Source organism: Lonchura striata, chromosome 7 (assembly GCF_046129695.1).
Source record: "Lonchura striata isolate bLonStr1 chromosome 7, bLonStr1.mat, whole genome shotgun sequence".
Classification (NCBI taxonomy): domain Eukaryota; kingdom Metazoa; phylum Chordata; class Aves; order Passeriformes; family Estrildidae; genus Lonchura; species Lonchura striata.
The window spans coordinates 15,657,763-15,944,541 of record NC_134609.1 but is presented as its reverse complement, the minus strand read 5'-3'; the positions used below and the strand labels follow the sequence as shown (position 1 = coordinate 15,944,541).

At 42.1% G+C, this 286,779-nt stretch overlaps 8 protein-coding genes across 13 annotated transcripts; 2 read left to right on the top strand and 6 right to left on the bottom strand.

The window, feature by feature from the left end:
- Positions 1–43,022: 43,022 nt before the first annotated feature.
- Positions 43,023–56,402, bottom strand: FAS (Fas cell surface death receptor). Of its 2 annotated transcripts, none has more exons than XM_021539881.2 (9): positions 56,287–56,402; positions 49,477–49,624; positions 48,780–48,914; positions 46,757–46,865; positions 46,177–46,241; positions 45,742–45,825; positions 45,555–45,610; positions 45,044–45,068; positions 43,023–44,219 (listed from the first exon to the last, which is right to left on the bottom strand). In XM_021539881.2, the coding sequence occupies exons 1-9, from the start codon at positions 56,341–56,343 to the stop codon at positions 43,804–43,806; spliced, it is 1,095 nt and encodes a 364-aa protein (XP_021395556.2). In that variant the 5' UTR covers positions 56,344–56,402; the 3' UTR covers positions 43,023–43,803. The 2 variants fall into 2 exon arrangements, with proteins under 2 accessions (XP_021395556.2, XP_077640757.1); XM_077784631.1 differs by having other exon boundaries at positions 46,177–46,213; positions 46,846–46,865.
- Positions 56,403–71,306: 14,904 nt separating this feature from the next.
- Positions 71,307–81,064, top strand: ACTA2 (actin alpha 2, smooth muscle). Its single transcript, XM_021539349.3, has 9 exons — positions 71,307–71,359; positions 73,894–74,065; positions 75,772–75,900; positions 77,170–77,280; positions 77,789–77,873; positions 77,958–78,119; positions 78,368–78,559; positions 79,833–80,014; positions 80,773–81,064. Exons 2-9 carry the CDS (start codon positions 73,937–73,939, stop codon positions 80,914–80,916), a joined length of 1,134 nt encoding a protein of 377 aa, XP_021395024.1. The 5' UTR covers positions 71,307–71,359; positions 73,894–73,936; the 3' UTR covers positions 80,917–81,064.
- A 1,608-nt stretch (positions 81,065–82,672) lies between these two features.
- STAMBPL1 (STAM binding protein like 1) lies at positions 82,673–103,602 on the bottom strand. 4 transcript variants are annotated; one of them, XM_021539326.2, is made up of 11 exons: positions 103,420–103,602; positions 92,675–92,835; positions 91,593–91,810; positions 90,165–90,240; positions 88,890–88,985; positions 87,907–88,261; positions 87,196–87,320; positions 86,192–86,329; positions 85,458–85,570; positions 83,905–84,004; positions 82,673–82,980 (listed from the first exon to the last, which is right to left on the bottom strand). In XM_021539326.2, exons 2-11 carry the CDS (start codon positions 92,756–92,758, stop codon positions 82,924–82,926), a joined length of 1,362 nt encoding a protein of 453 aa, XP_021395001.1. In that variant the 5' UTR covers positions 92,759–92,835; positions 103,420–103,602; the 3' UTR covers positions 82,673–82,923. The 4 variants fall into 4 exon arrangements, with proteins under 4 accessions (XP_021395001.1, XP_021394996.1, XP_021395009.1 ...); XM_021539321.2 differs by having other exon boundaries at positions 92,675–92,758; XM_021539334.2 differs by having other exon boundaries at positions 92,675–92,716.
- A 123-nt stretch (positions 103,603–103,725) lies between these two features.
- ANKRD22 (ankyrin repeat domain 22) lies at positions 103,726–130,268 on the top strand. 2 transcript variants are annotated; one of them, XM_077784629.1, is made up of 11 exons: positions 103,726–103,944; positions 105,069–105,220; positions 106,855–106,946; positions 117,903–118,146; positions 119,164–119,259; positions 120,145–120,457; positions 126,401–126,592; positions 127,357–127,464; positions 127,780–127,857; positions 128,693–128,791; positions 129,528–130,268. In XM_077784629.1, the coding sequence occupies exons 6-11, from the start codon at positions 120,437–120,439 to the stop codon at positions 129,603–129,605; spliced, it is 576 nt and encodes a 191-aa protein (XP_077640755.1). In that variant the 5' UTR covers positions 103,726–103,944; positions 105,069–105,220; positions 106,855–106,946; positions 117,903–118,146; positions 119,164–119,259; positions 120,145–120,436; the 3' UTR covers positions 129,606–130,268. The 2 variants fall into 2 exon arrangements, with proteins under 2 accessions (XP_077640755.1, XP_077640756.1); XM_077784630.1 differs by lacking the exon at positions 103,726–103,944 and having other exon boundaries at positions 104,754–105,220.
- On the bottom strand, positions 105,938–114,980 carry LOC144246591 (lysosomal acid lipase/cholesteryl ester hydrolase-like). The gene is made up of 9 exons (XM_077784504.1): positions 114,852–114,980; positions 112,863–112,977; positions 112,424–112,622; positions 111,506–111,615; positions 110,523–110,659; positions 109,468–109,608; positions 108,678–108,749; positions 107,320–107,388; positions 105,938–106,171 (listed from the first exon to the last, which is right to left on the bottom strand). The coding sequence occupies exons 1-9, from the start codon at positions 114,978–114,980 to the stop codon at positions 105,938–105,940; spliced, it is 1,206 nt and encodes a 401-aa protein (XP_077640630.1).
- Positions 130,269–131,937: 1,669 nt separating the features above from the next.
- LOC144246568 (lysosomal acid lipase/cholesteryl ester hydrolase-like) lies at positions 131,938–141,122 on the bottom strand. The gene is made up of 9 exons (XM_077784478.1): positions 140,991–141,122; positions 139,599–139,713; positions 138,378–138,576; positions 137,659–137,768; positions 136,028–136,164; positions 135,300–135,440; positions 134,096–134,167; positions 133,120–133,188; positions 131,938–132,171 (listed from the first exon to the last, which is right to left on the bottom strand). Exons 1-9 carry the CDS (start codon positions 141,120–141,122, stop codon positions 131,938–131,940), a joined length of 1,209 nt encoding a protein of 402 aa, XP_077640604.1.
- Positions 141,123–146,964: 5,842 nt separating this feature from the next.
- On the bottom strand, positions 146,965–157,248 carry LOC110475590 (lipase member M). Its single transcript, XM_021539860.2, has 10 exons — positions 157,187–157,248; positions 155,652–155,763; positions 154,438–154,555; positions 153,536–153,734; positions 152,971–153,080; positions 152,112–152,248; positions 151,459–151,605; positions 150,370–150,441; positions 148,807–148,878; positions 146,965–147,686 (listed from the first exon to the last, which is right to left on the bottom strand). Exons 1-10 carry the CDS (start codon positions 157,201–157,203, stop codon positions 147,453–147,455), a joined length of 1,218 nt encoding a protein of 405 aa, XP_021395535.2. The 5' UTR covers positions 157,204–157,248; the 3' UTR covers positions 146,965–147,452.
- Positions 157,249–173,697: 16,449 nt separating this feature from the next.
- On the bottom strand, positions 173,698–179,612 carry TMEM72 (transmembrane protein 72). The gene is made up of 5 exons (XM_021540084.3): positions 179,543–179,612; positions 175,629–175,695; positions 175,149–175,220; positions 174,341–174,480; positions 173,698–174,158 (listed from the first exon to the last, which is right to left on the bottom strand). The coding sequence occupies exons 1-5, from the start codon at positions 179,610–179,612 to the stop codon at positions 173,698–173,700; spliced, it is 810 nt and encodes a 269-aa protein (XP_021395759.2).
- Positions 179,613–286,779: the final 107,167 nt, after the last annotated feature.

The following is a 286,779-nucleotide window of genomic DNA, read 5'->3' as shown; positions in this document are numbered from 1 at the left end:
TGTAGCCCTGGAAGTTTTTTTCACTTTCATCTTGGATTTGTAAGTCTGATTGTTTGTTTGCCAGATGCATTAGAGACTTCCAGAGTTTTGACAGATGGAAATGTAACCAGAGGCTTTTACAGCTGGGATGTTTACACTACAGTTTGTAAATTTTCCCACATGAGAAAATCCCTTGTAAGCCCACGAGAAAGTCTGGCAATTGAAGTATGTGGTGCTGTCATAGACATATCCACTGGTGAGGTATCAGCACGTGTGAGTTGAAGTGGTATGAAGCCAAAAACATCTGCTCAGCCACAGGTGAGCTGAAATTTTATTTCCCCTCATCTGGTACACAGATACCAGGCAGGCAGCAAATCCCTCCTGTTCCTGCCAGAGGAGATGGCTCCTGTCTGGATGACGTGTGGGGGAGCCCAGCAACAATTCAAGGAAGGACAATGACACGAGGCAGTCAGATAAGGCAGCACATTTGCTCCTTTCCTGTGCTGGAGACCAGAGCTCATCACAGCAATGACGTGAACAGACTCAGCAGCCCCATGGCTGAGTCTCTTCCCTTCCATTTCCAAGTGGCTGGTAAGGAGGGAGGGATGGACAGGTCCCCTCCCAGTGACTGGGGGATCTGGTTTCACTTTTAACCTTCTCAGTCTAAACCTAATTTCACAGCTGAAAATTTTGTACTGATCAGCATTAGAGTCAGAGTGTATATTTTTTGTTTAATGATGATGAAGTCCCATTAAGTGCAAAGCATGTAACAGCGGTTGAATTTTGATCCAATTAGATATTTGAGTTCATTTCTCATGCAGAATAATGCACAGAAACACAAGAAGCACCTCGCAGTGCTAAAGGTTAACATTAGAGTATAAAAAAACCCAAAGTATATCTTTAGACATATTTAACACTGATACCTGAACTTTCATGAAAACCAGGTTGTAAGTAAAGCCATTTGTTACAGAGATTGGTAAATATCTCTAATCTTTATCAGCTCAGCAACCACAAGGAACAATGGAACTTTGCATTACCTCTTCTTACTATAATCTAAATGGGAGAAATTACTGAGCCAAACTATCAGAGTAATGTTTTCAGTTTGACTTCAGAATTAGCTTGACTATAGAGAGTACTCTGTCTGGTTGGTTTCCTCTGATAACAGTGCAGCCTCTTTACTGTGAAAAGAGAAAATCTATTCTGTAGGAAAATATGAGCATAAACCCATGAAACCTTATGTGGGAACTTTAGCAGGTATAGCTCATAAAACTACATCTAAATAGTTTCTTCTATCTTGGTTTTACCCTGATGAGAGTGTTTACTGACTGTGCTGCTTTTATGTTATATTTCCTGCTAGGGTTTTCAGTGCACAAGTTGTAGGAGCTTTTTTTTGAGAAAAAAAATCCCAGTAGTTCATTTGCATCAAAAAATACATCTGGCCTATGTGAAGATACAGTATGCAGTACAAAACAGTGAGAAATTACTATTTCAGGAGCAGAATATCACAGCCTGGCGCTCCTCTCTATTAAGCACAATTCTACATGGTTTGCCCTTTGCCATCAGAGTGCCTTGGGAAGCACAGTGTGGGAAATGAGCTGCCTTGAACAGTCTCGTAATAAAGCTTAATTTTCTCTTTACTTTAGTGTTATCTTTTAATGTTAATAGGTTCTAGGTTTATGGTTTAATAGGTGACTCTAGTGTTAATAGGCAATTCCTGGGAGGAATTGCTTTAGCTATGAGGACAGTGTTGGGTGTGAGATCTGTGACCACTTTCAGTGTGTGGGGATTTCATGTTCCAGTCTCAGGCAAGGAACCAAAAAAGGCCTTAGCTCCTGTGTAGACAATTAATGTAGACAGCTCTTGGAGAGCTTCTGGTACTTCAGAGAACCTGAGATCTCAGGACTGCAGTTCTTCAGAACATGGGCTTGAACATACCTGCAAAGGGCCTGAGGTTTAATCCTGATTTACATATACTTTAATCCTGATTTACATATCATTTAATTCTGATACATAGGCTGTTAAATTTTCTTTTTTTGCCCAGCATTGTCTAAGATTGCTAAGTACTTGTCTAAAAATAAAGTCTCCGCCTAGGAGAGACAGGGTACAGTATCATGAGAGAGAGAGTATCTTGAAATAGTGACAGTAATTGGTATATCTCAGTGCTCCAAGTGGGGCTGGTGAGAGCAGAGCAGAGCAGAGAGGCAGGGGAGAACCCTCAGCCTGCTGCTCCTGCTGCTTTTGGTGCAGCCCAGGCCATGGCTGGACCTCTGGGCTGTGGCTGCACCTTGCCAGCCCATGTCCAGCCTCTCATCCACCAATTAATTACCACTGTGTAATTGAGAAGAGCACCTTGGGAAATGGAAGTGAAGCTTGAGGGATGGAATTCTTGGAGAATTCCTGCTGGAATTGTTGCTTATGGATCTCATTGCTGCAATACTGGAGTTTAAAATCTTTTATCTTGTAAGAGGACATCATAGGCCAAGTGTTGTGCCAAAGCAAATAAGGCTGATGTAATTGTACAATTTCCCAGTCTCCAAGGGTCTCACCAGTTCCTGAGACTTCCCTTGTTTTTCAGTCTTTGCTATGTATAGCAAGAAAAAATATAACCAAAGCTACTTTTCCCCCTTTCTATTGTTTTTCCTATTTTGACCTGATATATATCAGATGATCCTGGCTTTTGAAACACATGTATTAAAAAAAAGAAATGCACATTTTTCATTCAAGAATACAAATAGTTCAGTTTATTAATACTTTTTTTCCAAATTCAACATTAATTTCCAAAATTCACATGGAATAAAAAACAACATTAATTTGCTAGTTGTTGCAGTGTTTAGCTGCTACAGAACTGTAATTCATGATAGTCAACATTTCTAGTTTTATTTCAGCTATGCCTTTTCCACTTGATGATGTTGTTTTCCTTAAGTACCATGTTAGTATTGAAGGCATAACATAACGCTCCTTAGTGCTAAAATTTTTACAAATGTGTCTGTCATACATGCTCATTTCCTATCTTGAAATTATTGTTCCATACAATGCTCCTCTGTTTTGTTATGTTAGATCTTAATTATCACCCTTATCTTAGAGCTTCTTAGAGTTTTGAAAAAAATAAAAATAATGCAGAAGTAAACCTTTCAGGATAAAAATATAAAAATTTCCAGAACAGATCAGTAATAATGCAGTTGTCAAAACCACAGTGTCTCACAAGTAAAGTCACAGCTAAAAAATGTAAACCAAACAAGGCCTGTTTCCTAAAGGCTATTTTCATTTAAGAGGAAATGCTCCTTGCTCTTATATCAGATTTCAGATGTGTATGAAAGAGAGGATAGTGCACTTGGCAACTGAATTAATTCTCCTGAACGGTCCTTGTTTTTGTGACTATCACCAGTTGCAGTACCAAAATTACTTCTCTTGCCTACAGATTTATTTTTCCTTCAGGTTTGTTATCAATAATCACTTATTTGAACTGTGAAACAGCTTTTACCATACTGTCCCAGAATAGCTCCTAGAGAAATGTGCTCGCATCCTGAGTCCTCCTTTTGCATCATATCCAACTTCCTGACAATGAAATTCTGAGAAATCTAAACAGAAAAAGACACCCAGTTTGTCTCAATGCAGAGATTAACTATTACTTAGCTCAAGCTCAATGAATACAGCAATATCTTGTGGATGATTTCTTCAGCTGACTTTGTTCTTTTCCAGCTCACAAATCTTCCAGTTTACATTTTATTTGTTATTATTAATAATACTGCCAGTATTATTGCAATGCCAGAAAAATGTGTTACAGAAGAGGGTTCTGTTCTGTCCGTAGCACAGAGGAAAAGGTTTCTGCTTCACAAAGGATGCAATTTAAGAGTGAAACAACACCAGTGTCTGGAGAACCCATGTGCAGAGACAAAAAAACAACAGTGATCACAAAGAGGGATAGGGGTCATCCAAATTGTTTGCAGTATTCAATAAGTGTCACAATGGGGGAAAGTTTTTAAGCAGGACTTGAAGTAGAGTAGTTATTTTCATGTTGCAGGCATTAGTGGAAAGATCCTCCACATTTCAAGTGCAGAATGGATATAAACACAAGGGCAGAAGTTTAAAATGTGAAATATAATGACTAGGCAACAAGCATGGCTGGCAGTGGAAGCTGTAATCTCACTTTGGTTTTGTATGAGAAATGGTGAGCATAAATGGATTTTGTTATGAAACACCTTGAAGGGGAAGATCAACAGTCTCTACTTGATGTGCTACAGCAAAGGAAAGATGCAAAGAGGACTAAGATTTTCTAATATAGCAAAGAAACTAATTTTGAAATAGCATGTAGATCTTGTATGGAAAAGTCCAAGGCTTTTTTAGGAGAAAGACATTAGAGTGATGAGGTGACTACCTGAAGAACAAGCCTTAGTTAATAAGAGAATAACACCTCTTGGTGATGGTGTGCAAAAAGTATTGATTTAGGCATAACCTCAGTCTGAGGATTCAAGGACAAGCCAGTGTCAGAAATAGTGAAATGAATGTTTTAGTGATGTCACTGTGCCTTATTCATTGTGCCTGCAAAATGATGAAAGGCATTCCGAAAGAAATTGTGAGGTTTTTTTAGATTTTGCTGGGTTTGGGGAGTAATCAAAACATTTCCAAGAAGATCCCTGACACATGAAAGAAAATTTTGTTAGGAAGAAAGTACCTGGTGTTCAGGGGTGGATCTGTAAACTATCAGTTGAAACATGGGATCTGAGTTTACAAATCTTTTTATTTACTGTATCTGAGTTATAAAAGAGAAGTATAAAGGATTGTATATTTATGATCTTGGAAAACAGCTGACACTCAAAAAGGATAAGCATCAAATATTGGTTTAGAGGAGAATTAAAATCCAAACCTGCTTTCACTAAAGGGTTCAGGAAGGATGAAGCTGATGGATTGTTGCATGAACAACTAATTTTAGCAAGGAAGAAAGGAAGGAAGCCAAGCAGACTAGGCAGCAATTTAACCATTATAAAAATAAATAACTGCATTTGTAGGAAGTGTATAATGTTTTGCTAAACCAGCCAAAGTTGCTGGAGAACAACACACCTTTAGCCTGATCTATTCAGCAATATGAATTGCCTAAGAGAATATAATACTTGAAATAATATTTATGTCTTTTTTAATTCTTATAGCACATTCAAAACCAAAATATGTAATGTAAGGCTGATAATAAAGGGCTTGTCCCTGAAGCATAAAAATAAACATTGCTTCAAAGTAACAGTTTAATATCAAAATAATATAAAAACCTAGAACCCACAATTTCACTAAGTTTTTAATGGCTTTGGGACTCTTAACAGCTCTTTTTGACCTCCAAAAAGGATCCTTGCTGATGGTCTTCTTCGCTTGACACTACTCTTGCTTGAAATTGGTTATTGATTTCAGTTGTTGCAAAAACATTATTTGAGGACTTTATTTTTAGGTCTGGAACTATGGATAACTCAAAGCATTAATATTACAAAACTTAAGAAGGAAGGGCACCTTTGCAACATTTCTAGATGATGCATAGCATGGATTTCGTAGTTAATTGCATTTTTAAAATTAACTTTATTTAGACTATTACTATATAATTTATAATATTTAATGAATTTACATAGTAAAAAAATTAATTGTGATCATTATATGAATATAAAATTACTGTGTTTTTAAAATGATATATTTTAATATTGTACTTTATAATTGTAATATTTAAATTTATTTTAATTAATAGTTCACTTACTGAGGATTTACTTACTAGATGCTAGACTTGGTGAGAGCAGAAAATAGGATGAACTTGTTTTACATGTTCAACTCCAGAAAACCATAAGGAGTGATTTAAATACTTGTTGACCCTTTTATGACAGGTAAAGGAACAAAAAAATAGCAAAAAATTATGTTGAAAAAATATGCTCAGAAATTGAGTGGTTTGGGTTTTGTCCATTAATGACTTGACAGGAAGTCTCCTAACATGTATGTTCCTTCGTTCAATCATTTTCTTTCAAGTGCAGCACAAAAGCTTAGCTCAGGAAACATAATGGGGAAGATGTAATCAGCAAAGTGAAATGAGGAAGTGAAATTATTCTCATACAACTTCTGAATAGCATTTCTTTCTCCTTTTTTCTGTGAGCAAGACATCATTCTTACATCATCAGACTAAAGTTATCATTGACGCCATGATATAAAGGTATGAGGTAACCCTTTTCCTGTCCTGTTTCTCATCTCTCGAAAGCTGGAGCTGCTGCTGCTGCTCCTTCCGTGGCCCTCAATGGCTCTGCCCAGCTCCTGCAGGTCCAGCCTGGTCCCTCAAGCCTGTCTGGCTCACGTGGCAGAAGGCTTGGAGCTTGCACCACAATGGGAAAAACGTCTTGCCCTAAATCCAGCTGGCACACCTGTGCTAGAGCCAGGGGGGTCTGTTGTTTGGGGTTGGAGGCTGGAGATGGAGAGGAGGGTTTACTCACGGGAACTATAGAAACAGAGCTGGCTGACTGCTTCAGAAAGTATTTTCTCTAGGTCTGGTAGTGACTTAAGTGCTTAATCTCTGGTTATGGAGATGGGTAAAATAGCATTTTGGTTAGAGGTGGTTGAAGAAATGATCCAGAGAGGATGTTTTTCTGCTGGATTTTGCCAGGTCGAGTGGGATCCTAAGCACCTGGGAACAAATACCTTTTGCTGTTTCTTGGAGAACTTGAAATATCTGCTATGTTTATATAAAATTGTGCCATGCTCAGGGACAGCACTTGAGAAAGTAGGGCTGGGACAGCAGAGTTTGTTACTGATTGTTATTGTAATGCCTATGAAGAGAAAAAGGAATACAGTGATCTCTGAGTGCAAGTGTCTTTCATTGCTTTCTGAAATGTTAATTCCAGTCCAAAAACTCAAGGTAACTTTAGCCTCATGTAGTACATCAGTCAACTGCAGAATGAAGTCTAGGAAGGGCCTTGCTCTTCCATCATGGAATGTTTATTGTTAGAGAGCTTCTGTGGCCAGTAAAGATGGTGCTGAGTTCATGTCTGCTGAGGAAGGCTTAGGGTGGGCTTTGGACTAGAAATAGCCTTCCAGCAAGGAAGCCCCACAAAACAATATTAGCTGTTTGGAACTGTAGTGACTGCTGGGGTAGAAATGAGAGCCCATGTTGCCTGCTGTATTTCAGAGACGTGGAGATGGCTGCACCAAGCATAAGTGTAGGGTTTGGGATGATCCTGGTGGATTTGTTTGGGATGATAGCTGATCATTCCTTTTTAGCTAAGTGCACCTAATGTGACTCTGTTTCCATTTGAGCTTTCAAAGTCCTTAGCACTCTGAGAGTTTCTGGAGGATGCAGATAACCTGTAAGGGAACTATAAGTGATGTCTAAATTCAGATCAAACCAATCTGCTTCACAAGCATCAACCCTACAGCCTTAGTTAACTCTGGAGTGTTGAGCTGACTCAGCTTGTACAGCTGCATAGAATTTTTTTGATGTCCATAACTCACTTATTCTGTGGATTTCAAAGTGCATGGTTTTTTTTTTTTTTTTGTTTTTTTGTTTTTTTTTTAAACAAAGGAACATTTTAAGCTTTAGCTTCTTCTTACTATGATGTTTGTTTCCTGTCAGTTCTGACATTTCTTGGGCATCACAGTTTCACCAACACAAAAAGCTTCTGCATATTTGTGGGATATGGAAGTAGGAATATTTCCATGATCTATGAAAGTGTCAGGCTAATCCAGTCAGTGCCTGTGTGGGAGGGAAGGAAGAGGCTGGCAGTGTGTGGGAGCTGATGTAACTCTTACTGAATGAGGAAGTTTCCCAAGTTGTGCAACTCATCGGATATGATGAGATTTATTATTTTGATCTCTATAGCCAAGGCTCTTGGAGGAACATCTAGTAGACAGTTTTCCTTCCACATTGGAAGAATAACATTTTTGGTGCTGGAGTGTGGCTCCAAGGGATTTTTCTCTCATATTGAGGATTTTCAGGAATAATTTGAAGTAATTAAAATTAAGATGAGAACCAGCCTGGCTAGATATAATGCAGTAGAATCTATGTCTAATTTCTAATCTATTCTAGCCATTTGTAATTTGTTCCTTTGAAAAATAAATCCAAGGGATTCATTATAGATGAGAGGGCATGAGTAGGATTACAAACATATATGCAAAATATGCTTTTTTCCATTTAATAAAATAAAGCACAAATTAATTTCTGCACAAGTGAGAGAGGAGCCTCCTTCTATTGATGGATTTCTTGCAGTTGGAGAGCTTGCATCAGCCTTTGCTGACATTAACAGGGAATAGGCTAAGCAGCAATTCATTCTAGAAAATACTATTTTCCAATATAAAACTGGCTTAATATTACTATGTTAAATTTATTTTATTCCATATTGTTGTTAAAATATTTGATGCTTTCTGTTTTCAGAAAGAACAAGTATTTTTCTTGAAACTGCAATTTTAGTCCTACCAAGAGAATGCTTCAACAAACAGTTTTATTATTCTGATTATACCCTCTCTTTGTGAGGCTTAGCTATAATTATGGGAAACGAGGGAATTTTTTCGTTGTGGAAACATAATAATAACTTTTGTTAGTATTTTTAGGTCAGTTTTGAAAATGTAGTTTTGAATGTTACTTTCAAATCTCACATTAATCAGATCTTTATATGCTGGGAAACTCCTGTCTGGCAGAGACAGCCAAAATCTTCTTAGTGGGGTAGATCAATTTGCATATTCCTATGCTGAGAAAATTGGAGGTTTTCATATTTATTTTTTTCAGTGGTAACAAAAAGACGTTCAGCAGAATAGGAAAAAAGGAAGGCTGGGAGCAGCAAAGTAAAGCTTGGGATGGAATAAAAGGAAATAAGGGGGTTCTGGCAATGAGATAAATATAGAGTCATTTTGGATGGAGACAGTGTCGTCTTTTCTTTTTTTTTCTGCTTTCCTTTTGTCTCCTTTCCTGCTCTCTCTGCTGTTCCTGGGGAGCCCCTTGCTGTTCGCTCACTCTCAGGCCTGTCCCCCCCTGCAGCTGCCTCAGAGCTCAGGTGTCCTCCCTGCAGCTCACCTGAGCTCTCCTGCTCTCTGCACCCATTGAAATGGTTGTGTTAGATGACTGGCATTCTTGGTCAGACTGAATGAAATATATGGATTGTGACACATAAGAGGTCAGGTTGGCTCAGTGATCTCAATGGACCTAATGAGTACAAGCATCTCAGCTGGTCAGGGATCAATGTTGGATTGAAGTCCTGGATCCATTACCGTATAGAGAACAGCACATGATGACATGAATATGAATCATCTTATTTCTGTGAGATTCAGAAATACAAACGTTATGATCTTTCATTTGTCTGGGGACAAAAAGAAACAAGCAGAGGTTTTTATCTATGGAAGAAATAGGATAGTTAACTCCAACTTTGTTTCAGACTTGAGATATGGACTGCTGACAAGTTTCTGATAAAGCTGACCTTGCACATTATTGGTCATATTGAAACTAATGCTAATTCAAAGAAACCCAGACTATAAATCTCTTTCTGTACCGATAGTTTTAATCCCTTGTTTAACATAGTGTCATTGAATAGCACTGGCCTCTCTCCTGAGCAGAGACAGAGTTTGTTCAATCAAGACAAAAGTTTGACTTTGAGCAGAGACAAAAGTTTGTTCAGTCAAGTGCAGGTAGTAGAGCTGGAAAAAAACACACCAAAAGTTAAAGTTGGTGTATTTTGAGAATATATTGTCAGAGTCATCTTCACCTAAATGATGAGCACACTCAGCTAGGCTTCTTGATATTTTTTCCTTTTATTCCTGTTAAATATCTGAATCTCTACATACATCTAAGTGTTTGACTGTTTAGAAGGGTAATAACAAACTGAGAAAAAACAAGTTTCTTTTAATCTGTAAGAGACTGAAAACATGCCTTTTGGAAGAAAAGGATGAGAACTTTGCAGTGTGCTGTCTGACCTGTTCCTTCAGCAGAGGTCTGTACAACTTATACCTGAGCATGTCCTTGATAGAAAGGTATCCCTCTAATTATGGATCTCTCTGACTTTTTTTCCACAAAGAGCTGAAAAATATTTAAAAATGTGCAACAAGAAATAGGCGAACACTTCCTCCACAAAAGTGAGCAATCTAGACCTAAACAGACTTTTGTGGACAGCTCTACTTCCAAAGAATCCATGAACAGTGAGGAATGTGTATATCTTGTTTCAGTTGGCTGCAAGCAGAACTTAGGGCTTTCTTCAGAATATACACAGGGACTCAGCCTCCAAGGTCCTGCTGACGGTGAAGGTCATGAGTTAGGCTGCCTGCTCTTGTAGAAGAGCCATGGCTAACCTGAGCAAACAATTTCATTAATTTCTTGAGACTTTTAAAATTTAGTTCATCAGGAGATAGGCCACACAAACAACTCTTAGTGTCAAAATTTTCATTGATTTTAATGGGAGCTTGTTTTTCAGCTTCACCTCAACACAGCAACTACTTCAGAGAAAATAATTTTGCATGTCAAGTGTTGGGTCTTGGTTTTGGTTGGGTTTAGGTTTTCTTAAACATTAGGGAGAACTGTTAGGCCAGAACTTCTTGGCTGCTTTGTGGATTATTCAAGCAGTTAATCTTTCTGGTCCATCTCTTGACCCCTCCTTTGGCCTTTCCATGCTGGGAGCCAGCTGGGAGCAATGTGAGAGAGGACAGACACTGGTTTGGTCTGTTTTAAACTCATTCCAACATTGGCAATGGAAACTACAACAATTAGCCTTAATTAGTCAGCAGTCAATTAGCAACTAGACAGCAGAGTGTTTATGTGCTCTTGTCGGTTTGCACACAGGAGAAAGCACTTTAGTTCAAGCCAGGCATAGATTAAGTTCCCCAGAGTCACTTATCCCTAAAAATATGGAGAAGCACTTCTGCAGCTGGGTGCCAGTTTTGCTTTGTCTTCTTGGTGAGCATGGTGCCTGTTGCCTTTCAGCTGACTCTCTCCTTATTTGGACATAGCAGTAATGGAAAAAGAGGCTTTGGGACCTCATGCTGACCTTTGACTTCTGAGAAATCTGCAGTGGAAGCTGGGTGAGCTGGGAGATGAGAGTTACTTCTCCTAACAGAGGGGGAAAAAGCATGAGTTAAATGTCATGGTAAACCTCTCTGATGAACATGCTAAAGTAACCCTGATGAGCTTGATTTTGAGAATGTTAGGCAGGGGATAAAAGGCAGGACACTACTAATGATTTACTATGACTACATTGGCACCTTGTCATACATACACCTTATTATATTTTTATGTTTTTATTCTTTGCTCTGAGAAGTATAGCAGATATTCCCAACACCCTTCTGCCACAGAAGTTTACTATTTTGGGAGCAATTCAGAAGGTTATTCAAATTGCATCTTTAAGAAATACAGGGTAAACAACGTTTTGTTAATGTATTCTTTACAAGAAAAGGCAAGCTGTAGAGAGAGCAGCAAGCTTTTCCCCCCCTCTTATTTCTGAAGTAGCAATTAAAAATAATCAACTCTGCAGAGAACAGTATATTAGCAGATCCCCTTGGACAGTAAATTTTTACTTAGTTTTACAATTTTTCTAGTGATGAATGTGTCACTGCTATTGCTATCTCTATTTTATAAGCAATTTCTTCCTGAAGACATTGTATTCATATGCTTAATATCAGTTACAATATTATTAATGTTTATTGCTTTTTATAGAATATCCCCTACCGTTAAACGAAGTTACCTCCTGGACACAAGGACTCTGGAGACTGTATCAGTGGCTATCAGAATAGGCAAAAGAAAGTCTTGAGGAAAGCTAAAAGTCTAAGTACTGGCAGCAAATGTTGATTCTTAAATTTTTATCATGTTCCCTTTTTTCCTACTTAGCAAAATCAAAAGTATCCCATTTAAGGGCCTCTCAGTAGCAGATGACACAGCTGATGTCTTAATTTGACCTCCTGGTGATATTCTAGATATAATCACAAAGGCATGCTTTGTCAGAGGAGTACTGCCTACACTTGCCTAAATGCAAGACCTATAGCTTTGGATTTAGGCTTGTGGTCTTGGGTAACATTAGTATTGATATAAATAGAAATTGAGTAACATTCCTCTTTTTGTTTTCCTTTTGGCAAGATATGGATGGAGAGTGCCATTTTTCCTCAGAAATGTGTTGTGTCAGGCTATCCTGTTGTCCGATTAAGAAACTTGTGCAGAATCTTGTATTCATTTTCCTGTGGTCCCTGCAGGGCTCATTTTCTTTATGTTGGTTCCCTGGTGCTAGTGTCATTGCAGGAGCAATGTGTGTATTCAAGACTAATATGTGAATTTTAAGTTAGACAAGATATATTATTTTAATGGTTTTAGGCAAGCCAGTAACAGCAATTCATCTCAGTGAACAGCTATGTAAACACAGGAAAAGCTAAACTTTGCTGCATTTTGCTATAAAGACAATATTTGCTGATAAATTGGACATCTTTATTTAAATTATAAATGGTAAATGAGCATAGTATTTTTGATCAAGTACTGCATGAAACAGTTACCTATGCAGTGACTAAACATTTAAACTTTTTAAACACTGTAGGAGTTTCTATTTCCATGATGCTTTCCCCAAAGCACAGCAAGTACTTGAGGAAGTTGTAGCCAAGTCCATGTATGAGTTCCAACCGTGTATTTCAAAGGAGCTTTTTCAGAAATTTTGTTCTTTTATTATGCCATTGGATAGCACATATTTTCCAACTTGTTAGAACAGTTGCTTCATTTCCAAACTTCCTCCTACTCATTTGAAGGTGCCCCTCTCTGCTGCACACTGCAGAGATGACCACTTTCAAGCTTGGAATGGTCTTTCAAGTGGTTATGCTCCTGCTCAAGCCAGCTACAGGGTAAAGTCAAAAGTAAGAAAGGAGACCCAGGGAAGTATTTTAAGAAAACACTTGCTCTCTACAATGATATCATCTTGCAGGGGCATCTGAAAATTATCAGTTGTTCATTACAGTGTGCTGAAAATCCATGGTGCCTTTCAATGAGCAAGCTGAGCGTAAGAATAAGGGGGTTTGCCCTATAGTGACACTCACTGATATGAGCAGAAAAGCGGAGCTGTGTGCTGTCCTGGTGTGCCAGTCAATTCCACCAACAGCATCAGCCATCTCATGGTGCTCTCTGTCAGCAAGGAGAAGGAAAATGTTAGGGCTCCTTCTGTGAAACAGCAAAACAAGTGGGATCTAATCCCAGAAAGTACTTGAACAATGATCAGCCTTGCATAAACATTTGGGGCAGCTGTAAGTCAAGGCCAATTTCAATTTAATTTAGGAAGCAAATTCTATGATGTCAGAGAAATTTGTATGTATTTGCTTCATTTGTTGACTTGAAAGATTCAGCCTGCTCCCAGCTGCTTCTTGCATCACTTATGAAATATTACCAAGCCTGAGCTGACAAAATGCTATTTGGGAAGTACTGAGATTTAGAAAATGAGATTAATTTGGTTTCAATTTTCACTGCACAAAACCCAACACCCTTTGATTTTAAGACTAACTAATTCTGATAATGAAAAATTCCTCTACGGTAAGTTTATGCCTCTGATAAGATTCTTCACACCACTCATTTAATGTAATATATATATATTATTCTCTTCACCAAATATAACTAATCTAGTACTTCTTGTGAAAATTAGCCTTCCACTAAGGGTTTTGTGTACTTATGGGAAGAAGGTAGGATTAAAAGATTATGTTTCCCAGAAACAAACAAGGTAAAAAGCCCTTGATCTATCCAGATGTTTCCTCTAGGGACATGTCCTTCTCTTAGGGATTTCAACATTTGCAGTGAGTCATTGAGTTGTCCCTTTACATTTTCATGCCTTTGTTAAAACACTGGAGGTTTCCTTTCTTAGTGAGAGCTAAGTGGAGTACACAGATGAGAGTTATCTTTTGTAATCCAGACAAATGTTTATTCTCATGAGATTATTAATGAGAGGTTTCCTCATGTTAGGTATTAACAGTCTAGAATTTCTTTAGTTGTTTTCATTATCGGTGCATTTGACACCTGCTTTCAGGAGCTCACACCACTTCTCAGGTATCAGATTTTGCCTAACATTAAACTTCTAGGTCTTCTTCTATTCCTCTTCTCTCAACTTTTGCCACTAAAAATTCACACAATCCTTACAGGTTTTATCCAAGAAAATAATCCATATTGGGGTTTTTTTCACCCTTAGTCTGCTTTAATTCCTCTTCTACCCTTTCCTTCAGAGCAGTTTCCCAGAGAAACAGTATTTCTCTGTTCCTTAGGTGGTCCCTATGGGTGTCTTACTTCAAATGCGAAGGTTCAACAAGTCGAAGACTTTCTGCCCATGTCTGTATTCTACCTGAGCTGGCCAGGTCCAGAGCAGGCAAACACTTTGGGTGATCTTGAGACTGAGTCTTGGTTTCCATAGTACCTCTCTAGGTACAGGTAGTTCACACTAAGCACTTTCTTCATGTTGTAGAACATGTATTTTTTGGCAAGGAAAGCTGATGCATTTCTAGGAAATTTGTAGGAATGATCCGGAACTCTCTTCTATGGCATCAGTCATATAACATCATTTTAATAGTAGATAATAAATGGGGGTCAAACTAGACCACCTGAATAATAATAGGATATCTTTTGGGGAAAATTGAGTTGCCCTTCAGCTTGCCTCAAGCCATATAATAAGAGCATAGCTCTCCCTTGATCTTGGGCTTGATAGTTCTTGTGTATGTCTGTCTGCAGCTCTGAACCAGTGGCTGGCAAAAAAAAAAAAAAGAGTTAATGATGGGATAATTTTGGGGGTGGAGCATCCATCTACCATCTTGAAATAACACTTTGCTATGATAGAAAAAGCCAGTGTTGCTTTTTCAGGAGAGAAATCTTTGGTACTTGATGGCAGTCAAAACACCAGGAGAGTACCAGTTTCCCACAGAGCTTTAATAAATGGCAATCACTTCTAAATTGAAAGGAATCCTCCCAAATTCTTCCTCATACTCCATAGTCTGAGTGAACCATTAGGCTGGAAGCCTCTGTAGAGACTGTCTCTGCGAATTCAAGCAGAGGGGTAAAATAACTGAAAGACTGTTAAGGGTAGTGCTGTGGATGGGGAAAGAACTGGTGTTCTGTCAGCCAGGAAGCTCTGGCTAGGAGGTAGGAGAACTCCCTTCAAGGGTCCCAGTGTGCATCCAGCTCACCGGGCTCCTGGGAGCAGCGAGAGCAAGAAGCAGACATGGATGGATGGAAGCAAGATCAGCCAGTTCATTCTACTCATTTGAGGAAGTTGGGCCATGGTAAGCTTAGCTGGATGCATCATTGCATCTCACAGATTTTGGTTTCAGTAATGGCAGGAAGGTTCAGTGGTGAGAATAAACTGGTTTTTTTTTGATATAAGAAGTAAAATTAACATGACTGCAAGTGGGAATTAGACAAGCTGAAGCAGGCTGTAAGTCTTCTTTTTCTCCCAGAAAATAATTCCACCATGGATCATGTTTTATTTTCAGGGTCTTTGTTTTTCAGCATGGAAAGTGGTAACAGAATCAAGCAGGTAAGAAATATATTAAGAATAGGATTGTTCCTCAGAAGAGTCAACATTAAAACTGTAATTTTGACAAGTTTATACTTTTGAAATGTTCTTCCTTTTTTAGTTTAATTTTATTTGAAGGGTTTCTTTTTTGCTATGAGTCTGTAGTGCACAAAAGAAGTTGGCTAAAAATAGTGTTGAGATTAGATAAGTATCTGTCAATTCATGATTTTTTTCCCATTAAGAATTTACATAAAAGCTATGAGTTTTCCAGAGAAGAAATAGTTTAAATAAATTCCATCCAGGAGCTCTAAGCCTTATGCCAACCTGCGTGCCCTAACACAGAGGAAAGAATGTGAGAACATTCCTCTCTATTTATAAGGGATTCCCATTCTTGGAGCTGGGTAGATTTTGGTAATGACAATCATCATCTACTCACACTTCCCTCCAGCAGTGCCATGACCCAAGACCTACCTACTACTGACTTGTTACTACTAGATAATGTCAGGTGGTTGAAACTGGAGTAGGCCTGCGGACTCTCATTCAGTGAAAGAGAACAGCTTTGCACTCCTACGTGCTCTGTGTCAGCATTCAGAGCCATTCATACTTTCCATTCCACCACTGAGGTGTTCCACATCTTACCCCGCCCCAAGGGCAATTTGCATAACTCCATGCAGAGTGGTATTTCACAGACAAATTCTCCCTTTGCATTATGAAAACATGTGAATCCTCTCAAACAGCTTGCTGGTGCCAAATCCCACTTCCTTGTTCTCTATTGGTCCCTGAATGATTTCTTTCTACGTTAAGCAATACCGTAAATATGGGTGGAAGGTGGAGTTTTGATACATTTTGGAAGGTTTCAATAGGTGATTCTGTAAGCACAAAGATATTATAGGAGAAAAAATAAGTTCCTCATGTTAACCATTGCAGTTCATGTAATACATGCTGGCAGCATTTCTTTAGGAATGCCTATTTAAAAAGAATAAAAAAGAGTGGTGGCTTACATCATTGGCTTTGGCCACATCTAATGTGAGAGAACCAAAGATAGAGCACAGGCAGTAAGTGTGCTAAAGCCAGCCAATGTAGGAAATTGCAGCAGCACCCCCCAAGAAAGGCTTTCAGAGTGAATAACTTCTGGAAAATTAATATGAACCACAGATATTCAGAACTTGACTGGACAAAGCCTTGAGCAACTCAATCTGAATTCAAAGCTGGCTGTTCCCTGAGCAGGGGGTTGGAGTAGGTATTTTCCAACTTTACTGATTCTATCCATATCTTAACTGATATTTTAGTGATTTAATAAGATCTAACATATGAAAATATTCGTTTGTCATCACAGTAGGAAGCTACAGAAGTGTCTGACCTTCTGGAAGAACCAGTGTTGCTGCAGTGAAATAATCATACCTTCTAATTTAAATGTATAAAAAAATGTAGTATTTTTAGTTCTATAATATTTTTTTCCTGTTATCTCCTTGCATACTGCTGAATTCAGCAACTTCATTTGCAAAATTCTGCTGAGCTGAGCTGAACATACAGTTGTGTCTATTGCTCAGATGCTCTTTTCATACTTTCTTTGTATCAGTGAGAAGTATGAAAGAAGAACTGAAGGCTAAGACTCATCAGCTTAGTTTAAATTCACATCATCATGACTAGGAAAGGATTTCTAAACAGATCAGTCTATTTCCTTTCTTAGGCTCCCTTTAACTGACCTCAAGAGAATGGAGGAAGGAGTAGGTTTCAATTGTTTGTGATTTTACTAAGGTTTTTGATGCTCTTCAGATAAGCAAATCAGGGACATGTGATGTAGATAAATCTAGTACAGGATGAATAAAGTGGAAGAATCAGGTGCTTTGTGATCATGTCTTGTGTCTGATAATATTTTCAGTAATTTGAAGGACCATAGAATTCAAAATGATCTTGACTAATTGAAGAAATGGTCTGATAAAAATAGGATGTGTTTTTAAAACAAATCAAGCAGTCTGTCACAGATTTTTATGGGGAACTAGAGTTTAAGTGGCAGAAAAAAGACTGAGTGGGTGAAAACATGAAAAGGCATCAACAGTGCTGCTATTCTGCAAATGACAAATCCTGGGCCATACAAACAAAGCTTAGGTTGCAGGGAACATCAAGATTTTCCACTTGACATTAGCAAAATGTTAGTTGCAGCTCCATGAGTAGTGGTGATAAGGATGCAGACAGACTGGAGACACTTCAGAGAAGAACAGTAGCAATAAGGAGCCTTTTAGAATACATTATCTATGAGGAAAGATGGAAAAAGTTGGCACTTGAGTTCCTTAGTCAAAAAGGAAGTCTAAAGAGAAACATACTGGTCTTCAGATGCACAAAGAGCTGCTTCAGACGTAGAAGCAGTAGCTCTTTTTTTCTCTATACTATAGGTAGGCTAGAAATAGTGAGTTTCAGCTGCAGTAAAGGAAGATTTGTTGTTAAAGAAATGTAATGTGTTAGGGAGACATATAAGTGTTAAGGATCATGAAAGCCCAGAAGATGATTCTGTGGTGAGTTTTCAGTCATCATCATCAGGAAGAGCAGTTTAGTGACATCCATTAAGATCCATGTGGATTGGTGATTCTGCCCTAAAACAGGGCGTGCTGGTTAGCAGGTAGATGTTAACAGAGTTCTCCTGCTGCTCAATTCTGTACAGTCCTTGGGAAAACCAGGAGCACGTGGTTGGTGGAGGCCAGTGGCACCGACCTGTCAAATGCTGTGTTGGGCTTCTTTTGCCCTGCCAGCTGCTCACTGCCAACTTACAGTGTGAACCCGGGCTGGCACCCCAGCTCCCCTCTGTGTTCCTGTGCTTGCCTCTCCTCCTCCGGGCGCTTTCAGTCCAGTTTCCCGGGAACTGCTCATTCTGTGCCTCTCTGCAAAAAGAAAGCATGCATAAACTATAAATAGAACTGTTAGTAAACCAGTTACTTTAAGTAACTTCAAGTTATTTTCTCTGCTGGCTGAATTTTGCAGGTTTCTTGTGCTGTGTCTCTGCATTTATCATCTCATGTTCAGCTAGAAATTAACTGCTAGCATATGATATATATTATAGTTGTCTCCCTTCTGTTACAAAATGTATTGGCTTTTAAATATGAACAATAGGCAACAAATCCTGAAACCTCGGGAAATTCCCTGTGCTCTTTTGTGACTGTTTCTGAAACCTCAGTTATTATGTAGTAAAAATAATGGGAATTTTTCAGCTGCTTTATTTTAAGTGACCTTTCTTGATTTTCCTCAAAAATTTTTCAGTTCTCAGTAGTGTCAAGTGTACTGTGTTTGACCTTCCTTTTATTCAAATACTGTAAACAGTATCTGCTGAAGGCTGGAAATGCTTTCAGATTTCTTTTAAGAAAATTATTAGGATTTTTACACTTTGATGTCAAAAAGGACTGTGTGGTTGACCATCTACTATCATAGTTGCTATCTGACATGAAGCTTTTATGTTTTCATTGAGGCCAAATTTCAACAGTTTGTCTCTGCAGGCCACACACCAAAACCAATTCTACTTTAGCAAGAATATATCCATGGAATGTCACAAATCTCTGCAAACATGTGTGACATACTATTAACTAAGGAAAGCAAGAATCTGGTCAGAAAGGACATCCAAAATCCTGTATCTTTGCATGCAGGTTTACACGGGATACATGATCTCTTGCCTACTGTACAGCACTGCAAAGGGCAGCTTTGGTTTTGGTAGAAACCATAAAAAGCAACAATTCTGAGCCAGTTCCCCACAAAAGTCACTGTACAAAATCTGCTTTAAGTACTTCAATGTAAATCATTCTGTAAGATTAGGAGGATAAAACTGAAGATAATTAAAGACAGCAGATTAAGTCCTATAATAGACAAATAAAAAGGGCTAAGTTTACATTAGGGATTGAGATTTATTTTGTTTGCAATGCTAAAACTATTCTGATGATACTATCTTTCAGGTGCTCTCTTTCCCTTGTATGTCTGACTCAGATATCAACAGAGGGTGCTGACCTTTGAATCTGTTTGTACATGTTGCTTTTCTAAGGAAAAATGTCCCAAATATGGCTTATGGACACGTAGATCAGCTCTAGCTTCTTAAAATAGAAGGTTAAATTTTTCTGAAGGTCTCTCATAGCAGAACATGTTCAGTCCTTTCAGACTCATGAGGACAAGGGACTTTGAGATGATTCCCCACACTTGGCTTGGTTGTGAGGAGTCAAGAGCCAGACCCAGGAAAGGATGGAAAAGGTGCAGGAGTGGCATGAGGAGTGTAGGGCTGCTGTTGGTGGGAAGAAAACTTTTTTTTTCCCCACTTCTTTAACCTTCTCTGTCTCAAAAGGTACCTCAGTGAATCCTGAGAGAGCCTGTGTGTTTTCCACCAATCTGTCCAGGTATGGTGTGGAGCTTATATCAAGAAACACAGTTGTGTGACGTTTCTCCCTCTCTCAGCCCCTAAATTATCAGGCTAGCCCAGAGATCCAAGGCCTTGAGGGGAGGAACATCAGGAGATGGGCAAAGATTTCCAAAAGAGGGTCTCACCCCGATGTTGCTGTCCAGCTCTTTTTATTGCATGGTCCAAGGGAAGAGCAGGGAAAAAAGAGAGTGAACAGGAAGGGACATCACCTTATCTAGGCTCTGGACAGGGGGGCTCTTTTGGCTCTCCACCAGCCCTGTTGGGGCTGGAAGGAGGAGACCAGGCTTATCTGATCAGAGTCACAGGGGTCCCGGGGAAAGGGGGAAAAATATGGCCTGAGTGCACTGTAACAGTTGTGGAAGTGTGGTATAGTTTGCTTTAAAGATTGTAGGGGGGCAGTCATCCCAAACTAAGCATCATCCTGAACTGGTTGCTTTTATCTGGTCTCAGTCAAGGCCATATGTTAAAGCCATTTGACAAAACAAATAATCTGGATATCAGGACAAGAATTTCCTGCATCCCTCAGTAATTTCTGTAAAAGATAAAAAGTTCTGTCTATCTTGGCTATAATGAACAAATGGTATTTTATCTGCATTTTATCTTTAGCCTTCATTATTAGTTTAAAGTGACTCAGAATTTAAGGTTTAATGCAATAGGGAGGCCTTCCTCATCCCTCTGTTTAGTGCACTGATGAGCTGGGACTTAGCCTTGTCTCCACTACCCCCTTTCTCCAGTGCAGTCACCAGCCTTTAAGTGGTGAACTCTTGTAAGCCTTGTGGATAAGGGCTGGGATGCCCTGGGAGCTCCTCAGCGTACAGCTCAGTGCTGGTGTTCACACTTGAACAGCAAGAGTTGGAAAGCCCTCCCTGCTGCCCACATGCAGATGGGCCAGACTGAGAAAATCTAAGCTTTTAAATTCTTGACTTAACAATGACATATTTCTTTTAGATCCATATGTCACACTAAGTTATCTTTCTTGGCTTTGGTAAGACTAGACAGTTATAAATTTTTCACTCTCTTCTCTCATTGCCTTCCTTTCTTGTTTTCCCCTGTCACGTGATTTTGTCCCCTTATTCTCCTACTTTTGGTAGAATAACTTTTGTCTGTCTTAAAAAGCCTAGCTGAGTCACACGGAGGAGTTTAAGCACTTATACTCTCACTGAAATCACTTAAATATTTAGCTGCTAAAGAGCAATTTGTTGTTCACCTCTATGAAATTGGCACTTGAATTCCAAAGTGGAATATATTTTCATTAACTCTTCCCCCTACCTAGATCCTCTCATTGCCCCAAAAGGATGTAAAAATATAAAAGATTAATTTTGGGGCAACTACCACAAGTCACCAAACTCTGCATAGCAAAATGGGCCTCTGGCAGAGGGTGGGTAAAAATGCTGTGTCAATTCCCTGGTGACAGCCTAAGGAGATGTGCTGACCCATTCATTGCTTAATACCCTGGGCAGGGTCATCTGCTTTGTTGTGCTGTATCTGAGAATTGAGACAATACAAATACATTTCCAAAATTGGATGAGCTAGAAGAACAAGCCCTTCTACTTGCCTGAGAGGGTACCAAGCAGGAACATTCTGTGTTTGAGGCTCCATGGCTTTGAAGAGCAGAAGAATCACTGTAGGTCAGTGACTGTTCTGATGCCTGTTCTGATTCCTGGCAAATCCAGGCATTCTCTTTTGGAACTGCCTGTTAATGCAGGTTCAACCAGCATAAAATACCCTGATCTGATCTACAACTCAGTTCCTGGAGGGCAAAAGGGAACACTCACTTGAATGGTTGATTGTCCTGCCAAATTGAGAAAGGGTAGCTGGAAGAAGATATGATAAGATCTGCATACCATACCAGAAATCAATGAGATGTGCTCTTGGGAGCACTTAAAATGTGGGCATGACAGATCTTTCTGGTTAAAAGTTTTGAGACAGTTTAAGCTATGGTTCTAGTTAGATCTGACTCTGATAAGTAAAATCATAAGAAAATTATGATTTTTGTGCTGGCAAAAGCTAGCAGTGTCTCACAGATTTTCTGATGTATAATCTGTTCCCTTGTGGGGATTTTGGAGCACTTTAGTGGTTCAGCCTTCTGTTTCTTGGATCATTTACTGTCTGGGGAAGTAGCTTCTCTAAGCAAAGTCAGAGCTAGTCATTTCTTGGATCTTGTCATTGTGAAAGTAGTGTTCTTTAGCCTCCTACCAAGAATTAGCAAGGAATGTGGCAGCAGCCCTTGCACCATGGACTTTGGCTTGGCTAAGCTTCTGCAGCCTCTGGGCAGAGAAAAATACATTGCTGTCTTTGATCTTCCTTCAGTGTTAGACAGTATGCAAGATAGAGATTGCAGAGTGGCAGTACTGGATAAAATCACTGACAGAGTCTTGCTGATGGTCAGACACAAGGTGTATTTTTCAGCCTGCTCTCAACCCCCCAGATCATGGGTCCTGTAGTGCTGCAGTGTGTGCTGGAGGGGTTGGGTTCATGGAGCAGAGATATGTACAAGTCTTGGAGAGGTGAAGAGGTGACTGCTCCAGGGGTGGGCTTATCACTGCACTGCATCATCCTTCAGCATGGTCTGTCTGTACTGCTTCCATGTGATGCTTTTGTGCAAGACCCCAGGGCACTTGTGTGGTTCTGATTCATGGCTGTCACATCACGACCCAAAAAAGTACCTTCCAGTCAATTCTCTGTGTCTGGGATCTGTGGCTATCAATAAGCTAATAGTGCTCATCTAGCTTTATCTCAGGTTGTCAATAATCCTGAAATGAGAAAACAAAACTTGTCATTTTCTCCTCATTTGCTCTTTGTTCTACTAATTTGTTCAAAATGATGCAGTTCTCTGCTTGGCCCATCTGTGAGGTGGTTGGCACTTCCTGAATAGTCCAGAGCAGTGCTGACCCTGTATGGACTATGTCTGGGAGAAAAGCTGCTTTTCATGGTTTCATTGTGGCCAGAGAGGCACTGTGATCCTTGGACCAGAGCCTTTGTGTGAGCAGGCTGGACTGATACAGTGGGATCCAAGGAGCAGGAGAGTCAGATGTAGTGGAGAAAGGAGGCTCCACAAGTATCATTAGCAGACTTTGTACAGCACCCATTCATCACAGGACTTGGCAAGAAAAGAGCAGATGGGTCCAGGGGATGTGAACAGGACAAGTGTCCCCAGAGGGCCAGTGAGGAACACAGCTGTCCTGGTGTACTCTGCACCCCTGCTACAAGCTGCTCTCAGCAGCCATTGTTGGGGCTGTGCCTGTCTTGTGTCTGCTCCTCCTAGCAAAATCTCCAGTCGTGATCCTGCTGGCAGTACAAGCTCCAGAATATGTGCAGCAGGGAGGAGGGCTGCTGAGAAGGCACAGTGAGAGGTGTGCCTCTGGGACCTGTTGCAGAGCTAGGGCAGAAATGACATCTGTGACCAGAGAGTGTCGTGAAGTCAGGCTAGGAATTGTCACAGAGGATGTGGCACTGCTCCAGAGGTGCAGAAGGCACAAAAGGCAGTTTCAGCAGGGTAGGAGGTGGGAGCAGCAGCAATTTGTGTGAGTTGTTTCCAGCTATGAAGATAAAAAGTAATGAGAAGCTTAAATAGGTGGGAAGGACAAGCTCTTTTCTAGCCAGGTAGAAGCTTAGAATGCCCTTCAGTTATCTCCTAGAATTACTGGGGAGCTGAGGTTAATCTGACTCCAAGAGTTCTGGTTTTATGAGGGGTTTCTTCCTCCTCTGGTCTCCCCCACAAATCCTTTCTGCTTCTCTTAGGTAGACAAACTATTCCTGAGTGCAGGAAAGCACCACCTGCAAAGTTCTTGGGTCCTGCTCAGGTCATGGATAAACTCCCAGGATTATGGGCAAGAGACCTTTCCCCCTGTGCTGCTGCCTCTGGCTGTGCTGCAAGGCAGCCCCACCCTGGGCTCTGTTCCCTGCCAGCCCCTTGGGAGCACACACAAAGCCACCTGTGTGACATTGCACCTCCCTGAGGCACTTGGCCACCACGAGGTGTCCTGAGAGTGTCCCCAGGCCTGTCAGCTCCACTGGGTTCCCAAGCAGAGACCGTGGTGTGGGATGAGATCCAGCAGAAGGATAGGATATGAAGCTGTCACACACTGTGCCAGACACAAAACAAGGGGGTAGAGAGGGGCTGAGGCAAGTTACTCATGAAGTCATAGGTGAAGCTGAAATCTGCGCGCAAGATCAGGTTGTAATCTGTAGAAACTGGTTGAAAATTTGAAATGAAAGCCATTGGGCATAAAGCCCTGTTTAAAGAAGAGCAGAAGGCAGCAGGGAGAGAGAATGGGCTGATGGAAATGCACGCAGGGCAGCGCTGTGTCCCACGTGTTACCATAAATCCTGCGGGCACCGCTGCCAGCAGGCAGAACCTTTTGGATATGCTGGGATACTTCTAGAAGGATCAACAGCTTGTTTGATCTGCCTGTGGCATGCCCAGTCTGGCAACAGAAGACCACAGCTGGGTTTTGCATGTGGCCCAGGCAGAGCCTGAGGCTGAAGATTTACAGCAGGAAGTCCTAAATGTCACATCAGCAAAGATGTTCTTGCTCCAGCTCCAGACCCCAGGCACCTGTGGAATGTTGCTGGTCTTTCAGGAGCACTGTTGCAAGCGTTTGCCCAATTTTCCTGTGAGCTGCCTCAGGAAGTGGTCTGCCCTGAGAAAATAATGCTGGGGGGAAAAAGAGAAATGGTCATCTTTGTTTTATTTCATAAGGTCAGATCTCTTCCTTGATTCCATGGTCTGGCATGGTGGGGAAGGTCAGTGTGCCAGAATTAAATAGCTAGCAGGCGCTAAGGCAATATTGCTACATAATTTTTGTGTAACAAAACCATAATCAAAATATGAATTTTCCTACAGCTGCCAGAATGGCTGTCATATAACCATACTGCTGGATAACCACACTGCTTTTCTGTTTCTACTACATCATGATATTAATATTTCTCCTTCACATAGAATACCTTACAGGCACAAAAGAACTGAGTTTATGTTTGATAGGTTATTGAATCTTAGAGCAGAAAAGGCAGAGGAAGACAGAGTCTCACAAACAGAAATTTTCTATACAGTGAAATCCAAGACTTCTCTAATTTTGTATTCATTTTTCCCTAGGTGTTTCTCTAATGCTGTCATGTTTAAAATAGAGAACACTTGAAAAATCTTTGCTTGCATAACACACTTGTACTTCCTTGAGAATTAAATAATCTCTATTATGTTCAGGTTTAAGAAAGTTCTGTGTTTATGAAAGCTGCTTCATAAGTAAACACTTATAGAGAAGCAGCTTTCATTTTTGCCAATTACTTTGCTATCTTTTGGTAATCTTTGTCTAAACAGATTTATGTTAATGACTAATGCAGTTGTCAGCTATCCACTTGTTTCCTTTCCCATGAACGTCCTACCCAACTTCTGGCTGCCTTTAAACCAACCTAATGGTTGGCAGTCTCAGAACAGCGTGGTTCTCCAGGTGTGAAAAAACAGCAGCTAAGAACTAATTTTGATTTCCTGTACTGATGACAGACCCACTTTCCCCAGATTAGTCCCTGAAGGACTGAATGTTCCTGCGGGCATGACTGACAGAGTGTTGCACAAGCACAGAGTTAATGCTGCGCTGGTCTTGTGCAGTCGTGGCTTGTGCCTGGATTCCTCAGTGTTTAATCTAGGTGACATCCCCACTCTACCCCTTTCTTCACTGTAAAATCTGTATCCTCCTTATCTGTTTATCTGCAAGCTGGAGAACACCTTTCCTGTGGCTGGTATCCGGTTGTCAGATTTGCTTGAGATTGGGCAGAGCTTGTAAAGCCAGTGGGAAAAGGAGGCGGGAGCATGAAAGGCTGACTTCCACACATGGTCGGAGTGATCACAGGGAAGTTTGGGTTGAACGTGGCTGTCCTACTGCCCTGGGAGGGCAGGAAAGGGAGGCAGAGTCGAGCAGGGGGAATGGTGCTGGGGGACTCTCTAGTCCATGCCCAGCCTGCTAAGCACTGCTAAGGCACTGCCTTGCCCAAGGCAGACAGGGGCCTTTGTGAGCTGCCTGCCTGTGGCCATGGCTCAGCTGTCCGTGCCATAAACCTCCTGAGCAGGTCCCTGCTGTGGGCTGCAGGAGCCCCAGCCGTACAAACAGCACTGAGCATTCTGTCAGTCTGCTTCTGGGGAGGCACCAAGTACTGCACGGCCCTTAAACCTTTGTTGCTATAAAGAAGAGGAAAGCTGGTGTTTAAAGATTCTGCTGACTTTTCCCTCTATATCTCTCCAGAAATAAAGAATCTAACCATCACTTCATGGAATTTCTTCATCCCCAGAAGTCCTTGCCTTGAGAATGCAGCCACAAGATCAATTCCTTCAAGAGCAGTGTAAGCACAGTCATTCTGAATGTCTGTTCTTTAATTCTTGATGTTTTCCTTTGAGATTAAAGAGTATGTTGCTAGTATCTGGCTGGATTTAATTTGGGTAAAGTGGAAAAAGCCAAAATACATCCTTTTATATAACTCTAGCCTAACCCTTGGGACAGCTCTGAATCCATATAGGACCCTATTGGCTTGTCCTAATAACTGGTTCCTAGCCTTTTTGTTGCTTAACTTACATGAGATTAATAAAAATTAAACACTTATTAGTAGTTTTCTGATGGCAGTAATTGAAAAGGCAATGTAGTATACAGAAATAGTTTCTTATTCCACAAATCTATTGAGGGACATAGTAGTATCTGTTTGCTTCTCTGCCATACAGTCTATAGTTACTTGTCTAGTAAATGTTCATTTATATGCACAACAGACCTATGGAGATCTCCATGGACCAGGAACCTGCCAAGACTACAGGCAGTGTCTCTTTGGAGCGGCTGAGTGGAAATTGAGAAGTTTCCCCTTTTGGTGTCAGAACAATAACTAATGTCTAATTAGTTTTCTGTTGGCAAATAGGCAGTTTTATCATTCTTTTATAACACTATTGATGCTGTTGCCAGCTAAGTTAGATGGCATTAAGGGGATCTCTGAAGAGAAATACTTTAGGCTCTTTTTAAAGTTTGAATGTTATGTCCTGAGCAACTTGCTGAGGCAGAATTTTGAAAAGAAAAGTATGCAAGTTTAAGGACCTTGCCAAGTATGGGCACCCTGCTACCTGCAGGAGCATTTCCAGCCTCTTAACTGGTGTTGGCTGCATGACAGCTTCAGGAAGGTCTAAAGGGCAAGTTCTGGGCTGTGCCTCTCAGGGGTGCAGTGCAAAATTAAGGCTCAGTGAGCTGTGAGCTGTGTAAGTTCCAGTCATTTCTTCTGGGAGCTGGAGGAGACCTGTCTGTAACTCAGTAAAATTGGGTGTTTATTTAAGTGGTGACTGATTTAGGGCTCAGAAGGAAACCTGGGCATTTCATGGTATTGTCTCCAGTGCAAATGGACTTCTCTACCCTACAGCAATGCTCCAAGCAGTCATAACCAAGGGAATCCTCACTGATGCCAAACAGGAAACTTTTTTGCATTTTGATGAGGGGAGATAAAAATTTATTTTCTACAGGCTTTTAAATGTTTTTTTAAAATTAGTATAATTTAATGCATCTTAATCATGGATTCATCATTAAAAAGGTTTTATTTTTAATTGTAATTAGTCAAGGTAGACTTGATCTACTGCCAGGGAAACTACTGGAACTGTTCCCATTGAGTTCAGTGTATGCAAGATCAGACTCACCTGGCTGGCTGTTGCAGAGTGCCAAATGTTTTTGTTTCTGATGAGACTTCTGGGTCAGGTGATTTTATTTGAGATAAAAATTGTAATTTCCCATCATGTTTCCATTTGAATCTATTAATTTGCTGTGGCAAAGTTCCTGAGTAACCTCTGCTGACTGACTGACCCCCCGACTTTTGACCAAATGTTCAAATAGTTTTCCTATTAGCAATAGCCAGACAGAGTTTTGGATGGAACTTTGTAACAATGATTATGTGTTGGCTTTTTGTTTGCATGGTCTAATTTCCCCACCCTCAGAGACTGTTTCTAATTCTCTTGAGAGTTCTCTCTTATGAGAAAAAAATGTAGCACAGAAGATGAATTGCCACATTAATCAACAAAGCATTTTGGCTGTAATATGCTACCAGAAGTTCTTCTTGAGTCTCTGAGGTAGGAAAACATCTCTACATTGTGGATGTCCAAGCTCCAGTGACTGCTTGTTGCAACTTTTATAGTGATCACTGAGTTTGATCTGTTGAGAGTTGTCGTTGAGAACTAGAATGTTCTCAGCACTGGCTGGAGGAAAAATTTATATTTAGATTCTGATGATTTAGATAAGTGCCACCACACAGGTTTAAGCAATGTGAGCAGCAAGTTTTCTTATACATCAGTGTGGGTGTGTTGAATTCAGCCCTTCTTCCATTTATCCAGCAGAAAAACTTAGATTCTTCTGAATCTTGAAAGCTTTGAATTGGTTTTGGGTTTACTACTGGCCTTGATTGCTGGAAAAATCTTAGTGATTTCACTGAAAGCTCAAACCACACATGAGATTAAAGTTTGCATATAAGTAATTGCTTCTGTAGTTTCCAAGTTTGATGGGAATTTTTTTCTACATAGTTTTTTTCTCCTGTATGTGCAGGTGTAGATCCCCTACCCCATTGGTATTCACAGTCCCTCTGGGTCTGTGAGGTGAGAAACTGCTTTGAGAGCTTCTATCATAGCTTCTGTCAATGATCTTGGGGACATGTTGGTACCCCAGTCTCTGCTGGGAGGACAGTGCCAGCCCAGAAGACAAGGAAAGCCAGAGGGACTCAGAAATGGCATCAGTTCTGTTGGCAGAACTGCTTCCTGAGTCACTGAGCCAGAGCTTCTGGGTGTGGCAGTGCCAGGCTGGTGCCAGTGCTTTCATGCCCTGCCAGGGGCTTTGATGTCATGTCCAGGTGCACAGCATCCTGGGGCAGGGAGCTAGCACGCCCCACAGGAAAATTAAATGAGAAATCTTGCTTGGCATGTGGTAGGAGGATTTAAAGCAAATGTTCCCTGATCTTGAAGGTCCTCAGGCAAGGTCAGTTAAAAAACCCCAAACAAAGAAGCAAACAACAACAAAAAAAAACCAAACCCCAAACCAACCAAATTAAAACAAACCAAAAAATAACTTCCTGTAGCATTGAGGTAGCACTCAATGCTAATGTACTCAATGCACTTACACCCAGTGCTAATGTACGTATTTGCACCTGACTTCAAGAGTGCCAGACTAGGCAGGAAGGGGCTGCAGCATGTGCATGGTTTTTATAGTGTCCAAAAAGGATTTTCCCATCACTACAATAAGATTTTGCTTAGGATGAGAATATAGAGTGGAGAAAAAAGACAAGCAGAGATAGAAAATGCCAAGTAAGCAGCTAGACAAAACCAAACCACTTCCATGTAAACACTCTGGAAACTGCAGGAACTGTGCTGTGCCAAGTTCGGAGGAAGAGGCAGATCACAAGATTTTCATACACTGGTTCCATGTGAGAATGTTCTTCTCCCTCCTTTTTGGTCATCTCAAGCGGAACATCTAGGGGCAGATGAACCTTTACCATCAGCACCATAGAACAGAGACAATTATAAAACCCTGTTCCAGGAGGGGAAGTGAGAAATGATGGACTAGGAAGATGGAGGGACTTAGCTCTGATTAGACTGATCAGATGTTGGGTTTTTTAAGGGGCAGAAGCAGAAGATTGTTCTTGCATCTTTTAAGGAAGAGGAAGATGATCTGGGTCATAAGAGCAGTGAAGGAGATCCATGTCTTCCCCTGTCATGAAATAATGATGAAAACAGAATAAACATGTCTGGTGGTGCTGCTTAATGGGTGAACACCCTGCATCTTGTGGGCAAAATGAGAACACAGATCATCCTGTGTTCACAATTCATCAGAATGGCAGAGAGGTTCAGATAGTCTGGAATTGTTTCTCTCAAGGGATATTGATAATTCTCTTTCCTGCAGTGGTACATGCCTTTCTACAGCATCTCTGTTAACTACTGACACAGAAACACGACACAATCAGGCAGCTTTTGCTGTTCATTCAACTAATTTTCTCCCCATCTCTGATCCCAATATGCTTTCTCTGTCCATGTTTCAGTTGATGCCATAAATTTCAGCTGCTTCAGATATATCCTGGATATGTCTTTATTTCTTCTCACTGGTGTTAGCCTTGTTGTTACTACTTAGTGAAGCAGTCTTAACAGGTCTGCATTAAGAAGGCAGGAAACAAAACCATTCTTCCCCAGCAAACTCAGTCTGGACAACAGGATATTGGCAATAGGCTCTTTTTGTGAAGTGTTTTTTGGGAGATGCATTGTGGTGTATGTCATGGCAAATTTACCAGGCACAGAGGGTCACTGCCTTTCCCTGAGGGAAGAGAGCAAAGACTCACCCTAGGTTTGCCACAGTGGAAAAGCAAATATTTAGAAATTCTTCAGAAAGGTGCTTGAAATGTGGACTATTTCCCTTGGTAAATGTGGATGTTATGATAGGAGTCAAGTGCTGGAAGCATTGTGTCCTGAAAGGCAGGATTTCTGGTCCCTTCTGCTATTTAGGACAGAAGAGCTGTGGGTTTGGAAGAAAATACACCTCTACAAAGCCCACAGGTTTTCTGTCCCTGTCACTCTCCTAGAACATACTCTGTGACAGAGGTGAGGAAAGGAAGAACCTCAAAGATTGATAAAATTCCTTTTCTTCCAGGGCAGTCTTGCATGTGGAAAGTTTCTGTGCAGAACAGGATCCTTGGCAAGAATGCACCTCTGCCAGGTGAGAAGCAGGTGCCCTCAAGACCATGCAAAGTACCCAATGTTTTTCTTTCTGCTTGCTCCAGGAATGTATTAGTGGGTCATGGGAACAAAGCTGGGAACTGTTTCTTTGCCTGTCATCCTGGAGTGCACATGGTGGTTTCCAAGCTAGAAGAGGATGGGCAAACATCAGACAGGAGAGGCCAAGGAGCTCCAGGTGCCCAGTACAAGCTATTTCTCCTGCCAGAACGATTCTTTGGCTCAGCCCCTGTGTGCTCTCAGGTTACCCCTGAGGATGAAGGTGGCTGGCAGCAGCTTGCACACAGTGTTCTGGCAGCAGCAACCTGTTCCTGGCTGCTGTCCTCCCCAAGCATGCACACACTTCTCTGAGGGGGTGTGCCATGCCTGAACAGTTTCTCCACTGCTCTCAAGGAGCACCACACTGACACTCTGTGCATTGCACACCCAGTTTGTGTGTGTGCAACAAAACCATTTTCTTTCAATAGCAGCAGATCCACTCTTCTTGTGGAAATAGGCTGACCAAAAAAAATGACATCTTCCGGTTTATTTCTTGTCCTCAACACTGGAGATGCTAGAGGCCATGACAGAAATCCAAGTGCAACCCAAGAAAAGAGATTAAAGAGTAAATTTAAGAGGTTTAAGAATAGGTAGGTGATAGATGGGAAGAAATGTAGATGGCCATTTTATGCAGTTTGGCTATTATTTTTTGACACCTTTATTTAATGGTGAAGGAAGAAAACCAAAACCAAATCTTTGCAGATAGAGCCTATGTGGAGCCATTGTCATATTATTTGTCATGCAAAAGTTTTACCTTGCACTTGCTGTGGTATGGCTGCAGCTGTTGAAACAATCTAGCTTTCTGAAATTAATTAAAATATTTATGTTGTTTCACTTTTTAAAACCTGAAAGTGGCAAAACTGAATGTTGACATTTATCCAGTTAATAAAAGCAGAAGCCAAGTACACCCTCCTATTTAAATTTAGGTCCCGGAATTATTTTGGAGTAAGATCTCATTAGATATCGGACTTGTACATGTTATAGTTCCTTTTCCTTTCTTCCTGTGTATTAGGTAATAGGAATTCCTTTTCCTGTGATGTATCACATAATGCAACACATCATATCCCTTGGTTTGGGCATTTTCCTACACATCTCAAACCCACACTCTTCTTCAGTTCTTCTGTTCTCTATTTTGATTCTTTCCACACATGGATGGAACTGAAAGTTTCTGCAACCATTGCACAATGTGACAGCCAGCCTTCCAGACCAGCTGTCTGGAAGGTCTGGTCTGAGTCCTGTGTTAAGGAAACATCATCCTGTTGCAATTCCACTATTACTTACACTGGTAGAAGTTAAAAAATAATTGTATAGAAATTAATGAATTGCGTCAGCCATCTAAATTTAAGGAAAATTCAATCTATTAATTTACAAGGGATTCTTCTAATAGGCCTAGGCTTGATTAGTGGCGACAGTCAACAAGGAAAGTCTTTCTTTGACTGTAGCTACATAACCAAAATTAGCTGTGTTTAGGTGTGTTACCTACAGCAGTGGCATGGGAAACACATTATATAGACATTGGTCAGGCCAAGGCAGAAAAGTGCCAAACAAATACACAGGCAGCCATAAGACACATTGTTTCGTGCTTTGGTAGCATCCCTGATCTTCTTCCTTTTACTTACAGTTACTTTAAAATAGAAATAATTTACATATTTACTTATGGTTTTCTTCCCATACTGTCTCCATATCACCATGTCTCTCTTCTTCTCAGCTTGGTTTCTTGCAAAGTCCTTTCCTGCTTCATCTGAGGTTCCTGTGTACATCCCATATACAATTAGCTGTGATTGCTCGTTGGGTTCCTACCATATATTTACAGTTCTTCCTATTGATTTGGACTGTGTCCCTACAGATTGTCCTATATCTGCCCTGTGATAATGAATTCAGTACACCCACAGAGAAACCTGCTGTCTGTCAGCAGTGCTGCTAATCCCTGGGGGAGGCAGGAAGTCTTTAAGTTGCTGTTGTGGTACCAGGGGAGGTGCTGGCCTCTGTGATGAACCATTGTCTTTGCTGCTTTCATTCTGGAGGTGCCGGTAGCTTTTTGTTATCTGACATATCTAAATGTAACAGATGTGCAGATGGAAGAAGAAAATCAGATATTTAGAAGAAGAAAGTGAATTTTGACATCTGTTCCTTATATTCTGAACATCTGTACAACTGCAGCACTAAAAAGATTGTATGTAAAGGACAAAATATGACATATCTATATGTCTGCAATTACAGTGCATTTGCAAGTAGTGCTCCATGTATTTTAATATGGATATTCAAATGCTGCTACAAATAAAGAACTTTGGGAGGTTAGTGAACATGCAGAAATGCTGCTGAGATCAACTTCTGTCAGATGCCACCATATCTCAAACTGCAACAAACCTGAGAGGCCTCAGAATGACTTTTTAGATACTGGCTGTGTTCAGTGCTTGGCTGGTTTGCTGAGCTGGGCTATGTTTTGGCTTATGATAAGCATTGTGACTGACGTCCCAGATTTGGGAGCTATTTCATCTGAGTGACCGCTGGCAGCCCTCTAGCACTTTGTTCTTCCAAACATTTATTTATCTGTTGCTGTGGCACATGCTGTTTACTTTATTTGAATTCAAATGGGCTTTCTGTTAAAAATTTTCTGTATTTCTTTTTCTTTTCCTTCTCACTTCATCAGAATGCAGCAAGCCTGACTGCTCATGTAGGGAAAGGTGCCAAAGGAGCTAGTGCACAGTTTGGGTCACAGAGCTTCCCTCAAAGCTGGTAAATCATGGAGAGCACCTCTAGGGATGCAGATCCAAAGGGAGGATTATATGTCTGCCTGGGCTTGAGCTCCAAAAATTATCTGGAATCCAAAGTTATACTGGTAATAAACTGGTTAAGCATTGTCACCTGACAAGGGGTCTTCTTCAGGTTAGTGATGGATACAGTGAACAAAATAATTACATCTATAGGATCTTAGTTGTGTGATATATACACTAAAGATGCTGGCAACCCTTGGCCTGAAAGAAAGCCCACCAGTAATGAGTAGCATGCAGGACAGTGGATATGTGAGATTTAGGGCACATGAAGCCTGTTTCTCAGTATTCTTCAGTATTTTGTTCATCTAAATTATTGTATGTGTTCTCATAACCCATTATATATTTATGTATAAAGTTATGCCTTTGTATTAGGGACAGAAGTACCTATTTGCTTTGCTTGGTTTAACACATTTAGTATTAATGATATCCAATTGTCTAATTTAATTTCAGATCTTATTTTAGTGATAAGGTATTTTAAAAAGATTTTCCTCTGTGCTCAGCAGTGTTCTCAATGAAGTTCTTATCTACACACATCCTAAAACCTTCTCTGAACGAGCACCTGAATTTGTGTATTTAGGAAAAATATTGTTTCCTAGAAGGTTAACCATTGGCTACTGATATTCAAGAGAAAACTTTAATTTTGAATCCAAATATATTGTATTTATTTCATTTGTCATTCACTGTTGTTTTCCGAGCTGCCGGTGCTGTGCTGCTGCTGCAGTGATGTGTGGTGGAGCACGGTGTGCTGGCTGCCCGTGGGGACAGCAGCCCAGGCAGGGCACACCAAGAGTCATGTCTTGAAAGTCAGCACCTTTTTGGCTGCCTGCAATGTCCCAACAGCAGGGAAGGAGTTGATTCATTATAATGATTCAGAAAGCCATTGCAATGATTCAGAAAGAGCTGCAGTCATAAAGAGCATAAAAAGTATGTTAACATTAAATTTTAAAGACTAATTCCAGGAAAGAGCTAATTTTTGACTGGTCACAATTCCTGGTACTGGTCTGGCTATATCTTGTAACTAAATAGTGAAAAGCTGGGTAAAACAGCAAAGCTATGACAGCAAAGGGCAGGAGTTAAAGGTCTCTGGTTAGCATAAAATATTAAAGTATTTTTCTTGTAATTTTGATCTGATAAATCCTAAAATTTCCAGTGATTTAATGATTCCATAGAAAGTTAAGAAATGTATTTACAACCTCACACAGTAGCAGACAATCATCCAGTTAAAGAAACAAACTGCACATTTGTGGCAGTTACAATAAGGATGAGGGAGAAAAGAAAGAATTCCTCAGCAGACCCTTAGCACGACAGCAGAATAAAGGAAACAGATACACAGAGCTCTTTTAGATTATTTTTCTAAACTAGGTGAATACAGACTTCAGCCTGATGAAAGCAATGTTCCCTCTGGAAATGAAATCCAAAGCATAGCAATACCCAATCTTTTCACACAGAGCCCAACTCCATGGGACTTCTCCCAGAGGATATGTGAAAAAAGAGCCAGACTAATCCAAGGTCTGGTTGTGACAGCAAACTTGGCCCTGTGTAAAATACATTCACACTTGCAAAGCATGCCTGGTTTTGAGCCAAGGAAATTAATTTCAGATGTTATATTTTTGCCAAGTATTTGTGGCACTAGAACACTAACTGCATAATTTCTGCTTCTTTTGCTGGGGTGGCAATGAATACAGGAGATCTAGAAGACTTAGATAGAAATAATTGAGCATAAGATTTTCAAAAAGAATCCTGAATTAGACTTTGTATATCCTTAAGCATACCTACTGCCATGTGAGGGAAAGTCGGGAGTCCCTACTTGTTGAATTGCAGATTGCAATGCACACAGAAATGTATACATCTCAAAGTGTACTCTTGCTTTGGAGAGTAACCAGCAAGTTTCAGAGATAGGCAAATTCAAGGGTAATTAATTCCCTTAACCATAGGGAAATTCAAGGGTAACTGAATTAACCTGCTTAATCCTGCTAATGTCATCATGCAAAAAAGGAGAGAAACAATGTTCCTTTCATTTTTGTGTGCTTGTCATTGTGATACAAGACATGCCCCTCAAATAAATGCTGGAAAAACTAGTGCTGTGTAAACTAAAGGTGCAAGAATAAAAAATAGGAGAGCCATAAAACATGGCAATAACGTTTAAATATGCAAAAGTCTGCTGTTAAAAGGGAGGGTATCATCTCCATGTTGTAGTGAATATGGCAAAGCGGGAAATACACTAGGAGTTCGTTTTGATATTAGGACATCGTTTTGAAGAGTAGAGGTTTAAAATATCAATATGGGGAGTTTTGGAATCTCCATCTCTGAGATAGGACAAAAACATTTAGTTAATCATTCCTCAAAGGACTGGCAGGGCAAAGGACTGGCATAAATGACCGTAAGTCTCAGAAAGTAACAGTAGCTTTTGGAGCAGAAGGACTTTTGTTCATCTATTTTAAGGTGGCTGGAATTTCCAGCCCTTTCTTATCTAAATAGGAACTCTCTTTGGAGTCCATTGTTCAACAGGAAAAATTCCTGAGTTTTACCTTAGCTGGAAAACCTAATTTCCTGTTTGATATTTTAAACAGAATTGTGTTCTCAAAGAAAGTCCCAGACACCTTATTAGGAAAAAAGAACAATACAAAAGAAAAATCCCAAAGGTCAGTATAGTGTGACCATGTAAGAAACTTCACAGTAGAGTAACCAACAACATGTTTTTTTATTCTTGCTAACTCCTGCAATCTAACCCAAAACACTTCCACAGAAAAACTTGGGTACCTAATGTCTCAGTAGATGCCAAATCCCTGAGCATTTGGTGGGTTTACAAATGACAATTCCTTGGCTGCCTTTCCTGTGACAAGTGGCCCACCTGATAGCCAATGTGGCTAACCTAATCTGTTAGGATACCCTGGAACAGAGAGAATCCATCTCAAACTTGTATAACAATTAATATTTCAGTACACACAGTAGAACAGCCTCAATGAGAGTGATGAGGAAAGAGATGTCCTCAAATAGCCCAGACTTATCTCTGGAAGGTGGGGGACTTGCCTCGAATTTTCTGCTCCAGGGCACAGAAGGTTTTCCAGCCAAGTGCTCCTATGGTTCATGTCAGTGTTTATATCTCCAGCACCAATCAATGTGAGGCTAGAGCAGAAGAAGGAGAAAGAACATGCATTTCTGTGTTTGATAATGCGCCAAGACACCAAAAAGGTAGGTATCATTGCATTTTAAGTAATGCCTTTAGTTCCAAGAGTGCTGTTCTAGTAGTTTTAGATTTTAAAAGTTTGGTTTGCTTTTTGTCTCTGTCATGGATGGCCCTGTGGACTTACCTGTACTAAGGTTTTCTGTAAGTCTGCCTAGATTTGCTAAGTAGTGAGTGTAAGCTGATGACTGATTGGATCCTCAGGTGGAATGCTGCCTAGAAAATAAAAATTCTGCTTGCTTTATAGTGATAATAATTTCTTCAATCCTAAGAACTAACTTGAAACCAAATATAGCAGGACTGTACTTGAAGTCCTATTTTGAACTCCTTACAGCCTCTAACACTTGCTTTGCTAAAATTTTCTGCAGCTGGTTGCTGTCCAAACATAATGTATTGATTTAATTTGAATTAGTTACATTTGGAAGAACCATTTCCTGCATTTAAGGGAAACAATCTATACATTACTATCTTTCTTTGAAATACATCCACAGCTGAGATAAAAAAGTAGGAAAACAGTATTTTTTTTTGAGAAATGTTTTTGAATGTTCTGTTGGTGGTTGGTTTTTAGCTGGGATGAGTTAGGGGATGTTGAAAATAGCAGTTCCTGGAAGATCTGTGCATTTTTATTGTGATTGTGTAGGAATGTCTTTGGACGAGGGAGAATATGAAGCTGGTCTCTGAAAGACTGTTGACTTATGCAGAACAGATCTTTTAGCTTGATCTTTATCAGCCCCCATATTCCAGCTTATTAGTTTACTCATCTGTTCTCACTTACAAATGAGAAGAGACCTTAAAAAGCTGCACTGACTGCAGGTTAATAGCCTACAGTTGTAAAGGCAAGCAATGATATGAGGACATATAACCCCAAGAATTTTCCAGGCATGGTGCTGTTCCCTGCAGTGTGAATTCCCTGGGTCACCTGATAAATGTAACTGAACTGCAGTCATTGGTCCCAGGGACCTTGCAGTGGGGCCACAGCTCAGGAATCCTTGGAAGCACTTGCCAATGTAACTGCTCACCAGACTGCTTGTCCTGGCTCCCTAAAGGCTGCCTGTGAGTACCTGTCCATATAATCTATTATGATTTGGGTGGCATTGAGGAACATTGCTCATTGCTTTCCTTATAGCATCTTTATGGGCTGCTCTCTACTCTATGGGTTGCTTATACTAGTCTGATGTCAGAGAGAAGCTTTTGAGTGCTTCAGGGTGATCTGAATAAAGCTCCTGCAAGAAGGTGCTTTCTCAGGAAAGATATCTCAGTAAAGGAGCTGTGTACCTTGCACAGCTCCTTGCTGACTTGTTGCTTCCCAAAGATACATAAATAGACCTAACAAAAAAAGCACAGCACGTGGAATACTTCGCAACCTCTGTCTGATGTCTCCTGGTACAGGATGATATATTTTCAAGAACTCATAGTTGTTCCAGTTTTTCTGATAGAAGCAAAAGCCATAGATATTGTAAGATTAAAAAAATCTTGGCAACAAACTTCATGAGGTGGTTATTCTCAACATTTCTGTAGCTAGAACAGAAGTCAAGACTGCATTTAATGTAGAGTTGTTTAAAATGATAGGCTAACTTATGAGCCTGGAAAAGAAAGAAGACAAGACCATTTACAATAGCATGTTGCAGTAATTAAGGGTATTATTCATAAGCCAGTTCCTCCAAAAAGCCTCTAAACTATTACCACCCACTCCTCCTCCCACAGCTTTACCAGTTGCTTTTTCACTTGACTATGGTGATAGAAAAACTACCCTTCAGAAGTCCAAACTTTAGGACACACATCCTGTTTTCCCTAGGCTTTCACAAGCATTACTAACACCTACATTTGATTGTATTTTGGCAGTTGTGTAAGTTAGAATCCAAGGGAATGTCTAAGTCTCAACTGATTTAATTTATTAGTGAATATTTTTTAAGACAACGCACATTCCTGTTGGCACAGGTACTGCAGCACGTACTTCAGTCGCAGTGCCAATTGCAGATTTCAGAGAGCTCAGTTTGCAGCCGGGATGTGTTGCTGTGACAGCGTTTTTCCATGTGGTATGAAGTTTAAAACTAGCGGTGCCAAGCGATCTGCCGTGCTCAGCGCAGCGTGAGAGCTCCTGGAGCCGCCTGATCCCAGGGCTGCTCCAAGGGAGCCCGGCTCTGCTCATCCTCGCACCTGGGCAGTGTCACAGGGTTTTCCTGACATTGTAGGTGTCATTTTAGGTCTTGTGGAACACGATTCGGGGGATCTCATGCAAAACCAGGGCTCAGCGCAGTGTCAGGCTCAGCTCTGCCGGAGAGGCTCCGTGCCCTCGCCAAGCCCGCCCGCGGCTCGCTTCGTGCGCGGGCTCGCCAAGCCGCGGGAGCCGAACGGCCGGGGCTGTCACCGTGTGTCACCGCGTGTCACCGCGTGTCACCGCGTGTCACCGCGTGTCACCGTGTGTCACCGTGTGTCACCGCGCACCGCGTGTCACCGCGTGTCACCGCGTGTCACCGTGTGTCACCGCGTGTCACCGCGTGTCACCGCGTGTCACCGCGCACCGCGTGTCACCGCGTGTCACCGCGTGTCACCGCGTGTCACCGCGTGCTCCCCGCAGCGGGGGCGGCAGCGCCCCAGGCAGCCCCGGCCCCCCGGGCCAGCCCGGGGACACGCGTGGGACAGCGCGGACACAGGCTGCCACCTGCCCGCGGGGACAGGCAAGGACGGCCCCAAACAACCCCCGCTGCCCGGCGTGGCTGCTTAAACAGTTCAAAGGAGCTTCAGTCTGAAGAGATGTGACTGGGAAGTTTAAAAATATTGAGTTATTTAGTGATCACTATTCATTCTTGGATAAACTCTTGCTGCTCCACTCCCTCAAAGTACAGGAATAGGTGTTCTCGTATCTTAGACACAGACCTGGAACCTCAGGTCCCTTTGAGACAGCCCAGATCATGGCCATCCTTCCCATGGGCTGCAGTCACAGCCATGGTCCCCACCCAGCAGAGCCAGGTGCCAGGGCACAGCCAGCCCGAACAGGGACAGAGAGTGGCGTGCCAGGGGCCTCGCTGTGCTGCACAGCAATTTGAGGAGTATCATAAAATGTTCCCTGCAGTTCAGCTATCCCAGAGATGTCTGGAGAGGGATCTTCATGTCGTTTTAAGGAAGGACTAGGAAAGGACCAAGAAACATAACCCTTCCAATACTGATAATCTGGAGAATGTATCAATCCCATCACTGACTGTAGGATAAATATGCAGAAAATGAAACTGGGTACTTCTGTTTGACCAGTTTCTTGTTCACATCCCAAAGACACACATACAGGTAGATCTGTCCTGTCCTACAGCCAGACAGCCATATGGACATCACTGTGGGAAGGTGTATGGGAGGCAGGGTCAGTGGTCTCCGTGTTCTGCACGCCCCGGAGGTGTGGGATGCTTAGTGCTGTCTCTCCAAGGTCTGTGCCTTTGGTTTCCTCCTGCCAATGCTTTTTGTCACTTACTCCTCTCCTGTATTTGTTCAGGACCTATTTTTCCAACATCCCTTTGGTCACAGACATTTTTTGCTGATTCCCCTCTAGGTTGAGTATACATTGCAGTTTATCACAGCTGCTGGTTTATTGAGGGAGCAAGAGACCATTGTGTAAAGTGAGGGAAAGGGCTCTCTAGCACTCTGAAAGCTTTAAAAATCTTGCTTTCAGTTTGGTAGGGAATTTCAACTAAAACCACTGAAAAGCGCTTGAGAAAACACTTACTGTATGTTGTTTTGTGGTTGCTCCCACATCCCTCATAATTCTCAACCACAGCTCTCTGCTAGAGGCTAGATCCACATGGTGAGTATTTCTGCTCTTGCTAGCAGTGGGATAGCAGAAATGCAAGCTTCCCTTTGATGTCCAGAATCAAAGTATTGACAAACAGTAAGAGAGGGATGTGAGTTTTGAGGTTGTATCTTCCCTCAAAACAGGAAAACTGCCTATCTCCAAGGATTTTCCCAATACTCTTTTATTCTTCTCAGGAATTTGTTGGTATTGTTTTCCTTTTATCTCCTTCATACAGGAAATAAGCCTGAGATCTCACACTTCAATATGCTTGTCATGCTATCTGTGCAGAAACATTTCAGACTCCTTATACTGAGCACTTAATTTCTTAGCTACGTCTTTTCAAGAACTGGCAGCCTGCAGAATAACTTAGAAAATAATTTATTTCATATTGCAGCAGTCCTGTATACTGGAACTGTTGTCAACCATTCCTGTGTTCTTCTGATACCACAATGCATTATTGATTTTGTTTCTGTCATCTTCAGTGTTTGGTTTGTTTGCAGAGCAGCTGTAACTGCACTGCATTTTGCAGCATGGATGAGCAGCTGGTGAGGGTGTGCACAGCAAAACAGCCCTTGGAATTTCTGAACAAACATCTCACACATGGTCACTTTCAATTTGCAGGGAACTTGAGTAAGATCATTCCTCTGGCCTTTTTTCTATGTTCCTGTTCTTCTATTGTAGTTATTTAAAAATAACAATTGTTTTGGGTGTACTATTTGCATGACACGTGGTATTATTTTGCAAAGTTTTGGCTTCCTGAAGAGAGAACTTTTCTTTTTTAATCTGCTTTTCAAAACGTGACAAGTCATTCCCTGGCAAGTTTCTGTTTCAGCTTTCACTTGCTTTTCTGATGCTGTGTTTCCATAAAACAGGGGAGTTAGGGCTTCAGTTTTTTTCTTATGCAGCCCTAGTTTGAAAATTGTCAGAAGCAGGAGGCAATGGAAATCTGGATATGTTACTGCAGGTCAGCAGAACTAAATCACTTTCAGTGCCTGGTGCAATTACTTGCAAAAAGCTTGATCCAGCTCTAGTCTGCACTGCTGACTGTAATGCAGACACATACAGACTCCTTTGGAAAAGTAACTGCACAATATAATAAATCCTCCTATTTGATGCACAGTGTTACAGTTAAGAACAAAAAATTATGATGTATGCTAACCACCAGAGTTAATGGCAGTCTGAGCTGAGCCCTGCAGGCCTCTCCTATAGAAATGTGACTCATTGCTCAGGGACTTTTTTTAAACCATCCTTTTTATACTGAGGTTGGGGAATTCCAGTGTGATAAAAGAAAAATTATAATTTTATTTCACTGTCAGAAATTTATGAGATTTGGTGGCTCCATTTCAAGATTGGTCAGTTCCAAGCTCCACTGGGAGAAAGCCCTGAAAGGTGTACCACCTTCATTTCTCCAGGTCAGATGCTTCACTTGGAGAGACAAAGCCAGAAGCCAAGGGAAGGAAAAGTTGAAGTCAAGCATCTGCCAACACAGCTTTAAGCTACATTCATGCCTTCCTGGAGGGGACATGGTATAGGCAGCAGCCTATCTACCAGGGCTTGTGAGAGCATGGAGCTCTCCTTCCTTCCTGTCTTGGCTGTGCTTCTACACAACTGCATCAGATAAAAGACACCCCTGCTGTGCTGCTTTTCTGAAAGGCAGATATATTCTCTTCGGAATGTGGACCCTGGCCAAAACAGGACAAGGAGCAACACATCGTCACAGTGTGTCAGAGCTGTGCAGATAGCAAAGACACAGGCCATTCACAGGTGTTAATGAGTCCCCAGGTGCACAATTTGGCCCATGGCTGTCAAATAATCTGACTGCAGCAGCCTGAAGGTTTCCCTTCAAAAAGCAGCACAGTGTGGGGATTTTGGCAATATAGCAGTGGATTAGACACTTAGAAAATGCAGCTAGATTAGAGGCTTCAAAGTGGGGTGGAAGGTTTTTCTGAGTGCTTAGCATGGATGGTACTTAAGAGCTGTACAACATACACTGAGCTTGGGCAAAACGTGCTCTGTGTCACTGAGACCTTTAACAGGTCAAGCCTGTGCAAGGAGCTCAAAGCTACATCCTGCCTTTCCTTTCAGGCTCCTGCTTGATGCCATGCACAGATTTTAGCTGTTTCCAAAGGCCATGTACTGCCTTCCCAGGCACCTCACTTCCAGCTATGTGGCATTTTGGAGGAACTCCACATGGCTGTGGGCACCCAGCATTGGTAGGGGTTGATGGCCAGCCTCTGGCACCCTGTGGCCAGCCTTACCTTGCCCTTTCCAGGTCTTGTGGTCAGGGGCAGCCACGGGACCCTACCCCACATGCCCAACACACTGGTGGGCAGGCGAGAGCCAGAACAGGTATCTCTTCCTGTTTTGGCTGAGTCCTGACACTGGCTGGAGATTTCCTCTAGGGAACTGATCACAGAGCCAAAGAAAGCAATTTTTCTTACTCTTTAGTCTAGAAAATCAAACCATTCCAGCAAAGTTCTCCCTTCTGTTGAAAGACTTTGTGAGATTTGCACAAATAGATGTGTGAGAGGGAAAGGCCTCACAGCAAAGCTGCCAGCATTATACTGGTCCTTTGAATTTAGGAGCTGAGTTCTCCGCACTTGGTGATGAAAGGTAAGGTGTTTTTTCATGAGAATGATCTCTTTTATTCTGATTTGTTAATCTAAGTAAAAACATGGCATCTATATACTGCACGCTAAGAAAGACAGAAGTCATGTATAATGCAGGTTATGCAGGTTTGGTTTTTTTTAATGAAAAAGATGGCTTCATTGTATCAGTTTATGCATTAGAAAAGCATCATACACTCTGAAAGCTGCCTTCCAGAAATAATGGTTCTGTTGTGCTGCTAACCCTTCAGCTCCTATTTCTTTGAAGGTTTTGAACATTAGAAGAGGCTTACAAACATCGCTGAGAACAACAGAGATCATTATTTTCACCTAGAACTGGGAGCTTTTTGTATAGAAAACTTGCCTACATATACAAAACTCCATATACACACAAAAGTGCTTTTATGAAAAATAGAAGCTATGTATTTGCAGCAGACTAGAATCTACACAGCAACACCTATACTTCAAATTAATCAGGTGTATGGTAGGTAATGTCTTTTGTCAAGTACTCTTCCTGGTACACTTTGTAGACTCATAAAACCAGAGCTTTCCCTTCATAAAAAGGAGGAACATCCTTCTAATGCAGGACTGTGCATTTAAACCATTAATTTTATTCAAATAATAACTTATTTCCTCTTGTGATGAATCCTATAGATGGAGTCTTATATTGCACCTTTTAGTAAACAAGGCATAAAACTTCTTTGGGTTCTTAACAACCAAAAAAGGCTGAAACCTTTTTTTAGAGGAATGACATTGCTACAAAATTTGTAATTATTCCCCTTCCATATAATAACTTACTTGAGTAGTTCAATTGAACTGCCAATGAAAATGCCATTTTAAAACTCTGTTATTTATATTAGAAAAATACTCATTCAGAATTTTCAAATTCCTCTGTGCTAGGTCTCTTCCAAATTAGCAGTATAGATTTTACTTTGCTCAGCACTCTCACTGTAAGAGTTTCTACCCTCTTGAGTGCAAATTTTGCTTTGCTCAGTGTCAGGATTATAAGACTGTCCCCCTTCCTGAGAGCTGGAAATAGCTGCCCTCAGTTTTCCCTCAATTTTATCAGCTACAGTACACATTTTTAACTCTCTCAGGCTGCTTATTAGGGTTCCATAGGCTCCCTTCATCCCATGACTTTGATACCAGGCTTGAAACAGCCTAATCTTCTGTTCAGATGTATCGCCAGGACAATCCTGAATGCTTTGGTCTATGGCAGGTTCTGATATATGGTGGTGACGAACAAATTTCTTGACATCTTGGAGTCTCATCTCTGCCACAATACCAGGAATGTGTCTGCTCAGGTCAGCATCTAGGATCATGAAAATATAAATTAATATAGCTGGCACTTTTATCTTACTGGGTTTTATCACCTGCACTCACATTTGATATTGCTATCCAAACCAGATTAAGTTTCAAGTATTTGTGACTCTGTATGGTTTACATGTGATTTTTTACAATACCTGGCAGGTCTGTTTTTACATCTTCCTGCCAGATGCTAGGTATTTCAAAGATTTAGGCTTGCAGCTATCTTGCTTTCTGCCACCTAAACCAGAGTATCAGTTCCCTCTGTAGCCTAGTCTGTCATTCTCTATCATGGAAGTATGGTCACCTCTCACGTACCTGTTTTTCTCAAAATAGTGTTGGGAGAGGTCATGAAACAGGACAGGTCTTCTGTTGTGATACAGTCTGGGAGCTTATATTTTTTCCTGTTGTGTATCACTCCTGTGGATTTTCCCCTAAACACAATGTAGATTTGTCAATCTTCAATCCCACAGTGGGACTGCTCCCTTATAAATATCCATGGCTATAGAAACACAGTTTGCTGTTTCTTAGCATTTGTACCACATGCAGAACTGAAAATCACTTGTAGACAATGAGTAATTGCTCCCTATGCAACAGAAATTCCTCCTGAGGCAAGACTTCCAGATGCCACTAAGTGCCTTGATGAGCATTATATGAACTGGCACTTTAGCAAGTGCTCATTTTTCATTTTTGTGCTGGAATGACAGGGGCAACGTCTACACAAAAACACTTTTTTTTTTTTTTTTTTTTTTTAGTTTTGGACTTTTGTATCTGTATCTGTTTTTTCAGTCTACTGAATTTTGAGAAATTACTTGTCTACTTGTCTCTTACCTGCATATATGAGATGTTCATTCTCCTGAAAAAAAAAAAGCAAGAAAGAAATAAGTAGAAACAATCTTTGTAAAACATCATGTTTATATAAGAGGATAAATAAATTTAATGATACTTCTTTGATTTCCTTTTAGTTTTCTCCATGATTCCTGTTTTATGAGTGAGAGAGTCAGACCAGACAGACAGACCTCTTTTGACTTGGGTAAGTTTGAGGAATCACCTCCTAATGCCTAGAATTATGCATGGGGACAGGAATATTCTGGGCTGGGGAGGCCTGATGATTTATGAAGTTTTGATTGTGATCATGTGACTTAGGAAGCATTCCAACAATCCTGATGAAATAACAAAGGGTTTCTCTTGCTTCTCCCAAAAGAATCTTTGTGGTGAAATTTACTTCATTCATGTCATAGAAAAGAAGCACACAAATATTTGGGGAGACCTAGTGCAATTTAAATGAAAAAAGTTCTTTGCATAAAGCTGAGTTTTTTATGATCAAAGCAACAGTACTTACGTGAGGTTCTGGTTTGTAAATTCCACTGATTGTAAGACCCTTCTGTTTTTTCTTGTCTGAAACAAAATAAGCATTTTTAAAATCTAGGGCAGAATATCTCTCTTGAGACTCCAAGAATATAAAATTATATTTGAATTAGCATATGAATACCTCATTCAGAGTATAATAGAAGTAGGGAATCACTTACTATAGATTATTGCTGCAGCTATTATTCCTGCTATAGCTGCAGTTACCAAAACTACCAAAGGAACGATCCACCATGCTTCTGATTCTGTTGGAACATTGGAAAATTTGCATGAAAGTTAAGTCAAGAAATGCAATATAGCAGCACACCAAATTTTAAACAAGACTGTGTCCGATTTTAAAAGCCTTCCTGTTGTTTCCTAATGACAAAAGCCAAATATGTTAAAGACGATGAGCTGTCCCTAAAAAGGGGTAACAGCTCCTACACCTGCACAGGAGAAAATCAAGGGAAAATCATACTCTGAAGTCAGCAGAGGGCAGAGAAGCACTAAACCCCTGAACTGGCAGGAATTACTATGGCCAGTGTGTAGAACAGGAAAATTGCATTTGCCTCTCAAAATACAGCACGTGCTGGACCTTGCTACGTTTTAAATGGTACCTTTTGTTCCGCATACAGTGTCTGAAGCTGGAGTACATTGTTTTTCAATTACACCACTTTCACATCTGCAGAAAGTATGAACACAAATTATTAGGGGATTTTTTTTCTCTCTTAAGCTGTTGAGAGAGCAAATAAAAATCTTCTAAGATGTTTTAACAGCAAAATATTTCACATTTTGCTGACAAATATGCTGGTTTCATATTCCAAATTCCTGATCTTGGAGTTTGGAATTTAATAGATATGAAAATAGCATGGAAATTTGTGGCAGTGGGAAAACGTATGAAATTATTTTTCAATGTAGAAGTAAATCACACAAAGACAACAGGAAAGCTCAGATACCTTATTCAACTTTTTTAAAAGCATATACAGACTCAGTGGATATATAATTTTTTCTGCACACCTTTGGAAAGCCTTCATGACTGCAAATTGAGCTGACTGAACTCAGTCAGCTCAGGTGCAAAGGAAAATTAGTATGCTTTCCCTGAGGTTACAGATTACCTTAGCCCGTCTTGAAACCAGCTGGAAAAAATGTGATTGCATATAAGCAATTTCATATGTAGTGATGAAGGCATGAACTTACGTGCTACATTGAATGCAATTGTCACATCCTGCAGGACTGCAAAAATAGTTCTTTGCACAGCCACACTGCGTGTCCTCTTCTGGAGTACAGTTCTTCACAACCTCCAAACCTAAAAATAGATTTCTTAAAGTATATTAGTTTGAAAAAGCAGGCTTCTGCTCACAAAGTCTTGTCCTCAGAATCGCTGCTAGCTCCACCTCTGCTGGAACTAGTGAGGCTTAACTTTATAACACACACAGAGCTTTTCTAAGGAGCTGGGCTGACGGAGCTGTCAGAGAGACCTCTGCTGGACGAGAGCTCAGAAAACTCAACACACAATACAGCTCTCGCCAGAAGAGGACTCATTCAGAACAGCCAAATCCCAACTTTTTTTCCCCATTCAGAAGTGTAAAGCCAGAAGGAAACTCAGAAGATCACACAGCCAATCTCCCTACTTTATAATGGAGATGGGTTCTTTGCACTCCCTGACAGACAAGAAGTTTTACCTTTTCTTGAAGACCTCCAATGATGAGGAATTCCACTCTCTCTTTTTTGGCTAACATATCCAGGTTAATTATTCTTAAGAATCAAAACAAATTATTAATTTTCTCCTATCCTCATTTTGTACGATGATGCTATCTCTATCTATTAAAAAATACTTCTGCATTAAAAGTTACTGTATCTACCTACTATGAAAGCTACTTTATATGCATAGAAATAGAACAAACTTTTGAGTTACTGTGTTCAGTGCCCTGCTGTAATTTGAAACTACTTTATGTTTCAAAATTTGATGAAGCTCTAATGTGAAACCAGTGCTGAAGTAACTCATGGAAATAGCAGATATGAATGATCATAAGAATGGTTCACATGGAACTTCAGTGGTAATTTTCCTCTTGCCTACTGTCAGTCTACTGACTTCTTGTGAACTACATTATTGCGCATGGAATATTGTGACTAGCCATCCTATTACCTCTTTCCTCCCTTCAGTTTTAATAATTGTGACACATATAAAATACTGAATTGTTTTCTCTTACCAATTTCATCACCCACACAAAAATTATTTTTATAGTAGCAAATGAGAGGAATGTTTTCTATCCATATTGAGATCCTAAAGGAAGGGGAGATCACTGAAGATTGATATTCCAACAGGTGATCTGAGTACAACCATATTGGAGTTGAGAACTCTCTCTCCATTCACTAAACTTGATTTTGGGTATAAGGAATGAAGAATTATCATTCCCTAAATCCGAGTAGAGCAGATTTACAGGACATCTGGTGGAACTGGTAGGAGATAAATTTAATGGATTAAAAAAAAAAAATCTGTGGTGGGTATTTATGCAGCAGATAGTGAATTTCTGCTGTCACCCAGCAGGTTCATGAACAAAGGGCTCATAAATAGAGTCACTAATGACTAGGTAAGGATAGATCTTCTAATGTCTTTTCCCTCAGCTGTGGATGCTGATAGACTGCAGGGAACAGACCACAGAAAGCAGACAGGTTTGCTTGTGTTATCTCTAAATAGCACCTCTTGCCTCCACGGCTGAATGCAGAATACTGGGGTAGGTGGGCCACTGCCCTGTCCCAGGAAGGCTTGCCCTGTAGTCTGACATGTGCATCCCACACAGCACCATGAGTGTCTTTCAAAAGACAACAATTAACTTTAAATAACATTGTCAATTACATGAAAGACTACCAAAAAAATATCATTACTTCCAACACCCCTCTTTTAAACAGAGGGTGAAGAGGGAGAGCTTGCCTTCCTTGACTCTAACCAGTTTGTACAGTATCTGCTTTGCAAGAACTTTGGCTAAGCAAAGGCAGATATATGGAGAAATAATGGACAAACTTATTTTTCTTCCTACGTTGTGCTTGATGGAAAGGAACTGGATGATAAACTTACGACTTTCTCACAAATTCATTCATGTCCTACCACTAAAAGTTTTGACTCTACATGCTAAGCATGATTAAGTATTGTGGAGACTTTTCAGTGAAATCCTGTATAAAAGAAGAGTCATTGCTGCAGTTGCTATTTCTATAGACATACCAAAGTTGCTGTCACACAATTTGCATCTAAAACACTTGTCCAAGTCATTGGGATGATTCATGAATTCCTTTCCTTTCTCACATGGAGCACAATGTTTGACAATATCTGTTGGGCAGGTGACATTTTTAACAAAACCTGTAGAGACAAAAACCCCAGTAATTTAGAGAGAAGCCACCAGCTCTAAGACTTACATCAGAATTTCATTTTTAATCCCTAATACTTTTTGATTCCAAATATGGAATGTATATTCATTGTGCATGTGTGGATGCACTTCAGGAATGTAGTATAGAAAACATTTGATTATCCCCACTCTTCCTCCAATTTAATACTGAAGGAGAACACACCAAACAAAACTGTACATGAGAAATTGGAAAACCCACAAATGTATGGAATCCTGTAGGCAAAAGCATGTGTTTTCAGTTTTTCAACCTCTTACAAATAAGTGTATGTTAATTCTTGGCTCTTTTGTAACGAGTAGGTTATAAGAAAACTAATCTCTGTAGTGAGAAGTGCATTGAGCTCAAGAAATATATTTGAAGTGGCTTATGTCCTGTAACAAGAAAATATACAGCTGGGGTGAAGCACTGCATCCAGGAAACCACCTCATGCCACTTTAGTATCCCAGCACAAAGAAATTGGGTATGCTGTGAAGTCCCCTGTTAATGGGTTCTCAACACAGTCTTACAATCATACTCACCACTTTTACATTTCTTGCAACACTGATTATCTAAATTGTATTCATCATCCTTGCAGTTAACATCCCTCCTGGAAATGATCCTCCTATTGGATGTTATTAGAGCTTCAGTATCATTTTTACACTGTGTTTCAATACTTAAGAGACCCACCTATGAGAGAACAGAAAATTAAACAAAAAAACTGTTTAGGACTGTAGATGTGCTTTAGAACTAGCAGAGTCATATTAATAGTGTTAATCTATAATTGAACACATTGATATTCACTTCCTTATTAAAACTCTTCATTACTTTAGATTTAATGGACAGTGAGGGCCCACATTAAAGCCATGAACCCTACCACTACAGACATTCTCTTTTTAAATTAGCTTACAACAGATCAATTTATTTGATTTTTTTGCAAGTCTATCAAGTTTAACTGTCAAGTTAAATTGCATAGTGCTGGGAGTTTTTTGTTTGTTTGTTTTTATTTCTGTCATTAGGCAGTGGAGCTTTACTAGTGGCCCCTGCCCTGCCTCTTTTCATGATAGTAATAAAGCACCGTGGCTCAGAGGCCAAACCATGAGTTTTTAATATTTTGGAAGAAGAAGAATGATAAAGATAAAACTTGTATAGTTTGTCTTCTCTGCAACATTTTCTGGGGAATTCTATATTTACTCTGCATGCACTAAAATGAGATATCTGTATAATGGAGCTATGGATGCTGACCATAATTTCAGTTAGATGCAGAATACCCTTTATATTAAAATACTGGGAAAACATTTTGCATATCAAACTGGGCTCTCAAGCGAAGGAAGTGTTATTTGTTGCTAACTAACTGATGCAACCATTAAGACCACTGCCTTCTACAGGTAGCCACTTCTTTTGATAATCTAGTCAAATGAGAAGGTGGAAAGAACTTTATTCCCTTAGCACCTATCTGTTTAAAATGTATATAATATTAGTTACTGGACTGAAATTAAGAAGGCCTTTCTTTGCAACTGGAGGTGAAGCTCCAGCAGCTGAAAGAACATAATTGGCACTGGAGGAACTCTGATTATAAATGCTCAGCCCATCACTTCCCTGTTTGGTGCTCTCTCTTCCTTTGCTGCCAAAGCTTTCAGGGTGCTCTCTCCTCTGAATCTCCGTGTGATGATGTTAAAAAATTTAAGTCTCCACAGAAGCTTTCAAGTGGATGTGTCAAATTTGTGTGATTTATTTTCCTTTTTTCTAGGAGAACTATCTCACTAAACACTGGATTAGAAAGTGCAATTAAAAAATAATCATTAAAATACAGTCAGGGATGTATGACCAGTCTGGTTTGGTTTTTCCTAAAGTAGTATGAAGAAAATGCCCAGAGAGTCATGCAGAAAATAGAATATAATCAAAGAAGGAATGACATTTCTAAATTACGAATACTAGTAAAACCTTGCTGTCCGAGATCTAGAGGCAAGATGTTTTCTAGTACCACCTGTATAGCAGTTGCCCTCTGGGCAGTTTTCCTTATCTCCTGTTAATGTCTTACCACATGACTCAAAGATAACACTCTCCAAAAACCAGTTCTGTTTAACAGGTGATCAAGGACACCTCCTGACTCAGAATTACATAATCCATTGTGAGATGCTCCGCCCAGGTGGGAGGAGCTAGGCATTCTAGACAGATCCTGAAATTTCTAGACAGAAAAGCAGCCTTCCCACAGGTTTCCAAGAGGACACGGCTGGGGTTTTCCACTAGATCAACTACACCTTTTCTACAAGAGCACTGCACAAACAGAAACCACTTCTGCCACTCCAATTTGGACTGCTACCAACACGGTGGCCAAAGGGATGTCAGGTTGTATTCTGACTTTGTCAGTGGTCTTCCTTTTATATCATTGCATATATTTTGTCTCTTTTCCCATTTTTCAGTAAATTGTATTTCTGACTTAGAGTCTCTCACTGGTTTTACTTTCAAACCAGAATACTTGCTTATTTTACCAAATGCCTGCAAACACAGTGTGTGCAGAGATATGTGCTCCCTCACACCAACAAAGCTCTCTGCCTCTTGTTTATCCTTTTATACAAATGGGCTATACTGGCACGAGAGGCTACAGAAACAGAACATTTTTAGATGGATGACCTCTGCTCCTGGAGATGAACTTCCTGGTACACTTACAAGAAGTGGGGGTTACTTCTCAGAATTTGACATTTAAGCAGCACCAAACACCTACATTGGCTCTGCTTGTAGGGATGTCTTACAACATCTTCATGTGGAAGGAATAATGATAAAACTGTGAAGACTTTTTTTCAAAGCATCATCCTAACTCTTTCAAACATTTTTCCTCCTGGATTTGCACCCTCTTAAAATCAATCAATTTGCTATTTACAAATTTTGGTGTGTCTCATAGGAAAAAAATACCAGAAAAGAGTCAATAGTCATTTAGCTTCCTGTGCACACCTTAGTTGTTTTTTCTGTTGTCACTGAGCAGTAAACACTAATACCAGAAAGGAAGCAGCTTAGGGACTTTTATACAGGCAGGGATGATAGGTGCTTTTTTATGACACGTACACTCCAGCAGTGGTTGTGCTTTCAGCCTAGAATGACTCACAGAGACTCTCTTAACTTTCTCAACCTAAAAAAATAGTTTTCGTATCTAAACTGAAGACTTAGGTTGCACTAAGCAGTCAATGGGAATAAGATCAATCAGCTGGGGTCATCTACCCTTAGCAGAACCCATGAAAATTATCATATGAGCCCAAATTTTCTGGTTTTGCTGCATTTGCATTGCCCGGAAAATGAAAATAGTTTTCTACCTGCTTCCTCTCCTTCATTCCAACAGAGTCCTCCAAAATGCTTTCACCAACAGGGCACTTTTATGAAACCTGTTTTCATCTGCATTTCCAGGGCAAAATGACTAGAACTTTAATTTCTTTGAATACTCATGTCATTGTGGGATTTTCAGGCCTCCAGTTCTTCCTCTGTCAAAGTATTCATGACATCTCAATTGATTTCAACAGAAAAACTTCTGCAAGACACAGCTTCTAGGTATCTAATCTCAGCTTTGGAAGTGTGTGAACATGTAATCTGCATACAGGACTTTTTAAAACTTTACAATGTGAACCCTGAGAAAAAAAAAATCTCTGTTTTCGCCTGTTGTCTTTGTAACACATTTTATTTTTAGCAAGCCACTTCTCCCATTTCTAATCTATAAATGCTGGTGGATGAGAATATTGACGGTCACAGTATGTGGCCTTTTTTTTTTCCACTCCACATTTATTACATGGACCAAAGTGCATGAGCTCATCAGGGGCTTTCTAAGTGTTAAAAAAGGAGGAGGAGGGATTTTTCTTGCTTTTTTTTTTTGCCTCGTGGAAGTTAAGGTGCTAGAACTACCTTCATTTTAATATGCTTTTCTCTGTAATTAACCTCCCTTGTATTTACGCTGTCAGGCTGGCCTTTTCAAAGAAAAATTTTACACCAAGAGTAATCTTAAGAGGATTCTCTACTCCAATTCTTTCCCTATGACAAGAAATTTCTTCTTCCAAAACCTCCAGTATAATTTTTCCTCCAAGACTTTTTTTTTCTCCCACCAAGGCTGAATCTTAGTTAGCACCAAAATAACCTCTAAAAATAACATTTCACATTCTAAAATCTTTTATAAAAAGAACAAAAAGAATCCAGTTCCATTTTTAAAACCCCAGCAATGGGAGTTGGTATTTCCCCACAGCTAGAAGCACCCTGAGCTTCTTAAATTCCAAGAGAAGTGCATGTGTTTAGTGCCTGTGAGGGCAAATAGCCCCAGACTGTTCAGTACCTTAAAACACACTGTCCAAATTCAACCCACTACTCTTTCATATCTCAGCTGACTCATGCAAATTGAAACAACATACTGGGGCTGGGAGTTGTATGACTGGCTATTTTGTTGGGTTTTGCTTTTTAGAAGTACTGTACTACTGAGCATGGAGTAAATACTACACTATTTGGAGAGTTGGGAGAGATATTAACAGCTCTCACCTCACTTTTTTGAGGCTAAGCATGAATTAGAACTTAACAGAAATCTAGCAGCTCTTATCCTTTTCCTCATGTGATGCAAAATGGCGTTCTTACGATTTTCTCTTTGTTCTGTGAGTTACTGCAAAGATAAAGGTGGTTACTGTGGAAACATGAACAGACATGTTTCCAGAACTGGGACCCTTATAATTTTCACTTGAGTCTTGGGTCATCCCATTTTTTTATGATTATTTATGCATGTAAATATAAATGTGTGTATTACTTTTCCATGATATGAGGAAGAAAGGTCAATGCAATAATGCAGGAGCCTTGTTTTCAAAGGTTTATCTTCTGAACTTCCAGAAAACTGCCTGCTCTGGGGTCATATCATAATTATAAAATATTTACATAACAGTTCATTCTCCAGCCTATTCCTTTGGAGAGCTGTCTTGAGGTGACTTTATGGTGGTACTTTATTCCCTGATGGCCTGCTGTGTGGCCAGGAATGGTTGAGGATGAACCAGGAGGCTGGGCTGGAGCCTGGGAGTGCTGGGTGTGGGCTCGGTTCATCTCTCTCTCTCTGGCATGCTTTGGGCTGCAACTCAAGACTGTTAGTTCACTGCCTTTGCTCCATTTGTATCCTTGCTTGCCTAGGCAAGACACTCTTTTTTGTCTTTCCCCACCTTTTCCCCCAGAATTCAGTAGAGATCTTTCACTGGGTTTTTTTTTGGTTTGTTTTTTCTACTTGGTCTGTTTCATCTTGCAGTCCAGGGAGCCTACAGGGGCAGTGGGAAAGACCCAGGCCAGCAAATAAAGGACACTAAACCACCCACTAAAACAGTTTCGGCTGCTGTAAAGAGCAGACCAACGCCACAAGCTCAACAGGTTCCTGTCTACTTTTTGCCCGAGCTGCTGCCTGGATTTTTTTTCTTCCCTTCCCTGAGACAAAGGGAGCAGCCACCATCCTTCCTCCTGGCCACGTGGCCGGGTTGGGGGCATGGGGTATAGTGTTCAATTTATCTTTTCTTTCCCATGCCTTGTGGGTATCTTGCTTTGTTAATAAACAGGGGTTTTTTTTCCACTTTCACCACTGGCAAAAAGAGATTATTGGAGCCCTTGTCATTAGAGGAAACATTAATTCCAGAGCATTTTCTCCTAAAATCTGTCCCTAAACTGAGACAAGTGTGTCTCTCAGTGGTATGTAGTTTTGTAGCTTTTTCTTCCTGGAGAACTCAGATGTTCATAGACAATTGCTATTTTTGCATGACTATCCCTAAATCTTTTACTTGAGCGCAGCATGGAGTTCCTTGCAAAATTGAGGTCTCATTAAACCAGCTGTTTTCATGTTCTGGTTTAACCAAATAATATGCCAAACTCTGACAAGGTTTACTATTTTATAAGTAAGGTTTACTATTTTATAAGCAACATGCTAATTAAAACAAAAAACTTTTTAGAACTAGAAATTATGTAGGAATGCTGCAGTCTTTCTAAGGTATACTGAAATTTGGGAACAATTGGAAAATAAGAACAGAAATTACGTGTTCTCTGGAGCAGTGTTACAAACAAAAGTATTTTTAATCTTAAGATATATATTCTGAATAGTTCCAACATACTGAGCTACACTGATATTTCTGTCACTAGTTGGCTGCTCCCATACAGGAACAGGTAATACACACTTCTGTCAGCAGATGAGAATCCTTCTTTGTATTTAATTATGTGCTGATGATTTGTGCAGGGGCATGGATAGAGCTCTCTGAAATACTTCCACTATTTGACTACCTGCGATGCAGTTGATCGGATCACAATTTGAGTGGTTTGTACATTAAGACTTGATTTTAACCTGACAAACTGCAAAACAAACTGCTTTTGTTAGCAATAAGACCACACTGTGAAGACACTTGGAAGGCCAGCGTGGTGTCTGTGGAGCGGGTCACTGGGGCTGGGGGAGCGCTGCGCTCCGCGTCCCCGCCCGAGGCCGGCGCCGGGCTCTGCCGCCCGCCTCATCCCCCTCCACCTGGGCGCGGGGCATCCGCACGTCCCTGCACCTGCCCAGGCATCTGCCCTGGAGCTTCCTGCCGCTACAGCAACGCACCTGTACCAGCGGAGATCCCCGTGCTGGCCGCTGACACACTGCCTCACTTGTCCTCTTCAAAATGGATCTTTGGCAAGGTAACTTTACTGATGAGAGGGAGGCACGAGACGGAAGCTCTCAAAAGCCGCAGGGACCCACTCTGTGCACAGGCATGGCTCAGGCAAGAAGGGAAGGCCCTGCCCTACTGCTTCCAGTAAATGCTGCACGCTGACGCCAGGCTTGGACTATTCCTCTAGCTTCTCCTGGGTCACCGTCATAGCGGTTCAAACTCCTTCCCCACAGGTGTTTGCTTTTATGTGGCTCGCTGGTGGGGATCCGCTGTGGTACAGCGCAGGTCGGCTCCTAGCGAGCCCGGGTTTAGCGCGGGCAGGTCCCGCACCTCCCCTGCCGGCAGAGCGGGCTCTCTCCGCCTGCCTCGCCCGCTATGGGTGCTGCGGACCAGTGCCAGCTGTCCCCGGGTCCCCCACCTACGGCTCACGGTCCGACCGCCACCTGCATCGATCGCCCTTTTCTTCCGTCCGCTTTACACGGCACGCACTTCACTGAGCACCCTTCAGAAGTGCCTGAACTGGAAGGGTGAGGATTTTTCCACTTAAAAGTGGCCTAACGAATTGGCAGAAATGCCGGTAACAAGTTTGTCACGGCCGGCGGCGAGCAGCAAACCCGGCGGCGCTCCTGGCCCGGCGGCGCCGCGCTCCCCGTCCCCGCCCGCCCCGCTGCCCGGCCGGGGCTGGCCCCGCCGCCCGCCCGCGGCCCCGCTCGGGCGGACACTTACGAGGAGCAGGGCAAGCAGCCCTCGGGCCACGCCGCCGCCGTTCCGCACGTTCCCCATGCCGCCGCCGTCCGGCACCTTCCGTGTGGAGCACCGGAGCTGCCCGCGCCCTGCGCCGCCGGCTCCTCCCAAGTTGGCACGGCACGGCTCGGATGGGGGCTGGGCCGGCCGTGGGGGCGGGCAGCGCTCCCGGGACAGCCCGGGCGCGGTGATCGGCCCCGGGCAGCGGCTGCGGCGCCGGGAGAGCCGCAGACACGGGCGGGACAGCCCCGCGCTCAGCCCCGCGCTGACAGGCAGCGAGGGCTCGGAGCTCCCGCTCCGCCGACCCGGGGACTGCCTGCTCGGGAACCCGCTCGGCAGCTCGGGAGTGCCGGGCACGGCCCCGAGCTCGCCAAGCCAACAGCCTTAGTGCCGGAATGAGACATTCGACTCCTGTTGCCTCCCCAGCGAGGGCAGAAGTGCTGCTTTTGTAGTACTGCCAAGGGCGGGCTTGTGGCAGGCAGTCTCGTAGGGGTAGAATGGAGCAGGCACTCAGAACAGGCTAAACTCACTGCAGCCCTTTGCTGTCTTATTGAAAGGTTGTTCAAGCCCGTGACTTCTGTTTTCTACCTATTTCCAGTCACTTCTTGTGTTTTTCCTGCAAGCTTTCAGAGTCTGCGAGTCTGGCCTCCTTTGTAGTGTTAGAAATGACATGATGGAGTTAGTTACTGATAAGTGTTTTCATCTTTCAGGTTTTGACATGATTCGATTGCCTTGGGGTGACCATGGTTGCAATCGAGCTGTCATTTTCATTTTAAACACTATTTTTCAGTGGTTTATGACTCAGATTTTCAAAAACCCTTCAGCTTTTCTGCTGGTATGGCTCTTAGCTGCAGTACATACCATCAACAAAAAAATAGCTACTGTTTTAAATACCTCAGGCTTTTAAAGCACTTCCGGATAAACCGAAAGGTACTGCTGACACACTTTGAGAGATGCTGCCTTTGAAGTACCCTTTAACAATCCACTTTTTGCCTTCCCAGTGGCAGTATGGAATGTAACGAAGGAGAGGCATCTCTCTTGGGTGCAGTGCCTGGGTTACACGTCTCTCGTTCCTACTGGGCAAACCCAAATCAGCGTGTCTGCGAGGCTGCTAATTTTAGCGGAAATTTGCGTGCGGGTAGGGGTGGAGTAGGGACTGCAAGCAATGTTGTCCAGATCTGGATCATTGCTGCAGCAGAAAACTTGGTAGAATTGTTTCCAGATCCATCACTCGAGGGGATTGTGTTTTGTCCTATGATCAAAACTTTATGTGGGTGGGCCCTCAGCAGGCATTGCTCAGGGTTCAGTGACACCTCGGGGTGCCTCTTGCACTATTTGTCCCATATCTTCTGCTGATGTCACTGGAGTCTTTGCACTCCTCCCTGCCCCCAGGGTGTGATGACTGTGCATGTAGCTGCTCTGCCGTGGAGTAGTTTTGCCGTAGGTAGGGAGCTTTGAGAGATGTTTGAGAAGCCACCATCTTTATGTCAAAACAACAGTGTCGGCATGTGTCTTGAAGTCCTACCTTATGTAGTTAATAACTGTAGCTGTGTGAGGTTTATATATATATAACGAAGAAAGAGAAATACGTTTGGAGAACATTTTGTTGTTTCATGAGGAAAGAAGACAAAGGACTCTGCACAATTTAATGTGTATCAAGCAAAAGCCATTTATTGTGCTTCTAAACATTGTTTATATTTAATTCTTATCTTGGTCTACACAGTCACGCATTGTTTAATTGGTAGCTCTGTTTTGTCCATGCATCTCTTGATTGGTAGCTTTACTTTGTCCATGAGGCAAGCATGCGTCTTTTTTCTGCTTATTTTTTCTTCCAACATCAGCTTTTTTATCCACAAAGATGTCATTGTTCTTTACTTCCAAAAGGCTAGGCTGGTTCATTTAGTATATGTCCATTGTCCTGTAAATACACAGTTTGACTATCCTGAGTGAGGACTATAAGGCCAACATTTTCATCTTTGCTCTGTTCCTTGTGTTGCAGCAACTTCTTTTCAGCGGGTAAAAGTGGCATTGTTGACTCACCCTGCATCTGAAGATCTGAAGCTTAATTTGTGTGTCAGCAGGGCCTGCTCAGCAGTGCAGGCTCTGCAGTATGTCTCTGCCAGCAGATGGCCTTGTGCCTCGCCTAATGTGGGAACAGGGATCAGACTGGGGCAGGGTGCAACTCGAGGAACAGCTAGCACACATTTTTTGCTCCTTTACAGTTCCAGCTTTAAAAATGTAAGGTTCTGATATTAAAGTAATTTTTTTTTTTTTTGCTGTGATGATTTGATTTGTGTGTGTGTGTGTTGTTCCTTTTTCCTCCTTGTAATTGTTGTCCTATATCTACACAAATACACTTGGACACACATGGTCACAGTATTCTTATTCTTGCATTTGGTGTTTCTGAGTAGCTGGAATCATTATTCACACCTTATCTGGCATCAAACCTTTTCTTCCCTCTCCAGAAAGCTGCTTGCACCTAAAGAAGCTGATTCTGTTGATGTATTAAGATATTGTGGATTGCTAAATTTTTGAGAAGGTTAACTTAGCTAGTCTCTCCAGATGAAGAAAAATTTGTCAAGGTGCAATAAAACATGCTTGAGGGCTCAGAGCCCTGTGCATTGTATTGGTCTCACCTCAGAATATTGAATCCATATTTATATTCCAGAGGGAGGGTAATGGGGGAGGAAGCCTAAGATCTGACTTGCTTTTTACTGCATTTTTATCTGTTAAATTATTATAGATTTTTAATTTTAAAAATTGTTTTTAAATACTTGCTTTAGATTTCTTTTGGCACATTGGTAATCTTTAGCAGTTCTTTTGTGCTAAGATTAGGCCATTAGATTAATCATATATTATAACTTACCCAAAGTAGTTCCATCAAACTTAAATTCACCTTTGACCTAAAACACACATTAGAAGACCATTGTTGGTTTGTTTTTTGCTTTGTTTCAGTTTCTGTATTTTGTTTTCTTATGCGTTCCTGTTTTGTTTCTCCCCTCTCTCATGTATGTTCAAGAACAATCAACATACTTTTGACTTTTTGTTCAAGTACTAGAGTGAATGATCCATTACTCATGCAGCTCGATGGTATCTCCTCCATCTTTGATTCAAACCTCTTTAGTGATGTGACTCTTGTCACAAGCATCAGCTAACACTATTGGGAAATTATCAGAGTGGCCTCAGTCTTTAAAGAATCAGCTCTTGCCCAGTACAGCTTTATGGTGGTTGTATTATTTTCCAGATCTTCTGTGAAACATTGGAACAGCGACCTTGCTGCACCCTTTGCGTTATGGTCGTGTAGATCAGAGAAGATCTGTACCCACTGTAACTTGGCTATTTGTTGCAGTGTGGTGTGGCCAGATTCTGACAAATGAAGGTGGCCCTTCTCCCTTTGTCTATAAACCACTTGCAATCACCAAGTGATTTTGGGGGTCTGTGGTGTAGTGAAGGGTTCTTTGTCAGCTGATGTGGTAGTGAAGCACTTTGTTGGCCCTAACCCTGTGTTCTGTGTGTGGAGCAGCTGGTATGACAGCACAGGAGAGTGAAAGAAGGGTGCCACCAGAGATGTTTATGAAGGCCCTGTGGGTTTTTTTCGTAAGGGTGTTGCCTGATGTTGCATCACATCACAGATCAGGGTGTTCTGGCATGCAGTGCATTTCTTTTAGAAGTAATAGTGATCTGATAGACTTGCCTGTGGGCCATAGATGATACTGTTTATCTGAAAAAAAACCCACACTAGCAAGAAAAAACAAAATGGAAACAAAATCCAGCCTAGAACAAAACAGGGTGGAAACCAAAAGTGTAGCAAGTCACGGCCTCTAGCAGTTCTCCTCTGGAGAAGGTGATAAAGGAGAACTGTTCATAAACTCTGTCATTCTAAAAGAAAATTGAAACAGACATGTGTCCTTTTTATCATAATTTAACTTCCTGATACAACCCTGGATCCATGCTTTTGTTCAACAGACCCAGTTTGATGACGTCAATGCATTCTTCACAGCAGGGGAAAAAAAAAAAACCAAAAACAAAAAGGCATTTTTGAAACAAACTGAGCATTTCCTTAGACTGGAAAAGCAAATTGGCTGGATGCCTGGTGGCTCCTACAGCCAATCACCATAACCTTACCATAAATGTAGATGTGTTTCTGTCTTAGGGTTGATTATTGACTTTATTTTAGACATGGGACCATCCTGTCCCAGTCCTCTGTGTGTGCACTGTACAAGGGAGTGCTGAGATTCTATATGCTGCATTATTTACCGAATATTTTGCATATTACATGGGCTGACATAAAATTTGACTTTGTGACTTGATAGATTGTAAATGCATCTGTTGTAATTGTTTTGCAGAACTCTGTATCCATCCAGATCTTGCAGCAGGCAGCTTTGCTTCAGACACTGGCTGGTGATATTTGTTTTCTTTTTTTTCAAGCAAATTGGTCTCAGTTGTTTTTTGAAGATGCTATTACTAAGATTATGCTTTATACTTTCAAAGCTTGGTGTACTGCAAATGCTAACTGTCAAATGTGTAACAGATCAACTATAAAAGCTTTGGAGATAATGTGCTAGGGATTCTAAATGTTCTTCAGAGGTGAGTGAGGAAGTGTTCAAACCTTTTCCCTCCAGGTACTGCTTGGATAGATCACTGCTGATTTAATTTGTTTGTTTCTTCCATTTGTGAGATAAATCCAAGGCTGAGTCCTTGTGCTAAGGATGAGAGAGGAAAGATCTACAGAGAACGATCTGGAGTTAAAAGGTAAAGGTGAATAAAAGTAGATGCACTGAAGATGGCCTTATTAGGTGCACTAGATGGCTTCATTTCCCATGTTGAGTAAGGGATGCTCAAAGAGCCACCCTTCAAGGAAGTTTTCTTTATACTTTTAAAGGAAACAAATTTTAATAAATGTGGTAGTGAGGAGGAGAAGCTAAGGAAATATTTTAAAGGGTCTTAGCATGCTATAATTTCTGATATCGCAAGAAATATTACATCTTTGGAATTCAGCTCCACTCTTTTGCTTTGCTCTGTCATGCTTCTCTTTCTGGGTTATCATCTGACAAGTGAGACTAGCACACTTAGATAAAAGCAGTGTCTTGTGGCTGAGACTCCAAACGCTCTTGTTTTCGTTTCTTTTGATATCACTTAACCTTTGAAATTCTTTGGGGGTGGGGAAGACACAACAGTGATGTGAAAAGCCTTATCCCTCCCACTAACATCTCAGATGCAGCCTGGCATCCGCCGTGACATCAGAGCCAGAACAGGATGCAGTGATCTTACTCTCGATGTTTGTCTCCTGGGCACAGTTCTGTGCTTGTCAGCAGGACTTGTGTTTCAGGTAGATGCTCAACAGCTAAATCCTGGTAGAGAGGGGCTGTTGTGGTAGGAAAAGAGTTTGGAGGCCAGGGAGTTATTACTGTTCCATGCCTTCACCGACTCCCCCACTTCTACCACACATTTGCACAAACAGAAGAGAGGCCTGGGTAGCTGCTGAAGCTACAGGAGTGAGTCATATCTTCTTTATTCAGCTATACAGCCCACTGCATAGTAAGGTTTTGTGAGCTGTAGCAAATGGATTGAGTATGTAGTACAGACTGATTTATATTTCTGTCAAAATGCAGTGGATTGTTTTCTGTTGGTGGTTCACATCAGCAATTAGATGATGTTCTTAGATAGCTGTGCATCTCTAAAGGTGGTCATAACAAGAAGGAATGCAGTGATGTTAGCTGTCTGAAGCAGTCTGTTCAATTCCCAGATAAGCCATCAGTGTTATTTTTCAGCTGAATAATTTCCCAGATACTTCTTGGAGGCCAGTATTTTGAAAGAGACATCCTTTCCACACTGCACAGTAGCTGTCTCTCCTGCTGTCAGCCAGCTCAGATGCAGGAATGGGATGAGGGACTGCAGAGGGATGGACAGCAGAACATGCATTTTTTGTTCCCTGGAATGGGCAGCAGAGTCAAGTGGTAGTGCAGGCCATGGCTCTTAAAGCCACAGGTTTCCCGTGTGTTTCTCCCAGCTTGGGGATGCTCAGAAACCTCCCTGCCTGGAGGCAGCCAGCTGAGAGGAGAGCAGTTCCTCAGTTTCATATGAGAAATGAAGAGGAATTCACATGCCTTTGCTATTAGTGTAGGGAAATGGTCTTACCTTCTGGAAGCAGAGGTTTTGGACTGAATTCTCATCTTTCAGTTATTCACTTCAGAGACCTGTGTTTTTTTTTTTTTTTTTTTTTTTTTTTTTTTTGAGATCAATGGTAGTTTTGATATTACCTTGATTGAATCTAAGGTTTCACTACCTATGCATAAAGCATAGGTAAAGATATTTTATAGCAATGCCTGGGGATTTGCCTCTCTCAGGCTGGCCACCAACCCCTTCTCCATCAGCTCCCTGAAGGGGCAGCATGGTCTGTCCTGCACTGGGCCATGGCAGAGCCATGCCACAGCTTGCTTCAGTGAAAGGCTGCTGGTACATAGGGGGCTCACCTGAAAAACAGGATCTGACAAAAACAAGTAATGGAAGGATAATAATTTATTAAAAGCAAGGTGATAGGGAAGGTTTAGCCCTCATGAAAACAGTAGCTTGTATTGTATGCAGAGTAAAAGAACACAGATGTTAACTCCTTTTCCCAAGTGTGGTTATCCCCTGCTCCTTCCAGCCCCTTTTCCTGAGGCCTCACACATTTGCAGTGTGAGTGGTGTTCAGTCTCTAATGCAATAAAATGCTATAGCAACACTGTTTTATTTAAATGCGATTCAGAAAGGGGGATGTGATTGTGCTGAAGATCTGCTAATTGCATCATTTTCTCCTTGTATTAAACAATGTGTTCATTGCATCATTTTCTCCTTGTATTAAACAATGTGTAGGGAAATGATTTATATTATATTGAAGAGGTCTGAGCTTTTGACCTTGTAAATGAATTCCCAGAGACAGCTAAATACAATGCAGTAAGTAATGGGCTTTAATTAGGAAGCTGGAAGAGTTGTACATAGTTCTGGTATCCTGATGTGGAAACTATCCAGACATTTTCAGGATCCTTGTACAGCAGTGTTGTGCAGCTGTGAAAGGAGTCACTATGCCTTCAACAAGGTTCTAGCAAGGAACTAAAAGAAAGGGAAACTCAGGAAGTACTTACAGGACTGACAACATGGTAGAAACTATAATTCTGAGACTTATCTTTTTTTCAGTGATGTTACTGGCTTGCAAGAAGAACAAAAATGGATCAAAAAGCAGTTAAGTTTGCAGAAATCTCCCACTGGCAGGTTAGACCTGAGTCCTGACAATTTTCATCTCCCTTGAGACCAGTAGTACAGTAATTGGTCCTGAAATGGGCTGGAATGATAAAAAGTTTTAGAGAACTCTGAGTTTTTCCATGTTCAGGAGGCTGATTATATTTGTTTCAGAATTATATATCTTAGTCTTCCTTACAGTCATAAAAGAAAAGGAACAACATTTTATTTTTTGGCCTGTAAGGGAATTTGACCAAGCAGTTAAAACACATTTAGTGGAAGAGGAAAAGAAAAACCTAAGTTTGATTGGAAAATGCTTTTAAACTTTCAGAAAACCAATGAAATTATTGAACAAAAATAGCATGGTATCTGTACTTTTCCACAGTTCTTATGGCTGCCTATAAGAAAGAGGAAGAGGAAACAACCTTATGTAACTAAGATGCATCTGCAAAGCAAGGACCTGCTTCAGTTTTCTTGTGAGGCTTTAGCATCGTTTGGGAAGCAGTTTATAAACTGAATATTCTAGTGCATGAGACACAGCTGTGTGCTAAGTGACCAACCATCAGCAGCTCTCTCCTGGGGCACCACACTTTGTAACAGGAGGATCTCCCAGGGCTGAGCAGCAGCCAGGATGAGTGCAGGGAGGTGTGACAGGCAGGCTGGCACTGCACATGGGGCACGGGAGAGCTCCAGTGATGTCCTGTCCTTCCTGCAAGCTGCACTGAGTTAGGCACCATGTTCCTGGGTGTGTTTTCATCAGCCAAAATTGCATTCAGCCAAAGTGCCATGGGGGCATGGGGTAAGAATCCTTCTGCACAGGTCACAATGCAGAGAGCCTTCTCAAGGCTTCCTCATATAAACAGAATTCTGTTGGAGTGAACTCTGTTTCATCTTAGATCTGTAATGTAGGTTGTAGCAAGTTATAAAAATACATACATGCTAACACAGATTTTATCTCTGACCTTTTTCTGTAACATATGTTATTGTTCAGATCACTGATAAAGGCATTAAGATGTACAGGCAGTGCTGGGTCCCACAGAATTCCACCCACCCAGCAGTGATTTCCCTGCACTGTTATGCTGTAAGGCTTCAGCTTCAGAGGCAGCTCTCATGCTACTCTGTATATGTTGGATCTGCAGTTGTTTGGTTTTTAAAATATTTTAGAATGCAAAGGGGTTCTGAGGGCTTTTACAACTATGTTTATAATATTCCTCAAAAAATTACAAGAAGTCATTTTTATACAGCCTTATTCTCAATTTTTATTATATTTTTGCTCTTTATTTTTGTTGTTTGAATTCTGTATTTGCAGCTGTGATAGGTTGACTTAGAGTGGTGTGTTCATCTGGCATGATTGTAATTAGCTACTTCTTGTCATTACATGCTTGAATTTTTTGTTAAACTGCCTTTCTTCCTGGGGAAAACCCCACAAGCATTTTAAAGGGCTGATGAAAGTAAGTGTTGATTTTTCTGGAGGCACTTTGGCCTATTTGTAACACCTGTGTGGATGCAGGCTATTCATGCCTGCTGCAATGTCCATGCCCAACTTTATTGATGGTTCTTTTAACATCCTCTTGCAGTGGAATTGAAATCAAAAAAGCCCCCAAAAGTTTTTGCAAACTTTCGAATTGACTTCTGACTTCTTTTTTTTTCTGATACAGACAATGCACATGTATTAAATATGACTGCATTGGCCACAGTATTTTTTTACTTTTGCATATAACAGCATACACTTTCATATAATGGCATGCCAATTCCAAAAGTGGGTTTCCTTTTTATCCAAAGGTATTTCTAAAAGTATGTGTTCACTTTAGTCACAAAGGTGGTAGATTTCTCCTTGTATATTTTGTACATTCTTTGGTTTATTGCCACTTAACGCTCATTCCTTCACTGTTATTTAGTGGTTCTTGTGAAGTTAAAAAAAAAAAAAAGTTCAGCTGCGCTCTCTTTTGTTTGTAGGTTGTGCTGAGTGACTCATACAGAAGACAAGGAAGTTGCAGTGTGGTCACATCTCCTTGTCCTGCCCAGCAGTGACACTTAAACTCTGAATGCTCTAAACCCAGTGCCAGGAGCAAGAAATGGAGACCAGGACTCAGCCTTTGGGAGAGGCAGGTACCAGCTTGGTGACGTTTGTGGTGAGAGTGACTCCACAATTTGCCATCATCTAGAGCCAAAAAGTGAAACTGTAGCAGTACAGCAAATTATTAAATTTGCTAGTGAAAGAAATTACCTTGTTGAGGTCCTTTTCCTCATGATTTGCTGGAGAGCCAGGCATATTGGCTCATACAGGAGTTGAGCTGTGATAGAAACAAGCATTCAGAGCCCACAGGTTTAATCTGTAAGTAATTGGTCCATGAAACTCACTTCCAGCAAATTTCTCTCGTGGGAACCATCTGATTCCTTACAATGTGCAAGCTCCTCTTGAAACCTTGCTCTTGGTGAGATAGTAACAGGACAACCACTTGCAAAAATGTGGGGGGAACTGATGTCCTTGTTGCTGTCAGTCTGGGAATGTGTTGGCTGTGGAGCTGGGAAGTTTTGTGGAGAAGGACCCCTTCGCCCTCCCTGTCCCACACACAGGCTGTGTAGGTCTGACTTCCCTAGAAGACTTTTTTTTATTATTTTTTTTTTTTCCACAGTGGTGTGGTGGGAAGATGTCATTTACATTTTGACAAGTTTGGATAACTTGTTGCTGCAGAGGTTCTAATCATGGGGAATCTGGCCCTTGAGAAATATTCCAATATAACATTATTGCGAGGCCTTATCTAGAGTGTAATTTTGGACAGTTATGTCAGTATGAGCTGTGACCAAGCTACTGAGGTGCTGCTGATAGTTTGCACACAGTGGGTGAGAGCTCTGCCCTGGCCAGTGGCCTGAGGGCTTACCCAGAATCTCTGCTGGATTTGCAGCTCCTGGTATAGACAGTGTTCCTTTGACTGTCTTTCTGACATATTTGTTGTTTTCATTGTAAGATTAGGGATGTCTACACCAGTTAGATTGTGAGCTATGGGAGATGCCTTGCAGATAAAATGCAGAGTTTATTTCTACAAAAACACACACACACACACACAAAAAAAACCAACAAAAAAACACAAAAACCCCAAACAAACAAACAAAAAACCCCAACCAAAAATCTTGAAAGGCATTCAAAACTATGTATTTAAACTTATGTCAAATTTATGGAGAGAAAATATCTAATATATCTGCATCTATTATGTATGAGGATATGGATACATACTCCTGTCTTAAGAAATCCTTTTGCTTTACATAAGGAAGGAGAGAGGATATAGGAAGAAAATCACTGTAGGTGTCCCATTTCTTTCCAAGCATCTGCTATTAGGAAATCTCAGACACAGGATACTGAGCTGTATGGATATCAGCCTGACCCAGCAGAACTTGTGTTTATGTGCTGTTTATTTACCTAAGAAGGGTGATGGGGGAGACATTATCTCATTTTTGCTTTGAACATGTTCCTTTGATTTTGAATGAAGGATAATTTTACCACATTACCATAGAGGAAGATACCTTGTTAAGAAGATGAAGGAAGGTTGTGAATTAATATTCTTCATCAGTCTACTTGAGGCCCAGATGGCAAACACTGTCTTCTCCAGCTCTTGAGGAACACAGGCAAAACTACTTTCCAAATTTTGAAGGTTGAAAACTGCCGTATTTGAAAATTATTAGAGCGATTTTTTCTTAGTTGTTAGAGTGGGACCAGTGCAGGAGCCTGACAATCACAGAGAAAGCTAATCTATGGGTCTGACAGTTTATGGTTAATCTGACACTTTACAGATGCTTACTGTGTGACAGCTGCAATGAATCAGGTTATTAGAGCAACTTTCTGCTCCCTGAAGCTTATTTATTCCTATCTTTCTCTAAATAGGGGGTGGGGATGTGTAAAGCCTATCAATGAGGTAGAGGAGAGGGCCTGAAGCCAGACAAACCAAAACATTTAGAGATTTTGCTAATGTTACGAAGATGAAAGGAATCCCCAAATAAAAAGGAGCCAGAGACTTATTTAGCAGAGCCTCATTCCTAAACAGCCAATTGCATGAAGGCAGGAAGGTTTCCATGCACATCTCAGAAGTTGTTTTCCCTTATAAAGTAAAGCAAAAAGATTACTTTATTCACAGTCTTCTATAGCCTGGGATAAGCCTGCAGCTTCTGTCCCTCCTTTACCAAAAAGGTATGGCATCTACCCACTGGTGCTGGGCCTCTGAGCTGGCATTCTCTGGGCCAGCTGGAGCCATTTCCTAGGCATGGCTGGATCTACAGCCCCTGCTGCTGTGGAGGCCCAGGCACACTTTGTGTTCGTATGGCAATCCACAGTTACTGAAAAGAAAGAACTAAGGAAGGTGCAGTTAAATTTCCACTGACATATTGAAAGATGTTGGAAGTCAAGTCAAGAGAGTTCCCAATGTGCATTGGAACTTTGCTAGTATCTCTATTAAGAGATCAGGGGAAAAGATATTGAAGAGAGAGGCAAAGTTAATTTATTATCTTTTTCTTTTGCTGATTGTACTCCAGACATACTCCTGTGATGCAGACTGCAAAAGGGTTTAGCGTGGAAAACCTAAGAAGTTCTCAGGGGGAGGTAAATAAACACCATAGGTTTTGGCTATGGATACAAAGAAAGAACAAGAACCTTGGGGTAGACACACCAGGAAAATTGTGCTCTGCAGTTTCTGTACAAATGAGGGGGATAGGGACTGAAAGGCAGCAGAAGCTGGTGTTGGAAGTGGCCTCCAGAGGGAAAGCTAAACTACTTTCAGGAATGGTGTTTTGTTCTTTTCCTTAAAAAGCAAGCACAAAAAAACACAAACAAAAAACCCAAAGCCCCACTCTATATATATAGATATGTTTCAGATGAGCTCTTGTTTGTCCATAGCTGCAGAGGAGGGTTCAGAGGTTTGATCCCCAGAACCTAGGCTTGATTCTCAGACTTTTTCTATGCAGTTCTTTTTAGGTTCTCATTCATGTCTCATTCTTCTGAGTTCATTCTTCCCTCTGCCCTTGCCCCTCTGGCAATGACCTAAGTTACTGAGAAGAAAAGGTATAAGCTACTAATGTAATTTTTTTCACATGAGCTTTTATGTACAGAAATATTTGTGTGATCATAACTTCAGCATGGAGCCATTAAAAAGAAAAGGAATTCTTTTATTCTATAATGTCCCTGAAGCTGGACTGACTTAATTTCCTTGTATAGTTCACCTATTTGCCTGCCTTCCTTCCTTCCTGCCCTGGCATTTTCCATAATGTCCCACTGCAGGGACGAGCTGCCTGCACTGCTCTTCATTGTGCTCTGGAGCTGTGGCTGGGCAGCACTTCTGCATTTTCCCTCTGCTGTTGCTGTTTATCCATTCACTACTGCTCAGTCAGCCTCTGGGCTTACTTCTTCCTTCTAGTCTGCCTGTGCCTGTCCCTAACAAATACCCTTCATATGGCAGCTCCTTCCAAAGAGCTGGTGTTTACTCTGTATCACCACACCAACAACTGCCTGCTCTGAGCGAGACCCTGTGTCAGCTGTGTCTTTTTCATGAGCACCCTGAAATCTTCGGTGCCCATGACAGGGAAGGCGGTGTGTGGTCCCCACCCAAATAACCACTCCTCAAAGCAGCCAAGGGGGTGCTGCTGCCACCACTGCCACCAGCAGTAATTGTGGTGTGCACCAGGGTAAGGTTACAGCAATCATGACAAAGCTTAACAGAGGTCCAGTCTCTGGTATCTGTGTGGCCACTGTCTCCTTCACTGTCAAAGGTAGAAAACTGTTGCCTGTATTTCTAGCTATGCCAAGGAGCAGTGTGGGTGAGGTACCAGCTCTGCTGAAGGATGTTTACTTGGCTCTGCAACCTCACTTGTGCTGGACCCACCATAGTACCATCACCACCAAGTGTTTTTGGGATTGTGAACTTCTGCTCAGTAAGGCAGAAAGTTTGTGTTCTATTGAATCTTTGTCCCAGTCTAGATATTCAAGGATGATGTTTCTGAAAACCTTGGAGTGTGTTTCTTCTGATCTAAAAGGTAATTGATGCTTGTATCGAAATCAGACATGATACTGCATTGATGGGTTCTGCTGTGTGAAATTCCCCTTCCCCTTGACCAAGCTTCCCTGATCTAATACCATATGTTCTATATGAGGTATGCAAGTTTTCTCAGCTATGTTGTTGAGTGTTGTTTAAAAAACAAAGAATTTGGTTTTGGCTGTCCTTGGAAAGTCAGTTGGAGATATGCAAAAAAGGGCCTCTTTAGATCTTCAGGTTTGGGTTGGTTACCTCAATGGGTTTTTTTCTTTTTCTTGCCCTTTTTCTTTCCTTTTCTTCTTTTTTTTTTTTTTTTTTTTTTTTTTTTTTTAGTATATCTGTCTTTTGCCCTGATGATGGAAGTGAAATAGTAAATAGCTTTTGCATGGCTCATGTTCCAACACTTGCTAGCTTCTGTTTCTGACTCTCCAGAGCAGTTACATTCCTTAAAAGTTCCTTTCCTTAAAAGTTAAATTCCTTTTGGTGTTCAATCCATAATCCTGCCTATTTACTATCTCTGCTAGCAGTTTATTCCTTAAATTTTTCACATCAGAAAAACTTTCACTGTGGTTTTCTGGGAGGTTTTTTTTCATGAAAGCTTCTCAGTTAGGCAGCCAGCACTCCATAAACAAATGCACGGTGCCTCTCCCTGTTGTAACAAGACTTGCAAAGCAAGGCTCTTACTTGGATTATGACATCTCTCTTGGCTTGTGTGTTTGGAGAACTTTTGAATTTTTAAGGTTTTGTATTGGAGTTAAGAGATGCTGTTTCTCATCTGTTGTACAAACTTAATGAGAAAACATTGTTGGCTGTGAAAGGGCTGCTTCACTAGAATTAATCTGTCCACAGAACAGTTGGCTGCAGCTGTAGAAATCCAGGCTTGTGCTGAAAATAACTTGTACAATGAGAACTGTTCCTTTGTTTGCTAAAAATGTGTTCAGTGAAAAAGATAGCTGGGGTTATAAAATTAAATAACTTTATTATGAACAATTTGAGATGTAAATTTCTGACAGTGCAGATTTGTGGGCATCAGTGGAGTAGCTCTAGGGCAAATTTGGTCTGCAGAACCTGGAGCTGGAAAATAAGCTTTCAGAGAAACAGAATGGATTCTAACCCATCACAGACCAGAGAGGATAATAACAATCTTTTAATTGAACATTTTCAAAACCTTCAAAGATTTCTCTGTGAATCTTGTACAACAGCTGGTACTTTTTTATTACCCTTAAGCCTGTGGGCAATATTTATTATACAAGCAAAATTATAAGCTTTTAAAGAGACTTTGTAGAAAAATTAAGCAGCTGTTTAGCTGGCCAAAAATATTTATTCATTGTTTTTATCAAAATCTTTAATGACAGCAAGGTGTTTGTTTAAAAGACCTTCCCTGTTATAAATTACTGCTCTTCCAATTTTTCATTATGCTTCTTGGATGTTACTGTGGAGTCCTGGACCTCTCTTGTTTGAGCACATGATCATCCTGTGAGAGGATGTCTACTGTGGGCACACTTTCTATGTATTTTAGCAACTCTCCTGAAGTTTTTAAATGTTTATCTTACACAGCTGAAAGTCTCCTCCTGTTTCATGAGCTCTACACTGGAATGCAGTGGAAGAGACCCAGGGCCTGTGGCCACCCAGATTAGAGTTTTTTGTATTAAGGTCCCTATATGGTTTTGTTAGAGACTTCAGCTCTGTCTCTGTCTGTCTCTGCTCCTTGTTTGGGAGGCTAGTGGGAGGAGAAGAGCTGAAGGGGCTATAAAACCTCTGAGGTTTCAGATACGGAGTGTACCACCCTAGAGCAGCCATCCTCAGCCAAGCGCTGTCAGGGTAAGTGGCACGGAACCAATGGCATGATTTACAGGTTGCTGGAGGATTTCAATTAAATAATGTCAAGTGGAAGTTGTTCAGAAGGATGCACTGCTGTGCTGTAATTTGCTTAAAAGGTTTATTAGAATTGAGTAGATAAAATACTTTTAGTATCTGTACTGAGTTGTCTTTATTTTATATTCTGTAAGGAAGAGAAAAGTTACCCTCATAATTTACCCTAAAAATTACCCTAATAATTTTACTGCTTCTACCAGCACTTCAGCAACTATATTAAAAAATGGCTTGTGTAATGCCACCGCTGGAATTGCAGATATACTCTGGTTTAAATGAACTTGTCTGACATTGGGGTATTAGTTTGGGACAGAGTTCCTGATGGGGTATAGTAATACCCCTGATGGGGTAATAGTGTTTCTTAGCAGATTTGCTTCAGTGCTTTCAATCGAGTGTGAGATAAAAGAGTGTTTCATGGAATGTGACTGCAGGAAGAGCTGGTAGTATGCTAATCAGCAGTGTCTAATAGGATGAAATGAGGATGCATGTGTATTCATCCTTGTCTCTATGTGTATGAAACTACTGTTATGTAAAATGCCAAATATTCATTAACAGGCTACACACAGCACTTGTGGAGCTGGAGTTCCCTTTATAATTTATTGGGTAGATTGGTGAGGTGATTGATTATATTTGCTTGCAAAACAGGGAGAAGAAAGAGGCTAAAGACTGTTCTGTTTACTTGGGAGAAAAATTTCCTTTCTTCCACAATCTCTGCGACATTTGCCTGCCATGGCAGTCCTGAGCTGTAACTCATTGGTTGGTTGGTAGCAGAGCCCTCTGTCTGATTTTTTAACTTTTTGTGCTTTATTACTAAATATGGTTTTCATTTACAGTCCACTAAGCTCAGAAATGTAGCCTTTCCTGCCCCCTTCTTCCCCTCCCCCAAGTGATTTTTGGCATTGCATTAGCTGCATTGGTTTGAGCAACCCCCCTGACCTCAAACACGGTTCCAAAAACAGACGGCTGAAAAGCATATTTCCTAATTAGGAAATGGTTTGTCCAAACCAGTCTGTTCATTCATGTTAGATAACAGTTGTACTCCATTCAGTAAATATTTTAATATAAAGAGCCTAAGTAGTTTAATAAATGAAAAAAATTGCAACTTACTTTCCTTCCACAGTTACAATGATAAAATATCTGGAACACAAAGTTAGGATTTCCCTATCCTTGCCTTCTCCTGGGAGCTCTGCCCACGCAGCCTGCAGGAGCAGGGCTGCAGCCACGTCTCGTGGCTGCCTGGCTGGGAGAGACAGAGGATCTCAAATGAAGCATTTGGGAGAACTGTCTGGGCTTGTTCCATCCATTGTAGAGGCTAAACAGATTGTGGCCTCCCTTGCTCACTGGCCGTGGCTCTTGCTGGCCCCATTCTCATTTCTGCCTGCACTTCCAGTATTCCTGCAGCAGAAGGTTTTGGAGACTGCATGTGGAGCCAGCTGGTCCGTGGATGACAGCTGTCTCCCTTAGCTGTTAACACACTGCAATTTGTTGGACTCTGCATGGAAGCCCAGGCTTGGAGTGGGCCAAGTGATTCCCTACCACACTATAAATTGTGAGCAAATAATTCTTCTTGAGTCCTGGTATTCAGTGCTTGTTTCTGTAATTGACTTCAATACAAAGCCTTCAAAGCATTTTTATTACCCATATTATCTTCTGTTGCCAGAGCAAGAAAACAGTTTTTTTACTGAGCCAAGGAGCTAACATAAATTTACTGTCACAATACAAATGTAGTTTATTAGCTGCTTTGAAATGATGATAGAGCAGACGTTATGGCCTGTTTTTAAAACACATACTGTCTCTGGCTTAATTTTAAAGGTGGGTTTATTTTTCTGACTGATTAGGGGAGACCTGGAAAAGACTTGCTTCTTTTTTTCCCCCTTTTTTATTTGGAAAATTTCTACCTTTTCAAAAGGTTAAATATAAACTTAATTGGCCATCTTAACCAGTGGATTAATATCTGCATCAGGAAAACACCCCTGGTACATGCATAGCATTTAATGTAATTAGTTTTTGGGAAGCTCACGACTAGAAGGGGAAGCTGAAGTGCTCTTACCTTTTAACATCTATCCACATGTGTCAGGATTTTGTCAGGGCGATAGAAAAGCAGGAGAAGTTGTGCTGAATTAAATGCAAATGAACCTTTGTTTTTGCAGCTGTCAGTCCAGTGTTCTCTTTTATCAACCTCCCCCAGCCGTGGATTTCTGAGACCAAATTTAGATAAACATTTGCTGCTCCCTGATCTCTCTGCCCGTGCTGCGGGGCTGGAAGTCTCCTCTGGAATTCCCTGGATAATCTCTGGTGCACACAGACATGGCTGATACTGCTCATGCTTTCGGAAGGAAGCCCATTCCCTCCCACAGCCCCACATCCTTGTGATTCCCAGCCCAGGACCATACCCCTCCTTGCAGGTTCTGGTAGCCAGGGTGGCTCTGCTACCCGAGTGTGATTTTTGGTTCTGGTTTAATTCTTCCCTGCTGTTTTCATAGGGCTGTTTTCTGTCGGGAAGGCCAGCAGGCACTGCTGTAGAAGATGTGTGAGGAAGAGGACAGCACTGCCCTTGTTTGTGACAACGGGTCGGGGCTCTGTAAAGCCGGCTTCGCTGGAGACGATGCTCCCAGAGCAGTTTTCCCGTCCATTGTGGGTCGTCCCAGGCACCAGGTGATGAATTACTTTGTAGAAGGCTTTGCTGCCCTGTCCCCAGCTCTTCAGCCAGGGCCATCTGTGCCTGGGGCTAGTCCAGCATGGGCTGATCTGTGTAACACAGTATTTCCAGGCAAAATGAGTCCGGCAGCACACTCACCTGAATCAAAGGAGGTCTCTTGCCCTGTAAAAAAATCCTTTTAAAATTTTTCACTCTCTTCTATGCCATCTTTTCTCTACCCCTTAATTTTGAATCACCTAGAGAACTGGGTGAGTAAAACTAGTTTAAAGAAACCCAGTCCAAAATCCAAATAAGCCTAACACAGGAACATCTAGAAATTCTGGCTGCCCTTAAAGCTGAGAATAGGTAATGTGTGGAAGACTAAAGCAGGAAGCAGAAGTTTTCACTTAGCTTCCTCATGACCTTTCTGACTTTATTCATTAATGAATAAGTACCAATAGGTACTTATTCATTAAATGGGTACCTGTCTAGGGTTGAGTTTCTTTAGCTTCAAGGTTTATATTTGAGTATATGATGCACTCTACTATATTTTAATAGTTTGCAAAAGACATTTATTATCTGAGCTGTTAATTATAGTTTATGAGACAGATCACCATAAGCATGAATTAGAGCAGCTTTTCTAGGTCATGACAAACTAATCCAAGTAATTAACAGATCCACCTAATTGCTTCTAAGTCACCCAAGGCCCTGGGGGAAAAGAGGCAAGCTCTTTGCAAGATGAAGACTTTATATGTCCGGCAAATGCATTTTAAATTCTCCAGGATTGGAGAAATACCTGCATTTCAATATAGAAAAAAGGACTTGAGGGCTAATTAATGCCTCTGGGAATTACCATAATTTGGAAAGTGCATTCAAATGCCACCATCTGTAGCTAGTGGAAATGATAATAATTGCTCAAAACAAAGCCATATAGTTACAGTAGAAATAAATACAGATTTCTAGAACCTTTCTTTCCTGATCATTTAGGAGAGATCATCCCATTAAAAATTGTAAATATGGGATACCTGTTTTTAAGACATGGATTTAGAAATGCTAAGATTTGGAATCTGTAATGACTAAGTTCTGATAGAAGTATTACGCACTTAAAAAATCCTACTATATTTTATTTTTCTTTCATTATTTCTGATTTTAACATAGAGACTAATGTATATCCAGAGTAGTTTCCAGATTCTGGTCCTTTAATAATTTCTACAGGATCCATGAAAATATCTGTAAAGAAGCCCACAGAGTAGATTTAAATTGTCCATCCCTAATTACAGTATTATGGCATTCAAATAGAGGATTAAAAAATGTTGAAACTGAAGCTTTGAGAAATGTAAAGTTTATATCACTCCATCTTGACCCTTAGATGGCACAATATCACTTTCTGCTTTTACCTCACTTTATTGTCATTTAGCAGACTGTTCATCCCTAAATAATAACAAACATAAACCAACTCAGTTTTCCCACTTTATCTTGATGCATTTAATGTTGTACTTACTCTGTTTACTTAACTGTAGTGGAAATATGAACTCCAGAGACTTAATAATCAAACATTTAATACTGGCAATTTAAGAGCAACACACAATACCCCATTTGTCAGTAATAGTAAATTGTATTGTAACTAGTATAACTGGCAACTGGATTTATTTCCCAGCTAATGTTCTGTCTACTTTATGACACTTTTCCCTGAGAGACTAACACAATTTGTATTATTTTATAGGGTGTGATGGTTGGTATGGGTCAAAAAGACAGCTATGTGGGTGACGAGGCTCAAAGCAAGAGAGGAATCCTGACCCTGAAATACCCCATAGAGCACGGCATCATTACAAACTGGGACGACATGGAGAAGGTATTTCAGCTTTGAAAAGCCAATGTGTACTACTGATAAACAGAACTATTTGATCCAAATATTTACAGAATATCCTCTAAATTTTAGATGAAAGTGTCTAAAGCTTGAGTATCAGTAGGAGTACACCAAAATTGTAATTAGGAGTTCTTTTACTCCAGCCTGATCTTTGCTAGTTATTGAGAAGGGGGCAGGGGGAGAAAGAAGGGAAGGAAGAAAGGAAAAGGAATAAATCAAATTGCCAGTAAAAAATGGAATTTAAGAAGTTATCTGTTTCTGCAAAAATGCAAAGCATGAATGTGATTCTGATGAGAAGGGAAGTGTTTATACACATACTTTTTATGCTTGGAAGATTAGCAATATTGCAGTGCAATGCATCCATTTCAGAGCCAGTATTTGACTGAAAGGCTTCCAGAACCATGTTTATAGTCATAGTTTGTACAGATAATATAATTTCTAAGATTCTAAAATGGTATCTCCATTTAATGTTGTTCTGTGAAAATAGGGGTATTTGGAACAGTCTGGACATCCCAACACACTGTAAGTGTGTGGAGTCACCAGCACTTAATGAGTCTCAGTATTGTAGAATTTGCTTGAAAGCAAAATCTTTTAGATGCCAAACATATCAACCAGTCCCTAATGACCACCGGCTTGAAAACAAGCTTAGCAAAAACTTCTTGGCCTTCAGACTGAAATCCCAGGTTGTTTTACTTCTTATCAGTGTATTAGCCTCCTCACTGCCCAATTTGGCCTCAGATTTTTACAGTAGGAACAAATTATGTGGAGGTGATAAACAGAAGTGGCTTTCAACCTCACAAACCATTTATCTTCATTTCTTTTCATGAATTCTTGGTCCGGCCTGTACAAACCAAAAGAAGAAACTGTCAAAAGACTCATTATCTATTGAAATCTGTGTATGTTCTCTGAGTTGTTCTGGAACTGTTTCCCTTTCAGTCATTATTGAAATAGCATTGCTGGAACCAAGTGTGTCCTCTTCTGTCTTTTCTATTGTAAGAGTACCATGTTAATTTTCCTTATGTGTCCTTAAAGTAAGCCATATATTACTGGTAGTAAATCCTGAGGATGGTGATTTTCTTTCTACAGTTACTCTGGTAGTCTCTGTGGAGGCAGTAAGAACAACTGCATGAGAAACATCACCAGCATATATCTAGAGCTGTAAGCAGAGTTCTGGAGCTCAGTACCTGTCTGGAAGTGATGCTGAGCTGCTGACTGATGGTGTTTCTTTCCCTTGGCTTCTCTCACTGTCCTCAGATCTGGCATCATTCTTTCTACAATGAGCTCCGGGTTGCACCTGAAGAGCACCCGACTCTGCTGACCGAAGCACCGCTGAATCCCAAAGCCAACCGTGAGAAAATGACACAGGTGGGCTCGCACTAAAGCTATGGAATAGTCCAACCTTTTCTTTCAACAGGATGTGAATGTCACATTCACAGTCACACATTCCGGTTAGTCACGCTGTCCAGCAGTCTGTCTCTCTCAGTTATGGAAGATGGAAAGTACAAAGTGACCACCTGTCATATTTATATATTATTACATATAGTTTAGAAAATCACTGTATCCACTTTGAATGTGTGCACTCCAGTCAGTCCAAACTTTATGTCATCTTAATCTGTTTTTATGCCCAGGCCTATTACAAAATTATCTTTAATATGGGCATGTGGCTATATTAATGTGATAAAGATATAGGCCAAATACAGGGAGATACTTTACAGGACAAATATTTTTGGATTTAGATTTTGTATTTTCCTTTTTTGCTTTTACCAAGCATAGAGAAATATGAAAATCTTGTATTCTACTTCTTTTTCAGTATATTGTATCAACTAAACTAAACCTTCTAGTGCTAAAGAGAATTATTTAAATTGCATTTCAGATTATGTTTGAGACGTTCAATGTGCCAGCCATGTATGTAGCTATTCAAGCTGTTCTGTCCCTCTATGCCTCTGGACGTACCACAGGTAAGCCTGAGGGGAACACGGCATAGGTGTTTGAAGTAGTTCTGTGGGGATGATGGGAATGAACCGTGTGTTACTGCCTCAAAGGGATCGTGCTTGACTCTGGGGACGGTGTCACCCACAACGTGCCGATCTATGAAGGCTACGCCCTGCCACACGCCATCATGCGCCTGGACCTGGCTGGCCGGGACCTGACCGACTACCTCATGAAAATCCTGACGGAGCGGGGATACTCCTTCGTGACCACTGGTAAGGACACGCTGCCAGCCGAGAAGGAGCGTTGTTCATGGGCACTGGTTCTCCTGGCCGCAGAAGAACTGTCAGCGGTTCTGCAGCTGAATAGGCATGAGAAGGTCTCCAACATGAAGGTCCCTTGAAAGACTAGCAGAGGATTTGTTTAAAATATGGGGAGGGTGTTGGAAGATGAAAGGGAACAACCAGTCAACAGGTCTGGGTCCTTCCTGAATACCATTTTAAAGATTGAATCCTTTTTACAGCGGAGCGTGAAATTGTCCGTGACATTAAGGAAAAGCTCTGTTACGTGGCCCTGGACTTTGAAAATGAGATGGCCACTGCTGCATCTTCCTCCTCTCTGGAAAAAAGCTATGAGCTTCCTGATGGTCAGGTGATCACCATTGGAAATGAACGCTTTCGCTGCCCAGAGACCCTCTTCCAGCCATCTTTCATTGGTAGGTTCAGTGACTGTTGTGCCTTGGTAAACCACACAGAAATACCAAGTCCCAATTTCCTTCTGCTTGTGCTCCATTACTAACTCACCCAGACATACACAAGAGTGTGTCCTAGCACCCATTATAAAGCAATCTTTTAGAACAGGTCTGTTACGGTGAGCTCATGGGCACTCAATTTCCCCTGTCCCCGGGACCCTGTGACTCTGATCAAGATAACCCTGGACCCCTCCTTCCTGCCCCAATGGGGTTGGTGGAGAGCCAGGGAAGCCCACCCTGTCCAAAGTCTGTATAGACCCCTGACATTTCCTGTTCGTCCTCTTTTGCCCCGCTCTCCACATGGACATCACAGAATAAAGAGAGCTGAACCAACATATATTGGGGTAACAGCCTCTTTTGGAAATCTTTGCCATCTCCTGATATTCTTCCCCTCCCAGCCTCGGACCTCTGGGCTAGCCTGATATTTAGGGGGCTGTGCGAGGGGGGGAAGATCACAGGTCTATTAATGTGGTGGGAAGAACTTCACATTAAACAATTAGCCAAAATGCTTTCCCAAAATAAAGCCACTATGTTTATTCCTGTCTTCTGGAATTGTGCCTGTGCCATTCTGTATGTTTGAATGTGCTTGCCAGGAGTGGGAAGAGGTGGGAGGGGCATTTAGGCAGCAAGACCTACTTTTATTTTTCCAGAAGACTGCTACAAATCCTGAATCCACAGTTCATTGCCTACCCGGAGCAAAGCCAAGACAATGCCATGCTAATGAACATCCACGAAGGCAGATTTGCAACAAGGTCACACAGAAAGGTCACATAGAAATCCAGTGTCAGTTCTGCCAATAGGCAGAATTTCAACTCGGAGATAAAGCGTTGCATACGTAGAGGTTTTAGGACATATTGTGACTGTTCTGTCTCTGAGTTGACTTAATTTGAAAAGAAAAAAAAAGGAAAAAAAAATCCCAAATTATTCCAAGACCATATAAGGAATTCTTGGGACAATTGAGATTGCCTGCAGAAGTGTAATGGAAACTTTACCATTCCACATCCCAACTTTCTTTTTCAGGAGGAGTTGTTGTGTATAAGAGGGAGAGGAGGGCTGTACACCAAGGAACTTCTTAAGCAAATAATTTAGGCAATGGCAAAATGACTTTCCAGTTTTCCAAAGCTCTGAGACTGATGTCATCCAAAGAGTCATTAAAAACAGCATGTCAGTTCTGCATTAACAATTTTAAGTGTCTGTATGGAGTTGCTTCCTCAGTGTTCTTCTGTACCTTCCCCAGGCATGGAGTCTGCTGGCATTCATGAAACCACTTACAACAGCATCATGAAATGTGACATAGACATCAGAAAGGATCTTTATGCCAACAACGTGCTGTCTGGAGGCACCACCATGTACCCGGGTATTGCAGACAGGATGCAGAAGGAAATCACTGCTCTGGCTCCTAGCACCATGAAGATCAAGGTATGTATGGTGCAATCACTTGTAGACTGTATGAGCGGCATTTAGATCTAGTGAAACATGCAACACTTTACAAAGTAAGTGATTTTAACATATTTTGACTTACATCTGGATTACTTAGCAAATAATCACCAACTGGTAACTTTGGAGCTGGAAGAAGAGAGCCTTCTCTCATTTCCTTGTTCATGTTGATTTTGAGCAAATGTCCTAAGTGGCCAAAGAACAGCATGAACCCAGAAGCATAAATTTTCCTCTGGGGTATATGTGAGCTTCTTCAGCCTTTCTAGCCTGATAGACATGGAAGAGAGGAAATGTTGTTTTTGTCTTTGGCTTACATGTTTGAAAGACACCGTGACAAGCTAATCTTTGTTCTGCTGCTTCAAATCTTCTGTTCTTTGCTTTACAAACATTTTATCAGCTATACCAAAGGGAGTGCTCCATAGGCCATTGATTTTTTCAAGCCCACCTGAACTGTCATTATGTGTTTCCAGAACAATTATCTCCCCTTTTCTCATATATGCTCAGGAGTACAAGAGTGCACCAGGGATAGGGGTCACTGAGGAGGCTGAGTTAGGCAGAGGATTTGAGGGTACAGATTTATAAAACAAATTCTAAACTTTCCTGCTTGCAGCAATGGATAGCACTAGCACATAGATGCAGTGTTTTTCTTAATATCACAGATCACTGCTTTAGTATTTTTGTATAAAAATGTATTGTATTCATAGTAGACAGTTGTACTTAATGTTTTATTTCTTAAACAGATCATTGCTCCTCCTGAACGCAAGTACTCGGTCTGGATTGGAGGCTCTATTCTTGCTTCCCTCTCTACTTTCCAGCAGATGTGGATCAGCAAACAGGAATATGATGAAGCTGGCCCATCCATTGTTCACCGCAAATGCTTTTAAATTGCTTTTTCTTTATATGTCTCCTTAGTGTGAATGTATTCAGGAAAGTACATTCTTATAATTTCATTCCATAAATCCTTCATCATAATTAATCTAATTAATTGGATACTGTGTAGTTCTTAAAATAAATTTTAAATATGCTATGAAATTGCTGCTCCTATTTAAAACAAAAGCAAAAGCCACGCCGTGAGTGTGCGGAGATGCCATTACTGCTGGCTTGAAGCTCCATCTTGTGACATGAATTTATTATTACACTCTACTGGGCTTAACAGAAATGGTGGTACCTTTAGCTCGATGATACCAATGCCAGAAGATGCTCACCTGTCAGGCTGCATGTTCTCAAAGTTTAGCCTCAGAAAACTTTTTAATGTGCAGACAGAACCAGTCGTGGTTCTTACAAAGTTCTAGGCAGTACCAAAGGAGCACAGCATCTGTTCAATATCAGGATGAGCATGGGCATGCTGCTTTGTATCTGCTCTATCCAGAAATATTATCTATCCACATCACTTCTTACTTCACAGCTGTCATGATGGAAAAGCTAATTTCTCACAGTGTATGGCCCAGGGGTGTATGATATGTACCCCAACAATCCTGTGTTTTCTTTAAAGAAAAAAAACCTTTTCCTTTGGGAGCATATCTAAACACTAGGTCAAACATATGACTTTCCTATTGTATGCCCTCAGGATGAGTGCAGCCTATTATTTTTATTTTGTGTTTTCTAGCAAGATATAAAGGATAATTAAGCTGGCTTAATATACTTTTTCTTCAGAACTTTTTTTTTAAATGGGGGGGGGGAATAATGTGTTCAAAGCAGCTAAAGTAATTTAGACAATTTTATTTTCCTGTGATTTTTATGATTCCATTTATAATCTTCAACACATCAGCTAGAAGTATATGCTTAGAAGCTGAAGCCAGTAATACTGTCTTAGAAGAATATATATATGAATAAAGAATTAACTGAGACAGGCCTGGAAAAGGTCACTTCTAAGGAACTTGCTGCAATCTATTTTCATTAGAGTCCAGGATAAAGGATGCTATTTATTTTCATTAACCTATTTTCCTCTCTCAACTCAATAGTTTACCTCACTTGCCTGTTACTTGTTACCTTTCAAACTGTAAGCTCTTTGCAACAGCACCTGTTATTTGCCATGTCTTCATAACCCTGGGGTTCCAAATCTTGTCCAGCTCCTGACTGTTAGCACATGTTGCAAACCTCTTTGTACTAACCTTATTATTTAAAGCATAAGTCATCTAGGTTCTTGGAACAGTGACTAAATAAACTCTTGTAAAAGCAAACAACTTGGTATGGTTCTTCCTTCTAACTCTGTCTAGATCTTTTTATCTAACTCTAGATAGATTGAGAAAATCCTTTTCAGGATAAGAAGTGTCTTTCAGTTTAAAGTCTCTACTGGCAGGTTGGTGGAGAAGACACATTCTCCAAGGGACTCTGTGCATCCCTGCTATCCCAAAATGGTGAGGATCAGCTCTCAGGTAAAGGATTTGGATATTTCTAAGTATCTTCTGCTTAACAGATGAAACTTCAGCTATAGAAGTTGTACAGGAGAAAAAGACGGGAAAAAAAATCACCTAAACTGATTGATTTGTGTCTACTACATATAACTTGAATTTACTGAAGCTCTAAGAGATGTACATAGCTGAAAGTCACAAAAAAACACTGCTAAAAATACCTAATTCTCAGAAGGCAGTCAATGGAAAAAAGTGACAGAAGAAACACTACTTATTTCAACACAGTTACTGCAGTTTGAAGTTCATTTTATTGTTGTGTTCTATGGGTGAGATTTGTTTACAGATTTAGGGTTAATGCCACTGAACTCCATCTTGACAGAGCAACAAAATAACTCCAAAACAGGCTAAAGCAATAAATATCAAACAATTCAATCTAAAATGTATAAATATAAAAGTAATTTCTGAAAATGTAGGAAAAAACAGGAATCCATTTTTTTTCTTTTGGCCTTTTGTAGAGTACATTGATGTGGTTCATCCGTATCACCTCAGATCCAGCACGATTATCTTTATGTCTTTCCCAACCACATGGGTACATGGCTGCAGAAGAAGTCAACCCATTACTCTCAGAAATCTCAGTAAAATACCCAGTAACTTCATCCATGAACTACACCTGTAAAAGACCACTGAAAAGAGCCTACTTGGAACAAAAAAATCTTGATTTTTTTCAGAGTTGGACTACCTTCTCATTATCCCTGCACTCAATGATGAAAGAACAGAACAAAACAAAAAACTCTGACCTCTCCTTTTGAGGATTAATGCTGACATTCAGAGAGCCTGACAACACAGTTGCTTCCAATGTCTCTCAGCATGACTTCTCTGTATTGGATCATTTTATTTTAACTATAGGAGATGCTTCTGTATTTGAAGAGAACCCCATTGAAAAAACCCAAACCTTTCAATATTCAAAGGTAAAGGCTCTTATCAGAAATGCCAGTGTTAGCTGGAAGACCATTCTGACTGACTGTACTGCTCAGCCATACATACATCATTGTGCTATTGAAACATCAAAAGATACAGCAGTTACAGAGGAATGCTTAGAGAAGCCAAGGCAAACTTTTGCCAATGAAGGAAATAGGACTTAACCTACTTATAGCTGCAATTTAAAGCAGCTGGAATGTTTTGTTGGGGCACTAAAATTGGAGAGATTAATTGATTAATTGCTTAAACACTGAAGAACTCAAGACTAACTCCCATTTGAAAATGTATTTCTTTCTCCTTTTGAAAGTGGTGAATGATAGTAACCACCTCTGGTTAACCACCATTGAATGGCAGCTTCTAACACTCACCTCATGGCTGCTAATGACTGCTGAAGTAGTCTCCTGCTGTCTACCTTGGTCAGTGAACTGAGGGTAATGAATTAGTAAAATGGGGAAAATTATTAAGAAATCTCAAGTTTCTGTTTGCAGCAGAACTGTGGTCAGGAGTTTGAATAGTAAAAACTGTATTGAATTATATACTTACATTAAATAACCTAGGGTCCTTTGTATGTGGATGAAATCCCTTCTTTTTACAAGCAGAAACTTCTAGCATGCCAGCATTAGTCAGTCTGAAGATGCCAGTGCTGAAAAGCAGAACAGGAAACTCCTGTTACACACTGTTCCCATAGAACACATCCATACAAATTGCTTAGCTTAAAAGGAGGACAACAGAAAAGTGTTTGGTGACCAACACACAGGAGCCCCAGCAGAGCTGGGCTTTTAAAGGTATTTTAAATCAAGGGGAGTTGTATTGTGTAAAGCAAGAGATGATGAGGGGAAGGGGAGAAAAAGGATCACAGTACTGGTGCTGTTCCTGTTAGGCAGGTTAGGCCACTGAGGGATAAGGCTGGTTCACACAGGAACAGATGCAAACCAGAAACTTATGTGTTCTGGATTGCATTTCACTCAGGGCAACTTAAAAGATAACAGCATTTAAACCAGCTGTGTAAATGACTAGTAGGAGTACATCCTCCCCAATCTTTTAGTTCATCGGGTAACACAAAGCATTAGAAAATGCACTGCTGCAATTCTTTAGGTATTGAATAAAACATTACAAAGCCATCCTTGTGTAAAGAGGACCTATTAACTACAGGTTAGAGTTGGTTACAGAGTATCAGCATCAACTGGCAGAGAGGCTTGTAAGAGCAGAAATTTGGAAAGGTATGCAGGCATGCTCAGGGTTAGAGATGCTAGTGCTTGTGCCCTTGCCTCTCAATCTGTGTGAAGGGCCCATTTAGGAAATTAGGCAACAGGGCAGGATTCACTCTAGTGAGGCAGAAGGCCAGAAGGAAAGGCTGAAGAAATGCACACTCTAAACAATGGAGTTAGCCCTGGCAACCTGAAATGCCAGGCACACCAAAGGAGAATCACAAATTTGTTGAGCTTGGAAGGAACTTCTAAAGCCTGTCTGATCCAGTCCCCCTGCTCTGGCAGAATCACCTTGAGCGGTTGCCAGGACCATGTTCAGTCAGGTTTTGCTTATCTCCATGGATGTGGACTTCATGACAACTCTGGGAAAGCTGTTCCATTACAAACCTTCACATTAATATTTGCACTATTCTAGATTTTTCCAGATACATAGTTTGTAACTTACAAAATACAGAAATAGATCTTTAGTATAAAAAAGTGACTTTTACCCTTCTGCTTTGCAAACTGCAATTTTCGTATCATTCTAGAGAAAAAAATCCTAACTTCCCTCCACATTCTTAAGCAGACAGAATGAAGACAGATGTGTGGTAGGGCACTGGCAATGAGTACTCCAGAAGAAGAGCTCCTTTAATTATTACTTTGTTGAGCAGAATATATAAAAAAATAAAATTTAAAACCTGGGTCTGTGAAGGGAGGAGAGAGAAGCCAGAAACAATGCTGTGCACAGAGACTGACTGAAATGGAAGTCTAGGCAACTTATAGAAGACAAAGTCACAACACAATGTTCATGCCCTTCATCTGAGTTGACATGTAGCCTTTGCATTTGATCAGATTCTAGGACAAGCAGGGAAAAATACAAAAAAAATTACTTTAAAAATCTGAACTTACTCATTATGCTTTGGTGAACAAACAATTGCAATGGCCTCTGGCAACATTAGCTGATAAGAGCAATGAGTATGAAGATCAACACTGGATAAGAATGCAGTTTGTGTTGGATGTGTCTACAAAAAAGAAAGGCAAAACTCAACATCATGAATATTTCTTACAGGTCAAGGTCAACATAAGAAGGAAAAATAATTTGTTACAAGTGAAAGCATCAGTACTTCCCCAGGCTGGTTTCTAAAGTTCTTCTTAGCCCAGGGTCTATATTGTTCTACATTGTTCAAGCTGGAGAAAAGAAGGCTTTTCAGGATGAGATTCATGGAGGCATGTTCACAATCAGATATACAAGCAATTTTCTGATCATGCGGGAGAAAAGGTGGAATGAAGAAGCACAAGACAAATGGAAATTACTTAATTGTCCAAAATCCCTAAGAGAAAAATTAATATAAAGTTTAAACAACACAGTATACCCCTCCCTGACTTTTGAATATGGCACTAGAAAGTAATAAAATAACCCTAAATCAACATAAATAAAGTTTCACCAGCAAAAGTAGGCCCATTTTGTCAACAGGATGGCTCAATTGCATTAAGGAGTTCTCTGTAGAGAACATGAGTGCTTATTTATGTCACTACAATTTGAATTCAGTAAGCAAATTTGTTTCTTTGGTTTATTTGTGGTTTTTTCCCATATAGTACGTAGAGCCAATATAGGAAAAGCAGAATCTATGAGTCATACGTACATGGATCCAACCCAAAGTGAGGAGATCATACTGATCCTGAATACCAAATAATTCTTCCACGTTCTCCATGTCACAGTAGTCTGGTCCTGCAGTTTGCTTTGGCACTATTACATGTGTAATAGTAAATTCATTATGAGTCTGCAAAACAAACATTGACTTAGGGTGGAACAGAATGCCTAAGGAATAAATGCTGCATCAAAATCTGAAAGACGTCAGCCTATCAGCTAAAACAAAGCAGTACAGCTCCACTGATTGCAGTGCAGCTCACCAACATACTGTACCTAAAAATATGCCTTAGCATTTTATCATGAAAGCATACAGGGTAGCATTAGTCACAACACAAGACTGCTGTATTGATCTATTCTCAGAGATCAGTGTGAAAAGTCTGTCCTTTAAAATAATTAAAACACATAAAAGAGCTTTGAGAAAACTATCATGATTTTTTGTGAAACTCGGACCAAGACTAATACTGCTGTTCTTTCCCTTCACGCAGTTCAAATACACTTGGGATCATCTTTAAAATTCTTTGTGTCAGCATCAGCCATGACATCTTTCCCTGCTCTCAAAGGACATTAGATGTTATCTAGGTCAAAGAGAAAAAAAAATCAGATGTTCTACAGCCTGATGGGGAGATTTCTGCTCTGTTCTGCCATTATTAATTTGATGACTCCAGTGGATTCCATCAGTCTTTATATTTCATTGTCCTGTAACTAAACCTCACTTACCTTAGATGAATGCCAGAGAAAGTACTCGAAAAAGCCTGCATTGTACAGCATACTGAAAGACTTGCTAGGCTTTACAACAATAGCAGGGTACTTTGAGCAGATGTTTCCCCAATAAAATAAGCCCACAGTGCTGAAATGACCACTCAGGTTATAATATGAATTCATTACATGGAAGGCTAACCATTTATGTCTGCTTTTGCTCTGAAATCAATACATCACAGGAGATTACAGCACCATCAAGTATGTCTCCCCCATACAAATGTGAGGGTTAAACTGTACCAGTTTTCCACAGAGAATTCCACATGTCTCTATTCCTCTTACTGTATTTGCCTCTGCCAGCAGCAGAAATTTGTGACAGAGATCCCTGGGCAAAATGACACCTCTGAGTGCTTCGGCCAATTGAGCTAACAAAAGAAAAAAAAAAAAAAAGAGAGAGAAAGATAAAAAGGTATTTACAGCTAACAGCTAACACAATGAAGATCCCTAAAATAAGGAAAGATACACAGTATGTTATACTATATTACTACAAGTGGATTATACTATATTATTATACTTACCACATCATAGACTTTGGTAATGAGAATTAATCTACAGGACAAGCACTTCATCTAAACTGAAGTCACCAAGCCACAAGATATGCTCACTAGCCTGTCCCTGAGATGACAGTGAGCTGCCGCCATCTCCCAGGCCAGGGCTTTCCAGGGGGAACCACTGCAGGTTTCTGTTTCTGTTCCCTTGAAGCCCATGGCAAGATTCAGACTTCATTTCACAGGAACACTAAATCTCAATCTCTATATCCATCCATTGGTACTCAACTGGAAAATGTGAAACTGTGCACCTCCCTCTTGAAGAAATGAAGAAACTATAAGGAATTGCTGTGTTTGCACAAACCTGTTCATGGTTATTTCAGTATGGGCAGCCTCACAGTGAATAAAGACGTATGCAGGTAGATAAAATAAAACAGGGGATAAAAGAAATGTCTGCACTTACTTTGAACAGCACTTAGAGTAGCTGCTGGCTTCAAGACCCGTTCCACTGGTGGCGAGTGCCCAGCACAGCCAGAGGTGCCGCGCCTCTCTTTTTTCTCCAGCAGTGCCGCAGATAAGGAGCTGTTCTCTGGTACAGAAACACAAGACAGCATACTTCCATCTATCTGTTCAGACATAACCACACTCTCTTTGATCTTCTGATCTCGAGCTAGTTCTTGCTTCTTAAGCTGATCCTCAAAGAACTGAAACTGCTCCGATTCGAGCTGCTGCTGCCGCATATGTGCAATTCGTTTCTTCTCTGCCTCTATGAGCTTTTGGTGCTCCAGTTTCTTCAGAAATTCAGTTTTACATTTGTTCTGAAACATACACAACATAGGGACATTCTCAGAATACCAAAAATGCTATGACAAATGGTAGGAAAGGAGCAATCTAACAGTTCAATAAAACCATAAAATCCTGTCATTAAAAATGAACTCTTTTGGAACCTGGTTACTGAACTGGAAAATACAACTGTATCCCCAAAGGTAGGATGGAAAACATAGCACTGATGCATGGAACAAAAATGATGTTTCTCAGATGCTTTTTCCAAGACAAGTTTTTAAGCTAGAGATCCTGTTTTCAGTGGCTTCAATCGCAATTCAAATTAAAGCACATTTGGAGCCAAGGAATCTTTTCCACTTACTGACATGAGTATCAATTTTATTTTCTTTAAAAGGCAGATTCAGAGCATACAAAAAACCTATTTGGATTTTTGTAGACAGTAATTAAGTAAATACAGCAGCAGATGTATTTCCTAGCACATTTGCATTACTTATTTTTAAATTCAAATGACCAGCTGATTCTGAAGAAGAAATGAAAAGTCATTTCTAAGTAGCTCAGGAAACTATTAGGTTCTCATAAAACTGGCATTTTACTGCTTAATTTTTAATTTTTATATGACAGAAAAATATTCATGTCAACATTTAATAATCACATAAAACTTACTTTGTGTTGCATGTATTCTTGATATTCTAAGTTATATTTTTTTAAAAGATCTCTTTTCAGTTCGTCTGTCCGTGGAAATGCAACCTCCTTCAATTTCTTTGACATAGGATGGGGAAAAAGATAAATAAGTTTACTTTTCACTTTTTAAAAGAGCCACCTAGAAAACAAACTCAACTGTAACACAGATTTAAAAAAAATACAAAACAGAAAAAAAACTGCTCTTCTCACAGGAAAAAAAAAAAGCAAAAGAGGAAATACACACTATATAATCAGTTTGAGAATTTCTATAGCACATTGGTTTCAATAAATATATTGATTTACATTAGTGAAATATGTGACATGGCTGCTTCTTATCTCAAGTAAAGATTAGCCCTTTTACTAGGAGTCTGTTATCTCTGTCTTGCTTAGTAGGTGTGTGATGACTAATGTTTTTGTTGTAGGTGTAAATTGTAAAAAAATGCTAAGGCAAACTTAGAGAGTTTCAGGTAGAATCATTGCATTTTTCTCTGAAACTTCCCGGTCAGAAATATGCTTGAATATGCCCATTTCCAACAGATGTTCTCCTAGTGGACCACAGTCAGAACTTTGGCATGAATTGTTTTTGTTCTGAGTAAAACATTAAGTTTAACAGTAGAGAAAGCAAGCAAACACGGGGCATGGACCAAGAGACACTCATGGTCCTACAAGCAATTCTCACTGTTCCAGCTGTTTTAACTTCAGTATAAGGCTATACTTAAAATTTATTTAGGATTTATTTTCTAGAGAGGAAAAAAAAAAAAGTAAAACTATTTTGTATGGAAGTGAGGGGAAAAAATCTGGTAAAAACTAAGTAAATATATATTTGGTAATAAAGAAAGAAAAAATATACTTATTTAGCAGAGTAAGCGAATACTGCACAGGCATCAGTATTGCCACACATTTCTCCTGTTTGCAATAGTCAGTTTGGACAATTATCCATTCACATAACTGGGACCAGAATCAAACTAAGTAATGTTAACATGTGCATTTTTAATATGCAAACTTTCAGAAATAGATGTACCTGGGCTCCCAACAACCTGCCAACTTACTGAGACCATTGTCATTCACATTTTAGATCAATAATTTAATTTCCAAAATAAAACATGTATGAATAGTGGAGAAAAGTATCAGAAATTGAAGCTGTGATGGCTGCTATGGGTGCTCTGGGGAAAAAGAAGCTATGGCTTATATGTGCTGGGAAAAATTAAGAGCTTCTCAGCAAAACATTTCATAAAGACCAGGAAACCATAACCCTACCTTAATGATATCTTGTTTCTCTGGTACTGCACATTGGTGATAGTCTCGGTGACTGGGCAGCTTTTCTACAAACAACCTAGAAAATTAAACATGCATGTGTTTAGTCAGAAGAATACCCATAATAGCTTTCATATTGGCAGAAAAATCAGTTTCATATAACTGTTAAACACTGAATTCCAGATGACTTGGACCAGGGTTCTACACACATGTTTAAACTAACACATTATGGTATGGACCTGTATGGGACACACAGAATAAGGACAGGAGATTATTTTCCACATCTGATATATTCTGGTTTCCATTAGTACTGGGTTAGGTTAAAAAAAAAGGGCTAGCTAGCAGCCAGCATCTAAAAATACCCCTCAAAAACACCCTCCACTCTAGTCAGTGCTAGTAAATCCTATTTCTACTCTCTTTTTTCTTAGCCAAAATGATGATTCTCCAATGGAGGAGAAGAGTGATACACTGACTATCACTAAAGCAGGTATTTTGACCAGACCAAGCTACACAGATAAGTTATGGCAAGACTCAGCTGCAAAGAGTTTGTAATGTACAGCTGCTATCATTCTTTCAGTAATTTGCACAATATTCACCTCCAGACCTTCTTTTTATAGAGATAGATACATTTGAAAACAGGTGGGCTAAGAAAGGATTGGTCTAGTTTTCAGAGTATGAGGAAAATAAGGGGAGAGGAGGGATGTTTCCTTTGCAAAAATTTTAAAATATGCACATTAAAAAACCCCCAAATCTTTCCAAAGTAATAAAACAAACCAATCAATCCTACAGTGAAACTAGCTAGGTTAAAAGTTTAAATCTGCCAGTGATATATTTTTCAGCTGTCTATTTTGAGAGTTGTAATGAATGCTGGCCAGATTTGTTCTTTTGTGGTAATAAGGATAATCATTAACATACATTGTAGATTTTGCATTTATTCCTGTAAGAAACAAAAAAATTAAACTTAATCCTTTTGGGGGAATAAAAGCAAAATGGAAACAAGAAAACCCTTTTCTCATGCTTTTTAAGTATTGTGCAATACTACCATCCTTAAGATCAGCAGATGCTCATAGGACATAACTACTAAAGGCTTAGAAATCTTATTTAAACATTGCTTTTAATGTCAAAAATTATGTTTGACCAACATGCTGACATAGAAAGAATAATCTGGGGGCAACAGTGCTCATGGTATGACCTGGCAGAGTAAACTCAAACCTCTGTATGTTAGGTTAATTGATGCTTGGCAGCTCACACATAGATAGGACAAGCCCATGAAAAGGTGGCAGGAAGTTTCAACGAAGCCCATGCTCAGTGTAAAATGTCTCCAAGAACACATTAAACACATTTCTCCTTATCTAAAGGGGTTCTCAGTGCAGCTCTCTGTTTCACTTTACTCAGAACCATAAGCTGTAATGGCTACAGCTGCTTGCTTACGTTATGAACTTGTTATAAAACACAAAGGCGTTCTCCAGGTTCCCCTCCTGCATGTACACCGACGCCATGCGCTCCATCTCCACGCCGGATCGGAAGTAGCGCCGCGGAGTGATGTCCTCATTGATGGTGATATTGCTGCCAAGCTTGCTTAAGGCACGAACTCTCTCCTCTGGGGTCACAGAGATGTCTGTGTGGTCAGGAATCGCTACCAGCTTTTTCTGAAAAAGATCAGTCTCATTAGCGAAGAGAATATTCCATTTCACTTTCAGGAAGTGGTCTCAGTAAAGAAGCTCAAGGGAAATATTCAGCTAGCCTTTTCTGAAAATAGACCTTGGTTTCCCACCTCTAGCCACAGTTGAAACATTCCAACATATTTCTCAATTGCAAGTAAATTGTGATCAAAAAGAAAAGTGATCTTATTCCCTCTGAAAACAACAAAAAAGGATAAAATTAGGAAAACACCTGTAGGGGAAAAAAATTAAGTAAATTGTTGTAGAAATTATCAAAGGCAGTATAAAGTGTGTCCTCTTAAAAAACACCCACACATGAATTCTACAAGGTTCTGTCTTAAATTACTGAAATAATTTGATGGATGTCCTGAATACTCAGACTCCTATTACACGATAGCATTTGACTTCTAGAAATAGTTCAGGAAACAAAGACCAATAAGCTGCTCTAGTCAGTCAACAGTTAATTTCAAATCTTCATTTCCAGTTTTAAATGAGGCAGTTAAAAAATAAGTTTGAACTAATTACTAAAGAAGAACCATAGCCACTTATTATGGTCATTACCTTCCTGGTAATAAATAAATAAATAAATGGCTTGTGGAGGTTGTTTCCTCTTACTTTGGTGAAATTTTTTACTCTTTCTAATCAAAATGCTCATTTCAACTTCTTAAAAATCTGGTTGCTGACACCCCATAAATCACACATACAGAAATACAATAAATTCCAAAATTCAGGCAGCATGAAGGAAGAGACCCATGGAGCTGACAGCCACCCCTGCTAAACAGCTCTCTTGAAATTTCTCCTAATTGGAAGGGAATTTGCTCAGTCACTGAAACATTTTTCTGTATTACATACCAATGAGCTGATAGTGAATGGTTGCTCCATGTTGTTGTCTGCCTGTAAACCAAGGAGATTGCTCTTTTCCTCCACAGTCTCCATCTGACAAAAAGGGCAGTATCAGTCCTGAGCTCAATATTTGCCACCAGATGTCTCAGGGTTTAATAGCCCAAGGGAAACTGAAATATAGATATGTTGATTGTGGTCGTGTGCTGGAAAAAATCAGTCATTCAGATTAGAAAAATATTCAAATGTCACGTAAGTTTGCATGCCAGAACTCACTCTTACTTTGGTGGCACAGTACTTACATATTTAATAATAATTTAAGACTTACCAGATGTCTAGAATTTAAATTGGGAATGCATAACGGCTTACAGTGCAGTTGTGGACTAGTTGACCTGTACTAAGGATATTTCAGCATATTTGAACACAATAAATTATTTTTACAACTTTTATATCAACTTAAAACCCCCCTAACTTTCAAGTATAAAGTGAAAAACACAGAAGTTTGAGGACTTCTAGGACTTATTACAGAATCTGTGCTTCCTCGAGCATATGCTTACACATTTATAAAAATATGAATCTGGTATCTTTATTTTCTGCTAAGAGTAAGAGAAATAAAACTTTATAAACAAATTTGTATCAGTAATATAAAGCAGAAAAAATACTTCAAACAGCATGTGTTCCACCTGCACAGCTTGCTGATTTCAACACTCAAAATACAATCAATTCTGATGGGTCAACTAATAAAAATTCCTCTTTGCACAGCTTTGAACAAGTTAAGAGAAAAAATGTAGATGTTGTGGTCATGAAAAAAAAAAAATCAAAAGGAAACTAAACCAAACAAGAAAACCCAACTCTGAGAGGGGAATTAAATACTCAAATTACACAGGAAATGTGAAAATTAAGTTTTTAATGTGTTTTTTTCACTTTGGTGTGCTCATTGTAAACAGATTTGATCTTGCATGTCAAAAGCTCTTTATATGTTGCAATAAACATGTAAAAAATGTTGCAAAAAATGCAAACATGCATGCTTTTGTAAAAGCATAGAGTGGGTTCAGCAAAGATGTTTTCTCGGCACACCTCTCTCTAGAGGCCAGAGGACTCTGGGTTGAAGAAAACAACTCTAATGTGTTTTCAGATGGCTGTATTTCTCAAGTATTGATCTTTTCCTCATTTTTCTTCCAAAAAGCAATACTATCTATTAGATCAGTCTTTAATTTTAACCATTATTGCAATTCATTTTCAAGAGGGTTTGCTAAGGTATTTTAAGGTATTCAAACTGCTAGCACAATTTGTAACCAAAAAATAAAAGCCAGGCTTATACATCTGAGAAAACAACCTTAGTTGTGGTTGCAGTGCTAATAAAAATAGTTCTCTAAACCATTTAATTTTATGGACATGGAGCTCTGGTGTAAATTATCACCTTGGCAGGAGAGCCTATTCATTGCCTATTCACAAACTGTAGAAAGGCCCCATGGGACAATGATAAGGAAATATTTTTGCTTTAGCCTACTCCAAGAAACGTTCTGCTTTAGGGCTTGTTCCACCCAAAACCCTTCTTCACTGAAGCACTGTAGATGTGGAAGGCTGTGAAAGGAGTGAGCTAAAATCTTGCCCAGTGCAATTCGTGTCAGCCTTCTGGCCCTGCAGCCCAGATTCTACACAAAAATAAAATCTTCAATGAGAGACTCTGTATTCATATGCTTTGTGGAACTCAGGAACAAAAACCAAACCAACCTACCAAACAAAAAAATACCTAAAAAGCACATATTGTATAAATATTTATCCATTCACTTACCCACCACTTGTAAATTTTTAGTTTATTTCCCCTAGAAGCATCTGGGACAGCTAAAATACTTGAATGGAAGAATGGATTTGGTCCAAAGTGTGTATCCAAGTATAGCAAACTGCAAAATGTTCTAGTCACTCATGTATATATAAAAAATTGTTCAAAAGTAAAGGTGCAAAAATATATTTCTCTCCAATTTCTTATTTCATTTAGCAGCTTCTGGCAAGAAAGCTTTTCTGTAGCAGTTTCTCATTCTGCTTTCAAGGCTTTCTCCCTTAACAGTCCTTCTGCAAAGCTTAGAGCGGAAATGCACATTTAGGACCAGGCTCATGAGATGCTTCCCACTTAAGACATGGAACACGGATCAAATGCTTCTTTAGCTGTTACCACTCCTTGGAGACCTTTCAATCTAGCTGCTGGGTAAGTGCAGAAAAGTTACTGCGGAAAGTGGCAAACACAAGAGTCACGAATTAGGGGTTTGGGTTGTTTTTTTGGGGCCAGTACTCCCAAAGAGGTCTTTGTTAAAGAGGCCTATGGTGTTCCCCCGTCAAAATCTCTTTGGAAATGCCACAGGAAGACATCATGGAACCCTTTACTTGCAAATATTTCTCAATTTGACTTGCTCTAAGAATATTAAAGTTATAAACATAATTCAGTGAACTTTTAAACTAAATAAGCATTAGTTAATATATTTTTTTTAAGTGTAATACCAGGTATTTTAAAGAGTAGACATCTGGTAATAGCAGAAACTCACACTTCCTCAAAATTGTGTCAGAGCCTAGAAAAGATGAAGAAACTCTGCAAAAAACATAAAAGACATGTCACAGTGCAAGAGTTTAGCAGAAGAATATCTGCAAATAAAAGAAGAAACGCGTTTTAAATTTAGTTTCAGGAACAGACTAAACGAGACACTGTAAATAAGGAAGAAATATTAACATGCATTTGTATCCATTTTACAAAAATAAGATTTCAAATATATTCACTATTACAGCTGGCAGTGTAACTTAAGGAAAAAGAACTCCTATAAAGAATGTGGACTGACTTATGACTGCACTCCAATATATTATCCTTAACATGTGGACACACTGGCAGGGTTATGAATGATTAAAATGCTGAGAGTTAAGCTTTACTAAAAGCACCACCAGAGGCATTTCTGCCAGCTGCCTGGAATGCTCTGTGCATAATGCTCCTCATGGCTCAGCTTCACAGGCACCTTCAGCTCCAAGGGCACGGCACTGCCAAGGGGCTCCCCGCACCCTCCCCACTCTTCTTCGTACTCTCACTGCCTCCTTGACTTCAAGGCAACTTGTAGCTGATCCAAATTAAAATTAAATGGACTTTTACTTCCTTCTCAAAATCAAAATGCAAAGGAGCAGGCGGAACCACGAAGCCAGCAAAGCAGAGATGTTTGTCACTTTTTGAAGCAGTACTGTGCTAAATCAATATGAGCTGGCTTTGAAAGGGCACCCTAAGAGTTTGTATAGTTCCTACAAAAATTGCCCAGTTCTGGCAAGTGACTGTGTTTTCCATAAATATACTTGTATTTCACTTTACAAGAGTAAAGATAAATTCAAATACCAAATCTCTCTGTATAGCTGAAACTAATTATACTCAAATATACTTTGCTAATACAGTGAACTACACTCCAACCTCAACCACAGGGGATAAATACCAATGCTAGCTTGGAGCTATCTTAATCTATTATACTCTGAAGTGCTTAAAATTCTAAGAGTAAAGATGCATTTTTCTACTTCACTATTTCAGGCATTCCAGTTAACTTGCATGGACTTAGGTAATGTTTGTTTGAGGAGAAATGCCAGGATTTTAACATTCAAATTAAGTTTTTTTCTAATTATGAGTTTTCTGATAGTCATTACCAGATAATAATAATAACAATCTAACATCAATTCAATGGTTAAGAAACTTGATTTCATTTGGTATAGCACTTCTCACCAAATCCCATTTCCTCCTCAAAAAGCATTTGTTTTCCCATATGTCCCATCTTATTATCCTATGTATTAATCCTTGAAAAATCCAGGTTTATTAGATCAAAGCCATTCAGCCACAAGAAAACCGAGCAAACTGAGAAAAACAGCATTTTAAATGGCATTGAAAGTGATTCCTTCTGTTCAGGCTAACAAGCACGGTACCAAGCACCAGGGAAATGAAAAGCAGGGAGAGCAATTTTAAGTGAAAGTATATGCCAAGAGTGGTACATGAAGCCAGAAGAAGCGTATCAAGTACCTCAGGAGCAGGCTCATGGGCCGGGAGCGTGTGAGGAGATCTGGGGAGTGCAGGCACACACAAACCCTCGGCGAGCTGCAGCATCACCACTCGCCGCGCCTCTGCCGCGCCCTCACCGATGCTGCACGCCGGCGTTTCAGCAGTGCCAGGCTGGGGCCTGTGGCCAAAGGAGGCACCCTGGGGTGCTCAGAGCCCCTCAGGCATGGCCCTGCTGGCTCTCCCCGCTGCAGAAGGTGTGTGACAGCGAGAGGTGACACACGTGGCTGCACAGCGCGGCTGCGCTGCTGCCGGAGCTGCAGTGGTGCTTGCAGGGCCTGCAGCGCAGCCAGGGCACGGCCTGGCACGGGGAGCGTGTCTCTGTGCCCTGCTGGCACCAATGTCCTCCCCTGGTCGAAGCTGGCCCTGGGGATGCCTGTCCCAGCCAGGCCAGGGACACCAAGCGGGAGCAAGGATGCCACAGGCACTGCGGCGCCCCAATGGAGCTGCGCTGCTCCAGCCCTCCAGAGAGGACACCGAGAAGCTCCCAGAGACTGACTGCACAGTGCCAGCATCGAATTTCTGCTCCTTGGCATCGTCTGCAGGCTTCAGCTCTTCAGAAGAGGTTGAACAAGCAATGTTGCTCCTTCTCTAGAGGTTACAAGAAATGTTGAATGAGCTTTTCGGATTTTTAAATAAGTAGCTGAGTAACTTGCATGAAATTAGTTAGTGTATAGTTTTCCCTTAACATCAGTAACTTTGTAACATTAGTTTCCTCATTGTAACACTTTCAAATTTCAAGGGAATTAATCATAACATGAACTCCACTGCATTATCATTTATCAATATTTTGACTATTTGTCTTACAGAAAAAAATCTTTGTTAAACAGATCACTGACAAAATTTTCCAAAGCACTTTCTTCATTCAAAGATTAGGTTAAAAGTAATCTATGCAATTATTTACTCTCTGAATATTTTTAATGGTGGATTATTCCAGAAATACTCATCCTTTTGTCTGATATTTTTGTGGAATGTAAAGCCTAGATGAGGTTTCCACCAAAACTATTCACTTCACTCCACTGCGATCAGGATTCTTAAAGTACACGTAGAAATATTTGCTAATACAGAAGCTAATATGTAGTATCGTTCTACTATTTGAATCTGTTCTTGAGAGAACTGTTCTGCAGCCATCCCATAGCAAGAAAAAATTCCTTTAATATTGCCATGAGAAGTTAACACAATCATACTTCATGTTACTATACTAGGAAGTGTGATGATTACAGAATCCTAGAATAAAGATGCATCTCAAACCATAAGGAGGTCAGTTCTCATTAAAACAGCCAAATTAGCAAGTGCAAATAACACCTTTCAATTACCCATAGTGGAACTAAGTTGTCTCAGCAAACTTTAAATAGGTCACACCAGTGATTGCCAGGGACCATTCCACTAAGTCTCACCCATGAAGCAGATACTTAAAATTCTGTACTTGGACATGGATACTCAAGTGAATTTGTTGAAAAACAGCCTAGAAATACAGGCACCTATCTCATTCAGCTATTTTTGAAATACCAGGCCATGTATTGGCACAGCACATGATTATTTATACACGTACACTTAGGTTTGATATATAAATATGCTAAATACCAGCCTAAATAGCAAACTGCCTTCTGTTGGTTCTCTCCAAAAAGAAACAGCATGTTCATTTGTCAACATGCTTTTTGTAACAAGCATTCATCATCACAGCAAGTGATTCAGCTGGTATAGTAAGTAGTCTCTTCTGGAAAAAAGCCCAACAAAGCACTGAATGTCATGGCAAGACGATTCTCTTGTGAAGAGGAAATACCCAATCAACAAAACTCAACAGAATGGCCTTTCAATGAAAGGAATCACTGCAGGGAGCCATGTCCTGAAAACCCTGTGCCTTTCAATGGAGAAGTTGCTCTTTACAGCTGCTACTAAGCTCAGCTCCAGAAAAGCCCATCTCAGCAACAGCTCATAGTTTGACAGTGCTCCTCAGCTCCACAGCTCCATTGAAACAGCAGTTCCAAGACCACCTCTCAGGCACCACTAACTCCCAGAAGCTGCTGCTGAGCTATGCAACCATCTCTCCTAGAATAGGGTCATGAACATTTCCTCTTTCTCACTGGTGAAGAACCAGTGCCTCCCATGCCCCAGCACACTGCCCAGAGGCCTCTGCAAACCGTGTCAGTGGAGGATCGACAGTAGCACCTTCACCTGCTTGGGTGCTGAGAGGGAGAAATCACAGGCACGGAAGATCCTCCAGATGCACAGGTCTGCCAAACCCAAACCTTGCTTATGCCTAGGCCATTCAGTTCTGCACCTTGCATCACAAAACTGAGCTCTATTTTCATCTAAAGAAAGAATGGGTGACACAAGGGTCTGTTTTCCCACTTCAAAATGAAGTTTGAATTAATTGTCTGAAGACTGTCATCATTGTTCTGCAAATATTTGGACTACTGTAATTAGTCAGCGTAGTTACTTGAATATCATTGAGCACCTGTTTTCTAAGGACAGCATTCCTCTTGGCACAGATACAAACATTAGTGCATCAAGAAGCTATGTTAATAGATTAGATTGCTACTAGTTCTGCTAAGACTCAGATAAACCACTACATTATGCAGATAATATCCAGCATGGCACGTGCAAGAACCTGACTGCACAGAGTCTGTGGACGCAGAGCCTACAGGCTTCTCTCTCCTATTGCTTCAAAGCACAAAGACCTCTGTCAGCTATTTTCACATTCATTTTTATGCAGGCTGTTTTGAAATCAACATCTAGTATGGTTGTGCTACTACAACGTAACCCTATCTGTTTGAGCTGTACACACAGATGATGCGTCGATACCAGATTTATTAACAAGCTCTGTCTACAATGATATCAGTGACTTTTAAGAGAATGTTTTCAAAATGCATTTGCAAATTGACAGTTCTTTCTCTCGTGGACTCCTGTGTTGCAACAAAACATAATCCCTCCTCCCCATTCCTTTCTTTAGTGACACCCTTCAGTTTTAGCAAAAAAGAATGTTCAACATAATGGATAAATATCAACCATGGTAGAATGTCTGGGATTAAAAGCAAAATCTTTCTTAGGCAGTCAGTGAAATATACTTATGCAACACAGAACAGCTTCTTTCCAGTGACCCACTAAAAGGATGTTGTAGACATGATGTAGAAAAACAGTGCCATTTCCTTCCTTTGGGAAATCCACAACAATCCCCCAAGAAAATTGCACCAGGGCACAGTAACCCAGAAGAGGACAGAAGTACAAGAAAGAGCTGGTTTTATACAATTTGTTCTTTGATGATTCAACTGAAATTCTGAAAAAAAAGGAGATACTTGCAATCCATTACACCAGTGATAAAACTAACTTCCACCATGAAGACAAGAAGCTGTGTTGCTAAGGGAAACAAATGAGAGGTTAAAATCAGCACAGAGGCCTTCAACTTCATAGACTTCCAAGAATCAAAGAAGGCATGATTCCTTGCAAAGCCTTAGCTTTCACAGATTTTGTCTGTCTGTATCCCTATTTCTCTCAGGGACAAGGTTCCCTAGGCTAGAGGGGTTAAGAAGCTTCTGGATCTTCCTATAAAATGCAATGATTTTTTTCTGGCAAAATATATCTTGCCTAATTTTAGAACACTTTCAGACTCCATAGCGTCTAATAAGGACACTTGTTGACTGAGTGAGTAACTGGTTGCAACAATCAATTTTTGTTTCTATCAGATGACAAATTTTTATGCTGTCTTACTTTCTATAGCTCAAAATATAGGGGACAAAATAAAGGCAAGCCAAATTTATTTGACAATTATGACAAATAAATTCAGAGTTTATTTGAAGCCTATTAAAGAGCCTATAAAGAATGAAGTTTGTTTTTGTGGCCTCAAATTTATAGAAAATAATTTGAGGCATTAGTTCAAAGGATTCTGACTATTTTGTACACAAATGATTAAGTAAGGAAAGGTCAGGTAAGAAATGGATAGTGAGATTACCTAGAGGATGAAGTGTGATCAATCAGTATGAACAACTACCATTCAATCTGGAATGAGTCTGTTGTACAATGTTTATATTAAAATAACACAGCTGATTTCGTAAGGAAATCTTTGACCTTCTCCCCTGTTCTAGATGATTCAGGGTGTAGCATGCTATGAGCAAAGAACAACCCAGGAAAAACAAGATGAATGTCTGGCTCTATAAGAAGAATTCTGTGAGCTTAAGACTGCTTGTCCTACTTGGATAGCTACAATATTTAATTTCTCTTACTTAAGTTTCTAAGATTGACAGTGGTAAGCACACATTTTATAGCAGCAGTGGCTGTAACACAGTCAGCTCACAGGGCTGCTTGACAGTCAGCTGAATTATCCAGAATATCAAAGCCGAGCACAATGATTCTGGTTAACATTTTGTACCCTTGCAGGCCAACAGCTTCATCCCAGTGAAGCTATGCACAGTCTACCTTCGAGCCTTTCCTATTATTTGCTTTACCCCTCAGGATGAGCCCATTGATCTTGGCAGCCTATACAAGCTCCTTTTTATAACAACATAGAGCAGTAGATGTCTCTGAAGGCTTTTTGACAGCAGTTCAGAGATGCTAAAGGTTCAGAGATGCTAAAAGAGGAAGATACTTCCTACGTTGATTATGTGGAGAGCCCACAGCTTCCATAACGCGATTCCGTATGTTGTGTGCTGAGCTGTGACTCATCCGGAGCTGCCAGTAGGAAGTGGTGGGTAGCAGGTTGTGTCTGAGGAGCTGCCTGACTCACAGCACTTCTGAGAGGCATCAGCAGCTGGGCAAGATTGAAAAGGCTGGATTTTTGTAATAGGAATTTCTTTGCAACAACAGTACTAAGCCACTGCACATGGATTGTTCAGGAACTGCATAAACAAGATCATTTTCTCTCATGGACTAATAGTTCTATTAATAATGGAAAGCATGACCAGAAAATATATATCCTGGAATGACAATCTAAATGTTCTAATTTTATTAAAATTGTATAGACAAAGACTTCCTTTACACGACAGAAAACTAATTTTCAGAACACAAATTGGAAGTGTAACCTTTTGTGCAGAAATAAAATTTCAGGATTCTGATAAAACCAGGAAAAAACATTATTCATACATGTCCAGCAAACAGAGACCAAATACTTAGCTTTCTACAATATTTTTTCAGTACCTTCATGCACAAGTCACCTTTCTATTCCCTCAGCTTTTGAAGATTTTACAACATCCCTCACCTTGAGCTATACTCTTCCTGATCTTGGTGATTAACTTCCAGGAAAAGCCTGAAGGCCTAACCTTCAGCATGTTTAATGCATATAAAGAAAACCACACAAGAAATGCCTTCACAGCATCTGCAGAGCAGTATCAAGTAATAGAAATGACTGCAGGACTGATCAAAACAATTTTTAAACATAATGCTACAAAATACCCCCCTGCACTTACAGCCATTTAAAATACTGTACACACACACACCCACGAGGACCCCAACTGTGAAACTGGTACCTACAGAATTATGCAGAATTTGGGATGAATGCTTCCTGCATTCCTACAATATCCTGTGATCTATGAAACTCCAGACTTGTAAACACTGGCCTATGGTTTAGCTATCCAAATATGCAGTATACCAGCTGCTATGCATTTAGTACATGAGAAAACTCATCTGTTTCAGAGTACATTGCCTGAACAGCACCCACAACAAACCTGGGCTCCATTCTCCTGGAAATATTCAATGAAGTACTGGGTCTATATTTTCTAGGACTTGGTTGTCTAAGGCAAGTCATCAATATATGCTAACCACAGTTTTGGATAGTAATCCACTTAAGCCTGCAATGAAGAGAAACCTCACTTCTGTGAAGAGAGAACTTTCTCAAAGCTGGTCTTCACCTGGGGAATGAATGTCCTGGGAAGTACCGTGTCTCCAAGATCTCATAATCTCACTACTTCCCATTCTCAGTAAAAGGTGGGGGTTTTCCTGCCCATGACTTCTCAAACATTCAGAACCATGTGCATATTAAACACAAAGAATTCCAGATCAAGAGGAATTCCCCCAGAAGAGATTTTTTTGCATCCTTCCGAAAGCAGCAGCATGTGCAAGAGCGAGGTACATTCCTCAGGGCAGTTCAGAAGGACACCTGAGATCCTACAGAGGTCAAAAGGAGGCAGGTACAAAACCAAGCACATGAAGACAAAAAGCTCATCTGAGAGTTACAGATGCTCAGCAACAACAACTTCTACTGGTTTAGATTCTTTCACTTTCTGTTCCGATGATCACCTTCCACATATGTATGGAAACCATTTAAAACCCGACTACTGTTACCAGTTTGATTTGTCTCTGGCACACTGTGACATCCCGGACTCCCCAGCACACTGCCACCAGCTCCTCGCGTGGTCGCAGTGGAGTCAGCAGGCTCAGCCGGCCGGGCGCGCTGCCCGCCGCCCCCCGCCCGGCCCGCGGTGCCCCCGCCCGGCCCGAGCCCCGCCGCGCCCGCGGGAGCGCTGCAGCCGAGCGGCCGAGCGGGACGCGCACCTGACCGGGGCGGGGACGGGACGCCGGCCGGGCCGAAGAGCGGATGGAGCTGGTGCCGGCCCCCGGCGCCACGGCCCCGGAAGGGGTAGCGGCCCCTTCTCGCCCTGCCCGCAGGGGCCGCTGGCGCAGAGCAGCGATCGGAGGCGGAGGCAGCGCCCCGCCGGCTCCGCGCTGCTCCCGCTGCGGCGGGAAGGGCGATGCTGCTTACCGGGGCGCGCATCCGTGCGAGCGGCGGCGCGGCCGCTGCCGTGGACAAAGCGCGGGCGGGGGGCGGCAGGAGCGCCGGCCCGGCCTGGGCCTCCTCCAGCTTCTCTTTCTCTTCTTCCTCCTGCCGCCTCGCCGCGCCGCGCCGCGGAGCCCCGGGCAGGTGGCGGCGGGACCGAGCGCCGTGCGCCGCCGCAGCCGGGCCGTGTCACGGTGCGGGGCGAAGGGAGGAGCCTGCGCCGGGCGGGTGGGCGGCGGGGCCGCATCCCGCTCCGCGCGGCTGCCGGGCGGGGGCAGCGGGGGTGCCGGGCGGGGGCAGCGGGTGCTGGGGTGCAGCATGGTCCGTGCGCGCCTGGGATGCGTCCCCTCCGCATTTCCCACGGTCCCGCTGTCAGCCCGGCCATCACTCAGTCAGTCTTTATCTGCTCGGGTACCCGAGAGTATGCACACCTCACCTGGACTCTCCTGAACTTCGGGAAGGGCTAACTGAGGGGAAGCAATGTTAGCACCGTTGTGGAGGAAGCTGTGGGTAAGGAGCAAAAGGACGTGAATGAAACTGAAGACGTGTTTGCCAGTGTGGGGCTGTTGTACCTGGGAAGGGACATGCTGGACAGGAGGGCCTTCCTCCTCTGCAGCAGAGGAGGTAGGCTGGGTTTCTGAGGAGGCAGGGCAGTGCTCTGAGCTGGCCTAGATCTCTGCTGGGAATTTTCAGCCAATGCAGCAGTTACTCACTCCGTGGTAAGTTTGGATGACCTTCTTCTTGTCATTCTGCTCAACTTGCTTGGCAGGTATTGATCATATTGATGACCTGTTTCCCTGTAACTTTTTGCAGGGTGTGCCTGTGGCTGGTTGTTGTACAGCAGGGGAAGATGCTCTAGAAAAGTTTGAACTTGATGTCCTGGGGAAGCCCTTGGTGACTGCTTCCAGGATGAGTAATTAATTTCAGACCAGTGTCCTCACAAACAGATTTTGAGGAACTGCTAGATCCATCTTCCTTCACCTCGCTGAAAGGGCACTGTGTCCCCACTGCTTTATTTGGTTGGGCAGAGCTGTGTGCTCTGATTCATGTTTGTAGAATCAGTCCTAGTTCATGGTTAGCCCTGACTCTGCAGAGAGGGTGAAAGGAGTTTAGTGCTGTGATTCTGTTTTCTTCCCTCCCTTCCACTGTACATTTTGTGCAGTCACACTGTCAGGTTCATCCTGTGCACCTTGTCTGAATGCTGGGTGGTGCTGCAGAAGTGGGAATGAGAGCAGAGTGAAGGGCTTTGCTGCCACATTCTTCAGAGAGGCCCTCCCTTCCTCTTTGCCTAAGCTGAATTGTGGATCCTGCTCCCCCTCCCTTCACACCTGAGCCCGTGTCTGTATGGGTGCAGTGTTTGTTGTGCTGGCTCTGTCCTGCTGCTTTATGGAGCTGGGCCAGGTCTGTTGTGAGCTTCCTGGGATTTATAAATGATGTGGTGTGGGCAAGAGAAGCCACTCTGTGTCTTGGACTGCAAATGTGCCCAGAAGTTGAGAACTCAGTTCCCAGTGGTACCACAGGTTGCTAGAGGAGGTGTGTCATTTGCATATGTTTGCATGAAAGTGGCCTTTGCATGTGTTTTCTATATTACGAGAGACAAACATGTTTTGTTTATGTTGCTCTCTATCTCCCAGATTATTATCAAATGGATTTCGCTTTCCACAAGTTTGAGGAATCTGGGCTTATGCCCCCACCCAGAAACATCCACAGTGCCTGAGCTCTCCTGACTTGCCCTGTAATGATGAACCCTTTGGTGTGATCTGTACCCCCTGGAATAGCCTCATAGGTGAGCACTGGCATGATGAGCTGAGGACCTAGAAGAACTTCAACTTTTTTTCTTATAGTGCCAGGAATATTAATTGAGATGGATGCAGTTGTCTTTTATGTACAGTTTGCTGCTATGCCTGCATCTTCTCAATCCCCAGTTGCCAGGTTATGAACATGAAGAGAGTTGTGCTCTTTGGAGTAAGACACTCCTGTCTGCTTAGATGCCAGGGTAGTTTTACAGATGAAAATCTTTTGGGTCTTCCTTGCTGCTGTTGGTATTGTGAGGAGAAGAAAACAGGAGAAACTCTATCAGGATGACAAATGATTCAACTTCAGCAAAGTTCAGTAAACAGAGAAATTATCTTCCATTTTAGGTTTTCAGGGGAAATCACCTTTGTCTCAAGTGAAATATGTAGTGCAGATCAACAAGGAAACAGAAAATGAAATCTTCGAAAAATCAGTCATATAAAAACTGAAATCTTCCAAAGTAAGGGATACCTGAAGTGTTCTATCTAATATATTTATATTTTCAGTGGTCATTTACATGCACCTCAGCTTCTTCAGAAAGACTGCAATCATCAAAATAGTGTAACACCATAGAGAAGCAATGTAAAAATATTGCAAACCAATTGTCAGCAGTTTGTAAACCTCTATACCTATCCCTATACCAATAATCAACTGCTAAATAGAAATCTCTAGGGTTTCTACTGCATGAATTAAATCCCTCTGTGGCACTTTAAGCATATTTTTTTAGTAGTTCAATGATCTTCAGATACATTTTCTCAGTTGCATCAAGGCCCCAGAAGAAATCAAAATGTCCCCATGCAGGAAAATTCTCATGGTAAATGAGATTAGTAATCCGAGGAAGTAGCCTTGCCATGTCTGTTGGGTCTGCAAATTTGTCCTGTCCACCACTCCAAACAGCAATTGGTATCTTTATCTCCTCTATCTTGTACTCAGGAGAAGCAGTCTGTAAGACAGGGAGGAGACCTGGGTGAATGCTGCTGTATCAAAGTTGTGTTTAGAGAAAGGTTTCTGTGCAAGCACCTCTCTTTGTCTTTTGCTTCTGCACTGCCTCCAGTAAAACCATAAGGATGAATGCCACCCTCTTATTGCTCATTGCCCTAACCCCATTCCCTGCCTTGCTTGTCATCACAGAAGAAGTTAAAGAAACACAGAAGGTTAAAATGGAGATCTGAACCAAGTGACTTAACACAGGATGGTTATTTGTCAGTGTGGTAAGACACCATGCACAAGATGTTTTGGAACTTACCCTTATCAAAGGGTGGTTTTGTTATCTTTCTTCTTGACTGCTTTTTGGGCCATTTTCTAACTTTCCACAATATTGGAAATAAAACATTGTCCATTTAAAAATTTAAACTTCAGGTATTTAAAGACTGTATGCGTGTATGAAAGGTGTCTGAGAAGGAAGGTGTCCTTGGAATCTTTATCCACTAGTAAAATAATGTGCCCCCCTAAAAAAAACCTGCCCTGACTCACAAAGTGCACAAGTAAACTGATCTGATCAAACCTCAAAATAATCAGGCGAGATTTAAGAGTTGCATGAGGAGCAGAGCATTTTCAGGTGTTGACTACAGAGTAACTAAAGCTCCTACAGACTAAACTTTGCCTGTTTCCTTTTTTTCCATACAGGATACTTTAGTTCTCCCCAGCACTCTCCAGTGTGCCACACTGAACCATCCCTTAAGTTTAATTTTTACAGCAGGTAGCCTCTGAAAACCAAGGTATGCATTTCCAATTATTTTTTTCCATTCCCATTTTAGTGTTTATCTGAAACACAGTTTGAGGATTTTTGGGTAAGAGCTCTGTACTCATCCAGTCCTAAGACCTGGGTGTGACTCTGCCTTTTGGGAATGGCAGGCAAGCTGACATGTTGTTGGACGCATCCCTGCATCAGTAGGGGAGGTTGCAAGAATCTGTATGTGCTGTGTTTGTGAATAGACTCTGACAATTATGAGAATTAGATTCAGGTGAAGCTTTACCTAAGACCACCCTTTCCTTCTTTTTGTAGCATTCAAGGTGCTAATGTATTAATTTTTCTTTTCTTAGTTTTTCCAGGACCAAAGGATGAGTTCTCAGAAAAATGAATTGCCTTACCTGGTTGTATTTCTTCATGTTTTCCTTACAGCCATAGTCATAAGCTTGAAATTGATCTGCATGTTTTATCTGTTAGTATTGTAACAAGGACAAACAAAGTGAAAATGTTAAGAGACAGAGTGCAGGAGTTGTTTTCTTGCATATGATTGAACTTGAGTCTCTGGCAGTAGACAGGATTCCAGGGATACTGAGGAGGGATTGTGGGATAAGTGGTTTCACCACCTTTCCCCTTGCTAGCATTTTCTCCTGATCTTCAACCACTGCCCTTGTTATGTTTAGTTATTAAAGCCTTGCTGCCCTACCTTAATTGGCTCTTTAATTAGCTAACATAGCTCTTTGTGATACAGGAGCATGTCAGGGCTCTCACTAGCCTGGGATACCTCCTCAAAATCCTGGATTTTGTGTGCCTGCTTGGTCTGCTCTGCTCTGCTCACAGTAGCAGCAGCGATATCAGAGGCTCTGAACTGCATACAAGAATATTGGGAGCAGAGTGTGATTACCTTAGCACTAAACTCTTGTCTTCTATGATTTGTCTAAAAGGAATATCAAAATAATAAAGGATTAACCTGTTTTACTGATAATGTCTGTGCATGTTTTTAAAATCTAAACCTCTAAGTAACTGAGGATATGATAGAAATCTGCTAGCTCATCTCTGTTTTCTGGCTCTGGGTGCTGGGTTTCTGGTCTGGCTACCAGGAATTTTAGGCAGGGGATATACAGCAGCACACATGTATTTAAGGGCTGGTTTAAGTGGCACAGTTCACTTAGAGTTCACTTAAGTTCACAGTTCACATAGAGTGATGTATTTCTGAGCCAGTGCCATCTTGTCCTGGTTGGATTTGGAGCCTAGGCAGAGCAAGCTTAGGTTTGAAAGTGGCATGAGGTGGCAGAAGAGGCAGATCCCCATTTTGCCATTGTGTCAGCAGAAGCATTTGTGCATTAAACTGGCTTTTGGAGTTAATCAAGGCTGCAATTAATCCTCTGGGAGACAAGCTTTAACCTAGATCACTTTGGTTCATCCCTGACTGTAAAGTTCTCACTTATGCCACCTGCCAAGTGCCTAGGCTGTGCTTGTGTTCACTTCTGCAGCTTTTTGCACACATCTCCATAAATAAGGGTGAAGGCTGGAAGCCATTAGAGCCGAGGGAGGTGTGATGTGCCCTGGGGAAATCTCAGAGCCTGGTGACAAAGGGGAAATTCAGGGAGTGGTGTGGTTAACCATGGGGAGCAGGGCTCCCTCTGTGACAGGTGAGATGTGATGGGCAGATTTCCAGACCTGTCACCTCTGGACTTCCCTGTTGGCTGTCAGTTGCATAAAAAGCCATACTAAGAGTGTTTATATGTCAGCATAGTTGTACCTGCTGCCAATGAATAACATTCTGTACTGATGTTCCAGCTGGGTAATGTCCCATGTATGAATCTGTTCGACTCTGGAGACAAAGCAGAAGTGTTATGAAGGCAGAGATCCAGTGCTCTGACATAATAAAACTGCGAAGGCCCTGAGCAACATACTGCTGCTGTGTTAAACCCCCCTTTTTATAGGACATTCTTCAGATATAAAAATGGAAGCTGAGGAAAGATTCACAAATACACTAGTTTACAGTGGGAATGATTACATAGGATTTTTTTACCTTTGGAATAATATTTTCAACATTAGTCCATAGCCATAGAGAAAACATAATTTGAGAAACATGTATGGCCTTTTTTTTCCCCAGGTTCTATGATTTTTATTATGCTTTTAAATAGTGCTGTCCATAACGAGTAGAGAAAGATTGTTAATATGCAGTTTGCTTCAGCGTAATGAAGCTGCATGTGTGAGAGCTTTTCATGGGTACACTTGTTAAATAGTCTGAGAGATGAAAGGTGACTGGAGAACAGACATGTGAAAAGTCTGTAAGAACAAGAGGTATCAGCCAGACTAAAGGAATCCAATCTTTCTGCTGGGAGAAGTGTGAAGAAACAGATCTGAGTTTTGGCTGGAAACGTTTCAAGGTGTAGCAAGCAAAAATAAACCATCTCTTATCTTCAGAGGAGTCAGATGTCTTGTTGTTTTGGAAGGAAAATATATGAATTTTTGCAAAGGAGAAAAAGATCTTTGTCCAGTTACCCTTCAAAGCTTCTTCAGATTTCTTGTATTGAGGTGCTTACCGTGTTCATATTTTGTACCCTGCCCCCAGCGATGTAGTTGAAGATACTGCCACAAACTTTCCCCAGACATGCACAGAACTGTGTTACAGGTCCTTTCATCAGCTCACTGTATTGAAGAAATCCTTTGCAGCCAAGCAGTAACTGAGGGGAAAAACTTTTCTTAGCTGTTGCAAGATTATTTCATGCAGAAAACTCTCTCTTCTTTAAGTCACTCTCTCTTTTTAATAGTCTTGCCTCTTCACGAGAGGCAAGATTGCTGAAACTGCTTGTTATCCCACTATCCTTTATAGTGTGTTCTTCCCAAGGGCAGACCACCTGTTCCTCCTTCTCCTTGAGACAAGTTCTGGAGGTCACTATCCCTCTGTTTTTAGTGTACTGATCTCAGTGAGAAAGGAAGTTGGCTGCACTGATGGCCGCAGAATACACGAAGTCCCTTTTTGCCCTAATATTTTTTTCCTAGCAGGTACAAACTGTACTGTGATTAACACTTCTAAGTAAAGAGGGATCAGACAAATGAGAAGAGTGTAGAGCTCAATGCTCTATAGTCACATCATGGGTGCAGCTTGGACAGAAAGAGGATGTGCTTCTGTGGTTTGACCTAAAGTATAGCATACATGATTTCCACATTCCCAGCAGATTCTATTGACACCTTCTGGTGTTTAAACTCCATTTATCACTTTACAAGTAAATACTTTATGGGCATAAATAATCTGCATGTCTGATGAAACTAAGATATGAAATATTTTATATGTGGTTTTTATTAGTGCTTAAGGCTAGATTTAGTAGACTATATTAGATTTCTTTTGTTCTGGTATTTGGAAGTCTTCTTCAGAAATACTTGACTTAAATAAATAATTATGAAAGTATGCCTGCTACCTTCAAGAAATTGCAAAAGTGATACTACGTGAAACCTTGCAGTTCAGCTCCCTAGAAAGTCGGAAGTCTGATACGCTGAATTAAATTCTAACTGATCACCCCCTAAAAGTTCAGGTTGACTGAGTCCAGTAGAGAAAAGCAGACAATTGTCTTTTTCTTTAGAAGGAGGAATTACTTACCCTGATCAGTGACTGGGGAAGCCGGGTGATTGTTACCAGAGGACTGGTAGCATGTGTGATGGTGACCACTGGTGCCAAAGCAAAGAATGCTTTAATCTTCTGAGACAGCTCAGGATAAGTAGAAAATGCTATGAATCCTGCAAGCTCAGAAAAGGAAGTCAAGCTGATGAAGAGATCTCCACTGACCAAATAAATAAAAAAGCAGTAGGCAGCAAAGGAGTGAGACTAGATTAACATCCCATTGGCTGTTTTCTATTTCTGTGCTGCAGACCTAAAGAGAATGTTTGATTCTTGCTTAAAACCTTTTTTTTTGGAAGATAAAGTTCATTCTAAGGTCACAAGCTCATTAGAGCATGTCCTGATACTGCTTTTGTCAGAACTGACAATTTTGTGTTAAGGCCAGTTTTGGTTGAAAAGGTATATTAATCAGATTTTTGAAATTCAAATTCTCTCTAAAGTTCCCTAAACTCAAAATAAAGAGTTTCTCAGCTTGCAGTCTCTAAAAGACTGTGCATGGGTATGCTGGCATTCAGCAATACAATAATTATCTGAAGATTAAGAATAAAATTTTTCCTTGTGATTAAGGACATACTTGCATGAAAATAAATTCACACATAAAGGAAGAGTATAAGGAAGGCATTTAAGCTAAAATGGGTTTGTCCCATCCTGTTTTCTGAATGTGTATAAATTTCTCCACTGATGGATTTAACTAGCTGACATAATTATCTGAAGACAATGAAGGTGGTGACTTCGTCTGAACTGGTAATTCTGTAAAAAGACTCTTAGAATGCACACATGGGAAGAAAGGAAAACGATTTTCTAATAATGCCACTTCCCCCAATTTTCTCCTCTGTTTCTGAGTTTGTTTTTCTAAAAGGACAATTTACACTGTAGCATAAACCCCAGAGTCTTCTCACAGACCTTATGTATAAATCATAAACACTAACACTGACTGTTTGGTACCCAGACAGTTCTAACATTACCTGCAGTTGACCCTTCAGAGTGACCAACATAGTAAACATCCTTCTGTCCAGTTTTATTCATGATGAAATTCAACTCTGCTGGAATGTCGTATTTACCTATCTCATCAAAGCTGTGGGGAGAAACACAAAAAGCTGGCAGACAATTTGACTGTCACCCTGTGAGTTACTGACTGTCAGTTTTGTCCCTTGCACCAAGCAGGACCCGTTGAAGGAGGAGGTTGCACACTGTGTCTGCATCCTTGCTTGAGCTGGGGCAGTGGGCAGAGGGGTGCAGCTGTGCAGCCTGGCTGCCTGCTGGGCTCTGTGTGGATGAAGTGCCAGTTTCACCTGACAGCTGCAGCCTCTGGGGAACTGAGTTTAATCAGTGCTTTCACCTGCATGCACTACAAGAAATAGTTTTCTCTCAGATAAATTTATCTCTCAGATAACAACTAAGCTGTAGTAGATCAGGTTTCTAGACTGAGCTGAGCAGGCTCCTGCCCTTTCTGCATTTGGGACACGGTGTGTCTGATGGAAGACATCAAGGTTACAGATGTCTCCCAGTTTAGGAAGCCTCTTCCCAAAGAAACCAGGGTGTTGTATGGACAAAGGTGATCTGTGTACTTCCAGCTTTGCTTCCGTGTGTGCTGATTCCAGAAGAGCCTATCCAGATCATGCAGCCAATTCCTTCTTATAACCTCCCTGATATGCCCAGGAGTGGCTGCATCTGTGGAAAAGGGTTTGTCTAGTCTCCTTAAATGTTGCATGTCCCACTTGAAGTCAGACTATATGAAAACATGTAATGTTTTCATATAATTCAGAGCGGAATTTTTTTCATACAGCCAGAAGAGGAAAGGTTCTTCATTCTAGTAGCAACTGCCTAATCTTGCTAGTTCCCTGAAAGTTTCTTTCTTCAGAAATTCTTTCTCCACAGAGTACCTGAACTGCCAGAACTCCTTCTGGCAGGGTTTGAGGGTCTTGTGTTTTAAAGACCAGGTGTCTCCTCGGCTGTTTGCCAACCAGACATCATAGCCAGCATCTGCAAGGATGAAGCCCAAGCTGTTGTTGGGCAGGTTGGAAATCCACTGAATCGCATCTCCTAAAACACCATGATGTAGCAAGACTGCAGGCTTCCTGCCTAAAACAGAAGAGATTTTAGGCTGTAACAGTAATAGGGAATGTGTAGTTAAAACTGAGGTGCAGATTTCGGTTTTACTGGAGTGTTTTAATATACAGAATTCAGGCTGCATTCTAGGCTGAATGACTGGGTGCCCTTGCTGAGATGGCAAGGTATGGAACTTTGCAATGCAAAGGGGAAGGATGGAGAATCCATGTAAGACTTGGCTCTCAGGCTGTCCTTATACCCTGTATATCATACCTGCATTTTGGCTGTTCCTTCCAGAAGGAATTCTGTAAACAGTAAGGATGTACCCATCCTCCGTTGGAACTTCATATTCCTCGCTGGGGAATCCATGATATCTGATTATTTCACTCTGTGGAAAGCCAAAGGAGAGTTTTTTATCATGCATTTACAGTGTAGTTATTGGTGTAAGAACTGTTCAGAGGCTGCTTCTGCCCAGGAAAGCTAGCCAAGAACATGCCAGGAAGATAAATGTGATAGCATATTGCTAGCCTTTCTCTACTGCTCTGTGTTGTAGTGGTAGGGAGGGACACCAAAAGGGATTCCTGCAGGAAAACAAACCCCAGGCTCTCTTTTTTGTGGATGATTCTATAGCTGCCATGCTGTAGCCATGGCGGCTGGAGGATGCAAACAGCAGTGAGAGGAGCTGGGATAGATTTCTGTGAAGTGGCTTGTGTATTCGACTTAATGCTTACTATCACTCAAATTGTAGTAATTTCTGTAGCTCCAGCACTCAAGCACCACACAGAATTATAGTAGTAGCAGGATGCAGTAAAGTCTTCTAAGACCTGCTTAGATGGTAGTTGTCTGGAATTTGATTCCCTATTATGGGACAAAGTGAGTGACTAACCTTTTGGGAGATAGTTTATCCTGTTTTGCTGACACAGGTTGACACAGTATGTAGTATGATATTCTGCCTTGGAATGTGGTCAGACCACTCAAATAATGTCCTGTTTTGCAAGCTATCAGTGGTGTGCTGAGAAGGAACACCATGTGTTTCTGTTGGTGTTGAATTATGCTAAAACAGGTCTGACGCATCAACCCCAAATTAGCATCCTGATAATGAAACGAAGATCTGGCAAAGATAAACTGCTATGCCAACCTGGAGACATAAGGTAGTCAATCACTTTATACTTTCAAAGTCCAGTCCACTTTCATATGGTTAAGTTCTCCTAATATATTCCTTCTTGGAGTGTGTATGAACATTTCTGCTTTGGGTTGGGACACCCCTCAAAGTTACTCCTTGAGGATGAGCAAAAGAGATTTTGCTCACAGTTGATATGGGTGAGGGTGAGTTACATAAATCTCTTCTTTAATAATAGTTTCTTTTCACTAGCTTTAATACAATGGCTTTTATATGATTGTATATGATTTCATTGTTATAATGCACTGTTCTATATTATCTGATACCAGTAGTTTTAGCTACTTTTCTGTGTAGTAAAAAAATCTGATTAGGATATTTTTGTCTAATCATTAATTATAATAAATAATTTTTTTTTTTATATAAATATATTTGGTTAGCCCTGCAGGACAAAGTTGAAGAATGGTTCAATCACACCTTTATAATTCCTTAGCCTTCAGCAGTGAGAGTCAGAGGCTAAGACTGGATTCAGCTGCACCCAAACTCCTTTTTGAGAAGGAGTTTGGAAATCAAGGGGGTCCTTTCAGCACTTCACGACTCAACAGAAGGGCTTCTCTAATGAACTTTGTCTGAAGTTCCCACTCTCCCCACCACAAGGTTGTACCTTTCTAGATATTAAACGTGCAGCAGTATCTCTATCTGACCACAGTGAATCCTTTCTTGCCCAAGTGTGGTTAAGCAAGCCATAGAGGGTGGATCTCCTATTTCAGACTTACAGCACCACCTACTACACTACTGCCACAGTGAGGAAACCTTGTTGATTCAGAGCAAAGGGTTTTTGTTGTGAGAATCTGCTGTTTGAAGTAGGGGCTCAAGCACCCTTACCACTGTGCTAGGCAAACAGGTTGTTACAGAAGGGCAGGCCTTGGGAGTAGAAGCCAATCTTTTGTTTCCACTGCAAAGGAATTCTTCTCTCTAGCTCAGGCTGTTTGGATAGGAGCATCAACATTTCCTCTAGGTCCGTGATGCCAGAGGGACCCCTTTGAAGGGAATTTACTTTAGCCTCCTGATAGGCACAGTTAGTCAGTGGTAGTGGTAGTGGGAAAGATGCTTTAGAAAAAGTGAAAGAAGGTGACCCAACTCACAACATTCATGAAACATTCCGGGTTGCGGCTCATGCAGCGGCTTGTGTCAACACCTGCAGTGGAGGCTGCTGTGAATCCTGCTGAAAAGGCAATTCCTTGGGAGCAGAGCAGCACGAGGAGGCACCACATCTTGGGGCTGTGTGGAAGAGCACATGCTCTTTGTTCATTAGGAAGAGAGTGGTGTGGAATTCCACAGGAAGACCCAAGAGGAGAGTCTCCTGAAGGTTGCCCGAGGTCTGTTCCCCAAGGGCTACCAGAATAAGTACCTGTGTAAAGGCAGGATTGTCTATAGCTTTTCCTATTTTGTGTGGACCACAAATGAGTCCAAGGCTCCAGGATGAGAAGGAACCAACCTGGAGGCCTGTGTTTATATGATATTGATGCTTGTTTGTGATGATACCCTTCTTTCTCTCTACATATGGTTTTTTCTATTGTAAATCTGTCTTGGAGAAAAGGCTGAATTTTCCTGGATTTTTGGCATTGTCTGGTGGTCACCGTAAAGCTTGTCTGAACAGAAACCATAGTGCTCTCTGTATAGCTAATGCCCTGCTTTTTGGCTGTAGCCACCTTTTGTAATTAGCATGGATGAAACAGGTCATAAACCCAGGGTGTCTTATCTGAAACACCGTAGGGGAGATCATTCAGACTTGGAGAGTGTGGAAAGGACAGGTAAAATGTTTATTTGTTTCCTCAGAATTTCTTCAGGAGGGAGGGAGTGAGTGAGTTGTCAATTATTTTTATTTTTTATTAAATCTATCATATCCCTTGAGTGACCACATTCGAATTAAGCTACAATTGGAATATTATAAATAGATAGATAGATAGAGAGATAGATAGATATTAAAAATATATATAATTATATATTATTAGAATATATATACAGTGTAATACTTTGAATATTGAAATCTAAACTCATTGTGGCCTATGCACTTTGTAGGAGAACACTCTAATTCTTCTGTCAATACAACAGAAATCATCCTACCTGTGTGCTCTGGAAGCACAGTTTCACAGTAAATTGTCACTGCTTTCTGCTATTTTATTTAGTTCAAACAAAAGTAAAAAACACATTCTTCTTTTTCTGTATGTCAAGCATTATTTGGGAAAAAAACTAAAAAGCTCAGGATAAAATAAAGTAAAGACAAAGCTATGGGGTAGCTAAATTATTACCTTGTTTATGGTGTGCAGTTTCTAAATACTGTACTGAATATGAAAGCTTTGTAAATCAGACCTAATGCACCAATCAACTCCAAGGCTTGGCACACAACTGTCTCATTAATCTCAATAGCCAAGTCATGACTGTAGGAGCCTTGAACAATAATCTAGTCTTTTTATGCAACAGAACAATGCCAAAGAGTGACATTTACTATGGCAAACTGGAAATAACTGAAATACAAAAAAACAACAACAACAACAAAAAAAATATAAAATAGAGGAAGGTGCCTGAAAGATACATTCAAAAGTGCCATTTCTGAGGGTTTTTGATATTAATGAAAACAAACCTTAAACCTTCTAGAAATTCATCAGTGTACTCTTGAGAGAGTCATATAGACTTCACATACACTATAAATGGGACAGAAAGACACCAGGTTAGCAGATGTCAGAAAATCTGGGTTAACTTGCAGGGAAAACTCAAATGCTTTTGGAACTATAAGAACAAGATTTATTTAATTTATATACATGTTTTCAAAGCTGAGATTTCCATGCATCTGCAGTGAGTCCCTAGAGGAAAAAAACAAGGAGAACAAAATAAAACAATTAATTACTCCTTTTTCCCATTTGCATGGGCCAAAGTCTTTTTCCTCTCTACCTCTGGCACACCTGCCCTTTGATGCTCGGCAGGCAGGGAGGATGGCAGGCTGGCTGCTCTGAGAACCAGCTGCACAGAACCAGGACAGCACAGCTGGATGGAGACAGGCAAGGAGAAAGAGAGCATGGATGCAAACAAACAAATTTACCTCTGGTTTGACTCGTGCTTGCACCTCCTGCTGCAGTTCCTGGTCAGTCTCCTGCTGATTCACTGCCAGAAGCTTGTGCCAATAAAAGGAGTAGAGCAGTAGAGTTCTGTGTGAGATCTGCATACACAGGAGAGCATGTTTAAGTGCTGCTTGTTTGGCAGTATTTAAGGAGTGGAGTTATTACGTGATAAATAGCACCGTTGCATGATATTCTGAAAGACCAAATTGCACCATGGATCTGGTGAATTAAAAAGACATCAAACCTGTCATTAGAATACTTATGAGGAACTTGGTTTTCTTGTTCCCTGAGGCTGTGGCAGATCTTTGTACTGCTACCTGTCTTAGTAAGTGCTGTAATTCCTATATTTTGGGATAAAAAGGAGAAAGAATCCATCTTTTCTCAAAACTTTCTAGCTGTGAATGTGATCTCTGCTGCTGTGGGTAGTACAAAAGCCGTTTCGGTCGCTGGTTCTGCACCAGTTGTTTGTTTTCTGAATTGCTGATTGCTTGGGGACAATCCTTCTCTGTTAGATAATCTTAGAATAAAACCAGAAGTGATTTGAAAGGTGTGAACCCCACAACATACAAAAAAGAGTTTGCTCTGAATCACCTGCTTCTGTAGGGATTCTCAGGAACTTAATTAAGTTTGAAAACATTGTTTAAACTTCAAGTCAAGAGAGGGTGTTAGAACCAAGTCTTATTATTTCCGAGCCACCTTGATGAACTGTGTGACTGCAATATATTAGAGACCCCTCCCTATCCTCTGACTTAATTGAAGTCAGCCTTGGGGGCCTGATCCTACTGACACTGGCCTGGCTTCTTGATTGCAGGAAATTTTTGGAAACGTGGGTGCAAATGATATGCTGCCTTGCCTGGGAAAATAAATGAAGTAAGTACTTAGTGGACAAAACCTGAGTGTCGCCACAGAAGCAATTCTGCTTTATGAAGTAGGGCACAGTATGTGGAAAAGCCAAAAAGGTGATTTCTCAATGAAAAGCATCACAGCTCAGCAGGTCTGATACCTCCACTTGATGAGACATATTGAAGGCTTTGCTCTATTCCCAGATAACACCATCCTACATTTTTTGTTTTATAGAACTGCCAGCTGGGAATGATCTGGAACATTTTACCTATATCACCTTGTGGTGGCATATGGGATGTATGAGATATTTTCTGATATTGTTGATGGGAACCACGTGAAGAGCAAAAGAAATGTTAGCCCAAAGGGAAGAGAGAATGAAAGTAACACATATAAAAAGAGAATAAAAACCACAAAGCCTAGGAACAGAAACTTCCCAGGATGGACTGTCCTTACTCAGAGAACCAGGGCAGATGAGATAGTAAGTATTCTGTTTTAAAATGCTGTGGCAAAACTGAAGTCCAGGTGGTCTGGCCTGGAGCTGGACATAGCATGAACTGAGTTTAAGGTTATGAAATACAGGCTCTGGTCCATGCCATGGAGGGGTTTCTTTGTGCTTGTTGGGTCTGAGTCAATCCTGTCCTGCAGCAGAGGTGCAAGGGACCCTTGCAAGAATGCTGTATAAGTGGTTAAAAGTCTTCTGAGGGAAAGTGTAAGGTGTCAGTGTCCCTCTTGTGCAGACACTGGCCATTCCAGGTCTGCATTTCTTGGGAATATGCATTTGGGAGGATTGTTCTGCACATGTCTCCAACAAGCCACAGGTTGCTTTCCTGAGAGCAATGTAACTCCTGTGATTTGTGGCAATACAAATTCTACTGCTTGGAATTTAAAGAGACAAATTATATTCTGTGACGTATTGAATATGCTGTTCTTCAGCTATTGATATCTAGTTTAAAAAATTAATTTACCTTATTATTGCCCTGGTGAAGGTCCTTCTGAAAAATATTTAGCTCCCTTCTGGTTCACATGAAACTTTTGAAGTGTTGTTGAATTCTGTGAGGAAGTAAGAATCATGTTTCCTCCACAGACTGGCTAGGGGACAGTTTGTCCATGCACTGTCTTGACACCCTTTGGAATAAAAAAACCCCTTATTCATAAAAAATAATTTTTTCAAGATTCATATCTTCATTTGCAAGTATGGCAAAGAGCACTGAATCAATAGGTTAATCAGAAGTGAACCTGAGACTATATACATCTATATACATTTGCATGAGTTTCATACCTCATCATGGGCTGCTTAAGTGCTCTTCAGTTGAAGCTGGGACCAAAGTAGTCACTTCAATGATTTTTTTTTTTTTTTTTTTTTTTGGTTTGTTGGGGTTTTTTAAAATACCTTTTCAGATTACCATACATTTATTTATTTTTGTTAGGAAGAGATTAATTAAACTACTAAGTTGCTTTATGTATCATCTTAGTGATTCGATATTTCTTTCAACAGGTTGTAGTTTATAAATTCCAACAAGCAGGTCAATAGATGTGGGAGGATGTGAATATCTTAGGATCTTGATGTGGAGAAGATCTTGATGAAATAATGGTAAGGAAGACCTTTTCAGCTTGGAGGTGTTACTCACTCTTCCATGTCCTTAGCCTAATGTCATATTCACCACATGCTTGAAGATCAGTTTGGTGTAAGGATGCCAGTGAGTCTGTCACAGATGGGTGTTATCTCTGTGTCTGTTACGTGCCAGCCTAACGTTCTTCTGATAAGCAGCCATTGAAAGGGTTAGAACTGGTGCCAGCAAAAGAACACTACAGCCAGTAGCTGTACTACTTTAATTAGAGAAGGCTGGAGATGGTCCTCTACCTTGCTGAGAATCAATATGAAAATTATTTGGAAATAGAAGTTGCTAAATGTAAGGCAGAGGGCTTGGGTTTAAGATGCAATCCTACATGCATATGTTTTAAAACTTTTTAAAATTTTGCTTGAAATACATGAAATGTGATTTAAACTATAAAGGGAAAAGATATTTTTGAGGTGAATACAGAAATTTGAAATACACTTGCCTTGCTCAGAAAGACTGAGTGTAGTACAGAAATGTCATCAGCATATTATCCTCAGGGACATCAGTAATAATTCTGTTCCCAATTAGCATATAAAATTACTAGGTTAAACATGAATCATATTCACTGGTTGGGCTGGGCTAGAAGGGGAAGACTGAACAAAAGTGATGAAAGCGACCGGCCTGTTTAATTAAAGAGTGAGAGGCTAATTATACTGGGAGTTTTCATGAAAGGTGTGGGATTTAGTTGTTTCCCTTTTCCTGACAGGCGTTTGAGGTGTTCTTGCAGAAGGTTTGGAATATGTTTTTATTTTTGGACCCTCTGTCCTCTTTTAACTCCTCCATTTCTTTACTTGTGAAACTTTCTTCCCTTCTCTCTCCCTTCTCTCTTCGACCTGTTTTGCTACTTTCCTTTTTAGGTAACTGGAGGCTGTTATTGCAAAAATGACAAAGGAAAATGCTTCTGTGTTGTAACTTGTTCCGCCAGTCTCCCATAAGCTGCTGCTCTCACGTTTACCTCTCTGGGCTGGGTTTCTGAAGACAATTGTTTTGTGCTACTAAGTAGAAAGCACTGAGAGGAAACATAGCTTAAGAAAAAGTGATACTTTTGAGTTAACTATTAACCAGATTCAAACAAGCTCTAGCACATTTCAAGTGAGGGTGAGTTGCTGGGCTGTTGAACAAGAAGGAGCTCCAGAGTGAAGAATAGGCATGGGGATACTCTATTCAGAGGTACGTGACCATTTCCTGCAGTTACTGACGCTGTTGAAGGTATGGATATTCACCGGACTTGGTTTGCTCCCTTTGCAGCCTCCCATGCACCGGCTTGTAGAGATCTGGAAGTTTTTCCCTTTGGAAAGGTTTTCCTTTGTCTATTACAAGCCGTCAGTAATATTGTTTACAGAAGCCAAGAAAATGCAATAACCGGCGTAATTATCATGGCTGCACAAATTATGTGTTCAACATTTTCTGTTCTGTGTTGAGATCAGAACGATTCTGTACATGGTGGAAGCAGCAAACAGCTTTGCAAAAAGCAGACAACTCCTGGGCTTACACTGATACAGATAATAAACTTAATGCCTAAGAAAACCTTCCACTCCCTCATATTGTTTTAGGAAGGTAACTATTTTTTATCTTATCTTTATGGGTTTGTCCCCAAACTACAGTTCATTTAATATTTTCCTGTACTTTAGCATAAATTCTACTTAAACGTATTATGTTATAAATTTCCCATTTGGACGTGTGGGAACAAATGAGAGATTTGGTCTTTTGTGACTGTGAAAAGAGTGCACTGCACTGTGTTTCTGTTTCTGGAGGTAGCATTACATAGCTGTTACTTTTAAAGGCTATGTTTCTATGCTGAAAGCCACTCTTTTATTTCCAAAAAGCCAGTCAATGAAATCGAGTATCTTCTCCTCTTTCAGTATTACCAGGAACTTGAATCTGTGCATTCATAAGGTGATCGGCTGAACAGACTGTAGCTTATTCTGAAAGGATTTCTTGCCCCTCTCCGGATCTACTACTCTGAGGTAGTAGTGCAGTGGAAAGCAGTGTTGTCTAGCTTAATTACACAGGTGTTTAAAGAATGTTCAAATACTGTCCATGCTTTTCATGCTTATTAGTTAATATTTTCATATAAATTCATTTTCTCACTTTAAACATTTTGAGATACAGTTTTCTGGGTAAATTATGGTTGATTTATACAGGATAGAAAGCTGGAGAACTGAAAATAAAGAGTTATAAGTTGCCTTTTCTGAGAAGCATGTATTGGATATTAGTGTATTCCTCAGCATCCTAAACATAATTTAGACTTTCCTGTTAAGTTCATAGCATGCTTTTCTGGTATAATTTTAGTACAAAGGAAGAGGCTATGGATTGATTCAGAATATTTTGATATTACAAAATGTCTTCCTTTTTTTTCTAAACAATTGCAATGAGTTGATACAGTTTAGGCAATCCCCTGGAGTTCTAAAGGAGGAAGCAATTATAAACTGAAATTGCTCTCCAAGTTGCAAGACAGGCTTTACCTTCACCTCCTCTCTATTGGTTGAATGCTTTGTCCTTCATACTGTGCCTTTAACCTTTACTTGTGTGGTAGAACTTGCTAAATAGCTGGAGGTTTATCACTAGCTCATCAAAGCTAAGCAGAGTGTGATGCAAGTAATTCTGAAAACATCAGACAGCTTCAGATGTGGTGGTTAATCTAGATCTGGGTAAACTACTATGACCTAGTATCAATCATGTTCCACAATCGATTAAAAAAAATTAAAAATTTGGTTCTATAACTGCCCTTCCTGATAGAGCAAGTGTTATTGCTTTTCTTGCACCACGTTTTTGGTGATCTTGGTACTGAGTTCTCTCAGCCATGAAACCCTTGCATGTCCTGTGAGTACTTCTCATCTTTTCTGAAGCCTTATATACTGAACAACTAAACTCTGGTCTGAAGGGCTTGCAGAAGAAGAAGTATTGTAAAAAGAGAGATTTTAAACACTGAATTATTGGTATATCTAATCTTCAAACTCTACTTTCCATTCTCCAGTGTCTGCCCACTGCTTTTTTTTCAGGTGGGCAGTGTGCCATACTTCATGATTAGCCCTGGCTCTATGGCTGGGCAAAGGCACCTCTGATGAGGGTTAAAGGAGTGTTTGGGGTTGTGATTCTGTTTTCTTCCCTCCCTTCCACTGTACATTTTGTGCAGTCACACTGTCAGGTTCATCCTGTGCACCTTGTCTGAATGCTGGGTGGTGCTGCAGAAGTGGGAATGAGAGCAGAGTGAAGGGCTTTGCTGCCACATCCTTCAGAGAGGCCCTCCCTTCCTCTTTGCCTAAGCTGAATTGTGGATCCTGCTCCCCCTCCCTTCACACCTGAGCCCGTGTCTGTATGGGTGCAGTGTTTGTTGTGCTGGCTCTGTCCTGCTGCTTTATGGAGCTGGGCCAGGTCTGTTGTGAGCTTCCTGGGATTTATAAATGATGTGGTGTGGGCAAGAGAAGCCACTCTGTGTCTTGGACTGCAAATGTGCCCAGAAGTTGAGAACTCAGTTCCACTGGTGCTTTCTTCAGAATCTGTAGTTGTGGGAGCACTTCTCTGCTCACACATCCCTAAAGGAGACTCCAAGACAGGTCCATGCTGCAGTTGCCAGTGATCTCTGGGACAAGGGCAGCTGCAGGGGCTCTCCTGGCTGTCCTCCACTGCCAGCAGACTTCTGCTGTCGTTGTCCTGCTCCTCGCCACAGCGGAGCATGAGCCCAAGACACAAACTTTGGATTCCTTGGGTATGGCTTGCCCCTGGCATAGCTCAGGTACTCTGAGTCCTATTCACAGGTTTATTTCTCTCTTGTGTGTGATGAGTGGATAACAATAACATAGCAACAGTAATAACCATAATGCAAGTATGAAACTGGCTGTGTCACTTCTGGGGCAATCTTCTAACACCGTAGAAAGCAGAGTGAGATTTTCCAGTCTCTTATCCTCCAGGCTTTTCTATAGACTTAAAGGAAATATGTTTTCTTGGGTTTAGTATGGAACCCACTGTTTGTACCTAGCACTGTTCTAACTCCATACTTGGACTCCCTGCTGATACTCCAGATAGATGCTCTCTACCTGTTTGAAAGGAATTCTATTACTGTCTTATAAGCAAACTTTGGGGAATAGTTTAAAACGGTCTTAAGCACAGTTAGTCCTCCTTTAGATAGGGTTTCCAAAGTGACAACCCAAAAATAGTGAAAGATGGAAAAGAGATTTGTGGCTGAGGCTTCACAACCACAGAAATCCTGGCATATGCTCAAGCCCCAGCCTGGGGCCAGGCAGGTTTTGTGTCCAATCTGTTGCTACTGGAAGCTTGTTTTGTTACTTTACTCTGCTTATGAATACAAATCTCTTTCTAGTTTTCATGCTAAATTTCTTGGCCAGATGTATCACCTTTTTTACCATGTTCCTTGAAATTAATTGATCTTCTTTACCACTGACCCTTTAATTTATTTTGGAACACTAGGGACAGTGCTGTCTCTCCCTAGCCCAGCTAAGCAAATCAACCTTTCTTCAGGCTCTTCATATTTATCAGTTGTAGAGATGCTTCATGCTCCTTCTGTGGTCTCATCTCATTTTAGGACCCAAATGACAAGAACTCTACACACTATACCAGTAAAGTGCTTCTATAACATCTCTGTCTGTGAGAGACACTATCTAATAGAGCATTTGCCTTTCTTGGACAAGAGGCTGATTGCCACCTATTTGTAATTTTTCATATCTTTATATTTCCCTATCACATTTTTTTTCCTGAATCCTTATTGTTATTGATATTAATATCACGAATTTACAGTTATTGATATTGTTTGTTCATTTACTTAAATATTCTGCTATGATGTTTGCTTTTCCAGCCATGGAAAAGTCAATTTGAGAAGTATATTACAAGTTTGGTCTGTGACCTTCCTTTGACTAAAAGGTATTTTCAAGAATACAAACCAGAAGAGTGGACCTCAAAAAAAAAAAAAAAAAAAAAAATCCTATACAAATGGGAAAAAAGTTTTTGTTCCTTTGTGTTTTTTTTTTCTTTTTTTTTTTTTTTTTGGGGGGGGGATTTATTATTATTATTATTTAAATATGAATGGAACATGTTAATGCAGACAGTGTAATTTCTACAAAGTACCCCCACTCCAGGGGAATAATAACAATTCAAAATACATATTTACTTTGCATCACACTTTAAATACATCAGTTTTCCAGGTGTTAGTTGCTGGAATGGATGAAAACTTCTTCCTTACATTCTCTGTGCCCTGGGTGTTTTCTGAGAACAGCTGGTTTCAGAAGGTGAAAGAGCATGTGTGACTTGTGTGTGCTGGGCTCTGTGCATGACTTCAGCCCCAAATGATGTGGTCTCTCAGGGAGTGGTCTCTGTGCCATCATTGTTGATGGCTCTAGAACTGAGTTCAGCTGTAGTGTAAGGTTTAGAAAAAGATCCCATGGATCAAAGAGAGCATCAGTCAGAAATGTCTTGGGTTTAATCACCTAGCAAGTAAAAGTCTTGGAAGCAGTGCAGAAAGAAAAGCATAATATATCCTTGAGCTGCTGAATGAGCAAAACCAGCCTAGAAGGAATAAATTTATATGGTAAATGACTGGGATTTGAACAGATGTTCAACCAAAGAGCAAATCTCCTACATCTTTAAATAAGCAAAGCAATACCTAAAGAATAGAGTGGTAGGGTAATCAGAGGTGCAGACAGACTCCACAGATCTTCTCTTTCCTGGACATGAAGGTGCAGTGCTAGATACCAACATGACAGAGAGCAAGGTTCTAGAGAAAACTGATCTTTTAGATGGCACCTGTGTGCAAATCACACCAAAAGGGGTTTGAAAGAGGCTTTTCTCTTCAAAATCATTAAAACAGTTCTGGGTCTGGTGAAATGTAAAATACCAAATTGTATATGTGCAGTTCTATACAAACACAGAGAGATGTGCAAGTTTAAAATATGGCATGTGTTCTTTGTAGATTTTTGACTGATATAATAGAAACAAAACAAGAAGTGGTGCAAGGTCTGGTAGGCATGTAAATACTTCCTTTGGAAATAAATCACTTCTCTTACACAGCTGTCCAGAAAACTAAGCAGTAATTATGCTGGATATAAGCCTGTGTTGTAGATGAAAGTTTGGCTGAAAAAGTGTAAATAAGATTAATATTTTTAAGGCAGGAAGGTGTAGGGGTAGAGGGGGAGACAGAGAGGAATGAACAATCTGGAGGAGTGAGGCAGGAGCTCAGATTTCAGGACTAGATCTTTTTCATGTAGAGCACTTAGTGAAAAAAAGGAGAATGGAGAGCAAGAACTACAGCTAATATTTAAAGAAAAATTCTGTTTTCGAAGATGTTGGGTAAAATCCTCTGTATCAAAGAATATAAAGACTTACTCTGTTTTTTACTGGAGAACTCAGATTCTACCAGTCTGCCCCACTTATAAATGTTAGTTTCTGCCTGTATTAGGCTGTTAGAAACTTGCAGTACTCCTGCCCTTCTCAGTTTCTCCTTAGTCGGAATTTTTGCTCCTGGAGAGGGAAAGAATTGCAGTTTAGGTCAAGGATGTGTAGAAAGACTGAACGAAAAGCTGACCAGCAAGCAGTTCTCAAAAGCCAAGCAGGATCTGACCTGTGGGCATCCTGGCCTGTATTTTTTTTTTAGGTATTTCAAGGTCTAGAAAAGAAACATTGGTAGGGGCTTGGTTTTTCAACTTTCACCTGAAATTAGGTTCTTTTCTGGGAACAGATGAGTCAGGAGTGGCTCATTCTGCTCAGCCAAAGGGAAACCCTGAGATAAACTCAGGCACATGGGCTTGTCCCTGCTTGTTGCTTAATACATTGACCAACTCCTGTGAGAATGGAAGCCAGATTTGGTTTTTTCTTTTTTTTTTTTTTTCTTCCCTAATGGCTGCAAATAAACAGGATTTATTTCCTGGATTATAGAATTAGCATCCAAAATGAACAGAAAATCCATTCCACTGTGCAGAGGCTGTGACTTGGGCTGAGAGCTGCGTAGCAGCTGCAGGAACGTCTCCTACCACCATCTTCTGGAAGGCACCAAGAACTACAGCCCCTGTCAAGTGTTCTGGGGTGTGTGAGGTGTAAGCCAGAATGGGAAGTATGGATGTCTCAGTGAAACACGTGCTGATGAATATTATCTTCTCACTTCAGCCCATCTGCCAGGCAGCTTATAACAACGATTTCAATAAAGTTCATCTCCTTTTGGAGGGCAACAGCAACTGTTTGAATGTACAGGACAGCTTCCTTGGAGACACGCCCTTAATTTGTGCATGTAGACAAGGAAACAACAGGATAGTGAATTATCTTCTTAGGAAACATGCTGATGTCAACCTCAGAAACAAGGTAAGTGGCCACTGACTCTTCCTTTGTGGTTCTGTTCTTTCCGATTCTTGAAGTGCCAGTGGGAACACTAGCAAGCACAGACAAACCTCAAGTTTGTTTCATACTGAGGATATGTGGAGGAACTAAAAGGAACTAAAGGTGGAACTAAAAGGCTTTTCTGCTTATTTTAGGGCCATGTGTCCAGCTCCATTTTGACAACCTGGAGCAAGTTTAACACTGTAGCACAAAACTTTGCAGACCTGCCCTTTAGTTGCTTTGGTATATTCAGTATTCAAAGATTTTTTTTCAAACTCTATTATCAATAGAAGTCTGTGGTAGTTTTTAATACTTTCCTGTTTTTCTCTGATGTCCCAGAAGAGATGTCCTAAGGTCTCATATGTCCTTGCTTCAGTAGCCAGCACCTCCATAAGAGGGGGGTCTGTGGTGATTCCTCCTGCTGTGTGACAGCAACAGCCACATAAGATACCCACTCTGTCCTTTGAATTTCTGCAGCCAGGTCAAAGTTTGCCAACATGGAATCCTTTGGATCCCACATCCTCCTTGCATGTGTAATCCAGTTTCCATGACCCTCTATGTGTTAAATGTGCTTTTACTTGAAGGAAACAAGATGCATTTGTGTCTATTTCTGCTTGAAAAACACAGGAGATTTCCTATTAGATCGTCCAAGAGAAAGCTTGTGGAATTTAAAAATGGTCTACTCTAGTCAATATTAAACACAGTGAGTTCACTGAATGTGGTACTAATCAGAGTTGCTCTGTGTTTAGAAGCACCGCACTTGCCTCCATTATGCTGTGAGAAAACGTTTCACCTTCCTTGACTATGTGCTCATCATAATCCTCATGCCAGTTATGCTCATTGGATATCTTCTCATGGTGAGTCTGGATGGAAGCACAAATTACTCTATCTTTCCCTTGCCATTTTTCATGGCAGTGTTTCAGGCCAGGAACCTCTAGAGAATATGGACTGCTTTCTTAAAGCAAGACTCAATGTGTACAACAGAAGGAGAAGGGATTTTGCTGTGGCTGTAACTGGTGAAGGAATAGATTTTCATTACTGCATCAGTCTGACATTTCTAGAGACCTTGCCTCTTTTTGGAAAAAAACCCCATGGTATTTAGCACAAATATACTTAAGACTATATGTGGATTAGCTGTTTTTCCGTGTTACTCTTTCCCTTGCACCAAACAGGTCTCAAAGACAAAACAGAATGAACACCTGGTCAAGATGTTGCTTAGATCTGGAGTCGATGTGAATGCTACAGACTTTGTAAGTGGGTTTATACAAATGCAAATGTGGGTCACATGCAGGAAACTATACTAAAAACAGACTACAGAACCTTCTAGCAGCATAGCTGGGTTAGGAGCATCAGGGACTGAACTGTCTAATGTACCAGGAGGATTCAGTGTTTCTGCTTGACACTTAGGCAATAGATGTATAGTGTATATAAAAATAATTCCCCACTCATCAACTAATCCTCCCTTTCTGATCAATGCCCTCGTAAGAGAATCCAGGCAAGACAGGCTCATGTACTTATGTATTAAATACCCAATTCTGTAAAGATTCTAGTGATATAAGCATCTCAGTTTTTCAGCATTTATAAGATTTTTAACTGGAACAGATCTGTGGGCTAAAGGGCAAGACCCTGTGTCTTCTCTTGGTCTTCAGAGTGTGCTGATCTGCCATACACAGAATTATGTACCCACTAGCCTACTTGGGTTAGGTAAAGAGCTCCTCTTTTCTAAGGTAGAAAAGGAGAAACACCAATTTTATCAGAAATTCTAAAACACTGAGGTACAAGCAAACAGTATTGTTTAATATTTAATTTCTGAGATCAAGCTCATATGATCCTCTGAAATTATTGTCTTCCTGCTGATGTATCAAGCCTGTTTTAGCAGTTGCATCCCAGGGAAAGAATTATTTTGTTCCTGTTTCTCTCATGGTAATGTATTTGTTTTACTGTGTAGTGTATTGTGTCAGGAAATGGTATATGTGTTTTGCATCCAGCTGTTGAGGAGAATCTGATAGGCTACAGGTAGTTCTACTTACCTAAGCTCTACTAAAGAAGTCATAGAAATAAAATTAATATCCTCTTTCCCTTCAGTCTGGCAACACAGCCCTTCACTATGCTTGTGAAATGAAAAACCAGGCAGTCATTCCTCTACTGCTTGAAGCTCATGCAGACACTTCTGTAAAGAATCAGGTAAGAAGGTGAAGTTGATAAATGTATTTATTATCATGGTGGTCAAGCAGTAAGTACATTGTAGGCCTTAGCTAGCTTAGCAGTTTAAAGAGAAGGGTGCACAGCTTCCTGGCAGCCAATTTGTTTCCTGGGTGGTACGAAACTTTTGTTACATTGCCTTTGTTGACTAGAGCAGCTTTAAAGTATGAATCCTTCACTGCTGGATTTCTACCAGTAAACACTGCCTGCATGTCCCCTGGCTTAGCACATCTCTTACCTATCTTTGTTTCCTCTTCTTAGCTCAGAGCTACTCTATAGTTGTTCCTTAAATGTAGGCTTCAGGGCAGGGATAAAAGTCTCCCAAGGTGTTTTTTGTACTGTTGGGCACCCTTCTTCTGAGAGGCTAGGTCAGGCTGCTTCTGTCACCAGAACAGCTCAAGTGCTGCCCAAATCAGAATTGACCTGGGAGTATCCACACTACTGAGTTGAGGTGAGCTGTGTATTACCTGTGTTGCTCTTGAAATCAAATACTAGCTGAGCTCCATACATTTGGATATAACTCCCAGGAACTTCCCTACTATAGGGGAGGTCTCTGTTCCCTTCTTCAGCCAGAGCAGTATTAGGCCCAGCATGTCCTGAAATCTTTATTTTAGAGCAGAAGTGACAGGGGACCTTACACAGGTGGCAAAGTTAGGAAATCTCTTTATATGAGACCCACGTCTGTCATTTTGTAATGTATTTCATGTGTTTCTTTCAGGATGGGGAGACTCCCTTAGATATAGCAAGAAGATTGCAGTTCCACAGCATTGAAAGCATGATAAGAAAAGATTCTTAGCCACCAAGGATTCTCAGACATGCAGAAAATTACCTCATCTGACAATCCGCCTTTCACAACAGTGGGAGTCCTGCAAAGGATGAGGGGTGACACTTGATAAAGACTCAGTCCACATCCACCCATTCCTTGCAGACTTGGACAGTTTTGTGTGAGATTCATCAGGCCAAGGCCATGAAGTTAATTTTATTTTACTAAGCCATGAATTACTACAATAGTGTAGTAGTGTTCAAAACATTGCCCTTTCCATCTGTTTCATCAGTTTTATTATTTGACTCCTGCAGACTGTGGATTTTGAAAGCTAGTTATAAAATATCTGGAAACCTAAAAATTGCGTATAATGGTTTATATACATATAATGCAGTCACTGCGAAAATAAAATATCTTTTAGAATGTGTGCTACTTGTTCCATAGGAAAACTAAATAATATGCTACAACAGTCATAAAAGACCTGGTACCCTTCTTCTTAATATTTATCTTCCTACAATGGGAGGGGCTGGGAAAACAGATCTCTCAGTTGAGCCCTTCTTCCTTCCATCCTTCCTACAATTTTCACACACCTTAATTCTCACGGTGTTGCTACAAGGGATCTTGTAGGATAGGACTATCTTCTTTTGTTTTCATTTAAGGAACACCAAAAAGGGATTCAATGCCTTACTGGAGACCATAAAAATCACATTAATGCATTAAGAAAGAGTAAAGAAAATATGTTTGGCTCAGTAGAGAAAAAGGTCTCTTGACTACCTTTCCAATATAAACAGTGTACTAAAGAAAAAAAGGAGTCAATAAATGAAATGCCATTGATGGAAACCAGATGTATCATTCCCATGGGACTAGACAGGACAGCATACTGTACAGAGTGATGCATGCAGGACAGGATAATACCAATCATAATAATAATATATGCATGAGTCTTCTCTTGCATAAGTGAAGGCAGAAGAAAACCTGCAGTAATAAGCAATGTATTAAAAGTGGTCCAGTGCTTTGTGATTTAATAATGCAGCAATAAAAGGGAAACTTCTTTCATACACTGCTGTGTTGTGCCTCCTTGGTCTAATGGATCTTTATTTTTGTTGACAATTTTGACCTTTTCCTGTAAGCTGTGCAGTACAGCCTTGCTAATGGGTGCTACAGTAGGTGCATGGACAAGCTAGTGTACTTTTCCTGGGTTGCAAAGACAGATATATTTTTCAGTGTCATTATTGTATTGGATGTCAACTCCAACTACAAAGGGTCTTGGCTGGACAAGATGCTGCAGCCAGATGCTGCTGGCTGCAGCCAGAAACACCCCATGAAATAAAGCTCCTTGTTGGAGCCTGTAATAATGAACATTTTGTGTACACTCTGGGGACAGACTCCAGATCAGCTTGTAGGTGAAAAGAGGGGAGGCACTTGCATGGATTATGAAGGCATCTCTTGGGGATGATGGCCGGAAGGGGAAAACATCCAACTGCTTTGCCATGTTTTGAGAACTGCTTGAATTAAGAATGGCCCAGACACAGAGCTGTGTAGAAGTGAATGCTGACAGCTGAGAGTGCTTGTAACAGCTTCATTACCAGTGTGAAGAATAATTCATAGGGTGGAAGCTGTATTGCCTGGAGTGCACATTACTGGATGGGTCTACATCTCCTTATTCCACAGCTGCCCTCTGTGGTCTTTGAAACTATGAGGGGTTCAGGGTGTGTGAACAAACATTTGGGTGATTTGTAGGCATAGGGGACAGAGAAATACTTCAATTAAATTTTTTTAGGGTGGATTCCTTGATATTTTGTACTCATCTATTATCTGCTCAGTTTCTTGTGCTTGAAGATCTCTTGGTTGTGGTGACATTAAGGGGTAATTTGAGGAGGGAAAACAAAAAAGACAGGTTTTCTGTCAAGGGGATCAATAATTTAAACAAAATTGTTCATTTAAACAGAGAAATGATAAAATCACACTTTTGGGTCTCCATAGGAAGACGAAAATTGGGAATGAGAATGCCTCAATCATGTAAATAAAATCTATCTTAAAAGAACAGAATTTAGGCCTAGGAAAATTAGTCTTGTAGAAATAAAAACTTTTGAAATTCAGTGAACCCTGCAGTATGAACTCAAATATATTAATGTTTTCAGCTTTCATTCTTATATACCTCAGACTTCTCAGGAAGACAGCAGTCACAGGAACACCATGGAAAAACTCAAATTATGAGGAAAACAAGAAGTAAATAAGAAAAAATATATACCCATAGAAGTATCCATTTTGTGTGTGCTTGTGTGTTTACCTCTTCCCCACATACCACCCTTATTGCCAGATAGACATTTTGGAGTTTTTTATAATCAATAGTCTGCTCATGGTTTCAAAAATATTTTCTTAATAATTCAATGATTTTCAGATACATTTTTTCAGTTGCATCAAGGCCCCAGATAAAATCAAGATGTCCCCATGCAGGAAAATTCTCATGGTAAATGAGATTAGTAATCCGAGAAAGTAGCCTTGCCATGTCTGTTGGGTCTGCAAATGTGTCCTGTCCAGCACTCCAAACAGCAATTGGTATCTTTATCTCCTCTATCTTGTACTCAGGAGGAGCAGTCTGTAAGACAGGGAGGAGACCTGGGTGAATGCTGCTGTATCAAAGTTGTGTTTAGAGAAAGGTTTCTGTGCAAGCACCTCTCTTTGTCTTTTGCTTCTGCACTGCCTCCAGTAAAACCATAAGGATGAATGCCACCCTCTTATTGCTCATTGCCCTAACCCCATTCCCTGCCTATGGAATGAGCCACCCTATTCCTGTTCTTTCTATAAAGCATGGCTGAGGATTGTCTTGCAGTTTGGTCCTGGCATGTGCTCTTCAGAGGTGTGGGCATGGAAAGACCACTGTCAGTATTCATCAGTCAAGGACTGAGGACATTTTTCCTGTGTGTATTCAGGGTGAGGTGATCCATAAGTTTTTTTGGGGTGCATGGAGTGCAACTTTGGATCTTAGTTTTCATGCTTGGAACTGAAGTAGAAAGGAAATTATTTGGTCATTTATGATTTCACCCTAGAAAATTTCTGAGTGTCCAGGATAGAAGTGACTGGTTGTAGCTCTGGAGCCTTACAGCATGAGGTACTTTAAGTCAAATATGCCTATTAAAAGTGAAGTGGTTGCCAGTCCACTGGAGAGGTCACTTTAGCCGTGAGATCCACTTCCTCTCTTAAACAAAAGGCAGTGTTTGAGGATTTTTGGGCAAGTGAAGGGCTCTGTACTCCCCCAGTCCTAGGACTTGGGTGTGGTTCTTATTCATTTTTGGAATGACACGTAAGTTGACATGTCATTGAGCACATCCCAGCACCAGTAGGGGAGACAAATGAACTTCTGTTAATTGTCTGTAAGGGTCTATCTCTGCCTTGTTTGTGAATATACTTTTATACTTGTGTGTGATTCAGCTGAAAGATTATCTCTCCCCCTTGTTAGTACCCACGGGTGCTAAAATTTGAATTTTTCTATACTAGTTCTACCAAGACTCAAGGGCAAGTTCTGAGGGAGCCCATTTTGCCTTACCTGGTTGTATTTCTTCATGTTTTCCTTAGAGCCATAGTCATAAGCTTGAAACCGGTCTGTATGTGCTAGCTGTTAAAAGACAGAACAGACAAAATAAAAGATATGAGAGATGAAGGAGTAGAGTGCAGGAGGTATATTCCTGCCTGTGAATTAAGTCAAGACTCAGGTACAGGACTGTGTTACTCCCACACCTTCCTCTGGTTGCAGGCTTCCAGGGTGCTGAGGATAGGTCACAGGGTAAGTGGCATCCTTGCCTTTTCTCTTGTTAACTTTCTGTCCAGATCCTCCCTCAATATGTTTTGTTACTTAAAATTTTGTTTTACAACCTTAGATAAATAAAGTTGAGGTCACAGTTTGTCATGCAGAGTTGGGTCCAGTTATCACATGGAAAGAGAACCTGAATGTCTATACGTGCCAGGGCTATTACAAGTCTTGTGTAATATGCCTTGCAGGACTGGTGAGTGAATACTTGGAGTTATTTGTTTGTTTTGGTAAGTTAATTTTTTGCATAAACATGGCAAGTAATTTCACTTGTGAGTGGTGTGTAATAAAGGGTGAGAGAAACCTAGTGTTTGTCAGTTTAGAAAACCTTTGCTTCCAGGATTTAAGTAGCTGTGTACGCATTAAAAACCTGCCTGGTGCATTGTCTTTGCTATGTTTGCTTTATCTGTGTTTGCTTTGCATCCACTTGATTTTGTTAGAAGTTGGCAAAATAGACCATAGACTCACTAGCTGGTCATGGTTTGTGTCCATTTCCTGCCTAGTTGTATCCTGTGGGATTGACTGTTGGGAATCTTTGTCTTCAGGAGCACATCCATATTCTAGACCATATTAAATGTGCAGGTGCTCATGGCAGTAGGTGAGAAGGTATGATGGTCACTTTCCCAAATCCAAAGCCTCTGGATTTCCCTGTAGGCTGTCAGTTGCATAAAAAGCAGTAATAGGAGATTGTTTACATGTCAGTGCACAATTATACCTGTCGCCAATGAAAAATGTTGTGTGCCGATGTTCCAGCTGGGGAATGTCCTACATACATATCCACTCGACTCTGGAGAGAAAGCAGAAATTTTATCAAGACAAGAGATCCAGCGCTGTGACCGAATAAAATGGTAAGAAAGTGAGTTTCTATTAAAGAAGTCAGCTTACAAAATATTTTTTATAGTTCTGTTAGGGAGATGTCCCAGTTCCATCTGCCTGGATTCTTCTTCACCTGTGTTATCTTGCTCTGAGAGCCACGTTAGTGACTTAAGCAAGGCAGGAAATATCCTTCATGGTTTAGCTCTGCAACTCAAAAGCTGCAATTGATTTTGCATTGAACCTTTGAGTCTATCTTCTTTCCCATATGTGCTTTTGGAAAGGATTATAGATGAAAAAAACTGGGCCCTATTGTTACAGACACTGCTGTAATAAACATTATACAGGCCAGCTTCTGCATATTTTGGCCACTGTAAAGGGGATTGACACCACAGCATCCAAGTATTGGCAAGCAGAGGGAAAACTCTGCTGTATCTCCTGTCCCCTCTGACTGATGAACAAGTATTTGTGAATACCAGTCTAGGTGTGCTACACTCCTCAGCATGGTGGAAGGGCTTTCTGTAGCTCTACACCTTGTGGACTGAGCTGTTGAACCCAGTTCTAAGGTCAACAAAACCAGGAAAATGCCCTTTACAGTTGTTCTTTGGGACCAAGGTTTTTGGTGCAAATAATCTGAAAATTGGGAAGAAGAAGAGGTTTTTCTCCTGTCTTTTAGGTATTTCAGTGTTCAGAGGATCACAGTGTCTATATGCTAAGGAAGGAAACTGTCAGCTGTATTGGCATGAAGCCTGACTCCATCACTCTTTGTCTCTTTTTAAAGAACATCTATGTCTGACAAAAATCTGGTTGGCTTAGCCCCAAAAGGGGGAACGTCCTGACATGTGCAATACAGCTCCAGTCTGAACTGAGTTCTTCCTTTCTGCCATTGGAATGTGCCTAGCTGCTGGTCCCACCCATCACTAGCCCAAGCCATTCTGCCACTGCTGACAGTGCGCCACATCCTGGCGTTCCCTCGGTCTGCTGAGAACTACACTGTGGCTTGTGTACATTCACACGTGTGACAGTAACTAGACAAGGATATAGTGCACAAAACTGCCAAAATCCCTTTAGTTTTGCTCTGAGTAGGTGTTATTGCATATACTTACCGTGTTGATATTTTTTACACTGCCTCCAGCTATGTAACAGAGAACATGGGCACAAAACCTATCCAGGCTTGTACAGAGCTGTGTCACGGGTCCTTTCAGAAACTCGATCTGGTGTGCAACTCCTTTGCAGCCAAACACCAACTGAGGGAAAGGAAAAGTGCAACACCTTTTTTTTCTTGTTACAGAAGAATTTAATGCAGAAAATTTTTGCCAATAGCCTTGCCTTCATAGCACAATATTCAAAGAATGCTGGAACAGCTTACCCTCACATTACCCCTTAAAACTCTCTCTTCCCCACAGCACATCATTTATTGTTCCTCCTTCATATTGCTATCAGCAATCCTCAAGCAAGCTATCCCTCAATTTCTAGTGTGCTGACCCTAATGTCTACTCATTTTTAAATAAGTCCTATAGATTGTCATGTCTGTTCTTGCAGTGCTGGTTTAACTCCTCCTACATGAGTCCAGCAAAATTTTAGTTAAACAGCAGGAATCCTAAAACAGGACAGAGTTTCAAAAGTCTCCTACTTCATTGGCAGCTGCTGCTACAAGCTCTATATCCTAACTATTTTCACCACAGGGTTTGGGAACAGTTTTTTGGAGACCACTGAATTCATCCCAAGCTCAGTGTCAGCATGTCACTTGTTTGGGAACATACAACCTCAGGCTGAGGGAACCCTGTGAAGATTAGTCAGGCATTGGACCTCTTAGAAGGAAAAAATGACATACCCTGAGCAGTGGTCCAGGAAGATTTGTTAACTTAATCAGAGGGCTTGTAGCATGTGGGCATGCAGTTACAGGGCCCAGAGCAAAGAACACTTTCACCCGTTTAGCCAGCTCAGGGTATGTATAAAATGCTATGAAGCCTGCAAACACAGAAGAGATGGCCTGAGTTAGTGTAGAGATCCTCCACAGACAAATTAAATACATGAACAGCAGATAGCAAACAAGACATCATAGTATATTTGCAGATTTTTGTGTTGTTCATGTTTGTGCTGCATGTTTTACTTAAGGAAAGTGCTGAAGTGAATTCCTGAAACTAATTTTATTTGGGAGGCAAAGTTCATTTTAAGGCTTAAAGCATGTCTGGGCATTGTCTTTATCAGAACTGTTTTTATAGGCAACATTTCAGGTTTTGAAGATATAATAAATTCCCTCTAACTATCATATAAAAAGAGTTTTTCAAATTAAAATCTCTAAAAATCTATGCATGTTTATACTCTCATGAAACTATAGAATAATTAGCTGAATACTGGGAGCTTTGAGTATTTTCAACTGATTGCTTGCATCACAGGTAGATAAGAAAGCCTAGATGCTTGGTTTGTTTTGCTGTGAGGGTCCTTAAATAATCTTATGAGAAGCAAAAAAAAAAAAAAAAAGAGAAAAGGTCAGAATTTGTGACAATATATGATTTTTCCACACTTCCTTCTCTTTTTTTTCTGGGTGGTTTACACTAATGACTGGCAGTGGCTCCTTTCTAATCAATGCCCATTCATGGATCTTACACATAAACCATAACCATCAATAATTTTCAACTAAAGAAAAAAGAAAATTAGCTGCATTTAGAGGCCATGAAATGAATAGTGACAAAGGTTGGACATAAGAGAAATTAAACTATTAATGTTTCTGCTTTCCTGATTTTTGGTCTCTAATGCTATGCTTTTAAACAGCAATGTGGCTAGTTATAGCCAGTGGTGAACTACAACTTAAGTTGTAAGATCGAAACTAAGTCATGACTTAGTAATTTTAAGGTTATTTTTCCTTACCTTTGAGCAATTTAATTTAAAGAAATGTATTCATTTAAATTATGTATTAAAGGGGATTTTTTATTTGTTTAGTTTTTCCATCCTGTTCACCAGAACAGGGTGCCCAGGGCAGTGGTCACAGCACCAATTCTGCCAGAGTTCCAGAAGTGCTTGGACAATGCTCTGAGGCACATGGTGTGAACATTGGGGCTGGCTTGGGCAGGGCCAGGATCTGGACTTCAATGGTCCTATGTCCCTTCCAGCTCAGGATATTCTATGATTCTAATTGTCTGTCTTAATACAAAAGAACTTCATATATATGCCTGTTGCTGAGAAAAATACCCTATAGCAGTACAAGAAGTACCCAGTAGATTACTGTTATGTCTGTAATTATTAAAAAAGTTGAACTATTATTGCATCTTCTATTATTTGCTTCTTAAGGGTAACCAAAGCTGATTTTAGAAAAGTTTTGCATATTTTCAAAATCTCAACATAGAAAAATCTCTATGATTTTCTAACTCTCAACAAACAAGAAAAACAACAGAATTAGCGTGGAGATTCACCTCCTGATCAAATAGGAACACAAATGGTTGCCAGTAATTCTCCTGACATTACCTGCAGTTGACCCTTCAGAGTGACCAACATAGTAAACATCCTTCTGTCCAGTTTTATTCATGATGAAGTTCAGCACTGCTGGAATATCATATTTACCCATTTCATTGAAGCTGTGGGGAGAAACACAAAAAGCTGGCAGACAATTTGACTGTCACCCTGTGAGTTACTGACTGTCAGTTTTGTCCCTTGCACCAAGCAGGACCCGTTGAAGGAGGAGGTTGCACTCTGTGTCTGCATCCTTGCTTGAGCTGGGGCAGTAGGCAGAGGGGTGCAGCTGTGCAGCCTGGCTGCCTGCTGGGCTCTGTGTGGATGAAGTGCCAGTTTCACCTGACAGCTGCAGCCTCTGGGGAACTGAATTTAATCAGTGCTTTCACCTGCATGGGCTACAAAACACATTTCTCTCTTGGCTGAATTCAACTGTGAGAGATCAGATTTCTAGACAAGGCTGCTCAATGTGTTCCAGATGAGGTTCTTGCTCTCCCTCTCATAGTACAGTCTCCCTTTTCCTCAGCACCCCATTTCATTTTCCAGTCTCTGAAATCTCTTCCCCAGCCAGTGCTCCCAATTCTGGGTAGTAGTGAGCATCCATCTTTGGTTCTTTACTCTCCTGTGTTGGTGTAGGTCCTGATCTGATGCTGGTTTAGGTAAAAGCCATCAGGCTGAAGCTATCTAGTCCCCTTCGAGTTTCTATGTTGAGTCTTTGTCTCTCTACTGAGTACCTGAACTGCCAGAACTCCTTCTGGCAGGGCTTAAGGGTCTTGTGTTTTAAAGACCAGGTGTTCCCTCTGCTGTTTCCCAACCAGACATCATAGCCAGCATCTGCCAGCACGAAGCCCAAGCTGTTGTTGGGGAGGTTGGAAATCCAGTGAGTAGCATCTCCTAGAAAAGCATGTTGCAGGAACACTGCAGGCCTTTGCCCTGAAAAAGATTAAAATACAATTTTACTGTAACAATTAATGTGTATTTAATATTGGAGTGCAGAGTTCAGTTTGTGAGAGGTTTCCTTCTTCTAGAAGCTCACAGGAGAACTATACATAGATATTGGTTTGAGAAACCTGAAGGATTTTTTCTATGCAAGCAGGAACAATTTAATAACATTTAATAACCATTTTACTACAGGTCTGGCAAATAATGAATTTACTGAGGATGCCTGCCCTTCTTCCTCTTGCACTAGAAAGCCAGCTTACAGTTCCTATGCTGAAACCATCTACCCAAAGGTGAAAACTGCTGAAGGCACAACAGTGTATGGAAAAGAAAGAAAAATCAACCCAAAGAAGGAAATTCACACTTCAGTTACCACTGAGCACAGCTGAGAGGCCCCTGATCTAATTTGGCTAGCCTTATTTTGAGAGTCAGACTGGTCCAAATGATCTCCAAAGGAGATGCAGTTAAGGGAAGGCATCCAAATAAATCATTTTATAATACTAACAAGGACTAATAATCAAAGTAACAGTACCCAGGGTACTAAAAATTATTCAATTCAGAAAATGTGATGACACTGATGAAATTCATTTGCATTTGCTTTTCACTGACAACCTTATTTTTTCCTCCTTTATTAAGAATATCTCTGTCCTTCAGAAGTCTGGGAATTATTCATATGCCTAACCTCAAGGGCTTTGTTTTCAGGCTACTATTTTATGTGTATATGATTTAAGTTGTTAAGGCAAAACCTCCTCAAATCCTGTTTACAAGCCTACCTGCCAGACCATTTGAGGGGAAAAAACCTCCAACCCTCGGATGTAACAAAATTATTAGGAAAGTCTGAAATAAGGACAGAGACACAGATTGTGTGGACTTCAGGATTGAGTCACACTTCTGACGAAGTGCTCTCGTGGAGATGGAAAGGTATAGACCATGCCATTGCAGGGGACAAGGGAAGGATGGGGAATCCATCTAAGGGCTGGCTCTCAGACCTTCGTTGTGTTCTGTAACTGTCACACCTGTGTTTTGGTCATTCCTCCCAGCGGGAATTCTGTAAACAGCAAGAATGTATCCATCCTCTGTTGTAACTTCATACTCCTCACTGGGGTATCCATGATATCTGATGATTTCACTCTGTGGAAAGCCAAAGGACATTTTGTTAAATGTGCCAGTTGTCCTGCTCTAGAGCCTAACCAAGATGAGCAGTGTAGATGTGGGATGTGCTGTGATGGTAGAGAGACCATGCCTGAGAATAAACATTACAGGTCTTGTACAAAGATGAAGCAAAGTCCTCTTCAGACCTGTTTAGATGTTGGTTGTCTGGTATTTATCCCCCTATTATGGGATAAAGCAGAACTGTGCTGAGTGACCAGCTCCCTTCTGAGAAGTAGTTTGTCATGTTATACAAGTCTTAGAGAGATTGTACCTTTCTACAGATTAAATATGCAGCCATATCTGTATAAAACAATGCCAATAGCTGTGGGGATGGTCTATAATGAATCTCTTCTCGGCAAAGTGTGGTTAGACAAGTCATGCAGGCAAAGCAAACAAGGGCGGAGATCTTGTCAGAGGAAATAATTGGACCACCTACACCTAAATCTGCATATACTCTGAGGAAATCTTTGGTGACTCAAGGCAAGGCATCTTGGATTAGTTTGCATTGAGAGAATCTGAGGAAGGGGTTCAACCTCCCTTACCTCTGTTCTGAGCAAAGAGTTTGTTAAGGAAGGGCATATGCTTCACTTCAGCCTTTGCCTCCATTGCAAAGGAATTTTTCTCTGTGGCAACCCAGACTGTTTGGATAGGAAAATCGAGGTTTCTTCCAGGCTAGTGCTGGAAGGTTCCTTGTTCTCTTGCCAGGTTTGCATTCCTCCCATTATGCAGTAGCCTGAAATACCAACACCTGTTGAGAAAGCTGGCTGCAAACAAGTATCATGAGCCATGACACAGCTCCACATTTATCACATACCTGTTTGGCTTCACCCTAAATGCAGGCAGCAAAGTCTGTTGCTCATTTTAGTATGGACTGGAGCAGTAGTCTGTGCTCTGTCCACAGGCCAGGACTGAGTCTGGCCACTGGGATCAAATTACGTAGTGTGGGTCTCCAGTGCCCCTCAGGAGGTTCTGGGGAGTTGCCTAGCCTTGGGAGCAAAGGTAGCAGCCAGCAGTCCCCACTGCAGAGCTACATGTCTGTCTGTCCTCATGCAATGAGCAAGAGGCACGTCTGTCCCTGGCACGGTCAGAGCCGGCCCTCACGGTGGGAGCGACCCTAAGGCAGCGGTTTTGGATACAGCAGGCTGGGAAAACAGGAGATGCAGAAGGGGCTCTTCTTAGCTTTCCTGACAAGGACTGTTAGTTATGCAACTGGAAGAGAAGCTTTAGAAAAAGTGAAAGAAAATGACCCAACTCACAACATTCATGAAACATTCCGGGTTGCGGCTCTTCTTGCTGCGGCTTGTGTCAACACCTGCAGTGGAGGCTGCTGTGAATCCTGCTGAAAAGGCAATTCCTTGAGAGCAGAGCAGCACGAGGAGGCACCACATCTTGGGGCTGTGTGGAAGAGCACATGCAGGGGTGTTTGTGCTAGGAAGAGAGTGATATGGAATTCCACAGGAAGACCCAAGAGGAGAATCCCCTGAAGGTTGCCTAAAAACTGTTCCCCAGGGGCTGCCAGAGTAAGAACCTGTGAGCACCTGAGATGACAATCACCCAGCTTGTCTACCTTTATCTGTCTCCACCCTTCTGCCAGCAGGAGAGGTGAAGGGAGAAGAAAGCACTGTTTGTTTCCTGTCTCCTCAGGAATGAGGTGAAAAAGGTTCAGGATGGGCTCTCTTTAAGCTTGCCCCCTTCCTCTGGGGCTGAATGCTATTCTTGCATCTCTCAGTGGTGTGCTGGGGGGAGGGACCTGATAATGAAGCTCATGAAGGGGCCAGGAGTAATTCAAGCACTCTGTGAAGAGATTGAATGGATGTTGGGCAACATGCTTGCACATTCAGTGGCAGTTTGTGCTTCCCTCATAGGGTGATGTGCCCCAGAACATAAGTTCTGTTTGAAATCAGTTGCTCTGAGAATATGGAGCAAACAAGGTGACCATGTGTGGCTCCCCAGAATCCCCATGAGTCAGTTCCTAGTCAGCTTTACCTTTTGGCCACCAGGCAAGAAACTGTGAGGATGAGCAATAGATCCTGAGACTGCCTTTGTTCTGCCAAGGTCCTGACTCCATTACCTCTTAGAAATGATTGTCTATAGTATTTGTATTTGTCATGGGGAAGTGAGACCTTACCCTTTCCTGGGATGATGGATGGTTCCAGATGAGCATTTATGAATAGAAATTATGGAGTGCAGTCAATCTAGTACCAGTTCATGCCAACTTAATGTAAAATAGGTATGCTTCCAGGTTTTAGTCTTTATTTTCTAGAACCCAGATCAATGAGTGCAGGTACACTGCTCTCTCTGACCTTCCCAGACTTTTTTTTCAGTAAGATAATTTTGACACAAACATCCCTTAGAAAAGAGAAGAACACATTCTGTGACCTAGATAGTTACTGAGTGTGGGATTATAGGTTAAAACTGTGTGAAGAGCAAGAGATCCCAAACTCAGTGCTCCTTGCTTCTTCATTCTGAAGAACTGCACAAAAAAGATTGGTCCACGAAGCTCAGCACTGCGCTTACATATTCAGGAAAACCACATCACACTTCATACATCAAATTTTTGTTTTATGCTGTGCTTTAATGTGAGGAGAAAATGCCTGTGAATAGAAGAGTACTATTCATTCTGCATGTGTATAAAGTCCATAAGATCAGCCAGGAGACCTAAATATTCACTAGTAGAATCCATGGGACTTAATGCAGTACAAGGCTTCAGATGATCACAGCATCTTGTAAGAATGCCTCACCAGTGGTGGCTGGGGACACCACTGCTCTTGCAGGCTGGGCTTCCTCAGGACACATTTCTATGATTGTGGTGTGTTTGTTGTCCCCATCCTGTCCATCCTTTAACTGACTTTTGATGTAATTGTTAAATATCTGCCAAGCCCAGCACTGAGCTACAAGCCTGTGCAGTGATGGGGGTCACAGCATTCCTGAGGACTGTTTGTCAGGGGAGGACAGGGAACTGCACAGGGTTCAGCCTTGCTGGGGGGAAGGCAGGCAAAGGCAGCTGGTGTCACGTCCAGGAGCAGCCAGCAAGAGTGAGACTGTCAGCATTTCAGAGTCCATGTAGCTTCACAGTAGCCATAGCACACATGGTTTGTGAGTGAATTTCATAGGAGACCTTCCTGTCTTACAGTTTTTGTTAGGAAGTTAAACAGGCTCAGGAGAAAAGTCTTTTGGGAACCAGGCATTAGACATGGAGAATGCAATTTTTAATGATGAACAGTGGTTCTCATGTACCCACATGTTTCTTGAGTCTGCTTCTAGCCTAGGACATCTGTTATGACGAGATAGGATGCTCTGTGAAGTTTATTTGTACTCAGGAATGTTCAATAGGAAGATCAAGAGAAAATAAGGAAGTATTCCCTATCAAATAATGGGGAAAAAGAACAGAATTTGTGGGATGAGAGAAAGGTAAACAAGGAAAATATGTTTTGACTTCTAGCGATCTTCAATTTGACTTTTAAATTTGACTGAACAAATTTAAAGAAGTCAAACCTCATGAGTCATCAAACAATTAAAATGAGACAGCATTTGGAAACACCCAGAATTTTAAATTTGGCATAAAACCACACTTCATTAAATTCCCTTTATATATCAAATACTTCTTAATTTTTTTGCCAAAACAGGAAGCCTCACAACTATCTACTCAGGCAGTGCAGCACTCTGTTTTGCTTTCTCTGTTTTACTCTGTTCTAATGGAAGCAAAACATACCTGCCTCTCCCTGCACTGGGAATCTCAATTTGTCAAGAAAAAGTTCTACTAATTTATCAGTCTTTCTTTCACATCACTACCAAAATTAGCTGAGGCAGTGCAGAGGCTTAATTATTCCTCTTATTAAGGTAAACTTTCCTCAATGCACTCTGATCATCTGGCTTAGCTGGCATGGCTTATGGACTTCCAGGTATTCATTTTTTGCTCAGATGCAGAGAGCCAAGTAGCATCAACCTTGGCAGGGCACTGCTCCCTTAAACTCCAGGAATAAAGACAGGAGATACGAACAGATGTTTGCATCTAGTGAGATGAAGTCATAAGTCACTATTGAGCATGGTAAACTATCATAAAAGAATATGCTTAGATGGAAAAAATATCAGAGAGAGAAATGCCCTTGAAAGTGCCTTTATGTACTTTGAAGATATAGTGAAGCTAAGATGCAAGCCATTCTGAATTTTTTCCTTTTATCCTTCTGCCTTAAGCAGTCTAAATTTACTTCATAGAAGGTGTAAGGCATATGCACACCAACCAGAAGAGCAACTGTGAGTAAATATGCATGAAGATTTGCTGCCTTACTCACTAAGAAAACGTACACTCGCATTATACGCAAGGAACAGGAGGTCCAGATTACACGTTGTTGCAATACTTGCACATTCATTCCCTTGTTCTCAGAGGGAAGAAAACAAGTAGGAAAAAAATTAAATCGCTTCTCTTTTTCTCCCTTTTGGGCAGGTCAAATTTCTTTGTCTTCTAGTTTAAGCAGAGAAGCACTTCAGTGCATAACAATAGACTTACAGATGAGAGAGGAAAAAGAGGAAAAACACTTTACTTTTACAACCAGCTGCACAAAAGCAAGGCAGCACATCTTTATGGAGACAGGAAACAGAGGAAGAGAGCATGAGCATGTATGTACAAGTAACTTACCTCTGCTTTGACTGCCTTGCTTCTGTCTTCTGCCACGGTCACTGGTCTGTCTCCACTGGCAGACTGATTCACTGGCAGAAGCCTGTGCCGATAAAAGGAAGTCAAAACAAAATGAGTGCTTCAGGGAAGCAGCTGTGAGTGCTATGCGTTGGCAGCACGTATTGCAGAGGGTGTTTGAGTGTTGATTTGGCAGTACTTCAGAAGTGGGGAAATCTTTGTGATGATGAAGATGATCTAGTTTAATTCACCACCCCAAAATGCACCATGGAGCAGGCGAGTGCAGATACTATCCATAAATTAGTGGTTAGTATGTTTAGCTGGGACCTGGGTGTTGCAGTTCACTGGGGCTCTGGCAGACCTTGATCTGTATTGCTGCCCAGCTGAGGGGCTGCTTCAAATGTAATCTTTTAAGATGAAAAGGAGGAAGTGCCCAGCTTTTCTCAACATAGTGTCTCAAGAACATTCTCTCTGCTATTGCTTTTAATTTGGTTTATGTTAACTTTAACATTTCAGGCTGACCTAAATCTGTTTTCCAGTGAGCAGCACAACTCATGAAACTCACCTTTTCTGCATTAATCACATTCCAGTGCCAAAGAAGGCTTGAACACATGTAACCTTTTTCCCAGTGAGGGAACAAACAAGGATTCTTGTTTATCCAAAGCCATTTTCATCACCTCTGAAAACATGGTATCTGGAGATCTTTGTTAATGGCTGAATTAGCTGTAGTCAGTGTGAGGGCTCAGTCCTCACTGAGATTGGCTCCATGTCCATGGGCAGAAGGACTTGTTCCATGTCCTTGGGCAGCTGGGCTATAAACTAAGTAGAATCCTCCTACATGAGGATAAACCTGTTCAGCCAATTAACTCACAAGTGTCTTCTCAAGAAGAACTTGAGTTTCATCATGGGCTGATGAGCATTTAGAAGAGCACCAGATAAGAGGGATGTGTTCTTGGGAACACCACTGCATAGTATGATGCCTTTGACTACTGGGGAAGGAAAAGAGTGAAACAACAGGATGCTGGTGATGGCACAGTAACAGTTCTGCTTTACATACAAAGTAAAGAACATGATTTGGGATAGTGGGAAAGGTAGTTTGCTAATTTCTCAGTGAAAAGCATTATAACTTGACTTCTCTGATATCTCTGACAATAACTATCATCAAATCATAAATTGATCACTCAGAAGGACTTCTGCAACATAATGTCTCATCCCTTCTCATGTCCCAAGGTAGGATCAACAGTCCTCATGATGTGTCCAATGCTGTTTGCTCAACCTGCTTTTCCTGATTGTCCAGAAAATTCAACTCCCTGCCTCCCCTATGATGTCCCAGGTTGTAAGATAGCTGTACTCCTTTTTGCAAACTCCTTTCTAGGTGACTTTATGGAATGCTCTGCCTACTCTCAGGTATCATGCTATTGCATTTAGCATGGAAAGGATTGAAAACTTATAAAACAGGCCTCATGTCCTCATACATTTTCCCTACAAGCAGTGAGTTAGTTGAAAAATTGACTCTCTGAAGGGTATTTGTCTCTAGGAATTTGTATTTGATGGAAGGAATGTCCTTGCCTGGAGGGGAACTGTTTTGTTTGGATCAAAATCTAGCTACATTTGTGAAACAGAAGGAAACAGGACAGCCTTCAGCAGTGGGCTCAGATGAAAAAGGCCTGTTGTTTCTCTTGGAAGGGAAAGGTGCAGAAGTGGTAACAGCCATGGTTAGTTTGTTTGCCTAATGAACCATTACTCAGAGTGGGACACTGGTCCTTTGGTCTTACAGTGTCACCAGTGAACTGTCCCAGTGCAACATCTGCACTGTCCTGGCTAGAATCCCAGACTTGGCCCACATTAACATTTTAATAAAAAGGAGAATGAGGGTGTCAGGCTGAAAGGAAACCCCAAAATGCACTGTGTTTCTTTTCACAGTGGAACTAATGGAACTTTGTTTTTGGAGGAGTGGTGACCTATAATGCTGTAACCTAACAACCACAGAGGTAACACTTCAACTGAGTGGTTTTGTGCAGTAACTACCTATTTGAAACAAAATTGGTAGAGTCATAATTACCTCTGGAAATTAATAGGATGAATAATTCTTTAGCATTTTCTTCAAAGCAGCTCTTTCTAGTAGTGGCCAAAGTGCTCTAAATTTATATGGGATGAAGATAATTAATTCTTTCTAGCAATGTTGGTATGCTTCTCATTTTAGTGTTTAAACTCTAAAGAGGGTCCTCAACCTTAACAAAGGTTAGATCATCTCAGCTCTGTGATAGCCAGTAGCTTACATGTGAAACAGCAGGAGGTGTGAAGTTTCCACTGATGTTATTTGGAAATAAATAGTCCCATGGAAGTGCTGCCATTGCCTAAATGATTAAGATTGACTCAAAAAGGATTTATCTTTCTCAGGGTGGGTCTTGAAGCCAAGTTTCCCAGCTTCCACGTGCATGCTTGAACCATGGCTACTGTTTTCTGTTTGTGTACCCTGTGTCCCCTGCTCTTCCCCATGGAATCAGGGAGCATTCCTGTTTCAAACAAAGACAAACTATCTACTTTTCAGGAGTGAATTGTGTAGGTTTTTTTTTTTGTTTGTTTGTTGGTTTTTTTTGTGTTAATTTACTTTTTTGTTTAATAATTTTGCTTAATAATAAAATTATACAATTCCACAACTGGTAGAGTAAGATTTTGATCACATTATGCTTTTAAATAACTGCAGCCCAATAAACTGAGCAATAATCTGAAGAATGGAAAACATCACAGAATGTATCCAGAGAAAGGAAGTGCTTTCATTACTGTTACAGTCTAGAGAAGAGTAGGCTGGAAGCAAAACCTGTCTTCTCTTAGCAAAGTATAGTTATTCCAGAATTGAAAATGTATCAATTGAAAAAGTATTACAGATCCACAAGGTTTCCAGAAAATGAAGTGAAGTGCATGAAGTGCATGAAGTGCACTATCAGGATGCAAAAGGCATTGGAGTGACATGTAGTGTGCAGGAGGAACCCTTTCCCTGGCTCCAGATGTAACAGATGGGTGTTTTTGTGCCCAGTGAATTTAAGTGTTGTTGAATGAGTTGGGAAAGGCTTCTGGTTGTGGGTTAAGGATACTTCTGCATCAGGTCAATAATTTCATTATACACATGTAAAGGTGCATCCAATCCCCAGATGAAATCCAGGTGTGCCCATTCAGGAATCTTCTTGTGATAGCTAAGATTCTTGATTTTAGACAATAAAATGGCTGCATCCTTGGGATCTGCCAGCAGGTCTTGTCCCCCGGTCCATACTGCGGTTGGTACAGTCATCTCTTCTACGTTGTAGAGAGGAGGAATAGTCTGGAAAACAGCACAGGAATGAGTGTCCAGGAGAGCACAGCAACTTTAAACATTCATTTGGGGCTTTTTCTGTCACTGCTCGAAGTAGAGGTGTCTAAACCACAGAGGAAGGAAGTCTCCTTGTTTGCTTTTTCTATCTGTGCTCACAGGGATTACTCAACTGATAGCGCAGCCAAAAGTAAAGCACCTCTTGAGCTGACAAAGAGTTATTGTTGGGTCTTTGCCCTCTCAAGTGGGAATCTTAGGGGAGGAATTTGAAACTAGACTGAGATGTCAGGATGCCTCTGGATAAACCCCCATCATGGTCCTTTTGAAGTTCTGTTCAGTCCCAGAAGATGTGAGCTAGAGAGAAAAAATGACATGCGACAAGGATGAAAAGGATCATAGAATGGCTTCTGTAGGAGGAGAGGGAAAGCAGCTTAGGACTCCTGTGTTTGGAAAAGAGGCACCAGAGCAAGGACAGGAGACACGTTTATACAACCACAAATGGAATGAAGAAAGAGCACTGCAAGTAATTATCCCAAACACAAAACCTAGAAGACATCCCGTGACTTTCCAGGAGCAAGCAAATTCAAGGCAAACCAAAGGAAGCTGCATTTTATGCAAGTCATCATTGAAACATGTAACTTGTAATGGCAGGCTGCTTTGGAGACCTAAAGGGTAGGAGGGTCAAGGATGTTGAATAGAAAAGGTGTTCCTCAGGGTCTGCTTGAGGACAAAGTCCTTTTGACTCTGGCTGCCAGAATCTAGGGGTGGCTGTTAGTTTTCCAGTTTTCCTATTCCTAATGTTGTCATCTGTTTCAATTACACTAGAAGGCAAGATGTGTTTGCTATTTTCTGTGTACTCTTATTTTTCAAAATTATTTTCTATTTTTTCTGCCCTTACTTCTTAGTCCTATTGATCATTTAATTGGAAAATTTTTCTCTTCCTCTTTCTTTCTTTTAAAATGTATTAAATTTATTATTGTCACTAGTGCTTGCATGCTTTCTCTGTTGACTTCCAAACTGAAAAGCAATAATACTTTCGTTTACTTATGTTCTGAAAATGTGTCTCCTACTATGTTCTTGCTCTCTTCCTGTGTGTTTCTGTGCTGTCCAAGGTTGCTTCACCAAGACATACCTGTTGGTATTTTTCCATGTTCTTCTTTGAACTGCCCCAGTCATAAGCTTGGAACTTCCCTGAGCGGGCCTCCTAAGAGGATGAACAAGAGAAGGGTAGTTATAAAGCCAGCATTTGGGAAGTCTGTGTGTTCTTTCCCTGATGAGCCTCTGACTCCAATCTAAAGCCCCAACAGAAGTTCTTCTAAGAGGTATGAAAGAGCCAATAGTAAATTAATTAGAAGTGTCAAAAAGTGAAAAGAGTCAGATGTTTTTGTCATAATGAAAGAAATTCACATCATCTGCAGACAGACCCAAGGATGTCCTCACAGACAATTTGTTCAAGTTTGTAAAACTGCTGTTAACAGCAGTTGTCAGCGAGTTTATCTCAGTGTGACTGTCTTGTCCTATCCTTACAGTCATGGAGCCGACACAGCTCTGTGCGTGGCTCCAGCTTAAGTTTTCTCTTCCCACTCTATTTTGAATACAGAAGTTACCTTTTTTAGTTCTTCCCCTTCTTGGCTCTACCTGCAGCATGGGTGGCTCCTACTCTGAGAGACACCCTCACCAGAATCTTAGTATTGAAATTCTGTTAGCTGATTTAATTGTAATAACAGTAAGGACTACAAAGACTTAGGAGTATTACTTCTGCATGTTTATGCTTGTAGTTTGTGGCTAGATGCTGAATTACATCTGAGTCAATTTGCAGAACTCCCCCTACTCTGCTTTTGTAACCCTTTTTCTTTACAGAAAAAGGTCTAGGTCATGGTTACAAAAGTAATTTATTCAAACCAACTATAGAATGCAATCTCACAGCCAAAAATATAATTTTATTTTGACTAAGTGCCTGTGGAGGTGTCACTCAGACATATCTGTGTGTTTGCTTTGCTGAAAAGGGCATGAACACTCCTGCAATTTCTGTGTGCTCACAGCTGCTTCCAGTGCTGCTCCAGAGCCCGTGGTGCTGCCAGCAAACCTCAGATCCTCAGAGTGTGAGCCCAAAAACAGAAAGGCAGCTCCCATCAGCACTGCTGCTGAAGAGGTACTATGGCAGTACCTTGTAGGAAAGGGACATAAACAGTCTACTAAATAAAGTATTTATTATCTACGTTTCTACTGCTGTTCAGACACTGACAGCCTTGAAAGGGAGAGAAGAAACTACAAGGATTTTAATAGTAAAACATGACAATTTATCTAGCAGCCCAAATCGTGCTCATTTCTTGACACCTCATTGGAAACATGACTAATTAAGGGTAGACGCGCTACAAACTGTGGACATAATTTATAAAAGGTACTCGATACACAATAAGAAGAGTGATGTGTACACCTGCACACACAGCCTACATATTTTTACTCAAATGCAGCTCTTCATTGCTGGCTTCAAGTGCAGCTGTATCACATAGAGCACTTCTATCCTGCTGGCAAAAGAAGGAGCAATGAAAAATGAAAACTGAGTTTTCAGTTGCAATTCACAAGTTGCATGTGTTTCCAAGAAGTTGGCAATGGCTTCACAGCTGGTTATCTCTTACCTCTCTAATCAGCTCAAGGTGAGTACCTATCTTATCTTTCAGGGGATTGCTCATACCTGGCTCCAGTGGACTATGTTCTGCACAGAAGTTCCAGCAGAGGTTTGGGCAATATACACGTTGATTCGATTCTGAAAGAGAATATTCAGTGAGCATTCTCTTTTTCCCTTCTATGCAGATGTGCATCAAAAGATGGACACTGCTAGGGCAGTGTCATGTGTCAATTAAACCAACAGAAATTGGAGTGGCATGATTGGAGACTGCCTCAGACTCCCTCAGATTTACTTCACATGTGGCAGTATGTCAGATTAGGAGTAGCATTGAAAGAGCATTCCCCAACCAGAGCATTTTCCAGGTTGACAAATAATCTAAAAGAATCTACAGGTGAGAAAGAATGAATAGAAACCCAATCTGTGTGGTGTTTTTCAGAATTCTGTATCAGATTCTGTGTGAGAGGATCACTGTTGGACAGAACATCAAAGAGAAATGCAATTTGCCGATGAATGCATGAATATTTGAAATAAAACACATCCTAGTACTGCAGGGGTTTCCTAGCAAGCTGCTGTGTCATCCTTCCTCAGTAAACACTTTCTGAGGCATTTTTTGAAAAATGTTAGAGCAAAACTTTGACTCCAAGATGATCTGTCCTACAGCTGGACATAGCATGAGGTGCCCAGGTGCATCCTAATACTCTCCTACCCTGACTGTCCAAGGCTTGGAAACTAGGACAAGGAGGAATATGTGTGTTCCTTTCTGTGTTGCAAAGTGAAAATATGAAGCAGGTAGACTTTTCATTTATTTTTTTTTCAGTGTGTCAGCATGTGAAATATCTCTGATGAGACCAGTAGCCACAGTATGGACCATGATATGGTGCCCTGGATGAGGTCTGTCAGAAGGCAGACTGCAGAATTCTGGGGGGCTCTGAGCAGCTGTCAGCTGCAGAGCTGGTGCCAAATGCTCTTCTGAGGGGAGAGGCAGTGGCTCCCTGCTAGAGATGGGGCAATCAGCAGATGCTGCTGTCCAGTAGTGGGGCCTGTTCCCTGCAGTGCAATACTAACAGAAATTCAGGATTCACACGGCAGGATAGAAGGTGAATTTGAGGAGCATAAGCTTAAATTCCCAGTAGAGCTGATAACAGTTATACATACCACATCAATGTTTTTCAGGTTACAGCCACCCAGATTGAAGAAGACACTTCTACAAAGCCTGGCAAAAGCTCGGTGGCTGCAGACAGGGGCTATTATCCTTGTTAGACACTCGGTCTGGGGAAGGAATTCTTTGTTGCCAAGCATACCCTGTGAAATACAGAGGTAGCAATAATTTAGGAATGTACACACTTCTCCAGCAATTTCAGTGGTTCTTACTCATCTTTTCTCCATTTGTAAGATGATGTTCCCACAAACAAGTGAGAAATTACTTGGTTTTCCATTGCATCAGTCTGCTTGGGTATTGCTCTGAGTTACATCACACTTAATGAAGAGATATGCTACATATTAACTCCAGTTACTAGCTTAAGCTTTTATATCAGTTGTAGCTTTGTCAGGAGGAATCTTGGGAGAAAACCTTTGAGGATCTGCATCTTTGTACCTCTCTGGGTAACCTGTCCCTGTGCTGTGCCATTTCCTTGGACTGAAAGTTTTTCTTATTGCCCTGTCTGAGCTCTCGAAGACCTCACCACAAAGTAAACCTGCCCACATGCAAATCAGGCTACTTCACAAAGCCCTGTACTTTCTGTTTATCCATTTTAAGAGCTGAACAAACAAGTACATAGTTAAACAGTGGAAACCAAGATATCACACACCTTGAGCATTTTCTCAGGAAGGTAGAGAAGTTTTGTTGCTGGGCCTTTAGCATACTTAATAGCAGTGACAGGTGCCAATGCAAAGTAGAATTTGATTTTTTGAGCCAGCTCTGGCATTGTTGAAAATGCAATGAAAGCTGAAAAAAAAAAAAAATTGAACGCCCATATTTTTACAATAGACTGTTTTCAGTATTAATATATATTCTGCACTTTCAATTTATAATCAGCCTTGTTAGTTTTTCAGAGACTATGATCCAGTTTAGATTTGTATGAAATCCCTCCTCTCCGTAAGTTACCAGCTTGGAGTTCTCCCCTATTCAGAGAAACTTCTTTCTATATTTTGCAGCTTTTTTCCAGACTTGATTAAACATAGGTGTACATTTCTGATGTACATTCAAGTATTTCTTATACTATTGGGACGAAAAGTAATTTTTCTTCCCATCAATCCAATTTTGTATTTTCTTTTTTCATGTGTACATCTGGTCCAAACTGGCCAGCTTCTCTTTCTGTACTCTCATCTTCCTGTTTTGTTTATTTTGGTAAATTTACCAGCTGCTATGGGACCCACCCTTGCATCTTGGATAGAAACAATTTTCATGGCCCACGCACAACATTTTCCAGTGTAATTCTTATAAATCTTGACAGATTTCCAGCAGCAGTGTATCTGATCCATTATGCTTCATTGTCTTTGTAATAAATTTTAAATGTCTACATGTTGACAATTGCTTATACTAAGACATTATTTCACAACAACAAAGAGTTAATGAAAAAAAACTTGAAGTACCTCCAGTAACTCAGTATCTTAAATCACATTTTACTCCTGTTTTCTGGAAGAATTCCTCTCTTGTGTGTAACTTACCAATGGTAGTACCTTGTGAATAGCCAATATAGTACAACTTCTCCTGTCCTGTTTTCTCCAAAATGAAATTTATTGCTGCTGGAAGATCAAACTTTGCCATCTCATCAAAACTGCAGGCAGGAGATTGAAAGAGAGTTTACATTGAATTCACATTTTTATTAATAACTTGTCAGCAAAGAAACAATCTGACCAATTTAGTGAATCATTCAATTGTTCTAAGTTCTTTGGTTTTTTTGGCACTGGAAAGGGAAGATACTACTCAAGACTTTTTTTGAATTATTGTATTTCACAGACTGATGTTTCTAAGTAGCTGCCAAAACTGTCTCCAGGACTGAGGAACAGCTTGGAGATGGCCTGTGCAGGTTCCTCTGAGTCGTTCTGCTGCTTTGCCTCTAGTTTGAAGAACCTGTTCAAGCAGTAATTAAAGTAATTACTATTAGAGTTCACATGCTTTTATAGGGGTACCTCAGCAAAAGCAAATGTAAAGAATGCTTATTAAAAGGTAGCATATGTAAATCCCTGTAAATAAGTATGTAAGGATATCCCCTTCAGTGGTTCTATCTACCTAAAAGCCCAGAATTCATCTTGATCAATGGAATACTTCTGATGTTTTCTTGACCAGCGATTCCCTCTGCTATTTCCCATCCAGACATCAAATCCAGCATCAGCTAACAGGAAGCCCAAGCTGCTGTTGGGCAGATTTGTGACCCAGTTACGAGCATCTCCCAATAATCCATGCTGGAGAAACACAGCAGGTCTTGAAGCTGAAAAATAAAGCAAAACCAAAACAGTTTATAATTGTTTTTATCTTTTCATTTCCTGGTTGTTCAGAGACATTATTGTCTCATATTCAATACTAGGATTTCTTCCTGAATCAACAAATCATAAGAAAAAAAACCCTCTTTCTGTAAGAGACAACTTCTAAGCTTCTGAAAGAATTTATGGAAAGATCTGCCTGACATCACAGCAAACTAACTTGGCACCCTCTGGCCATTGTTTGTAGAGCTCAGACACATCAGCTTGAGATTCTCAACACTGATAGAGAGATGAAGGTGTGGGACAGTTTTCAGAGATTTCCTTCACCCAAAATATGAATCAGACACTGATATGAACAAGGTGTAAACAAAAGCAAAGCAAAATTAGAAGCTGGAAAAGCTTTTGCAAAACAGGCTGATTAGGCAACCTTTATCCTATTTTAAATTTTTAAAAAGGTTTTACTCATCAACTCTTACTAGAAAGCATATGCTTCGTACTATCATGGATTTTTATTATAAATAGGTGCTTGACATTAATTTTGTAGATCTTGCAGGTTGTTCAGGGCAGCCAGAACTCTTTGCTAAAATTTCAGTTATGTATACATGAGTGTATACATGAAAGTATACATGTATTTGGTAGATGTTTTAAAAATACAAGTTTTGAGAATATATCCTATCTATGATGGTGCTGTATTATATTAACTAACTGTACCTGGGCTTCCTTGATTCTGAGTACCATAAGGGATTCTGTTAATGGTAATGGTATAACCATCTTCTGTCATCACTTCATACTCCTCGCTGGGGTACCCTTTGTAAGTAATGAGCTCATTCTAGAAGAGAAGGTACAAATGCATTTGCTTGCACAAGTCCATTTCATATAAGATAGTCACAATGAAGAAATGTTAGAAAGCAGATACAGCTGGGGATTTAACCTACATGCATTAATCATCTAAATGTATGTAACCCTAAAACAACAACAAATTTACTCTTTTCTTTATATTATATCTAGGGGTTTACTACCCAGTTAAAACATGTAATTTAAAACCTGTATTACACTCCTGCCATGCAATCATCACAAGCCCTTGCATTCTGGAGATACAAGAATCCCTATAAGCTCCTAGCAGGACTTTATGAGCTGAGAGGAGGTGTGTGGCTGAGACGAGGAGCTGTCTGGGTGCAATGCTTCTGATTTGCTCTGATACAGCCTGGAACCAGCTTATTTAAACTACCTTCAGAGAAATCCAGACAGCTTCACAACTACAGTGTGGTGAACAGCATAGAGGCAGTGAGCACTGCTGAAAAGCTGACTACATTATGGGAAAAAAAAAAGATCAGGCATTTGCATAGTTTCAAGGGAAACTAGCACAGCCCATCTTAAGTTCTGAAGTAAATATTACTTTTGACCTGTAACAAACACTCCATCTGTTTTGTTACAAAAGTGTATTGGTTTTTATAACTCATTCTCAGAGAATTACTCAATGTATTTTGCCATGCAGGATTTTAACAAACAATGAAATTCCTATGCAAGCTTGCTTGGCAAGAGGTGTTTTTCTGACAAGCTGGCCATTTCTGGTCTCTGCGGGTCACCACTAGTTGTTTACAGACTTCATTGCTGATGAAATTCTGACATTCCAGATAGTCATTCTTTCAGATAGGCAGGTAGTGCCAGCAATGGCAAGCTGGTAACTGATATTTAAAAGGAAAACAAGTCTGGAGATTTACTATTTTCTTTAATTTCTACCAGAGAGAAGATGGGCTGTTACACATGCAGGCAAAAGATAATATAATAGAAAGAAGTAGTATATACAAGAGAGGATAGGTTAAGCAAAGGCAGCTAATTTACCCTGTTATTCCTAACGCTTAGAAACCCCTCTGCTGTAAGTCATGCATACCATCCATCTCAGGTCACTCCATCAACCAACTTACAATACTCATAAAGGCTTCAGGATCCATAGCTCTTTTCATTCTTCTCAGTTCTTCTGAATAAATAACTCCCTGAAACAAATATATCACAGCAACAAAAAGCCATATCTTCTCCCTGAAAAATCCAATATATTAATCTGTCAGTAGTTCTCCTCTGCACTTGCAATCCAGACAGGTTCTGGACTTTTCTGATGAGGACAGTACTGTCTAATAATGAATGGAGCTAGTCTGGTACTCCCTACTTGTTAATTAAATGGAACAAATCTGACTTCAAACACCTATCTGAGGGCATTGGGCAACAATCTGGACTTTCTGCTCAGGTTTGGGCTAGGATGTTGCTCTGAATCAAGGCAAAAGTACCAATGTATCCAAGAAAATGAATAAAGCTTCTGGAGAATGAATTCTATCCATTTGTCCAAGCAGTAGGTCACTTGCATTACCATACCATGCACCTGTAGGTGCATTAGGAAACATTTCTGGCTACCTCTGTGTTATTGGGTAACTTGTAAGTAAATCAATTATTGTCACAGTGAAGATTTCAAAGTGGAAATAACCAAGCTGTTGGATAGTTAGTGGAAAAAAAAAATTAAAATAAAAAAATTAAAATATTTATAATTTAATTAAAAACTTAGGAATGTAAACAAAGCAGTTCTTTATATTTGCACAATTTTTACAAATCTGCTTAATGACAAAATTTATCCACTCCATAGGATGAGGATGGATAAAGGAAAAGAACATTTAGCTAAATGTAATTGCTAGGTAGAGACTGAGTGCAGGGATCAGGATCCAGTTTTGTTAAGGGAGAAAGGAACAAAAAAAAAAATCCTGAGAGGTAGTTGTCCTGCTTAGAGACACACATAGCTGCTCCACTGTCTGTGAAGACCTACGTACTCTTGGCTCAAAGAAAATGCAGTGTTTGTATCAGCATCTTATCTACACTATATAACCCCCCAGAGGCCACACCTAAACATCTGTTGTCCCAGTGATAGATCTTTCAGTCAGACTGATTAAGCCAAAAAAATCTATTGCATTTATTGTTTTCCTATTCAAGAAGACTTTTAAACCATTTTTTCTCAAAATAATATGAATAGCATTATTTTTCTTCTCACAGAACAACAGTTTATACACTTACTTCCTAGCACTGCATTCTGGTACAATCTGTGTGTTGAAAATGTGTAGCTCCTTTTGTAGAAAAAGGGACTTTTAGAAACCTTTGTTTTACTGAGCTGGCACCCTTTGTTTTGGTTTAAAGTCACCACTTTCTGATTCTCTCACTTGCCATCTTCCCATACCCCTTCAGCTACCCCAGAGTTACCTAAATTCAGGCTAGGTGAGCCAGACCTGAATCTCTTTAGGCAAAAGGAATATTGCAATAAATAGCCATACTTTCACCTATTTACAAGCAAAACAACACAATGAAATACATTTGTTCCCAAATAGTAAAGCAACTCCTCAAGCCCAGGTTTCATATAATCTTTTGCAGCTCCCATGAAGCCTTCACCAGTTTTGGATCATAGATAAATCAAAGCATTACTGACCTTGTGCCCAAAGTCATGTGTCTGGCTGAGCAGCTGTGGCTGCAGAAGAATGAAAACTCAATTCCTTGCTGTTTGGAAGAGGTGCTGGCAGTGAAAGGATGGTCATGCACTGTTTTTTTCCCCAATCATGCAGCAACTCGACAATAAGCCTCTGTTTCTTTCCCACTACTCATTCCTTCTACTATCGCTTCAGCTTTTGCCTGATGCAGAACCAGAGAGGGTTGACTCCTTTTATTCTCAAACCTCATGCTTTTCAGCTCCTTAGCCACCACAGCTATAACAAGGCTCTTCTACTATCACAGATTGCTGGATTTTTAAGGAGAATACCAGCCTCTGTAGAGTGGCAGAGCAGGATCAGGAATTTTGAAAACAAATTTATTCATAGATATACCTTATCATATCTAATGAAATTGTCAATAGAACTGCAACAATTTTCTCTTTTACTAACAACCTACCAATTCCAGCTTCTCATGATATCTGGAAAGGAAGAAAGGAACTCTGATTCCTCTACAGATGTTATTGTACATAGTTTTGTTTTATTTTTTAATGCTTTGGTTGCTGTTCCATAATTCTATGTAGTTGCTGGAGTGGTTTCAGGAGATTTTCCTCCATTTATATTTCACCTCTTAAATGGCCATAGAATTGAATGGATAGTCCCTAAATGAATATTTATGAAACTAGAAGGTTTTTCTGTAATCTGTATAGTCTCAGAAAACATTGCTGAGATGGGCACACGTGTGTCAGTGGTCTCAAGCGTACTCTGAGTGGCCAGAATTGTTCAGCAGTGGAAATTAGGTAGGCCTGAACAAGGAGTCCAGACAGGTCCTTTTTAAGGCATTCAGGACAGTGACCTTTTCAAATCTCTTCTTTTTGTGGAGGACAAGCCCTGTGCAGCTGTGTTGTTCAACCATGAGTGATGTCCTCCCTACAACAATACAAGCTTTGCAGAAGTATGAGTGGGGATCTTTTCTTTTTTTCCACTTGTGTACCCTAGTATAAAGCTGGTGGGTTTTTCATTCTGCATGTTCCAAGTATTTTTAAATCTTGAAACTAATTATTCTTTCTTGTTCAGTTCCCAATTTTTATTCCTCCAAAAATTTTTTCTGCCTCACAAATACTGTCCATATAGAACAGATCATCTTAAACACTGAGATGAACATTGACCAAGGTTTTGAGCAGGATTTGATATTTCTATTTATGTTATAGCTTGCATGCTTTCTTCTTGCAGTACTGCCTCTGGTTGTACTGATCAGAAATATTCAATATATCCTCAGAAGTCATTTTCTTTAGTATTTACAGATCAGAAAGAATTATTAAAGAAAATCTCAGAAGCCCTGTTCCTACAAAACTTGTTACCAGGCTTCCAAAGAGAAATAGAAACATCTGAGTTCAGTTTCTGGCAGTAAATTAGGAGAGGAAATGATTTTCAAAGAGCTAGTTTAGAACATAGAGTGCTTTCAAATATTGATTCTACACACGGGATGGGATGTTTTAGAATCTTCTCATTATTTCCTTTATATACTCCAAGTTCTTTCATCTTTCCTGTAACAAAAGCAGGTTTCATCTTTTTTAAAGTCTCAGTGTCTTTTGAAGCTCGACAAGAATTTCATGAGTGAGCTGTTTAAATGTGCACTTGCCTTTGAGTACCTCATGTTATTCTAAGTCATTAAGATGTGCTATTAACTCACTGTGAACAAAGCCAGCTTCATTCTTCAGTGCAAAACAATGCTCCAATAACAAAAAACTCCCTAAAACATTGCATACACATGGCATAATACCATAGATAGCAAATGACTGGATAAAGTCATTGCAGGCAGTATGTGTTTCAAATGAGTGTTTGAGATGGGAAAAGAAGGTGAACGAGGGTTGGGCTGATTTTTTAAAACCAGACATGCACACTCTGTAAATTTTCAGGTTTCAGTGGAAGTTACTCACACTATAATCAGGTATGGAATTCAGTGGAAATGCTTAAAGGTTGAGATGTTGCTGTCAGAGTTGTGGCTGCATCTTCACAGGTGTGCTCATATGTAAATGACTTTAAACTGGTCAGTCTAGGTGCCCTTATATAAATAAGTGTCTTTATATAAATTGTTTTCTACATGCTCAGTTTATGAAGCCTCAACTCTTTCCAGGGCTTTATATGGATAAAACTTCCATCAATGTACAGAATATAATCCCTAGAATTTTTGTGTTTTCTGTAAACTCTTTGCTCTCCCCATTCTCTCCTGCTGCAGGAATTGGACCTGGCTCTGGAAATTACTTAGGAATGGAAGATATTTTTATACAGCTGAATATAGCAGTTCATCATGGATCAAATATGTCCTTTTGGCTTCTTCATGCAGCTAGTGAACGTAGTTATCAGAAATGTTTGGCTATTTTAAGTATGTTGAGGAGGGCCTTTAAGGAGAGGTATGCTTTATTGAGAGACAGACTTGTTTTTGTGGAAGTTGCCATCCAGGAGTCTCCAAGGGAACACATAGCAGCAAAACCAGAAGGATCCCCTTGTGCACTCATATGGCTTTAAAAACATTTCATGTCATAATGGTGTAAACAGTTGCTTCCTGAGAGTGAGAAAAACACTGAGAACTAAGCACAGGGTCTAATAGTGTGCCCTCCATAGAATCCCTGGGATAATACCTGGCTCTCACAGCATACAATAACTGCCCTCAGCCACCCACCCCATGCTGTTGCCTCAGCTGGAGCACTGTTTGCTCCCAGCACAGGCACATTTTGGGTATGAAAGAAGACCCTCCCTATTCAGCAATGGACTCTACACCTCCAAGATCAAAGGAACTGCTCTCAGGGGAGTCCATACACACACACAGGTGCAGATGTGTAAAGCACTAACGAGAACAGGCACTGCCTGGGTGAGAGATTCTTCTCAGCTCTGTCAGGCCTGCAAAAATATTTCTGGTGCTCATCACCAAGGTCAATGGATTTGCCTGGGGATTACCAGCAACTGGGCTGAGTGGCACAGTATTTTTAAGTTATAACTGTGCTGGCACTTAGATAATTATGAATGTTTCCTGTCACAAAGGTAAACTAAGAAGTGTAAAAAGGAAGAGCTCACGAGGGACAGAGAGGGCTGCATGCCTGGCTGTGCTGCTCACAGTGCTGTTGCCTTGTCTGGAAATGTCCCAGGCAGTGTTGCCCTCCTGCTCAAGTGCCAGTCGCAGCTTCCACAAGAAAAGCTCAGCACCACCCTGTCTGTTAACTTATCCAAGGGAAATACAACTTGCAAAAAGAGCAATTATTTCCACAATACTTTCTGGCTGATGCTAAAGTTTGTGAAATGTCTGCAAGCCAGGACTTCTTCACCTGTGGGGGTGGATGAAGACTGTGTTGCAATTTATGAACTCTGCCTTATTAAAATTGTTTTGCTTCACAATCTGAAGAATTTTTTAAAAATCCTTCTGCTAATTTTGTAGCAATATATAGAGCAGTATCTTTTCACTCCCACAGTCACCATATATAAATTATATCAACTATAATTAGAGAAGAAAGGAATTTACACATGTGCTGACATGTGGAAAGCTGAAAATTACATATGCTTTATTTCTCTTGTACTTGTTGCTAAATGAAGGTCTTGGGAGTGTGAATTGAGATCCTCTGGCAGAAGAACTGGGACCAGTAGGAGCCCTGTGCAGGCCTTGCACTCAGTGTGCAGCAGTCTCCTGCGGAGCATGGGCCATTGAGCACTGGTAAGCACAGACTGAAGAAGTCTCTGGTCAGCTTCATGCTGCCATCAGCAGGACCTACCCAGGTATTTTTAGGGGTCAAAGAGACTGTGGGCAGAGGGGCTTTGGTTTTTCTTAATCCTAAGAATTAAAGTAAGGGGTTTGCTCTGGGAAAGAAGAAAGGTGCTGGAGAGGTTAGAGACAGCATCACTAAACCTCTGTCCTCCATTCAAACTGGGATTTTTTCATACCTGTAGCTGGGTTGAGTGGGGGCTGAGTTAGCAGCATCCCAGAGTGGACTGGGACCCCTGTCTCCCTTCCCATGAACACCTTTCTCCTTGCCTTCTTTCTGCTGGAAACTTCTCATCAAATATTAATTCCATTACTAATCATCCCCATTATGGTTTGTTCATTCTTTTCATGCACTAAAACCAACTTCTCCCTAACTTCACATAGAATCACACAGAATCACTAGGTTGGAAGAGACCTTAAAGGTCATTGAGTCCAACCCATGCCCTAACAACTCAACTAAACCATGGCACCGAGTGCCACATCCAGTCTTTTTTTTAAATACATCCAGGGATGGTGACTCCACCATCTCCCTGGACAGGCCATTCCAGAACTTTATCACCCTTTCTGTAAAAACTTCTTCCTGATATCCAGCCTATATTTCCCTTGGTGCAGCTTAAGGCTGTGTCCTCTGGTTCTGTCAGCTGCTGCCTGGAAAAAAAGACCAATCCGCACCTGACCCCAGCCACCTTTCAGGAAGTTGTAGAGAGTGACAAGGTCACCTCTGAGTCTCCTTTTCTCCAGGCTAAACACCCCCAGCTTTCTCAGTCATTCCTCACAGGACTTGTGCTCCAAGCCCCTCACCAGCCTCGTTGCCCTTCTCTGGATGCACTCAAGCATCTCAACATCCCCCCAAACTGAGGGGCCCAGAACTGGACACAGCACTCGAGGTGTGCCCTCACCAGTGCTGAGAACAGGGGAAGGATGACCTCCCTGCTCCTGCTGGCCACACTGCTCCTGATACAGGCCAGGATGGCCTTGGCCTTCTTGGCCACCAGGACACACTGCTGGCAACTTCTGCTATGGCAGAGGTAAGATAGTCATAGACTTGTCTTTCCAAATTGTAAAGCACTTACTTTTTTCACTTGTACCTTTATACATATTAAGAATTTATTTTGAAACAGGAAAGGTTTTGCTGATTCATAGATCTGATCCTTTATCTTAAAAAAGTGAAGATACAGTTACCAACACAAACTAATGATTTGATCTGAGCATTAACATTGATTTTCCCACATGAAGTAATCTACTGTAAACAATGAAAAATGAAATATACAGTAATTATAAAATTAAGATGATTACTTTATACTTAGGATGCAGATCATTGTTTTGATCTTTTGTAAGGGAAAAGGAACATGACAAAAGTATTTTAACCTTACTATAGAAATGCACTTTAAATAGCAAAGCTGCTTATCAAATATAGTCTGTGTTTTCAATGCAAGCTTTCCCTTATAAAGACAAAATTTGCCTGCTGACCCCAAAGTGATACTTTCCAAACCAAATGAAAAACCTACATGTTCTATTTTACTTATGTCAACAAAATGTTTCATACTCTTGCTACGTGAAGGAAGTTAACTTCTAAAATGTTAGTACCAACACACAGTTCCACAACATTGCAGAGAGGAACAAATTAAACTTATGGACCTCTTTCAAGCTCTGCTCCACTGAATGTTGCATTAGACACCAAAAGTTTTCATTAAACAAGGGAGTATTCTTTCATTAAGACAAACAATATCAGACAAGGGCATAATTCTTACCATCCCAAAAGAAATCCATCAAGAATCTTGTTGATGATCAGGATGACCTCTTTGCTTTGGAAGCATTTTGTGTAGGGTCTTGAGGCAGAAAGATCCCTTTGCAGAGGGATCCCCTGGAGCAGATAGTAGCAGCCATCTGAAAAGTAGTCAGGTCCCAAGGTCTGTGTAAGAGGACACTGTCCCTCATTGCTAGTGGGACTGTCAATCTGCAGGGGAGAGGCTGCAATGTTAGTAGGAGAACAGGTCTGAAAGCTGGTAATTTCTATTTTCCTTTTGAAAACCAACAGGAAACTTCAGGTCTTCACTGTCCAAAAAGTTGTGATACGGTGCTCCTGGTCTGAACTGGCAGCAGTTCTTCAGAGCAGCACACAGGGGTACCAGCTAAGACTTGGCCTTGGCACCAATTTTAGAGTCTGTACCCCTTGCACTGTGCCCTGTCCCTCAGCTGGCAAGGCTGGGCTGACATCTCCCTGCTGCAGCAATGCCCAGCCAGATCATTCAGCACTGGTTGTACCCACGCTCTTGCTCAGGTCATCCTGACATCTTGACAGTGTCTGGTGTCCGTGTCTAACGACCGGGGCACTGGGCCATCATCACTCTTATTCAATATTCCCAAGTAATTCTGATCTCCAGGGCTTTTGTTCCTTCCTGTGCTTCAGCTGGCACCTCCAATTAGGAGGATTTTGTGCATGAACTGTACCTGCTACTTGTCTGAACAGTGTCTAAGCTGCAGTCTTGATAATCTGGATAAATATTCAAATAAGTATATGGAAATTGTGGCTGAAATCCTTCCCTTTGTGCCTTAAGGGATGTCAGATTTTTTTTCACATAAATCATAAATCATGTTCTAATAATAAATTGTACTGAAAGAGACTTTAGAGAATGGATTACTGGAGATAAAAATGTCTTTTTTTTTTTTTTTTTTTTTTGCCTTGAGAAAAATAAAGTATCTTAAAGAAATATTTAAACAAAATTTTAACAGGGAGGTAACTTCTTACAGTTAACAATTCTGTAAAAATTTTAATTTGATCCTATCAGAATTATTCTTTGTTTAATAAAGAGTTGCCTGAGCACTAGATGAGGCCATCCTGGTTTCCTGTCAGTTGCCTTACAGTTTATTGCAGGCTCCAGTCAAATATTTAGAGTATCTCTTGCTCTTCTTCTTCCTCTTCTAATTTCCTAATCATGCTGCATTCTTTACTGGTCAGGACACTTGCAATCTTTATCTTCTAGTTTGTCAACTTTTTGTTATCAAACAACAAAGCCTTAATTATTTTGTGGAGAACTATGCTGAAAACCAGGGAACATGCAAACAAACACACAGGCAGCATAATCTGCTGAACAGTGATCCCTTAGGAAGGCAGCTGAACCATCCTCCCTTAAGCCTTTGAATAAAATCACTGTATGCTTCTATGCTCCTGCTGGATGGGTCATCTTCATGTTTTGAAAATGGATTGTGCCATTGCAAAACAGAACTATATTTTTAGACTAGTAAAATTTTCAAATAATGAAGGCATGCACAAGTACTTTTAATAAATGAGTTTTTCTGATATTATGGACCTTCTGCAATCAGACTCACTCTTTAACTTATGGGCAATGTACAGTGCCAAATCTGTATGTGTTATATATACTGGATACCTGTATTTTTAGTTTCATAAGACAGCATTTGTTCCCACAGAAGGCATTGGATTGGTCAATCATTTTTAGTTTCATAAGACAGCATTTGTTCCCACAGAAGGCATTGGATTAGGAGGCACCCTGAAGTTAGTGCCACTGTTTTCTGCATGGCTGTGCATGGTTCACTTTTAACAAGGGAGGAACTGAAATTAGACCAGTTCAGAGAAAATGGGATCCACCCAAAAATGGATGGGAGTTCCCAGTCTCCAAGGATCTTGGCATGTATGTGGAAAGAATCATTACCATTTTGAATCATTACCACTGTGAATTCTCACCTGGCATGTTCAGCACCCTGGAGGTTGTTCCAGATTGGGCAGAAGTGAACCACATCTCCATACCAAGTTCTAGCAAGGGACATTGAGAAAGGGCTTTGGGATGACCCATGGAAGGAGACAGCTTTGCCTTCCCCACTGCAGGATTGCTAAAATCAGCAGATTTTCCACATGATGCCTTCCCCACGCATGATGCTGCCACTGGCGCCAGGGAGGGGGAGCAGCATGAGGGGCAGGTCAGCTCTGAGATGGCTTCTGTGACCACTGGTCTATAATTTTCACTTGGGACTGCAGGGAATTACAGCCTTGGACTTTATTTATTAGAGAATTAAATCAAAGCCAGGCCTAGATAATTGCTTACAGCAAACTGACTTCTCTACGTGATACAATAGCCGTCAGCTACCAGTGGGCAAAATCATAAATACAGGGTGCATATGCACACAGGGTGTGCTCATGAAATCCTCTGCTCACGATAGCTACTTTTTCCCTCACATGGCAATTCACTTCAGAGGGAATTTTGGGGAAAATATTTTTTGCAGAATCACAGAATTTCAGGGACTAATCTCTCTGCTTTTCTCCTTTTTCTTCAACTCTGGGTCACTGTTACCTATGGGACACTGGACAAAGAGTGGAGAGTAGCAAAAGCAGGGGTCATGCAACACACCAGTAATCAGATCCTGGATGCATCAGCAAGAAGTAACCAATGAGCTTTAGTACCTTTCAGATGCCTTTGAGAACCTTGCCTGCCTCTGGGATTTGACTCAGGCTTTGTATGTAGTTATTTTGGCTGAACCAGTTTCTTGGTCAGTCATGTCTGGACTGTGTTTTATCTTAATCTGGTAAAGATTGCTTTATTTACAAAATTAAGTAAATAATGAAGACTGGATTTTCAGGTAAACTTAACTTGGTTTATGCAAAGCAACAGCCAGATTTTCGGGTGCAGAAGAAATTTTCTATTTGTGATGACCAACGGGCACAAGTTGTTTAAAATCTCGAACATCTATGGTCTGCAAATTTTACACTGAATGTAGCTGAACATTATAGGGGGGGTAAGGATTGTATTAGGTTTGATACTACCCTTGGACTTCAGAATACTTGATAGATCATCTTACAGTTTCTTATCCAGTTCTTTGATGTTGTGCAGGTTAGAGGGTTTTGGTTTGTCTGTCTGTTTGTTTGTTTTTCCTGTTCCTGATATATTTGGTTTTGGTATTTATTCTGGTGGTGAGGCTACTTTACACCATTATGACTTTTCTAGCATTACAACAGACTTTGGCTTGCAAAGATCTGTCCAACACAGAATATGTGTATATATGTATAACCATGCTGCAGAGGTTAGCTCTGTTAGCATGTGAACCCCAGAGGGTTTGTCGCCTTTGAAACATCAAATGCACAGTGCATCAGCTGCCCACTGTGCACACATGCAGTTCTGCCTGAGAAATCACAGTGAGAAATAGTGTCACTGCATCTTATTGGAGACAATCACCCTGATATTTCCCATCAAAGAAATGTGGATTTACCAAAGTGACACAAAATGAAATAGCAGGCTCTTATTATGCAATGCACATTGTCTTGTTTATTAGCTACATAGGGGTGGTCATTTAAGATGAACCTGGTTTGCTAAATACAATCATAGCATGGAAAGGTGTGGTGTGCTCTGGAAGAGCTGAGGAAAATCTAGTTGGCTCCAGTGGTGGTGCTACAAGGATGAGCCATTCCCACACACACCCTGGTGTGCCATGGCTCACTGTCCCATGCACTGACCCCCCTGTGCACGGGGAGCTGGTGCACACTGTCCTGCTGCTGCTGCCACAAAACCACACAGCGATGCTGCAACAGCAGAGCATTGCACAGTGTTCAAGCCACTGCAGAATTAAAGAGCTGATGGAAGAGTTATACAGGGCAACTAATCCTCATGTATCTGTGTTTGCTTATGTTTTGAGTCTGCCTTCTGGTCTTTGAAGGGGAAAGAGACACTCCCAATGTATGTGGCAATTTCAGTTCCAAATTCAACTATATGTGGCCATACTTCTGCTCAGGGAGAAATCTAAAAAAAAAAAAAAATCTTCATTTGCCCTCTCCTGCTTTTCATATGTATTCATTTATCCATTTCTGAGTGATTCATCCAAGGCAGAGTAAGTTTATAGACTTGTGAACTCAGATTTAAAGCATGATTAAATCGATCAAATAAAAGATAAACCACAGTATAGTAAAACAGGAATTATCTTGGCTTCAGATCTTCTTAGCAGCTGTTCTGCACAGGTATTGAGCCATGTACACACCTACTCAGGTTCACAAGAAAGCTTTTCATAGATGTCAAACTTTTTCTTTAAAAGGATAGAAAAAAGGCAAAATGTTATTAACAAAATTATCTTTCATTTAGTTACTCCAGCATTAAAATGATTGTAAAACAGATTAATGTTTTCAGAAATATTATTTAACTTGCAATTTCTAATTATTGTTAAATGAAAGCTCTGTAAAACTTCATTAACAATTATCATTGATGATTTTCTATTTGAGATTAGCTTTGACTGAATTCCTTTCAACTTGCAATTTTGACTGTGCTTGCCTGAGATGAATATTTTTAATAAGAAAAAACACCCATCTGAATGGCTGATCTGAGTGCCAGTAACATGTGGGTTATAGTCTTATTAAAAAAGTTGAAGACATTGCTCAACTTGATTTTTCTTACACTTTTGTTTTGAATTTTTATACAGACTTAGCTGGTTGTAGGCCAGTTATTTGAATAATTACTTTTCAATAACAGTATTGAGTAACAAAGCTCAGCTTGTGCATGGCAGTTCTGTGCATTCCAGAGTGGCTGCACGAGCATTTCACAGGTGACACAAGAGTTTTCACAGCTATAAGGAACAAGAAAGAAGAAAGTCTGTCCGGAATGGCACACAGGACATTGTTTTGGGGCAGAACCAGCACAGTGGCTGCAATAGCATTTCCATGGCAATATAATTCCATGTGGTATTTTTTACTTTACCTTGTCTGGTAGTTTGTCTGACATGAGCTGTCATGGTATACACAGGATACACAGGACTGATGGAGTAATTCATACCTGTGGCACGGTTTCAGGGAGAGCAGCACTAAAATCAATGGGTTTTGGGCATTCTTAATTGTAGCTGTGGGACATAAAGCAAAAAATATTTTGCCACTTTGTGCCAGCTTTTCCATGGTTGAAAGTGCTATGGTAGTGGAAAACAAAAGGACATGGAATTTTGATTTAGAAGGAATCAACTTGAATAAGGAAATGTTTGTGTCTGTGATTACTAGCTGGAAAGAAGAAAACATAAAACAATGAGCTTGATAAAATGATTATAGCAGAAATGCAGTATTTTAGTACTGGATAAGAGCCAGGAAAAGTAATGACAAAAACAGAGCTTTTTCCATTTCCAAATAGTCAGCAAGAATTTGTTTGCAATTTCCTTCTTAGGGCACTTCATGAGATATGTTGACAGTAAGATTGTCATATTTTTTATACTGTCAGAACATGTAGTCCCCATGTGAAACACATAACATGTCTCTGCTGGAGAAGACACTGAATTTCCATTTCTGCAGCTGATGATTTCTTCTGAGCTTGCAGATGCTTGCATGAGAAACAGATGCTGAGGTGGAATAATGATTAATTAGATAACTAATAAGATTGAGTTCACTTTCCTGCCTGGGCCCAGGTTTTTGAGAGAAAGGTGCAGGCTAAAGGGTGAAATTTCCTTCTCCAATCCAAACCCCCAAGAGCTGCTCAGATCAAGCATCCTTGACACATTGCTGCAAAGTTATATACCCAGAAAAGGGCTGGGGACTGTTTCCTCAACAGGCACAAAAGTAAAAGAAGTTATAAATAGCCCAGAGAGAGTCTCTCCACCTTGAAAGGGAGAAATGGAGTGCTACTATATCAGATTCAAAAGTCCTACCATTATTCCAAACTCTCCCAGAGAATTTTACTTGAGCATGGCTTAGCGAGAAGCCAGTGTAGAAGAGCTTCTTCCCCTGAGTTTTGCGCACAATAAAACCTTTTTACCTTCTAGGCACAGTTTGGAATGTGTGAGCCCCCTCTGCAGTGTTGAAAGCCTGATCCAGCTTGCAGCTGCAAGTGTGTGTCTGCAGGGAGTGTGGGACAGGCTGGGTGCCAGCAGGGGCTGGGGGCTGACAAGCAAGGTTGGGCATCTGGTGAGTACCAAAACCAGCTACTCTTACAGAGGGGTTTTGGAGAGAAAGGGGCAGGAAGGAACTGTGCAATCATGTCACAGTGCATGTAACTTTATTTAGCATGACTTGATCAAGACAGTATTTCCTTTTAAATAGTGCTCTGAAGGGGAAATGTTTGGGGTGAAGAAGTGGCTGGGCAGAAAGAAGAGATGAGAGTGGGATAGGGATTAGTGTTAAGATGATATTCACCTTCCTTCTGAGCTGTAGGAAGTTCAGGATGTGATGAGGAGGAGCTCCCAATAAATATTACTCTTCCTTTTTTTTTTTCCCTTTCCTTTTATTTACTTTTTTTTTTTTTTTTTATGTCTGATATATGGATTCCCTCTTTAGTCTGTGAGCCAAAGACCTGGGTTGGTTCTTGGTGTTTGCCTAGAGCCTCAAAACAAGGTTCAATAAAGTCACATGCTGACTGAATAATTGCCTAGAATTAGAATCCAAGAGGTACCTCAAACATTCATTAGAATATAACCAATGCAGTCATTTCACTAGTGGTATGTCAGCTGATATATGGTGGGTGGAAGTCATATTCGTGGTTTTGCATCGTGGCAAGCAGACAAGGGAGCTGGCAGCTCCAGGCAATCCAGGCAGGTTTGGGATCTAGTTTCGGTGTCTGTAACTCCCCTCACAGCACAAAATGCAGGAGGCCAGCCAAAACAAACTGCATTTCTGTCCCAGCACATGGGAGAATCTCCTGACTGGGACAGGAGAAGGTGCAGGGCTGAAGAGTGGTAGGGTTGCAGGTGTGTTAGTATAGTATACAGGATTTGGAATCAAGTGGAGACAGGTCTCCTGCATGTGGATATGACTCAATGTGGAATTAGAAGCCACTAATGCCACTGATGCTGATACTGGTGTTTGCTGATGCAAGTGTTGCAGTTACAGGCTCAAGCAGGGCATTTTTGGTTTTAATAACTGACACTGCAGAAACTGAACACTTTTCTCTCCAAGTGTGCCTTATTTTCCTAACATTGCTGTTGTTTGAGTAAAACATTAATTTCCATATTTCAAATATGGAGCAGTGCTCAGAGAAATGGGGGACCAGAATCCCAGTGGGGATTTAGGGAATGAGGAGGGTGACCATCTGAATCCCTGCTGTGAGGTACAAGCACTGTAATGGGGCAGGCAGTGTGCCTGTCTTCAGGGCTCTGCAACAACTGCTTAAGCATTGGAAGAATAGAGGAATTGTGTGTGAAGCTTGCACCAAAATCTGGTTTTCCTGCATAGAAACATAAAACAGAATAACTGCTTGCAATATACCAATTCACTATGTTTTGAGGGGGGCTGTCAAGTAGCATTGTAGAGTGTTTCCACTTCACATGTAAAGCTGGCAGATTTTTCCTGGTGCAGGGGAATCTTTGGTGGAAATTTTGAAGGAAACAATTTCTGCCAGGATTACCTCACAGAGTTTTACCTTACATATGTATTTCTTTTGGATTATTCATCTCATTTCCTTTCAGTATGTGAATCCACAGGAGTTTATAGCTTTATGCACTCTAACTCAGTGGATTAATCTCAATGGACCAGTTGAGTAACAAATTTTTGCAATGCAGGCAAAAATTATATAGAGTTCATGTAGTGGTTGTGGACTTACAGTTCAGGCAGCTCATATTCAGATACTGTGCACTGCAAAGTTAATAGAATCAAGTTCTCCCTCTTTTTCATTCCCTGCAATTACCATGCATACATGAGAGCTTTTCTCACACAGACCCCCCAGAGCCCTGGTGCTCTGGTGCTTTCAGTAGCCCTTGGGATGGCTCTCACAACAAGATGTAGGGAGTGGGGCCAACAGAGAAGTGCACACTTGAGTGAATAATCTCTGAGGCCTCTGCAAAGTCATCTGACACCCCCTGAGGCTGAACATTTCCTCTGCACTGGGTTTTAAAGAAAGCCCGAGGCTTTGTTTCTTTAAGCAGTTGAGCTGCTCTAACAGCCTGCTGACTCTGAAAGAGATTCTTTTATCCCCCATCCCCTTAATTTGTGGCTGCCCTCCCCGAACTTATTTGGCTCATTACCCAAGAAGATAGCCACCTGCTTTCTTTTTCCTAATTATTGTTTCTCTGGGCTAACAGGTCTGTACACTGATGGAGCTGGAAGATGGCACCAGGGGTGAGATGGGTGGTGAGGAGCAGAGAAAGGAATGTACAAATGGACTCCTTGGCAGGGAGAACCTGGGAAGCAGCCCAGGTGCTGTTTGAGGTGCAGCTTGTCTGCCTCTGAAGGAGCAGCCACTTCCCCAGCATGGATGCAAACTCTTGGCAGACTCCAGGGTGAGTCAGCCATGGACCTTAACCGAACAGGCAACTTAATACCACAGGAAAGACAAGAAGATTTTTTTTTTTCCCTGGCCTTTATCTCCTGAGCCAACTAGCTGTGGGGATGGAGAAGAACCAGGCCAACACAAGGAAGCATACAAGAAAAGCAACGAGATCCAATGCTGACTCCATGAAGCCTGAAAATACATTCCACCTGTAGCTTCCTTCATTCTTGGTTCTGAAGGGAGACCTACAACAGAATTTTAAAATATAAGCCTAAAACTGGAAACCTAATTGTGTAGACTCTAAAAATTGCAAACACATTTTAAACACTTCACAGAAAAAAGAAATTTCTCCCTACAAACTTCCAAGTGCCAAAGGTGCTGTCAGAACATTGCTTCACCCCTTGTGCTGCCCCACAGGTACAAATCATGGGGCTGGCTGATTGAGTAAGGGCTGAAGAATGAAATCTGTGGCAGAGCATCTGTTCCCACCCAGGCTGGCCAGGAGCTTTGCTAAGGGGAAAAGTCTACAGCAATACAGTCTTTCTTTTGTCAGCAGATTGCTCCATATATTGGGAGCATTACCTTTTCAATGAAGTTTATCTCTATGTGCAATTAATTAATCAATGTTCAAAGAAGAGCCTTTGATGATGCAGAAAGCTGACTTTGCTAATTAAAGTGGCTTTAATTGCAGAGCAGATGTGTGGTGAAGCTGGGGAGTCAGCTCTGCCTTTCTGAGCAGAGTAGGCCAGGGTGGGCATCCCCTTAGCATGGCTGGGTTGGGATCTTGGTTGGTGCAGGTTTGTCTGCCACCAGCTTTAGAGGAAAATAGCCTTATTTTTTGTCTCCTAATCTGATGAATGCACCAGGTGGAGGGTGAAGCTGTGGGTGGATCTTGGGCTTGCTGCTATCAGTTGTGCAGTGTTAACTGGGCACAATTTTCTGAAGATATTTTTACAGGTGCAAGTCCACCCTAAAGGCACATGTGTACATGACTCTTCCCCGGCACACCATGACAGGGTGGAAGAATTTCTCCAGCCAGAAACAGAAGGTCTCTAATCCATGTATCATGTTTAGAGCAGATTGACACCAGCTACTATTTTAAATGTTGGTGTTGCAACAAAAAGGTTTTTGTCTGTGTCTCGTAGGACTGACAAGTGTGTGTAACCCTTCATAAACTGCTCTTGTCAACAGTTTCATTATTAAAAACAGGCAGTCATATATTGTGAGTCAATATCTTTCATCTTCTTCCTCATCCATATCACAAATTAGAAGTTACTTAAAAAGAGTTTATTAAAAAGTAGCACTGGTTTCTTATCTCAATTGCCTTCTGATTACACTTTGACCTATACTGCTTTCCTAAATGAACACAGTGATTGCCTTTTGGAGAGCTGAGATCTTAAATAGATGAAACACTGTATTTACAAGAGAAACAGCCAGCTAACTGGCTTCTACCTTGTAAATAGTCTAGCAGGTCCCAGGAACTTTCTCTAATTACCATCACTTCCCCCCAGTACTATGTGCCTGGTCTCAGAGCATTTATATCTTTTCATCCCAGCAGCAGTGACAGTGTGGCTTCTTATCCCCTGTCCAAGGGAACCCAGCCACTTAAGGTCTTCCCACATGTCCTCAGGTGGGAGCTGCATAGGAGGGAAATGCTTGATTATGACTGACTGGTCCTCAAAAGGCCAGAAATTATGCCAGGATTAAGCCAGAGTTAAGGGGTTCAGGGAAGACCTGGCATGGAAGAAACTGGTGGGACACTCTGGTGATTTTGTTATCGCCTTTGCCCTCTGGGGACCATAATTACACACATTGGAGTTGCACACAGTCTGCTGTGCCAGCGTGGTGCTGAACCACAAGACCTGGGCTGCCATATCACCCAAAAGTTCTTCTAATTCACGGGGGCTGTCCAAGCAGGGGACACCTGGAAGGCTTCTGCTCCTGCTTAGGTGTCCCCAAGGCCAGAGATGATTTCCCTGCTGGGCTCAGAGTGCCTGGGGAGGTACTAAGCAGATGCTAATGCCAGGGGTGTGCTTGGTCTCAGCCCACCTCAGAAACATGTTGTGCATGTCTCAGGCTGCTGCAGTGGGTGCAGAGCTGAGGGGGAGCCTGCAGGCTGCAGTGCCTGTGCTGAATGCAGCCCTGAGCTCGGCCGTGTGCACTGAGGGCCAGAGGGACACAAGTGCCCCAGCAGAGGCTGCTCTGGGATGTGGAGGTCTCCCCTCCTCCTGCCTGTGTCAGCCAGAAGGGAGGCCCGTTCCTGGCTGTGGTGTCAGGAGGAGCATGGCACTGTGTGTGGTGCTGAACGGGGTGACACGGGTGAGGCCGCGGGAGCAGAAACCTGTGCTGGCACTACCCCGGCTGAACCAGCACCGTCCCCTGGGCCTGCCGCAGTGCAGGGGACCAGGGAGTGCAGGCAGCCCCTTGAAGAGGGGGTGGCACAGTTGTCACCCCGAAAAAGGTGCCCCTTGAAGAGGGGGTGCCAGTTTTGTACCAGGAAGGAAAAAAGGGCCACCTCCTGGGACCCTTTGGCTGCTGGAGCATCTGTTATAGGGAGCATGTCTGTCCTGTCCTCATTCCTGCTGAGGGCTCAAAAGAGGCCGGTGGAGCTGAGAGGGGCGATGATGATGGGGGTGTCAGGGGAGGTGAGGATGGGTGTTGTGTCCGATGTGGTCTCCTCAGCCTCACTCTCCACGTCCTCCAAGTCCTCGCTGACGGAGGGGATAATCTGCACCACCTTCTCCTGAAAGTGCACTTGCTTGCGAGGGGCTGGCACGGCTGCTGGTTGGACAGGAGCTTCTGGGGCTGAGCTGCTGTCCTTGCTGCCCTTCAGGATGCTCTTCATATGGCCCAGAAGCGAGCAGTGCTGCTCCCTCTGGGCCCCATGGAATGTGTAGGTCTGCTCAGTGTCACCAATGATGGTTGGGGCTGCCTCGGTGGTTGAAGGGTCCACGTACTGACCTGCCTGGGGATGCATGTCTTTGTGCCCTGGGCTCTTCCTCCTCTTGCTCAGCAGGAAGTAGGCCAGGGCAGTGAGCACCAGCATGGAGCCTGGGGACAAGACTATGTTGGCTGAGAGCTCTGGCAAGTGGGAACGCCTTGCCAAGCAGTGCTTGGTCTGGCTAGCCCAGTGCCACAGGCCACCAGCCCAGCTCCCTGCACATCCCCACCCCCACCCCTTGATGGACCATGCTCCTCTTCCATTGGCACTACTCCCCACCCAAGCTTCTCACCAGGGATGGTGACATGCCAGACGAGGACGGGGTGCAGGAAGCAAGCCACTGAGAGCAGCGTGTACCCCAGGAATTTCTGGAAGCTCCCTGGGCATCTAGCTCTCTTCCAGAAGGCCTGTGCCAGGAATTCAGGCTTGTGACTGGGGAGAGAAAGAGAGGTCCTTGTAGCAGGAGGCACCAACCCTATGCCAAACAGACTTGGTCCTAACCATGACTCTTCTAAATGTGCAGATCCTCACTGTAGTTTGTCAGGAGATGGGTGTGCTTTTCAGGGAATATAAGCAAAGCCTGAACATCTCCTGTTGGGAGAAGAGCATTTGCCAGAGGCCAATATCTCAGCACCTCACTAATCGTCTACGTTAGGAGTAAGGTGTTGCCTCTAAGCTGTGAGGACTTTTGAGTTTCTGCTAGAAGACAGCAGCAGTGCTCAGCCTCTGAAAAGGACATAAGGATTGTTGACATTTTAACTTTTTAACTTCCATGCTGTCTCTGAAGGGAGCTGAAACTCACCCTAGGGATCTGACTCTTCCTCTAACCCTGGTACCTTGTGCCTGCACACTGTGCTAAGCAGATGCTGAAGACCAGGGCTTGTGCTGATGCTCAGGAGATTAGGGCACAAGCCTGGGTTAAAACACAGGTTTAAACAGCTGTGCACCTCCCCCCATCTGGGTGCACTTGCCTTGGCATTAGGGGAAGGACCTTTGTTCTGGCACTTGCAGCTCCCCCAGATCTGGTGTTGCCTGTAAGGGGCAAGGTGCCTTTGGGAGGTCCCACCGTGGCTGGAGAGTAGTGGGCAGGGTCTACTCACGTGAAGCACATCTCCAGGAACAAACTGATAAAGAAGAAGCCTTCGCAGACAGAAACTGCAACCCCTGAAAAACTGAAAGGTGGAGCTGTCAGGGGAGCAGAGCTGTGTTTGAGTATGGTCTGCAGGTGGGCAGAAAGGGCACATCAGGCCAGAATTTACTATCCAATTCTCAACACAGTCTGTATGCTGGGGTCTGAACACCCTCTGCTCAGCTGGTTTGTGGAAAACTCACAGCCCTTCTGCCCCTAGGAAATCAACTTGCAGCCAGTGGTGCCTCTGGTCTGCTTGAGTCTGCAGTAGCATTTCTTTTCCTAACAGAAATAGCTTGTTTTTTTGAAAACTCAGTATGGAGATCTGAAATATCCAAAGCCTTGGACACTGTTCCCTGATGCTGTTGAAGTCTAGTCTGGTGCTACATACGGTGGAGGGGTTGACCTTGTCACCCCTGCCAGCTCCGATTTCAAGGGCAGAAATACTCACAGCAGATAGAAAGCCAGGCTTTTAAATTGTCCTCGCTGCAGAGTTTCTATGCCCACACCGATCAGCACTAGAAAGAGAAGGTAGGAAAGATGCTGACTGCAGGGTTCATTCCCAGTTCCCTTGGGTTAGTTCCCAGGGTTCATTCCCAGTTCCCTTGGGTTAGTTCCCAGTTAGTTCCCAGGATAAATGTCCCCATTTCCCCAGGGGCTAGCAAGGCAGCTTCTTCCATGCAGGGCAGCATGTTAGGACTGCCAGCACTAGTGATTCATGCTGACACACCCACCCAGAAGAGTCAGAGCTCAGTGACATAGAGTCCTGAAACTCATCCCAGCTGCGCCCCTATTATGGCAGCCTTACCACTGTGTGGGCTGGGGAAAGGTGCTCTGGGAATATCAGCTGGCCTTGGACAGCTGGGGGAGGTGAGCAGCGGTGTCCTGTGACCGTTCCACTCTCTGCCATACTGCCACATCTCAGCTGCCACAGGGCCCACTGCCCCATCCTTCTCTGCCCAGGTCCCCCCAGTGCCTGCCAGCCCCACTCCCTTGCCCTCCCTGCTTGCCCAGTCCTGCTGCACCAACACGTGGCTGCAGAGCAGGGAACTGTGCCAGCTGCCTTCACGAAGGGCTGTAGCCATAGCATCAGGAGCCTTTGCTAGCCAAACAGAAAAACATATAATGGGAGCAGGCAGATTAAAAACAGGGAATGAACGCTCTCTCAGTGCCTCAGCTAATACAGAACACCAGGGAGTCAGTTTTAGGGGGATTAAGAGTATTAGCAAGGCTAAAATCTGTGATGGATTGGCCAATAGCTTCAGGGGATGGAAAATTTTCTTAAACATCCTTCAGTTCCCTTCAAGATTATTTTTGAAAGGGAGCAGAAATGTAATGCCTCACATCAGCTGTAGCAAGTTGGTCAGTACATGCAGTGTGCCCAGGTTTCATAGCCAGAGCACCGCCTTGGCCAAGCTCCTGTCTGAACCTGATGCCTCCACCCCACAGCAAGCAGACCCCACCCATCCACTGGTGCTCAGGAGTTCACCACTGGTCCTGTCCCATGCATACTGGCCAAGGTTTGAGGTGCAGGTTGGATCCATTTCTCGGAGCTGTGGTTTGCCCCATCTGGAGAAAGGTAGTGGCCTCCCAAACAAGGCCATTGAGTGTCCATCGAGACTGCAGCTTAGGTCAATGCCAAGGTGGGATTTCCATGTGGGCTGAAAGAAATCCCTCTGTGTTTTCCCTGTGTCTCCTGCAGATGCTGGCCCCTGTCAGCCAAGGGAACTTTTAGGGCCCATGTGCCACCCTTCCACACTGTTTTTACAGCCCTGAGCAGAGCACAGGGAAATCAGTCTCATCAGAGGGCTGTGAAGCCACAAGAGCTGTGTAATCCTACATGCAAAGTACTGTCTTTTACTATCTTGTGACTAAGGATCATTCTTTATAATCTTTCCTACAATGTGGACTTCATTAATTCCCATTCATTCATTCATTCATTCAGTCCCTGTGGATGAATGCAGAATTCTACAGCTTGGCTGTCAGCTCAAGCCTCTGCTCTGGATAGGGAGACTTTTTCCTTTGCACAGCTTCTGCTTTATCCACAAAGCTGTTTGGATGAAGAATCTGCAAGAAGAAAAAAGCTGTTTCGAGGTGTTTGTTTGGACTAGTCACTGCCTTGATTTGGATCTTATCCAAACCATGTGGCTAAAGGCACATGATTAGGAATTAAATGGTTGAAAGCATGAGAATTAAGAAATAAGTAGGAACTCCTTCCTAGAAGCAAAAATCACAAGGCCTAGAATCACTGAACTAGAGATGCTGCAAACACTGCAGCAAATCACAGGGCTGTTTGATGACTCTGCTAACTTGTCATAAGACCAGTTAGCCATTTTCTGATACAAAGAAGCCCTGTAGCCTCACCATTGCAGAGAGCCATTACACTCCAGGATCTGGGGGAAGGGAAGGTTTATATTATGTGGGTAACTTGTATTTACTAGCAGCATAAGTAGCTGGCCAGGCCTTCTCAAAATCAATTAGTGAGGCTGATGCACTCTCCATTTCATAGGGTTTTTTCAAACAAAACCCATGGGAATTTCTTCTGCATGGTTTCCATTTCATTCAAAAGCCTCACACACCTCATCAGGCACTAAATGCTGCATCAAGCTGATTTCTTACTCCATTGAAATACACAGAGGAATAAAACACAGGCACATTGCAGTGTTCATGAGCCTTTTGGGAAAGTCAGGTGATACTGGGAATGCACCAGACCTATGGAAAAGCACACTGAGTTGTAGTGCAGCTCTCTATGCTCTGTGATGCTAAGCAGACAGATAACTGCAGTGCTCATTTAAAGAAAAATTAAAGAAAGATGTGCAGATGCTGCAAAACGATGAAAAGAAAACATGCAGGAGAGAAATATGATATTCCATGAACACATTTCTACATTGTAAACTACTTTCAATTTGTTGGTTTAGCATTAGTTTATTCATGGCAATAAGCTCATGTTTTCTCCCAGGAAGGTCTCTATGAGTTTCCTTGGAGTTTTAAATGAGACTATGGCCAGTATGAGGCTCATGAGGGCCTAAAGGGATGGGGATGAAGAAATGATCTGCATTTTCTGATTAAAACTTTGTCCCATCTCCCAGTTTTGCAGTATCATCACAACATGCACTTATCTACTGGGAGTTTGTATAAACTCAGAGACACAGATCTCTCTGCCTGTTATCAGTATCAGTCCTTTAAAGCACATTCCAGAACCTTCATCACCCCACCTGTGTCCTTGGGAACCTGTGCACACTTCAGCTGACCTGTGTGCTTTCTACTTTGTCCTTGGCTTGAGCAAAGTGCCTCTTTGTGACTGTCTGCAGCTCATAAAGGAAATACCAAGGTAGGAGGGCCTGCTGTGACTTACTCTGCAGTGTCTGACTGAAATCCCTGGGGTTCTGAAACAGGAACCACAGGCACCACCTCAAGTCACCTCTCACCAGGAACCTCTGGTTCACCCCTCCAGCCTTTAAACAAATCAGACCCTTTGATCTCTGCTTTACTGATGGGGAAACTGAGGCAGAGAGTGCTGCCTGTTCTGTCCCATAGCAGCTAGTCAGCAGCAGTGCCAGAGTCAACCCCTGAGCCCTCTGCTTTAGCTGATTCCCCAAGTCCCATCCGGAGATGCTCCCTGTGAAACGGTGCTCCCTGCTCCCGAGTGAGACACTGTATCTGACACCTGGCTCAAAACACCTGCAATTCATCTGAAACCAAGAACTTGGGTGTGTCACCAAACCCAGAACACCCTAGAAGCAGGTGAGAGGATGCAACTCCCCAGGTACCAGGTGGATGAATTGATGGTGTTTGTACTGCAGCTATAACCTGAACTGCTCTGAGCTGCTCCCTGACAGGCTGCTAGAGAGGCAGAGCAGAGCTTTTATAGTAATTATGCCATGATGGCTGGGACAGAACCTCTCCATCCTGCCTGGTGCAGGACATCTCACTGCACACTACAAGGAGCTCCTCCTTCATCTTCACATCCCACCGTGTAGCCCAGCAGTTTTGCACAGCCATGAGTATTTTGCTCTTCAGTCTCATTCACATTTTGCCTATGCCTATGTCTGTTTTAGAAGAATTATAGTTTAGCTTTCTTATTTTTAATTTTTTTTTTCTTTTGGAGTGCTTTAGCTTGCTCTCTGAATATTGGCCCTTCCTTTCTGATGTCTCACTGTACCTCCCACAGCATTTGGAAAGAACCTAGCCAGGCAACCATTGCTCTCTCACCCGGGTCCCAAAGTAAAGTGAGCAAGTTTTCTTGTCCCCCCCTCATAAGATGGGGCTGTGGCTGTAGCTGGCCAAAGGCAGGGAGGCAGCCTGGAGGTACTAGCACCCACTCGGTGCCTTTTAGCGCCGAAAACAGAGAGAATTTGCTCTTACCTGCTGCGGTGGAGATGCCCAGCAATCGGCAGGTGTACTCCAGGGCATTCCAAAATGCCTTGTGCTGCATGGTGAAGAGATGAAGGCTGCGGTACAGCCAGGCAGAAACTCCTGGGGTTTCAGAGCCCCCACCTCACACGTAGCTCAGCAGCTCCCAGGACCAGGCAAAGCCTCTTGTTCCCTGGACTGAGCGACCTTCCTGAAGGAAAGGGCAGTGCGTGCAGGACTGGCCACCTCCACAGGGCCTCCCAGGGGAGGGTGGTTGGAGAAGAGCTGCCACCCAGGGCAGCGGCCAGCGCCGCTTGCTGCTGCTCCTGTGGGGGCTGTGGAGACCCGGCCCTTTGCTGCTTGCTCCTTCTCGGCCGGGTGATTAATGATTGGTAAGGCAGGGGTGCGGCTTTGGGAGCATGGGTGCACGGCCTTCTCTGCTCCTGAGGTGGACGCTCTGGAAGCCCAAGCTGATTAAATGAATGTGAAGTCATTAGTGCTGTGCAGCTCCCGGCAGGTTAACCATTTGTGAGGATGACGATGTTTGCTCCTGGCAAGAGAGCAGCACGTTTCTGGAAGTCACGAGGGGCACCCCAGGCCCGCTGTCTCCTGCAGCTGAGCCTCCAGCTGCGGCTGCTGCTCAGCATCCAGGTTCTAACTAATATGGCTTGGGAAGTGTCTGTGCTGATGTGCAACCACAGGAACAAGATCAAACATATTCAGAGTGGTCCCACAGACGTAGGACAGCACAGCAAGGGAGATCTGATTTTCTTTCTTTCAGAACACCAGTGAAATGCGTTTTTGTTTTGTAGCCACCACAGCCATTTGAGCAGCACCAGGGTCTCACAAGTATAATGTATGGAATGAACTGCACAGGTACTCTGACCTCTTTGCCTTGGATTTGGTAGACAGCCTGGGAGTCCTTGGCTTGTCCCTGCAGGACACACTGCCTCAGGAGAGGGGCGGCCCTATGTATGTCTGGAGGACACGACAAGAAAGCAGTGGCTGTTCTGGACCCCAGCCCCACACTCCTTTGTGCTTGGGCAGGGTACATCTCGCTGGAGGTCACCATCGATCCCCGCCTGCTGCTACTCAGGGAAGAGGCGCTGTGGCAGCATGGCAGCCCTGCATGGCAGTCCCAGCAGGAGGGTCAGTGTGCACAGCACAGCCCCAGTGGGCAGCACAGACCTGTGGTGCCTGCAGGGCTGTGGGTTCACAGGTCAGTGAGCTCACCTTGTGCTGGACAGTCACTGCAGCCCCTGCCCCTTGCAGCGCTGGCTGGGAAGCTGCTGTGGGCAAGGGACTGGGTGAATCACACTCAACTCACACACAGCCCTGCAGGGAGGGAGCAACCAGCTGAACCTGTTGCCCTGTGATCCCTCCTCACCTGCTTGGCACCACAAAGCAGAGCCTGGCCAGCAAGTGTTGTACTGACTTGTTCTGGAAGTAGAGATGACTTGTGCCAAGGACAAAGTGACAGCTTCTCTTCCAGGATTCTTAGTCTGTATTTCAAACCGGTATTTTTCTACAGCAGCCAAATGCCTGAGCTTATGAAATGGATTCATGATTCCTGTAAATAACTGCTGATACTGGTTTTTTGAACATTCACAAGGTTGTGAGTGGCAGAGATTTTGCAGCAGGCAATCCTGACAAGGTTTGGGAAGAGTGCACATTTTCCATGTGAAAAATGGAAAGGCACACATGAAAAGGGTTTCCAGAGCATCCTGAGGGTCGATGCTGAATGGTGCAAACCCAACTCATGTCTTTGCTTTGTGGCACTGTCACATTTTGGGTGTTCCCATTTCCTCTTGTCCTCTTGCAGCACCTTGGGTATTTGATGGAGCTGTCTGTTTTTCCACAACTGGTGACTCAGAGGTGAGCCTTCCTTTCCAAAAGAGTGGAAATCAGAGGCAGCCAACAGGGAAGGCCACACAAAGGCTGAGGAAAAACCCAGCAGGAGTACCTGCTGCCCTGCCTACTATGGCTGGTCATTGCCTGGGTGATCCCCATGCTCTCTAATGGTGCTTTGCTGCAGGCTCCAGGAGCACTCTCTGCCTCCAGTAATCACCAAAACAGCTTAAAGGCCCTGGAGTTTATGGTATACAGATTCACAGAATATTCTGAGTTGGAAGGTATCCACAAAGGTCACTGAGTCCAACTCTTAAGTAAATGACCTATATGTGGATTGAGCCCACAACCTTAGTGTTACTAGCACCACGTTCTAACCAATTGAGCAAATCTCAGGGATTCCCAGGATGTACAGGTTGTGAAGGTTCTTTCAGGTTGTGCAAACAATCTGGATCCTCTTTTCCTTGCTGTCCTCTTCTTTTTTTAACATTGCTATATTGAAGTGAAGATATCTCTTTACAAATGTGAAAAGTAGAAAAATACTTTAAAAGAAAATAGAGGAAAAGAAGACATAAGAATCTTTCAGAAAGCCATGAGCTTAGGCTTGAAGAGATGCAGAAAACAGTGTAGCCCTGAGCTATGACCACCCAAGCTTCAGCAATGTCCAGCACTGCTCAAGGCAGCAACCTGCTGCCTCCTCCTCAAGTGGGAATGCCCTTAGCCAACATGGGCAGTGCAGCATGCTGGGCTCTTACTCTGGCATTCTTACTAAACTTCACTGAGCTCTCACCCAGAAAGTACATGACTTTGTCTAAGTGTCCTTGACAGCAATGTTTCCTTTCTGGAAAGCAACATGACCCAGGGTTTTAAATAAATGTAAATGTATGGGTGCCAGTGGTAGTGGTCATGAAGGAACAGAATCTATTTGGAAAAGGCAGGTTAATATATTAACAATTTAAAATTTCCATCTTGTCCCCATGTTCCTTTGGCTCTTTGGCTATAGCCCAGCCTCCATCCTCTGAGTGGGCCTGTATTAGACTTCCTGAGGGTCCTTGTCCCCCATGTGAGGAGACCATTAGTCTGGGGCAGCATAAGGCTTTCACTCACTCTTCCTGGTGTACTAGGTGTTTCTCTCACTCCAGTGCCAATCAGGGTAGCATGGAGTGAGCTTGTATCCTCAAATTTCATTTTTATCAACACCCATTTAGCAGCTTCTTCCCTTCATTTAAGATTTTTTTTGGCCAGTGCAAAAAAGCAACATCATATGAACTTGATTTTTCTTGGTAGAAGGGTCCCTTCTCCTTCTGCCTCTGTTCAAGTGGGGAGATGATAATCTTAATGAAAGCGTGTTTTAGTGAAGTGTTTAGGAATGAGTTTATGCAGTCAGAAGAGGACTGACAACTTCTGAACTTAGAGGGTTTAATAGCCTGTAACCAACATTGCAAAACCTATGCACCAGCACACGCTGTTCTGGGACACGTAACAGTGTTCCCCACAGCACATTAAACCACTACTCTTGCACAGGGGCCTACCATTTGCACTTTGGCTGCCAGCCAGGATTCACATTTACAGTCTGCTTCCCATGATGTATGGGCTGATTTGAGAGGATTTTATCTCAGGGTTATGGCTTCATGGTCGTGTTAGTCTCTGTCTTCATCTCTCCCTACTCACACTTTGCTCAAGTTAGTTTTGTGTGGCATGATCACCATGGCCACTTTTCTGTGACCAAGGTAGCATCTGGAATGGCTGCCCCAGTAAGGATGTAGCCCACCACCTCATGTTTGTCTCTGCAAAATGGTGGTGCTGCAAGATTGATGCAGATAGCGGAGATCCTGTCCTGGGGCAAAGGGTACCACAAACCATACTCTGGAAGAAACCTACAAGAACATGCTTAACTTAGCTTGGCCAAAGTATAAAAACAGTTCCCAAACTGCCTTAGACAGTGTTCTAGAAATTGGTTTCTGATATTTCACCTTTTGGTATTTCTTCTCTCCTAAGCCCTCAGCTATAACCACCGTGTCAGGTATCCTTGCTCAGCAGCCTTGGTCCCCTCTCTGAGCAGCAGCAGCTGAGGTGATCCCACCAGAGTGTCCAGCTAAGACAGACTGACACCAATGCTCTCCCTGGCCCACTAGAGGACAGGGAGCCAGGGAGAGCATCTGCCCAGAGCCTTTGCAGTGGTGCCAGGTGCCACCTCCCTGTGCCGTCCTTCCACCAGGTCACCTGCCACGGAGAGCAAATGGACTGTCATGACAGCAGGATGATGGCAGATGGACCCAGTCGATTGGAAGCACCAATGAACTGCAGCTGTGGGTTCACTGGGTACAAATGTCTCCTTGCAGTCAGCAAGAGTTTCACTCTGCCTTGTATCCCCAGAGGTTCACTGCTTTCCAAACCAGTCTGAATGTACTGACAGCATCCTGAGGTGAGCTTGGCAGACCTCCCTCCGCTCCTGAGCCAGGGAAAAACACGGCAGAGGCTGCCTGAAGTCACATAGCCGGCAGAGCTAAAGAGAAATTCTTAAATGTGCTGCCCCTTCTCTTGCTCTAGCAGAAAGGATGCCCTCTGCAGCGTCCAGAGGCGGGGCAGCGCCAGCCGCGCTGGGGATGCCCGGCAGGGGACAGCAGGACCCCACCGCGCACAGACCCGCGGCTCCTGCGCAGGGCAGGCTGCAGCCAGCCCCTGCGAGCTGCGCCTGAAAGGGCATCGTTAGGTTTTCCCGTTTGAACAAGAAAAGCATGAGAGCCACAATATGGATCTGAAGGCGACTGGGGAGAGCGCAGAGCTGCAGTGAACGCAAGCTGTGTTCCTTTATGCTCCGCGATCAAAGGAATCAGCACGCTGCCGAGCACTCGTCTGCTCCTCCGGGAATTTCCCAGCACAGCAGAAATGGCAAGGCTCAGCACTCCGCTGCCCCGATTGTCCCAGCCAGCCCCAGAAGGCTTTGGTAGTGCTGCAGGCTGGCCCAGCAGAGAGGTTTGTTGGGGGGGCTGGTGAGGAGCCTCTGTTCTCACAGCCCCTCCTGGAGACCCTCTCCCTGCCGACACAATTGGAGAGACACTGCATTTATCCCGGGGCCAGGTCTGGCGTTGGCTGGGGGCTGAGTTTCATCCAGGCATCCAGTGCTAGTGAAACTCAGGACACAAGGTGGTGTGAGATGATGTACGTATGATACCGGGGTAGGAGGCTGAGGTTGATACCTCTGTGGTAATCTTAAGCAGCAAATGGATGTAGAAGAAACCCATCTGCTGCACTTGTGGGGATCTCACCGACCTCTACAGCACCTGCCACTCTGACTTGCTGGTGATTTCTGCTTTCCTTGCAAAACCTGCAAGTCTCCTCACCCCAGCCCCTCGCTCAGGAAAGCGACCTCCCAGCATGTCAGCATGAACTTCTCTTTTCTTACTTGGTCACCTGTTTGACACCAGCTTTAGAGGTTTTCCAAAACTTGACTAATACCAGTTCCCTGTGGCAGCATGTGTGAGGGGCTCCTGGCTGGCCATCCCCCAGGAGTGGGGCACAGCTCTGTACAGCTGGGATCAATCCCCGTGCCAGTGCTGCTCTGCTCTCCAAGGGGGTGGGCTGAGCAGTGTGTGCTCGTGTCATTTTACAGTATTTGGCAGAGAGATGTGTGATCAGTATGTATACATACACAGGCAAGGGTATGTATATATGTGTTGAAAACATATGTGTTTTTCTTAAACTAAGCTGTAATAACAAGAACTAGCAAAATTACATTTATTTATTATGCATTTGATCTCCAGTTCCATAGCGGGGCTCACAGAGATTGGTGTCCAGCTCCCAGAACCACATGATTATGCAAAACTCTTAATGAAAACACATTTCTAGCTTAGCAAACTGCAGAGAAAAACTGCAGAAACAGACTCAAAATCCAGAGGAAAGAAAGCTCCCAAGTTAAATCTGTGTTTCCTATTATTAATAGTATTATTTCTAATTGTATGATTGAAATGCATGATCTTTGGGGGATTACAGTAAAACTAAACAAGAAATGTCACAGGGAACTAGGGAGAGGGGACTTCAGGAGCTGAAATCAAGGTCAAGGCAGTAATTCCAAATCTAAGCCCCAAGGCAAGAAATACCTTCCATTTCAGCACTTCTCAGCTGCCTGTGAAGTTTCTTTGCTGCCAGCAGTGTGCCTGGCTAGGAGCAATGAGGCAGGAGTGGGGCTGGGAGCTGCAAAAATGAAGGCAGCAGAGGCCTGACAGGGATAGGAGTGCTCCCCCAAATTAACAAGGGGCAGGAGATGCCAGCCAGAGTGATGTTTGAGCCTTCTGTCCAGGGAGCTGCCAGGGAGCTCCTCAGGGTTGTGCCTGGTGAACAGGGGGCTGCTCCATGTTGCAGGCACAAGCCCTCTCCAGTGGGACTGTCTCCACTCCACTGGGAGGCAACACAGCTAGGGAGCTGGTTGGCAGCTCCTCTGACAAGGAGGGGATGAGGGGGGAGCCTCAGCCTGTTGGGGTTGCTGTGATATGCCCAGGGCAAAGGGAGCACAGCTCAGTGCTGGCCTTGGCAGTGGGGACTTGGGGGCTTTGTCCCTCTTCCTTAGGAATCTCTGATCTTTGTGAGACTGATTCTGGCTCTCAGTGGATGAATGGAGATCTCAACTTGCATGTAAAGAGGGAAGGGAAATGTGAAGGGAGTTACTTATGTGATCTTAAGGCATGGCTACACCCTGCACAAGTCCCTGCATGTCCTCTATGCCTGCTGCCCCTCAGGTCTCGTTCCTTCTTACAGGCTCTGTCAGACTCACTGTGAACTGCTCCCTTGCAATAACTGTGGGAACTCCAGACGTGTTCAAAGATGACGTGTCACAAAGGCCATGTTCCCCCCATGTACAGGAACCCCTACCATGAGTCAGTCAGCTGCAGAACCTGGGAGAGGTTCATCATGCTGAAATTGGCATCAGTGCCTCTCAATGGACTATCACACTAAAAATAGATCCATCTCCTTTTTTCCATGACTGGGCTGAAGTCTAAATCATTCACAGATTCTGAGTTTGAGGGAAGTCCTTTAGCAGGTAAGTATGTTGGTTAGCATTGTCTAAGAGGCAGCTAGAAGTGATCAGTAAGGAGCACACAGGCAGGCAGGGCAGATGGAAAAGGTTGTGCTTAGGATCACTTACTGCAATATGGGCATGGCTAGGGATCTGGATGTGAAGGCCATGGATTTCACCTCACATGAATCTAGTAAGCACACATCCACTTTTCCCACTGACACTGAAAAATTCCTTACTCCACAAGAAGTCCCATAGGACTGAAGTAATCAAATAGGGAGGTAATTGAAGATTGAAAGACCATTGCTGCCTTTACTAATATCAATGTGTTGTTTGTAGCAGTGGACCATAGTAGAAGAAGCCCCACAGCACAGGTCACAAAAAAAACAGAGTCCAGGGGGCACCAAAACTAACTACATAGCAGCAGTGCAGAGGCAAAAAAAATATTCATGAGATAGGCCAGAGTAGCCTCAGCCTATTTGTATGGAGCTGAAGAAGAGATGAAATCAATCACACATTTTCTGTCTGAATTTGCCACTCAGCTGCTGCTGGGACCCTTGAATAAAGACTGTAGCTTGCTCCCAAAGCCAGGCAATTCCTTCCTCAGTAGCTGTCAGTGGATATGAGCTTTGGGCTGTCACAGTAGGTGTTTGAACTGCTAGCTAGGCTGCTCTAAGGTTCATCTCCCCTCTTCCGATTTCTCCATCCCTTCAACTTCCACTCTACAAAAAAAGTTTCTATTATCTGCCATCACCCTGGGAGACAACAACTTGCAGCAGCAGTGCAGGAGACACATGCAGATGTGAGAGGGTGTTCAGAAGGGGTTTCTTTACCTGGAGCAGTGTGACATGTTACAGTGTTCTGTATGTGCTGGCTGACTCTCATCACTGAGACCCAGTGAGGCCAACAGGAGTGCTGTGTCAACATAAAGTAAATATTCTCAGTTTTTCTGCTGCACTGATTAATTTTCAATTTGAATGGGGAAACTGAGGTGGGGTGATGCCTCGATCCAGAGAGTATCACACTGCATTGTCAGCAGCACAGCTTACTCAAGGATGATGAATCTTGCCTGCCTGCCTGTAAGTCTTCACTTCCCTTGTGAAATACAATGCTAGCCCTCAGCTGAGGAACTTGGCTAAACTCTAACCTAAACCCGTGATTCATTCCCTGACCTAAAAGTTGTGCTACAATGATGAAGGGTGAGATCCACCTCTGTGTGGAGCAAGTCTGTAACAAGACTGAAATACCACCTTAACACCACAAAATAAGGCCATTCTTTTATTTATTCCTTTAGAGAGAGAAATTGCCACCACGGGAGGAAATGCAATAATGTAAAAGGAGCTCACAAAGAGATCAAATATTCGTGTGGAGGCTCTTGATTCAGAGTATATTTCCTAAGGAAGGCTTGTGGAGCAGTGTTTTATTAGTAAGTAGGAGGAGAGAGAGCTAGTGATTCAGTATAAACAAGCTCTGTGCCTGAGCTTTATCCCACAGACATTTATCCATCTATCAAAACCATTTGACTCTTTGCCCTCTTTTCTGGTAAAAGGGACTGGTAACTTCTCCCTGCATGGGAGCAAACAAGGTGTGCACAGCAGTGATTGATGCACCTGGGGGTTGAGACAAATCAAAGAGCCTGCTTGCTGCATTTTGAGTCCCAGTGAGAAATTTATAGAAGGGTTTATGTAGATAAATAACCAGAGAGATTTATGTGAAGAAATACAAAACATATGTTTTTGGCTGCAGAGATCTAGAAATACTCAAGGACTTGGAAGCTGTGTAGATGAGGTTATTTGTAAAAGTGTTCCTGTTAGTAGGATTTATTCCGGGGCTTCATTTTACTTGGCATTGCCTCCAAAAGGCTGCAGAGAAAACAAGCATAGCAGGAGCCATCACCTCTTTTGCTATGTTGTCTGAAAAGTGTTTTAAACTTTAAAACCATAAGTTTGGTCACATCACCCCTAGCTGGGGCTGGGAATAGGAAAAGGCTGAGAGCAAGGAGAAACAGCAGCAGAAGAAACAGACCTTCTGGAGATGGAGGTTGGATAAATCAGACAAGTCCCTGGAGAGACCAACTGGGTCTCCCAGCCTAGGCACCTGGCATGGGGTGCTTGCCTCTGAAAACCTTGCAATCCTGCCATGGCAAGTGTGATTTGAAGGGAGACGAGGAGACAGTCTTTGCCTTAGCTGGAAAGCTGGGATGTAAATTTAAATTTGTTCATCACATCAGGTGTGTCTGTGGTAACGGGAATAAGTTTCTGCCATGTATTGTATTTGCCTGGCTTGGACATGCCCTGCAATCCTGTGTCCCTCTGGCTGTGTAGTATTCCCTTTGCACTGAGATCCAGTCCCTGCTCCTGGCATGGGCTCATTTGTGCCTGCTGAAGGTTAGGAGCAGGCTCAGTGCTGTGTGACAGTGAGCCAGAGCCTGGGTGTGCTCTCACTGCTGTCCCACCATGAGAATTCATAATCTGAGGAAGCTGTGTGCCCTGGAGCATACCCTTCCTGCTCTTTTGCCCTCATGGGATGGACAGAGGACTGTCAGATTGGGCAGCTTGACAGAAACCTCTGGAGTCAGAAGAAACTCACAGTGGGCCAGACAGCAAAGTCACCTGCACCAGGGAGAGCCCAGAGCCCTCACACCCAGGCCTGGCCCTCCATGCAGACCCTGACACCTCCACTCGCCTGGCAGAGGGGCAGATCCCCTACCACCATAGGACGTTGCACAGGAAATGGAGGCACAGCTGTCTGGCAGCCTGAACTGCCTCATCACTTATTTTTCAAGTCTGAGCTGTTTCTGTTTCAGGAAGAAACGAAGGAGTCATTCAAACAAATGATACCAAACTGTCCCCATAAGGTGTGCACCCTAATGAACACTGATGTACACATATATCAGCAACACAAGGGTAAGACTGGTAATCCCTTCTGTTTGCATGCCACTTATCCATAAAATTCATCCCTACATATCTCCCTGTCCCCTGACCCTCTCTCCTCCATGTCTTTGTCTCCTGGTAATGGAGGCAGATCTCAATGTGCCAGTGCCTGTCAGAAAACCCTAGGCAGAAAAAAAATATCAGCTATTTCAAGATAAATTGTGACTGCTCCTAAATCTTGGGCTCCCTTTCCCTGTCCAGGAGTGCAGAGCTTGGGATTTGCTTGGCAATCAGCCTTCCCTTTGATGGGAAAGGCCCCCTGCCCTTGTGTGTGCTCACCACATGGGCCACTTTATTTACATAGCTGGGTCCACGCATTTATATTTAGTATGTTTGAGAGGCCACCATGGAATTAGAAAGCTAAAAATGAAGATGGAATAAAATGTATGGAAGTTAAGGGGGGGATAGGAGAGGAGTGAAAACTGAGGAGGCTGGAGGTAACTCCAGGGCTCGCTTGGCTGTGTGACCACGAATGCCGGAGTCTCCTGCTGTGAGCAAAAGGACCAGAAGTTAAGGTCACCTTTGGATATAAACTCGGATCAGATTCAGGCCCTTGTTCAAACATTCTTACATGAATACAACTTGAAATTGCAAAACCAACCCAGTGTTACTGGCTACAAGACATCTATATATCTGTTTATATTTATCCTGATTTGGAAATTTTTAGTCACCACATAAGTCTGACCAAAGTTAGGCCTGAAGTTTCTCATTGTAATGGTTTAACTCAGGTATCTCAAGTGAGCACCCAGGAGATTATTTGCTGTGATTGCCACCCTTAGTGACTCAGTGAACAGGCTCCCTGGGGAAAAAAAAAAAAAAAGCCATTTGATGAGCTGGGAGTCGATTATGTATTCATCTTCCTCCCACACATGGAGGGAATGGGGCAGATCTGTTTCTGCCAGCACCTCCAGTGGCACACAGCCTGCTACGGCTCTGGTGACCTCTCACCTGAAAGGCCTGCTGGAGGTGGTCTGTGATAACAAACAGCTCTGCTTCCAGCTGAAAGGCTTTTTCTTATCTTAAATGCATTTAGTAGAAATGTTGCATTACGTGCAACTCATTTCTTCCTTTAGTAACTATAAGCAGAGTAAATAAAACTTTCACGAGTCCAAAGTACGTAACTCTCCTTCAAGCTCCAGGTTCTGTTTCCATAGTCATCCTGCACTGACAAGGGCTTTACTGGTGGTGTTGGGATCCTGAGCAGAGCTGGTGAGGTAACTGGTACTAAATTATTGCTCATCACTCTTACCCTTGGTAGATTTGTATAGCTGCTGATTGTGGCTGGTTGTGAGCTGTGGCTGCTGGGAGCAGGAAGGGCAGTGGGTGCATCCCTGCCATGGCTGGGATTGCCCTCCACAAAAGCAAAGAGGGCTTGAGGACCACCTTTGGGCCAGCTGATTGTTTGCAGGAGCTCAGGGCCAGCAGTCCCCTCCCCTTGAGGAGGTAAACTGCCCTCACATGCTCTATTGAGATGTGCTTTAATTATGAAGAGAGTGAAACATTACTTTCCCCACCCACCATCCCTAAAAAGAAACTTGTTGATTCCCTAGCCTGTTTCATGCTTTGCTGGGGAAAAAAAAAAATACAAGCTGGGGAAAATGAGCATGATTCTGAGGTTCAAGCAGGTTCAGCACCCAACTGCTGGCTTCTCTTGAATCAATGCAAGCAGCAGTTCCCAGGAAGGTAATTTCAGTGTGTCCAGGCTCCTAATAATGCCATGCTCTGTTAAGAAAAGGTGCTGAAACCTTTTCTCTGCAGCCACAGCCACGGTGAGCCCCTGAGAAACCCCAGTCGCCCTCCTGGGAAACACAGGATTGTGAATCTTCTGTAGCCTATGATAAAACTTGTTTCAAATCTGGCATGAAATTCAAAGGCAATTTTAGCTTTTTTCAGAAAGGTAGAAAACTGTAGTCTTGACCAGAGGCAAAATTCTCTTTTAGTGACTCCAAGCTTTCTTACTCTCATATTTGCACTTCTAGCAGAATTATTCTTGCTTTAGATTTATGTCTACTTGCAAAACTCTCAGCTTGAATCTAGCAACATTTTCTTATGAGACGACGTTGCACCATCTAGCTTCACTCAGAAGCCACTCAATTTTACTCCTCAGGGTGTGAAAAGTGAACAGAGGGGACAGAGGGGAGATGATATCCTAGTTTAAGAAATATTGTCTGTATTGGTTAGAGATTTTCTGGGGGATTAGCTTTTCCCTTGGCATGAGAAGAGAAAGAAGTGAAGGCAAGATTTTGCCTTGGTGCTCTATGGCCTTGATAAATCAGGCACCACAAATCACTGCTGTTAGAACTTCAAAATTTCACATCCCTTAATGGGTGGGAGGCGGAAGTGCCCTATCTTTTGAGAAGATCCTCCTGTTTCTTACTTGCATGTTAATTTAGCAGCTCCCAAAATAGCAACCTATAGTACCTAGATTCATAATTCATAATTAAAACTCCTAACAATTTTCAGGCTGCACTGCTAGTTTGACCTCTGTGCCTCTCCATGAGCATATATCTCAAGGGATTCTTGCCCTCTTCTCAGGGAGGGCCCTGTGACTTATCCCATTAAGTTAACAGAAGGTCATATAATAGTCATAAAAATATTATGGATCCCTCCCACATTCCTCACCCATGGCAAAATACTGCAACAGGGAACAATCAGTGCCTTTTAGCTGGGCATCCAATAAATCTGGAGAGGTATTAGGCAGAACTGAAGCTCTACAGCTGTTGGGGTGGAGTGTGAGCACAGATGGATGGCTTGGGAAATGGGGTTCTTTTTTTGCCTCTGTTACTGTTTGGAAGCTAACCTGTGTTTCAGGTTTTGCACTATCTTTAAGAGGTGTAAATGTTCTATTTGTTAAAAGATCTTGTTTTCTGTTTATTTGTCAGCTGTGTTATGTGGGGAAGTAAATTCAACAAAATTGAAGTTGTTTTGCAGAAGTGCTGTTCTGCTCTGCTGCTTTCTCAGTAGTGGTTAAGATTTTGTATGGGACCTACCTGAAAGCAATCTCTCTCCAAGCTCCCTGCACTGGTCCTTGCTGAAGTCTCACTGCTGCCAGATGAGCAGCTGTGAGCTTTGTCCCTTGGATCCCAGGAGCAGTGTGTAATTTGGCCTTTTGGACAGAGGAATTGCAATGTCTGCTACAGGCTGTTCCTCTCCTCGGCTCCAGCCCCCTGACCCCTCTCCATCTGGCTGCTCTGGCTCGGGCTCTGCTTGCAGCTGGGGCCTGAGTCATGCTGGCATTGTCAGCCCAGCAACCAGCCAGGGCAGTTCTTCTCCCTGTGGTACCTGAGCTTGTCTCACGGGCTCATTCCTTACTCTTTCCCAAGCCCAAGGAAAAGACCTGGGGGAATGTGGTTCCTTCTATACACCTGTTATTTGATCCGCTCTGAGTTGTTATGTGCTTCTAATTTCTGGGTGGGGTATTTGAGGTGAGAGTTGTGCCATGGGCAGTGGGATGATACTGGTTGCTGCTATTTAGGCCAACATGGGATCACAAAGTTTTCATACCACTTGGAGTTCCTTCAGGGAAACTTGTCTGACAAGCATGCTCCAACTTTCCTCCTTCATGTTCCCCAGAATTTGCTGGAACCCATTGGTTCTCTCATGCTTTGTCTTGGCACGTCTGTGCCTTTGCTGAGGACTCTGCCACCATCCCATCTCTACCTGGAGTTTGGGTTCCAAATTCCCTGCTGAGAGCCCTACTGAGTCCTGCATGTCATACCTTAAGCCTCACTTTAGCAGAACCTTTATCTATGAAATGCGTTACATTTTGTTAAAACATGTCACAAGGGTCAGGTATGAAAGGATGCTGCTGCCATGTGACCGAAGTCCATGTTCTGAACCCTTTGCATGCTCTCATCTCCTTGCTGTTGAATGTTGTGCTTAAGAGGGCAGCAGAACAAACTTTGCTTGGCCTCTCTGGAGCCAGTTGTGTGACAGTCAAGAGACTCAGCCAGTAGTCAGTATTGCTGTGACTAACTCCTAAAATAACACAGCCTTTCAAGATGAACAGTGACCTTTATAGGCTTAAGTGTGTTTCTTTATGACCAGTAAAGTGTGGTCATGGCTATATTCCCAATGATTTCTCTATGGATGGCAAGTAGCTGGAAGAAGTGTCTACAGACAGAATTAGCAATTTGCAGAAACTGAGGTATGCTCCTGCTATTGACTCTTTTGCAAAGTTTCTGCCAGCATTGAATGAACAAAGGAGCAGGCTGCCAGTCTGTGTGGATATTGAAGAAAATCCTCATGATGCTGGAGGTCAGAATTTATCAGAATTTTATCCAAAGGTGAATTAATGTGTTGACAATGTGCTGTAGGAGTAAAGTCACATGCAGTTTTAAGATTTTTCTCAGAAACTTCTTTTGCTGCTCACACAGTTTTCAGGCTGAAAAGATGTATGTTAAGAGAGCAGGATGAGAGACAACTCCAACTCATTGACCGTTAGCCTTTTGGATAAACTTCAGATTTTAGCAAGGGGATGCCAGTCACACTATTTAGGAGGGAAGTAGTCTAATTTGTTACATCTGCAGGCTAATGGGCACTCTGTGCCACAACTTTGGGCTGCGGTGTGTTAATGAGTAGTCTCAGCCTTGCAGGAAGTCTGTGTCCAGGCTGGCATCTCTGGGATGCACATGCTCACTGCCTCACAAGAATGCACTGGGGACATCTCCTGTGCAGGTGTTCTTCTCCATGGAGCCAGAAATGAGCAGCTATAGATCAGTTGCTGTGCAGTTGCCCTTCCTTGGAGGGTGTCTGTCAGCCCAATGCAGAGTGAGACCTAATGCAGAGTGATCTGAAAGGATCCTGGCAAACCTCAGCCTTGGACACCAGCTGAGGATCAAGTTGGGGCCCACTGTAACCCTTGCTCAGGCAAAGGCCATGCAGAAGGAGAAAGTAGAGCTTAAGAAAATAGTTTCCCCAGGGAAGCTCCTGCAGGAACAAAAAGCCAAAGCCTCTGTAACAGAGCCAAACATCAATGAAGGAAAAATCTAATTACCCCTTCTTGTGGGGTTTGCAGCACAGGAAATGTGGCCCTCTGGGACAGATGTAAATATAGGCATAATCTAATGCCATACTTGCCTGAACTCCCTGAATTCAGGATCTCCCTATTAAGCAGTTAGTTGGTTCTAATGGGAGGTTTTGAGCTGGAGATGTATCTGCTTTTTCTCCCTCTCTTCCCACCAGTCTGTGCACAGTGCAGGGGGTGAAGGCCAGGGGCATTGTAAAATAATTGCCATGAGTTACTTCTCTTGATTCTTTTAGCTTTCCATATAATGTGCTGATGTCTGTAACCACCTGGCTGTTTCCACAGCTATTGCTGGAAAAGGGTGTAAAAAGGGAGCCCTTCAGGTGTGGGAAAGTGCCCTGAACAGCAGCCTGTGTGTCTGTCCATGCTCCCTCCTGGCAGCACTGCAGCCCATCTTCAGCAGAGATCTGCCTTAATTTGCATGGATTTGAGAGCTGCAACACTTGGGTCTCTTGCCAATCCTAGTGATTTTTGCTTGTGATTTGTTGCTGAAATCTTGAGAGCTGACAGGTCTGGATTTGTTTTCCAATCCTATCTGTGTGAGAAGTTGGGGTGGTCCTGGGATGGTCAGTTCAGGTCCAGGACCCAGTTTCCACAAAGGTGTATAGTGTTTGTTGTTTCAAACTGCTGAGAGGTGCTTAAGTGTAGCCATGTGAGAGAAGATGTTGGAGTGCATCAGACTAAGAGTCTTCAGCAGCTGTGATCTCCACAACTGTTGTTCCAGTAGAATACAGTCATGTGGAAAGGCTTGTCAGCAATGGAACCTGCCACCGAGCAGAGACTGCTTGAAGAACCCACATTGCTGGCTTGGGCTCACTTTGGCTTCCCAGCCAGAGGGCTGGGCCTTTAGGGAGGGCTGACTGAGGTGTGCCAAGGAGAGAATAGATAAATTTCCCTTGCATGGGGTAGAAACCCAGAAGACTGGCTGCAGGGATAGCATTTAGCAGGCAAAGGACTACTTCAAGTGTCTTTTGTTGTGTTAATTGACTGCTATCTAAGTGTGTTTTCTCACTGAGCTTTCGAGGACTGATCTAACCAGATGCAAAACACTCTTCTATGAAGGAGCAGCTGTGTGTGCTAGCAGGGTTTGCTTGGCTTTGAGTCCCGGGGAAAGGGCAATCTGAGTGCTCAGCTGTTCCTAAAAAATTGCTGGTGAGGAAGACAAACTAACAGACACAGCAGGGATTTTGTAGCATACCACTGAGGAGCTGAGATCTTTTCCTCCAGCAGAGCTCCCACACAGCCGGCAGGCAGCGGGCTCTGTGCAGGGGCTGGTTGGAGCCCAGGCCAGCGAGCTGCTGTCCACCTTGGGCAGAGCCTGCAGGCCAGCGGGGCTGCGGGCACTCGGCCCCTGGCAGAGGCTGGGCTGTAAGGGCAAAGAAGGGCAGAGCCCAGCCAGGGCTGGCAGAGCGTGTTACTGTGGAGCTTTGGTTTACTGACCATTGAATTCAGAGCCAGAAATCAAGACAAGTCTTTTTCTATAAGATCTGTGCGGGTTAGACAAGAACTCATCACACCTTGGTCCATCCTAGAACATGGTCTTGTTCCTGCAACAAGCAGTGGAACATCAGACTGCTGCTGATGGGAGAAGAGGGTAAAAAAGTAAGTGATGACCCATTGTAAAGGCTGATTTAATTTACTGCTGAAAAATTTCCAGCCTGCCTTCATAGCCTTGTATCCCCTGGGGACCAGGAGTGCCAGTTTTTGCAGTTGTGTGGGTACCCACCAGCTTCTTCAGGCTGGAGCTCCATTTCTCTGTCATATTTAACGAGGGAGAGCAGGAGTGGGTGAGGTGATGTTACCCAGATCCCCGTTGTTCTGGGAATCACCCAGCGATGCAGGCAGCTCCCTGTGCCTAAATGAAGTTCTTGGTAGCAGACTGATAATATCAAACACTCAGTGCCCTGGCAGCACTTCTGAAAGCCAAACTCTGGAGTGAATGACAAAGTGTTTTTCCATTCCTTGGAAAGTACAAACTGCTTTTTTTTACTGCCCCAACTCTCACTGCATGTGGGGGATTTGTTTATATTAGGCTGTGGAAAGGGAAAAAAAATCATGTTATCTCAGAGCTGGGCAGATTAATCCAGAGGAAGATTTACTTGAGTGCAAATCAAAGGCTTAGTTTTGTTGGATAGTTCTTCACTGTCTTGAATCTAAATCCATCATGCTATCCCTGCAGCACTCAAATATTTCAAAAGAATTTGGAAAGTTTGCAACCAGACTGGAAGTACTGGGTCTATTCCTGTCTTTTCTGTTCTTGGGACTGCAACTCTGTTATATTTTATCTAATTTATTTTTGTTATGTTTGGTGTTCAAGATCTCTGAAGCCCTAACGAGGGCTGTACAAATTAAAGGTACAACCCAAATCCAGGACATGCACTCCTAGTTCTGTGTAAACAGATTCTAGGCTGAGCCTATGTAACTGATGTGCCCAGGATTTAATGAATCTCTCACTGCCTGGAAACAGGACAGTATATCCATGTTTGTTACACTTGACTAGTTTTCCTAAGTGTTCCAGGCAGTCATTATAGGACCCTTTGATTCAAAATGTGTATGTATTTCTTGTACTCCTTGCTTTGGGTGTTATTTCCTGCATTGTATTGTCAGGTTGCTGTTGTCCCACTGCCTACCTGGGATGCTCTGCTGCCATGTCTGCATCAGGCCCATCAGGAAGTTGTTGGGAGCAGTAAACTCTTCTCCTGATCAATGATTTTTTTTCATGTGAGTGATGGGATTGGCAGTGGGCTGCTGCTTCTTCTGATACCTTCTGTGCATGGAGGGCTTTGGAAATGGGTAACACTTTTATTCCCAGCTTTTGCCTTTAAATTATGAGTGTACAGAGAATATGGGTCTCAATATATTGATAGTTGTAGATGGGCAGTCCAAGAAATGTTAGCAGAGTTCTGAGATATAGCAGAATGACATTGTGGCTCTGGGTTATTCAGGAAGTTGGGCAGGATCAGTTCTGGTGTTGATAGATAGTTTATGGTTTGTGTATAGCAGCTTGGCTTCCTGGACTGATCCTTGTGTCCAGTGTGATCTGGAGATATTCCTAGTGAGAGATTGAGCCCTGGCTCCTCTGTTGCATCCAAAAAACAAGCTGGAGAATCTTTCTGCTTTTTTCAGCAGTTGTGAGCACTTTTCAGTTTATCACATGTGTGCAAGTAAAATAATTTTTTAAAAAGGTATAACCAAATAGATGTCAACTGCTGATGCAGCTCTTTAGTCTGAGTGCAAAAGAAAGCAGAGTGGTGCTGAGGCTGAGCTCCACATCTGGCTGTCAGGCTGCAGGAACACTGAATGCAAGGGGCTGGCCTAGAGGAGATGGGGAATTCAGACTCTGAGCCAAAGGCACTGGGATCACAGGGAAGGATGGAACACCAGGTGCAGGAACAAGAGTGGTCTTTCCATGGGGTGATTCCAGCAAAAGGGCAGAGAGCTTAGGAGATAAAAGGTTAATTAGCCAGAGCTTGGGGTGTTGTTTGGTATGTGTCTTGTGTTGGGAACCAGCATCTTTAATGAAGCCTCTTCCTTTGGGATTTAAATGCTGGGTTCAAATAGCAGTCAGGACAAGAAGTTTTTTTCCCATGTCACATCAAACTGCAAATGGCAAGATATCCAAACAAATTGGCCGGTCACATTGTCAGGTGCAGAAGGCTGAGAACTGCCAGCCAAGTCCTTCCTGGGCTCTTTCTTTAATTTCTTAAAGTTGTTAGTGTGTATAAAGGTTCTGACTCAATAATTTCTGCTCTGGGCCCCTATGGACCAGCTTGTCTTCCATTTGGCTTAGGGAGCACTCAAGTATATCTCAAGTGAGAAGCCTTTTTGTCCAGCAGCCTAGAAGCAAGGCAGTTTTCTCCTGTATATTTTGTGCAGCTGAGGGCAGTCATGCACACTCCCAAAGTTTTTAATTCTTTATTCTGTCCATTTTTCTGGCTCAGGTGCCATAATTGAGAGCTGTGTAGAGTATTGCATTTGCATTGCTGCCACGGATTTCTGTCTTGGTACTAATGCTAAAAAGGTTGCACTTCTCTATTGGCATGATACTTCAGTGTTTGCCTTTGCTTCACCAAAAAACCCTGGTGTTTTTCCAGTGCTAATAAAAGACAGAGAAACTCATGAGCAGTTTTAAGATACCTTTCTCTACATAATGGAATTGCCTGTGGATTTAATGTTTTTCAAAACATTTTTCAACAAAATGATGGATCTGCTGCTGCATTTGTTATCAACTGCACACAAACATATTTGGGAGACACAATGTTAGTACGTTTGAAACCATGAGGAAGTTCTCCAACTGATTTTTTTTTTTTTGTGTGTGTGTGTGTGACTCTATCCTGCTGAAGTGGATGGCAATTCTCATGAGTGTGAGCAAGATGAAATCAGTTCATTTCTGGTCAGCTTAAAATAGTTTTTCACAACTTTCTGGAAAGCATAGATAAATAAGAAACCTTTTCGTAAGAAACCTAGATAAATGAGAATCCTCTGATATGGAGGCAGTGCCCACTTTGCCAAAGGTTTCTTGAAAGCAAGTTACCTCTAGACAAGAGGCATATCTGAGCTATTCAGTTTTTTCACCAGCATTGTTGAATGGGGTGAAAATGTTGTCTATTCCAGGAGGAGCAGATTAGTGTGATTTTACCCATAATTTGCTGTCAGGTCACATATTATTACTTAGGTAAAAACATGACAATATATTTTTTTTTATTTTTCAGGGTTTTCTTCTTTTCCGTGATATCTGTGAGTGAATTCAGCGCCTTGCATTCTGCTTTTCATGTTATCTTCCATTTTATCTCTGCTCAGATCTTGTTGGCATAGTGCTCTGTGCCCAAGTGTTAAGGTTTTTTTACTTAGCCCAGATAAATTGTTTATTTTTGTGGACATCAGATAAAGACCAATTATTTCTATGATGTTTGCTTTATTTGGAAAGGCCCTTCTATTCCAGTCTGATGTAAAATTCATTGCTCTCATGACTGACTCAGCCTTTTCTTCCCCAAGCTGTATCCTCTATTTCTGAAGCAGGCTATGGAGATTCTGCTCCCCTGGACATCCTTGTACACAGTACTAGAAGGTTATTTGCACTTAAAATTGCATGACACTTCATGGTTGGCTGACATGAGCACGTGTCTGACATCTTAGCTGGCCCAGCTTTAAAACCAAATTCCCAGTTGTAGCTGCCAAAATCTTAAGATATATAGTATGCCTGCTGATGGCAGAGGTTATTTTCAAAGGGGGCTCAGATGGAGGGTTTGTTCTGTCTCCAGTCCTTGGGATTAGCAGCATTCATGGACATGTGTGAACAATTGCACACTCAATGTGAAGAGCCAGACTGAGGATTTCATTAAATCTGTAACCTGTTGTCATTTGGCTGCATATCTATGACTGCAAATAAGCAGCTACACAGGTTTTGTTTCCAAAAATTTACTTCCAGGCTAAGATCTATTTGAAGAAAAATAATTTTCCTGTCTAACATTTCTTTGACTTCTTGTAAAGATGTTGTGTTTTGTGTATGGCCTAAGTCACTTGTATAATCCCCAAGAAACAGTTGTAGTGCCAGGGCTGACCCACCTATAGTACTGGTTCCAGCCACCATAGGAATTTACTGACCTTTGCTTTCCTCCTCGTTTTTCAGCAGGTTTCTTATTCAACCTCTTGCTTAGTATATTCTTTCATGTCTTTGATGTTAAGCACTGTCCAACACCTTTGAGTATATTGAATTTTTGAGAGAATTTTAGAGCTTGAACTAGTTATATTGCCTTTATATTGCCTTTTGAATGCTCTGCTAACTTATTTGTTGTCCTAGTTAGTGCTTCATCCAATTCCCTGCCAGATGTTTTCTCAGATTTCATCCCCTAGGAGGTGCTCTGAGATAATTTCCCACTGTTGATGATTAATTGGCAAGTCTGTCATCTGTGTTTGCTCCTTAAATCTTTGTTTAAGCTACAGCAGGATGATGTGCTAGTTTTCTTTTTTGCCATAATGTAAAACTTGACAGCTGAGACACTCTCTATAAAGGAGGATCTCTTCATCTAGTCCTTTTGTAATCAAAGCTTGGGAAAGAGCAGGGTAAAAAAAAAGCTTTCTGGGAAGAGAGGAAGTTGCAGCCTAAACCCGCTAAAACATAGGAGTGTACAATGCATTGCTTAAACTGTAAATCCCAGCAAATATTCTTTCAGAATTTGCTCTGGGATTGATGCTTGGCAGCAAATCATGGCTGAAGACAGGGCTATTTTGGGCCCAGTTAGGATTTCCCTTCATTTTGTAGCCAAGTGCAAAACCACCATCCAGCTGTATTGCTAGATATAGCATTGACCTTTTTACCTTATTGGACCACAGTTTGACTCTTAATTGAAATTGCACTATAATTACACCTCATGTCCCAAACTTATCTGTCTCATGAAACCAGTACAACATATTGGAACAATCTGTTCTCAAGCGATACAGAGCACTCTGAGGAACCTCTGTGTCTCATCTCTGCTGGTGGTGGTGATTCCTCCAGGACACCATGGCTAAAGCTGCCATCGAAGAAGGTGTTAAGAGTGGGTGTAAGAGGGTGGAGAGGTTGCAGCTGGTTTCAAGGGAGTTGGCTCCCACTCTTAACTGACCATCCAAAACATTCTCATGAAGCAGAAGGAAAAAGTCATTGGAAAAAACTTCTTTGAGATCTCTCAGCAAGAGGAAGATACATCTGTAGAAACTGGAAATTCTGGCAAAGAGGGAGCATGCTGTGACATCTGCACAGGTCTGCAGAGAAGTGGTGCACTGTTTGTGTCAGTACACCTTGACACTGGCTTCAGGACTGGAATATTTGTCCTGGTTGTATTTCAGTCCTGTAATATGAAAAGTACCAGCTCCACTGACCTCTCAGTCACAGAATGGGTCAGGCTGGAAGGGACCACAGTGGGTCATCTGGTCCAGCCTTTCTGCTCAAGCAGAGTCTTCTCAGAGCACATGGCACAGGATTGTGCCCAGGAAGCTCTTGAATATCTCCAGTGAGGGAGACTCCACAACCATTCAGGACAATCTGCTTCAGTGCATGGTCACCTTCCTCCCTCTCAAAGGCATCCTAAAAGACAAAAGGAGGTTGTTACATGTTTGGCTAAATCCATGAATCGGGCAATTAGAATATCAAGATCATGAGGACATAAATATACCGCTTGGTTTAGCATGTTTACTTTTGTTTCCTGTGATTCTAATGCTTTCCTGGTTGAAATAAAACAGAATTTACACCAAAAAGCTCAGTGAACTTTGTGCTAAGGAGTACAGTGATGTTTATATGGAGGATCACTTTAACATTGTACCTTATGCTCTGCCTAGGAAGAAGGTGCAGAAGAGTTTTGTAACACTGTTTGCAGACCTGCCAGCAGGGAGTGGGAGAGACCTGTCTGAATTTGAACATCAGCACTCTAGTAGGATACTGCTTTCCACCTAACAAGACTGAGTAAAACATAGCTCCTCTGTGCAGCTGAAATATCTGCAAAAAAATTATACAGAAAATAAATTCTGTAGCAGCAAGCCAGTTCTGCAGTAGTTATTTGGCAGATGATGTATGCAAAAACTCAGGGCTATTATTCCTTCCAAACTCTTAAATGGTCTCAAGCAATGGGAAATCTGTCACTTTTTCCTGGACTCCTTCTTGGTCTAGGTACCATTTCTTCCCATCAATCTCCATTAACTTTCCTTTGGTCCGATTCATACAATTATACCTTCTCTGGCCTTTCTTTCTCTGATTGCTTCTCTTTGCTTTATACATGTCTATGAGAGCTGTACAAACAGCCTGGACCTCTAGGATAGTTACCTGTCCCAAGAGGAATTTGCCAGTGCAGAAGATAGGCATTTTTATCATGATGGATGACCTTATGGAGACAAAGTGAAATGCGGAGTCTTGAGGACTTGCCTGTAAAGTTGGGTAATTGGTTGCATATGAGACAGGTTAATCACTGTCATAGTCTTGTGTGTTGAATGTACAAGGGGAAGGTTGCATGGTGGTTTGGGGCTGTCTAGAGGGGATATGCAGAGCTGAGAAGATGCTGTGCATGCAAGATCAGTGTGGCTAAATGGTGAATGCTGGTTAAAGCCTGGGAACACAGTGTAAAGACTGTGCAAATCATGTCCTCAAATATCAGCCTTCACTCAGGATGGCATGGCACTGATAGGTAGATGTTTGTCATTAGTGTTATTCTAGGACAGTGTGAAGGAGCTATGCTGACCCACTTTGTGTGGATACCTAAAACCAGGTAGAATTTGATGCTTCATTTCTCAGCACAACTGTGTTCTTTAGCTCTGTGTCTTGCTGTTTTTTCTGTACACTGGGGAGTAATTTGCTGTCCTATCTTCACAAGAGCTTATTAAATGTTGTGTTTGTGGGACACTGAGACTGAGGAGTGGTGAGAAGGATACATTAACAGGGGTGAAAGCAATAGCATTGTGCAGACAGCAGGGCTTGGGAGCCCATGTTGAGCCATCATGAAGGAAGAAAGTTGTGGGGAGCTGTTAAATGAGTTTTACCTTTTCTGTGTGCTCATGTTTTGTGGAGCAGTAGTCTGTGACCTGTATTTTAATGCTGCCTACATTGGATGCTTTTCTCTGCTGTTCTAAGGGTGGTTTTGGCACTTCTTGATCATTTCAGCTCAAGTGGGGCTGGGTATATAAATGCTGTGTGATGAAGCATATGAGGAGGACACTGGGGAGTTGGGAGACATAGCTGATTCTCTCTGCACAGTGGCTGTTTCAAGGATTTTTCCTCTTCAACTGGGCTGCACTAAGTCAAACTATCTGGGTGAACATAGGGACAAAGTGATAAAATCACTTAAGAAATGGCAAGCCCAGAATTAGGGATGTTATTTCTGTCTAGTTAAATTGAGAAGCCTGATGGGGAGCTGTTTTGTCTATTGATAGAAATAGTTTCCCTGATAAACTATTTGCAATTACCTGTTAATTGTCTTCCTTCAGCTCCTGTCATGCCATTTGGAAATCACCAAAGCGTGGCTATTAACAACTGGCTTCTCAGCTCAGCAGGAAGACTGGGCTTCTGATTTGCTAATCAGAGTATCAGGCAGTCACTGCTGCTCCTCTTGTCTGGGCTTGAAGTGTGAAATACAGCATGATTATGGTTGAGGGCAAGATTACTGCATGGGACACTCCACATTTACCCTCCTGTCTTGAGGAGCTGGCTGTAAACACAACTCGAGTGAAAAAAGCAGGGGTTGGTTTCTCCCCTTTCCCCAGACAGGATAATTTCTGCTTGGTATTGTCCAAGTTGCTTGGGAAATGTGCTTCTCTGCTCATAGAGCAAGCTGATACTGAACTTCCACTTCATGCAGTTTGAAAGGTCCAGGTGGAGCTTTCCTATCAGGAGGATTAATTTGTCTTGGATTTTCTTGTGTCTATGGAGAAGACATAGGAGTTCAGGGTTTTCAGTAGCTAAGAAAACCTTGCAGCAAACAACTGCAAAGTCACACTGTAAATTTACACACTACTTTTCCTGGAAGTTCTGTATGAGGGCAAGAAAATGAAATATGTGAACTTTTTAAGACAAGATATTTGTAAGCTGTGCATTCCCAGGGAAAGCAAAGATGGCTTTTCCAAATGTGAGTGATTTGAAAGCCTTGTCTGATGCGCCACAAACTTCCGCTAGAAAAGAATTTGGTAGGAGACCACACAGGATAAACTTCAGGCAGAAATCATCTACTGGGAGGGAAAGAACTTAAAGCTTAGGACCTCTGGTGGGAATAAGAGTTAGAATTGTAACAGGATATTGTCATCTCTTCCAGTGCCACAACAAAACTGACAGGAAGGAGTAATCCCCTCTGCCTTGCTCACTGTGTTGGGCAGGGACATCAAAGGCTGACCAGTGTTTAGGGCAACAGGCACACAGAAATCTTTCCTCTTAATTGGCATCATGTCAGACTGGTTTCTTCCAAGGACACTCAGATCATGTTGATGACCATCGAACAGGAAAACATCATATTAAAAAAATTTTCATAACTTTTTTTTTATATGAAGCTAGGCATTCTTTTGTCAGAAACATTGCAAGTGTTTCACTGACAGGTTTATACAACTCAGATTTTGTTCAATGAAAAATATTTAGTTGCAAATCTGCTGTGTATTTTAACTAAAAATTCACAAGGAAGATGAAGAACAAATGTGCTTTGCTCCTGACTAATATGAGCATTTGCAAAGAGAAAGGGACATTGTTAACCTTGCACCTTTACTAAAATGACTCAGGCACCTGGAGCTTAGTTTTTTCTTCAAAAATAATTATTATTGGGGAATCAAAAGGCTGCAGTTGTTGCCTTATTTTTATTTCCCTTCTAAATATTGGGCAAATTTGTCTGGGACAGGTTTTCAAGGTTTTTTTAAAAATTTAACAATGACTGGAAACATAGAACAAAAGTTGGTTCTCTCTCATGTGACCAGCACTCAGCCTGCTGTTCCATGCCCACAACCATGTCCACAGCAGCACCATGATCCCAGTTTGCACTGATGCAAACCCATGACATCTTCCCCTCTGGAGTGTCCTTGCTGTGAAGCTGTCCCTGTGCTGTGGCTGCCTAGTGTGGTAGAAGCTGCTTGGGTACTTCATTAATTTCAGCAAATGCTGAGACTAAATCAAAATCCAGGATTCCCGCTTCTTCCTTTTCTTCACACTTTCTCTCTCTTGCCTGTTGAAGAGGTAGAATAAAAATCACAAGATTTGAGAATGCCAAAGTAATTTCTTCTCAAATTTGGCCTATGCTTCAGGGCTTTAGCTGAAGAATATCTTTTTAGAAGAATAGTTTTTATCATTCTTCCCAAGACTGTACTTCTAAACAAATAAATATTCTTCCACCGATGTTTACAATCAGGAGGTGGCCAGAAAATTTGCAAGCAGTGAAAAATAAATTGGTCAGTAAGTATCTTTGCCAACAGGAAGTAGAGGAAAATAAACAGCATCTATTATGGAAGCATATTTTATTTGAAAGGTGTTGTCCAGTCCAGACTCTCAAAGACTTATCACCAGTGTTGAGGTGTCCTGGCTTATATCTTTGATTTATGTTTGAACTTGTTCACATTCATCCAAGTGTTGAGAAACGGCCAGTTTAACAAACAAAGCCTTTCATTCATAGCTATACAGGATTCATATTGCAGTTTTGTGTACAGATAATTACATTGTGTATCTTGACACTATCATTTTTCATGTTTGTTAATAGTTGCTGTTTGCCAACAATTAGTGTCTTTCTGGGGACTTAATTGCAGGCAGTTGCTTTCTCTGTAATCATATTTGCTTTAGTGAAACAGTTTTATTCTGATTTTGAGCATATGAGACCACTGATTCATTCCAGGGGTCTGCCTTAAAGTTTTAATTTGAGTAGATCTGTGTGATTTACATAGACTAATCAGGAAGACAGCTCCAGCTCAAACAGTCCTGAATAATTAAAATATAATTGGGAGATCAAAGACATGAAACATGAATTAGTCCAGTAGGGTCTTTGGGGCTGCAGCTCAGCTACATTGGTGCCCTCCACTGTCTAAGATGCTCAGCTCCTGCAGGACCAGCTCTGCATACCAGGTTTTGCTGGTCAGTCTGTCATAGTTATAGATGTGAGAATTTCTCTTCAGACTTGGTGCCTGCCCCAGAAATGTCCATGAGGACAACAGGGAGGCATTAAACTCAGTGAATGGCCTCAGTCTGGTAAAACAAGATGAGGCTCCTGGTCAGCTATTTTGCTCAGAGTTCAGCCCTGTGGTGTTCAGTGTGTGCACTGCAACTTGTGACTCAAACAGGCATTTCTATTGTTATGAGTGCCACTTACCTTCCAAGTGCCTTGCCAGTTTTATTAGCTCACAAGATCTTTGAGGTATGGGAATCTTGTTTTTACAGACTGAATTTGTTTTTCTTTGCATGCTTCAGGTGAGGGGAGATCCCTTTGGCCCTGATGAAATGAAGAGGTGGCCATTTTGTGTTATCTGCAATTATTATTTTCTACTTTTATTTGGATAAAATTTACTAAGAAGAAAGGGGTCCATGTTTCATTTCTTTCATAATGTGTGAGGTAAAATTTCTTTTTGTCAAAGTATACAATGTTACATCTTTAAATCTAGTTTTGGGGGTGCTGTGTAGCTCATTATTCCCTTCTGGTGCCCAAAGATGCCTGGGTAGATTGTGGTAGTATCAGCAAGGAAGGGTGCAGACAAACCATGATGCTCTCAAGCAAGAGGTAGAGATGTCTATCTAGATGGAGTGGAGGAGGTAGCTGCAAAGCCAGGCCAGGCTCCCTTGTGTTCAAGGGGTCTCAAGAAAAAACTGCGTGGCTCCCATTAGTCAGTGCACAGGGAAAGTGAATCCTTGTGACCATGGGGCCAAAGTGAGACAGTAAATCTTTGAGAGAAGAGGGGAACTCTGGTTTAGAAGTAAATACAGGAAAAAACTTCTACATTTATTGTATGCATGTCATATATCAGAGACCAACACACTTACTTGAAAAGGAACAGGCATCTGCTCAAAGAACCCCCCTTTTCCTGCTCAGTTGAATTTCCATCACTTCAATCACTGTATTCAGCTTTCCTGCCTATAGGAGAGAAAAAGGGCAGTGAGAAGGGTAAATAGTTGGAACTTCTCATCTTTCAATTTGCTTTCTGTAAATGCAGCATTGGGCCTTGTTGGTGGGGAGGATAGTGCTGGGAGTAGAGCAACTCATCAGAAAATCCTGTCAATTTTTCATCAAACCTTGATCTCCCCCCAGGCTGTAGGAGGTAACAGACAGGTAACAAAGATCATTGCTAGCTCAAAAGTGATAACTCTCATGAATAAGAATTATGAAGTTAATCAGAGCATCTTGGTTTATGACCCAACTGTAGACATGCAAAAATCATAAAACCCTCCCCTTGTTGCTGGCAATAATTCTGAGTCTGCTTTAGAAATGTTCTACTCCACTTATTTATCTACTATTTCTTGGATGGGAATTTTTTCTTATCGCCTTGCCTTACATGGTATGCAAGCAGAAGAGCTGCCTTGTCAGGAAAGAAGTATTATTTTTGTCCTTCTAGGGACATGGGGGACATTTAAGTGCATCTTTGTCTTGTGGGTGAGCACTTAAGAAAGAGATTAGGCACAGAATTAGGAGCTTAACTTCCATTGCAAAGCAATGCATACCTGTGTTTGTTACACTGACTGGCTTCATAAAATGGCTTAATTTATTTTGTTAACCTCAGCTCCTTGGGCCATTGTTGATTGTGTGTGGCAGTATTAATCAAGTGTGTTATAGAGAATAATTTTGCCTGAAGTTTTGAATCTGTGCCATGTAAGGAGAATATTTGGGTGGCATTAAATACAGTTTAAACTCAGTTTGTGCTCACTGTGTGCCCTAAATTGATCAGACATGTTCAACAACTATCTAGCACTCCAAAAGCATCATTGTAAATGAATAGTTTTGCATAACGGTGAAAAGCAGTTAATTTGTTCACAGCCTAGTCACCAAATTCACATAACTTGCCCTATTTCTGCATAAGTCTGTCATGCTGAGCTGTGGATGGTATTGGAGAGAAGATGCTTTAGCAGGACAATCTGCAGGACAACCATTACTGAAGAAGGGTAAATATGAGCTGTCCTTCCTCATAGCTAAAAGTTTGTGAATGGTCTCTTTGCCATATACATGAGGATTACAGGAACCTCTCCTACTGACCAGCAGCTGGGAATCATTCTACAGAGACAAAAGCGAGATACTCACAGCCTTGACTAGTACAGGTTTTTTGGACTAGCCATATAATGATTCTCTGGAAATTCCTTTCAACAAAAACAATTCTGTGGTCTAGGTTATATTGTTGACAGAATATTTGGAGCTCTTGGTCAGCTGGGAAATGATTAAAATGTTTTAAAGGTGTTTTTTTGTATTGGTTACTCACAAATGAAATACAGATGTAAAACTCCTTGAGCTATAAATCTGGCCTCAATCATTCCTAACATTTCTACATTATACTGTGCAAAATGGCCTCCACTTAAGTAATTTCCAAATGACTGAACTTCACATTTTTCTTCTGTTATTGTCATCAGCCTCACCAGATGTCATAATCAAGGAAGGGCCACTAATGAGAAGCTGCTGGTAAATTTGGCATGTCTCAGTCACTTTCATGTGAATACCTGGAGAAGACTGAGCATCCCCAACAGCCAATGTGAATCAAAAACAAAACTAAGGATAAGAGCATGGACGTGAGCTGTTCTTTCAAACCACTCTATATAATCAAAAGAAATAGCCCTGTCGGTGTATACAAAGCAATAACCTGACTCACAAACAAGGTGAACCTTTCCAGTCTTGTGTTTCCCTATTGCACTTTACAACTAGACCTAGAAAGACAGCTGTCATCTGCACCTCGGTGAGCATGATAGCAAGTGACTATTTTGTAACCAACACAAGTCTGTTGTTTATATTCATACAGCTCAGCTACACCACTGACAGATAAAAAGTTACAAATACCTCGGTGCTCCATTAGATCACTTTTAAGATTAGATGTATCAAGATGAAAAAGAATTATAAAATTAGATTGTTCTCTTGCTGCAGATATTGCAGTCACTGAGTCTTTCCACAATTAACTCTTTCTTACACTGAACAGACATTTCCCAGATATTTGCATGGCTTAACACATCTGTTTACATATTTCCTCAACCAGACAGATTTTCTCACTGATTGAATCTGAGAAAACCTATGGAGAGAGAGAGAGAATATGGAGAACAAAATGTGTGCAACATATTTCTCTTGATGTATGTTTTCATCCCAGCTGCTCTTGTAATAGAGATGTCTGAGAGCATTTTGGACATGATGAACTGTGACCTTCAGTGAGCAATGGCCCATCCCCAATACACAGAGCTAAACTTTCTCGGACTAAGGATTGTCCTCATTCTCCCTACGGTGTGTAAATTTCCTTTATGTAGATCTTCATGATGGAATAAGCCAAAATCCAGGTCTGAACATTCAAATATATTGGATAAAAATCTAACTCCAAGGCCCCTGTGGCTGCACTTTATGATTGTACAGAGAAGTGTACAGCTGAAACCTGTTTGTAAACAATTTGTTGAATGAGAACTAAGTTACCATCTGGCCTCTTTGTGCAGCTTTCCCTTTTTGCTGTTTTGCAAGTTCTTGCACATGGGAGAATTCATATTTTTGATGGAGAGTGAATTTTGAGCCTATGGTCAACATGCGTATTTAATGATATATATAAGAAATAGAATTTTTTTGCCGTTTAACTTTGTAATAAAGGTAATGTATTTAATTCAAGTAAGGTTATGTAGTCATGACCAGAAATCATGGCACATGTCCTGAATGACCAGGCACAGAGACTAAGCAGTAAGTTGTGTACACTGGATAAACATATGTTAAGACACAGTTTGGGAAGCACCTGGTGCTCTGGTCCCCAAGGAAAAGCTATATTGGCTCTATTAAATAAAAAGAGGATAAATCGCCACAATCTGCCTAGAGGAAATTTGTAAACAGAGGGGCTGGAGAAAAACTATATTGAAAAATTGTTCACTAGTCCTAATGATTTAACAAATGCAGTATGGATATTTCAGTAGTGGAGAGGATGATGGGATGTGTGTTAGAGAAAGCTGGATTGAATCCAGGCCTCTAGGATGATTTTCTCTGACAGTTTGGTTAATTATAAGAACCACATGAAAAAAGGCATATAAACTTCATCCTGTTCTGTTTTAAAACTTTCCCCAGAGCATAAGTCCTTCTTTAAAGGTTACCCTCTGATATGTAACACGTCCCGTGTTGTTTTGCTAAGCTATGACTCTGTAATAAGTGTTTGAAATTTACAGCTTCAGTTAGTCATAGACTTGAGAAGTGTTTATTTTTTCTCAGTTGTTCTTGCTATGTAATGAATGCAGCTCACCGAGTGCTCCGACTCCAGCCCTGGCTCTGGCGGCCGCCGTTCCAAGAAGCAGCGCACTGGCGGCAGCGCGAGCGAGGCCTCTGCCCGTTACTGACTCATACTTCACAGGCTGGAGGAGAGGCTACAACCCAAGTCACACAAGGTCATTTCTGGCTGAACTGAAAATAAAGCTCATGTTTTAAAGGCAGCTTAGGAAAATTGCAGCCACTTATCCATATTGGTTTGCAGAAAAGAGTCTGTCTGCCTATTTAGATGCGGTGGTTGCAGAATAGGGGGTTCCTTTCCCATAAGTAACTCATTTGTTTCGGTGAGTTAAAATTCCCTTTCTGGATAAAGGTCTGTGACTGCTGGTGATTAGTACCATGCGGCAAACAGCTCAGGGTCTCTTGCACAATGGGAGCTGCTGTGCATCAAGGATCCTGGATCTTCTTCAGGAGACTTTAGAAGCATGTGTTTGTATTTTGAGAAAAACTGAGTATACTTTATGGGAAAAGGAAATGTCACCATCAGTACTAGATGTATGTTCTGTAAATGACTAATACTGCAACTAAATCCAAATTAAAACTATGCTTCTGATCATCAAGACTGATTAGCAAGTGTTCACTGTTAAGTAGTTAATTTATTTAGCGTTTCCATAATGTTCTTAACAGTAGCTGCATGACACTTAAAAAACCATTTCTTTCAAAGAAGATCTTTGTAGCCTTTTGCTGTGGGGAGAGGCTCAAGCTCTGTGCCTTGGCATGCTGTAGTGACTGTACTTGTTTGGATCACCCAAGGATCGAGTGGTGATGCCTTTGTCTACTGCTGAGTTTTCACAAGCCCCAGCTGCAGACACCATCTGGTATCTCCCTGTACCAGCACCATGCAGGTTTATACCAAGGAGAAAGCAAACCTTAGATAGCATCAGAGAATTCCTTTTAGAAGTGCATTTAGAGGGCTGCAAGCATGGGCCTATGAAAATGCAATGGAGGCTTCATTTAATTACTCTGTGTCCAGAACCTCTGCTCTGTACAGCCTATAGACTATCTGCCTTTGTAGCTGGGTCAGGCAGAAAAAATGCCCAGGGCATTTTCACTGCAGGGGCTCCATTGTATTTCCTGTGAGAGGCTAGAAACTGCTTGCTTAGGGTTTGGCAGCAGCCTGAACTGATAACTACTGGCCACACAGGCTATGGGACACATGGACCTGGGTCACAAGGTCTGCCAAGAACTCAGTGCTCAGGGAATAATCTCACAGGCTGCATTTCAGTGTAAATTATTTCCCTCTGAAAAATATTCTTTTCCAGGGCTTTAATGGAACATAAAATGTGGCCCTTAGGAGGTGGAGGCTGCTTCAGGCTTGCTGATTGGATTAAAATATAATTATTTCCTGCTCTCCCTAAAACACTTGGTACCCAGTTGGGGATGCTGCAAAGAGGATGCACTCCCCTTGCCCAGGAGCTGAATAGGATTTCTCTTCATTCAGCAGAATGGAAAAGAAAAATAGAGAATATTACATTAGGGACTTCTATGTTGTTGTACAAATAATTGCTTGGCATCAGAGCAAAGCCAAGTAACCTCATCAGCTCTCATTCACAGTCGACCAGCAGCAGGAGGGTCAGGTTCATTACCTGGGGGATCCTGCTCAAATGCAGGCTGCAGTCCAGCAGGGAGATGTCAAGAAAGAGTGGAGGCAATGTAATCAGCTCTGAGAGCAGAAGTTACAATCCGTTAGAGGAGGGAGCTTATAGCAAGCATCCTGCAATGAGTGAAGTGAGACTGGGGCTGAAAGATGAAGGAAATCAGGGTGAAGGATTTTCTGGCTTTTGAGGTTTTATGAACCTTGCAAACTGTTTTATGGGTTCACAAAGCTAGTTGAGTCTGCAAACCTTTTTTTTTTTTTTTTTTTTTTTTGTAATTTAAATCCTTTTCTTTCCAGGGCCAATCAGATTAGCAATAAAAATAATGTCAGACAATGAAGTAAAGCTGAGTCTGTTCTGCAAAGGCTAGAACATCCCACCAGAGACAGCTGAGCCACAAGAAAAAACACACTGTCTTTATTCACTGAATGGTGAATAAATGGATGCTTATCCTGGCTGTGATTTGTTTCTATTCTCATCTTTATTTTCAATAACTCTCACTCTTCTCTATGTTGTGTTTGGTTTTGGGTTTTTTTTACTTTGGTTTCATAAGGAAGCAAAAGTTACAAAATAAATCCATTTGTGCATGTATGAGTGCCTTTCAACTTGCCCATCTGGTGCTCTTATTGTGGCAACTGATTTCATCCAAATTTACCACGAAGGCACAGTTCTCAAAGGTAATTGTGTTCCAATATGTTTTGTGAAAATAAGTGCCTGAAGAGAGGGGCAAGACTTGTTAATGTTTTGAGCAAGGGGCAAAACTTCAGGGAGTTGAATTCATTAGGAATTATAAATGTACTCCCCCCCCCCCAAAAAAAAAAAAAAAAAAAAAGAGAGAAAGAAAAAAGAAAAGGAGGGAGAGAGCTCAGGAGAAACTCACAGTGCTGCAGTTTTAGGAAACACTTATAACTACCATAAGACTGAAATCCTTATGAAACCTTGTTGTTAACTCATGGACCTCTCTGTGTTTCTGCTTTGCTGAATGTCTCTGTAAAGCAGTAAGTAACCTATAACATCTGAGAACAAATCAAACTGACAATCCAAGCAGCAGTGAAACTAGATCACCCTGTTTGTTATTCCATGGCTAGTCATGAGAGAAACGTGGAGCTTGTTTCACAAATTGAAACATCCCAAATTATCAGCAGGCCTGTGACCACTCGGCATTTTTGTTTTTTATTGGCAGTTAACTGAAGCCAAACAGGACCAGACCAAGCCTGTTACTTCATCTCTGCTTGGCTGGAAATGTCACTGTGGTCTGATTGTGCTCCTGGAAATATCAGACGTGGCTTTATATAGGAGGATGCTGGATCCAGAGGCAATGATTTGTGAGTTGATCCTACTACTTGTGGTATGAATTCCCTTTGGAGTCTACTGCTTGCTTTGCACTCTGAAGGACAGGCATATGTGAAGGGAAGAGTGATGTAAATGCTCTGGAGCTAACTCTGGATAATGTTTTAATGTCCAAATTTCCATATAATCCCTGCAATTTCAATTGTATGTTTAGGAAGAAGTAGAAAAAAAGTAAAATATTTACTTTTAAATAAAAGTAAATTTAAAAGGGAGAGCAGCTCCCTTCTGGTAAATATATCTGTCTTGCACAAATGTCAGATATTCCAGGGTAACAAGTGAGTTCCTCTCCTCTAATCCCTAAAGAGCAGCTCTGCTTGCTGACAAAGCAGCAGTCACTGGGCTGGGGCAGTAAGTGGTCTATTTTCTGCAGCTTCTCTTGAAAATCATCCTGAATTTTGCATCCCTTTAACTCTTGTGTTCATGGCAAGCACTCTCCTGGTCATACAACAATACAGCTACCAAGTAAGTACTTTCATGGCCAAAAGGAAGGTGCCTAAATGCATGTTTACTGAAAGCCATTTCAGAGGTGAAATTTGGAATTGCCTCACAGATGCAGCTTTTAGGGTGAATGCAATTTGGGAAATGCACAGAGAAGCCCTGTAAAGGCTCTGTCCTCCTGTATCCTGCCATAAAGAGGCGCATGCAACCAGTCACTGGGGATTCATAGCTCTGTGTCTGACCAACTTGTAAAAACTGACTTGGCTGTTGGTATTTTACTGCTGTTGGAGGTACCTGCCTGAGGCCATGGTGCTCTGCAGGACCCTGCTGAGAGAAGGGCCTTGCCTGTGTTAATTTGCAGCCTCAACAGAAATGTGCTTGGGAAAGAAAATTCAGTGGCTCAGGAAAGACAATGTTGAGTGTCAAGGATGCTTTGTCTCATGGGTGTTATAAATGAAGCCTTCTCCTTTTCAGTTGCTGTTTGCAGGAGTTTACACATAAAAAGTATAAAACTTACTGTTGTAGCATTTTGTTTTACAAACCACGAGGTCTGACTGAGTGTCCCTGGTACCCTTCACCCATCATCCATCAGTTGGTGTGGGCCAGGGGTGCCTGGTGCCCTCAGAGTCATTGTGCTGCCCAGAGCCAGAGGAGCTCCAGGCTGTGGTGTGCTGTGGCCATATGGCTTTTGCCTTTGGACAGAGACTGAATCTCCTCCTAAAAACCATGTCAGGGAAAAGAACCTGCTTTTTGGTGTGAATTGATTTCTGAGTAAGCCTACCAGACCCTAGTTAGAGGGGTGTCCCCCATGGCAATTGGTCGCCCATCTGGCTGAGTAAAGATGGTAGATAGGCAGTGTTGCAAGCATAGGTCATGGCTGTGTGCTGTTCCAGCCAAAACTGTAAAAAACAGCTGTAAAACAAGATCAGCAAGGGAGGATTTTGCTGCTTTGTTGCTCAGGCCATTTTGGGGGAGGAAGGAGTGAAGAAGCTGGGCTTGATGCATTGCAGGCTACCTGCATTCTTTCTCCAGGCTGGGTGCTTCACAGTGCAAATCCCTTATGCTCTCTTATCAGCAATGGAAAGGTGTTTTATTACTGGGTTGCTGCTGGCTGCTCACCAAGCACCCTTGAGACAGGAATCGTCACTCAAGCTAAATTAAAGAGTGCTTGAATACATACAGGGGAAGGAAAAACAAACTGCTGGGAACTGAATCCAGAACACCTGACATTCAGAGCTGCCTGGTTGACATCAGCCTTTTCCTCCTCCCCTAACCAGGTGCCCCTCTTGCAGATGAAATCTGGGTTTCCAGAGCTGTCCAAAGGAGTTAGGCACCCATCTTCTTTAGAGTGAGATGCCTAATGTCAGAATTCAGGATTTCTGCAGTTTCCCTTGTCACTAGCTCTCTGTATGCCCTTGGGTACAGTTAACTTGCATTAAGTACCTTAGTCTGTGCAGTAATCCCCTCTCACAGCTCAGTGATGCTGCAGGCTGTGGAGATGTGCAGTTGATCAAGCTGGGATGGGATGAATTGTGTAAGCCAGGGCAGGGTTATTCCTGCAGGCATTAAGATATTTTCTGATGCAGCAAGGCCAGGGAAACTCTGCTTCACACCCCACCTTCCAGACAAGGTGCTGGTGCACAGGCTCTGCTGTGTTTGCCATATGAGGTCCCCAAGAGCAACTGGGGTGAGATGCTGAGGAGCTGTGACTCCCATCATTTGCAGACCATCCCCATACACGGCCTAGAGCAGGGCAGGGCCTGCCTTCTCTCACAGTGGCTTGAAGCAGTCCCCAACAGGAATATAATACAGGAATTTTGTTTTGTGGGAATTGTAATCTTCAGCTTCCGCTTCTCTTTGGGATGAGAATGTATGGATCTGGCAAGGAAGTGGACGGTTTGGCAGCTCAGCAAGCCTTGGCTGTGAATGGAAACAGATTGTATGGTCTGCATCGAGGTTCAGGCTGAGGAGCGCAGGGTCTGTCCATGCACCAGTGGTCTGGGACTATGGTGAGGCAGGCAGGCAATAAAGTGTGAGATGCCTGGAGCACTGAAAAGTCTTGGACATCTTATATACTGCTTATTGTAACCCCACCAGAGCTTACACTTATCCTCTCATGGGGAAGGAACAGTCAAGTTCCCTTGAACTGTTGTTTTGTCTCCTCTCATTATGTGAAGCCAATACCTGCCAGGAGCAGGCCTATGTGTATCATGGAAGAAGCATTTTCCCAAGGAGAAAAAAGTTAAATCTTTTGCATATTTTCCCACAATTTTGAATTTTAGAATAACTGGGAAAATGTATATTTATAGCATTATGTCAGCAATTATTAATATTGTTGCAGAAAACATTATTTTCTGCCAGAAAAAATCTTTCAAATTTATTTTACTTAGCTGTGTGTTTGTCAAACAATACCTGAACAACTACCTGTGCTGGAGGAGGAGGAGAACTGTGGGTAGAAAAGGAGAGGGTATTTATCAACACCCCCAGTGAGGGAACTGGATGGATCCCTGCTGAATTCCCTGTCATCCAAGAGCCGCTGTGGCAGGTAGAGGAATCCAACCCTCCATTCAAAAATGTCGTGCCCCCAGGCATTATCTATCCCAAGATTTTGAGGCAGCTATTTAAATATGTGTGCCTTTGAATCTCTTGTCCTTGATAAATGCTAGCAAACTCCTTTGTTAAACCAGCCCTGACTTTGACCCACATCTTTGAACCACAAGAAACACCAGGTGCCGTCTGTCTGCAGCATGCAAACAGCGTGGAAATGGGAAAACAGCGGAGTTTTGGATGGGCTGGGTAGCTGCTCTTCCCTCCTGGAGGCACAAGACCCCTCTGATGGTGGTGGTGTGTGCCCTGTGGCTGTGACAGAGCTTTATGAATGCTGGAGATCAGGCTTTCTGTGCATTTGCTGAGCAGCTTAGTAGTACAGGATAAATATCTGGGGACAACATCTATCATCATGACAAACCTCTCTAAACTCCCCCAGAACCATCCTCCCTCTAAGCAGCATTGGGCTCCTGGTGTAATTAGAGTCCACACTCGGCCCCTGTTCTGTTTTCAATTTGCTGATAATGATGGAATTTATTTCTTGGTGCGGGTGCAATTGCAAATCAAGTTGGCTCCCTGCAATTGTCTTGTTCAGTCTCTTCCTTCAGTGAGGAGCAGTGTTTTGGTCCCACGCACAAACTTTAGTGTGCAGTGAAGGAGGACCAGGAGGGATCATGACAGCTTTCCAATTCCCTGCTAATATGCTTGATTTTGGTGTTTGCAATGCCAAGTCTGGATCGTGATCAGAGGCCAGCAGCACTAGGAAGGAAAGGCCTTTGGCAGGGGGGTTGGAAAAGGCTGCTGGAGCAATCAACGCAAGAACAGAGCAAAGGCAAGGGTCAGGCAGATTTTGCTGCGTGCATGCAGCAGCTGAATGAAATTAGGAACTGATCACCAGGGCCTGGGGGCAGAGACAGTATTTGCACTCAAGGGCACCTCACGCTACCACAGCTGCAGCAGAGGGATGCTCTGCTCTTACCTTGTTACTTCTTGAAGGACTTTGAGCCCCTCTTGGATTGGAGAGATACAGCAAATGTGCCTCTATTTCTCCCCCACAAGGGCTGGGAGTGAGGATGGTTTAGCAGCAGTGCCAGGCCCATAGAACATGCCAGGGTGGAGGATGAACAAATCATCATCTTCTCTTACAGGAATGACCAAGATGCCCAGTTATCCAAATGCCTTGTTGGGCTGTGCAGAGTTGAATCCCTATCTGAATGTCACTTGGTATGGAGTACAAAGGTGACGATTTTTCTCTAGTAACTGCATGTGCTATATTTTCCCAGTTTTACAGCATCTTGCTTGCTTTTCCCCAGTCTGAGTCCTAGGATGTGTCAGAGTGTGTTTTAAAATTTCTCTAAATCCACTTGTGATTTCACTATCTCCCCCACTATTGCTAACACCTCTAAATTAAGTTTCATCTGTGAATATATTTCTTCCCTAAAGAAATTGCTTTTTTCCCCAAAACATGCAGTGTTTTTATGATGACAGAATAAATATATAAAGGCAGATTGCAGGAGTGAGTGGAAACCAACAAACTTTGTCGAATGCTTTGGAGTATCTCCAAGGCTGGACAAGAAACCTGGATATCTAGGGATAGTTAATTGGCTGGAATGCTCCAGAGACAGGGGGTGTCTGAACATTTGAAGACACTCAAATTCCTGTCAGCTCATTCTTCCAGAGCAGAACTGAATCCAGAAATTTTAGCAAAGGACCTTATTACCAAACTAAAAATCAGGCTGCAGAAATATAAATGTAACTCAATAATAAAGTACTGCAAACAGGTTTTTTTACTCTGTATGTGGCTTTGGGAGTCCAATGGTTCTGAGAAACTTGGTATTCAGGGCCAAACCCTGGTCTCCTATGGACCCAGAGGAAAGTGTGCATTCATATTCATTTGTGTGTATATTATATATTTATCAGTTTTCATCTGCTAAACACATACAAATCTGATGTGTACTCAGAAACAAAGGATGGAATTTTATTGCTTGTTAAATTAAACCTCCCTAAAGCTGGAGAAGACACAAGTGTAGAGTTTTTCAAAAGAGTTTAGCCTAAGGGTTAAAGTTAATATAAAAAAGCATAGATTCATTATAATCTTTTAGTGCTGGAACGGGCCTGCAGAAATTTCCTTCATCACTCTGCATTTAGGCAGAAGGATTATTTCTACAAAATGCTTATGGTTGTTTGCCTGACTTCTTATAAAAAACCCTCCAATTTTTAACTATGCTGATAGTCAGAAAGCATTCTTAATAACCCCTTTAAATCTGCCTTACTTGGAGAAAAACTGATTTTTCTTCTCTTCCTCTTAGGGAACCTGGAGAGAAATTGATCATAATCTTCTTGACCTTTTAAATGTGAGAAGATTGCTATTACATCTCTCCTTAGTCTTCTATTTTCTAGACTAAACAAATGTACTTCTTTCATCTATCCTTCCTGGGCCATATTTTCAAATACCTCAACCCTTCCTATTACTGTCCTTTGGACTTCTTCCAGTTCTCTACATCTCCCTTTAACTGTGGTGCCCCAAAATGAATACAGTATTCCAGAAGAGTGATATCATTGCTCTTGTGTTATATACACATAACACTTGTGATAATACATCTTAGAAGGAAATTTGTCTTGTTTGCAATAGCATCACACCATTGACTCACTGAGTTTATGATGTGACCATTCTGTACTGTGCAGTTGTCTGTTCAGTCAGTGAATAGCTCATCATTCTCCCCTCTGTTTTTGCACTTGATTTTTCCTTTTGATGGTAGTACTTCGTACTTGAACTTACCAAACTTCATGTCGGTTGGGACTAGCTGTCCAATTATCAAGGCCATTTTTCATTTTTTTCAAAGGAGTGGCAGCCTCTTTCTATTTGTGATCCTTTGCAGGGTCTAAAATTGAGTTCTTTTGGCTGGTATTCAGAAAGTTAGGACAGAGATGTTCATTCAGAGGGGACTAGGAAATTGTTTGAAATTTATAAAGGTGGGGGAAACTGTGGGGTTTTTTTCACAACCCACTTAAGCAGCTTCTGGTTGTGGTGTCCTTTCATTTTTGAATTATTAAAATAGTTGGCTTTTTTTAGCTGTGTTTTTAGTGTTGCAGTTGTACACTAGAGACACCTTGTAAAAAATGTATGAGTACTGATCTCCTAATGCTTTTTCCTCACAGAGCTCTCCTTCCTTTTCTAGTTCCATTTGTAATAGCAATGTATTGACTTTTCAGGCCCAAAATGAGATCAGATTTCCATATTGTTTCTATTTAGGGAAAAGCCTTATTCTTTACTTGAGAAGAAGTTACTGCAAAGGCATTCCCCTGTTGTAAGAGAAGAGACCTGGGGACTGTGTCTGTGATAAGAACTCCATCTAGATCTGTAACTTGGCAGGCTTTGTTTCTCTTGTCCACTGAAAGTTCATAGAGAGTATCTGCCCCAGAAAAAATCTAGTTCCTTCAATTTGCCTTCTATATGTCACCAGATGTCTTCTTGTGCAGCCTCCTATTATCAATCCTCTTTTTGCTCTGGATTCCATACTAATAATGTTGTGCATTTATATAGCAGATGATATTGGTGTCCACAAAAATAGTGGGGAAGTGGGAAGATACTTAGCATTAACCAAAGGAAAAGGGATTTCCTTGTTCACATCCTTACAAATTGCTCACTGCAAGCAAAGTTTCTTCAGGAAACCCTGCAGGCAACATGTACAGCAGGCTCCATTCCTGCAGCATATTTCCCTGGCAGCGTGCTGACAGATACTGCTCTGACCAGCAATTCCAGTAACATCCCTGTCTGTCCAGCTGTCAGAGGACTGCTTGACTGTTTTCAGAAAATCATTTCTAATAGTCTCACCATTTCATCTATGCAAGGTTGTTAGTCCCCAGGTAACTATTGAGACAGACTGCAATTACCTCCTGTCTGCTGCACTATAAATCCTAATTTTCACTCATGGGTCTGCACTGGGGCCAGTCTGAAGCTTTCCTCTGATGTGGTGATCAACTTTGGGGAACAATCATCTCTCCAGTACTTCTGAGAGAGGATGTATTCTCTGAAAACTACATCCTCCCACCTAGATTTTGTTTGCCTAGAGGTAGGAGTTCTGGAGAAAGTCCTCTGACCAGGACTGAGTGTATTGTAAGGAACAGAATAGTCCCCGGTGGCTTTGCTATCTGTGGACTCAGTACCCTTTGACCTGGGTCATGAGGGCTTGTATTGAGGGACTGCAAATCCTCCTGAAACAGGCAAGTCAAAGATGGCAGAGATGGGAACTCCTGCCCTCAGTTCTGTCCCTATGCAAGTACAAATAAGGCACCTCACTGATCTTGTGAGATCTATTTGGCTGCTTACCTGGGCTGTTTTTACCTTCTCGAATGGCAATGGACTTTGGTCTTGCTGGTGTTTGCTGGGCTTGGAAGACAGTGCAGAATGGTGCTACCTTTGCCACCCTTATGTCCAAGGACGTCCTGGCTCATGCAAGACTGAGAAATCTTGTGGTGCCCCAGTCAGCTCATCCTCACTCTTCAAGGGCAGAGCAATGCAGGCAACTCCCTCTCCCTGCCAAGGACCATCCAGACTGGGATTTGTATGTGAAAAGCAATTGTTATCTGCTCTCTATAATCACTGCAAACCATATGCTTTTGGAGGCATCTAGGGCTGGGGGATCCTGTTTTAAAATCAAGATGAATTAGGGGGATCTCAGGATAATCTTTGTACATAATGAGAATGAAACAGGCTGAGGAATATTGGACAAATGAAGAAAAGGAGCAATCAAGGAGAAAAGCTAGTTCTGGGCAGGGATACACTTGACTTGGCTGTCTTCCCTGAAGACTCGTTCCATTAACGTTTGGATATTCAGCAAAAGCTGTCTTTGCTGGGGTAAAGAGATAAGCAGAAATGTTTAGTTTAAAAGTAGCAGAGCTCCAGGTTTCAAGCGTATTCTGTCTGGCTTCCTCCTCCTCCCTCAATGAAATGCTCTGGCTTTTCTGTAGCAAAATATGTGAGTGAGTCTGGGACATGCCTGTGTTCCCTATGCACATGTGGTTCTGTTCCCCTCTTCTGATTTCATCCAGATGTCTTTTTTAATTATTATTATTGTTAAACTTTGCTGCTATTAATAACTTGGAAGTAGGATTGCTCCTCTGAACAGCAACTGGATACAAACCCAGAACTTCATTTAATCTTCATTTAATGCTGGCTTCTTCCTTCAGTACCATCCTGGTACTAAAAGATGCATTGTCCAAAACAGGATGATATGAACCTTTCCTTTGCACCTCTGAGGTGACACCTGAAAGTTGCTGTTATAGTAGTGGTTATACTGAGTGCTAGGTATTGTTATGAAAAAATCACTAGGAGCCAAACTCTCACAGCTGGGTTGGCTGGCTGGTGGGGCCAGGCATATAAAATCAACGTGATGATTTGGCTGAGTTGAGGTCAGAGTATTCAGCATCTCACAAAAATGAGCATGGTCTGTAATTACCCATAGTTTGCAGTATGCATGCAGGAATTTGACTTCACTCAGCATGCAGACATCCACTGCCTGGCCTCAGCAGAGGCAGCACATAGATATACATGTTTCTTCTCAAATATCAGTTTTACTGACTGCATATGGCTGCTGCTGAGTTTATATTGCAGTTTCAGGGCATGTCTGGAAGGATGCCACCTCTTTGAAAGAGAAGTTAGCTGTCCACAGAAGCTTTGCTGTAAAGGAATCATGTTCACTGCTTTGCCTGGCACCTTTGTGTGAAGTCATGAGGGGTGGGAGACAGTAAATGTCAGTTTAGCTTTGTGGGTGAGGCCTCTCCATGTCAGATATGAGATAGGTCTGATGTTTAGTACTGGTTATGCTGCTGTTTTTAAACTTCTGAGGTATTTTTAAATTGGTGGTCCTACCACTGAGTGCTATGGAGCATCTGCAGTTCCTTTTGACTATAGGTGGGTACGCTGAAGTTTTGGGGCCTATATGACAGTGATCATCTGTTGCCAGTTGATACAGAGAAACCAAACATGAACCAAGCCTCTAGGAATTGTGTTGTGTGGTGCTGTGAGAAGTGAACTTGATGACCCAGCAAGTCCTTTCCAGGCTGCATTCCTTTGGTTCTGAAGCTGGAAACATGAAACAGAGTGATTTCTGAGGACCTTGTTAGCTTTGGCTTTAAGTGGTAGTATGTATCTCCTGAGAACCATTCATAACATGAAAAACTTTTCTTTTTGTTTAATGGCAAAACCTAAACACTTTGCTCAACAGTAATTTAATGAGTAGAATATTCCCATTGTCAGGGTCTGATGCTAATAATAGACAGATGGCTGGCAGTTTGAAAATCAGTCAACACAAAATTTTTTGCTATATAAAACCCAAACCATTTTAGCTTGAAAAAAATGAACTGCTTATTCCATGGTCAGATTGTAAATGAACTGGCAGTAAATATAATCTACTGACAAGATGTGTTTATACTGCAGAAATCTTGAAAACACATATAGCGTAAAATGGTGCATCTGATGTTAAGTGAATTATACACACGGAAAAATGGAGGTGGGAAGAAGAAGCCTGACAGAGGGTAGGAGCAAAGCAGTGATGAGAAACAGCAAAACCAACAAAAAAGGCAAGACAAAATTCACTGGCTTATTTCTGAGACACAGTTCTGCCAGATTCAGGATTAGGTAACAGTTAAATTGGTGCTCTGTATTGTTTAGAGCAGTCCCTAAGAACAAAGCCCTTACAGTTGGCTGCTGTGATCAGGTGTACAACCTAACAGTGTTAGATGGTCTCTGATGTCCCTCCTGTTACTTGGTGGGAGCAACTAACTCACTCAGACTGGTTACAGGAATGTTACAGAGCCCAAGTGTTTTGGGGAAGCTGAGGGAGAAATTGCATCTGGAGGCGTTTCTAAATTATGGTGGCCACCCTTGGGTTTGGATCATCTATATTCCAGCCCTTTGTCAGGGGTAGTTCTCAGTCCTCACTCAGTTCATTACTGTCAATCCTAAACTGATTTCTCTCCACTGTTATCTCTAGCTTTACAGGCTCTGATATAAGAGCACAGTTTTTGTGGGGAGCCCAGTGAATCCACTGCTTGGGATTTAGACTAACAGGAATTCCCACAAGAACAGGAAGTTCCCTGGCATTTTCTTCTGCTACTTACTGCCTGAAGCAAGGCATGAGAAACATGCAGAGTGTGCATTGTAACCCGTCTTAAAAGATGTGTCTCACTGTCTAATACTTATGATAAAGCAGTCCCATGTGAAGATAGTTATATTAAACAATTCTCCAGACAAGCACTAGAAAAAGAGGCAGCAATTTGAGATCTCTTTTGTTCTTGCATATGAGAAAAGGGCAGGAGCTTTTCATTGTCACAGAAAGCTCAAGATGTACTAGAACAACTTCAGGGCTGCTCTCGAGGCTAAGAACTATTGTTTGGCCTCCACATTAAACTGAATCCCCCCACTGCAGAAGAAAGAGTGGAAGATATCATGTTGAAAAATACTGTATGAGAGAGAGCAAGAGATACTGGACCTGCCTGGATTTATAAAACAAGAAAACAATCTGTGTTACAGTATGGATTTTCTTGCAACCATTCTAAGGGATAATGAAAAACCAGAAGGAAGATTTAGAAAGAAACAACGTAGGCTATGGAAGAACTGCAAGAAGTCTATTGTAGAGTATTTATGCAGTAGAATATTATTCATCAACACTTTATGAAGAAAAAAAATTTCATTTAAAAAATAACAGCAATGATTAATCCTTAAGAGAAAAAGGTTTCAAATTTAGTCAGAGAAAAAAAAAAAAAATCAGTGATTCTTTATTCTAGAGAAGATGAAAGAACATGAGGTCATCATCACTGGAGATCAAGAGATGCAAAATAGTGACATACAGCTGCTAAAGATTAAATTTTGAAGTTTATCTGAGTACAATGAAAGGATGAGATGGATATACTTCAGAGGAATCACTGAAAATAGCTAGTGTAGCTTAAAAGCTGCCCATTCCCAAAATATCTGGTAGAGACTATGTGTACTTTACAATACTGAGTTTGAAGATTTACATATTACCTTGATCCATGTATCTGTTTACATCTATTCTTTGAGCCACATATTTTCTGACCTATAAATTATTTCACCTTTTCTACTTACAAATATGCAGCATGATGTATTTGAAATAAACTACAAAAATAGATCCAATGGTAGTGGTCTTGTCACCTTGAACGCAGTCTGTGTAATAATACAGTGTATGTCTAAGACCTTCCTGTGCCCATTTGGATTTGGGAGTGGTAACACCACACTGACTATGGCTGGGAACAGGCTTTTCTAGCTGCTGTACCCTCACACATTTCCAGAATTCGGTCATACAGTTCGGAAGTAAAACATAAATTACAGCAGAGGCAGAGAGCAATTGACAGGTATGAGGAAAGGGGAGAAAGGACCTATTGTGTGAGAAGCAGACAGCTCTGCTGACCTGAAAATATATCATTCTATGGAAGCACAAACCAGAGAGTTTGTGGAATTTGCTCTCAATTCACCATGAAAATGCTGGGCTGGGGCAACCATCCATTTGATGCGGGTGGTCCTTAATGCATGTCATAATTTACACTTAAGGCATATACTATCCCTTGAAATTCCCTTCTTAGGAGGACCGTAAAAACAGTGTTGCATATGGATCTCACTGGAGGTTTCTGCAAAGCTCCCCCATTGTCAGACATAAACACATCCTATTATTCTAGCTTAGGTCAGAGTTCAATGACTCCCCAAAGCTTATTTCAGTCCTAAACTGATCCCACTGCAGTCCGGGTGGGCAAAGTAGAAGTGTTTCCACCACAGCTTCTTTGCTGTGGCTGCTGTGCTCCGCAGTCAGAAGCAAACCTGTCTCCTCAGGCTGCAGGTTATTGTACAGCTTATCAGTGAAATCACCCTTGCTCATCCTCAGGCTGTTTTCTGAAGGATTTTGCAAGCATTACTGAAGTTTCCTCTTCCCTGTATAGGATATCCTGGGATTATCATTAGCCTCATCTTCAAGAACAGGAATCAGAAGTAAAAAGACTTCATGCAGGGAATCCTCGTTAGCACAAGGAACAGATCACAGATGTGCCTTTGCCTGGCTGCTGCTGTGAAGGCAGAGCCCAGCCCTTGCTGCACCCCGTGGGCTCAGCCCCAGTTTGGACACAGACGCCAGGGCTGTGCTGCTGTGCTGGGCACTACCCTGCTCCTGCACAGCCACTGCTGGAGCCACTTGTTGGGAGCCTGGGTGGGTCCCCCTCCTCTAGGCACTGTCCCTGGGCCTGTCTCCAGCAGGGAAGCAGCAAGCAGTCAGGGTGAAGAGCAATCCACTTGGTCTAAATGTGGCAGTTCTCTAGACTGAGGCTATTCCTTGCTCTTTTTACCAAATGCACTTTCCAGGGTCATTTGTTTCTTGCTTGTTATCACCCAGTGATATCTCCAAGAAAGACACTGCTGCCTTTGGGGATGGTGACCCAATGGTCACTGCTCATGGATGGCAAACCTGAAAGCCCTTCCTCTGCTTAAAAGGACGAGATGGAGATGTAGAAAGGTTTGACACTTGGACCAGAGGTGTGGGCTGCACAAGCTGGGGAGAAAGCACTGATTCCTACCCTGGGAAATTAATGGCAAAAGGTTTACTCTGTACTCCATCTCAGCTGACAGGACGTAAGGCTGTCTCTTTGAACTATATGGCTCTGTGGTAAAAGGAATAGCTCCACAAGAGCAGGTAAGAAACATTTTGGCGATAGCTGCAGTTCAGAGGTTTCAAGAGCCAAATAAAGCAATGAAGAAAGAACAGAGGAAAAAATCAGATGGCAGAATATAAACAGAATAAAAACTGCTTCTTGATAGCATTTCAAAATAACAGGAGAAACCAGGATATTTTACCTAAAATTGCAATGTGCATCAGTATTTTTTTCTCTCTTTTAGTCTTCTGCCTCAGAATCAGATAGTTTGTATCCTTAGATACAGTCAGCAAAAGACCAGAATGGCAACTCAAGTAGAGAGATTGCATGGCTGGATCTAGCCTTTGGTAGTATTTTGTCTCTAATGGAGAGAAAATAGCAGTGACAAGGAATGAACAACAACAGTGTCTTTACCTCCCATGGCCTTCCTGGGGGAGCTTTTCCTGCTCAACTTGTGACAAGCAGGCTGTTTCCCCTCTATGAAATATTGCCTATTCCCTTCACCAGAAGTTTCCTGTGCTGACTAAAATATTAAAAAGGCCAAACAACATGGGGGAAGTTTGTTTATTTGTAGGGCTGCATATTCATGCCTGGCTTAGGCCCCTCCTGCTGAGGAATTTCAACTATTTTGCTGGAAATCTGGGGTGGGGGAATTCAGGCCCTGGTGAGAAGGGGGGACTTGCGGTGATGCTGGTGACAGCTGGTCAATGATATCTCCATAACAGGGGTCAATGGAGAAAAGAAACTGCGTGGGAAGGAGACTGAGCCCACAGGAATCTGCTGTGGCAGGGGGTGAGTGGGGCCCAGGCCCATGGCCACCACAGGGGTCACTGCGGCAGCACATCTGGAGGCTGCTTTGTGCACCCCTCCCCAAGCCCATGCAGCCTCCAGCACCTCAGTTACACCTGGGGATCTCCAGAGAGTGGAGTTTGAAGATCCCAGACCCAGCCTCCACTGGAAACTATTTGGGAGCCTCCGTGCAGGGGAAGGCTGTGCTGGGAGCTCTGCTCCCCATGGCAGGGCCCTCAGCCATGCTCTGGGAGGACGGGGTGTACGAGGAGGGAAAGCAAGGCAGCTGCTTGCATCCTGGGGCCAGTATTTTTCAAGGCAGCAGAGCAGTGATTAATGCTCAGCCTGGCAGCGGGGCCTCTCTGCGGAAGCCCAGCTAGTGCAGGCTCCTGTGGGGCACCTCCTTGTGCCCTTCCCTTGTGGTGAGGGGCAGTGGCTCCCCAGCTATGGTGTCTGTGTGGAACAGCAGCCTGTGAGGCGGCCCTGGTGCCTGCTTTTAGGAAGTCATCATCTAGATCTTGGGAAGCATCTGTGCTTCCTGCCACTGTGGGTTCTCAGCGTGGCCGTGTTAGCCAACAAAACCTCTCCCCACCACCAGCCTCACCAGGAGCAGGGACATGGAGAAGGTTCCCAAGGATTAAACACTGGTTTGCCAAGCCCTCGGGAGCATGAAATGGCTTAGGCAGCTCTGACTACCTCTACAGAGTTTGCACAGCAGGCTGTATCAATCAGTTTCAAACAACAGTTCTTCTCCAGGTCCAAAGGAAATACAGGTTTTTAATGCCTTTAACTAGACAAGTTAAACAAAAATGGTAGCAGCAGAAAACTGCAGTGTGCATGAAGATTGTGATGACTGAAGCATGAGACCTGGCAAAGATTAGCACCCCTCTCATGCCAAGGGCTGCAGGGGACCTAATAAACTTTTCTCCTGAAGCTGCAGAGACCAGTTTGTGTGGATTTTAGCACAGAACCAAACTGAGATGATGGGCTTGCTGTGTCTGGTCCTATGGCTACCCACTGAGAAGAGAGGCTCATCATGCTGCAGACAGTTCACTTGCCTCCTGAGTTTGGGATCCCTTTGCCTGTATACTGCCAGAACTCAGAAAGCTGAGGATATTGGTTTTGCATGCTCTTCATTAGTACTATTTCAAATTTTTTTTTCTGACAGTTTTTACAGAAAATATATTTTTATTAGAAAAATCTGTGACGTTTCCAAATTTCTACTGTTGGATGACATTTGAGTTTATGTGTGCTTCACAATTAAAATCTTAAATGGCTTCTAAAAATGAAAACAAGAAAGAAAAACCTAATATTTGAGAGGGGGTGGATGTTTTCAAAAGAAAAATTAGCTGTTGCTTCTGCAAATTGATTTTCTGGCAGATGATTATATTACAACCATTATTCATTAAAAAATAATCTGCTGACCAGCTGTAGCATATTCATGTTTCAAGAGAAAGAGGAAGACCTCCATGTGGTGCAGTTTGGCTTGGACTGTCAGAAGGTGGGAGGCGAAACAGTAGTCAGAGGTTTTCCTGAGCACTGCAGAGTGTGGTGCAAGCACAACATGGAGTGGTAGGCAGATCCAGCTGAGCTGACCATGTATGTGGTCTCACACTGAGCACCTGCATCTGCCTCTGGCACCCTGATACAACATCCCTACCCCTGGAGGGCTGCAGGGACACAAACCCCATGGTCTGCAGGACAGTGGTGCCAATCTGTTCTGCTGGGCTGAAGTCAGGATGTCTATCCCTGCGGGGGGCAAGTCTCAGACTTGGAGAGGGAAAGCATAAATGCAGTCCCTGAGATCTCCAGTAACTCTCTGGAAATCACCATGACCATGCACAGGCTTGAAATTCTGTCACATCTTGCAAACATATGATAAAAGGTGATGTAGAGGTAACTTTTGAGGCACCACAGCACTGAAATTAACACTGGCTGAGTGTGCAGATGGCAGTGGCCCAGCTGTGAGAGCTGCTAAGACATGTCTGACACCCAGGTGATACCCAGGCACAAAAAGCATCTGCAATTCCTATAGTGCGCTGCCAGAAGTGAGAGCTCAGAATGTCCCAGGATCTGGGCTGGAGGCTCATCAGGGCAGGGTCAGGGCTGCAGCAGTGGGGCTGCATAACTGGCAGCTTTCTCTTATCTGAAGTTCTCACTTTATGATTGGTATATTTTCCTATAGCCCTCTTTCTTTGTCTGTCTGAATGAAAGTGAGCATGTGTAGCTAAAGATCCCAAATTAAAGGCTGTTCTCCTGAGCATCCCAAAGCTCAGTCATTGCTTTGTCCAATTTCCCACACAGGAATTTTCCAGTTGGATTTTAGTCTGCATTCTAAGCATCCTGGTACCTTCAGGTTGTGTTAGAGCAGCAGAGTTACAGCAGGAGGATACTGACCACCACAGTTTTTCTGATCACTTACAAACCAACAAACAGCTCTACCTCTATACATTTGTAAGCTAACCTGTGTTTGTCGAGAATGTGTTGTATTTAATTGACACGTTAACATGCTACTGAAGTCACAAAGCCAGTAACAGAGCAGCTAGAGAGAGGACTGAAGAGGCCAGTTTGTAAACTTGCTCTTTTTTGCTATCCTTTCTTAGAAGTCTTATTTCCGTTGTGGTTTTGCACAGAAAGGCAATGGGTATGTGTGGCCTGCTCTAACTACAGAGGTTTGAGTCAGTTCTGCCCTGGTGAATGGCTGCTAAACTTTGGCAAGCAGCAGGCAGGAGCATTGGAGTTCAGGGAGCTGCACCTTGGTTTGCAGTGTGTGCAAAGGGGCTGTCACTGAGAGAGCATCGCCTTTTGACAGCCTAGTACAGAACTTACCAAGGAATTCCAGCAAGTGAGGAGTACAGTGGTAATGGTACCAACATAACACCAAGCAGTCATGCTGCTGGGTTGCATTTTGCAAATGGGGAAATTTTCCACCACTTCTTTGTGACCTACCTATCAGGCTGGTGATTCTGTCGAGGAAGAGAAATACAGAAATATGAATGTGATAAAAAACAGGAAGCTGTGCTGATGCTATTCTTCACACTTACTTACTTGTTCTCCACAAATATTCCTGCAACTAAAACTTGGGCCACAAAAATGCTTGTAGAAAACTCGGAGCTTCCTATCAGCACTCCAGGAGTTTGTATCGTGGCCAGTTATCTTCTGTGCTGTTTGCTTTGTTGAGAGCAAGTGGGCACAATTAAAGGGAGTTGAACCCAGCAGTGTCATGGTAGGAATGAGTTGGCTTTCCATGTACCATTATGCTCCAGCAATCTTCTCAAAGCTGTTGATGGAGTGTGCTCAGCAAATACATGCCCTCTGGCTCTATGCAGCAGTTGAGTTTGGCATTGGACTACCAGCATGAAATCAGGTGTTGACCTGTAGCCCACCTCCCACTATGGAGGCACTCTGCCAGCAATCCTTACTGGGTTACATGAGCTATGGGCTTAGTGCCAGAAGTTTGCTGTCATGGAGCTAGGAGGTGCTCAGCAGTTTTCCCAGGCAGGAACAAAAAGCATTATGTCCTATTAAAACTTAATTTAGGAGGGGGATAGCTCCTAATCTGGGCTGTTGTCAGGGTTAGCCAGCACTCCTTCCCCTTCATTCTCACTGTGTATCACATGAGCTGGCAGCCAGCACCAGAGTTGGCTACCTGCTCCATCTTGCTAGCACTTGGTGCACTTCAAATCTGGCCAAACTTGTAAGATGATGGTTTTGCCAGTCAATCAGGACATCTGAAACTCACTTGTGGTCTCTGTGCCCTGTACCATCATGTGTGGGAGGAAACAACACTCAATTCTAGGAGGTGGCAGGGTCCCAGAGGACTCCAGTTTCACTCGTGTGAGGCAGTGGCTTTTTCTTCTTGTATCTGTACAGCATCAAGCACAGAATGGGGCCTGGCCTGAGGCTGGTGTACCTATATGGCATCATAATAGTAGTAAACATAGAAGCATGTGATATTTGTCAGGGAAAAGCACAATAATCTACTCTGATTTTTTTTTTGTATTTGGCTATATACATTGCAGGAAATTTTGCAAAAACCTAGCCAAAGGAATTGTATAAACTGCCTTAAATGTAAACCAGATACTGTCAATTTAGGGCATTTGTATTGGTGGTGTAAACTGAACCAGAAATGCTGAGCTGTGAGTCCAAGAGACAGCCAAAATGCAGCCAAAAATCTTTTCTCCGTGTTTAATTTAGTACAAGTGTGACTGGATAGGTACCAAGCCATGATCCTGGTCACACTCTGAGTAGGGAAACCTTAGGAGAAAGTGACTGGTGACTTTTGGTGAGAAATCACAGACCTTCAATCAAGTGTTATGATGAGGTAACAAAAGTGGGTGAGCTGGTACCTGGAAAACCTGCCCTGACGGTTCTTCTGTTACATTTATCTAAGGATATGCTCATGAAATGATGTGCAAATAGAGAGGAATTCAATCTGCCCATGCCCAAGCAGTCTGGAAACCATGGGAGCAGAAACTGGATGACCTTATGCCTCAGCTGATAAACTTCACTACAACCTTCAGTTTGGTACCTGTAAAGCCCTGAGGACTGAAGCTGCAGAGATGTGTCATGTAAAGGGCCATTCTGCCTCCCTTGGATTTTATATTTGTATTTGAACACCTGTGCATGGCTACTGTCAGAAACTGGGTGGGAGCGGTCTTTTGGGCATCTGCCTTTTCTTCCTAGTTGGCCCAGCACATGTGCTGTGTGAGGATTAAGGCTTTTACAAAAAGAACTTGCAGATGTAGCTCAAGCAAAGCTTTAAAAGTGACCAGTTCCAGTGTTACATGAGCTGCCAAGGGAGAGAGCTGCATGCTAGAACGCTTCTCTTGGAGGTGTGGTCCAAGCAGATGCAGAGGACTGGAAGCCAGACAATTCAGCTTGGAAATAAGGTGCAGATTTTTTTACAGTGAAGAAAATGAACTACTGAAATAATTTACTAGAGGTTGTACTGTGTTCTCTATTACAAGTAGTTTTTAATCAAGACCAGGTGTCTCTCTAAAATATGTCTTTCCTCAGCAGAAGGATGGGCTCACCCCACCACAGGTGATGATGTTCTCCAGCCTTTGTGATGCCATATGCCATCTTGCTTGACTAACATTTCCTTCTGGATTTAAAAATGTATGGATCTTGTGGACAGCAAGAACTGTGTACTCGGTAACATGGAATGTCTCTTGCATATGGGACAGTCTGTCAGATTTATGGAGTTTCCTCTTGCAGTTGATGGTAAAAGAAGGTGTTCCTGCTTGTGAAAGACCAGAGGCTGAATAGTGACTCAGCAGGGCTGCTGAATACTGGGGACCTGGGTGTTTTCAGTCTAAAGGAAGAGCTGAGACACACAGATGTACCCCACCTGCCTGCTGCTCCAGCCGTGGATGGGATTGAGAAGGCTGGTGGATTTTATGGATGGATCCCTGTACTGGAATTTGTGCCAGATTACTGCCAGGTTACTGTAAGGTGTTGGAGTAGGGAAACATGGCTCCTTCTTACCTTCAGGTCAAGTCTGCAATAAGTATGTGTGAGAGTGAGGGTGGGGGAAACACGAGGGAAAAGGAAACACAGCTCCAAGATGCACTGATAGCAGAACTGAGTTTAAATGTGAGGTTTTATTCTTATCAGTAGCAACTGGAACCAGCTTGGGAGGTAGAAATGCAGGAATGCATGCAGAGCTGGGTTCCTGTTACACTGGGCAGCAGCTTGACTGCTGCAGGAACTTTATTAAAGTCAGGATCAATAATTGAAACTGTTCTGGAGAGAAAATAAAGAAAAGCAAGGAATTAAAAATGGATCCTTCCCCACCAAAAACTGGCTTGAGTAATCTCATGTGAGCTACAAAATCCGTGTAGTCAGCAGTCCTGGTTCCAGCTGCCAGGAGGCCTGGAGAGGTGACACTGTGCAAACTGAGCTGCGAATGAGGTGAGAGCTGTGGGGGCACAACACGTCCTGCACTTGCCAGGCACTGGCAATCCCTCTGCAGAGCATGCTGCGCACTCAGCAGTGTAGCCATGGTGCTCTTGTTATGTTCTACAAATCGTGCATCTCTTTCACAGCTGATTGTTTATCCCTTGGCTGACTGAGGACATACACATAATCCATGACAAATAATTTTGATTCAGTGAGCAATCTCTCACTTAACTACCTCTCCCAATCACAGCCATCTCATTGGCAGGCTTTGCTGACAGATAATGCTCCATTTGGCAGACAAATTCCTGACATTTACAGCTTCTGCTTCAGTTCCAGTAGAAACAGCCTGCATAGCAACACAATCTGACCCCACTGGGTTCCTGGCTCAGCTCATTATCATTAGCTGTTTTAAAGGCAGCCTCTAAAAATCTCTGTGCTTCCCCTCTCAGCACCTCACAGTGTGAATGCTGTAGCTGGTTTACAGATGGGGAAGTCACAGGAAAACAGGCTGCTTCTGGGACCCCTCTTCACAGCCATCACTCATATTGAGTAGGTATCTGTGAGCTCTGTCTGAAGAAGGGGCTATGTATGAACACTCCTGTCATCCCAACAAATTCCAACACACTACCCCTATGCATGGAGTGAAAGAAATGTTTTACTACCTTGCTTGAGCTGGCTCAGGGCCAGTGGGCAGAATACTGCTGAGCATCTGCAAATCACAAACTGGAAATGCTGTGGTTCCTCTCTCAGTGGGCAGTGAATGTGCACTGCTCACCATGGCTGGTAGCTACCATACCTTCCACATTCCAGCCCCTCTGCACACCTCCCTGGGATCCATTGCTGGGCTCAGCCCTGGTGTGAGCAATTCATGGGTGCCCATGGGCTGGCCCCACTCTGCCTTCAGTCTACTGCCCCAGGAATGGTGGAAGTCAAGAAACACTGCCTCTGACATTAATGCTTCTGACTTATTTGCTTAATTGCATTCCCTGGCTCTGGATCACTCTTAATACTTAGTGAGCTGGATCAGATTTCCCAAGATGTTGAAGTGTCTACAAATGTAGGTGGGCTCCTATCATGATCTTCAGATATTCCAAACTGGCAAGCCAATTACCCCACAAAATCTGCTTACTTTTTCTGACTATGTGGGAGGGGGTCAATCTCTAAGGAACCAGACAGATCAACATTTACGTGAAATTATGAGCAGCTGATTTGTCCATCCTGTTTTCTAACTCACCTGTGTACCTTATAGCCACAGCTTTTGCAGTGTTGCATACTTGCTTTTGGATGCCTTTATTCAGCACCGTGGTCTGATCAGCACCTGATGTTGAAATCATGAGTTCAAAGAAAGATGTGCACCCAGAGAGCACCTTCAGGCTGTGACTCCAGACCCTGAGCTTTCCAGAACCGACTCCTTTAGCCTCCATTGTTTTTGTTGCCTTTTGTGACATTAAAAAGCTTACTCCATTTTTAAAACCAGATTAAATAAGCAATCCCTATGCTTTCTGATGACTGTTTTTGTGCTTTTCTGAAAAGCACAGAACAGGCCACCAGAAGCAGCTGTTTTCTTTGTTTTGGTATCATATTTGATCCTTGCCTATGATCACCTGACAGATCAGAATAGAACTTCTACTACTGCACAAATTGTTCCTATTTTTTGCTCCTCATGTCTTTCCTGGCTGAAGTGCTCCTTTGGAAGGCAGGAGACCAGGAGTGCCCATGTGGAAATGATAAGGACTAGGAAGTCCCAGATTCTTTGCCTGCCCTTTCTTCTTGCACTAGCTAATGCCCAGAAATATTACTGACAACAAAGAAAAAAATTCTCAGGTCAAAACTGAAACACTTTTGAACCAAAAAACATTCCTGTAGCTGGAAATCACTCAAATAATTAAAAAAACAAACAAACAAACTAAAAAACCCCAAAACCTTGTACACATTTTATACTTTTTCAATTAAAAATTGTCACCTGAATGGAGACTTTCACCAGAAGGGAAACTTTCATCCCTACTTGAACGCATTTGCCACTTCAGTGTCTGGCCAGGTCTGACTCTGCCCTGGTATTAAGAGGGGTTTGTGGGATTTGCTTAGGAATCTTCAGAGGGGAGGTTTATATGCCTTGTGTCCAAATGTACACTTGGTGGCCAGGTGCCTATGTTGTGCCATAGGACAGGGATGCTTTTTGGGCTGTCCCTATTCTGAGCACTGGCCCCTAACACACCAGTCTGGTGAGCCTTTTATTTCTCCTCCCAAGGCTTTGATATTTGCATGTTGGTGTTTTTATTATTCCTGGGATATTTCCAACCCCCTACATGCCGTCTGGCAGAACAGTCCCTGCAAATTCCTGCATTTATAGTTTCTCCTCCATTTTCACCCTCTGAATGCAGAAAGGTTTTCTACAGAGGAAATAAAACCTGTGTGCCCTGAAAGCTGAAAAGTCACAGAATAACCAGAGAACAGTGAAGCATTTAAATATCCATGTATAGTGTTTTGTGCTGTAAATAGGCCAAAATCAATGGACATGAGAATGTTTCTTTTATATTACTTGTCTCAAAAGCAGGACTAAAAACATTTTTACATGACAGATGGGTTATAGTGCTTTCATTTTGTTTACATGGCTGGGAATGTGACCCATCTTACTTTTCATAGCTGCCATCTGTTGGTCAAATTCATTCCAGTGCAATCAACCAGGTCATGGTTTTGGTTATTACTGTTTTGTTGTTGTTGTTTGCTTATTTGTTTTATTTTATTTTGCTGTGGTTTTCATTATTATTGTCTCTGGGAATTTAATTCGAGGTTTAGGATCAGTGAGTAGAAAAATGTTTTCTCCTATCTTGCAATGGCTGCTTGAAAGGGCTTACTGATAGTAGAAAATACTCTCTCTTTCTGCTTGCTTGCAAGTTTTTTTAAAAAAATAAAGCAACCAAAACCAAACCTTTGAACAGGTGAGCACTCAGTCAAAGTAGTGGAATGATGGATTTGAAGTCTTCTCACAATGCTTTGTCCAGGTCAACAGAGGACAGTAATTAAAAGATCTGTATCAACATGGTTCAGGTTTCAAGCAAATTAAGAATTCTTCAGGCTGAAGAATGCCAAGAGCCTCTTTCTCTTGAAAAAGAGAAAGGTCACATATTGTTCCCTAAACTAAAGCTTCTCTCACAAATTCCACTACACTAGATCACATTCACTCCATTCTTACTAAGTAATAATCTGCTTTGTTTATTTTTATCAACAATCCTTTTCTTTGCCTTGTAATTATGTTTTCATAGAATCCTTAAGGATGGGAAACACCTTCAAGATCATTGAGTGGGGTGGGCACAGTTTGTTAACAGGAGGTTTTTTGGGAAGAGGGCACCAAAATTATTCAAATGCCCAGGGTAACTCTATGGATTTCTGCAGAAGAACAAATACTGTGAAAAGAAGGGTTTGTTTCTGTGGTGGTAAAAAATTTAGAAGTGATTCTACTGCAGGCATCAGAGTCATTCAGATACAGGCAAGAAGCAAATCATGCCCTCTCTTTTCTCAATATGGGCAACAAGAATGTGCTTTCTGTCCCATGTGGTGTAGAAGAACAGGATAGAGAGAATTGGTCTTTGTTTTGAAAGCACTGGAAAGCAGAGACTTTCAAAGCATTTTCAGGGAAAAGCTATAATTTAAGAAGATTGTAGTAGAGATTTTGGTTAATTTAGCTATTCAATTACCTATAGAAAATGGAATTTACCATTTAGGAAAAAAGGTTGAAAGAGAAAGAAAAACACCCTTCTGAAGATGTTGGTGGATGTTGGTTTCAGACTGACATTATTTTTAACTTCTACTGAAAAATCTGGACTGTATCTGTGTATTTTTAAAAAGTCCTTAGGGATTCGCTGCAAATTTCTTTTACTTTTAGGGAGGGAACGTGATTACTTTCTTTTTTTTTTTTTTTTTAACTAGAAACTGGTCATATACTGCTTATTAGTTTTTAGGTGCATTTATATTTCTATCAAATGAAACTCTGTTAATTACTATAATAAGGCCAGTGTTTATTTTGCCAGAAAACTCTGTTCTTGTTATAAAAAAATCTCAGAGGAAAAACATCTGTTTTGGAAAAAAAAATAGCTAAACCTGCTCGCTTAAAAGTGTTCAAGCTTTTTCAACCTTTTAAAGAACAGGTCAGGGAAAAGTAATTGAACTTTAAACAATGTGGCTGACTGAGAATAAAGGGAACAACCTCTTACACTGGCTACACATGTAGGGGGTGGTGATGGTGGTGCTTTTCCAATGTAAGTACAAATTGCTTCTGAGATTTCCTATCTTGATGATCTTTGTTAAGGTAGACCAGCTCTTTGATAGGAACCTGTCCAAAATACCCAAGCACATCTCTTCTACCTTAAAGTAAATGTTCAGTGAAGTGAAGCTGAATTTCACACAGCCAGGTAAGGACCAGTGGAGAGCTCACACTGCAGAGTCCGAGGTCAGGTTAAACAGGACTCTGGCTCACATTTCAGGTAGCTCCCCTGTCTGTAGCTTGGCAGAGGTGGGCACCAGATGAAAGGAGAGGAGGCAAAATGGTGAAAAGGGTGATGACAGACAGACAGCACCCATACATTCTTCTTCAGATGCATTTTCACATCTGTTTGGCATTTTAGGGTTTTTTTCCTATGAGGATTACTCAAGGACGTCCAAGCAAGGTTAGATCCTACACTTGAAAGGCCAGGAAGAAGAGTTTATCAGAAAGGTACATTGGACATGTGTGGTACAGTGTGGCTGTATAAATTAAAAAGCTGAATGAGCCTCCAAAGAAACACGAATGATCCAGACTCTGTACCAAAATCAGTGGGGTCCCTCAGTTTTCCCTTTCTCTCCCAGGCAGAAGGTATTTTTCCAATGGCCTGAACTCCTGACCCAAATATTTGCAGATCTGCAAGTGGATGTCTTTTGTTACTCCCCAGATAGTACTGTTTTTGAGTTCTGGATCATCTATGGAAAATAGGACTTAGATGCAGCCTTTGTAGGAACATTGCTTGAGGCAGCAAAGTGTGCGTCTTTTTAAATTTTCTTTTACCTTGTGAGTGTTGTTCACCTGTAGCCTTACAAAAAAAGCCATGGCTGTATCCATCCTTTCACTGCCTTCTGTCTGGTTCTGTCCAGCCAGCAGTGCAGTATGTTTTGGCATGAGCCCTCCAGCTCCAGAAACATAAGTGGCTACCAAATGTTGCACGGTTCCTCCTCTGCAGCCCAGGATTGGGAAACATATCCACCCTGTCACTTTCTATGTCTGCTGACATCTGTAATGTGGAAGAAATGAGGGACAGAGATGTTTGTTTAGAAACTGAGCCTTAAAATGCCTTTAAATGCCTTATTGAATATCTTTGCTTTCTGACTTACAAGTCCTGTTGTAAATGCAAAAAGCAGCAAAGATCTTTTTATCAGAGTTTTTAGTAGATTTTAATAAATGGAATAAATATACACATGAAAAATTCAGCAAACACAGCTCTGAGACCACTCTATGTAACAGGATTAGAACAGTACAAATAGTGAAAATAGGCAAATCAATGGCATAGCTAAATCTGAGTTATCAGTGAGGTACCAGTGAGCTCAAGCAGAAGGTGTCCATTCAAACCATGGGATCCCCACACCAAGGAGGAGGACATGTGTGGGTTCCCAAAGGACTTTAAATTAATTCTTTCAAATGTATGTGTCAAATATCGTTATGCTCTTCATGGGCACAGGATATAGTGACCTTTAGTAGTTTTTGTATCTACCCATGGGGACAGTCCACCATGTGAAAACCTGGCCAGCTCTGGTTAGGGCATGAGAAGAGACAGTGACAGGCTGATCTAGCAAGAGGCAACCTCTGCTTTGGCTCCTCTGCTGATACTGTAGAGCAGGATCTTCTGCTTTCTTCTGTCTTGTATTAAAAAGAAACCAGTTGCTCAGCCTTAGAAAGCATCTTTAAGTTTTGGGATCAATTAAGTCTTACTGCTTTTGGAAACAGACTTTATCTATTGAAGTCACAGTAGGTAGGTGGGAGACCCAATAACTCCTGACAGTTTTCTTGCAAAATATGCTTTTGGAGTGTCATGAACAATATTTCTTCTGTATCAAAAATGCTTAGTGTGAATTTGGTCCATGGAAAAAAGAAAAAGCCATCCATCCTGGACTGCATATAAGGTTTTTTACCTAGTAATCAATTTTCTGTCATTGCTTCATTATCTCTTGAAAAGTATTGCCTGGTGGGAGATTAGGGAAGCAGCAAAAGTTTACTTCTCTGACATCTAACACAGGGCTACCTTTCCATTTTTGTTCAGGATAGGACCCACTTAGAATAAAGAAATACAGGACTACTGCACACCAGATACAGGCCATATTTGGGTAACTTTCCTCATGAGAATCAAATACAAGTTTGTTTCAGACAACATTTTCAAGGCACGCTGTGGCATGGATCCAGTCTATCTAAAAGATTGCCTGTAGCTCTGGAATGAAGACAGTGAAGAGAAATCCTTTCCCAAACCACAGTGAGACTTTCTGGTTCTCAAATAGAACTCCTTTTCCTGGTGATGCCTTCTCAGGAATGCAGATCTGTTCATGCCATCTTCCATGGCAGTAGGGCCTCAAGCATTGCAGCATTGCTGCTGGATATCACCAGGCTTTAAAAATTCCCTGTACTCTTTGACAGGTGAGGTCTAGGGGGATTTTACCAAGAAATCCTTCTCAGAAGGATTTTAGTTCAGTCAGTTGATGAATAACATAAACTTTGGGCTCAGAAATAACGGGAATTAAGGTGATCAGGGATTTACAGTCTGTGTTCCTAAAACTCTAGAGGGCAGAACCATTTATTTTAGTTATATTAAATGGAAACTCTAGACACTGTCATTCTGCCTATTCCTGCTGCTAACACTACCTGGCAGAAAGGTTAAAAATATTATTATCTGCAGTTTACTTCTCTCCTTTTAAAAATCCTTCAGCCTTCCAATCTGAAATAGGCACAATGCCATGGGCTCCAAGAGACCGCGCTCAGATGAGGAAAACCAATCAGATACAGAAAGTGATTGCAAACATTTTTCATCTGGTTATCTGGGTAATCCTTGGAAATGCCAAAAGGATCCAGATGAAAACAGTCTGCTAAAAGGGATGACAAGGAGTATTTTTCACAAAGATACAGAGCAGCTGTATTCATGAACCTGTTGTTCAGGTGAATGCTGGTTTATCCTCTCCTCCAGCCCAGCCAGCAGCTAACCAGGACCATAGGAAGGACTAAGCCTGGGCAGTGGGCACCAGGACTCCAAGGTTCTTCCAACAGATCTGTGACCTTCTCCAGGGCACTGCACACTCCCCAGGCTCTGTCCCTCACCTTGCTCCCCTGTGGTATAGTTTGGGTAGTTGGTTGTTGTGTGGGGTTTTCCCAGCTACATGGCAGTTCCAGCCCGTGAGAATGGTGAGAGTTCATCAGGGCTGCATCCAGGATTGTACAAAGTAGATGAGAGCTTAAGGAGCAAAGAGCTGCTCTAAAACATTTCCTGGGGCCTCAGAGATCCAGCAGCTCCTTAAGGCTCTGTCTCAGGACTGTGCTGCATCTGAAAAAATCTACTACCCCCAAAACTGCAGATGAAAGAGGATTACAGGAATTTTCTCTTTATTACTGAAAAGCCTTGAGACACTTCCAATGTTCACTATCTTGGGAGAAAAAAATCCTTTCAGGTGTATGATTCTCTTCATTTACAGCACTATGGAGTAAAAATGTTGTTCCAGGAGGCTCTCTGCTCCCTTTGGGAGACAGGAGATGTGTATGCCTACTTGGAATGGCAGCTCACATGTCTGTGAGAGGATCACTGTGATGTTTCCTGTTGCTGTCTGCACAAGGTCTATCCAAACTCTTGACCTCCACCCCACTTAGTAAGCCAGGGAGGCCAAAATGTTCTCCCTGGATCTTCCTCTAAGGATGACACTCAAAACTTCTCTTTTAGCATGCTAAAGCACCACACCCACCAGGAACAATAAATTAATCTTAAAAATAAACAGCTGGCCATAAAAGTGTCCAGAAAAACCCTGGCCTCTGCTCTTCTGATAGCCTAGGGCTCTCAGTGCAAATCACCCTTGCTACCTACCCCAGTGAATATTCCCTGCTTGTCAGGTCAGCTAATTGTTTTGGAGTGGGTGCAATACATCTCCTGGCAGGAGAGGCTTGTGAGGCACATGATGCTGTAAATGATCTTCTGTTTGTCTAATCTCTTCTCTTGCTGCTATCATTGAACATATACACAAACTGTCTTTACAGCCTCCCTCCAGCCACTGCTCTGGTTACAGGCTTAAACTAGTCCTTGGCCATTTTATAGCTACAGGCTTATTTAAGGAAATGAATGCAACAGCAGTAGGCTGTTGTGGTCTCCTAGCGGGTAAAGTGTTGTTCTCTCCCTGCTCAGCCTGCTTTTCAAAGTGATGATCTTTGCAAAATTTCTCTGGATTGAACAGCTGCTCAGCTGGGACACAGGTATGCTGTTTGTTCATTTTGTACACACAAAGACAACCCTAGTTTAATTCAACGTATGGAAAAAAGCCCTAAAAAACAGATTAACTTCTCCAATCCAGAGGCATGTAAAAGGAATATGTCACCCAGGAGTTGGCTCCTGATTTCTGCTGCTGGGATGGCAATGCAGCTCACTCGAAGACACTCGGGCAAAGTTGAAGCAAGATGAAACATGAACACACCACCCAACATCCAGTGAACATTCCTAAAGCAAGGGCTTAAGCCACAAGTGTGTCTTAGTGTGTAGGCCAGCACTAGAACTGACCTTTTCTCTGTGTTGCCAGAGAGAAATGTGAGACCAAAGAAGGTTTTTATGACAGTTTATAATCTCCCTATCACTTCTGCAGCGAGTGAGTGGGCAGGCGATTAAGTTTTAATTGAAAAATTGGAGGGAAAGGGGAAAAATAAGAAAAAACAAACATTCAAGTCAGCAAGTCACATTAGTGACAGCAGCTAATGTTTCTAACATGAGCTTTAAATCCTCCAGCCTTCCTCCAAAGCAAACATAGTATGAATTGTTCATAAGGCTCTTTATTGGAAATATTGAGCCATCCAAATAGTAGAATTATTTGCTCAGGGCCTGGATCAATATCAGCATTTCATCATATATCATCAGTTCATTTTAGGATAAATATATTTTGTTTTCACTCCAGAGATCACCTGCACAAAACTGTTTGAGATTTTAAACTGGGCATCTCGGTTTCCTGAAACCAGTCTCTGAAAACAAGGAGCTGGCTGAAGGCATCAAGGTTTGTGATGGTGGGGAAAATGCATCAGGACATACCTGGCAGAGAAAGCACTGCTTCAGCACAAAGGATCTGCCTGAAGGCACCTGCTGAAGTGGTAAGATTTTCTCTCCCGTGGTGTACAAGAAGTGCAATGAGCTACAGCTTCTACTTCAGTCTGTGGCTGCAATTCCGTGCTTCTATCAAGGCTGTGTCCTTTGCTTTTCCAGGCATCTCACTGCACTGCCCCATGTGTAACCCCAGGAACAGCGCCCAGAGCTTCCTCAGAGCTGGGCTATTCTCAGTGGCCTTGATCCACCACCTGGTTAAGACTCCCCATCTATTACAGACAGCCATTAATTGGAGGGATTGTAAAAACACAGAGATGTACAAGAGGGGCAAGGCTCTCTAAAGCATTGGCAAGAATTGCTGGCACTGGTGGCAATAGGAAATTACATTTTCAAAGTAAAAGGCAAATGATCCATTGGGTCATTCCAGTCCTTGGGAGAAGGGAAGCAGTTAATGAGTCCATGCCCAAATGTATCCACTGCCTGTGAAGACATGTCTGAAGAAAATCCAAACAGAGAGACCAAGCTGCTCAGATTTTTTCTTTCTAGGAACCAGCCCAAATCCAGCTCGTGTTGGAGACTGCTGTTTGTGTGAGATCCCAGCCCCTGTCCCACCACTGGTGTTGGCAGCACGAAGCACCCACCCATTGTCCCTGCACAGAGGCTTCAGACCCTTGAGAAGAGCCCCTGTAGAGAGAGCTCACCTCTCTGCACAGCTCAGGTATGGTGAGGGTGGTAAGGGCTCTGGCTAGGCACTGAGGAAATACTGAGTTTGTAACAGGCTGTAGGCTCCTGATAATCAAGAAGTTTACCATGTTTATCCGTGCTTTTTTGTTAGGTGCCTCTTACATTATGAAATAACCAAGGATTTAAGAGGAAGGCTGCTTTTGCACTGAAAGTATACATGAGAAAACCTTATCTTTTAACCTTTGCACTACAAATGAGTTTTTAATTGTAAATGGTCTTTTTTTCCACTCACTTATTCAGGAAATATGGTGATTTTTCCTATGACCCTGAGTGAGACGACAGGAATAAAAATGCTATTTCTATATTCATAAAGAATAGATTATAACAAATTAAACTTTAAGCCATTTCACTCTTCGCTTTGAATCTTTTCACATGTTCTTCTGGATGCCTCACATACAGATGGGGTTTGCAAACTGCTACTGGCGCTTCTTATCCTGGACAATACTATTGTCCAGAATTAGATGTATTTGCCATCTCAGCAGTTGTAAAGAGGGCTGATGCCATCCTGGGCAGAGAGTGGCTTGTGATTCTCTGCAGATAAATAAACATCTCTGTTTCCCTTTTCCAGTATGCAACTTGATGGTAAGATTTCAAAGAAAAGTTGAGCTGACATCAAAAAAAAAAAAAAAAGACTCTCCAAGGCAAATAAAGAGAGATTTATTTTCTTATTCAGGATTCTCAAAGGTTCCTTCTCTGAGCCCATTCTGTACACAATCGCTTTCAGCATTCAGGAATGCTTTCTTTTAATGTCTGAAATAGCTTATTCTATCTCCTGGTATCTTTCTTTAACTGTAAAATAAATATCCTTTCTTTAACAGGTCTGAAGATATGGGGTTTGTGGCAGCATATAAATAATTGATCCAGAATATAATTTTTTTACTCACTGTACTTTTCGACACTGTTTTTCATCAATCTATCCTCCATGTCTGGGTCTCCTCATAGAAATTTGGTCAGTAGAATTCTGTAAAGATGTAATTTTGTGTTAGTTACACCAACTCAACTTTAATGTCAAAGATGTAATATCTTTTGTATTGGTACAGCTTATTTCCCTTGCTCTGTAGCAGCACAAAGGGCAGGATGATGTCTCTTGCACTGGTATCAGGGTAGCTGCAGTGGGCAGGGCTGTATTCATAAAAGTCTGCTGGGATGGTTATGGGAGTAGGTAGAGAAATCCTAATTACTGAATGTGATCTACTGAGGGATTATCTCTCAGCTGCTTCACCAGGTCTACACTGCTCTTGGGAATAAGATATTGGGCAAGAAGGATACAGGAAAGGTCTGTTCTTGATTGAAACTTTCTGACCTTCTCCAAAGTCTGCTTTTTTCCTGAGGAAAGAGAACAAACCATTCCCAAAACATTCCCTCTGGCATAAGCAGCTGCTGCTAGCATTATTGAACAAGTCAGAATGCATGAGGTTATGATCCTGCTGATTTTTGAAATTGTCTTTAAATTTTAAACTGCTGCTACAATGATGGTGGTACTTGGTTGTATTAAGCTGCAGACACTGGTAGGCAGGGATGCCTGTCTGTGAGATGAATTCCTGCACAGTGATAATTGGTTATCACGATTTCCTGCATGGCTGTGTGAATCGGGGCTGTCTGTCAGCAGCTTTCTGTGGTGACAGATCGATGCTGAAAAGACAGATGGAGGGAATCTGAAGTGAGAGACCTTCCCAGCTGTAGGGGAGGCTGAGCTGGATAGATTTACAATCTGCTTCATTCTCTTTAGGAGTGATGCTTTCCTGAAATGCTTTTCTCTGTACATGTGATATTTTGGCATTAGGTTGTTCCCCAGGTGCTGCATTAGCTGCTGGGAAAGAGAGCTGTAGGATCTCAGCTCAGGTACATCCTGGGCAGCTGTATCTCAAAACTTGCCTGAAAGTGGGAGGATGTTTTACCCCAGCTCTAACTTTGGAAGCCTGAGGAGAAGAAAAATCAGGAAGATGCAAAGGGACTTCATGCAGTATCTGTAGCCAGACAAAGACTGAAGCTATAGCTTAAAAATAGCTGCACTGTGCTTTGACAACAGCTTATCAAAATATTTACTGTATTCCCCTTGACTTAATGTAGTTTTTGGTGTTTCTGTGTGTTACTCTACATAACTAATTTATTGCAATTTGAGTACACCATTGCTGTTTTTGAACTCAAACAAATGGTTTTAGTGGTGATTTATGTTTTAGAAATAGGAGCTGCCTAGTACTGGAGAGCTATCCTACAACAACAAACCTGCTCAGGCAGTGCAGTCCTCATAATAATGCTGTTTTGTGGCAGTACAGATTAGATGTTCAGCCTTTCTAATATTTCTATGCTTTCTTTGTGGCACTGGAATTGCTGAAGATGGGGTGGTTTAAGGCTACGAGCAAGGCAGAGATGCTGGAGAAAAGAAGTATCTTTTACTAGTCTTCACTAGCTGAAGGCTTGTCCAGTTTCTCCAGCTATGTCATTTAGTCTAACAAAAGATACTGCCTCCCCTTCCAAGCCTTGTTTGTGGACTTTTTAAAATGGGGCTTACATTTAAAGAAACTGAAAAATCAGACAGGTTGCAGTGGAAAGCTACACACTCCAAAAAAATTATCTGAGAGGTTTTGATTGCTTTGCACTACAGGAATTGGAGAGCTCAGGCTACTTATCACATCAAGATAGATTGTGGAACTTTGCCAGTAGGTGCTTTGTGAGAAGAACCCAGTTGTGAAGGGCTTTTTACCCTTGTGAAGTTGCAGCAAGAACCATTGCTGGAGATAATATGTGAACTAGAAATAATGACATTTTTTATGGTATACTGATTTCTATGAGCTTTTCTCTGCATTCAGCTTGCAGGCTCAGTATGACAAACAGACAGTATAGGACCTGTACATCACATTGATAGATCTTTTCCCCTCCTATAAAGGAAAAGTTTACAAATTAATTAAAAGAGCATGGGATTATCTCCAAGGAGTCTGAAGTTCTGCAGTGTGTCTGAGGCTAAGGAGGACACAGACTCCTTACTCTGTGTTTGCCATCCTCCTCCAGTGGTAATGAAATACCATACAGCCAGACACATACTATAAATAATGAATGACCTAAAGAGGAGACCACTAAACATTGGAGAGATTTAATGGATGGCCTAGGATTTAAGAGGTGTGCATCATAAGATCTGCTCTGTCTAAGGAAGTTTGTAGCTCTTCCCTTCCCTCACATTATCTGTGAAGATAAATGCATTAAGGCTTGTAGGAAGCTCATGTGGGGCAAAGCAAAGGCCAGGCGCCTAAGAACTAATCAAAGGGTGTGGACATACAATAAACAGGTTGATGTCTGATTGGGAAAAGCTTTTAAGAGGCTCAAAAATCTTTCTGCTGAAAAAAGCAGAAAGAATATTTGTTCACAGAAAAATTGTCCAAGCAGCTCTGGCACAAGCACTCAAGTGACATTTTGCCCTGCCATCTTTTTCATGTGTCATAATGCACTTCCTCAGGCAGCAGCACCAGCCTGGTGAGAGCATGGAAATCAGAGAGAAACAGCACAACACTGCCTGGGAATTGAAGGGCATCAGCCTTGCACCCTGTTAGCAAAGCCCTGTGTAAAACCAATTCAAAGTGAAGTAAGAGCAAGAGTGCACACTTGCAAGTTTTCGTCTCTTCTGATTTTACCCTGCCTCTTGGTTTCACTCATCCCCAGGATAATTTTGTCTGAAAAATAATCAAGGTCCTTTGGACCACACACAGTAACAGCTTTGTTGAGACAGAGCAGTTTGACACACACAAATACTGAAGCAAGTAAGTTGTGTCAAATGGTCAGTGACCCACTCAGGAACCCCTTTCCATCTGACTGTGACATTGGAAAATTATATTGCCTGATGCCCTTGACTTGCTGAGGACCAGCAGTGCAATGGATAACGTGTCTGACCACAAGGGGGTAGGCAGATCTCCCTGCCCTGGGTAAGCTTTTATCCACCTTGGGAATATGAGGTGAAGCTCCTACTACTTGGAAGATTTGTCTGGATGGGATGGTTGGTAAGAGGTCCCATCCTTGGGAGGAGGGTTCTGGAGACCTTGCTTTGTATGCTTTAGAGAGCAGAGGCACCAAGCAGGAGGGCTGGGATTACTGATGGCAGCTGCTCTCAGTCCAGTCAGCAGCGCAGTCCCCAGCCCCCAAAGCAGTCTGCAGCTCAGCTTAAGCCTCCGCCTGGCTGTTATTCCCAGCCTATTCAGGCAAGGTCTGATCCACAACCTGCTGAAATCAGCGGGGATTCCCGGCTGAGTGCTGAGGTGCAGATCAGGATCCTGCTCACCGGTGCTGCCTCTGCTGAGGCTCCAGCACAGCCACAGGGAGCTCAGACACACCGGAGGCCACAAAACCTGGCTCCCCACTGGCCCTCTCCTGCCAGGGAGAGGCCCCTCTGCTGCTGCGCTTCTGGTGAGGGGTGTCAGGTGCCTGCTAATTACGGCGAATGAGGAATTTAATTTCCCTTCAGCACAGGGCTGTGTGTCTGCGGGCAGGTGGCAGCTCTGGGGGCTCCATGCCCGCTCAGCCCACACAGGCGAGAAGGGCGCTTCCCCTGCCCTCGGCACAGGGGCTCTGTGGGGAGGGGCTGTCCCAGACCCGCACCCAGGCACATCCCCGTGCCCTCATGTCTGCTCGTCCCCATCTGGGGGCCCTCGGATGGCGTAACCCTTCCTGCTGGGACCTGCCCCCTCCTTTCAGCCTGGGCACTGGTCAGGGATTCCTTCTGCAGGGGCTCGGGTTTGTGCAGAGGCTGTTTCTGTGGGCATGGCAGGAGGAGGATCCTGGGGTTCTGAAGTGGAGAGGGGCTGGTGAGCCCCTGCAGACAGGCTGGGTCCCTTGCTTTGATCCAAATGTCTGTCAGTTTGGGGCAAGGAGCAGGGTGGGAAGGAGCTGCTGGAGTTGCCCTCACAGGAGGGCAGATATTGGCTTGGATACTCTGTTTATGAGCACATTTCCCCTTGCAATGCACCAGCCATGTCCCAAACCCATCTGTGTTGTCAGCGTTTCTCCCACGCTGACCCCCAGCACAGTGCTGTGTCCTATGTGCCTCCCCTCTTCTCTGTTCTGTAAATAACACTCATGTAGTCCCTCTCCTCTTGGCTGTCTATCTCCCCTCAGAAAAATGAGTCTTCCCCTTGTTTTGTGCAAGAGATAGCAGCTATTTTCAGGTAAGTTACACGTAGGCAAGGAGATGAAACACTGCATGTTTCAGAGAGGCATGTTATATCCTAGAAGAAGCCTAGTTTATCTGCTAACCTAATTTTATAACTTAAAATTACTCTTTCCCAGTTTGCCAGATCAGTCAACTTTTTCTTTAGAAACAAAGGCAAAACCTCTCTCAAAAACTGCAAGTCCCATATGAAAGCTGCCCTTAGACAGTTTACAGTTCAGGACATGGCCTGTTCTTTCCTGGAAGAAGGTGATGTGCAACCAGGATTTTGTAAAAGACCATCACTGAACAGCCTAACAGGAGAGAAGGCATCTGTGTGTGTGTGCTTGGTTGTGTGACAGAAATAGCTGTGCTGGCTGCAGAGCATGGCTGTGGGCTAGAGCTGGGTGTGATTTACCCTCAGCAAAACCAACTGGCTCCAGCAAAACATCCTTGTCTCTTTGATTTCATATCAATTGAATGTGTTTGCAGAGACTTGTTGAAAACCAATGAGGTTTGGATTTAGTCTGACGGGACATGGCCAAGAGCATTTTAGCATGTCTATAAGTTTTTTTTTTTCACTGCTAAGAAATTCTGAACTGCCTAATCTGACCAGATGCCTGAATTCTTAAAAAAAATAAATTAAGAAGGCAAGTAGCAAATGGAAGGAAACAGGATGATTTCAACAGCCACCAGGTGGTGGTTTACAGCAGATCCAAATGCCCCTATGTTACAGTCTGTTACAGATGTACAGCAGGCAGCCCAGCAAGTCCTGAGGGAAAGGCTAGAGGCCAAATTTTTACTCTGGTCTTGCTTGTGTAAGGCTAGAAGCCTTCTAGCCTGGAGAAATTTAAAGAAATTGTTTTGAGCAAGTCAAATGCACTCTTTCAAGAACCCTATTTTGCAGGCAAAATATTGCAAATACTAAGTTATAAAGCCTGTATTGAATCTTTGCTTTCCTGTAGAAGTACCTCATTCAGTCGTGTTTTTAAGCTCATTTCAGAGGCTGGCAGGCCAGAGCCGTGCTGGGGGCTGTGCAATAGCCCTGTTGTAGCTCACTTCTGATCGGTGGCATGTGTGACACTGTTGTGACACACAGGCACAGGGGGAGGCATGGGCTTTTATGTGCTCTGAATGCAGGGCTCTGGGATGAGTCTCAGCTGAGTGCTCCTACAAAATGCAGGGGCAGCTGAGCACCACAGCACATAAAAGAAAGGGAAAATCTTCCCCACTGCAGAGATACTCCTTGTTGAAGAGTGGCCCAGTTGGAAACAGATCACCTGCTTCAGTCCCTTGTGTTACTCCTCCCTCCAATAACTCTCTTGAACTCATTCTGCATACTGGCCTTGTCCCCTTCCTGCTCTGGAATGAGCTCATTTTTAGCATTTCCCTTCTACAGGTCACCTGTGGTTTCTGGCTTTGGTATGTGGAGTTGGTGGAGATAGCATTGGCAATGTACACGGTGAGAGTCTATAAAGGCAGATACATTTCTCTGCTCTCTGGAGAACCTACAAGACGTCCCAGAGTTATTTGGTGCCTCAGATTTCCCATCTGTGGGATAGAAATTGAGAAGGCAAGCACATATATGCCAGAGGTCATGTAATACACAGTTTCCTTAGGCAAATATAGCTGATGCAGCTTAAGGTGCTACCCAGGCTGTCCTGGATCACTCATGGCTATGGTGAATGTATCTGCAGTTAGGGAGCCCTTCACAATGCCCCTTCCCATAGATGAACTCACCCTAAGAAAGCTGAAGTGAAGTTTGAAGCTTGTCTGTGGTTCAGCTTCTCATGACAGACCTGGAAGTAAAAGCAAGCTCAGACACTGCTGCTAAGGCAATCAGGAGGGTACTCAGTGTGTGGCAGAAAAGGTTGCACTCCAGCATCTCCAGAAGATGTCACTGAGCTGCCCATGTCCCCAGTGGGAGAGGGATCCCAGCCTTATCTGCAGGATGAGAACTCTGTGGCTACTTCCTTTTCTCACAAAGAGTGTTTGAGCCTTACTCTGCATGTATCTGCAGGAAACAAGAGAGCCCACAGCCTCTCAGCATAACCATCAGCACTGGCACTGATCCTTAGCAGCTCCCCCATTGTGGCTTGTAGGTAGCAGGAAACTTATTTGTGAGTGGTTGCCACATCCCAGAGCAACTTTAGGTCTCACATGCTTCTCCATACACCCAGCTGGCTTTGAGCATCAGGGCAAGGGTGACATGGACACATGTCTTGGAAATGCCTTGCGGCCATCCTGGTCAGTAAAGAAAAAACATTTTATCAAGGTAAAGTCGAAATTCTGCAACAGGCAGAAACCTGACATGTTATTCTCATGTCACCTAGGTGACAAGTGAGCAGCTGTCTGTGGACACCCCACCTGAACAGCGTGGGCCTCCCTTTCTGTTGGTCTGGGGCTTTGCACCCTGTCACTGACAATTTGTCATGTTACACGTACATCTAGAAGCTGACCCTGTGTAACACGGCATAAAGCAGTGCAGGGAATATATTGGGATGGGGTGGATCCTAATCACAAACACATGTGGAATATCTTTGCCCTAGTCAAAACTGTCCTGTCTGGAGACGCATCTGTCAAAAGAGAAGGCAGTTCATTAAATGCTGAAGTATCCCTGGGTTGGTGGGTCCTGGAGCCTGAGAAATGCAGGACCTGAATTCCCCAGTTTTACAGCTGTGGATATGGTATAGAGCAAAGAGCTAGGGCTAGGACAGAGCTGGGATAGAGCAGGAGGCTGCTGCTGGAATCAGACTCTGGGACCCTTGCGTGACTGCAGCTGCTGTCAGTGCTTAGGATGATGGCCATGGAAAGACCTGCTGTTCCTTTTTTCCAGCCAGAGTGGGGAGAGCTGCGAGACTAAGGAGCGATCCTGTTACTACCCTCACTTCACTGTGGACTTGCAGCACATTCTGGCTAAGATCTGAGCACCTGTAGGCCTGTCTTTTAGAAGATAGAGCTTGTAAAACCAGAGGAAGTGTTTATGGTTTTGAAAGCTTTATGCCAGCCATGCTTCTTTTTTATTCAGGTGATACAGCTCCAGGCCACCCCTGGAGAGTGTATCAACTGTTCTGTTCAGGCACGTTTCCTCCTCTACATGACTCCTCTGGCAGAGAAAGCTGTGGCTTCTTGGCTCTCTAGTTCAGGAGATTTTCGGCCAACATGGTTCCATTTAAGAAACAGTAATTACCAGCAAAGACTTCACACCACTGTCCTGTGAATAGGGAGCTTTCACAGCTGCTTTATTTCAGTGTAACATGTAGAATACATGGTGTGAAGAGGGATTGCTACAGCAGAGCAGCACCCAAACCTCCATATCCCACCAGCCTCTGGAGGCAGGGCTGAGGCTCAGCACTGCTTTAAGGGAAGAATAATTTCAGCAGAGGAGATGGGTCTCTCCAGAAGTGTGCCTGTGCACAGTGCAGATCTCTGCATTTTGGGAATTGCAGAGCAGGCTTTCAGCTAAGATTCTAAAGGTGATTTTTTTCAACCTGGTGATATCCCTCTCGCCCTTCAGGGCCCTCTGCCAGAAGCATATGCTGTTACTTGAGCTGTTTTAATGGCCAAAATGCGGATGGCATCTGCCCAAGTGATAATTAACCATGAGCTCAACTTGGCTCACAAACAATTCTGTGGAAGTTTACTTCTCAGAGAACTCGGGCTTCTCCAGTGCCACTCCTGGACTAAATGCAATACTCCTATAATGTAGCAAGCCTCAGAAAATTCAACCCATTAGAACCCAGCGCTATTATAACTTCAGCTAAAGAGGCAGTTTCTTTAATTCACTTTGCATAGTGATTTTTGATGTACTTAAAACTTCTGAGATGAGCAGACTTAAGATTCAGGGATGACAACTTTGAATTATTTTCTGCATGGGGAGGAAATAAGCATTGTTTTAGAAAATGCTGCATCTAAAACCTCGCTGGGCCATGGGACTGGTTGTTTTTTGTGGGGAGGGGTTGTTAGTGTTTGGTTAATGGGTGATTTTTTGAAAGGCATCACAGAATTATTAATATAGTTATAGTGTTTGACACTTTAAACAGAATTCAGAGATCTAAGCTCTTCTCTTTAGCTCAAGAGTTCCACATATGTGCAGTGGAGTTGCAACTCAGTTGATCCACACACTTGTGGAGGACTTCTGGCTGTGTGGGTAGCCCTGTAGGAGTTAATGCTCTTCCATAGAAGTGTTCATCCTGCCAGTATATTAGATGTCTGCACAGCTTGGGCAGTATTTACTCTGATAAAGTATCTTTCTGGAAAAACAGTTAATTTCCAGAGAAGACCAGGTATGCTTTAGTCTTAACTGAAATGGGCAGTACCATTTTCATGGAGCTTTAAGTATTTAAATTGGGATCTTATTTTATTTTATAATTATTTAAAAATTGAACCCTTTTTAAGGAAAGACAGAAGCTACTGTGAATTAGTGTCTAACTGTATTTATTCAGAAACAAAATATTTCTCATATGTTTCAATGTTTTTTCCATTTTCAATTGAAATTGCTTTGCAACTTGCCAGTTTTGTTTCTTTAGGTCTAGAAGTCATTTTTCACTCTTTTCTTTCACTCCCTTTCACTGTCTTTCCACTCTTGACTCAGAGTCACTGCTTTATGTTACTTTGGATTTTTAAGCTCCTGAGATTTTTATTCCCTTTCCTAAAACTATTTTCATGCATTTTCTTATGTGATTAATACAGAAGAAAAAATTATAAAACACATGTTACTAATGTACTGCTCGATGTTATGGAATCGGATAAGACTTTTTCAAATGACTGACATTACATATGTCTTTCAAGGATGTGAATCATATGTAAACCATATGTTTCATCTATTTCAAAGACTGTTAAAGAGTAAATATTGTAATGAAATTAACTTACAATCATGGTTCTGAAATGTATATGGAAGTATTGATAACAATATTTCTCAAATGTTCCTTAGGTGGAACTGAGGATAGCTTTCAGCTTTGTTTTTAGGGTAGTATTGTGGTTTAACCCCAGCTGGCAACTAAACACCACAAACCTGGTCTCTGACTCTCCCCTCCATCCCCCAATGGGATGGGGAGAGGAATCAGAAAAAAGAAAAAATTGTGGGTTGAGATAAGAGCAGTTTAATAATTGAAATAGATTAATGATAATAATTACAATGAACAGGGAGATAACAGGTTGAGAATAAACCCCAAGAAAGAGATGCACAACACTATTGCTCACCATCTGCTGACAGTACTTTCTTCATTTCTATTTTTACCTAGAGCTGCTTAAAGCAACCACCCCTTTAATTTGCAACCTCCCACTTTCACTTTTCAGACAAAGGGTCTTTTTTTTTCTTTTTTTTCCCTTGTCCTTCATGGAAAAACAAAACTGTCAAAAAGATGGTTTTTACCAAGGAAAATGTGCCCTGCTATTATTTCAGTGTCAGGGAGAATAAAATTGGGGCAGAATGAGACTGAATTGCAGTGAAAATGCTGAAAGCCTCAGTCCCTGACTTCTGCAAGGTTCTCTCACAGAACACTCATGTTTTAATGCATTTATATTTCTTTGAGGAAGAACTTGTTTAAAATAACAGCAATTATAAGGATGTTTTTGCAGATGGAAAGGTGTTGAGCTCAAGGGTGTATGTGTCTGCTCTTTATGCATTTTCTATAGCTGCTCAAATATTTTTTTTTGTTCATAAAAATTTAAATGGTAAATTAATGAGGAGCTGGCTAGTGAGATGATACAGTAACTGTAGCCAGGCAAAAAGTGAGTTGTCAGCTCTGGACCTTCCCAGTCCAACAGGTAATTACAGAACTGTGTGAGTGAGATACAAAGGAAAGCTCTGAAAGGTTCAAAGAGATTTATTGAATACTTTAGATCACAAAATCACATAAAACAAAGTCCAAAAAAGTTCCAGAAACTGGACAAGAGGGACATGTTGTCAGAAGCAGCTTGTCATATAGTTATGATTTACTGTCCTCTCCCAAGTGATCTGTACAATCTCTGTCAGCAGCAAGGCAAACAAATGGCATTCGAGGGGGCTTGAGAGGAGGGTGTGGGAGAGAAGGCAGCAGGGATGATGGCCACAGCAAGCTTAGGCAGTGAATACTGCAGATCTCTGTCTGAGCAGAAAGCACAGAACTCTTCACTTCTCCTTTCACTGTGAAAGAACAAACCCAGGTCAACTAAAGGAAGTATTCAAATATAAGAGGAATTTAACTTTGAAGATATTCCCTGTTTCCTAGGGAATTTGGGTAGTTATTAAAATTAATGGGATGGTGCATCTGAACCATGGTACACTGTAACTTTGAAAATTCCGGTCTAAGATTTTTCAAAGCCATCCCCTTCTCCATTTCCATTTTTGTTTGTTTCTCCTTTTAGCCAGATGTGAACTTGTGCTTTAATATGATTTGTATGTGAAGCAAAGTCAGGTTTGTTTAGATTGACTACTTTGGGCTAATGCTTCCATCTCTGCAACTTTTAAAACAGACTTGATAAACTCTTTTGCTGATGATCTCTCCTCATGCACACTGCAGGCTGCATAGAAGATTTCAATTAATGCTAAAAGCATGGAGGTTTGAAATGCATATATTTTTCTTGATGCAAAGGATAATCCTCCTGATAGTCTGTTACTATATAAAATAAAAGAAGCTTTTTTTTTTTTTTTTTTTGTGTGTGAGTGTGTGTGTGTGTGTGTGTGTGTGTGTGTGTGTCGTGGTGGTAGGTTTTTCTAAAGTGAGCTCCAGTTCAGAAACTAGTAACTGAACAAAATGACAAAATCTGGAAAAGTCCATTCTGTGCCTACAGTTGGTGCTAAATGCTTGGCAGGAGACCCTAGAAATTTCACAATAACTCATCTCACTTCAGAACAGGTATTAGTTATGACAAAAAAAAAAAATCTAGCAAATCATCCTCCTTTATTTGTGAGTCAGCTACAGGTAAATTTCCACTGGTAAATAGCTTCACCCATGGTGAGAATGTGTCTGGGTGGTGTTTGAGAGGCTTTCACATTTGGACACTAATGCATGGTTCTCATATTGCCAGCAGGGCTGCTGTAGTGCATGTGTGCTCCTCATCATCTCTGCAAGCACAACTTGCCTCCCAGGTTGATGCCACTGTATCTCCCCATACTGAATTCCTCCTTCCACATTCCCCACGTCCTTTTTCTGCCCTCTCCACTTGTTCTGTCCTTCTTTTTATGCCTGTTCTTTCCTTTATATTTTTACAACTTACTCTTTTCTCAAGCATCCTATTCCAAGTCCTCTTTCATCCAAACTCCTTTTGCTACATTATAGACTTTGTCTTGGCCTTAGAGATCTCTCATCACTCCCGTCTTCTCAGGAAACCTTTGTTTTCAAACTAGCTTCCTTCTGCTAGCAGGGAGGTGTGTTCCCATCCCATCTATGACTGAGTCACAGGGAGCCAAGGCCAAGGGCAGGACAGGCATGATTGGCTGCAGATTTGGCTGAGCAAAGGTGGTAGCAGCCAGGGCAAAGAAGAGCTTTGGAGACACAAAGCTTATGACTTGCTTACAGCACAGCTATTGACTTTTTCAAGGGAGAAACCTTTCTTCTTCCAGGAAGACTTCAGGAGAGCAGTCCTGTTTTTCCTATCTGATGGTTCCTTTTCACTCTGTGGAAGAGGACAACTCTCCTCTAGGCTCCCAAGCAGGCACTAATAACCAGCACAATGACCAGCTCCAGGCAGTGCATTCAGCACTTTAAAGGTGGAGGCATCACTAACACCCCTGCTTCATGCTATGCACTACATTTCCCTTCTACAGCAGGAAACAAGGCTCAGCAGCCCCTCTCTCCCTGGGCTGGCCTGCTGGCACACAGGGCCTTGGTGGGGAGAAAGCTGGAGCTGATAATCCCTTCTAGAAGTAGCTTGGTCTTGGCATTCCTGTCACCAGCTTGAGGTGAGGGCAAGAGCTGAACAGCTGCAGTGCCCATGACATTGGATTACCAGCACAGCATGCTTCAGATTCCATGGCACAGTGAACTGAGGTTATTGAGAAGCTTGGCTGCATCCCAAACTTGCCCCTGGCAGAACTGGCAGATCACACAGCTAGTGTTCCTTTCCAGCACTTGGCCAGGCATAACACACCCCTCTCCTTCCCTCACCTCCCCTGTACTTGGCTTTGGACTGCATTTGTTCACTGGCTTGGCTGCCTCCTGACCTGTGCATTCACGGGGTTTGATGCAGGGTGGAGTGTGTATCTCCACAGTAATCTAATTCCATCTTTCCAGAGACATGTGACTTGCTATCAGAAGCTGCATCTTTTCGAGTTGATTTTTGGCCATAGCTTTTATAGGAAATATCTATCACAAAGTTTAAATCCAGTAAACTTACTACAATCTTAAAGCTAGTTTTATATATATATATATATATATATATATATATATATATATTTTTTTTTTTTTTTTTTTTAGCAGAGATTAGAGCTAGAAAAGTCCCGGTGATAATTGAAGTGATAATGGAATGCTTAGGCAGGACTGTTGCCAGTGCCACAGTGCACTTTTCTCCTCTCTAATATGCCACTTCAGCACAGGATTGGCATTGGCCTCCCAGACTATGCTCTTGAAAAAGGAAGGTTCTCTCTCATACCAAGCTATGAAGACTCTTCTGGAACTGAACACATTCTGTACATGGGCTTTAAACCTGTCCTCTGCACCCACACAGTGCAGCAGCACCATCTTCCTTGTCTGTGCAGGCCATGAGTGAGCTCCAGAATTGGTCCTGTCTGAAATGGAAGTGGCTGTTCAAGCATTTGGAGAATGCCTAAACACTTGGGCTAAGATAGTGGCTGGCAGTCATCTGTGTTACTGGCAGAAAGCAGAGAGCCAGGGCTAGCTGATAAATTTCTGATTCATCAGTGACTCCTTAGAAAACTCCAGAAGGCTCAACCTAGGGCATTCCATTGAAAGCAAGCCTGATTTGATCTGTGTGCCCTGAGCTGAGTGTCAGTAGCATCACTATTTCTCTTGAGCATTGCTGATTCTCCTGTCTCCAGGAGACAGAAGGTCCCTGGGGGCGCCTAAGGGCTGGGTGCAAATAATCCATCTGGATAGCACTTTTTACACAACAGGGACCCAAAATTTTATCTGAATTCTCCCTGCATTTCTATGAGTTTTGGAGAATACTACTACCATTGCTAAATCATTAGCAGCAGCAGCTTGCCAGCAGCTGTCAGACAAAGTGTAAAAGGTTTTGTTTTAGGATGAAAAGAGGTTGTAATTAGCTACTTACATTTACATTTCAACTACAGAAGTGGAGTTACTCCAGCCCAGCATTGATGCCTGTGAACCCTTTGATTCAGGGTCACAGGAGGTATCAGCAGGCCTGTTACAATCTGTCACCAAAGCTCTCCAAAGGGCTGTGCTTGGGCAGTCAATATACAGTGCTGTTGTGCATACCACAGCCCTTGGATAAAAGCAGATGGCTGGTGGATTTTTATCTTTCTCCAAAGTGAGAGGCATCTTTTTTCTTTTAGGAGCAAAATGTTCCTGACTTGGCTCTGTTGTTACATACTGGACATTTCTTGGATGTTTGCCTTTGAAATGCCTAACTGTGTGCAGGGACAAGACACTCTGCTTGGAGTGCACAGGTTCCATGTAATAAGTTGTATGAGAGTCCTAATTGCAGATGTTAGAGACAGGGGGTTGTAGAGAAGCCTGTTCCCCTGACCCCTTCACGCTGAGGTAGTCACCAATATCTTACCACAAGCCTCATAACCACTGCCATTTACACCTAACTGGGCTGCTGAGTATTAAGGTTTTCTCTCAGCAAAGTTATCCTTCCCTTTTCCCCCTCATCTACATCCCTGAACATGGTCTTGTTTTTATTCTTATGTCCCTTGAGCATCTGGATTTGGCTCATAACTCAGGGGGCTATTTTTCTGTCATGTGCTCAGAGTTGCTTAGCACAATTTTATCCATTTGTGGCTGTAAGCCCAATTGGAAACATGTGGGCTGGTTAAAGACAGGTGGAGGCATTTCTTTTGTTAATTAGGCTTCAAATTCCATTGTGTTCCCTGTAACCAGTGGCCAGGCTCTGATCTCAGTAACTCCAGACAAACCCCATTAGTGAAGGAATAACCCAGGATTTGAACTGCTTATAAAGCTCATAAGTTTGTCTGGGGTTGTGGTATTTTTGATTTTTTAGGGATTGTTTTGTTTGTTTGTTTTTGCCTTTGCTTGAGACATTTTTAGGAAAAAAAAAAACAAACAAAAACACTGCCACATGCAACTAAAAGCCTTTTTTAGCCTTGAGGGTGTAAAGTGAAATTTTCTGGGGCTGGCAGGGCTGCAGAGCCAAGGCCAAGGTGCTAGATTCAGACAGGAAAAGGAAGGGCTCCTTTCCCACCAGCATGTTGTCCTCCCTCCCCCACCAGCCCATTTCCCTTCTGCTCTACACCCAATCACTAATTCAATCTCCAAATCAAGGAGCTGCCATTTTGCATTAGGCTGGGAGCTGCTGTTCACCCCCCTGTGGGCTCCACCAATAATTAGAGTAACACCTTGTGTGATGTTTAACAAATGCCTGTTGCTTCACCCACTCCAGCTATGTCAGCTTCACTATCACCTTAGAGCTCTGTCAAGAAGTGTGGTGGGGTCAATCATGTTGCAAAAGGGAGACACTCTTCTGCAGAGCCTGTATGTGTGTCTTGAGAAGATGGCACAGAAAGACACAGGCTTTACAAAAGTTAAATATAAAGCTTTAGGTTTATTTCCTCCTTGGGAGGCTGGGTAAAAGCAACTGTGTAGGTACCTTAGCTGTCTCTTTCCTGTGCACAGAAGACCTCAGGCTTAACTCTTCAGCCACACTTGTATCCCTTGTATTCCTGCATCACAAGGATCTTCACTGAGTTAGACACCTTGAATATATTCACTGATTTGGCTGTTGAGGACTTGCTTCCCATTAAAATTGGCACATTTACATGAAGAATGTAAATACCTCTGAGCTTTTCTTCCTTTATCTTTTGAGTTTCCACTACAACACTGCCTGCAGGAGTTGTTGGTTTTGTAGAAAAGCTGCTGCAACACTAAGCCTCCAGGGTCTGGGGAGTTTTTGTGGTTGCCACCTTTCTCTTTTGGACTGGGGAGCAGATGTATGTACCTCTGTGCTGTAGTACCTTTGCCATGCTTCTGACCTGTTAGGCAGGGCTGCTGTTAGCTGTCATCCCTGACCATGGAGAAAGTGGAATTTGGAGTGCCAGTGCACAGAGGAGGGGGGAAGAAAGAGCAGAATGAGACCAAAGTTCCTTGCTTGTTTTTGGTTGTTGGGTTAGTTATTTCCCCCAACCACCCCCCCCCCGCCCCCCCCCCCTCCAAAATTAAAAATAAGACCATTTGGAAATTTTATTGGGGACTACAGAGGTCCTTGCACTGCACCCAGTGCTGAGTGCCATCTGGGAAGGGTGACATGAGTTGTCAGGGCAGAGTGCAGTGCAAGCAGCAAACTCCAAGGGGCAGAGAGAGGTGTGGTCACCATTAACACTGAGATGGAGAGGGGGATACAACCCTGCCATTTGAATATCAGACTCCAAAGGCTGAGGCTCTTTGTGGATTGGATTAGATGAAAAGGTAGCTAAAACAGCAAAGTTTTGTGATAATTCACTGCCAAGTGCCAGCCAAACCACTGAGCTGAGCCTTTTTGACAGGAGAGCAGTGCAGTAGTGGAGGATCACACAGGTGCCAGAAATCACAGGAGGTGGGATTTTATTTGCTAGATCAGTGCTTTTACTTAAGAGGCCTAAAGAAGCTATACATTTAACTGCACTGACTCTCAGGGAATTCTTGGGGGCTGAGTCCTGCTTTCAGCCTCGTGCCCAGGAGAGGAAAGAGGATGCTGAAGTGAAAACCTTGCATCCTGTTTCTCTCTGCTGTGTTACCCACTTCCTTCCTGGGCTGTTCTCAAGCTCTGGACTTCTGGCAATAATGTTAAACAAGTAATAACTTTCGCAGCTAGATACCCTCTCCACTGTGAAAGGTAACATTTTTTCCTTCCTCTACTTTCTATCTAAACTGTGAAGACTGTAGAGTCAACAATCCACATTTCTGCTATGCTTACCCAATACAAAGAAAGTTTGCCTCAAAAATACTTCTCTGTGTCAAATTTGTGACTTAAACAGAAAAAAAGTTTACAGTTGGAGAAAAATGGTCTGCTTCCTTTAGAAATTTCCAACTGTTTGTGTAAAAATCTAGGATGGTTGAAAACAGGTATTTTATTCATAACATCCTTGCTTAACGACAGTATTCAATTTTGAAATGCTCCCTATTGTATTGGGAGCTGCTGATTTCATGTGACTGTGCAGCTCTGGTGTAGGTGCTGTGCTCACCACACATGGAATCACAGGTTTGTAGAAATAACAGGAGAAGAAATTTTCATCTAATGGGTCACCTAGCCCATCTCATTGCCCTAAAGCAAGATTAATTGCAACCTTCTTCTTCCTCACATGTATTTATCAATCTGTTTTTAAGAATCTGCAGCAATAAAAGCTTCAAACATTCTTAGGCTATGTATGCCAGTATTTGTTTAATTATGGCTATTGAAGATTTTTGCTTCTCTCATATTATCTTGAAGACTTGAGGCCTTCTGGCTTTTCTTCTAAATATTAAATACCAGTTTTAAAATCCTTTTCCTCATGTAAGGGGTGAGAGTTTTTGAGTTGTTTCTTTGATGTTTGCTTTTTAGTCCTCTGATTATTACCACTGCTTTTGGAGAAATCTCCCAAAGTTATCTCTGTCCTTAGTTCAGTGCCTGAAAGTGCAGCCCCTATTCCAGTTAAGACCTTGCCACTACTGACCAGACTGGAGGACTTTCCTGCAAAGTCTGTCATAGGGCACTTCCTTTTTTTTTTTTTCAAGTTGGCTTTTCTCACAGCAGAGTGGGAGTATTGGCTGACTTTCAGATATTTATCCAGTGCAGTCCTCAAAACATTTGCTGCAGACCTTTTGTGTTCTTGGTCATTCACCATCTCTTGATTTTTTTGTTTGGTTGGTTGCTTCTGCCTAATTATAGTATTTGACCTTTGTCAATACAGACTTGCAACCAGGCAAGCCACAGATTTTCTTTCTAATAATAATTTGAACTAGTTAGATTTGGCATTTGGGGGTTTGGGGTTTTTTTACTTCACTACAGCATCCAACCTTTTTTCCCTCTGTTCCATCTCACTACTTTGGTATCGTACTTAGGCTTTAAAAGGTAATCCCTATTCCATTGCCAAGATCATTAACAGAAACAAAGAGTAGTGCCAGAGCCAGAAAAGACCCTTGAATAATCCAGTTCCATCCAGTTCCATATATCTTTCTAGGGTCAGTCTAAGCAATTTGAAACTGATCTCTTTTTTTTTTTTTTTTTTTTTTTTTTTTTTATCATTTTGGCATCAAGTCTTGAGAAGCTTCATTTAGACTGTGTTTTCCTCACTCTTTCTGAAAATGTCTCCTGGGACAATGTCATAAACCTTGCTTAACTCAAGATACGTCATCCATCGCTTCTTTGTCAACCTCAAGGCCTGAGACAAGAACAAGAGGAGAGAGGATCACACATCACAGCAGATCTAGCCCAACCTAGGATCATGCTCAGGGGAAAACAGGAGTGTGAAACACATGAAATACTGCTCCTAGAAGGTCATGCAGGGCCTCCATGACAGAGTTGTTATGGTTTCCAGCCAAATATTTTCAGGTTTTGAAATTTTAGCATTTAAAAAAAAATGCATCAGTACATTTTTTTTTTTTAAATGGCTATAGTACATTTGTAGGCCCTATATTGTTATTTACCAACATACCCTGCACTGAACTGAGAAGTTGATTAGCACTATGGTGCACAGGGTGCTTGGTGTCTGGTGAAATTAAATACACATAACCCTTTACTGAGACTCAGCTGCACTGCAACAGGAGGTGAGAGAGCTGTGTCCAACATTTTCCTGGCTGTATCTGGGGCCCAGTGATTGCAGTCCTGTGGTAGAATATCAGGTTGAAATTTATTCTCAAGCCCTGTACATCTTCACTTGATAAATCCAGGAGATTCTTGAAGCAAGTTGCCCTGTCATTGAAAAAGAAAACCTATGCTGTAGGGAGCCAGTTCTGCTGAGCAAGCAGTTAGAGGGGTTTTCAGAATTACAGCATATATTCTGGTCATCAGATGTGCTCCTGTTATTCTTATTCAGTGTCTAGATGTGCAGTACCTTTGGGACACTGTTAGTCATTTGATCCTGAGTTTTAATTTGTAGGAAACACAACATGACGTGGAAGATTCATTTTTCACATTCAGGGGAAGGAAAAAAGACTACTTCATGCCCTATCAGCTTAAATGCTGCATTTCTAATCACAGACAACAACTGAGGAACAATGAATTTGAAAGCTCCCTGTCAGTGTTATAACACAATATTATTCCCATTTTCAATCTACTTGCATTAGATAAAGTTAGTGCAGATATGCAGGCCAGGAAAAGGTAAACATTTTAGCTTCCCATCAATTAATTTTTTTTCTCCTATAGACAGGAAAAACATTGGGTTGAAATAGGGGGAGGATTCACATGAGAGTTTTTGTTTGTTATGTCCTATATTTAACTAGTGACCTCCCGAGATGGCTTCTTGTAAGCATGAAGGTGTAGAAAGAAACATCTCCAACACAAGAACTCTTGACTATTGTCTTTCTCTTTTAGGCTCTATGGGGCCAAAAGGACTGTTTTGAGAGGGGTGCTGATACCTGAATGTCCTAAAATGTGCAATTGCTCTCTGCAATGATAGACTGAAGCCTAGCATTACTTATTTCTCAAATAAACCTACAAGGGAAGTGACATGCACTGAGAGCGTGAATGGAGTGGGATGCTCCCATGTGAGTTTATTTTGCTTAGCGGGTAAGATCAGAAGAGGTCTAAACAAGGCTCTTTATTTTCAGCAACACTGATCATTTGCTTTGAAGTAAGATCCAAAGAAAACATACTCCCGCCTTCATCCTAATTAAAAAGCAATAAAAACTCTCTTCAAATTTTAAATATTGACGGCAGGATATCTGCCAAGAAATCTTTTTCCTTTAGAGAGGGGCAGATATCAAATATTGTGAGGCCGCTGCATCCTCCTCTGGTGTCATCCAGCATCACTCAATTGAAGTCAGTCAGTCTGAGTTGTGCTGCCTTGATGCCTGGCTGCTTGTCTGGCAGTGCCATTCAAATGTACAGCTCTGCAGAGGTCATGTGCAAACACAGTATTTAGAGATAATGGCCCAAATTCATTCCAGCAGTTTTCCTCAGCAAGTTATATGACCTCCTGCCTTTTGATGCTCTTCTTAGTCTTGAAGGCTTCAGCAGCAGAAGAGCAGTACTCTGTGCAGAGTAGGAATAATTTGAGAGCTGGGAAGGGGCAGTTGTCCCCAGGCTGGTCACTCTAACCATTTTCTAGTTCGTGGCACAATTGAGAAGAGGAAAATCATAGTTCCAGCTAAAATAGGGCAGTTCATGGAGGGAAAAAATAGAAGTGCCATTTTCCACACTGGTATATCTAAGAGATTGAGACTGGTCCTTTATCTACAGAAATATGATTAGAGATTCAGTTTTAGTTACCAGCAACTGATTCCTCTCTCTGTCCTGGAGTGTATCAGTACTTGTATCTAGTTTTGTTTCCCTTCCTGCAGCATGTATTAGGTTCACCAATGAGAATATAAGGGATTTACCTGAATAAAACAGTGAAGAAATTGGTGGGCATAAGAGAAGGGGTTGGGAGAAGGCAATAAATGAATGATAGGAACAATCTACCCCATTGTCATGGAAGACCAAAAAAAAAATCCCAGTTCAGCATCTCATATTTCCTGAGCTCTAGACTCCCAACTGTGTTATCAGCTTTTCTTGGGGCTCCCTACATTTGTCAGTATCTCTCATACAGGGTGGCACACAAGTGAACTTCAACATATTTCAGCTATTGATCCAGATCAAATGACATCTGAATTTTGGAAAGTTTTCTCATCATTAGCTGCATGAGGAAGTATGCCACATTATCTTCCTTGTCTTATTTTACCTTATGTTCTCCTGATAATAAAATGTTGAGGAAACCTAAAAAAGATAGATCTATGTGATTTTTTTTTCAAGCTACCACTGCCCTCTGCACTGATAGTGTCACTATCTTGAATATCTCTCCTCCCTATGGAATGGGATGAACCCTGGTGTTGCCCTGAGATAAGCAAGAAGATTATCAGGCCCATAAACTGCATGGGAGACCAGGAAGCTGTTTGGTCCAGGCATTCCCCTTCCCCTTCGGGCTACTTCTTTCTGGAGGAAGCCATTGATCTTTGGCAGGCAGACAGGTTGGGCATTCAGTCAATCTATCAGTGACAGACCAACATAAAACAGTGGCAAACAGCCTCCAGTGGTTTTGGGGAAGAGCTCCTTGGCTGGAGAAGCACAGATTCAGCATTCATTCAGGCTAACTTTTAAGGAATTTTTTTTATTACAGGAAACAACAATGATAATAATCTGGGGAATCTCTGTCAAGAAAGAACCTTTGGATAATCTCAAGAAAAAGATATCTAGGCAGGAAGTTGCACTTGGTTTTGTTCATTTAACAAGATCTTACAGTTCTCCAGAAATATATTTTTATTTTATTCTGAATGGAATTTATGGTTGAATACACAGTATTCCAATGTGCTCAATGTTATTTAATTCAACTTTGCATAAATTTGAATGAGCACTCCCAGGAGAGCCTGAAATTTCAGAAAAACCTGGAGATGATAGACAGCAAAGTCTTCCTGAGATCTTTGTCTTTCCACTCTTGGAAACTGAGTCCATAATGTTTTTATTGTTTTTTCTACTGTATATTGCTTTTTTTTTTTTTTTTTTTTTTTTTTTTTTTTTTTTGTATTTTATTTGCTTTAGTTTTATGTGTTTGAAGCAGGGAGATTATTCCTCTGAGTAATATCAGCAAATTCCTTCTGACAGCCATGATGTCTTGTTAATTTCCTTTCTTTATCCCTTTTTATTCATTTTTCTGACACCTCAGTGAATTTGCTTGTCCTCCATGGTGCTTGCACAAAGGCATTCAATATCTGCAAATGACTCCACACCTTCCCCAGATCACTTTGTCAAGCTAAGCAGCTCCAGCCTCAATCAATCTTGCAGCCACCACAACCACCCCTGAATGATTACAAGATGAGTGGCTTTACTGGTTAACCTCTTTTATTTCCTGCAGTTCTGGACTGCTTTTACTGAAGTTTAGGTCCATCCTTTAGAGGAAAGCATTGGTCAAGTGTACTGAGCTGTGTGTGGCCATGCACTGTCCCTGCTCCCCCAGTTTGGACAGACTGCACGCACAGAGACTTTAGGGAGCCGTGTTCAGGTCTGCGCTGACACGGTGAGGTTATGTGATGAGTCTCCAGATGATAGAGCCCACATCTCCCATCACTGGGAAGAGTTGCAGGACAGTAACTTTAAACCACATTTGTGCCTTCCCTGCATCAGACTACTCCAGGAGCTGGAGAAAACTGCCACAGCCTAGGCCAAAGCTGAGGCAGCCTGGCTGAACACATCTTCCAGACTAGCATATGGCTCAGAATCATCTCGGCATTGTACACAGAAGTTGCACACCAGAATTTGTCTGTCATCCCCTGCCTGAAACCGTCTGTGGCAGGTCCTGGAGGCAGCAGGTGTCCTGGGACCAGGGCTCCACCACTGGGATGGTTATTGGCCCAGTCATACTGCTGGGATCCTCTGTAGGATGTGGAGGTCAGCACAGGAAGAAAGATCTCAGAGTTATTCCTGCTTTGGGTAGATGCTGTAAAATATCAGTATAAAACTCACTACACTGTAACCTGGCTAAAACTGGTATTAATTAACATGATCTTCCTCGATCTTCCCTCTCCCCCAGTTGCAGGTTTGCTGCTTTATTCTGCTGAACTCCCCTTAGATATTTTGATTAGGAAAAATGGCTACAAACATTGTAAAGCCATGGCTGACTGAGGACATTTAAGGACATATTGCTGCCCAGCACACATTTCAAATATCACCAAACTCATCTGGGAAATCTCTGTTGCAGGAGCAAGGAGTTTTGGGGCATAGCCTGATTGTATAAGCAAGAACACAGTAGAAGTGTGTGTCTGTTTGGATTTTCTGGGCTAGAAACAGGCTGTGTTCTTGTGACCAGCTGAGGGGACAGTAATGAAGCCCATAAGACAGATGATGAGAGAAACTGTAAGAATTTGAGCATGTTTTATGCTTACTTTTCCCTCAGCAAGCAAAGGCAGGGGATCAGGAGATGAAGGCTGAGGAGTTCCCTCAGCCTTTGTGAACAGAATGAAGACATTTGCTGGTAAATTGATAGGTAGAAGAGCCCTCATATTTTTGGTGGGTTTTAGGAATGGACTAATCAGGAAAGAAATTCCTGATAAGAAAAATCCTGCATGTATGGGCAGTTTCAGCTGGTGGTACTGGTAAACAGTAATTTTATGTCGTGATATGTTTTTCAGCTTTTGACTGAGACAGCCACAGCCTGGTCTGTGTACAGAGACACACATTTACATATTGATTAATGTTCTCTGCCTATGGACTGAGCGCCTGGTGGCTTTTCCCCATCAGTTCAGAAGCCAGTAAACTGCCTGTGATCTAACATCAGAAATAAAATAGTTTCATGTACTCACTGCACATTTGCAGGAAAGGATCTGGCTACATTACATGGACCTATGGGATCAGACTCCTTGGAATATGAGATGTGTGTGGGTGAACTTGGCCAGTGAGGCAGCCAAGAAGACAATTTACTAGCCCACCCCTGAAGAACATGATGGGACTCCAGAGGATGGAATCAGAGGCCCATACATATACTTAGAGAAGTTATTAACTTTTTTTGGGTATTTTGGTGCTAGAATTTTAAGCCTCATATCAATTATCCTTCAGCAAAGAGCATTTTATTATGGAAAAACAATTACATGCATAGTGGGAGATCTCCTGACTCTAAACTGAGGCAACAAGAGTGTTAAAATTTTAATGAAGACCTTTGTTTCATGTAGGGTTTCTCAGGTGTTGAGTTAAACCTCCACTAATAAAAAGCAAACAAAACCTAACACAAAGTAAAACTGAATGCCAAAACCTAAGTCCACCCTAATTTCAGAGAGAGACTGACAGGGCCAAGAGACAATCTAAGTCAAGTGACTCGGAGTCTATTTGTTTTCAGTGGAGTTTAGGAAGTGTAGACTGTCCACAATACCTCAGTACCACTCAGGACCTGGGACTGTAGTACTGACAAAAGTGTGTGTTAGGCCTTATGGCGTTTAGTGGAGACTTTAAACCTCTGGGCTGGTGTGGTCTGCTTGCCTGATCTTGAAATTCTTGTCCAAAATGTATGTTTGTGGTGTTCCATCCTGGTCATCTTGAAGAAAAGAGGAATTTTCCCTTTGGCTTCAGTGAGGTGTATATGACATTCCTTACACAGAAACAAATTGGAGAAATAACTCAGTCAAATAATATTTCAGGTCTAATGTATCCATAATAAGGAACAGGGGGAAAAAAAGGATAACAGCTATTATATGGTTAAATTGTTTGTTTTTCCTCAGTTATTTGTAAGCAATAGCCTTAATTAGCATGCTTTAATAACATTAGCTGATTCTGATAAGAGTCTGAAGAAAACATTCAGAACTATTGGGCTGGGGTGATTCAGAAAGCTGGGGAGCTTTTGTCCTAATACTCTGGGTCATTGGCTCATTGAAGTGCCAAGGGAAAGAGCAGTGATTTTAAAAGGGTAATGCAGAAATAACTCATGGAAATAAGTGCTGAACTCACTTCACGGGATTCAGACAGAGACATTTCCATTTCCGTTTCCTCCCTAATCCTAAATGATGATTCATGTTAAAGTGAGGCTAGAGCTGATGGTGGTATTTGTCAAATCTCTGCAGTCTTTCCAGCCACTGTGTGCTCAATATTTTTAAGCTTTGCCATATCCAAAGAGGATTGGGCAATTAAATTAATTACACACCTCTGGGAAGTAATCTATACCTTGAGGCTTTTGAGGAAGGGAAAATTCCACAGTTGCACCTGGTCAAATGGTTACACATGAAGGAAATGACCCCTTGACCCTTTTAGGTGCTCTGAACATAAAACTTGTTTAACCCTCTATTACCTGCAGAGCTATAAACTGCTTACAAATCTATGCAGCCCCACTCCTCCAAGAAAAGGGCAGTATTTGACTGACCTTAGCAGCAGGGATTCTTATGGGTGGCATGAGGAAGAGCTGCAGAAATTAACATTGACCTTATCCTGGCTGTACTATACAGTTAGAAAGTGCCTACTCTGTGGGTGCAGGATTTAGCAGGACCATCCAGGGGTGAATTCAATGCAAACAGTGCAGAATCAGCAATGTTACAGCCATGCTCCTTGCCATGAGGAGAAGGCTGTCTTACTACTTTTTTCCTGTATGATGTTGCCTTATTGTTAGGGGTTTTTGTTTTTATGTGACTGAAGGCAGCAAACCAAATGATTGCTCCATTCTGAATAATTGCATCAATAGTTTATAGCAGTACTATAACTATCTCAAAGTCTTTGCATGAAAAAGCATTGTCATGCTTTGTTTATTGAGATTTACGTTGGTAAAGGAAGGTCCCAGAGGGAGCTCAGATTTGTGTTTGTCACACCTTCCTTCTGGCTCCTGATTGTGTATGGCATGGTTTGATGTTCCTTTGATTCCTTTGTATTACTTCTGAATTTGACCCAAATTATCTGTGGTGATAAGAGTGGTATCATTTATAGCTCAGTGTAATTCATCACCTGTGTGTAAGAGAAGTAGAGAGTAAAAATAAAAAATAAGTGAAACATGCAAAAGATGCCTGTCAGAGACAGGTTCTCTCTCTGAAATTATGCTTTGCTTTGCTCTTGATATATAATGAGTGGTTTCCATATGTGCCTAGGGCTGTAGGTGATAAGGAAATCATAAGAAGTCGGTCTTATATTAGTTTGTACATCAGTCTTGGAATTTGGCCTACAGGATGTATAGGAACTCCAATTACTGATTACTAGAAAGAAAATAAATGTAAATAAAAAGCCCATGTTCTCCCACCAAGCCCAAACATATACCTCAGAATAAATATGAGTAATGAGGTGTGAAAGGGCAGCAGTCAGGAGAGAGGCTGTGAAGCTGTGTCAGCCCATCAAACCCATCCCTAAGGCTGGGCACTCGCACATCGGGGTTACAGGGCTGCAGTTTCCCGTGGGATGTGCCACATTCTCAGGCTGCAGGGGAAGAGCCTGCCACTCTGGCAGCATCAGTCCTGCCTGCTAGATGAAAGCCCTGCCACTATGCCATTATTTCTGTCTCAGGGCACATTCTGTCTGCTAAGATGACTTGTCCAGGCATAGGCGATCTTGAGCCAAAGGCAAACTTCCTGTCCAGGGGAATCTTTCTTAGAACAGATTTTTTAAAAATATATTCCCACTGCAAGGCTTTCTCCCTATAACCTGCAGTGACACCAGCTGCAGCACCTGAGAAGAGCACTGGATTATAGGACGTGCATCAAAGGTGAGGGGGAACAAAATGGCCTTTTTTGTACATGGCAAGGCTTGCAGAGCAGATGGCACCTGCTGGGAGCTTCAGGCTTTAGCAGACAATTACCAAATCTTCCTGGTGCTCTCTTCTAGCTGTGTATGAGATTATTGGCTGAATTTGGAGTGGCCACTGTGTAATGGACATAATGAACAAAGCTGCAGCTGAGCACCAGGACAGTGTGACTGGGCTGATCCTTACCAAGTACTCTAAAGACGTGTAGCCACCTCTTCCCTGGGCAGCCTGATGCAATGCTTGACAGCCCCCTTGATGAAGAAATTGTCTCATATCTCATATCTAAATCTCACTGGAAGCCATATATGTCTGGGGCTGATACATCTTGATCAAAATCAAAGCGTATTCTGTTATAAAGCATTATAAAATTATACCTTGTTTCATACATACCTTTCAATTGCATCAGAGAGATGCAATTGAGGGAAGATGAGAAGATTGTGAAAGTGGTAGAGATTGTTGCATCTCAGGAGAGAAACAGCAATTTTACCTTTCTCAGGACGGAAGAGTGTCAAATAATTTTACAAATCCTTGTGTGTCTTAGCAAGACATTGTATAAGAGAGGCAACGAATGCAATCAATTAGCCAGAGAAATCAAGAGCTATGCAAAGAAGTGAGCACCTTTATGGAATGGTAACATCTTGGTTGCCTTCATGGGTCTTCTGTTAGACAAACATCCCTCCTTTGTTGCTGGGGTCAGCTGGGGTCACTGCCAGTCCTGCTTCAGCTGATGTGCACTGTCAGGCAGCAGAGAAATGGTGTCGACTAAATGGCTTGTCATCTAGTAACAGAGTGGAGAACACAGGCTTTGCACACCTCTCATTTGTTCAGCATTTCTATAGCCCAATATTGCAAACTTGGAGCAGCTTGGAAGATTTGGAAGGGTTTGAGAGGTGCTTTCCCAGAATTAATTCCTCACTCAGTGGGAGGGAGGAAGATTGTACTCTATCTTGAGTTTGTTATTATTAAACATCACTTCCCTTTGATATGCAGTTTCAGTTCAGAGGTGAGGGGGTATCTTTCATGTGATAACAAAAAGAGCCCAAAAAAAGAGAAAAAAAGAAATTTGAAGACTAGCATTTTCTGCTTAAGTGAGCCCAAAGCATATCAGCTTTCATTATCCCCTCTCTTAGTGCAAGGGGTAAAAACCCAGCAGCAGAATATTATATACCCAAAACCCATACCAAGTTCTGCTCTCATAAAAGCAAAATTTAAAAGTGAACACTCTCATTTCCACCAGGAGACACTAGGTGTGGCAGAGACAGGCAGCCAGACTTCTTCACAGGCCCAGTTTCAGTATCATATTATTTTGCTGACCAGGGATCTTTCCCAGCTTGGAACACAGACACGCCAGCTGGCTGGGCTACCACTGTGAGTGAATACATTTGGAAATGGCTGTGCTATCTCAACGCCTTACGAATACATCAAAGTGTGCTACAAGCACAGCTGGGGTTTGTCTCCCTGCCTGCTGCCAGGAGAAGTTCCAGCTTCTTCTCCTCACTCTCTTCATCCATATATTCTCAGTCCTTCCTCCACTCTTCAAAAACAAGGTAGATGGTGTATTATTAATGATCTTTGGTTTAATAGCCATGCAATTTACAGAAAATCTGAAAAGAGATAATTCCACATGCCAATAATCTGTCCACTGATTCTTCTTTTTTGTGTCAGATGAACATGCAAACTATTATTATTCTGGTTAAATTCAGTTCTCAGGCAAATAAGAGGCCCTGACTAGAGCTGAGGGATTGTGCTGGCAAGTAAAATGAGAAAGGACAAGGCATTTAAATCCCAAACTTCATACTTAGCAAGTGATATCACCTTGGGCTGCTGGCTGTGTTAGGATTGGTTCAGCAGCCAGGCCTGGGGAGGAACAGGATAGCTGAGCATCGGGGGATTCTGTTCTGGACCAGGCATGGAAATTTTTGGGTCCCCTGTAAAATCTGTTAGCACTACATTGCAGAAGATTTCCTGTAATCTCTGTGACACAGTTTGTGCTCCAGGCTCTGGAGACTCTTTTTGTCCAAAATGCTTCCCTTGGTGGATTTCCCGTGATGCAGCTGGGAGGCAAACCCAGTCCATCTCACTGGTAACAAAGATAATTGCAGTCTCTGTTAATTCATGTTTCCTGTGTTAATAATTTCTTTCCGACGAAGTGCTCTGAGAATTTTTTCTTGCAGCATAAAGAGAGAAAAAAATCACTCCCCCCACTGCCTTGGATCTGTTGCCATTTCTGCTGAGACAGAGTGAAGATGGAAGCAGAAGGTTTTTGTCATTCTGAGTTTCTTGGACAGTGGTTTTTTAGTTTTGTTTTGCTAAGCTCTGTATTGTTGTAGGATACCTTTTACCCATTTGGAATTCAAGTATCCCTGTTTCCTATACTGGTGATCCTGCTGCCTCCAGCTGGGATTCTGCAACACAAACTATTTACAGAATTAAATACTGGAACCAGGAGTCTTTAATTGTCTGCAGATGCATCTTCACCCTCTCAGCAGCACTAGACAGATGTCTGAACTATGTAAGCTGGTGCAAACTCTAAATCGATCTTAAGTGCCTACACAGACCTCCCTGACACTGATTTTTGTCTGGTTCTAAAGTGGTGGCAATGGTTCTCTGCCCTCAGAAATCGCCTGTCTGACCAGTCATGGAGAAGTGTGCAGACAAGCCCTGGAACAGAGGCACGTGTCTTAGCAATTGGAAGGGGAACATCTCCAAGCCCCAGCATACAGAGCTGTTTTGACACTGATGAGGAACTTTTGCCATCCATGACCATGGGCCATTCTGGCCCAAATCAGGTTGTCAGTTTGATTATAATCATGGCCATTAAGAGAAGTGTTCATATATTTCCTATTCTTGCAACCAAGGCTGGCACTGATGTATAAGCCCCAGAGCTTTGAAGCCAGGACTGCCTTCAGAGCACTCTGAGAGTAGATAAAGAGATGTTAACACTGGATATGCTGTAGCAACATTGATGTGGGTTGCTCAGAAACATCGTAAAGTTCATATTTCACAATCATTAGCCTCAGCAGTGCCCATCTGTTAAGCACTGGTAACAATTGAAGTGTTTCATAGCAGATGTTCTCCCTGAACAAGTGCCTGCACAGACTTTGCTGATTTCCTGGATCACAACTGTTTATCCCAAATAATTCTGCAAATAATTGTCAGAGGTCAGTTCATAGTGAAGGTCCTATTTTCTGGGTTTGCACTGGTAAGAGCTGTGCAGAACTGCACCCACTGCACTTTAGCCCTGCTCTCAAACACTGGTACAAATCAAGAAGGGAATCAGTGGAGTGTAAAACAGATGGAAGTGAGATCTAAATAAATCCTTCCACTTTTACTTCATAACACTTCAGATCACAGATGGGAGAACTGAGATGCAGACAAAATATGACAGGAGGTTACTTGAACATCTGGAGTCTAAACAAATGCTTCTTTATACAAAATAACATTTAGCAAAAAAAATGCCCAGAAAATGTGAAAACTGGACCCATCTTTGTCCCATGGAAGTTGCTGCCAACACTCTTGTTCACGTCAGCAATGCTGCTCTGATGACATTACAAATGTCATGTCTGAGTTACATCCGATGGCAAATGGAATTTTAAAAGCTTTCTCCCAACCTTTCTGGTAGAACTGTCTTTGCCAAAAAAAACTTTGAAAGGATATTTAAGGCAGGAGCCAAATGTCCAGTATTTGGATTCTCTCTTCAAAGCCACAAATATCTATGTGGTGTTCAACTTGCCATGAGAGCCACTTAGAAACAGGCACTTAATTCTACTTTGTACCTTTGGAAATGTCCCATCTGATTTAGGTTTTGACATACCTGTCATGGTAGTTTAAGGTAACACTGTCGTGCAATCATTTGTCATTTAATCTCTTTCAGTGAGAAGAGGTTCTCTCACAATTATCCAGCTGTGAAACAGAGCTGGATGAGCACTTAACATGATTGAGCTGCAACACCAAGCTGCTGCTCAGGCATGGCATAAGCTGATCTGGTAGGCTTTGCAATTGGAGTTGATGAATAGTATCAGATGAGCTGTTTGAGACTAAAATAAAAGATAATGTCACAGAATCAAGGCTGCTGAATGTTAGAATCTCTGCAAGTGACACCTCTGCACTTGCTCAGATAAGAACATCTACATGGAGAACCAGATTCTTTGGGAAGCTGGTCTTTTCAGTTTAGTTGGGAAAAGATGAGAATAAGATGAGACCAGAAGTTGGTTTGTATAAATTTTTAGGAAAGGATGTTATAATTAAAAAATGCTTGGATAACACAGGAGGAATCTGGAATTCTTGACAGATGATTAGAGCGGACAAGCTCTGGGTATACCAGTGTGTGTTTATGGTTTGTATAATGAAGGACAAATAGGCAGCCCTGCCTCTATCCAACTGGAAATCTGTGTGTGATTAAGGAAGAGAGATATGCTCCCTTCACTACCATTAAGTAGAGTTCTCCCTTATATCACTGTCATGGGCCAGGATCTGATCTAAACCACGTGCTGTAGCTAGTAACCTCAGATAAATCAGCACTTTGTGTCTTTCTAAGGTATTGTCTGTCATTGCAAGGACATTTAACAAACTGCCTGTGTGGGAATTGCTTGTTTAATCTAAAGCAGAAATACAGACATCTTTGGGGTGGGAAGGCAGGAGTGAGACCAACAGGACTCATAACAAATATGTGAAAAGTATTAAAGTAGCCAAGACCTTTCACTGCAGGTGGTGGTGTGCATGCACATGTAGGGGAGAAGTCCTGTGTATGGAATGTCTGATATACAGTGCAGGTGTACATGGCCAGATCACATCAGCTGGGCTCAGTGCTTCCTGCAGGGTGAGGGGCATGGTGACAGAGCTTCCTACAGCTTTACACCACTGTGTGCCACCTTGCTGACCCAGCTGGAAACTGGAGCCTGACCAGAACTACCACAGCTTTGGTGATGGTCACACTGCTCTTTTGGGTGCTCCTGGTATTTTAGTAAGATTGTGCTGATCTTGTAGATCTTTCAGGCTTGGGTGGTTGTTTGATCTTTTGGTGGGATTGACTGGGGGACTATAAAATTCACAGATCCCTTTTTCATTTTGCTGCAGATAAGAGATTTTATGAGATACAGTATTCCAAGCTGGGATCTCAGTCAACTCCTGAGAAGGGCAAGGATGGGACATATTGGATGTTAGAATGATTTTGTTTGAAAGCGACCTTTAAAGGTCCTAGTCCAAACTCCCTGAAATAAGCAGGGACACCTTCAATTAGATCAGCTTGCTCAGAATCCCATCCAACCTGACCCTGAATGTTTCCATCAAGGGAGGGTCATCTATCACTTCTCAGTAGAGAGAATATGTATAGAAAATTATTGTGGACAGTTGGGATTTTTTTTTTTTTTCCTCCCCAAATGTAAAGTCCTCATCTGTGATCCAAGGGGAGTAGGTGCTTTGTGTTCAGGTGCAGAACAGGGGAGACACGTGCCTGCTCTTTAGACAGCTTGGTTGTTCATTCAGATACAACTACCATATTTTGCATTTCGGCTGCTGAATATTTTAAGCAACCAAACTGAAGTGTGCCAAAGCCAGAGAGGTGTCATCGGAAGAGACATGTTATGTGCAGCGTGTGTCTCTTGTTAAATGCTGTTAATTGCCATGGCTGGGCAGCCTGCTGTTCCCTGGTAGGTCTCTGCTGGGATCCCAGCCTTTGCTCCTCTTCTGCAATGGAAACATTTCTCCCTTATTTATTTTTGCGTGAGAAAACGTTTCCATTCTGAGCCTCTAGATACCACTGGAGTGCCCCCCTGACCTCTCCTCGTGGGCCCAGCCCGTGTAAATGACCAGACGAAGGAATGTGGATAAAGGAAGTGCTATAAAGTAGAAATATTGCTGGCTCGTAAATTCCCTCCAGCACAGCAAGTTTTCAAAATAAACAGAGCTACAGTCGCATAGGACAGCATAACTCAGCGGTGCAAAATTCATCACTGGCTTTTGCAAAGGAGGGCAGCCTGACACCAAAATTAAACTCCTCCAAGAGTGCTGTCTGCTCTGGCAACAGACCTGCACTACATTTCCATACAGACTTCACCTGGCTTGGTTCTGCAGGTCATTCCCCTCTTCAAAACCTGTACCAGGCTGGGAAGCTGAACTGCAGTTCTTACTCTAGTCACTGGGATTTGGTGGCCTTTGGGTGACTTTTACAAAAAATCACAAATTTTTGTATTCCTGTGCTCCTCCAGCCTGCAGCATGAATGTGTCCATATCTCCAGTGCCTGGAGCCCAGCCATGAGCACTGCCTGCTGCTGGATGCCAGGACTGCCAGGGTGTGCTTGGTGGCCCCTGTTGCTGGAGCTGCTCAGCTGCAGATCGCTCTTGCTCCTGCTCCAGTGACACTTCCCTGTCTGTTTATGAAGGCTCAAGACCCCTTACTTCTGAAAACAGATTGCCCAGGTGATTCCCAGGTGTTTGAAGAAGCAGCTTATGCACTGCAAAGATTGCTTCTAAGTGCAACATTCTGGTGTTTGCTATGCCATGAAAAAGGAAGGTTTCTCCTTGGACTGGGAGCTTTTTGAAGAGAAAGGAGATTTCTCCTAACCCCCTCTGACACATTTGTAGTGCACAAATGGCCATCTGACAGCTTCCCAAAACCCATACCATGTCAAGAAGTGGGGTCAAACTGAGATTCCTCAAGACAAAATGTTAATTTTGGAACATATGTACAAGCACATAGCTTCAGACACCAGTCCACTCAGAAGCCTGTCTTAGGGTTCAAAGCAATGGAGTCAACATGACTGGCAAGTGGAGACAAGATTTACTTTTCAACAATTTTTTGGCTTGACATTGAATGTTTTCAGAAGTTGGATTTAAGGAACTTTTGATGAGCTTGTACTGCTTGTTGAAATATATTCCATTTTGACAGAAAACATACTGCCTTTCCACTGAGACGCAGTATCCTCCTGCTCTTCTCTCCTGACTCTGCTCTTCTTATCTAAAAGAATTTGGTTTGTTTATTTAGTGAAAAATTGAATGTTTCCAAGGGTACTGAGACTTTTTTCTCTTCACCAAGAGCTCAAATATCTACTGAAAAAGCTTTGATGAGAATTTTTCAATCAGATTCAATGAAAAAAGAGATGGAGGAGGAAATGATGACTTTTTTTTTTTTCCTTTTAAAGCACACAAGAGAGTTCCTTAAGTTCAGTTTTGGGAATAAAGAAGAAAGTGACTGCCTTTGATCTGTAGGGAATCCTATAGTTTTCCTGAATTTTGCCAGCTGCTCCAATTCTGAACTTCCACTCAGACAAAACCCTACATTATGATTGAGCATGAAACCAATGTAAACAATTGTCTGCCCTTTTAGCCCTGCTGTTAGAAGATGGAGTGCCAGAGGAGCTGAGAATTTACTCAATACATGTAAATGAAGTGTAACCTTCCAGAGTAAGATGGCACCAGCTAGATAACCCTGTTCAAGTGGAAATAGATGAAGGATGACACTGAGGACTGCATGATGGGGCTGTAGCTGATAGTCCTGCTTGTGACTTCTGTGCTAACTGCTCTGGACATGTAAACACCAAAAGGTTTGTCATTACCAAATCTAGAAAAACTCCCCCAAAAACTAGGTAAAAGTTTTGTCTGTAAGTGAGGGAGAAGAGATTCATCATGCCAGAGACTGTATCATGAAAGAACAAGTTATTGATAAATGGATGAAGAATAAATTGAGGCCGCAATTAAGAGAAAGTCCTTAACATTTCAAGCAGGCTTTGAAAGACTTTGTCAGTAGAGTCTGAATTAAAGAGGTGTGGAATAAGAGGGTTATTTGTGTGATTATGGGATCTGGACTCAGATCAGGTCTTTCCTTGTACTGTATAACCTCGGAGTCCACAAACCTTGATGTACATTTTAACCTACACAGTTTTATAGCTTTTAGAAATTAAATGTTTTCTATGTCAGTGAGAGAGAGGACCTAGTATTGGCCACACAGGAATGCTGAAAGAGCAGTCTGATACATCCCACAGAGTAAAGGAAACAGACAGCAGATATTTCTAAGCCCTCCTTCCTGAGGATGAGAGGTCTTGGGCAGCATGTTGTAAAGATGCAGGTTTCACATGCCCAAGGACACTGCTAGTGCTTACACATCTCTAAGGGCTGTGTGGGACCCAGTCTTCTAGCAGGTGCTTCCAGGGAAGTGGAGCATGTGGGAAGACCATGATGAGAAAAAGGAGAGGTAGAACAGAGGCAGAGCAGGACAATGATGAGACAAAGAAAAGGAAAGGAGAAGTAGGGAGCTGGATGAAAAAAATTAGAAAAATGTGGAAATGAACTAAGAGTAATTGTACAAGGTGAGCAAAGAGAAGGATGACAGGGTGGCAGAAATAAAAAAAAAAAGGAAGATTAGATGGGCCAGCTATGGAGCATGCCATAAGCAACCTCTGGGCTTGCAGACAGTGGAAATTATGAAAGCTGACTTCTGAGTCAGGTCCTAGTGCAAGTACCAGGTAGCCCTTGCTCATTTGTCTGTGCCACTGCCTCACAGCAGTGTTCTACCTTGATACTCTGGGCTGTTTCCCCTGATGAGCATGATCCTCTCTCTTCCAGCCTCATGGCAGTGTAAATGTTTGGGAAATTCCTATTCGTCTTGTTTTGTAGCATCTGGAGTTAGGGCTGAATAAAGCCCTTCAGGCTGGGAGGTTTTGGAAGGAAGCCCCACACTCACTGGGCCCTTTGCCAGTGAGTTAATCCTTTCTGTATTGACCCTTCTTGAAGCAGCAGTCCCAGGCCACCAGGGATCTGATAGCCTTGAACTCTCCATGCTTGGAACTGTGCTTGCTGCTTTTAGTGCTGATCTCTTCCCAGCAACCTTCCCCCAAGGACCCAGGAGGCAAAGGAGGGGCAGTACAGATCAGCCACATCAGTCCTGATTCTCTCAGTCAGTGCTCTGGTGCAGCTGTCATTGTGTCAGCCAGGACAGAAATGCTGTGCCACGAGCTTCAGCCACTTTTGTTTCTGTTGCCAGTGCCTTGCACGTACGTGCCAGGAACTCCACACTTCCCTCAGATACACCAGGCTCTCTCCCAGGGCCATGGCCTGTAAGCTGCACAGGTCACTGCAGCATCCCTGACCCCTTTGCCCCAGGTGTGGGACTGAATCAGGCTGGGCTTGGGCTGAGCTGAAGGCACAGAGCAGCAAGTGGTGCTGGCTGAGCTCATCTTCAGTGGGGGTGTGATCCTGGGGGTTGCAGGCAGCACCAGCATGCCAGGGCAAACCACTCCAGTGTGCAAGAGCTGAGCTTTATGGGTGTTTGTCTTGTGTCCCATGAGGGACTTGGGGTCGGTTCCATGGCTTGGAGTAGGTAAATGGAAGACAGGGAATTAATTATCTCTGGTAACATCTGAAAATCTCTCAGCTTTCACAAGGAGTCATTGTAGCTGAGGATCACTGCAGCTATGGCAGTAACCTGCACCACTGGAGAGCCTGGGCTCAGCCTTGCCTTTACTATAGTCTTCTGAGTAATCCCAAATTCCATAAATAGCCCTTAGTGCCATAGTGCTCCTTGAGCAGCTGTTTTCCAAAAGCTGGAATGCTCACACCAGTGAGCTGGACCTGGCTGCACTCATCTGTAGGAAGCAAGATTTGGCCTTCCAGACTCTGCTTCACCACAAATGAAAGGACTCTCTTGCAGCCGTTATTCAGAGTAACACTCTGCCTTGGTTCTTCCGTCTTTAAAATGGGAATAAAAGTGGGATTTGTATGCCTAGACATAGGCTTCTAATGCTGTTTGGAACAGCTCATGTGTGCAGTGTGCCTGTCAGATGATGGGAAGCTTGAGACCCAAGTATTTCTGAGATAGCAGCTGGAGGCCAGGAGGTACCCACAGACCTACAGTGAACATTGCATGGCAATGTCTACACAGAGATATATTTCATACAGCCAACCCTGCTGCTTTCTTCTTCACCTGTATTGTAGACAGCTCTCAGGCAGGCCCACTCTCATAGCACATGGTAGGAGGAGTGCAGAGAAGCATCTGCCACCTGGGTTTTTCTTCCACAAATAAAAGCTAAGCCCAAGGGTTTTTATGACCTTTAAACAACTTACACTTGCTCCTGCATCGCAGCTGCAGGCAGTCCACCTGGTCAGGGTGTTTGCTTGGGAGGAAAAAGCTACCTTCTGTGGGAGATCTGAAAAGCTTTTGTTTCCACATCAGATCTCCTGTTTGAGAGTGCATGCAACACCTCCAAGAAATGTAAAAGGGAAAACTACAGCCCCCACGGAACCAATGAGGCTGTAAATCCAGAGAAAATCTTCTTGTGTCATTTACGAGCCAGCACATCAGATACTGGCCTCTTGTGCAGAGTGGCTTGGTCCAGGCACATTCCTTCTCATTTCCTCAGTTACAAGAGAAGGGGATGTTTGCTGTGGTGTTATTCTGGGAAAAGAGATTGCAAAAAAACAGGATTTATGTCCTTAGATGGGTACATTGCAGAAATTAATTTTGTTCTTCACAAGAAAACTACTAGCTATAATTTGCTAACTGGACATAGGGAGAAAGACCATTGTAACCTCAGAGATGTAGCATTCTAGGACTGATCTTTCAAGCCTAAAGCCTCTTTTTGCTCTGAGTTCCCTTTCTGGTACATGCTGTCTTAGTAACTCTACTATTTGGGCTTTTCCAATGAGGTTATTGATAGGTATTTAATTTCACAGGGATATTGCTATGAGCTCCTGCTGGGCAAGGAAAGGACAATACTATTCTTGTTTCCAGGTGTTCTTGACTTTATCTTCAGGGCAGACATTTATAATTCTATAAATTCCTACTGCAGTTTTTCAGATATTGCAGAAGCTAAAAAAGGCTGTTTATAATCAGAGTGGGGTGGGGGAGGAAGTTGGATTTTGGTTTTTTTTGGGGAAAACAGTGCAAAATTTTTCAAAAACCAGAGTCTATATCCACAGTTCTTTCTTTCTACTGAAGTTTCTGATTCCCTGCTAAAATCAAATGATGCGAAACCTGCTTGAAACTGCTGAAATCAGTGGGATGTTAGGAGCTTCACATCCTTCTTGGAGCTGAGCCCAGACTCTGGGCCATGTGCTGGGAGGGCTTGCGGCAGGGAGCTTCAGCCATGCTGCCCTCCACTCTTGAGCATCTGCTCGAGCATGGCTGGAGAGAGGATTCTGAGCTACACAGACCTTTGGTCTGCAATAATCTGGCCTTTGTACTGCTCTCATGCATCTTCCTCTGTGTCTGTAACTGGCTCGGTGGCTGTCAGCTGGTTGTGCTCTGGCAGTGAAGCCTCCCTGCCCTGTAACACACTGAGCTCAGGTCCCAGACCTGCCCCAAACACCACTGAGGCAGCTGTACCAGGCAGGGTGAGAGCACCAGGCTGACTTGTGTTGGGCACCTCACTGCATGTGGGGAATATCCAGCTGTGAAGCTCTAACAGATGTTGACACCTCTGTGCTGTGTTTGCGCTACGAAACAGGAGTGGGGCCAAGGATCAGTCCCTCCACCTGGGATACACTGTCACAGCTTTGTGTACATGCTAAATTAACACACACCAAAAAAAGTTGTAGTAAACTGTGCTGCAGATGCTGGGGAATTGATTGTATACATGTGTGAAGGAGGTGACTATGCCAAGTTTAAACACCTACTTTATTCCCTTTTGAGATACTGACTTTCTTAGAGCTTAGCTTAATGTATATGTCATGTTCTTAAGGCTTAGCTTAAGGGACATGTCACAAAATAAGAAGGTGGTGCAGGGGTTTAAATACATATACACACATTTTGAGCCACTTCTTTTTCCTGAAAATGTGATCAGTCATTGCAGATTAGAAGAAATGCAAAACTATCTGACAAATTTTCTTCTAAACTGCCTTGTTTAGATCTCAGTATTCTTTATGGAATGAAGCAAGTTCTGAGTAACCAATTCCTGCAGCCATATAGTTATGAATATACTGATTTTTCTGAGGTTAGTAATTTTGAGCAACCCCTAGAAATGAGATTACAAACCCTACAGAGATGCTTTTTTCAAATGTTTGCTGTTTGCATATTTGCATTCTAGTCTGGTCAATTAAAATCATGTCTAAACTTGTTGACATGAAATTCAGTCTGTATGAATCCCTTACCTATATGGTTTTTGCCAGGTTGAAAATGGCATGCAAACTGCTTTTGGTGAGCTAACAAAGCCCCAAAAGCTTAAGAATATAAAACCACCTACACAGCAGCAAATCCCAGTGCCTTTTTGTGAACTGAGATACAGTGAGAGCAACATTTTTAGGACTAATGATATAGGACAATGAAATAACACGGACATTTATCATTTGGTTGTGTGGGTCAAAGAGGAAACAGAAACCATCTCCAGAGAGGAATATTGTAAAGTAGTAAATTAGCATAAATAGAGTTTTTACGCTCCAGAAGGGAGGATTTAAAAGTAGAGACATTAGGAAGGAAAGACTTCTGATGGTAAGTCATATTGGACTATGGAAAAACCTCCTGAGGGAAGAAATAGAAGCTGAATCTCTAAAAACTTTTAAGCACCAATTGAACACAATGGCCATAAATCCTCAATCAGAAACAACCCTGCACTGTGAGAAAAAAGGGTTAGATGGCTTTACTGTTCTTCTCCATGTCTTGTAACTGAACGACTCTGATGCTCTTTGTGGAAGGCTGAAGTTTTATAAGCAGCAGGGGATCCATTATGTTGAATGATACTGTCAGAGTACCAACTGGTCTTACTCCCTCTGTGTTTTGGTAAGAATGGTGATAATCTTCTGAAACATGTATTTAAACCCAAAATACTGAAGGAGAAAGAGGAAGAGTAGCTACAGCCACAAGACCAGAGCTGCTCAAAGGAGGAGAAATGACTAGCTGATATTTCTGCTAACATGCTGGGGGAGGGCAGGTCATGGGTATGTCCTTCAGGGCCCATTTCTGGCTGAGTGTTTCCCTCTAAGTGAGCAAAGGTTTAGGAGGTGTCTTTGAAAACCTCAGTTATACAGTCAGCTATTGGTTGTAAGTTCAAGGAAAGTTCTGAGTAAAACACCACTCCAACAAGTGAGCTAATTATTGCATTTGGTGTGTCCCAATCTCCACACTCCAGTTAGGCCTGGACCTGTAAGACACATGTTCTTGTCGTGTGAGTGACATGTATCTTAAGTGATGCTAATGATTGTTTATTGCAAACTAAACATTTTTTGCCATCTGGCAACTTTACACAATGAATGTCAGAGCAGTTCCAGTAAATGAAACGTTTCCATCACCACAAACAATCCATTTGCTGGATCTTGCTTCAATGTGAGAATAATAAAGCTGCCCATAGTCCAGAAACAAATCTCTAAACTAGATTTAATTTATCTGCCTCATCAGCAAGCAGGTATTTCCTGAATATGCTGCCCAGGCCCTAATTCCTGGCTCTGGGCACATAGCACACCAGCCTTTCCCTCTCACATCCTTTTTTTTCCTTTCTCATTTTTTATACTACCTATTACTCTGGGCTTTTATGTGATGTGTCTCTATGGTTATTCTTGTCTTTTATGTGATGTAACTCTGTGGTTCCTCTTGCCCAAAATTACTATATTCAGGGTTTTAATTGGCTCTAGAACTTTTGCAAAGCAACACTAGAAGAATGGATGCTCTTTTTTTTTTATTTTTTTTTTTTTATTATAAAAAGGCAATCATAAAAATTCCGATTTTCTGATTTTTTCCTGAATATTTGTGGAAAGAAAAAGGTTAAGAGAAAGGGGAGAAAGGGAAAAAAAAAAAAAAGAAAACGAGAAAGAAAAAGAAGGGGTAAAAAAGAAAAAGCAGGAAAATCTAAGGAAAAGGAGAAGGAAGCAGGCTGTGAGGAGCGGCGCTCTCCGGCACCAGGGGGCTCCGCAGGACGCGCAACCGCCCGCTCGGGCTTACAGGGATCCGGGGTCTGCTGTCGGCGTGGACTTCATGAAGCCACATCCCTATTTGCTTTGCACCGCAGAGCTGTCTCTGAATGTGTGAAGGAGATTGTTTTAGGATGAAAAAAAGTCATAAAGTTAACTCCAGAAGGGCACATAATCCTCTTGCTAAATAGCAGTTCAGTTCTTAGGACAAGACTACAGCTAGACTATAAAAACCCCTTAAAATGAAATGGAATTACTGCTTCACTCCGCAGATTTGTTCTTATATTCACCTCGCAAGTTGTTAATAAAGACAAAACCCTGGTCTTTGTGGAGGAAGAATGCAGCTGGGAAGTTTGTTTCAGAACCTGAAAATCCCCAAAGTCTATAGGTTTTATGGTGGTTTGTTCATGCCTATCTTAGATTAAAAGCAAATAGTAATAGAAGAAAAAAAAAAATCCCAAGAGGCATGTGACTTATATTTGATTAGTGAAATGAAAGCCTGCAAGAAATGAGATGGGTGTTGTAAGGAGCCCTGACCATTCTGACCTGAACACTGGGCTAAGTATTTCCCTGCAGACTCTTAAACCGTTTCACTTCTAATGCTCTGGCTGTCTGTGCATCACTTTCCCATGGAGAGAGTATAAAGGCAGAGCTGAGCTTGGCCCTGTCCAGACCTCCCAGGTACCTCCCCTTGCTGGGAACAGGGGACCTTTACTGCTGAGGTCCAGGTTCCTTGCAGTGGCCTGCAAGCTCAGTGAACCTGAACAGTCCAAGCGAAACCCAAGCAAAGCCACACAGTTTGAAACACTCTTGGAATAAAACCCCCTCCCTGGTGTCAGCTTGGTGCTCAGAGGGAGAGGCAGAACACAGCAAACTTGGCTCTGTCTTACTCCAAGCTTTCAGGAAACTCCTTGCAGTGAGGCCAAGAGCTATGTTCATAACAAAACTTAAACCCAAGCAAAATTCATCACGTTGTGGAGTTTCTTCATGAAAGGTTAGACCAAGTTGGGATGTACTCTGCTGGGATAAAAGAAGAGATGGAGTCTGCCCTTAAGGGCCGATTTCATATCCACTGAAATCATGCAAAACTCCCAGGGAAGCAAGCCTAAACTTTTAAATACTGCTACAAAAGCAGCTACTACAGTTCTCTGTCATTCTAGTTAACCATCTATAAACAGTTACTCACTTGACCTCTATTTGATCTCTCCCTCTGCCCTCCAAGGAATCTTTCAGGGCCAACATACATTATGGATATGTCTGTGTACATGAATGTTGGAGGCTATTTTACTACTATGAGAACAGATCTCTTGCAATTCTATGTTTGGGGAAATTGTTTTTTCTTTCTACAGACAAATCCAACAAATTACTTTTCTTGGTTTATACTGGTCTGCTGAAAATACTTAATTGCTATAAGTCTTGTTTGCCACAGGACCTTTTTAAAGGATGATTTTGGAATCCCGCCATGGCAATAAGAAGGGAAAATAGTTGTAGCACTTGAAATGAGAAGGTCAAAGACAGGAGTCAAGAAAGATCTTCAAGCCACACTACAATTGTCCTTTTCTAGCTGTTGCTTGAATATGCAGCAAGATGACAAAGTCTTCAGGCTTTCACCTGAATAATAGTCTTGGGGGAAAAACATTCTGTAAGAATATTGCAAGAGTAAGACTGCTATTTAAAAAAAAGAATTCTTAAGCAAAACAAAAATGACAGTAAGATGGAAGCAAGTTAAGGTCATATAGTAACTAAAGGAAGAATTTTATTTGGATGCATTGGTTTGGTTGGGTTGTTTTTTTGTTGTTTTTGATTTTTTTAATATGATAAAGAATTTCAGAGTTATGAAATAATATAGATACATAGAAACATTGAAGCACTTAAAATCTCCAAGTACTCTTATCTCTGCACACTAAGGATAGAATTCAGTAGCTAATATCAATTTTAACATTTTAGCATCTTTCATTTCCTTCCTGTTACAGTATCATACAATAAGAAAATAAGTTGTATAAACATGCTTTAAAAAACAATCTTGGGAAAAAAAAATCTGCAACTAGACATGATACTAAACTGCTGTAGTCATTATTGTGTGGGGCTAGTAGATACTCAAAAAGAGAGATAAGGTTGATTTTGTATCTTTATTGTGCAATCCAACAGCCTAATAAATACAGATTTCTAAATGTAATTTTCCTTAACTCTAGAACCCAAGGTTATGTATTGTAATATATTTTATGTGAAATTGTTGAGATGCACTGTTTACCTTCATTTCACTTAAATAAAGATTCTCTGTGAACACTTTGTCCATCAAAAAAAGTGGTGCATTTAGTAACAGATAATAAGTCCAGGAAACTTTATGGAAGATCTCAGTGAAATAGCATTGGTGAGAACAAGGTGAAAACAAGGTTACTATTTTTCAACCTGAGGACATTCAATTTAATTCTTGACTCACACAAAAGTTTCTTAGTTTTGCTGGCCAGAAATGGCTTGTTTTAGACATAATCTATGGGAGTTTTAAACAGCTTCAGATAATAATTATTTAATTGCTGTGTTTTACCTGTCTAAAATTCTAAGTAACAGAAATGTTGCCATCTCCTCATTTAAGAGGAAATGTAATTTGATACACACTAAAAATTTGGAATATTTTATTATTTAAAAAGGCTGTCTCAAGCTGTGTTGAAGTCAACAGAAGGTCTATTTAAGATTTCTGAATTCATCCTTTCTTTGTTAGCATTCAGATAAAAGATTGAATTTACTGGCTATTAAGGAGTTCTGGCTGCAGCTGTTTGAGGGGAGAAGGGGGAGAGGGAGATATTCAGTCGCCCAGATCATCAAGGGATGTCGGCTGGATTTTTTGAGCATTCCGATAAACACTGGTCAATTCAGTGGGAGTTAGCATTAAGTTGAAACAAACTTTTCAAAGAGTTTAACACTTGGCAAGTCATTTGACTTTCCTTTTAAATGTTCAATTCGTTCAGATCTCCCTGAGTCCCTAGCTCTAGTTTGGGGCGGGGAGGTAAACCACGAGACTCACATTGAGAAGGGGTTTTGATGTTTTGTTTTGTTACTTTATGCTGTTTAAATCTTAAGCTCACAGCTGTTGTATCGTAGGCAGCAGTTTATGCTTGATGGGAGGAAAAACCAAAAATCGTCGCTCATGAAAATCGCTCGGAGTTCATTTAGAAGAGCTCGATTGTTGCCTGGAGACCCGTTCTTCGCCCGGGAGCAGGGTGACGGCGTGAAGCCGCGGAGCAGCCCCGCTGCGGGGCTGTGGGGCGGCGCGGGCTCCGGCCCTCGCTGTCCCTCGCTCCGACCAAGAACCTCCCCTCCGCCGGGGATAGCGCCGGGATAGCGGCGGGATAGCGGCGGGATAGCGCCGGAATAGCGCCGGGATAGCGGCGGGATAGCGCCGGGATAGCGCCGGGGGTACCGCCGGGATCGCGCCGGGGGTACCGCTGGGAATACCGCTGGGGATACCGCCGGGGACAGCGCCGGGATAGCGCCGGGGATGGCGCCAGGGATAGCGCCGGGGGTACCGCCGGGGGTACCGCCGGGGGTACCGCCGGGAATACCGCCGGGAATACCGCCCGGGGTACCGCCGGGGGTACCGCCGGGGCACGGCCCGTGCTGCCCGGGGAAATGGCCCTGCCGAAATGACCCCGCGGCCCGGCGCGGTGCTCGCTCTCTGGCGATGGGGAGCGCACCGGGCTGGGCACACCAGGGACACACGGCGCGGAGCCCCGGCGGGTCGCCTCGCCGCCGAGCTCCCGGGGGCT

What these genes read in the sequence shown, in the direction of transcription:
- FAS (XM_021539881.2), bottom strand. Translation starts at nt 56,343, where the DNA reads ATGGGGAACGTGCGGAACGGCGGCGGCGTGGCCCGAGGGCTGCTTGCC. An exon ending in AATTGCATTCAATGTAGCAC is followed by an intron (nt 46,242 to 46,756) that starts GTAAGTTCATGC and finishes TACTTTCTGCAG; the next exon opens with ATGTGAAAGTGGTGTAATTG. An exon ending in TGAACATCTCATATATGCAG is followed by an intron (nt 44,220 to 45,043) that starts GTAAGAGACAAG and finishes TCATGATCCTAG; the next exon opens with ATGCTGACCTGAGCAGACAC.
- ACTA2 (XM_021539349.3), top strand. Translation starts at nt 73,937, where the DNA reads ATGTGTGAGGAAGAGGACAGCACTGCCCTTGTTTGTGACAACGGGTCG. An exon ending in TGGGTCGTCCCAGGCACCAG is followed by an intron (nt 74,066 to 75,771) that starts GTGATGAATTAC and finishes ATTATTTTATAG; the next exon opens with GGTGTGATGGTTGGTATGGG. An exon ending in ATACTCCTTCGTGACCACTG is followed by an intron (nt 78,120 to 78,367) that starts GTAAGGACACGC and finishes TCCTTTTTACAG; the next exon opens with CGGAGCGTGAAATTGTCCGT.
- STAMBPL1 (XM_021539317.3), bottom strand. Translation starts at nt 96,776, where the DNA reads ATGCTGCAGCTCGCCGAGGGTTTGTGTGTGCCTGCACTCCCCAGATCT. An exon ending in TTTTATAACAAGTTCATAAC is followed by an intron (nt 90,241 to 91,592) that starts GTAAGCAAGCAG and finishes TTAATTTTCTAG; the next exon opens with GTTGTTTGTAGAAAAGCTGC. An exon ending in AAGAATACATGCAACACAAA is followed by an intron (nt 88,262 to 88,889) that starts GTAAGTTTTATG and finishes TGTATGTTTCAG; the next exon opens with AACAAATGTAAAACTGAATT.
- LOC144246591 (XM_077784504.1), bottom strand. Translation starts at nt 114,980, where the DNA reads ATGTGGTGCCTCCTCGTGCTGCTCTGCTCCCAAGGAATTGCCTTTTCA. An exon ending in GGGTACAAAATATGAACACG is followed by an intron (nt 108,750 to 109,467) that starts GTAAGCACCTCA and finishes CTTTGTCTCCAG; the next exon opens with AGTCGAACAGATTCATACAT. An exon ending in ACATGAAGAAATACAACCAG is followed by an intron (nt 106,172 to 107,319) that starts GTAAGGCAATTC and finishes CCTGTCTTACAG; the next exon opens with ACTGCTTCTCCTGAGTACAA.
- ANKRD22 (XM_077784629.1), top strand. Translation starts at nt 120,437, where the DNA reads ATGGGGATACTCTATTCAGAG. An exon ending in TGGGGATACTCTATTCAGAG is followed by an intron (nt 120,458 to 126,400) that starts GTACGTGACCAT and finishes TTCTCACTTCAG; the next exon opens with CCCATCTGCCAGGCAGCTTA. An exon ending in ATGTGAATGCTACAGACTTT is followed by an intron (nt 127,858 to 128,692) that starts GTAAGTGGGTTT and finishes CTTTCCCTTCAG; the next exon opens with TCTGGCAACACAGCCCTTCA.
- LOC144246568 (XM_077784478.1), bottom strand. Translation starts at nt 141,122, where the DNA reads ATGTGGTGCCTCCTCGTGCTGCTCTGCTCTCAAGGAATTGCCTTTTCA. An exon ending in CTCTGAAGGGTCAACTGCAG is followed by an intron (nt 136,165 to 137,658) that starts GTAATGTCAGGA and finishes CTGTGTTTGCAG; the next exon opens with GCTTCATAGCATTTTATACA. An exon ending in ACATTTTTCATTGGCGACAG is followed by an intron (nt 133,189 to 134,095) that starts GTATAATTGTGC and finishes GTCTTTTAACAG; the next exon opens with CTAGCACATACAGACCGGTT.
- LOC110475590 (XM_021539860.2), bottom strand. An exon ending in GATGAATTCTGGGCTTTTAG is followed by an intron (nt 153,081 to 153,535) that starts GTAGATAGAACC and finishes TCCTGCCTGCAG; the next exon opens with TTTTGATGAGATGGCAAAGT. An exon ending in ACATGGAAAAATACCAACAG is followed by an intron (nt 147,687 to 148,806) that starts GTATGTCTTGGT and finishes GCTGTTTTCCAG; the next exon opens with ACTATTCCTCCTCTCTACAA.
- TMEM72 (XM_021540084.3), bottom strand. Translation starts at nt 179,612, where the DNA reads ATGCAGCACAAGGCATTTTGGAATGCCCTGGAGTACACCTGCCGATTG. An exon ending in AGCCTGGCTTTCTATCTGCT is followed by an intron (nt 175,221 to 175,628) that starts GTGAGTATTTCT and finishes TCCACCTTTCAG; the next exon opens with TTTTTCAGGGGTTGCAGTTT. An exon ending in CTGGCATGTCACCATCCCTG is followed by an intron (nt 174,159 to 174,340) that starts GTGAGAAGCTTG and finishes TCTTGTCCCCAG; the next exon opens with GCTCCATGCTGGTGCTCACT.